General features: G+C 45.2%; 6 protein-coding genes across 36 annotated transcripts; 4 read left to right on the forward strand and 2 right to left on the reverse strand.

The window, feature by feature from the left end:
- The first annotated feature begins 14,750 nt into the window (after positions 1-14,750).
- On the forward strand, positions 14,751-109,882 carry MPG (N-methylpurine DNA glycosylase). 19 transcript variants are annotated; one of them, XM_078854592.1, is made up of 9 exons: positions 30,278-30,378; positions 30,933-31,166; positions 34,391-34,595; positions 44,760-44,861; positions 62,917-64,887; positions 67,701-72,080; positions 77,221-78,346; positions 90,040-90,211; positions 108,941-109,882. In XM_078854592.1, the coding sequence occupies exons 1-5, from the start codon at positions 30,328-30,330 to the stop codon at positions 63,294-63,296; spliced, it is 972 nt and encodes a 323-aa protein (XP_078710718.1). In that variant the 5' UTR covers positions 30,278-30,327; the 3' UTR covers positions 63,297-64,887; positions 67,701-72,080; positions 77,221-78,346; positions 90,040-90,211; positions 108,941-109,882. The 19 variants fall into 19 exon arrangements, with proteins under 19 accessions (XP_073218782.1, XP_073218783.1, XP_073218788.1 ...); XM_073362681.2 differs by lacking the exons at positions 30,278-30,378; positions 90,040-90,211; positions 108,941-109,882 and adding exons at positions 14,751-14,873; positions 29,955-30,101 and having other exon boundaries at positions 77,221-87,017; XM_073362682.2 differs by lacking the exons at positions 30,278-30,378; positions 90,040-90,211; positions 108,941-109,882 and adding exons at positions 14,751-14,873; positions 30,133-30,271 and having other exon boundaries at positions 77,221-87,017.
- On the reverse strand, positions 64,287-166,708 carry NPRL3 (NPR3 like, GATOR1 complex subunit). Of its 12 annotated transcripts, XM_073362669.2 has the most exons (15): positions 166,420-166,706; positions 157,899-157,968; positions 156,185-156,320; positions 151,088-151,126; positions 146,898-147,027; positions 144,007-144,081; positions 139,266-139,419; positions 134,777-134,858; positions 119,931-120,068; positions 118,812-118,968; positions 110,686-110,792; positions 102,708-102,837; positions 79,457-79,646; positions 75,364-75,556; positions 64,287-64,867 (listed from the first exon to the last, which is right to left on the reverse strand). In XM_073362669.2, exons 3-15 carry the CDS (start codon positions 156,211-156,213, stop codon positions 64,702-64,704), a joined length of 1,590 nt encoding a protein of 529 aa, XP_073218770.1. In that variant the 5' UTR covers positions 156,214-156,320; positions 157,899-157,968; positions 166,420-166,706; the 3' UTR covers positions 64,287-64,701. The 12 variants fall into 12 exon arrangements, with proteins under 12 accessions (XP_073218770.1, XP_073218767.1, XP_073218766.1 ...); XM_073362666.2 differs by lacking the exon at positions 156,185-156,320 and having other exon boundaries at positions 134,777-134,855; positions 166,338-166,708; XM_073362665.2 differs by lacking the exon at positions 156,185-156,320 and having other exon boundaries at positions 166,338-166,707.
- Positions 166,709-175,523: 8,815 nt separating this feature from the next.
- On the forward strand, positions 175,524-178,998 carry LOC140918390 (hemoglobin subunit pi). Its single transcript, XM_073362690.2, has 3 exons — positions 175,524-176,069; positions 177,870-178,074; positions 178,814-178,998. Exons 1-3 carry the CDS (start codon positions 175,975-175,977, stop codon positions 178,940-178,942), a joined length of 429 nt encoding a protein of 142 aa, XP_073218791.1. The 5' UTR covers positions 175,524-175,974; the 3' UTR covers positions 178,943-178,998.
- A 5,343-nt stretch (positions 178,999-184,341) lies between these two features.
- On the forward strand, positions 184,342-186,074 carry LOC140918392 (hemoglobin subunit alpha-D). 2 transcript variants are annotated; one of them, XM_073362692.2, is made up of 3 exons: positions 184,342-184,707; positions 184,902-185,106; positions 185,883-186,074. In XM_073362692.2, the coding sequence occupies exons 1-3, from the start codon at positions 184,616-184,618 to the stop codon at positions 186,009-186,011; spliced, it is 426 nt and encodes a 141-aa protein (XP_073218793.2). In that variant the 5' UTR covers positions 184,342-184,615; the 3' UTR covers positions 186,012-186,074. The 2 variants fall into 2 exon arrangements, with proteins under 2 accessions (XP_073218793.2, XP_078710735.1); XM_078854609.1 differs by having other exon boundaries at positions 184,342-184,663; positions 184,924-185,106.
- Positions 186,075-197,060: 10,986 nt separating this feature from the next.
- Positions 197,061-198,017, forward strand: LOC140918394 (hemoglobin subunit alpha-A). The gene is made up of 3 exons (XM_073362694.1): positions 197,061-197,210; positions 197,289-197,493; positions 197,794-198,017. Exons 1-3 carry the CDS (start codon positions 197,116-197,118, stop codon positions 197,920-197,922), a joined length of 429 nt encoding a protein of 142 aa, XP_073218795.1. The 5' UTR covers positions 197,061-197,115; the 3' UTR covers positions 197,923-198,017.
- Positions 198,018-210,748: 12,731 nt separating this feature from the next.
- LOC140918393 (cytoglobin-1) lies at positions 210,749-218,143 on the reverse strand. Its single transcript, XM_073362693.2, has 3 exons — positions 218,028-218,143; positions 213,849-214,071; positions 210,749-210,994 (listed from the first exon to the last, which is right to left on the reverse strand). Exons 1-3 carry the CDS (start codon positions 218,123-218,125, stop codon positions 210,851-210,853), a joined length of 465 nt encoding a protein of 154 aa, XP_073218794.2. The 5' UTR covers positions 218,126-218,143; the 3' UTR covers positions 210,749-210,850.
- Positions 218,144-236,655: the final 18,512 nt, after the last annotated feature.

The following is a 236,655-nucleotide window of genomic DNA, read 5'->3' on the forward strand; positions in this document are numbered from 1 at the left end:
CGTCTGTGCACCACTGCCATTCATCGGATCAAGAAAGAAAAGAAGACAACTTACCTGTTCCTAAAGATCTTCATTCCCATTGGTGGCTCCTGTTGGCAGTTCCTGTGTTCATGGCGCTGTGAGGGTTCAGTTCTTGTGATCCTGGTTCCCTGTCCGGCAGTATTCCTGGCATCCTGCACAGAGATAAGGTGGAAGGAATCCTTATTATTGTATGCTGTATGGGGCCCACTTGTAGGGTAATCTGGGTCCAGGCTTAGGCCTTGTGAGTTAACCTGAGCATAAGACGTAGTGTACTGTGCACAGAGTAGTGGCTTCCAAACTTGTTCCACCGCTTGTGCAGGGAAAGCCCCTGGCAGGCCGGGCCGGTTTGTTTACCTGCCATGTCCGCAGGTTCGGCCGATTGCGGCTCCCAGTGACTGCGGTTTGCTGCTGCAGGCCAATGGGAGCTGCTGGAAGAGGCGGCCAGTATGTCCCTCGGCCCACGCCGCTTCCAGCAGCTCCCATTGGTCTGGAGCAGCGAACTGTGGCCACTGGGAGCCACGATCGGCAGAACCTGTGGACGTGGCAGGTAAACAAACCGGCCTGGGCCCAGCCCGCCAGGAGCTTTCCCTGCACAAGCAGTGGAACAAGTTTGGGAATCACTGGCATAGAGTTTTGTTATAAGTTGTGCTGTTAATAAATGTTCCCTGTTTTCATCTTACTGCTGTGGTAGGATTATTGCCTAAAGCAGGTGTCTAAGCTGGGTTTGTTTGGGACGGGGGATTTTACTACAGATGATAGATGCTGATTTAGGGGAAGAACTCTGGAGTGAGACTATTTAAGGTTTCAGAGTAACAGCCGTGTTAGTCTGTATTCGCAAAAAGAAAAGGAGTACTTGTGGCACCTTAGAGACTAACCAATTTATTAGAGCATAAGCTTTCGTGAGCTACACTCTTCAAGCTGATGAAGTGAGCTGTAGCTCACGAAAGCTTATGCTCTAATAAATTGGTTAGTCTCTAAGGTGCCACAAGTCCTCCTTTTCTTTTTGAGACTATTTAAGCTTATTCTGCTCCCCTGTTATTTCAGTAACAGCCCAGCCCCCTAATCCTCCTCTTCTCCCCGAGGCCCCGGCCTGAGTAAGACCCATGCGTGCTGCTGAGGGGACCTGCAGACCCTCCACTTGCCCTGGGTGAGAGGCCCAGGGACACGGGCCCTGGGGGCTGCTCCTGGGTCCCCTCATCCCAAGCAGGTGGAGGCCTAGGCTCCCTGGCCCAGCTGGAAAATGGGATGGGACTTTGCAGGGAAGAGGTGGGCAGGGGAGGGGTAACAGAGTGGGCAGGGCCTTATGCCCTTCCTCCCCACTATTTGGAAGAATCATAGAATTGGAAGGGACCTTGAGAGGTCAAAATCCATTGCTCCTGCTTGTAGCCCTTCTCGTCCATGCCCCAAGCGATCTGCTCAAAAATGTCGACATTTCTACAGCTGGATTGGAGTCGTGCCTGCACAGTCTCTTCTCCCAGTGTGGTTAGGCTGGGGTGTTGTGGGACACCTCCTGGAGGCCACTAACAGTTGAAATAAGTAATGCAGTGTGTACACTGATATGACATCGACCTTGACTCTATGACGCTCAGGGATGTGATGTTATTAAGTTAGTGTAACGGGGCAGTTACATCAGTGGAAGCAAAATGTAAGTGCAAATGCATACACAGCTATGTCAACGTAAGTTGTCTTGTGTCGACTTAACTATGTAGTGTAGACCAGACCTGAGACATAGAGATGTTAGAGCTGGCTGAATACTGCAAACCTAAACTGCATTCAAAAGTAAATCTCAGTTCAGCTGTATTTGGACCCCTTTAGGGTTTGCTCAGTGTGAATATTTGAGTGCTCTATTGCACAAATACCCATGAAAAGGGAGGTTTTAGTTGCACTGTTTGGAACTGCATCACTAACCAACAGCAGTACCAAATGCAACATGTACACTAACATGGGCCCTTGGTGAGGAAGGGGGGAAAATCACACTATTGTTTGCCAGTTACATAAGGCATCCCATCGGTGAGCTCAGACTGCCTGGATTCTCTGGGAGGATCCTGCTGTAGTGAGGATCACATCAAGTGGAATGCAGTTGTTTGCATAGGCGCTGACTTCTGCTTGCGCTGGTGGGTGCTCGACTCCCTCCAGCCCTGGAGCACCCACGGAGTTGGCACCTATGGTTGTTTGGTGTTTCTTGAAAGGAAATTCAGAGTTCAAGAGCCATTTTCTTTTCCAGGAACCTCAGATCCAAACAGCAACTGGAGCTTTTCTGTTAAAAAAGGGAAAACCGGCAAGGAAAGATGGTTGTACCATGTCTAAACTTGGCTTCTAAACTCCTGGGCAGGGAGGGATCCATGCCTTCCATGGTGGTGTCTGTACAGTGTCATGCACACCTCTGCCGCTGCCTGCATAATAATTAGAATATACTGTTATGCTGGAGGGTGGGTGACTCCCAACAAAGGTGTCTTTGATCTATGGACAATCATACTCCAGCCCATTGAAGCCGTTGGGCGTGATAGCTGCCTTCCATTCAGATGAAATGAGGGACCAATTAAGTGCCCCTTTGTTAAATGACAGTTGAAACAGTGGAAAAACACACCACTCAAGGACTAGATCACCTGCAAGCCTAGACAGTAGATAAGCCATGTGGCCCAGGGGGTTTCCTGGGAATCTGATATCAAATGCTGAGGTAGCGGATTGATTGGATTGCAGCGGTGTATGTATGCGTTAGGGCTTGTCTACACTGGCAGTTTACTGTGCTGCAACTTTCTTGCTCGGGGTGTGAAAAAACACCCCCTTGAATGCAGCAAGTTTCAGCACTGTAAAGCGCCAGTGTAAACAGTGCACCAGTGCTGGGAGTCGTGCCTCTCGTGGAGGTGGTCTTTTTAGAGCGCTGGGAGAGGTCTCTCCCAGTGCTCTGCCGTGACAACACAAGCCACGTTAAAGCGCTTTAGCGTTGCCAGTGTAGACTATCCCTTAGAACAGAAATACCATGGACGCTTACAGAGAAGGCAACTTGGAAGACCCAGACAGTCAGAGGAGGTTGTGAGTATGACTCAGAGAAAAAGCTAAGAGAGAACTTTTGAGTAAAGGGCTGTCTGGAAACAGGCATGGAACTGTGAGCAAAGAAACTGTCCCCTGCTCTTTGATTCCTCCTGGGCTCAGAGCAAGAGGACTTTGCACATTCTTTGGCAATAAAGAAAGAAATACCTGATTTCTCCTCCTAATGGAAACAATGCATTAGCCCCCCAAAATTGTCTATCCACTTGGGTCAAACGGGGAAACAATATGATTGTAATTAGAATGCAATGTTAGCTAATTATGTTTGACCTAATCACTTTGCTGCCATCACTGCTACATAGGCTATGAAACTCCCCAAACCCAGGGCTTTTGTACCTGCTTGCTTCCAAATAACAAGGGGGCAAGCACAAAATTGTGCGGATAATGGAGATGAGGTAGCCAAAGCCTTTGCTGTGCTCTGTGTTAACCTCCAGAACGCTGTCAAGTTCTGCTATTTCAGCTTAACTACCGTAACCTTAGAGAGACAAGGTGGGTGAGGCAATATCTCTTTTTGGACCAACTTCTGTTGGTGAGCTTTAAGTTTTGAGCAATACAGAGCTCTTCTACAGGTCTGGGAAAGGTACTCCTAGCATCACAGCAAAATGCTGATTGTTTTGCATAAGTATTTAGCACATATCATTTAAGGTAGAGTGGCCTGTTAACACCACTGCTCTTCACAGGACAAAGAAGAGGGGGTTAATAGGATACAGATTGTTGTAATAATAGGCCATAAATCCAGTGACTCTGTTCAATCCATGATTTTTAGTGCCTAGCAAAGTTATTAATTTAAGCTCCCAGGTTCGTCTTTTGAAGGTGTTGTGCACATTTCCTTTGAGGATGAGGACTGATAGGTCAGATATAGAGTGATTGCTTTGTGAAAAGTGTTCACCCAGAGGTGACAGGCTGTTTTTGTCTTATACCATTTTCCTGTGTGAGTTCAGTGTCTGATTTCAGATACATAGTTATTGGGTCATTTATTGCACTGGATGAGGTACATCACATGTTGTGATAGGCATGTGTAGGACCCATGGATCTTGAAAGGTGTATTGTGGAGGGTGTTGATCAGTGTAGCAGCAGAGATATGTCTACAAGTTTTGCATCTGTTGTTCTGGCAGGGTCTGGTGCCACTTTGAGGTAGTGTCCCAATCAGTGGGGAGTTCGCTTCTGATGATAAGCATAGAGAGGTTGGGGGAGTTGTCTGAAGGCCAGAAGAGGAGGTTCAGGAAAGATTTCTTTCAGGAGGGGGTCCCTACTGAGTATGGGTTGCAGTTGTTCGATACCTCATATGGGTTCCAGCGTGAGGTGGTAGGTGCAACTAGGGGTGTGGAGTTAGAGGGGGTTTTATTTCTGTATTGAAGCAGGCTTTCTCAGGGTATTTGAGTGGCCCATTCCATGATGCAATCTACTTCTCTGGTGTAGTGTCCTTGTTTGGTGTAGTGTCCTTGTTTGGTCAAGGCAGTTTTTAAGTATGCGAAAGTGCATAGCAGATTTTCTCCTCAGAGCATATTCTGTAGTATCTGAGTGCCTGGCTGTAGATAACAGATTTCTCCATAGATCCAATAACCATCCAAAACATAGGCACCGACTCCATGGGTGCTCCAGCCCTGGCAGTACCCACCGGCAGCCCCCCTTTCCCCAAATGCCTCCCACCCCACTGGTGAGCCCTGCCGCTCAGTGCCTCCCCCTCCCTCCCTGTGTCTCCTGCCCACCACGATCAGCTGTTTTGAGGCATGCAGGAGGATGGGGGGGGGGGAGAGAGAGAGGATGCAGTGCACTCAGGGGAGGCGGCAGAATGTGGTGGGGGAAGCGGTGGAGTGGGGGCAAGCCTGGGGTTGAGCAGCCCCCAGCACATTGGAAAGTCAGTGCCTGTGACCCCAAACATACCAAAAAATTGGTTACGTACAGCCAGGCACTTAAGACGAACAGCTCTGTGGGGCTTGAAAGCTTGTTTCTCTCACCAACAGAAGTTGGTCCAATAAAAGATATTACCTCACCCACCTTGTTTCTCTAATATACTGGGACCGACATGGCTGCAACTACACTGCATACTGTAAACTTAGTGTGTGATATTCAAGCCAAGTTTCCTTACCTCATTCTACAGGGCAAACAACTTCATGTCACTTTTAGCAACAAGTGCAGTAAATATCTTTAAATATGCCCATGCCCATTTGTATCCTAAATGTAGATGTCTGCAACACTTAGGACATAATGTCATCAATATCAGAGCAGCCGTTAAGAAGCAACATCATTATACTGGGGTTGCCAACAGTGCTGGAATATAAAGGGACGTCTCTTATCTAAATACAAAATTTTATCCCATATATCAACAAGGGCTGTAGTGCTGCCGGAATGAAGACTGGATGAAAGACATCCCATACTGATTTAGAATGCTGACAGAGGGGTGGCAGGGCCAAATTTGAGTGGTGTTGCAACCTGGTGCACAGGGTCACACCACCATTCAGATTTAGCCTGGCCAGCCCCTCTGTCATGTAGGTATTTTCAAAAGACAGTGTTGGCAACCCTATGTGATTAGTCTCACAGCCTATAAAGGTGGAAGCAGCTAGTCCGTTCTTTGGGTAGCCCTGTTCCATAAGACCGATTTGTGGCTTCTCTGCCTGGCTGACAGACTATTTGACCCTGATTTACATTTGTTAACAAGGGAACAGCAATAAGGGAGCCTTATTTTCACTGGTGACCGTTGCTTAATTAGTGTCAGGGCAGCCCTGGAACCTCTAGGCTTGGCAGTTCATAGCCCCAGCATGTCCGGGCTTGCTGTGTCAGTTATGAAAGTAAAGAAATTGCTTAAGCCCTGGCACCTCTTTCATTACAAATTAAGCACTTCTGGTGATCCTACTGGATCCCAGCTGAGTCTGGTTACACAGGACAATGGAGTTAATCCTGTTCTGATTATTCCAATGCCTACCTGGTTTTTGTAGCTCTCTCTCCCCAATGAGTGATGCCATACAGCTGTGTGTTCCTGCCTCGCTGATGGAGAAAATTGCTCCCCACATGACAAAATAAATAATTTAAAAAAAGGGAAAAGAGTTTGCAGAAACAATCCATAAATGAACTACAAAGCAAGACTTGCCTGGCTGCTGTGGGCCAGACCCAGGCTCCATCTGGGGCTCGCAGGGAGTTTGTTCATTTAATCACTATGGTTATACAAAACACCTGTCCAGAGTTCCCTAGGCTTAGCTGTAATTCAAATGACACCTGGCTGTCTCAGGGATGGAAGTCACAGGATCTGGAAGGATTAACAACAAAAACAAAAAAACCAACCACACTATGTTTAGGTAGGGTGACCAGACATCCCATTTTTATTGGGACTTTTTACCTCCCACCCCCTGTCCCAGTTTTTCCACAGTTGCTATCTGGTCACCCTATGTTTAGGTGATAATGAGCTAATAGGTTTGGTCTGCAGGATTAGATGTTTTGGTGCCTGGTACATCTCAGGTCTGAGGGACATAAAGGTAGCTGTGAGCCGCCCCACTTTGTGTTTTTAAAACAAACAAAGCGTGTGCACACATGATCCTCTGGCAGTCAGTCAGATCGTGATGTGCAATTTAGAGCAGCCTCCAGGTATCTCTAAACTATGCTGACTAGCAATGGCTTCTAATGGGACATTCTAGTAGCTGGGGATCTGTACCAGCTGCATCCCCTTCTCATCAGGCTCATCCTCTTCACCAAAGGTACTAGGAATGGGTATCATAGAGCTCCTCTAAGGGCCTTACACCACCTGAAGGTAGGTACCTCATGTGGGGGAATCCTGAGATTCCTGTAAAGCTTGCTTAAACAGCTAAGGGGACAAAGTGGCCACTGTGGGGCCATGATCCCTCTCAGCGGCTTTATCTCAGGGTATGTCTAAACTACCTACTTTACAGCGTGGCTGCAGCAGCGCTGCCTAGGCAGTGCAGACACGCTTTATCGCCAGGGGAGAGTTCTCCTGGCGATAGAAAGACCCTATCCCAACAAGCGGTAGTACCTTTATTGCCAGAAGCACGGGTCCTGGCAACAAAGCGCTGTCTATACTGGTGCTTTTCAGTGCTAAAACTTTTGTCACGCGGGGGTGTTTTTTCACACCCCTGAATGATTAAAGTTTTAAACACTGAAAGTGGCAGTGTAGACACAGCCTCAGGCCTTGTCTACACTGCCTCTTTACAGCGCTGAAACTTTCTTGCTCAGGGGTGTAAAGAAACACCCCCTGAATGATGCAAGTTTCAGTGCTGTAAAGGGGCAGTGTAGACAGTGCATCAGCGCTGGGAGCCACGCCCCCCGTGTGGGCATGGTTTTTTTTTTTTTTTTTATAAACACACACACACAGTGCTTTAATGTTGGTAGTGAAGACATATCCTCAGACTGACTAGTGGAGGCCTTCAGGTAACATCACTAGAGCTTGATTTGGGATCTTAGAGAATACTTCAGCCCATTGCTGGGAAAATCTGCTCCTCATTTCTCACAACAATCTGCTTTGTCCATTAGAAAGGATCAGTAGATCAGAAAGCATGAGGTTTGCGTTTCCTGGGAGCTCTGGAGGATCAGTTTTCCCACATGGCTTTTGCTCCTCAAAAATGCTGACTACCCTCAGTGAAGGCAGATTGCCCTAGTCGAAGACAGAGTGTTTCACTAGCAGCAGATTTCAAATAGTTTCCTCTTATGGATAAAGTAAAATGTCTATTTGTCCAGTAGGGAAGGAGGCCTAACAGATCAACTTTTACAAGGGGCTATTTTAAGCTGTGATGCTATAATAGGGACACTACTGAATGGATGAAATGTATGGCACATATTGCAGCTTGGAGCAGTTTGCATTCCTCTGGTGCTAGTGCTCAAAATGCTTCCTTTGAGCATGAAATAGATCTGCCTCCTACGAGACCAACATTTCCCACAATGCCTGTCCTGGAGCCTCCTAACAAGAAGAATCCTAACAATTATATTGGTCCATTACTAGTTGGAAATGGTAGAATTATTAGGTAGAAAAAGCAGAGGTGTTCAATAAATATTTCTGTTCTGTATTTGGATAAAAACAGATGATGTAGTTATGTCATATGACAACATTCTTTCCATTCCACTAATATCTCAGGAGGATGTTAAACACCAGCTATTAAAATCAGACATTTTTAAAATCAGCAGGTCTGGATAACTTGCATCGAAGAATTTTAAAAGAGTTGGCTGAGGAGCTTAGGGTTGTCAAACTAACTTGATTTCTTTTTGAAAATGAGATAACAAGTTTGGTTGATAAAGGTAGTAGAGTTGATATAGTATACTTAAACTTCTGTGAAGTATTTGACTTGGTACCACAGACATTTTGATTTAAAAACTAGAAAGACATAAAATTAACTTGGCACCTATTAAATGGATTAGAACGGGCTAAGTGATAGGTCTCAGAATGTAACTGTAAATGGGGAATTAAAATCAAACAGGTGTGTTTCTATTGGGGTCCCACAGGGATCCATTCTTTACCCTATTTAAGATTTTTATTAATGACCTGGAAGAAAGCAAAATCATGACTGATGAATTTTGCAGATAACCCCAAAATTTCTTCATTATTTACCACTTCACAGGACAGGTCACTTGGTAAGCTGGGCACTAGCACACATTTAATATGGCTAAATGTGAATGTTGACATCTAGGAACAAAAGATGTAGGCTACACTTACAGGATGGGGGGGGGGGGCTGTATCCTAGGAAGCAATGACTGTGGAAAAGATTTGGAGGCCATGGTGGATAATCAGCTGAACACGAGCTTCTCCTCCTCCTGTGATGCTGTGGCCAGAAGAACTAACCCTTGTTTATTGATCCAAAGATAGTGTATCTCGGCTAAGAGAAGAGGTTTTTGCCTCTATATTTGGCACCGATGTGACTGCTTCTTGGAATATTGTGTCCAGGTCTGGTGTCCACAATTCAAGAAGCATGTTGGTAAATTGCAGAGGATCCAGAGAAGAGATACAAGAATGATTAAAGAAAGGATTAGAAAACGTTCCTTTTAGCTATGAACTCAAGGAGCTGAATTTACTTAGCTTAACAAAGAGGTGACTTGATCACAGTCTGTAAGTATTTACAAGGGGAACAAATATTTGATGATGGGCTCTTCAATCTATCAGAAAAAGGTTGTACAAGCCCCCCACGCCCAGGGCAGTGGCCCAGGGGCTCCAGAAGACCTGGCTCACAGTTTCCACTATGGGGCCAAGTCAGATCAGTGGAAGTTTTCTGAGATGGTGCAGAGGGAAGGCTTTCAGGAGGAAGAGTTCTAAGACTGCGGAGTTGTGAGTGGGTGGGGGGCAGGCTGTATTTGCATTGTGGGAGAAATTCCAGAGCTGTGGAGAGGTTAAGTGAAAAGAGGGGGTCTCGGTCTGTGGGGGAACAGGTGGGAGGGGGATTCTTAGCCAGGGTGGGCCTGGAGGGTTAGGGTGAGAGGATGTTTCTGAGCAGGCTGACAATGGGGAATGATGTTGGTTTGACATGAGTAAGGGGAAGTGAAGCCAGTTGCACAAATGAGACAAATTAAAGTTGAACAGGCCACCTTATGTTTTGTTATTTTCTAACTTTAACATATTGAATTTATTTTGCATATAATTTCCCAACCTTTTAAAAATTGAAGTTAAAAAAATAGAAATTCCATCATGAAGGATATTGAACACCCTCCCCAAAGTGGGTTATATTCTTGAAGATCCACAACACAGAACCCAGCCACTTGAACCAATGGATTAACTGATAGCAGGAGGAGGTTCTAGCCTCTGTGTGTTCCACTCCCTTCTATTGGCTGGTCCACTTTGCCAGTGGGTTTTATAGCTAGACAGCAGAGGAATGCTGAGGCTCACAAATTGGGGTTCAATTCCAGGTTCTGCAGGAGTGTTCCATAGTAGCTAGGTAGTCTTCTACACATCAATCCCCCCTCTGCTCCTGTTCCCATCAGCCCACCCCCATTTCCCTTCCTTCCTCTCTACTTCTGCTCCCCATCAGACTGCACCCCCTAGCCTATCCCTGTACCTCCAGTTCCCTGTACTGCAGTCAGTTTGCTTCTTCCTTCTCCTCCCTAAGAGCACAGGACAGAGTCTCCCTGCTTTCAGTTCAAGTAGTCAGTGTGGCAAGAACAGCCTCTAGTTCAACAAACAGGAGCAATTGCAGGGAAAAACTGGGCTTGAGCATGCTCAGTTCAGACAGAATCTTCAGAGAATTTAGCTGCCAGGCTTTTAGCAAACCTCCACTGAGCATGTGCAAAGAGCAATTTCAGAGGCTTACAACTAAGCCTCGTGGGGGGGGATTTTTAATGGGGACAGCAAAAAGCCCTTTTTGACCTGAAGGCAACACTCCCGCTAAGTGTGAAGCTGGGACTCAACAGCATATTTGCATTAAAGCTTCTCAAGAATTGTAAGAATTTAATATTAGCAAAACATTTTTCCTCTTCAATTCATTCTTGGAAATAGGTGGACTGTTTTTTTGCTGAAATTTTTAAAATATGATTTGGCCTGAGACAGGCACCCAGCATGGAAAGTTTTAGCCCCCACTCTTAAAGTTTAGCAGTTATAAACAACTGAAAATAGGGTTTTATAATGGAAACCATTAGGCAATCTTAGCTATAGGTGTTGCTGCCAGCTCCACCTATGCAAATAACAAGATTAAGGAAAATTCTTTTAGAAGGGCCAAGGAGGAACAACAAGAAACCAAAAGAGGAGAGAGTGAAGCAAGGCTGGCCATCAGGAATGGCTTTCTACCTATTAGGTCAATTAAATTAAGGAGCAAACTTTGCAGGCCTCATGCACAAGGAATTATCCAAACAGAGAGAAGGATGTTGGGGGGGGGGGGAAAAATCTGCCTTTTCAAAAATAAAAAGTCTACTCCATTATAACATCACCAAGCTAAGTAAAAACTAAACCAAGAATCTCTTCCACACTGGCCAGAAATTAATTTGTTACTCACAGAATGAAGGGACTATTTAATTCAGTGCTCTCTATTTAAAAAAAACAAAAACACTATTTGGGATCAGATCTGCTCATAGGAAGTTAAATATATTTATCTCCGTATTTTATATTTGAGTTGTGCTGTTGATACAAAAAATAGTAGAATGCTTTGCAGGGGATGTTGAAAGTTTAAGGGGCTTCAGTAAAGAGCTACAGGAATAATTTGTGGTTTGGAAAACAAGGAGAGACTAAAAGTAGCTCAATCTTTTTAATTTATTGAAAAGAAGGTTAAGAGTCAACTTAATCATGGACCATTATTATCTACTGAGGGAGAAGATATCTAATACAAGAGGCTCTTTAATCTATAAAGACAAAAGATATAACAAGATCCAATGGGTGGACATGGAGATCAGCAATGTTACATTTTCAACAGTGAGGATAATGATTTGAACAGATTGCCAAGGGATGTAGTAAATTCTCTATCATTTCACATCTTTACATCAAGACTAACAGCAAGGGAAGATACCTATTCAAAAGGTGCTTGGTTTAAACCAGTCCTCGCTTACAGACAGCCCCCCAACCTGAAGCAAATACTCTCCAGCAACCACACAACAAAATACTAACCCAGGAACCTATCCTTGTAACAAAGCCCAGTGCCAACTCTGTCCACATATTTATTAAAGTGACACCATCAGAGGACCTAATCACATTAGCCACACCATCAGGGGCTCATTCACCTGCACATCTACCAATGTGATATATACCATCATGTGCCAGCAATGCCCCTCTGTCATGTACATTGGCCAAATTGGACAGTCTCTACGCAAAAGAATAAATGGAATCATAACATTCAAAAAACGGTAGGAGAACACTTCAGCCTCTCTGCCCACTCGGTAAAAGATTTAAGGGTGGCAATTTTGCAACAGAAAAGCTTCAAAAATGGACTCCAAGGAGAAACTGCTGAGCTTGAATTAATATGCAAACTAGATACCATTAACTTCAGTTTGATTAGAGACTGGGCTGGGTCATTACACATATTGAATCTATTTCCTTAAGTTAAGTATCCTCACACCTTCTTGTCAACTGTCTAAATGGGCCATCTTGATTATCACTACAAAAGTTTTTTTTCTCCTGCTGATAATAGCTCATCTTAACTAATTAGTCTCTTACAGTTTGTATGGAAACTTCCAACTTCTCGGTATGTGTGTATGTGAAAATATTGATCTATCTTCTTACTATATATACCATTCTATGCATCCAATGAAGTGGGCTGTAGCCCACGAAAGCTTATGCGCTAATAAATTTGTTAGTCTCTAAGGTGGTACAAGTACTCCTGTTCTTTTTTTGGTTTAACCTGGTTCTCCATTTCTTCATGTCACTGGATGGACTCACCTTTTCATTCCACATAGCATTTAAATGCTTGTTCTTATGGTGAAATCCTTATTCCGTTGATGGTCACATATTTCCTTAGGTTCTTACACAGCTTCCATTACTGTAGTGTCTGAGCACCCACTGGAGTTTTGCCATTGCTTCAAAGATTATGGGATTTGGTCCAGTGTATTAATTACAGTCCATCTGTGAACTATTACATACAGATTCAGAGAGTGGCTGCATGAATCTGTGTGGTTAGAAGAAGCCATTGAACTATCTGGATTTGAAAACTCCACTTACAACATTCACTGCTCTGGCACATAATAGTGCCTTTCATGAATACACTGTACAAGAAGAAATCTTTGATTCCTGACCACATAACTACTTCCCAGAGAGATTCCTGTGTCCAAGCTAGCCAGCCCTTCAAGATCTTGGCTTCCAACCAGCTCCATCATAAGATGGGCCTCATCTTAAAAGCTATCCAAGAATCCCAATCAACTCAAAAAGATGGACGGTCAGAAGCAAAAGCTAACCAACTCCCTGTAGATTTTTGCAGAAGAGAACCCTGGCTCAGATCAATTGAAAAGCCTGTAACAGGCAGTATAGAAAATAAGGTAGGTGGTTAGCCACTAAACAGACATTTTCTTTAGAGCTGCTAGGCTGGAGAAATATAGCACCAGTAGTCCTAGCATGCAAGCTTCCTCCCACCATCCCTGTCATAGGGTTTACTACTCACTGCTATGGCACCTCCTTGTGGCCACATCTGGGGATTAGTTTTCAACCAGTCTGATACACCTTCCTTGGTTCCCCACCCTCCCTCTTTCACTGGATTCAGTTACTCCCTCTTCATGGCTTGGCCCACTAGCCAGGTTACTATAGTTTTCCCCTTCTGGGGTATCAAAGTCTCATGGTCTCAGGCATGTTATTCTACCTAAACAGTGCCACTTTTTTAGTAGCTGGTAGGGGAACCTAAGCCCACCCTCTCCTGCAAGTTCCAGCCCCAAACCACACACTATCCAATCTCAGACCCTGTTGCTGTTTCCCACCTACCTGTCTCTCCCTCTGCTAGCCCACTCTTAATTACCAAGAGAACATCCTCTGTTCCATGTGGCTACTTCACTCTCTCTCAAGTAATTGCCAGCATCTCTATTCCCAAGTAGGATCCCAAGACTTATTTCTTTTTGTCTCTTACCAACACCCCTCCTCCCTGGAGGCAACTGTCACATTCCTTCCTATAGCCCCCATCTTGCATCCCCACTTCCTGGTTTTATATGAGCTCAGCATGGGCCTGCCCAGCTGTGCTTCATCATCAGTTAGAGCTTAGCAGCCCTGACTCTTCTCCAGGTACAGCCTGTCAAAGGGTTATTAGGCCCTTTTTACCTATTCAGGCCAGTTGTGAGGTAGACATCCCATCCAGTCCCCTCCTACAGATTAGAAACATGAGCAGAAAATAGCAATGAGATTCAGCTGGGAAAACTGCAGCTAACACATCTGGTAGAAAATGATCTGTGGTGTGGCAGTCTCATGCCAAGAGGGAGGGATGTAGGGAGAATTGCTTTGTCTGGGGATGGGGTGAGGGGTAGGAAGTTCTGCTGGAGGAAGCAAGGTTCTGCCAGGGCCCAGCAGAGCATGAGGGAAGTAGGGCTCTGCATAGGACAGAAAGGTGAGTGGGAAGCTATGCCAGAACTCAGATAAATCAGATTCTGACAGGGGGAGTGAGGGACAGCTACCTCTGCCCAAGCATAGGAGCAAGTACCTTGGATTTTATACAATAAAAATAAGGTAATTAACATGCCTAATGTATGGAGATTGGTATTTCAGTGCTGTGCACATGCAGGGCTGCCCATGACTGGGGGGAGCGTACACACCTACACATGCATTTAATGGAAGGATCATGATGGGCAAACAACTGCCAATAAATGAAGGATCTTATTTGGGTTGTAGCTGCGCATGCCATCAGACTCCAGGGCAGGCCTGTGCCCCTCCCCCTGTAGCTGGGAGCCCCCCCTAACCTGCACTCTCCAGGGCAGGCCTGTGCCCCCCTGTAGCTGGGAGCCCCCCTAACCCACACTCTCTAGGTCAGGCCTGTGCCCCCACATCGCCTGGGAGCCCCCCCCTAACCTGCACTCTCCAGGGCAGGCCTGTGCCCCCAGCTATCTGGGAGCCCCCCCGGACTCAGGCCCATAGTAACAAAGGGTGCGGGTGTCCAGGGCGAGGTGCGGGTTCAAGGGGCGGGGAGGGGGGAGCCCAGGAGAGCAGAACTGGGGCCTGTCTGCCTGCGGGGGGCGGGCGGGGACAGGGGAGGGGGAGGGGGTGTCTCCCTGAGGGAAGCGCAGGGGCCTGAAGCTCCCGCCGAGGGCTTTGCCCAGAGGGTGCATGGGGCGCTCGGGCCGGGGAAACGGGAGGGCGGAAGGTGGCTCGGGGGCGGGACTCCGGAGCCGGGAGCCCGCGGTCCTTCCGGTGAGGCGGGGCTCCCTCGGCCCTCCCCGAGCTCGGCCTCGTCCCCGCTTGCAGCGCCGGCTGGAGGCGCACGGCCCAGGTGAGCAGCACGGACTGCCCCCCCCGGACCGCGCCCAGCGAGAAACCCCAATGTGGGGGGGTCTGGCTGCAGCCCCCTCCCCCCCGGGGGCTCCTCCAGCAGTTGGGGGAGGAGGGGCACTGGCTGCAGCCCACTTCCCCCTTCCTTGTTGGGGCTCCCCCAGTAGTTGGGGGGGGGGAGGAGGAGCAGGGGGTGCAGGCCAGCTCTAGCCTCTCTGCCAGCTCTTCAGAAGAGGAGGGTTTGGTTGCAGCTTCTTCTGCTTTAAGACAGTACTTGGTCTGTAAATGGGATACCCTCTGCCCTTCCTGGGGTCAGCTGGCCCTGTGTGCACAGACTAAGTAACGGTCCCTATGTGTTGCCTTTCTCTGAAGGCAACTGACTTCTCAGACTGGGAAGTGTGAACAGGGCAATACAAAGTTATTAGGGCTGTCAAGTGATTAAAAAAGTTAATTGCACGATTAATCACACTGTTAAACAATAATAGAATATCATTTATTTAAATATTTTGGATGTTTTCTACATTTTCAAATATATTGATTTTTATTACAACACAGTGCTCACTTTATTTTTATTACAAATATTTGCACTGTAAAAAACAAAAGAAATAATATTTTTCAATTCATCTAGTACAAGTACTATAGTGAAATCTTTTTATTATGAAAGTTGAACTTACCAGTGTAGAATTATGTACCAAAAAACCTGTGTTCAAAAATAAAACAGTGTAAAATTTTAGAGCCTGCGAGTCCACTCAGTCCTACTTCTTGTTCAGCCAGTCACTCAAACAAGTTTGCTTACATTTGCAGGAGATAATGCTTCCCGCTTCTTGTTTACAATGTCACCTGAAAGTGAGAACAGGTGCTCGCATGGCACTGTTGTAGCTAGCATCACAAGATATTTACGTGCCAGATGGGCTAAAGATTCATATGTCCCTTGATGCTTCAACCACCATTCCAGAGGATGTGTCCATGCTGATGATAGGTTTTGCTCAATAACAATCCAAAGCAGTGTGGACTAATGAATATTCATTTTCATCTTCTGAGTCAGATGCCACCAGCAGAAGGTTGATTTTCTTTTTTGGTGATTTGGGTTGTGCGGTTTCCACATCGGAGTGTTGCTCTTTTAAGACTTCTGAAAGCATGCTCCACACCTTGTCCCTCTCAGATTTTGGAAGGCACTTCAGATTCTTAAACCTTGAGTTGAGTGCTGTAGCTATCTTTAGAAATTTTGCACTGGTACCTTCTTTGCGTTTTGTCAAATCTGTGGTGAAGGTGTTTTTAAAAGGAACAACATGTGCTGGGTCATCATCCGAAATTGCTATAACATGAAATGTATGGCAGAATGTAGGTAAAACAGAGCAGGAGACATGCAATTCTCCCCTGAGGAGTTCAGTCACAAATTTAATTAACACATTATTTTTTTAACGAGTGTCCTCAGCATGGAAGTGTGTCCTCTAGAAAAGTGGCCAAAGCATGAAGGGCCATATGACTGTTTAGCATATCTGGCACGTAAATGCCTTGCAATGACAGCTACAAAATTGCAACACGAACGCCTGTTCTCACTTTCAGGTGACACTGTAAATAAGAAGCAGGCAGCATTATCTCCTGTAAATGTAAACAAACGTGTTTGTCTTGGCGATTGGCTGAATAAGAAGTAGGATTGAAGTTTTACTTTGTTTTGGAGTGCAGTTATGTAACAAAAAAAAATCTACATTTGTAAATTGCACTTTCACGATAAAGAGATTGCACTACAGTACTTGTATGAGGTGAATTGAAAAATACTATTTCTTTTGTCTATTATTTTTACAGTGCAAATATTTGTAATAAATATAATATAAAGTGAGCACTGTACACTTTGTGTTCTGTGTTGAAACTGAAATCAATATATTTGAAAATGTAGAAAAACACCCAAGAATATTTAATAAATTTCAATTGATATTCTATTGTTTAACAGTGCAATTAAAACTGTGATTAATCATGTTTTTTTTTTTTGAGTTAATTATGTGAGTTTAACTGAGATTAATTGACAGCCCTAAAAGTTATGTCTGTGTTCCTGGGAAAGTGCTTATCTTGCAACAGTTGAGGGTACAGACGCACTAGCAAGAACTTAAAGTTCTGCTTGCATTTTTCACTTCAGCTAAGTGTGTGCTGTACAAGCTGGAAGGCAGCTATTGTCTAACAGCAGCCTTGCATAAACAGTCTAGGACTGTCAGCAAAGCGTAATGTTGTATTAATTTGAAACCACCTAAGGAGTTTGGTCCCCAGTCCTGCAGAAACTGGCATGCTTAAGTCTCATTGGATGTTGATTCCCTGAGACTACTTGAGTGTTTAAATTTTCACAAGTTTGGGGCCTAGTTTAGTGTCAAGGTTGTTAATCATGATAAACCAAGATAAACATTGGTAAATAGCATAAATAGCGTCTCAGGATCTTGAATGGCTACAGCACTGATACTCAAATTGTGACTCACGAGCTGTAAGTGGCTCTTTAATGTGTCTCCTGTGGATCTTTGCAGCACGTGGTATTAAAACAGTGTGTGATTTAATTGTTAACCAACCTAAGTTATTAACCAATCAAGATGCTTTTACTATGTTGTTAATCAGTTGTCAACCTGCATCAAGTTATTAACTTCTTTGCTGTGAGAATTATATAACTAAATATTTCCCATCATGCTGTTTAAATATGAATAGTACTATAGTGAATGAAACAATGAATTCACATTACTGTGGCTCTTTTGGGTAATGTTGATTGGTAATTTCGCTACTGAACCACTGAGGTATGGGTATCATAGAATCATAGAATATCAGGGTTGGAAGGGACCCCAGAAGGTCATCTAGTCCAACCCCCTGCTCAAAGCAGGACCAATTCCCAGTTAAATCATCCCAGCCAGGGCTTTGTCAAGCCTGACCTTAAAAACCTCTAAAAGGAAAGAGATTCTACCACCTCCCTAGGTAACGCATTCCAGTGTTTCACCACCCTCTTAGTGAAAAAGTTTTTCCTAATATCCAATCTAAACCTCCCCCACTGCAACTTGAGACCATTACTCCTCGTTCTGTCATCTGCTACCATTGAGAACAGTCTAGAGCCATCCTCTTTGGAACCCCCTTTCAGATAGTTGAAAGCAGCTATCAAATCCCCCCTCATTCTTCTCTTCTGCAGGCTAAACAATCCCAGCTCCCTCAGCCTCTCCTCATAACTCATGTGTTCCAGTCCCCTAATCATTTTTGTTGCCCTTCGCTGGACTCTCTCCAATTTATCCACATCCTTCTTGAAGTGTGGGGCCCAAAACTGGACTGGGTATCACTGGGCTACAAGTAATCAGTACCTCCCTTTTATGTCTCATCTAAAAGAAGGGGTCTCCATCAGCACAGTGCCCATTAAGCCTTGCTGGGGCATTGAGTTAGTACTACATCAGAGGGCATAGTGACAGAATCACTTGCTGCTTTCTTAGGGAAACCTCCCAATACAATATCCACTTGGCCTTGGGCTGCTAACTTGTGAGTTCTGACATCCCTGCTTTAAATGAATCTGCAGAGGTAACAACAGGGTTGTTGTTTTGTTTAATTCTTTACAATATGTAAAGAAGTCCTGGGGAAAAACCTTAAGGGAGTTGGAATTTACATTTGAAATTCAGGTATTGTCTACTTTGAAGACTGTGGATGACTGAAGAACTGGAAGGGAAATTATATTACAGGCACCAAGGAAGTGGAACCTGTGTGAAGAGATGTTTCAAAGTAACAGCCGTGTTAGTCTGTATTCGCAAAAAGAAAAGGAGTACTTGTGGCACCTTAGAGACTAACCAATTTATTAGAGCATAAGCTTTCGTGAGCTACAGCTCACTTCATCAGATGCATATCGTGGAAACTGCAGCAGACTTTATATATACACAGAGAATATGAACCAATACCTCCTCCCACCCCACTGTCCTGCTGGTAATAGCTTATCTAAAGTGATCATCAGGTGGGCCATTTCCAGCACAAATCCAGGTTTTCTCACCCTCCACCCCCCCACACAAATTCACTCTCCTGCTGGTGATAGCCCATCCAAAGTGACAACTCTTTACACAATGTGCATGACAATCAAGTTGGGCTATTTCCTGCACAAATCCAGGTTTTCTCACATCCCCCCACCCCCATACACACACAAACTCACTCTCCTGCTGGTAATAGCTCATCCAAACTGACCACTCTTCAAGTTTAAATCCAAGTTAAACCAGAACATCTGGGGGGGGGGGGTAGGAAAAACAAGAGGAAACAGGCTACCTTGCATAATGACTTAGCCACTCCAAGTCTCTATTTAAGCCTAAATTAATAGTATCCAATTTGCAAATGAATTCCAATTCAGCAGTTTCTCGCTGGAGTCTGGATTTGAAGTTTTTTTGTTTTAAGATAGCGACCTTCATGTCTGTGATTGCATGACCAGAGAGATTGAAGTGTTCTCCGACTGGTTTATGAATGTTATAATTCTTGACATCTGATTTGTGTCCATTTATTCTTTTACGTAGAGACTGTCCAGTCTGACCAATGTACATGGCAGAGGGGCATTGCTGGCCCATGATGGCATATATCACATTGGTGGATGTGCAGGTGAACGAGCGTCTGATAGTGTGGCTGATGTTATTAGGCCCTGTGATGGTGTCCCCTGAATAGATATGTGGGCACAATTGGCAACGGGCTTTGTTGCAAGGATAAGTTCCTGGGTTCGTGGTTCTGTTGTGTGGTATGTGGTTGTTGGTGAGTATTTGCTTCAGGTTGCGGGGCTGTCTGTAGGCAAGGACTGGCCTGTCTCCCAAGATTTGTGAGAGTGTTGGGTCATCCTTTAGGATAGGTTGTAGATCCTTAATAATGCGTTGGAGGGGTTTTAGTTGGGGGCTGAAGGTGACGGCTAGTGGCGTTCTGTTATTTTCTTTGTTAGGCCTGTCCTGTAGTAGGTAACTTCTGGGAACTCTTCTGGCTCTATCAATCTGTTGGAGAATCCAGTCGGAGAACACTTCAATCTCTCTGGTCACGCAATCACAGACATGAAGGTCGCTATTTTAAAACAAAAAAACTTCAAATCCAGACTCCAGCGAGAAACTGCTGAATTGGAATTCATTTGCAAATTGGATACTATTAATTTAGGCTTAAATAGAGACTTGGAGTGGCTAAGTCATTATGCAAGGTAGCCTGTTTCCTCTTGTTTTTTCCTACCCCCCCCCCCAGATGTTCTGGTTTAACTTGGATTTAAACTTGAAGAGTGGTCAGTTTGGATGAGCTATTACCAGCAGGAGAGTGAGTTTGTGTGTGTATGGGGGTGGGGGGGATGTGAGAAAACCTGGATTTGTGCAGGAAATAGCCCAACTTGATTGTCATGCACATTGTGTAAAGAGTTGTCACTTTGGATGGGCTATCACCAGCAGGAGAGTGAATTTGTGTGGGGGGGTGGAGGGTGAGAAAACCTGGATTTGTGCTGGAAATGGCCCACCTGATGATCACTTTAGATAAGCTATTACCAGCAGGACAGTGGGGTGGGAGGAGGTATTGGTTCATATTCTCTGTGTATATATAAAGTCTGCTGCAGTTTCCACGATATGCATCTGATGAAGTGAGCTGTAGCTCACGAAAGCTTATGCTCTAATAAATTGGTTAGTCTCTAAGGTGCCACAAGTACTCCTTTTCTTTGTGTGAAGAGAGGGATTTTTATTCAGACTTTTTATACTCTTGGTGCTTTGTTTGTTAATGCCTAGCTAGCTCAATTGCCGGATAGTTTTGGAGGAAAGAATCAGTAACAATCCTGTTCCTTCAGTTAAGCGTTGTCATAGTTACCATTGGAGTTCTTGGCTCCTCCAAGGGGTCTTCAGCAAAAACAGGAAATGCAAGACTTATAAATCCATACATATTAAGGCCAGAAGGGACCATTATGATCACCTAGTCTGACCTCCTGTGTCACACAGGCCAGAGTATTTCACCCTGTATATTCCTCATTAAGTCCAATAACTAACTAGAGCACATTTCTTTACAAATATATGCGATTGGACATAGTATTCCATTAATGGTATCACCAGTGTCAAATACAGAGGTAATAACATCTCCCTATTTCTACCTAATATTCTGCTGCTTATACATTCAAGGGTTGAATTTGCTCTTTTGGCAGTGGCATTGCCATGAGCACACATGTTCAGTCAGTTTTCATTGTTACCCCAAAGTCCTTTTCACAGTCACTGCATTCAAAGATATAGTTCCCCATTCTGTAAGTATGGCCTGCATTCTTTGTTCCTAAATATATGATCTGCATTTGGCTGTATTAAAATACTTCGATCACCCCAAAGTTGCCACGCAGTCCAGATTGCTCTGCTGGGGTGACAGGTCTTCATCCTTATTTACAACCCAACATTTTTTGTGTCATCTGCAACATTTATCAGGCCACTGGATTTTATATTGTCTTCCAGATGGTTGATAAAGATATTCAATATCATTGTAATGAAAGCTGATCGTTGTGTGTCCCTAGTAGAAGCCCCCCAGCTTGATGATGGGTCTCTGTTAGCAATGACGTTTTGAGATCTCAGACAGTTTCTAATCCATTTAATGTGTGCTATATTGATTTCTGAATGATACTATTTTAATCAGCATATCATGAGGTACAAAGACTTGCAGAAGTCAAAGCATATTGTATCAACACTTAAAAAATCAAGCTTATTTGACAGGACCTATTTTCCGTAAAAAAAAAAAAAAAAATCTCGTCAGGCATTAATTCTACCATCCTTTTATTCTTTATTGATTGAGCCTTGTATCAGCCAGGATCAGTGTCAGTCTGACCTATAATTACCCTTATGATCCCATTTACTCTTTTTAAATATTGGCACAACTTTTCCTTCTTTCCAGTCCTCTGGAACTTCCCAAGTATTAAAAGATTTATTAAATATTAATATCAGTGCTCCAGAGATGTCCTCGGCCTACTCTTTTAAAACAGGTGCCAATTATCCTGATTTGTCATTCTAAAAATATTTATCTTTTGGTGAGTCTGTTTAATGTCCTTCTTAGTTACTGTTGGCACAGAAAGGATTTCACTATCATGTGATACCAATATATCATCCAGCTTCTTGCCAAATTAAGAACAGAAATCTTGATTGAACACTCTTGTCTTGTTTGCATCATTAATGATGTAATCACCATCTATATGCATCATGGATCCATATATTGTTAGGATTTCTTTCGTTCCTAATATTTAAAAAAAATTACTTCTGATTGGTTTTAACATTATTGGCCATAGATGGTGTGAAGTAAATATTACATTAAATGTTCAGGATTGAAAGAAATATAGTTTCCTCATTTCCTGAGCACCATCCAGCTTGTGCATTGAGTAAGGCTGTCCCATGGGGGAAAAAGAGTATGTGATTATGTAAATACAGAATGTATAATGCATATGCACAATTGTGGTGCATTGAGATTGCAGTTACTTACATTCTGCCATTTCCTAACTTTTGAGTTGATTTATTAACCTAAATAACCTTCATTTAACATAGTTATTTTTGTACATAGAAATGTAAATAGATTGGCCAGGGATTCAGTTATATAGATAGGGTATTGAATGCCATACCGTCTCTGGGGTAGATGGTGTAATGACACAGCTAATGCCTGGAGAAGCAACTGCTGCAGAGAAATGTGACCTGCATGAGATCTCCTAGAAATAGTATATACTTTGTCTATGGGGAAGGGAAGGAAGAAGCCTGGTCCAAGGCCTGTCAGAAATGTGCTGCAAGTTTATTTTGGAAAATAGAGGCTTCTCACAAGGAGAGACTGCTGTAACACTGGAAACTAGGCCACTTTGCTATGGAAGGGACTATCTTTTGCTGGAATGTCAGTGGTGCCTCACACACTTAAGCTTTCCTCATGCCCATGTGGGTCTGTGCTCTGCTAGCCTCCTAAATATCCTTGTTTTGGGGATCTGTGCTGTCACCTCAACTCAGTTTTTGCCTTCCTTTAGGTTAGAAGTCATGACCCTCACTCCCTTTCTCTGTTCCCTAAACCATACATGTAATATCTTTCCAAATGATAATTGATATCAGTTCAGTTGATTAAAATCCCAGGATGTTGAGCCGGCTGACGTTTGTTGTCAGTTTTAATCTTAACTCCTGTTTGTTTTTCACTTTTAATATGTAATTTTGTCATTTCAGGTTTGTGCCGTGTGTTTGAATGTTGAAAAGAGCCTGGAATGGCTTCAGTAAAAAAAAAAGCTGTGTGTAGATTTTGAAGCTGTGAATTTTCATCAGTTCTTCTCTTCCCCCTTAATCTTCCCCTGTTCTTCGCAGCAGGATAAATGTTTTGTTTCAGAACTAATCAGATGTCTGGTCAGATGTTACATCACATGTGGCAGCCAGATGGATGGGAATGTACTGGGAGTTCTTTCTTACAGGAAACTAACATCCCCAATAGTCACTAAGGGTGGGTGTAACCTTCATTCATTTTGCCAGACTTTTAAAGTATTGGTAGGAATAAACCCACAATCAAGGTCTTTATTTAAAAAAAATTTAAAAAATATAGTTCACTTACAGATTATAATCATAATTGGCTAGCCTCTGCCTTCACTCCCTTCTTGGGAGCAGGGACTGGGTTAATCTCTGATAACAGGACAGAGCAGACAGTGTCCCATTTGCTATGCTGGAATGCTGTACAAGGTTGGGATGTCACACTGTAGGGTGTTGTGGGGGCTGAACACTACACTCTATGCCAAAAGTCCAGGAGATGGCTTATCTGAGGGGAGGGACTTGACAGCTGACGGGCTTGGTATCTGCTTCTGGAGAGCCACATGTAAAAGATAGACCTGCCTTACTTTCCTCTGTCTGCAGCACTCAAGAAATGCCATTACGCTTGTTTCACTTTCCCTGAGTGGAGTTTGGTTGAGACAGGAGAGGAAGAGGGAGGCGAATTTACTTTTATCTGATGCAACATTCCAGCATAGCAATTGGTACTCTGTGCTGTCCTGTCCCGATGTCATTAGAGATCAACTCAGCCCCTGTTTCAGCTAGCCAGCCCCCTGCCACATCCAGATTTCTTTCTGCGTACTTGCCAGAATTGTTTCTTTAAATTTTCTGTACCTCTTGGCTGCTGTATGATTGGCAAGAGTCCATACTGTGGGGTCCTTTACCTCTCAGCTTGTTTCCCTCTGCTATAGTGCTAGGGCATCCTGCTGTGACCTGGCTGGCAAAGAAATGTTAGCAGAAGCCTCCTCTCTCTCTGGAGAGCTGTGAGAGGGAGAGGCAGGTCTAGCTGTTGCATAGAGGAGCTGAGAATACTGTCTGACCCCTCAGGTCCTGGGCTATAGGTGAGAGCCTGATTTTGTATGTTAAGTGGGAAAGAGGGTGATTGATTTTGCTTGAGCAGCTGAATCCATGATGGGAGAGGAACATAAGGAGGGCCATAGTGAGTAAGACCAATGGTCCTTCTAGCCCAGTATCCTGTCTTCCAACAGCAGCCACTGCCATGTGGTTCAAAGGGATTGAACAGAGCAATTACTGAGTGATCCATCCCTTGTTATCCAGTCCCAGCTTCTCGCAGTCCGAGTTTAGGGACATCTGGGGAATAGGGTTGGGTCCTTGATCATCTGGGCTAATAGCCATTGGTGGACCTATCCTCCATGAACTTATCCAATTCCTTTTTGAACCCAGTTTTATTTTTGGCCTTCACAGCATCCCTTGGCAATGAGTTCCACAGGTTGACTGTATGTTGAGTGAAGTATTTCCTTTTGTTTGTTTTGAACCTGCTGCCTGTTAATTTCATTGGATGAGCCCCAGTTCTTATGTGAAGGGGTAAATAACACTTCCCTATTCACTTTCTCCACATCGTTCGTGATTTTATACGCCTCTGTCAGATCGTCCCTTACTCATCTCTTTTCCAAGCTGAAAATTCTCTGTCTTTTTAAACTCTCCTTGTATAACAGCTCTTCCATATCCCTGATCATTTTTGTTGCGCTTCTCTGTGCCTATTCCAATTCTAATGTATTTCTGCAGAGACAGGGTGCCCAGAACTGCATGCAGTATTCAAGGGGTAGATTTACATAGTGATATTTTCTGTCTTATCTGTCCATTTCCTAATGGTTCCTAACATTTGGTTAGCTTTTTTGAATGCTGCTGCACATTGAGTGGATGTTTTCAGAGCACTGTCCACAATGACTCCAAGATCTTTCTTGAGTGGTGACAGCTAATTTAGTCCCCATCATTTTGTATGTATAGTTGTTTTCCAATGTGTATTACTTCGCATTAATCAACATTGAATTTCACCTGCCATTTAGTTGTCCAGTCATTCAGTTTTGTGAGATCCCTTGTAACTCTTTACAGTCTGCTTTGGATTTAACTATCTTGAGTAATTCAGTGTCATCTGCAAATTTTGCCATTTCACCGTTTAATCTGTTTCCTAGATCCTTTATGAATATGTTGAAGAACACTGGTCCCAGTACAGCTCCTTGAGGGATCCCACTGTTTACCTCTCTTTGCTGTGAAAACTGACCATTTATTTCTAACCTTTGTTTCCTGTCTTTTAACCAGTTACTGATCCATGAGAGGACCTTCCCTCTTATCCCATGACTGCTTACTTTGCTTAAGAGGCTTTGATGTGGGACCTTGTCAAAGGTTTCCTAAACGTCCAAGTAGACTATATCCACTGGATCACCCTTGTCCACATGTTTGTTGACCCCCTCAAAGATTTCTAATAGATTGGTGAGGCATGATTTTCCTTTACAAAACCATGTTGACTGTTCCCCAACATATTGTGTTAATTTATGTGTCTGATGATTCTGTTCTTTACTATAGTTTTAAGCAATTTGCCTGGTACTGAAGTTAGGCTTACTGGCCTGTAATTGTCAGGATCACCGCTGGAGCTTTTTAAAAAAATTGGAGTTACATTAGCTGTCCTCCCATCATCTTGTACAGAGGCTGATTTAAGCAGTAGGTTACATACCACAGGTTTCAGAGTAACAGCCGTGTTAGTCTGTATTCGCAAAAAGAAAAGGAGTACTTATGGCACCTTAGAGACTAACCAATTTATTTGAGCATAAGCTTTCGTGAGCTACAGCTCACTTCATCGGATGCATACTGTGGAAAGTGTAGAAGATCTTTTTATACACACAAAGCATGAAAAAATGGGTGTTTACCACTAGAAAAGGTTTTCTCTCCCCCCACCCCACTCTCCTGCTGGTAATAGCTTATCTAAAGTGATCACTCTCCTTACAATGTGTATGATAATCAAGGTGGGCCATTTCCAGCACAAATCCAGGGTTTAACAAGAACGTTAAGGGGGGGGGGTAGGAAAAAACAAGGGGAAATAGGTTACTTGCATAATAACTTAGCCACTCCCAGTCTCTATTCAAGCCTAAGTTAATTGTATCCAATTTGCAAATGAATTCCAATTCAACAGTCTCTCGCTGGAGTCTGGTTTTGAAGTTTTTTTGTTGTAATATCGCAACTTTCATGTCTGTAATCGTGTGACCAGAGAGATTGAAGTGTTCTCCGACTGGTTTATGAATGCTATAATTCTTGACATCTGATTTGTGTCCATTTATTCTTTTACGTAGAGACTGTCCAGTTTGACCAATGTACATGGCAGAGGGGCATTGCTGGCCCATGATGGCATATATCACATTGGTGGATGTGCAGGTGAACGAGCATCTGATAGTGTGGCTGATGTTATTAGACCCTGTGATGGTGTCCCCTGAATAGATATGTGGGCACAGTTGGCAACAGGCTTTGTTGCAAGGATAGGTTCCTGGGTTAGTGGTTCTATTGTGTGGTATGTGGTTGGTGGTGAGTACTTGCTTCAGGTTGGGGGGCTGTCTGTAGGCAAGGACTGGCCTGTCTTCCAAGATTTGTGAGAGTGTTGGGTCATCCTTCAGGATAGGTTGTAGATCCTTAATAATATAATAATATAGCGCAAGTAGAGTAGGGGCGTTAGGGGACGAGAGCTGAGGAAGCGTTGTTCTAAGTCAGCCATAAAAATGTTGGCATACTGTGGGGCCATGCAGGTACCCATAGCAGTGCCACTGATTTGAAGGTATACATTGTCCCCAAATGTAAAATAGTTATGGGTAAGGACAAAGTCACAAAGTTCAGCCACCAGGTTAGCCGTGACATTATCGGGGATAGTGTTCTTGACGGCTTGTAGTCCATCTTTGTGTGGAATGTTGGTGTAGAGGGCTTCTACATCCATAGTGGCCAGGATGGTGTTTTCAGGAAGATCACCGATGGATTGTAGTTTCCTCAGGAAGTCAGTGGTGTCTCAAAGGTAGCTGGGAGTGCTGGTAGCGTAGGGCCTGAGGAGGGAGTCCACATTTTACCATTACATATTACCATTTACATATTACATATTACCAGCAGGAGAGTGGGGTGCCACAAGTTCTCCTTTTCTTTTTACATACCAGAGTTACTAGTTTTGCAGTCTCATATTTGAATTCCTTCAGAACTGTTGGGGTGAATTGGTTCCAAAACCATCTCTATTGAAACCTCAAACTGGGACAGTTTCTCAGAGTTGTCACCTAAAAAGAATGGTTCAGGTGTGGAAATCTCCAACACATGGTCTGCAGTGAAGACCAATGCAAATAATTCAAGTAGCTTCTCCACAATTGCCTTGTCTTCCTTGAGTGCTCCTTTAGTTTATCGGTTGTCCAGTGGCCCCACTGATTGTTTGGCAGGCTTCTTGATTATCATCTTTCCACCAAGTTTCTGTGATGCCTATTATATCAATATTGACATTTAATACCAGGCACTCAAGTTCACCCGTCTTAGTATTTAGATTTTTAGCATTTGTATACAAGCACTTATAAAATTTGTCAATATTTAGTTGTCTGCATTCATGTGATGTAGTTGAATGGGACTCTTTTTAAGTTGATTGTTTCTCTTCCTAGCCTACAGGTACTTTATAAACTCCTATCCTTTCCTTTTTACTAGGCTATGGAGAATCCCTGTTAAATAGATCCTTCCCTAAGGGATGTCTCTGTCTGAAAAAAGTGCTTCTCCGCATCTGTTGGCTTTCCCCCAGCTTTTAGTTTGAAAATTTTTCTACAAACTTTTTAATTTTACTTGCCAGCAATCTGGTTCCATTTTGATTTAGGTGGAGCCCATCCTTCCTGTACAGGCTCCTCCTTTCCCAAAAGGTTCCTCCATTCCTAATAAACATAAATCCCTCCTCCCAACACCACTGCCTCAGCCACCCATCGAGATGCTGCATTTCTGCCTGTCTAACTGGCTCTGCGTGTGGAACTAGAAGCATTTCAGAGAATGCCACCATGGAGTCCTGGACTCGAATCTCTTACCAGGACTGCACATAAGTCTGTCTGTCTGTCTGTCTGTCATTGAGAGATCTGCAACCTTCATGTCTGGCAAGCAATTGGCTATGTGTTTCTCCTAGTTATCAGAAGCCTGGGCAGTTGGGGACCTCCCTCTGGAGCCATCTGCTTCTCCAGAAGCAGCTAGAGCAGCAGCATGCTTTTAACCATTTCATGTTTGCTCTCTACTAAAGGCACATGCAGGAGTGGGCAGGAAGCCTGCCATTGCCATGTGACGTGGCTGGCTCTGTAGTTGGTGAAGACCTTCATGCCCTCTCCTCCTTTATAAATACTCTGGAAGGAGCCGCCTGTGAATGCACTCTGGTTAGAATAACTAGAGAAGGCTGGGTGTGCCTGAGCAGCAGCAGTGTGTGCTCAGAACTTGGGCTACATGGGGCATGTCAAGTGCTGAGCAGCATCAAAACCTTTTCTATATGTGCTGTTGACCGGTCTGTCATTACAGAATGTGGTGTTACAGGAATGTGGGTTGACCGGTCTGTCATTACAGAATGTGGTGTTACAGGAATGTGGGTTGACCGGTCTGTCATTACAGAATGTGGTGTTACAGGAATGTGGGTTGACCGGTCTGTCATTACAGAATGTGGTGTTACAGGAATGTGGGTTGACCGGTCTGTCATTACAGAATGTGGTGTTACAGGAATGTGGGTTGACCGGTCTGTCATTACAGAATGTGGTGTTACAGGAAATAGTGTTGGTGATTCAGTAGGGGGCACTATTTAATCTGAGTCAGTACTGAGCTGGTACTAGGGCACTGTGCTGTTGAAGGGGCCATCGGTCAAGAGAGACATAAAATGTTGGTACAAATGGCTTTCGGCATCCATGGCATTTTTAGGAGTATATAGGTGTTCTTGCCACACATCAGGGTAGGCAATTACATACTTATTATGTAATTCTTTCCCCTGCAGTTTCAGTTTGTACAGGATTGTTCTTCATTTCCTGTTGAGCACTTTTGCTTGGAACATGGCAGGCATTCGTCTAGAGGCGGCGTCATTTCAGAGATTGGTGAAGTGATTCATATTATAGCAGAGTTACGCTGAGCTTTCCGGCAAGAATATGTCTACGCTGCAGCTGTGGGTGCGATATGCAGCTTGAGTAGATGCACCCATGCTCGCTGTACCCTAGCTAGCTCATTAAAAATAGCAGAGGATGCTCCGGCCTGGGCTTCAGCACCTGCTGCACAAGCCCACCTGTTGACGACATCCTCGCTGCTCTTTTTAGCAAGCTACCTAAAGTACAGCTAGCATGGGTGCATCTACTGGAGCTGCCATTCACACCCACCACTGCAGTGTAGATGTACTATAAAGCTCCTGTTTTCGCATGCTCACAACCTCCTGAAAGTTTTTCCCTTTGCGGCTGGAGCTTTCTTAGCTTGGTCCCAGAAAAGAATTTTGAGAAGGCTTGAACTTGATTTTGGCCTTTAAGGCATTTTATATTATTGGAATATGGGAAAAATGCACTTTTCCCATCATTTAAAATATTCTTTTGTACACTAATAACTCAAAAATGGATGAGCCACGACCCCCTCTAAACGTTGTGTGTAAATAGTCCCTACTGGTGAGCTGGTCTTTTACTAGATTTGGAGGGGAATAGTTCACACTGAAGAGTTGTAAATTGCTTCTGAGCATAGTGAGTGGTTGTATTCTAACAAAAGCCCTGTCCCCTTTCGTGACATCCCAATATACAGCTTCATAGCATTTTTTGACAGGCCCAAAGGAACTGTTACATTGAAACACACACAGTCCTCGAAACTGTTCTTGCTGGCCTTTGCTTTTTCAGATGTGCCTTGCAGGAAAAAGTCTCCAGTCCAACAGTACAGCAGCAAAGGTGAACCTCACTGGTTTTACCTGCGTGAGATGTGAACTTTGCTTCCGAGTGCCCAAGTCATATTAATACTTAGCATAGATCTTCAAGTGCTTTATACAGGTGAGTAAATGTAATTATCCCTGTTTTACAGATATTGCAACTGTGACACAGAGTGGAACAGTGATTTTCTGAAGCTCGCACATCAAGTCAGTGGCAGAACCAGAAAAAGTACCCAGGTCTCCTGATTCCCAACCCTGTGCGCTGAACACTGCCACTCATCTCACTGATGTGTAAATGTTCAAAAGTTATTTGGGATCATACTTAGGCAGTTTTAGCAGAAGTTCTGATGCAAGCATGTCTACAGCAGATGTGCTACCACCGTGCTTGCTATAATCCAGTACGTTCGGACTAAATGAGTTTGTTAGCGTGAAGAATGTCATCTTCTTACTTGACTGATCTGTGGACTGTGTATGTTCAGAGCCTTTTCTGCTCACTTTGCTGTCTGAACTGTTTGTTTCTCTTTACTGCTGTGAGCCCTGCTGAGCCAGCACAGGTCTTGAAATGGTTCTTAGTTTTCTTTGGCTTGTGTATCATTTAACAGAATTGCATAATCTTTGTTACAGGTTGTTTTCAGGGCTAGCAATTAGAAATTTATTTTTACTTGTAAATTTAGCAGATTTGATTTGATTTGATTTGGATTCCGTAAAAGAGAAAAACTGGAGCCCCGGGCTGCTATTTTACAAACACTTGTCAGAGCAGAGGCCAACTTTGCATTGCCTGACTTAGCTGCCTATAAGTGTTAACCTGGTTGTAGACTGTGTCTAGTTTGTCCAATAAATTAGAGCTTTTGTATTCATTTGGATAAAAGGATCTGTGTAAAGGTCACCATCATGGAAATTAGTTCCTGTAAATACATAAAAAGAGTTTATTTCATTTTTTTTTAAATGACAGTTTTCCAGAATGATGCCAAGAAAAAGAAAGCGGTTAACTCCATTAAATGCTGTCCAAAGTAAACCAGGCTTCTCTCCAGCTGACACCTCTGGGAGCCTGACAGTTCTCCTTGATGGGAATTCCTCTCCAGTAAGCAGCAAATACTTCAGTGAAGAGAAGAGGACATCTTCCCGGCTAGGGACAGACTTTTTCAACCAACCCTGCATCAACCTGGCTAAATCATTTCTAGGACAGGTAATTGATACAAGGACTCATGCTCGTGTCTGTGCCAATAGGTTTACTTTATGGTACAGCACACACCAACAACATAAGTTGTTGGACCATAACTGCATCCTTTTACTGGGTTTTAATTCCAAGGCTCTCTGCTGTTACAGGAAATATGGGCTCACTCCTGCTCTTGGTGAAATCACTGGGACTTTTGGGAACAGGGTTGGGCCCATTTTGGTTGTATGAGCAGAACCAGTCTCTTATCAGATCTCTTTTCTATTGCATTTTGCATTAAGCTTATCTTGAAGCTTTATTTTTTTTTAATCCGGTTTACTCACTGAAATGGGATTGGTGACTGATCCAGGGCCATTATTCTTGTAACAGGTATTCCTATATGTTGGCTTTGTATTTTCTTTGGCTGGGTGGCCTAGTGGATAGGGCACTGAACTGTGACTCAGGAAACCTGAGTTCTATTCCCAGCTCAGGTGTGCTGGGTGATCCTGGGCCAGTTATTTCCCTTCCTCTGTCTCAGTTTCTGTATATATGAAACGGGGATAATGCTTCTGACCTCCTTTGTAAAGCGCTGTGAGATCTATGGATGAATAGCAGTTTATAAGGGCTATGGATTATTATAATGCTATAATATGTCAGAATAGTTACTTCTCTCTGAAAACCCAAACTACCATTCTAGACTTTGTGCCTTCTTTCGTGCTGCCTTGTATCCTTGGAACAGCCTCGCACTTAACATACACCAAGCTCTCTCCTCTTAAGAGGCAGATATTGCCTCTTTTTTTGCAGATGTGAAGGGTCTTAACTCTGCCTGAATCAGCATGGATCGATCCTACAGAAAAGGCAAGGTGCATGATTTCACCCTTCCTTGTGCACTACTTAACTGTGTTCCATCAAGGATCCCTTTGCACTAGAATACAATGTGTTTTGTGGGGCAGGCTGTGGGTGTCACAGGGGTGGGGCTGTTGGATCTTTGACTGTGCACATCCATCAGACATTCTCTACCTACCCATAGGCGGGGAGCCACAGGAGCCCTGAGGCTGTGATAGCAGCTGCATAATATCTTCACGGCCTTCCCCCTGAGGGACCAGAAATCCCCATTACATAGTTCAGTTAGATGAGTTGTGTACTTTAGCCCAGAATTAGCCCTTAAATCTTTCAAACTCCACCCACACACTGCTGAGGCACTCCAAAGGTCTCAAACTTGTGTGTTCCAGCTCTGTATTGTCCTGTGTTGTGCCTGTTATCGCTCTTGGAATTTTTTTTTTTTTTTTAAGTTGTCATGGAAAAGTTTCTGTCAGTCTTAGATTTGGTAAAAGTTTTGGATTTTGTCTTACAAAACCTAAATTTTGGGCCATACTTGGCCTGACAGTAACTCTTTAAAATGCATTTGGTCATATTAGTATGCACCGTCAATAGGACACAGAAACCTGAATAGAATAGAATACATCATAGGATATTTTGCATATGTACTAGTGAATGAGGATAGGTAAGGGCATTTGCTTATTTTTCCACTAGGAGAAACCCTTGTCTTTATTCTACTTCAGTGAATTGTTTTTGCTGTAATGGAGGACAAAATACAGATGTAGTTTGCTAATCATCAGTGAAAGAGGTGTCCTGAGTGGCTTTCTTTGTGCACATTTGGGGTAGCTGAGAAATCAAGGAAATAGCTATGTGAATCTTAAAACCACAATTTGATCTTCAGCATTTCTTCTGTTTAAAAGAAAGAGTTATCCATGTGTGTCTGATGCTTTTGGAGCATAAAAGCTGACTGTCATTAGTCACAGATCATGACTTCAGATTGGCCAAAAAATTAGTATGCTTCTGAAGTCTCTCTGTGCATATTCCATGATTGAAAATGGTAAACTCAATAATTTCTCTGATACTGTTGATAACTCGGGAGTTGTTAAAAACAGATTCTAAAATGCAACAGTTGTAGTGTTTGATGCAGATCTCTGGCAAATCCATTACTGGATCAGGCCAACAATTGCTTTAGCAATCCAGTGCAAGCATCTGGCAGGAATTAAGCTCTCTGCTTCATGAGGGTCATTCCAAAACCACTTATTTTTAAATATGGGAGTGCAGAATGTAGTATAATTAAACAGAGAGTTTGTGCCCAAAAGAGGCTACGTTGAAGTATTTCATAAACACATTAAATAAAACAAGATGTCTGGAAACAACATTAGGTCAAACCACAAAAAACAATGTGTATGGATTTTGCTTATGTTTTGTTTCTCTCTCTCTCTCGTTTTAAAATTCTTTTCACCATTCTCTATTTCTCCACCTACACTGAATTATTTACCTGAGTGCCAGCAGCAGGGAGCCTGTTTCAATAGTGAAGTTTTGTCAAGCTGTTGCCCAGAGTCTCTCCACTGCATGTTATGTAGTGTGGAAATTACAAAAGTATTATTAATACCCTGTTTATGACTATGTGCCCAGCTGGGGACCAGAACTTGGTACTAGTCTTGGTAAGACTGTGTCCAATGATGAAGTTATTTCATCATATTTGTTGTCATATTTTCCTCTGAATTAAATAATACACATTTAATGATGTGCTAAAGTTGTGATTTAGAGTCAGTGTCAGTGAGTTAACAGGTGGCACTCTTTGCTTCAGCCAATACACATGTTGGATGGAACAAAAAACAAGTGTGCAGGCTGGAAAAAATGACCTTATTTTATGCCTCTGTAACAACATAAATTTGTACTGCATGATACAGTCACATTGAAAAAAATGGAACTTATGTTAGGAACTTATGATAGGTAAGTGTCTGGATCCTTGGACTGAGGTGTGGCACCGGATGGGAGCTGGAAAAGCTCACATTAGTTTGCAGTGCATTCTATGGGAGATGATGGAGAAGCACCCATTATGCTGTGTGATAATCCCTGATTCTTTACATTTCTGTACTTCTCATGCTTTTTCCAGTGACCAAGGCTGTGTCTACACTACAGGGACTATTCTGGCATAGTTATGTTGGTGTAGCTGTGCCAGCAGAGCCTTGTAGTGTAAGTGCAGCCTACATCAATGGAAGGGGTTTTTCATTTGTTGTAGGAACACTGGCTCCCCAAACAAAGTTAGCTTCTGTCGACATAGCTGTGCCTACACTCAGGGTTAGGTCGGCATAGCTGCATGGGTCAGGGGGTTGAGTTTTCTTCACACTCCTGACTAATATAGCTATGTTGACCTAACTAAAGGGTTCCTTACTGTGGGACTCACTAACACACACTTTTGACCTCTCTTTCAGATTTTAGTTCATAAACTTCCTGATGGCAGAGAACTCCGGGGAAGGATTGTGGAAACGGAGGCATATCTGGGTGGGGAAGATGCAGCTTCCCATTCAAAGGGAGGGAAGCAAACTGCAAGAAATGCAGCAATGTTCATGAAACCAGGAACCCTGTATGTGTACCAGATCTATGGGATTTATTTCTGCATGAATGTTTCCAGCCAGGGTAAGTGGGGACTCAAGAGTTATAATGATTACGGAATGAGGTGCTTCCATAGTGCAGATATTCATACTTGCCATGTCCTCAGTCATTTATGAGTTTCATACAGACTCTTAGTCTGCAAAGACAGTTGCTACCACCACCTTTGCCTCCCCTCGTGACTTAGGCCTGGCCTACACTGGGGGCGGGGGGGGAGGAGTGGGGTTTCTATTTAAGTTACGCAACTTCAGCTACGTGAATAACGTAGCTGAAGTCCACGTACTTAGATCTACTCACCGCGGTGTCTTCACTGCAGTGAGTCGACTGCAGCTGCTCCCCTGTCGACTTCGCCTGTGTCTCTCGCAACGGTGGAGTACAGGAGTCGAGGGGAGAGCGCTCGGGCGTCAATTTATCGCATCTAGACTAGACGAGGCTAGACGCAATAAATCGACCCCTGCTGGATTGATCACTGCCCAGCGATCTGGCAGGTAGTGTAGACATACCCTTGGTGCTTCTGCTCATGGACCCGTAGCTAAAAACAACCCCGGAAGACTTGGCCACTTTAAATTTAATGTTGCCATTGACAACTAGTGAGTATTACACACATATTGCAGGCAGGGCCTGTCTCTTACCACGTGTATGTAATGGATTTAGCAGAATGGGGACCCGATCTCAGATGAGGCCTCTAGGCAGTACTGGAATACATATAATATTTGAGTCTCTAAGGTATAATCTGTATTTGACAAACTTTTCTTAGGATGAATTTAGAAAATTCTCGGTGTTGTTATCCTGAGATGCTGCCTCATGTGTGCAACTTCTGTGCTAGTCACCACTGATGGTGGTTCATGATAAATTTGTTTACAGTCTTTCGAGGACACAATGTAGCTGGATCTATAGATTATGTATTAATTATATTGATTGATTAAGAACTCTCAGTTATCACTTTGAGGGTTGACAGGTTCGTGTCCCAATATCAGGCTCAGTATTATTAAAATTACTATATATTTGGGAACCCCGATGTGCACTGTTGCAACACTCACACTATAGGAACCCTTCTATATTTACAATAATTTATTAATACATTTAGCACAGTCACAAACACACTAACTCTGTAAGGTAGATAGAGATAATACAGAATGTACATCTCTACATTCAGCTCAGGATATACTCCATATACTCACATTATCTCTTGCAGAACAACCTGAAATGTTAGCCATCACCTTCCTCATCATCACCAGTGGCCATTATTCTGGCCCTTCCCAAGGGCTACATCTCTCTCTCCTCCCGCATACAGGCTGGGATACAGCTTTTATAATATGTTACACTAACGCCACTATGTCTAATGCGTTGGGGTTTCTCCCCTCTTCCTTATTTGTATTTCCTCACCTACCAAAGTTGGCGTGTCATTCTCCTATAGGTTAGCATATTCATGATCTCAACTTATTGTCATGTAGGTCAACTCGTTGCCATGACACTATTGTGGTCAGACATTTGTGGACGTTTTATCCCAAAGCTGGTGTTAGCTCATGTTCCTGTGGTTGGCTGATGTCATTATGGACAAAATTCCCCCTCACACTATTATTTCCAGTTCCCCAAAACTTAGGGGTGATCATTAGGTCACTGATCTGTGCCAAAGTTCCTAGGCCTCAAGTCTTATGCTAACTGCTGAAGCCAGTGTCTTACAGGATACATGCCTTATATTTTACTTCCTTATGTGTCTTATATTTACTGTTGAATATAGGCAGCATATAATGAAGGCAAGGCAGTGAATATAATAAAGGCAAGCTAGCTTTATGGGCTATAACAAGTCCTCATATCTGGTGGAATGATGGGAAAATTCGGTGTCTCCTGCCCAAATCATGAGGGGTTGCTGCTGTTGGAAAAGGACTGTGAAATATCAGAGTCTGTGCCTTGATTTACCTTAAAAGAAAATTCCCTTATTTTTGAAGAACTTCAAACTTGTTTCATTGTTGTTTTTAAAGATAGTTAAACTCTCGGTCTTCTGAACAATTTATGCACACAAAGAAAAATTAATAAGTCATCTGAGAGCTGCACGTTTGGGAAGAATCACTACAGATTGACTGAAGTAAACTTCTTGCACTGTGGTGATAATATTAGGAAGCCCTCATCAGGGGAGCTGGGACTGCAGTTGGTGTGAAGGACTTCAAGTTATACTGAAACTTATCTGAAAATATCCTTCCAAGCCTGCCAATATGTTATTCATTGAAGTGCAGAATGACTTTCCTTCAGTCCTACTTTGTCTCACTTCCTGTGCAGTTCGGAATAAAGTTATGGGTTACTAAAGACATCCTAATATTGCAATAGGTTATTCTTAGAGGAACTATTTAATTTATTTTATTTTGGAATTTTCAGATGATATTTTTTAATGGTTTTGCATTTGTGCCAAGGAGGTTTTTTTTTAAAAAAATCACTTGGCATTTTCCTAAGTAGGAAGCAAATGTTCGTAGTACAAGTGACCATGAATCTTCAGATGTCAGTCTTTGGAGCTCAGCCAGCCAGCCAGCCAGTGTCAGCTTAAAACCATAGGGAAGAACTAGTATATCTCCCATGGCTGTTCCAGGAGGAATCTTGTGTTCCTGAATGGAGGAGTCTGGATTGTATTGGACTAGCACATGTGAATTTCATTAAGATGTCTCTGTCGAGTCTGTCCAGATAATAAAAGGCAGAGTGCTTCCTCAGCTGGGATGGGATTTATACAGCTTGAAATATTGGAAATAATAATCTTCTGTTAAAAAAAACAAAACAACCACCATCTTTTGTGCTTAAATTGAGTCCCTTGACTTGATAGAAATTGGCTCTGTCAGCAGCTTTTCCTCAGATACCTGTGTTCAGGCTTATTAGAAGGGTTGATGTCTGTGTGCGGTCTGTTCATATATTCACTGGGTTGTTTTTGTTTTAAGATAAAAATTTGTCCTCATCAGTAGCCCTACAGGGGATTTGCAAGAACAAATTTGCCCCTCGTGGGCTGCTCTTCCATTGTACGTCTGAGTCTTGTATTGGAGCTGAGAGCGTCAGGTGGGTTGGTGAAGCATTTATACAGATACATGTCAGAACATGTAAAGAACAGCTAGGCAGAGTCTGTTGATACAGATTGCCTTGCTCCTGTAGTAGCTTCCAAAGACCTGTCTACATTGAGGAAATCCGTCCCCTTGGAACTGCACTGATGTCATTGTGCTGCGGCAGACATCCAGCATTGGTGCAGAAGTAGCTGTGATTCTTTCTTGGGGTGCCCAGGGCTGTGAGTCACTGTTACCCCCCCTTGCCTCTGTGAGAGAGAGACAGAGAGAGAGACTTGTTTGTGCTAAACTCCGTGTCAGCTCCCTGACATCCCCAGTCTATTAGTCACCCAAACAAATTCCTCAGGGCTCTGCCAGCCCCTGCTTTGTCTTGAAAGTTAACACTGGATGTACCCCAGTCCCTGAGCTCCTCTGAGTGTCCCCCTGTAGTGTTCAGCCCCTGTCACCGGTCGCTCTCAGTAATTACCAGATTTCCTATTCCCAAAGGAACGGTATATATACACACACAGCTTCATTGGTACAGCTCAGGATCAGGGTCTGTAAGACACCATAGCACAGAGATGTATTTATAGTGAAACAATTGTAAGTTTATTGTCAAAGATAAAGATTTAAGAGATACTGAGAAAGGATAATGGAAACAGAAATGGTTACATGTAAAGCAAAAGGTATAACATGGTCCTTAGAGCCTACATTTACCTTTAACAGGCTGAAATCCTTGTCTAAAGCAGCGTCTCGTCTAAAGCTTCTGCCTAATGTCACCAATCTACATGGCTAGGATCCAGCATTCATGAATGCAAAAGGCGCTGTTCTTTTTGCTCCCTTGCTGATGGACAACCAAAATATCTGTCTTGTCCCCCAGTTATAGACCAGTAAAGGTTGGAAACACCCTCCATTTGTTCTTCAGTGTGCTGACCCTCAGGAGGACTTCTCAGCCTCATGCTGACTTGGAATGCAAATGTAGCTCCTGTGTGTTTGGCTTACAGTGCTTAATTTACATCAGAGACAGGGACAGGTGAATGGCTATAGTTTGTCCGGCAGAAAACCTGTTTGTCAAATTTGCTTTTTAAAATAGTTTAAAACATATTTTAGTAGGTACATATAACTGCTTACACACCATCTGTATGTACAGCTTTCATCAGGTATGGCCAGTGTGTCTCCAGCTTTCATTTGATACCTTACAATTCATAATTTATAGATAAATACCATGAAAGCAATGTGTTCGCAGTAGTGAGTTTGTCAGCCCTGATAGGAATTGCTGACAGAGTAGTGAATCCTTTGCCAGTTGGCACCACTAGGCTTTTGTATTGCAGCAGCTCAATCCAGTAATTTACCAAAGGAGCAGGACTTGCATAATACCCGCTTCTTCGAGTGCTGGTCCTTACATGTGTATTCCACAAGTGGATACACACGTGCACCCTGCGCCTGAGATTTCTAGCAAGTCGTGTCCATTGGTCCGTGCCTGTTTAGTTGTTCTTGTTGTGCTCTCAACCAAGGGTGTAAGTGTTGGTGGGACTTATACCTCTTCCGTTCCTTCTTACTGTTGCATGGCCCAAGTCGGAATCCTCTATGTCCACAGATTTCTCCAGGCTTCTTCTGCTTCAAACTTGTAAATATATAGTATAGTTAGGGTATGTCTACACTAAAAACACAACAGCAGCACAGCTGCAGCATAGACCCTTACTACAGTGACAGGAGGGGTTCTTCCATCTCTGTAGTAAATTAACCGCTCTGAGATGCCATAGCCAGGTTGATGGAAGATTTCTTCCGTCAACCTAGAGGAGTCTGTATCGGAGCTTAGGTCAGCTTAATTACATTACAGTGTGCGAAATTTTTCACAGCCCTGAGTGATGTAGTTAAGAGGACCAAATTTTGGGCTTGTCTACATTACCCTCTGGATTGACGGGCAGTGATTGATCCAGTGGGGGTCGATTTTATTGCATCTAGTCTAGATGCGATAAATCGACTGCTGAGCGCTCTCCCATCGACTCCGGTACTCCATGGAGTCGACGGGGGAGCATCAGCCGTCGACTTACCCCAGTGAAGACACCACGGTAAGTAGGTCTAGGTACATTGACTTCAGCTACATTATTCATGTTCAGCCTCCCCCCCCCCCCCCGTGTAGACCAGGCCTCAGTAGCGTAGACCGACCCTTAGTTTCTCCCTGCCCTCATGGAGTCTCTCCCTATGGACAAAGATGCCCAGAGTCTAAGGTTTAAGAACTGCATCTCCTGTGCCCATTCCTTTTCTGTGAGCAATGAGCACCAACACTGCCTCTGTTGTCTGGGAGAAGTGCATATCTCAGCTAAGAGCAGTATTTGCTGTTCATTTCCCCCTGGAACCTGTGAGGCACAAGAGCTGTAGCTAAGAAAACATCCTATGGAGAAGGCTATGAGACCTCAGTCTGATCCAGACCAGGGAGATTCCCCCATACATCAGCCTCAACTGACGAGCAGCATGTTTCCGAGCACAAGCTTGGGAGCAGAAGCCAGAGCTGCTAAGCCTGAGAAGTCATCATCCAGGACTTCTCATGAGAGTAAGGGATGCTTCTGTAAGCATAAGGACAGATCTCCTTCCAGGTCTGCGCCCAAGTCGGGTGAGTCCTCACATGTGGGCAAGGATCGAAGGAGAAGAGATGTGGTGGAACCAATTTCAGCTCTGATCCTTAAGCCTAAGGATCGGCATATACTTACACCATCTAAGAGCTTCCCAATAGACTTTGATGGTACTGACCCATCACTGTAAAGACCTGCCATCCACAATGATTGTGGATGCACAAGATTGATCGGTCACGACTACTTGCACATCATGGACTCTGGGACAAACTGAAACTTGCACCTCACCAGAGGATATCTTAACCCTACCTTATCCTTAGTCTTCTCTTCTTTCGGGTCTGACCAGAGACATTGTGAATGGTTATGCTGGTAGGAGAGTGAACCGAGAACACTCATGGCTGATCTGTCTTACACTATTTTTCATTCGGAGGTTTCCCTTCACCTGCAATTCATCCCAAAAAATAATTTCCGAGTTACACATAAATCAATCTATCAATTTACCGGTATTCTTCCCAAAACTTCCTGTTTCTAGTGAGGACAGGAGACTTCACTCTCTGGCTGTCCGTGAGCTCTGGTGTTGTACCTGCAAAGGACAAAATGGATAGAAAATCTCCAGGATTAATTGGAGCTATAGCAGAGTGGTTATGAGGACAGGTATTATCTGCTCGGCAACTATCTAAGTAGATCTCCAGCTGCATCATTCTGTGTTACCAATTAGTGCGCATTCCTCCCCTGGCTGGGGTGAGAGCCCATTCCACTAGAGCACGAGCCACTTTGGCAGCACCTCTCTGAGAGGTACCTATTGTGAACACGGGTTCCGACTTTCTTCTGTCTGGATGGGTGCTCCACCCCCACTCCATTCCCTCCCCCCAAGGACCACCCTGCTCTGCCCTTGCTCCGCCTCTTCCTGCCCCCGTGCCACCCGCTTCCCCCAGCACCTCCCCACCACTGCTGAACAGTTGATGGCCGGGTGGCTGGTGGGTGCTGAGCACCCACTATTTTTTTCCATGGGGGCTCCAGGGCTTGGGCTCCGGGGCTGTAGACCAGCTACCTGAAGCTCCATCCCTACATTCAGGAAACATTTGTTTTAGTTCAAGCCTTCTCTGCAGATGCAGCTGTTGGGACTGCAGTATGACAAGAATCTATAACAACTGTATCCTCACCACCCGCTCCTGTTTAAATACTGCTTATCTATCACCCACATGTGGAATACACATAGGGACCAGCGCTCAAAGAAGAAATGGAGGTTGCTGACCTTTAATTGGAGGTTCTTTTGAGATGTGTGGTCCCTATCTGTATTCCACTACTCACCTTCCATCCCCTCAGCTTTGAATTCTTCTGATTTGCTGTAAGAGAGGAACTGGAGAGTCTGCACTGCCCTTATGCCCTCAGTTTAGCGCTCAAGGAGAACAGCTGCACAGGCGTGGACCAATGGACACTACTTGCTAGAAATCTCTGGATCTCAGCCACATGATGCATGTGGGTATTCACATGTGAAATACAGTCTAGAGACCACACATCTCAATCAGTGTTCCCTCTAATTTTTTCCATCCCTGTGCAGAATAAATTTTGTTATATGCACTGAGGGATGTGTGCCACCAGTAAAAACAAAAAACCTAGATATATATATATATTTTTTTTAAAGTTACCATAGGGATAATTACTCCAGCCAGGACAGGTTAGGGATTTTAGAACTCACTACTCAAAGAATTAAATTTAAGTGTAAGAGAAATAAAAATTATGAAATGCATTGACGAGTCAAAACACTAAAATAACTCACCTTGAAAGAATAGAATTACAGAGAATATATGGCAAAGAGTCCTGTGGCACCTTATAGACTGACAGATATATTGGCGCTGAAGCTTTTGTGGGTGAATACCCACTTCGTCAGATGCATGAGAATGTGCGTTGCAGGAAATACCAAGAAGTAACAACAACAATAATACAAGTATGTGTTGGGAGGTGAGTGTGAAAGAGACTGTGCGTGCATGTGTGTGACACACAGAGACATTGTGTGTGCTGACTGCTGGGGAAAGCCGTACGCTGTCTCTTTAAGACACTCACGAAAGCTCTCCTGCTCTGTCCTAAGCCCTGTTATCTCCCCTCCCCCACTCTGCAGAGGTGGGGTACATGGGGAAGGGGAGAGAGAGAGACTGTGTGAGCTGGCTGCTGGGGAAATCTCAGAAACACTGCACTGGGTCTTTAAGACAGGCACTCAGTCACTCACCGTTCAGACCTCAGTAGTTCTAAGTCCTCCTGAGCCCTGCTCTGTGGAGATGGGGTACAGGGGCCGGGGGAGGGGGACACCCTGCCATCAGCACCCCCTCCCTCCCTGATCCCCCACAGCCAGCAGGAGGGTCTTGGGAGCAGCTGCAGGACAGAGCAATGTTGGGGGTGGGGGGGCACCTGAACACAGGCTGCCGGCTGTGCTAGCTCAGCTAATCAGCTGGGCTGATTAAATCTCTCCTGCGCAGCTGCCCACCCGTGCATCTTACAGGGAACACAGCTCTCAGTGAATCTCCAGTTACAGGTCTGTAACCTCCATTTTCTGTCAGCATGTGCATCCATGTCATTAGAGGCTTGCACCAGTGTTGCTACATCAGTGTGCTAAACTGGTGCAGCAGGAAGCCAGTGTCTCAAACATTCTGGCCTTTCAGCCAGCCAGCCAGCCATAAGATGGAGGAAGTCCCCTTTTATAGGGAGAATTGCCTGCTCAGACACAGGGGAGATGTATTGGGTTTCCTGGGTACGTGACAGGACTTGGTACTGCTTTTCCTGTGACCTTCACTGTGGCTATGATATAAAGAAAAAGCAGTGAGAAAATAATCCGTCACAGAGCAGTAGATGAAGTATGGTCTTTCTACACTGCCAACTCTACCACATGGGAGAATTGTGCTACAACTTGATAATGCTTCAGTCATTGGTGTCCTAGATCGGTCTTGCCTGGGAAGATGGGACCAAACTGTGTTTTGACATGATCTCCTCATGTGATACATCGGGCAGTGCAGGCGGGCTCTAAATCAGCCATGCTGAAAGCCAAATCCACATGACTTCACAATTTGGCACTCCAGGTGATGAGTCCCTCTAAAAGAGGGTTTCATGAGATGAACCCATTACAGAGCACATTTTCAGGGAGTTGAGTCCTTTTTTTCTGCAAAGGCAAGCAGGGATCATAGAAACTGATATCTGAACACACAGAACCAAGGTAACCAAACTGTGGGGTGCGCCCCTAGGGAGCCACAGAGGAACCTTTGGGGTGGGGGGCAGCAGGGCCTGGGCCAGCCCTCATGGGAGGCAGGGAGAGAGCCCCACCCAGCCCCTCCCTGCCCCCAGCTCTGCTTTGGTCCCGCCCACAGCTGTGTCCCCAGCTCCCGGTCCTGCACCTGACCCCATGCCCAGCCTCAGCATGGCTCTGCATCCGCTGCTGGCCCAGGCGCTGCTCTGCTCCCAGCCCCGCCCCCAGCCTTGGCCACTGACTGCAACTACGTTCCCTGTCCCTCTCCCAGCCCTAGCGCCACCTTCAGCTGCAGCCCCAACCTCGGCCCCCTTACCTCTGTCCACAACCCCTCCCCCACTTCCCCAGAGCTGCAGCCCCACTCCTGGCCCCAGGAGGGGTGGGGGGCACGGACAGGGGTGAGGGGAGCGTGGCCCCTCAAAATTTGGGGACCACTGGTATAGAATAACTAGGGGACTGTAGCAATAGAGCATGACTTTGGATGCTACTAGTAATTCCCATAACAGCAATGGTTGCTGTTGCGGGAATTATACATTTTGTTATTCTTTGAATTACAGCAGCAGCCAAAGGCTTCAATCAAGAGCAGGACCCCATTGTGCTGGGCGCTGTACCAACACACAGATTCTCCCTGCTCCAAAGACAAAGAAGACAGATAAAGTGTGGAAGGGGAAACAGGTGCAGAGAGGGGAAGGAACTTGCCCAGGGTTGCGCAGCAAGTTAGTGGCTGAGTTTGGAATAGAACAGTGAGCAGTGTCCCCTGCTTTATGCAGTCTTTTTGGAGGAAAAGCTGATCAGTCCAACTCCCCATCTTGTCCTTGTGTGTAACCTCTGGAGGTGGTGTTTCTATGTGACTATCCTATCTATCACATCATCTGATATGACATCCTCATGCAGGAAGGATACATGTGCCCTGATTAAAGTCCCTTAGTTGGTCAGTCTTTAGCATCGTAACATTTTCCAGCAAGGGCTTAGGGTCGTTGGGCATGTTGGTTTAGCTAATTTTCACTCTGAAAGATTGCCTTGAGGTCTACACTTGCCCAGTAGAGCTCAAGGTTTTCCCATCCCTAAACAATTCAGAGTCCTAAGCTCTTAACATTGACACGGTAGACAACCTTTGAATTGACAGTTTCAGGAATGTGTATGCAGACAGCGAGTCACACTTCTGCCTCTGTGCTAACATACATAAAAAATATAGTATCTGGAGACAGATCAAGAGCTGAGATAACAAAACAAATGTAACTCAGATCACTCAGGACTTTCATGATCAACTTTAGAGGAAAGCAGCATTGGTAAGAGAGTCCTAAAAATGTCAGTAACCTTAAATCCACTCAGCTGTTTCAACATCATGTCTTTGTTACTGTTAAAGCTGAAGCACATTTGGGAGCCAAGCAGCTGCTAATATGCATGACTAGAAAAGCAGGCAGTATGTCAGTGGAAAACCAGAAGAAACAATACACACAGTTCTTTGGTGAGCTATGTTCAGCTTTTTCATTGTTACATTCGGCGTTTGCCTTATGTTCCCAGAGAGGGTTGACAACCCAATCTAGAAAACATAATCTGTGGAATAATTACAGTGTTTGTTTAAAGTATTAAATGAAACAATACCAACTCAGCAAATTACATAATGTGTGATTCATGGGATCTAAAGTAAAACACATTTTATCTTTAGCAAAACCAGCTGTGAAACATCACATCAGACATGGTCATTTAACTGGCTACTTCAGTACTATTCAGAGTGAAATCTCACCTCTGATGTACAACAGCCTCAGGGGGCTATTTCCCTTCCACCTGTCCACAGCTGCCTTATTTCTAAAACATCATTTCTCCTGTTATGTTTGTACCTAATCAAAATTATGCACTTTACTTAGAAAGGAAGCAGTAAAGCAGTGGTTCTTAACTGGGATGCATGCACCTCCTGGGGGTGTGAGATGCCCTTTCTGGGGGTGCAAGACATGCCAGATTTTTTTAGAAGATAAATAATTGAAAACACAAATTAAGCACAGGCATGTAAGTACAACTACTTTGTTTCATCAAACCTATGTATTTATTAACTTTATACATTTTTTAAATGATTACTGTAATATACAAACAAAAAATATATCTAGGTTTAAAGAACTGATCTATCTCAGTGATTTTTGATAAGGGGTGCGAGAACATATTTTGATTTTTGATAAGGGGTACGAGAACATATTTTGAGAACCAAAGGGGTGCAGGCTGCAATAAAGGTTAAGAATCACTGCATTAAAGGATTAGAAAACATGGTTTATAGTTTTCAGAGTAACAGCCGTGTTACTCTGTATTCACAAAAAGAAAAGGAGTACTTGTGGCACCTTAGAGACTAACCAATTTATTTGAGCATAAGCTTTCGTGAGCTACAGCTCACTTCATCGGATGCATACTGTGGAAAGTGTAGAAGATCTTTTTATACACACAAAGCATGAAAAAATACCTCCTCCCACCCCACTCTCCTGCTGGTAATAGCTTATCTAAAGTGATCACTCTCTTTACAATGTGTATGATAATCAAGGTGGGCCATTTCCAGCACAAATCCAGGGTTTAACAAGAACGTTAAAGGGGGGGGGGTAGGAAAAAACAAGGGGAAATAGGTTACCTTGCATAATGACTTAGCCACTCCCAGTCTCTATTCAAGCCTAAGTTAATTGTATCCAATTTGCAAATGAATTCCAATTCAACAGTCTCTCGCTGGAGTCTGGTTTTGAAGTTTTTTTGTTGTAATATCGCAACTTTCATGTCTGTAATCGCGTGACCAGAGAGATTGAAGTGTTCTCCGACTGGTTTATGAATGTTATAATTCTTGACATCTGATTTGTGTCCATTTATTCTTTTACGTAGAGACTGTCCAGTTTGACCAATGTACATGGCAGAGGGGCATTGCTGGCACATGATGGCATATATCACATTGGTGGATGTGCAGGTGAACGAGCGTCTGATAGTGTGGCTGATGTTATTAGACCCTGTGATGGTGTCCCCTGAATAGATATGTGGGCACAGTTGGCAACAGGCTTTGTTGCAAGGATAGGTTCCTGGGTTAGTGGTTCTGTTGTGTGGTATGTGGTTGCTGGTGAGTATTTGCTTCAGGTTGGGGGGCTGTCTGTAGGCAAGGACTGGCCTGTCTCCCAAGATTTGTGAGTGTTGGGTCATCCTTCAGGATAGGTTGTAGATCCTTAATAATGCATTGGAGGGGTTTTAGTTGGGGGCTGAAGGTGACGGCTAGTGGCGTTCTGTTATTTTCTTTGTTAGGCCTGTCCTGTAGTAGGTGACTTCTGGGAACTCTTCTGGCTCTATCAATCTGTTTCTTCACTTCCGCAGGTGGGTATTGTAGTTGTAAGAATGCTTGATAGAGATCTTGTAGGTGTTTGTCTGAGGGGTTGGAGCAAATGCGGTTGTATCGTAGAGCTTGGCTGTAGACAATGGATCGTGTGGTGTGGTCAGGGTGAAAGCTGGAGGCATGTAGGTAGGAATAGCGGTTAGTAGGTTTCTGGTATAGGGTGGTGTCTATGTGACCATCGTTTATTAGCACTGTAGTGTCCAGGAAGTGGATCTCTTGTGTGGACTGGACCAGGCTGAGGTTGATAGTGGGATGGAAATTGTTGAAATCATGGTGGAATTCCTCAAGGGCTTCTTTTCCATGGGTCCAGATGATGAAGATGTCATCAAATGGCCCAACTTGATTATCATACACATTGTAAGGAGAGTGATCACTTTAGATAAGCTATTACCAGCAGGAGAGTGGGGTGGGGGGAGGTATTTTTTTCATGCTTTGTGTGTATAAAAAGATCTTCTACACTTTCCACAGTACACATCCGATGAAGTGAGCTGTAGCTCACGAAAGCTTATGCTCAAATAAAATGGTTTATAGTGATAGACTCAAGGAGCTCAATCTAGATGGTTAAGGGATGCCTTGATTAGTCTAAGTATCTACATGGGGAGCAAATATTTAATAATCTGCTCTTCAGTCTGGCAGAGGAGGGTATGACATGATCCAATGACTAGAGGTTGAAACTAGACAAATGCAAACTGGAATTAAGACATAACATTTTTAACAGTGAGCGTTAATAACCGTTGGAACAATTTACCAAGGATGGTGGTGAAGGGTCTCCCTCAATGACAATTTTTAAATCAAGGTTGGATTTTTTCTAAAATATCTGTTGTAGGAATTATTTTGGGGAAGTTCTGTGGCCTGCATTATACAGGGGGTCAGACTAGATCCGGGGTCTCAAACATGTGGCTTACGGAGTTATTATTTGCTGTGGCCCGCCAAGCTCCCTGCGCCCCCACCCACCCCTGAGTTATTTCCTGCGGCCGCCAAGCTCCCCTCACCCACCCTCTTCCCCCCCCCCCCAGCACACCGCATCCCCGCTCCTCTGCCTACCTCCAGGCGCTTCCCACTTAGCACTTTCCAGGCGGGAGGGGGAGGAGCAGGGAGCCAGGTGCTCAGGGGAGGACGCGGAGCTAGGGTGGGGATTTGGGGAAGGGGTTGGAATAGGGGCAGGGAGGGGCTGGAGTTGGGGTGGGGAAGGGATGGGAAGAGGTGGGGCAGAGGTGGGGCCTCACGGAAGGCGTGGAGTGGGGGTGGGGCCAGGAGCAGCGGGGGGGGGGTCTCAGTGATGCGGCCCTTGGGCCAATATACTAGTCCTCATGTGGCCCTCGTGGTGATCTGAGTTTGAGATCCCTGAACTAGATGATTTCAATGGTCCCTTCTGGCCTTGGAAGCTATGAAGCATTGCTTTCACCTTATTGCTGAGTGGTAGATGCATGTGTTTTTGGTGGTAATAACTAGATCACAAAATCCTTTTTCTTGTTCAAGGGTTCCTTTGCCAGTAATCTTTCAGAGCTAAATTGTAACTTTACTTCCTCCTTTGGGTAAGCTGCACCACCCCAGGAGCAGAACAGAGCAGAAAATGACTTGTGACTCAGTCCCATTCTCTCCCCTGCTCCTCCCATGCATTGAGTGGGAAGTAAATTACTCCCTCTGTATACCTGGGCGGTTACCTTGGCATTGAGTGAAGGGAGGGGTCACAGCTGAGATTACCAGATGAGGAGCCCAGCAGTTGGAGTCATAGTCTGAGCAGGGCACTAAGGAGGTGAGCTTTCTTTCTGTTAGTCCCCTGTGTGGCTGGAAAAGGACTTGAATAATCTTATCCCTAGTAATTTGTTACTGGGACCATCACATAAGTATTTACAGAGTTGGGTTTGGGGGCCATGTGGATCAGATGGGGTGAGAAGTGAAGGGGGATTTCAGGAGATGAGTGCCATATATTATATGGCATTTTCTGTATTATTATATCATTCTCATTTCCAGACTTTCTCCCCTTGTCTTTTCCTTGAAAGGGCTGCCTGGGTGTGTTTGGGTGTCTAGGCTGTTAGACTGCACTGAAACCCACTTTCCACCTTGGTTCATTTTTGACCAAGTTTTTTGTTTATGAATTATCCCTTATGTGAACACGCCCTTGCATTAACCAAGATCTCTAGAGACTTTGGGCATCTTATTAAATTTAGCACCAAATAATAACCACAAACAGCTTCTCAGAAAGCATTTCCTTCTTACTGGAGACAAATGAAGGCATAAAAAGAAAATTTGAGAATGTTAGATTAGGGTATTTTTCCTTTACTCTAATCCCTTTCTTCACCAGAGACCATAATGAAAGGGGAATATGACATCACAAATTGACGTAGAGTCGTTGTTGTTGTTGTCTTCTTCCTCTTTTCCCAGCTAGCTGGAGTCGGGCGCTGGATCAGTCTTTGCTAGCTGCTGCTTACCAGCCCTTAACATACTTAATGCAGAAACCTGACGTAGGCCCTGGCCTTCAATCACAATATTCGTCTGTCTTGGTTCCACATGAGTCATCCACGTGACTTCAGTCTTTTCTTTACCCATTTTGAAACCATAGTTTGTTAGTTTCTTGGTCCAGGTATCAGTTCCTCACTATCAGCCAGTAGCACAGTATCATCTGTATATATCAACTCCTTACCATCTTCCATTTGGATTTGCTTACTTATAAAGTCCATCACAATTATGAATAGTAAAGGACTAAGTGCTGATTCCTCATGGAACCAAACTTTCACCTCAAAACTCTCTGTTACACTGAAAGGTGTCATGGAATCCTCACGTGAGCCCATTGCTGTCTAGACAGGGTCCTCCAGCACCCCATAGAATTGTAGCAAAGACATCTGCATTCTCCTAGGAACTTTGACTGCTTTCTCCAAATCAAAGAAAGCTCAACCATGCTTGACTCTTCCCTCCGGCTTCTTTTCAATCCACCGTCTAGAGATGAGCATACCATCTGTCATCCACTTCCTTTTCTAAAACCAAACTGCTCCTTTCCTAAAATTGGCTCTGCTGTTCAGTGAATGCGGCTAATGTTCTCATGCAGTGGGACAGCAGATTGATTCCTTGGCATTCTGAACAGTCATGCATGTCACCCATTTGTTTGTATATCAGTACTAGCATGGACTTTCTCCATTTTCTTGGGATTTTCTTCTCTTTCCAAAATGCACGCAGGACTTGCATGGGCCGGTATATATCACAAACACTACAGATAGGGGAGAAGAACCAGTCTTTGCCAAATGCAATGGGAGCAATTGGGGGAAAAGAGGCAAGTTTTCTGCCTGGAGTTTCCAAGATGGAGACTGCTCAAGCCAGTTTTTGCACTTTATGGAGTTGGTATTAGATCTTATGAGTTACAGTAAAAAATTATTAAGCAGGCGGTCTCTCATCGCTGCATGTACTTGTTCCAAAACAACGTATTACACTGTGCACCTCTTGGGATGTTCTTCTGTGCCACTGGAGGATATCTTGGGTCAATTTCTGAATTAGGAGAGGGATGACCCTGCTGGGATATTCCTCTCTTTCTTGTTCCTCAGCTCTTTCTGTTGAGGATTCTCCCCTTCTGCTAACCTCATGGAGATTTCTAAAAACTTCAAACATATGTAACAAACTGCAGTGGACTAGAATCCTAAGCAAAGACTTAGGGCTTTCCTATGTACATTGTACAGAGAGAACGGCTGTCACAGCTTCTTCAGAGAAAACTCTGGAATCTCTCAATCATCTCAGTGGTTACTGCTAATGAGGATGCTGTGTATCCATCTGAAGTGAAACAACAATAAACCAAAGCTGTTTGGGCTGTGTCTGTCTGGGAATTTGCCAAAGTTGAAATCTCTGACTTTATCAAGGCTCTATGAGGTGAAGGATGAGGGAGCTGAAAAATAGAACAAACTTTTCAGTGCAGCATATTTTCATTTTAGGAAAAGACTCCCCCAAAATATTATCAGACTCCTTTTTCTCTTAATTCAGGGAGTGCCCAGGACAGAGGGCTTGATGAAATGAAACAAAGAGATGATTATTATAAAAACAATAACTTATTGTTCATTCAGGTCCTTCCTTCCGAAGACATTGATGTACTTTACGAAGATAGAAGAACTCCAGCTCCTAGCTCCCTGTCAGGTGGGGAATTCTCATCATTGCCAATTGATGATGAGGAAAACTGAGGTGTAGGGAGGTCAGTTTGAAACGAGTCAAAAGTACTTTCAGCCCCCCTAACCCGTAGCATCAAACTTTTATGATAAAACACTAATGGGTTCAGTAAAGTTCAGCTTTGTGTCAAGGGTCCCAAGGGTGCATTTGAATGAGAGCAGTGGGAGGACTTCTTGGAGCCATTCCACTGACAACAAAAATCTCATTAACTGATCATACAGTGATCTTGTTGAGTCTGACACAGAGTGACTCATAACAACTGGAATGACCTAATCCCTAACTGCAGAGAGTCATGGGAAGTTGAACTGACAGGAAAGTCTGGCAAGGAGCTGGGCAATACGGGAACAAATGCTCATTTTCTCTAAGCTAACTGGAACTACAATATGGAAATCACTTACAAAGAACTTTGCTAAGGTGCAGTTAAGGCTGTTGCTGCATAACAGTGCCTCCTGTTCTCTGTTCTCTTCCTATTCCCATACTCCTGTGTGAAGAAGCCAGGAAACACCCAGTTAAGTTGCTGCTTCGCACACAATCTGAACTCATCCCCCTTAAGGATGTCACTACCTTGCTGTCTCAGCCTCTCAGGCATGGTCTGCCCTTGAATGCTGCACTTATAGAACTATTTCTGGTTGGGGTGATTGATTGATTTATCCAAATAGTTACACTTGTAACCACCGTAGAGTGGACAGTGAGCTGTGTAAAGGTGACTTTTATCCTAGTAAAGTTCTTCCCCTTCCCGTGTGGGAATAGCTGTACTGCAATAAAGCACCTTTGTACTGATGATATGTGCTCACAGTATGAGGGCCATACTGCTTTAACTAGGCCGAAAGCAGTACAACTCTCTCGTATAGACAGGCCCTCACTCTGTTGCTTAAACTTCAGGCAGCTATTCCCAGGAACCCCCCAAATGCATTGTTAGCCTATCTCCTTGTGCCTGTGCTGCTGGAAAGGAGGAGAAGGCAGTCCAGGGTGACCTCTGCCAATAGGCAGCGGTTACTTCCGGTATTGTTGCTGCTATACAGGCCACGATGGAGGTCCCGTTGGACTGGATGAATAGCAGTCCCTATACAGAATTTTTGGCACAGTGAGAATGGGGTGCAGCTTTGTTGGGCAGCGGGCAAGATGCTGTGGTGATCCTGTGTCACCTGTTCCCTCAAAGCCCCCTCCAGGTAGGGCATATGTTGGGTTGGGGATGGGCTGGGCACAGGAGGCCCCATGGGATTGCTGCAGCAAATGTAATTTAAAAGAGCCCCTAAGTTGCTTTAAATTACACTGGGGGCCATTTTGGCTGTCGGGTAGGTCAGGGTCAGGGGCCAAGAGAGGTGACTTAGAGCTTAGATACGTTTCCCCCATGGCTGCTTTCCTTAGCTGCCCCAAGGATGAACTCAGCATGGACAGGACTCTGGTCCTGTAGAACTGGCACTGGGTGCTGACTATTACAATGTAATGTGAACAAGAGTCCTCCACTGTTTTCATTATATTCTGTAAGGCCAAGTCTTGTGCTACAAAGCCAGCAAAATGACCTTGATACATTGGAGAATTAGTATATTTAGAATTAATTAGATGAAGTCCAAGACAAGTGCAAGGTACTACGTTTAGGAAGGAAAAATCTAATGCACAACTAGAAAATAGGGAATAAGTGGTTAGGTGGTAGTACTGCTGAAGAGGATCTTGGGGGACAAATTGAATATGAATCAGCAGTGTGATGCAGTTGCAAAAAAGGCTAATATCAGTGTGAGATAATATTAGCAGGAATGCCATGTGTAAGACAGAGGAGGTAACTGGGGAGGCCTCAGCTGGCGCACTGTGTCCATTTCTGGTACCACACTTTAAGAAAGATGTGGACAAACTGGAGAGTCCAGAGGAAAGCAACAGAAACGATAAAAGTTTAGAAAACCTGACCTATGAGGAAAGGTTAAAAAATGTGGTCATGTTTAGTCTTGAGAAAAGACCGAGGGGGGACCTGATAACAGTCTTCAAATATGTTAAGTGCTGTCCACCGAAGGATGGACAAGAAGTAATTGTCTTAATCTGCAGCAAGGGAGATTTAGGTTAGATAAGAGGAAAACCTTTCTAATTCTAAGGACAGTTAAGCACAATAGGTTTCCAAGGGAGGTTGTGGAATTCCGGTCCTTGGAGGTTTTTAAGAACAGATTGGACAAACACCTGTCAGGGATGGTCTAGGTTTATTGGGTCCTGCCTCAGCACAGACGGCTGGACTAGACGACCTCTTGAGGACCCTTCCCTACATTTCTGTGATTCTGTGAAAAGTATGTATACTGGTAAAAGTCAGTTATGCCGGTATAAGGGTGTTTACCATAGGGGCTTCTGCTGGTGCAGTTCTGTTGGTCAGGGATCACACCCCCAACCAACAGAGCTGTGCCTGCAAAAACCCCTTGTGTGGACATAGTTGTACCAGCAAAATGGCGCTTTTACTGGTATAGCTTGTTTTGCTCAGGGGATTGGGACGAGGGTGTAGTGAATCGTACCTGCAGAAGTACAGCTTTAATCCACAATAGGAGTGCTTTGCTGGTCTAGTGTACCATTATGCCTATAGTATTTTACCATGGTATAGTTGAACCAGCAACATTTTCCTACTGTAGACTTGGCCACAGTAACTCCTGAAATGGACAAAGACAGGAGAGCATTTGGCACGATGACTTTCTGGACTATCCAGGCAGTGTCCCAAGCTTCCAGTGGGATCTGTTTGTTTTTTTTTCTGGTCTAACAGCAATTATATATATTCATATGGAGAGTTATGGAGCTTAAATGACTCAGTGGAAGAGTCCCAGTCCCTCCCACTCAAAAGGCAGTTGTAGGTTTGTTGTTTGTTACATTCATCCCCATAACTCTCATGAGTTAGTACAGTTCCTCCAGCTCGCTGGTATTTTGATGACCTCAGTGTTTGCTGTCAGCTCAGAGGTAGAATGTTGGCGATGGCTGCTCAGGCCAGTGGGAGGCTGGAGACAAGAAGCTTTGTAAGCATGTGAGTGGCAGCCTTGGATTCTTTGATGCTTTGCCATTTTGTCCCTTGGAACAAGAAGTCATGGTAGAGGATGCTAGAACTGCTGAAGGCTTTGTTCAGATGAGCTCAAATTATGGTGCTTTTGTTTATCTTGATTATATCTTTAGATTCATAAAAACATAACTAATCAATGGGGATTTGCAGATGCTCTTTATCACTCCGATGAGAGAATGAAACCCTCTGTGGACTTTACCAATCTAAATCTGCTTCATATGGGGCTTTACCAGTTTATGGCCTGCACGTTGCTGGGCTAGGTTCCCAGCCCACCCCAGGAACTAGTTACTCTGTGTTCTGATGGAGGTGCACAGCTGCTGCTGGAGAAATTATAGGCGGGGAGTGGGAGGAAGTTTATTGAAAAGTCTGGCAGATACCTGTTAACGTTCTTGAGTATACAATATATCCTGGCAACAGCAAAATAACCCTAATACAAACAGCCTTCCCTGTGCCCAGAGGAGTTACACTGGGCTCTCGTCTTATCCCAGATGCTACATCCAGCTTTTCCTTGGCTTTCCTGCATCTAGTTTTTCCTGAACTTGCCTGTGTAGCTGCCTTGCTGCCAGATCTGGATGAATATGCTGATAAAATCCAGGGCCCCAGTATTTCCCGCCCCCCCCCCAGAGGCTCTGTGTCACTATGCATGCATTTTCCTGTAGCTTTCGTATTGCAGACAATCACATAAAAGGAGACACTTTAGGAGCGGTGAGTCAGAGCGTCATCGAGGAAGGAGTATTTTATTCTTGCTAACAGCCAAAAGCTATTTCCATGAATGAGAGCTGGAGCTATTCCCTGGGAAAGAACAGGTAGCTGCTTCGTGGGGGTGCTGACCCCTACAGCTTCCTGGTCTCCTACTATTCAGAAAGTGAACTGGCATCTTCACTGCTTTGGGATTCCAGGCTTTATCTCTGACTCTACTCCTTGTGTTGAGAGTTGGGCTTTTTGCTTAGGCACGTGATGTAAATAGCTAGTACCTCCATACTGGAGCGAGCTGCTCTGGCCTGCACCACTGATGAATAGGCAGTGTAGATGGCCTGCTCTCATTCTATATACATCCATGGTGTGTCCACACCTTGAATACTGCGTGCAGTTCTGGTTGCCCCAGCTCAAAACAGACATATCAGAATTGAACAAGATACAGAGAAGGGCAACAAAAGTGATTGGGGTAAGGAACAGCTTCTATATGAGAGATTAAGAAGCCTGGGACTGTTCATCTTGGAAAAGGGATGACTAAGGGGGCATATGATAGAGGTCTATAAAATCATGAATGGTGTGGAGAAAGTGCATAGGGAAGTATTATTTACCCCTTCGTGTAATACAAGTACTAGGGATCACCCAATGAAATTAATAGGCAGCAGGTTTAAAACAAACATATTTCTTCACACAACGCACAGGCAACCTGTGGAACTCATTGCCAGGGGTGTTGTGAAGGCTAAAACTATAACTGGGTTTAAAAAAGAATTAGATAAGTTCATGGAGGAAAGGTCCATCAGTAGCTACTGGCCAAGATGGTCAGGGATGCAACCCCATGCTCTAGGTGTCGTTATACCTCTGACTGCCAGAAGCTGGGACTGGATGACTGGATGCATCACTCCATAATTGCCCCCTTCTGTTCATTCCGTCTGAAACACCTGGCACCAGCCATTGTCAGAAGACAGGATATGGGCCTAGATGGACCATTGGTCTGATCCAGTATGAACGTTCTTATGTTCTTTTTCTACAAATGGATGCCAAGGAAATACCAAAGCCAGCTGATGGAGCCAGGGCTTCAGGGTGTGTGGACTGAGGTGGCCGTGGGGTTAGGGAGGGGAGATTCCAGCTCTCTGGCAGGCACAGCATCAGCCTGGACTGTGCCTCGAAGGGTTTATCTGTTCTTGTGGGGGGAAATACACGTGCTTGGGGGTGAGAGCATCCTGCATGTCTAGAAAAGCAGCTGCTAGGTGCAGTGAGGACTGGGGACATGGGTTCCCATTTGCCAAGATCCTGGGGATCCACAAGAAAAGTGGGAGGAGGCAGAAGTCAGCCACACGGCCCCCATCTTCTGCCTTGTGGACTCTTCTGCAGGAGCTCTCCTGCCATTGTCCGAGTCTTCAGTAGCTGTTGATTCACAGTGGGGGAAAGACCTGCTCCCAGCATGAACTTCCAGCAAGGTACCCATAAGGTCGGCCAAGGACTGTGCTGCAGTGCCTAGTTCTCATCATCCCCCCCTCTCATCTGCCACTGCAGCCTGTGGGTGCTGTTCCCAATGGGGTACAGCCATAGAGGAGCTTCCAGGGGATCTCTCGGAGGCAGCACACCCTGCTCTGCTCTAAAGGAGTGGTTCAGACCCCATTGTTCACGTTAGTGGAGGGGACGACCTGAGCCTCAGTAATCTCTGTGTAAAAGCAGTATTGTTTTTAAGGAAATCCCCAAGGAATGTAGATTGATTCCAGATGGTGACCACGGTCACTAACAAGGAACAAAAGGAGCTGGTGTAATTAGTATTTGCTTGGAATTTCTTTGCTTGAATTTGCTTTGCTGTCTCTGAGCGTGTCTGAGGGTAAGCTAGGAAAGCTCCCGTCTGAATGCTTAGCTTTCAGGGATTGTACTGCAAGACCAGCACGTCCTAGGCACCCCCATCACGGAAATGCAACAAATTGCTAATGTCTGTCAGAAATCGCTTTGCTGACTTTACCCGGCTGGATGGAGAGCAACAGAGACATCATGAGTCCAACACAAAACACACACCACAACTCAGCAAATTGTGTTCTCTACTAAACACACCCCGCTGTGCCGCGGACAGAAATTTTAGGGAGTGCTCTGTTAGACTCATGTAGAGCATGAAGAGAAATCAGAGACTATTATGAAGCTAGGAAGTGCCATGGAGAAGCCTTTGCTGGACTGAGAGACCTAGGCATTGAGGACTAGGCCCTGAATGGCTCTAGATGTTTCAAGCTGATTGGAGCTTGTGAGGGAGAGATTATTGTGGAGCTGGCATTACTGAGCACGCATATGTTGGAGATAAAGAATTCTGTGGGTGGCCAGCAGCACAGGGAGTGTTATGTGTAGGAATAACGCACACAACTGGTCTCTGCTCGCCCACTCAGGGTCACAGACAGAACCTTCCTTACCATCAAAATGGAAAATATCTGGGTAGCACTCTCGTTTCCACTTAGGGTTGGGTTATGTATTTGGGGAAGACTGCTTTGTTCAGGGCTGTTTTCCCAGTATCGGGAAGAGCTGCAGGAGTTCAAGAAAATGTGTTCGATGCAAAGTCTGTAAGGAGTGAGATTTCCCAGAATGCCCTGAGAATGGACTAAGACACCAAAAGATCAGTGACCACATTTCCCGGATGATTTGAGTTTTGAAGCATTCTCTCCTGCCATCCATATGTTGAAGGGGTTTTGTGTGCTGGTGTGAAGCCCCTGTGGCCACTTATGCTGGCTTTATTGCCAAAATCTTCTGTTCGTGCAGGGCTAGGCTGCCATTCCCCACCCCAGGATCCTGTCCTGTTCACACACCTTTCTCATGGGCCAACACATTTATTTCCATTGGCTCTGTTTTCTGCAGAGGCCAGTGCAGGAGTCAGCCTGTGATCTGCCCTGCAGAGCATCAGATGTAATCCCCAAGTACAGAAGCTACTCCATGCACAGCACTGGGCTCGCCTCTCACTTTGCACCATGCGTGTCATTCACACTAGTGCAGAGTGGGTTCACACTCACTCTGTGCAATGTGCAGGGCAACAGGGAACCTGACCCAATGACTCCTCAGGTCACACTTGTGCCCCATGAAGTACAGGGGAGCCAGTGTGTCTGAGTCTGAATGGAAACAAGGAAGACAATGGAAAATTCCTGCAGTACTTAGAATCAGAACCATAGGGTTAGAAGGGACTGCAAGGGTCATCTAGTCTAACCCCCTGCAAGATGCAGGATTTGTTGTCTAAACCATCCAAGACAGATGAAAACCTCCAGTGAAGGAGATTCCACAACCTCCCTAGGCAGTCTGTTCCATTGGCCTACTGTTCCTACAGTTAGGGTATGTCTAGACTACCTGCCAGATCAATGGGCAGCGATCGATCCAGCGGGGTTCGATTGATCACGTCTAGTCTAGATGTGATAAATTGACCCCCTGAGCGCTCTCCCGTCGACTCCTGTACTCCAGCGCCACGAGAGGCGTAGGTAGAGTCGACGGAGGAGCAGCAGCAGTCAACTCACTGCAGTGAAGATACCGCTGTGAGTAGGTCTAAGTATGTTGACTTCAGCTACGTTACTCACATAGCTGAAGTTGCGTAACTTAGATTGTTCTCTCCCCTCTCCCTCACAGTGTAGACCGGGCCTCAGGAAGATTTTCCTGAGATTCAATCTAAATCTGCTCTGCTGTAGTTTGAACCCATTGCCTCCTGTCCTGCCCTCTGTTGCAAGAGAGAACAACTTTTCTCCATGTTTTTTATGGCAGCCTTTCAAGTATTTGAAGGCCGTTATCATGTCCCCCCTAGATCTCCTCTTTTCCAAACTAAACATACCTAGTTCCTTCAGCCTTTGCTCATATGGCTTGCATTCCATCTCCTTGATCATCTTTGTTGCTCGCTTCTGGACCCTTTCCAGTTTCTCTACATCCTTTCTATATACTGGTGACCAAAATTGAGTACAGTACTCCAGCTGAGGCCTAACCAGTGCCGGGGCCTAACTATCACCTCCTGTGACTTGCATGCTGTGTCTGCTAATGCAACTTAAATTTGTATTTGCTTCTTTTGCAACAGCATCACAGTGTTGACTCACACTTAGTGCCAGTATGATTCATCAGTCCAAAGCTCTGAATCTGACCAGTCCTCTGGCTATTCATCTTTTCTGTTGCAGCAGCAGCAGGTCAGGGGGTGGGCATGCAGGGTGGGAACAGTGGGGTATAAATGAACTCTGAGAAATTTGCCATTAATCCTGTTTTGAGGTAGAGAAGATGAAATTGCTTTTTGACAACTGGTTCTAGGCTCCACGGCTTGATCTGTGGCTGCTCTGCTCCTGGGTGGGTCAGAACTGCCTCATAACTGATCGTAGTAGTGGCACAGTTCTGGCATGGATGATATTCCTGGGACACACAATCGTTATGCCAGTGTTACTGTCTTAGGCTTCAGAGTGCAGCATTATATTTAGAACAGCAATTGGAGGCCCTTCTGGGCCTCGTGAGGGAGAAGGCATTGCTGCATCTGTGAGAGCAGGCGATTGAGGACTAGGCCCTGACTGGCTCCAGATGGTTCAGGCTGCCTTGAGTGTGTGTGAGGGGAGAGGATTCTTGTTGAGTCGGCATTACTGGCTTTGCAGATGTTGGAGATGAGGGGTCCCTGGGTGGCCAGCAGTACAGGGAGTGTTATGTGTTTACATTTCCCTGCACTAGTGAGGGCCAGGGGGACCAGTCAGTTCTCTGTGCCTCTCTTTTTCAGGGTACGGACTGGAGGGCAGCACCCAAGTCGGAGCTGCAGAAATCCTGTGAGGAATTAGAGCCTTCCTCTGCCCCATGATGAAGGCCCCATTTTGGGCAGGCTGCATTTACTTTCCACAGGTCTCCAGATGATTCTGCCTTGGGGGCCCTGTTGCCTAATTTGTTGGCTGGTTATTGACTCTATTGACTGTTAAGAATTTCCAGTTAGTCACTAATGAACTCTCTGAGTGTTGAAAGGTTCTAGTCCCAGAACCAGACACCACACAGTTCAGATTTAGTTGTGTCTGGTTGGGAACCTCAATGTGCACAACGACACACTAAGGCAGGGGTGGGCAAACTTTTTGGCCCAAGGGCTGTTATACCAATAAAACAAAAACTAGCAGGATCTTATTAAAGGGGATAAGGCAAAATGCCACGTTTATTGTGGATACAGAAAGAATCATAGTAAGCAGTCAGTTATAGCTGTAACATTCCATTCAATTTCACATTCATTTATACATTCATTCATTCATACACACACAGGTTCTCCAAGGTTATCATCATAGTTACCAGCCTTAGAGTTGCTCTTGCCAAGCCACTGGCCTGGACACGAGGATGGAGCCAAGTCTTGTCAGATGCGCATCTGATGCTCCTGGAGAGTGGTTGCAGAACCAGACTCAAAGTTCTGAGTTTTTAGGGTCTGCCTTTATAAGAATTCATCCTCATTCAAATCCATAGGTCATGGATTGCTTCGTCATGCTGTTTTCAGATTTGAAGTGATAATCAATCACTGTTCTCACGTTTAAAATGATAGTCCATCATGCAGATGGCACAGCAGTGACAGCTTGTTATCTTGTTCTTTAATCTTTTGGTTCTTCGGCCTCTCCGTCCTTGGGGTAGTTGGGGGTGGATTCCGGTTTGCCCTACGGGGTCATTTGGTTATCTCCATCCTGCGCATTATTTGGCTGAATGTTCCTGGGTAGTTATTATTTATTAGGCTGGCACTTCAACCTTTTATTACTCATTCAAACATACATTTACAATCACATCCTATTTCACTTAACATAACTAGTCTCAAATCATTGGGGCATGACAGACTCCAGTGAATCTATCCATGCCACTTGTCACACATGAAAAGAAAACAATCAAGACAGGAATGTAAAAGTGGAGGAACAACAAATCTTGTTCCTGAATTCAGAAAAAAAACATTTGTAACATGTTATCTTATCAGTTTTAGGACAAACTCTTTGTCTCTGAATGTTTTTCTACAATTAGCACAGACCTTGCAAACTAACAGGGCTGCTTCATTCAGCACAAGAGAACTGGCGAGAGACTTATTTCTTTCTAATAATAGAAACCAAATCCGGGATCTGTACCGGACCATATTTTCCCAAAAATAATTAATATATTATTACTTTCCACCAGGGCCACATCAGGGTTGCGAAACGGTATGGAGGGCCAGGTAGGGAAGGCTGTGCCTCCGCAAACAGCCTGGCCCCTGCCCCCTATCTGCCCCCTCCCACTTCCCGCCCCCTGACTGCCCCCCTCAGAACTCCCAACCCATCCAACCCCCCCCCCGTTCCTTGTCCCCTGACCGCCCCCCCAGGACTCCACCCCCTATCCAAACCCTGCTCCCTGTCTCCTGACTGCCCCCGCCCCCCCGAACCTCTGCCCCATCCAACTGTCCCCTGACTGCCCCCCAGGACCTCTTGCCCCTTATCCAACCCCTGCCTCCTTACCATGCTGCTCAAAGCGGCAGGACATGCTTATTGGAAAGCCTGAGAGGTGGGCGGGTGCAAGCCATGCTGCCCGTGTGGTGGCATAACTACAGAGGAGGGGGAACAGAGGGGAAGGGACCAGGGGCTAGCCTCCCGATCTGGGGGCTCAGGGGCTGGGCAGGTCAGTCCCACAGGCCTTAGTTTGCCCACCTATGCACTAAGGGCAAACCAAAGCTTTAAATATTTGTATTAGCACAATTAGTAAAAATACAAATATTCTGAACCAAATGAGAAAGTAGCTGTAATTTAAAACCAAGCTGGTTTCCAGCACCATCCTTGACACATACTCACACCCTTCTCATGGAGTCCTAGTGGTAGGAAACAGGTGGTGTTCCACGCCAAGCGAGTCCAGTGGTCAAGATCTCGAGGTTTACATGGTGACTGGGCCTATTATAAGTCCTGGAGGCTGCCATGAATATTTATATAAAGGCCAGGTCCACTTGGTCCATAACTGACTTCTTAACCCTAATAATGTCTGGTGTCCTTATTCTATAGGTTAGTATATGAATGATCTCATTAATATTATTGATATCATCATATATGTCAGTTTCATTGCCAAGACAAGGTTGTGGTTGTGCATTTGCAGATGTCCTGTCCTACAATATCCAAAGTTTGTATCAGTTTGATTGTCTGTGGGTACCTGGTGTCATTTTATACAAAAATCCCCTAAAGCAAACTAGTCCCACTTCCCTGATAACTCACTGTCACTGTTGGACAATTCACGTATGCAAAGGCTGTTAGGCCTGACAGCCTTATGCTGCTTAAGCCAGATAGCTCACAGGGTATAGACTGTGCAGGCTTCTTGCATTACTGTTCAGTAAAATACCTCTAAGCTAGTTCTATGGACTATAGCCCGTGGTCAGGGGTTAGAATGCAAGTGCCCCTTTGCAGTTTGCTGTGTCCTGATCCCCCTCCTCCAGGGCTGGTTGGAGGTGGTGCACTCAGCCCTGTGGTGTGTGAATACAAATCTATGGGTTTTGGGGAGCTGCTCCAGCTACCCCACCCTTGAACTCACATGTGGCAGTTGTTCCAGAGTGCTGTGCTGACACAGGAAAACCTGTGGACCTCTGAGCACCTCCTGGAGAGAACTCAGCCCATGTCACTCCCTTAAACACTAATGCTAGGAAGGAGGTCAGGGAAAAGCTGTCTGGAGATTGAAATTCATGGTTACAGATGAAACAGACTGAGCCAAGGAGAGTTTGGCTGATCAGAGCAGGGAAAGGGAATTCACTACCCTTTCCTCTCTTCCCCAATCAGTGATTGTGACAAGGCTGACCTGAGATCACTTCAGCCTTCGAGTCTGAGAAGGTTGGTCTTATGATCTGAGCACAAGCCTGGCGTTTGGCAGCCGGTCGTTCACTTCCCTGCTCTGCCACAGCCTTCCTGTGTGACCGTGGGCAATCACTAAGGGTCAGATGTTTAAAGGGACTTAAACTCCTAGTGATTTTCATACATCCATTGATTTCAGTGAAGACAGGCCCCACTCCATGTAGGCATCTAACTTCTTTAAAAGTCTGGTCCTTGGCTCCTCAGTTCCCATGGATAAAACAGGGCTAACAGCACTCACAGGGTGTGGTGGGGATGAATACACTGAAGAGCGTGAGGCATGCTATACTGGAGCGCAGTGCCATTGATAGACTATTGTCCCTTGAGTTGATCGGCTGACCAATGGGTACCAGTTAATAGAAGGGTGGGGAGGTATGTAGGATTTCTCTGAGGGTTGGAATTAGTTCTGTATTGCTCTCAACCTCCTGTACAGAGTAACATGTGGCCCAGCCAGCCTGCGGTGAGAGGCCCCTGTAAAGAGCCCGTGCTCATGCAAGTTCTTATTGTTCCACAGGGGAAGGGGCTGCAGTCCTGCTCCGGTCCTTGGAACCTCTGCAGGGCCTGGACACCATGAGGCAGCTGCGAAGTGCTCGGAGGAAAGGATCAGCCAAACCCCTGAAGGACTGGCAGCTGTGCAATGGGCCCTCCAAGCTCTGTCAAGCGCTTGCTATTAACAAGAGCTTTGACCAAAAGGACCTGGCTTATGACACAACAGTCTGGATGGAGCCTGGCTCAGAAGCACTGGGAGAGCAGGCTCTGGTGACTGCAGCCAGAATTGGTGTCAGCTACGGTGGAGAGTGGGCACAGAAACCGCTGAGGTTTTATATACGAGGGAACAAATGTGTGAGTGTTGTGGACAAGAAGAAGGAGAGAGAGCAAGCTGCTGCAGAATAGAGGCGTGGGGGGAGCCTGGCTAAGACTGGACTCTTGGTAAGGCCTGTGCTTTCATTAACTATCAGCCCCAGGCTCTGACCTGATGGAACCGGGCCGGGGGGTGGTGCTGGTTTGGAAGCTGTTTTAATAATAAATGTGCTTTGTTATAATGAAATGAGTAAGGTGGGATGTCTGGTCAGCAGTTAGCCTAAGAGAGCCAGGCTCACTCCCAGCAGTAGCAAGCACCTCTGGGGTTTCCAAGTGACACTGGACTTGTTTTGTGGGCATTACTCCTAGTTGAAAGCAATGAGAGTCTACACAGCTGGAACCCTTCAAGCATGGGGGGCTAAGGAGGGAGGTTCATAAGTATTGTGACAATGCCATCTCCTACCCAGCCTGACTCACTCTTCTGCTTCCCTGCCTGCTGTCCCCAGCCACACCACCCACGAATGCTCCTGTTTGATTTCTGCAGTTGCTAAGTCAACAGCCACCTAGGTTCCTTAGTGGAAAGAAAGCCCAGTCTGTGAAGGTGGGGACAAGGACACTCTTCCAGCTGTGGCAGCGAAGGTACTAGCTGCCCTCACCATCAAATTCCACCCTGAGCTGGCTGACACCCCAGCAACAGGGGCAGCACAGAGATGTGTCAAAACCGCTGTGAAGCACTCAGAGCCTAAAGAGGTGCAGGAAAGAGTTAAAGCACCTTAGGCACCTCATGAGGCAGTTACGTGCTTCAGTAACACTGAAGGCTTGTACACACTAGCACTTACTTCACTATAATTTAAGTCACTGGCGTGTGAACAAGCTACCCCCCTCCCGGCTGTAAGTGGCGGTGTGGGGAGAGCTGCTGCCAGGACAGCTCTCCCTCGGCGGCATAGAGCATCGACCCTAGCAGCACTGGTGCTGCGCTGCTGTAGCGATTCTAGTGTAGACTAGGCTCGAGATGCCATTGGCGTTTTCAAAACCACTGCTCTGCTGCTTGAAAAGAGGCAACCGGTTTCTCCTGCACCAATGTCCAGTCACAGTGCAGTTTTATTTATTCAGCAACACCAAGGTAAACCGTTTTTTCAACTCCACGCACACAGCCTGCGCAGGAAGCAAGGAACCCCAGCCCCCTGGCAGGGTCTTGGGGAAAGTACTGCGTGCTGGCACTAACTAGCCTGAAGAGCTTCACTTGTGTGCACCTCTCTGTCCACGCTCACATGCAGCTTGTGGAGGCAGAGGGCAGAGCTCCTTCCACAAGCAGGTTGGGGTTAACATCCCCCAGCCAGATGGGGAAAGGGAGGGAGAAGGGGTGACTTGCTGAGGGGCGCTGGGAAGGTCAATGGCAGGGGTAGAACCTCTGGCTACTGCTACCCTGCTCCTTTATTAACATTTCTATAAGGGAGCTGAAGACAGAGGGGCAGTTCCCCTCCCCCACTCCACACAGTCACTTCAAGAGGGACTGGAAGACTGAAATCACAGGGTCCTCATGATTGGTCACTACCAGCACGCTGCGAAACTTGTCGAAGAGCGTGAGCAGCTGGGAGCGGCGCATGTTCTCGTTATACATGATCTCCTCCAAGTGGTGCCGTCCTCGGAAATAGTGCAGCAGCCTGCAAGGCAAGGAGAGAAGGTGAGCTCGCACTCGCTCCTCTGCTGTGTGCGCAGAAATAACTAACTCAGAAATGCACAGGGATATCGTTTACAGTTAACATGATTTACTCCTTTTAAATATCTGCAATAACTCATTTTAAGTGGCTTTCTTTGTATAAACGTTGATCAAGATAAAAGCTTCTCACAAGCATTCATATAGCTTTTATGTGTAATTCCAGCAGTCCTCAGAGCATTAATTAGTTGGCAGTTAATGTGCTATTGAAATATAAGGCATCAAGCCAAACCACTTCTCCCAAACCATCATCATTCCTGATGGGCTGCTTCTCACCCCAGCCACGCTGCCATGGTGTGTATGTATTGGCACTAGACTGCTATCATGAGAAATGCACTAGTGCTGGGGCACAAACACAGGTTTCCTACAAATGGTAGCAGGAACCTCAAAGAAAACCTTTGGAGACAGAGTACAGGTAAAAAGAAAAGGAGTACTTGTGGCACCTTAGAGGCTAACAAATTTATTTGAGCATAAGCTTTCATGAGTTACAGCTCACTTCATTGGATCATGGTTCCCTTCCAATTCTTCACCTGTGCTGCCTCTCCCATGTTGCCAAGTTTAATTTAGGCTCCAGGACATCAGCCTAGGAAACTTCTTGGCCCAGAAGAACTCACCTTTTCTCCTCCTGACACTTGCATGACTTACCTTCTGAACCTGCTAATAATACAGAACAAACATCCACAGCCCCAGAGAGCAGCCAGGCCCTGCCTGTGGATTTTTGACTGCTCTCTAGCTCTCAAATTTCCAACTCAAACTAGGAAACCAGATCAGAAATGCAAGGGATGAAGATTTGGTTAAGTCCCTCATTTTGCATAAAATGCCAAGTAACTGAAGTTTGTTCTTAGCAGGGAGCATGGAAATTCTGGCTGAGGGTACCAGGGCAAACATCTGGTAGCTTTAATGTCTACAGAAAGCAGGCACGGCCTTGGTTTGTAAAGTCTCATCCAGAAGAGAGACAGAAATTGTAGCAAACCCCATTTATCTTCCATAGAAAGATAAAACCACTGAGCCTACTCTGCTAGAGTTTGACTCATGATTAGCACTATGACGGGCTCACTCTTCCCCCAAAGCACTGCACAAGTAGCTAATTCTGCCTCACTGCCCCAGGGAACACAAAGGGGGATTATTCCCACTCAGAAATGGGGACTAGAGACAGAGTGCCTAGCTACACAACACATTTTCCATGCTAGCTCCCTGGCTTACAGCCTTGATAGGGAGGCACAGACTGAATTAGCCTTACAGATTTGGCCACACAATGAATCAGTGGCAGAGGCAAGATGAGAGCGCTAGAGTCCCTCTTGCTGCATAAAGTCACTGAGAGCTAGTAAACACTGAGACGCAAGGTCACTTTCCAGAGCAGAACTGCTTAGCTAGCCCACCAAATGATCATTCATATTCACCGTTCTCTGCTGAACCTTTTAGTCTACTCAGTATCTTCCCTGTGCTTTGCATATGCTATTGGAAAATGGTCCAACTCGTCAGTGCCTGCGCACAGTGGCCCGATTCACTTCATCATGTTCTGGGCTGTGTCAGGCATTGTTAAAACTGACATACCCTAAACCTACCCACTGCTTCTTGCCTACTGATGTTAAAACACTGGAGATGAAAAATACCATTCAATCCTTCTGTTCCAGGACAGGACTGGCCCTGTGGAAACACTTATTTCTCAGCAGCAGTTTTGTAATCTCCCTGTTGCCCTACCTCTCCAGATATTCGGCTGACCCCTCCCCCACAGCTCCCCCCCTCCCTGAGCTCTGCATGCCACTGCCAGGACAGGACAGGGGCTGACAACTCCCTTGCCCCAGCTCCCCGCACCACTGCCAGGAGCTGGGGTTGACACCCTCCCCACACCGCTGCCAGGGGCTGGGGCTGGCCCCTAACCCCCACAAGCTCCATTCTGGCTGGGGCTGATCCCCTCCCCCACAGCTGCCTGACACCTCATGTCAACACACCACATGCATACACATGTTCCTCCACTTGGGGCCAGGGGGAGGCAGGGCATCAGACTTTTGGTAAACTGGGCATTTGTTCATTTGCTCTTGTCAACTAATGAGGGGGGCTGCTGGCCAGTGGGGAGTCTCTTGGGGGACAGCAGGGGAGGGCTGTGTGTTCAGATGCTGGGCAGTGGGGGGTCTGAGTGGGGTGCTGTGTAGTTGTGGTGGTGGGCTGTGGGGAAGTGCATTGGGCAGTAGTGGTGTGGATGTGTGTGGGGGTTCTGGGCAGGGGTGGTGGTGTGAAGGCCACTGTGCATTTGTGGTGGAGGGTCTGTGTCGGGGGCTGCTGGACATAGCAGTTCCGGGGGACGGTGGGCAAAGGGAGGCAGGGGCTGTGTGGCACGGCATGGGCCCATCCCGAGAGGAAGGATCATGCTGGCAGCACAAGGCTGGACAGGACAGTGTGTATCTGGCAACTGCTGGTTTGTATCCTGGCACTGGGCTGGGTGGAGCGGGACCGGCCCCACCATGCTATGCCCCATTGCCCCTGGCTGGCACCTTGCTCTGGGAACCGACCTCCCCACTCCATGCTCCTTTGCCCCCAAAAATGACGGGCGCTGGGCCCACAAAAGGTTAATCCGACCCTGATTCACCCTAAATACCACTCTCATCCCATAACTCTAGTGAACTATCGGGGAGGAATAGCTGTGTAACAATACACCCTCCTGCACATTCCAGATTCTTGGCTGTCCCTTATGAGTCATCCCCTCCAGCCTGGAGTCATTTGTGTTACTCTGCTCCAAAATTCTTTACAGTTTGTTGTCTTTGTTCTATTGCCCTCTGCAGATGCCCAGTGCTGAATGCTGCAGTCTCACCAGTCACATAAAGAGGAACTAGCATCTCCCTTGTCCCTGACATGAAGCCTCTGTCTGCGGAGACACAATTAAATTGGCTTCTGTTCCAGCATACCACATTGCAAACTCATCTCTACTTTGATGTTCATCTTCATCCCTTAAGCAGGCATGCTTACATAAAACATAATTAAAAACAAGTTTCCTTATATCTGCTAAAACAGAGATTGCCAGAAAGAATATATCAGTCCAATTTACCTTCCCCCTATTTATGCTCTGCAATCACTTTTTGCATTCTTTCTTGTCGGGCAATGAAACTAGATGAGTCAATTTCACTTTCAGAGTCTGAGGTGCTGGCCAGTACTGCAGTGTCTGGGGTGCTAGACAGCACCCCAAACAAATTTTTTAATTTGTTAAAAAATACTGTTCCCTTGACATTTTTTAAAAACCAATGGTAACATGTTCATTGGTCTTAGGACTTGTTTAAATTGAGTCTTAAAAATACCTAACTGTAGAGCCAACTTGCTCAGATGGTGTGGCAGAAGCTTCATCCAGTATCACTACTCCAATATTACTCCCTCCCTCTGCCTGCATGAGCTTCCAATTATTTCCCCCCACCACTGCTAGTACATTCTTCCAAGCTGAACCACACTATGTCTAATCGCGGCAGAGCCCTTTGCATTAACTTTCTCCACTATGGTTTGGAATCACTCCTTACTGCCATCAAAGTAGTAAAAAAATAGACAACTTATTAAATTATGTATTCTACTTCCTCCCCATCTCCTGCCAGTGCAAGACTGCTTACTGCAGAGGGCAGTATTCCCATCAGTATATTTAAAATAGCTTTTTGGGCACAAGTGATTATGACAGGATTGTCAATGATGCAGCCAAGAAGGAATGTTCAACACACATGTTAATTCTGCATTTGGAAAGAATCATGGAAAGGCAGGGCTGGAAGGGACCTCAAGAGGCCATCTTGTCCATTCCCCCCCCCCACACACACACACACTGAGGCTGGATTAAGCAAACCTAGACCATCCCTGACAGATATTTGTCTAACCTGTTCTTTAAAACCTCCAATGATGGGGATTCCACAACTCTCTAGGTAGCTTGTTCCAGTGCTCAACTCCTTAGAGTTAGAAAGTTTTTCCTAATAACCAACCTAAATCTCCCTTGCTGCAAACTAAGTTGATTATTTCTAGTCCAACCCTCAGTGGACATGGAGAACAACTGATCACCATCCTCTTTAACAACCTTCTACATATTTGAAGACTTATGTTCCCCCCTCAGCCTTCTCTTCTCTAGACTGAAACCTTTCCTCATACTTTCTAAACTACTTATTTTTGTTGCTCTCCCTTGTACTCTCTCCAATTTGTTCACATACTTCTGAAAGTATGGCACCCAAAACTGGACACACTACTCCAGCTAAGGCCTCGTCAGTGCAGAAGAGAATAGAACAATTATCTCCCATGTCTTACATACGACACTCCTGTTAATACATCCCAGAATGACATTTGTCTTTTTTGCAATTGGATGATGTTTTCATATCAGATAATGACGAAATACTTTCCATTCCAAAAGTAATTAAGGAGGATGTTAAACAGTATCAACTAAAGTTAAATATTTTTATAAATCAGCAAGTCCAAATAAGTCACATCAGAAAGAGTTTTAAAAGAATTAGCCAAAGAGCTTTTTGGACAGTTGATGTTAATATTTAATAAATCTTGGAATAATGGGGAAATTCCAGAGGACTGAAGAGAAGCTGATGTTATTCTGGTATTGAAAAACAAACAGGATAACCCAGGTAATTTAAAGGTTTGTTAGCCTGATGTTATTCTTAGGGAAAGAAAGAAAAATTAAAAAATAGCTAAAATGGAGCATAATTAATACCAATCAACATTGTTTTATGGAAAAAAATGTCAAACCTAACGTTTGATGAAATTACAAGTTTGGTTGATAAAGGTAATTACTGACATAATATATTTGGAGTTCTGTAAGGAGTCTGAATACTTCACAATATTCTTATTAAAACATTAGTATGATATAAAAATCAATATAGCTCATATTCTGGGGAATCATCCAAGGAGGGTGGTTTTAGGGGGGGGTCCTTCAGGGATCACCTTTCAGTCTATTGCTATTCATTATTTTTATCAATGAACTGAAAGAAAATATAAAACCAATTGCTGATAAAGATTGCTCGGGTGGTAAATAATGAGAACAACAAGTCACAGATATAGAGCAGGGTCCTACATTTATGAACAAAGAATGCAGGACACACTTATAAGATGGAGTAATGTATCCTGGAAAGCAGCAATTCTGAAAGGATTAAAGAGTTATGATGGAAACCAAACTCCACGCAATGTAATGTGATGCTGCAGCTAAGACAGCAAATGTGATCCCTGGATATAAAAACAGGAATATCAAGTAAAAGTAGGGAGGTGGTATTACCACTGTATGCAGCATTGGGGAGACCTTTACCGGTTACTGTGCCCAGTTCTGTGTCCACATTTTAAAAAGAATGTTGAAACATGGGAAAGGTTTCAAGAAAAAGCCCCAAGACTGATTTGAAGTCTAGAAAACATACTTGACAGTGAGAGATTTAAGCAGCTCCATTTGTTTAGCTTGCCAAAGAGAGGGGGAAAGAAGTGACTAGATCACAGTCTATAAGTACGTACACAGCAAAAAGATTTCTGAAACTAAAGGACTCTAGCAAAAAAAGGCAGAACAAGATCCAATGGCTGGAAGCTGAAGCTACACAAATTCAAACTAGATATAAGGTGTGAATTTTTAGCAATGAGGGTAACCAGCCATTGGAACAAATTACCAAAGGATGTGATGGATTCGCCATCACTTGATGTTTTTTAAATCAAGACTGGATGACTCTTTCCAAAAGATATGATCTAGCTCAACCGTAAATTCTGGGCTTCACTGGTTGAAATGCTGGCTTGTTACGTAAGAAGTCAGACAAGATTATGATAATGGTCCTTTCTGGCTTAAATTCTGAGAAAGGTACTGTGTACTGATTTTTAGTCAGTCATTCTTTTTGCTGCCCTCATCTACCCTGCAAAACTCAGCTGACTGTAGATTCTATTTTAATTTCCTCGTTGTTCTTTATTTCCATATGTAAGTACGTAGCACTCCTAGTGTTGAATCCACACACATTCAGAGCCTAAAACTCTCAGATTCCTATACGTGTACCTGCCGACAGCTCACACCTGCCAAAGCATGTTGCAGCCTCTCCTAGAGAAGAGGGAAGTGATTAAACGGAGTATTTGAACGCCTTCCAGTAGTGCACTCAGCAATGTGGCTACACATCTGTCACATTTGTTCTTTCACCCTCTCCCCAGAGGGAGAACAGTATGCAGTGGAGGGTCTTGTTTTGGTAAGGTAGCTATGTGTTTATATTACAGAAGGCCAGGTCAAAGAAATGGAGCAGAACATGATGAGGTTTGTGATTATCCTTAGTTCCTGGGGGGAATTTATTCCACAGTCTCAGACCACTCCTGGAGAAAACTCTTTCTCCTGCACAAAGTTTCACTCTTACTATTGAGAGTTCCATTGTGCCAGTGTGGTGGGGCACCTGTCCCCCCCCCATGAGAAAAAGGGCTTGAACAGGTCTTTGAGGCTGCACAGACTGGCAGCCAATCAACAAAGGCCTGTGGAGGGCCAATCAGGGAGGAGAAGAGAGGCAGCCAATCAGGGCTGAAATGGGCCCTATATAAAGGCTGCCTAGCAAAGAGCAGGGAGTCTCTTCCTGACTAGCAAGGGAGGAGGACTGGCTACTGAGCTAGGGAGCGAGCACCTTAGACAGAGCAGTGCTGGGCAGACTCAGGTGGGGAGCAGAGGAGAACTCCGGCCCAATTACCTGCCGGGCTGTGGCCCCTATTAACAAGGGCCGAGAAGGTGCAAGAGGTCAAAGGGGAAATGGCCCAGGGACGACAGTCTGACAAGGGAAGAGAAGGAGAGCAGAGAGGCTGCTGCTAGAGGGTCCCTGGGTTGGGACCCAGAGTAGTGGGTGGGTCTGGGTCCCCCCCCCTTCCCCTTTGTACTGCACCGGGCTATGGAGGAGTGTGGCCTGATTCAGGCTGTGGCTGGCCCTTGAGGCAACGGGGCTAGACTTTGGGGCTGCAGTTGGCCATGAGGATAGGTGCAGATGGAAGACTGCTGATAACGCCCCCCCACCACCGAAGGGGGTGAGACTGGAGTAGTGGGCACTGCCGGAGGGCAGTGTCCTGAAGTGGATGCTGCCAAGCAGAGAGCATTGCGGGACCCCAAGGCAGCAGAGCAGACGATGGGCAAGACACCATGCGCAGAGGGTGCTCCATGACTGGATAGAGCTAATTCCTGGAGCAACCAGCGGGAGGCGCCAGCGCTGGTGAGTCTTGACCCCGTCACACAGAGGAACTGAGTTGTTGACAGGGTCTTCATCCCAGAGCTTTAGACAGTGTTTTAGACACACTGGACCCAGGCCACAGAGCTTTGAAGATAAGGACCAAGACATTGAACTTTATAGAAATTCTTTGGGAAGCAGTGTAGGGAATGGAGGACAAGTCTGATATGTTCACAGTAGCCTGTGTTGCTGAGGAGATGTGCTGCAGCATTCTAAACTAGTTAGCTTCTTAAGTGCTGAAAACTTCATTTGCAGGTATACTGCATTGTTGTAATCCAGTCAAGAGGTGAAGACAACATGAATAACTGAGGCCAGGACTTTGTTTGCCAGGGTGGGACAGAGTTGCTGGTCAAATGGAGATGGTAGAAAGTGTTGCTAGTGAATGCTGCCATGTGAGAGTTCAGCATTAGTGAGGAATCCAAGAGTTCTCTTAGACTATGGACTGAATTGATCAATTGTGGGCGTGTATCTTCAACCAATGGAGATTTCACTATGGCTGCAAGCTCTTAAAAAGTACTTCCCTTTGCCCACCAGCATCAGCTCTGCCTTGCTCAGATGCAAGCCCCTAGTGCAGTCAGTGCACCAGAGTAAACAGCAATTTGCACCAGTGCAGCATAATCCAGTTTGAAAGCAGGCTAGGCTGCACCAGTCCCTAGCACAGGTTTCATCAGTGCGGCACATAGGGGTTTGTACCAGTGCAGCTACATTCATGGCCAAAAACTCAATGCAGACAAGACCCTCCTGTCCTGGCTTTGTAAATCACGGAGTACATTTATGGGGCCCATATAGAACCTAGGCTGGAAGTTCCTGGGGCAGCAATCTTGTCTTTTGTCTCTAAACAGCTGTACATTTATGGTGGTGTATAAATAAAAGAACAGAATTTCAGCATAGCAAACAGGCTTCCACCTCCTCTCCCCATCTCTCCATTCTAGGGAGCAGAGCTCTTGGAAATGACTCTTCCAAGTGGCTTGCTAGAGGCAGTGAACTGACAGTAAAGCATTAATCTGGCTTAGAAAGCCTACCTGATGTTCAAGGAAAGAATGTTCGTGCCTAATACATTACAGACCTAGATCAAGAAAAGCTCCTCTGTATCTCAACTTTACTCTTGAAATAACTTTCCATCTCTCACCCACTCAATACTTAGGAAAAGAATTTGGATTTGAGTCCTCATCCAACGCCCCTGTGGTTAACCTCTGTCAAGCTATGTTATTTCACATTCTGTTTAAGGTGTCTGCCTTCACTAGAGAAATCCAAGTACTGGCTGTACATAGTAACAGACAGACAAGTTCTGTGATGTATTAAGCAGAGAGCAGCAAGTAGTTCAGAGACAATTGTCATAGGAAATTAGTATCAGGACCAATTTTATTGCTCTTCTAAAAATAGGCACTCCCTTTGTATGCACACTGAACTATTCTCAGGAGGGCAGTTACAGTATATTTAGTATACTACTAACTATTCAGTTACAGTAGGAGCTCATGCTGGGATACTGACAAATACAGCAGAGTTCTGTTTCCCACAGCATGAGATTCATCATCATGGACCACCCACAGTTAAAAGTTAAGTGAAAAGTAAAGCTGATCCAAGACCCCTGAAAGAGGAAGCATGTGTGGAGTAAACAAAAGGATTGCTTTGCTCACTGCCTCAGCTTCTCTCTAATGTCCTGTATTTATGCACTCAATAGTAGGTACAGAATTGTGCACAGAGAATCACATAAAGATCATTTTGGTCTCCTGATTTGCAATTGGAAGAAGGGAACTGAACAACAAAGAACTCTGAGTGATGTCATTTACAGACTCACTGTGTGTAAACAGTAAATCACATGACAGTTGTGATCATTCTGCAGGACAAGTCATATTTTTACACTTCAGCTTCCAGACAGTCAAGAAAGCATGTCTGCTGTACCTTATCTCCTCAGCAGTGATTTAGGAATGGTTATTCTGGGATATATAATTGTCTGTTTCTGCCCATATTGATAATGGAAGGAAAAATGGAAACTCCATTTACTGCTATCGATTGCTTTGCTAAGGAATCTGATGTACAAGCAAACTGCAAAATATAACCAAACTCTCCTCCTCCTCAGACATCTGCGTGACCTGTTAGTCACACTATCTGACTTCCTAAAGAAACCAAAGTCGCTTCTGGCATCTGCAAATCATGAGCTTTCCAAGAGCTGTCCCCCCTCCCCGCCCCCCCAACCAGTTCAGCAGGCCAAAAGGGTTCTAGATGGACAACCAGAAAGATAAACTGGTTTCATTATAAGAATGATAGGTTTAGAAGCTTTATTTAATGAGATTAGAATAATAGTCCAGACTGAATTCACAGAATTTTCAAAAAAGTATTTTATCAGAAGACTATTTTATTTTTTGGCGTAGGTTTTGCAGACATCTAGCCACTGATGGGGACAGAGTTCTCAAATAGCCAAGGTATTGCCATCTGAGTGGACATCTCAGAGAATCCACATCCTCTGAATTGGTGCAATGCTGCCATCTCCCAGTTACACAAAAGGAGCAGCAGAGGCATACTTTAGTGCAGGACAGTAACTACATCTGCAGGCTTCAGGAATTCCCTACAAAACATCCATAATCTCCACTGGTCCAGTTGTAGAGAACTCTGCAGCATGGAAAGCAAGTATTTTATTCCCACAGTGGTCTCCTTGGGATACTTGAGTATTACTCTCCTAGCCACACATGCCAGGGGAGATCTAGTCAGGGAATGACTGGGTGATCTGGAATGTGTAAGACGCTGTGACACTTCCCTGGGCCATCTTTTCTCCACAAGTATGAAACCCGGTGAACGCTAAATTCCTGTGATGCCACTGTATTTTCAAATGCTTTTAAAAACCATTACTTACAGATCTCTGGAAATGCTAACAGGCCTGTAACTACACCATGCACACACCAGGACCTCTGCTTTGAGCTTGTTTTCAGGCTATGCAAATTCAATTTTGTGTTCTCAAGAGTGAGACACTCTCAGAACCACACAAGACAACTGGTGGGCAGTCAGACCTGAGAATGCACTACTCATCAGAGGGTCTCAGAGCCTTTATGTACATCCAGAGCTTATTAACAAAATATTCTTAGGGCACTAATTAAAAACCTGGCCAACAGCTAGTGTCAGACACCAACAAGCACTGGTGAAGAGGTCACCGCGGGAATAAGAGCCAGAAATTTAATCTTCCAAGATGCACCCTCACCCCACCCTCCCTACAGTGCTAATGCAGAGATTAATTGCAAAGGGGGAATGAGAAGGGAGGTTACATTCTCCCTACCTTGCAAACATGCGGAGATCCTCTGGATTCTGTGCAGCAGGGACATTGAAGATAGCTTCCCGCTCATGTTCAGATAAGCTCGCTAGTAGGTTCTCGGTCATCCGTTTATTCAATGGGGAGTCACCACCAGGTATCAGCTCAGCACTGGAATTATCCATACTAGGGCTTGTGAGAGTCATATCATCACTACTGGCTGTAAAATCGGAAATAATATGATGCTGTGAAGAGTGCAAACTAGCAGGTTCCTTCCAAGCAAACCCATCAGCTTAGTATAGGAAAGAAAGGGGGCCTGGAAACATGACATGGGAACTGCCTGCAAGCAATTAGATGAGGACAGGGAATTTGGTTCTCTTGGCAGAATTTGTTGGGTTTGTAGACAAGTAATGGGTAATTTGGGGCAACATACAAAATATTATTGGGACATAAGGATTTTCTTGAAAATGGGGACTGCACAGATATCTGCACATTTCCTAGGGTGGGTGGACTCCTTGGAAGTGCATCCAAGGCATGCTGCCTAGGAGGTAAGTTTCAGTTTCTGGGAATAATGGTATGCTCTAAAGGGGGATATGAGAGAAGTCTACAAACCCATGAATGATGTGGAGAAAGTGATAGGAAAGTATTATTTACTCCTTCACACAACACAAAAGAACCAGAGGTCACGTGATAAAATTAACAGGCAGCAGTTTTAAAACAAATGTAAGGAAATTCTTCACACAACATACAGTCAACCTATGGAACTTGTTGCCTGGGGATATTGTGAAGACCAAAAGTGTAATTGGGCTTAAAAAAAAAAAAAATAAAGAGAAGTTCACGGAGGAATGGCTATTAGCCAAGATGGTCAGGGACGTAACCCCAAGCTGCAGGTATCCCTGCACCTCTGGCTGACAAAAGCTGGGACTAGATGACAGGGGATGGATCAATCTATAATTGCCCTGTTCTGTTCATTCCTCTGAAGCACCTAGCACTCCCCACTGTCAGAAAACAGGATACTAGGCTAGATGGACCATTGGTCTGACCCAGTAGAGCCATTCTTACCATCTGATATGACTGGGAGAGTGATTAAATACAGAACCAGAAACAACATATCTAATGAGCTTTATAAACTGGTGATGCATAGCAAAGAAGATGAAACCGCAACATGGGGAGGAGTGGGAAATAAATATATGAGACTACAAATAATAAACAGTGCAGGCACTGGCATTGGGAAGTTACGAATGGGAACTGCTGGGACAGGGTTTGCATTCCTTCTTTAGCACTGGGAAAACCCCAGAGCTAGTGCCTCATGCCCCCATTTTCCTCTATTGGCCAGGCTTCCAGGCCCCAGACTAAGCCTCCCATGATCATGATGCAGAGATCAGTCCATAAGGAGATTTGGGGACATGAGGTATGCGAACTACTCATAGGGCACTGTGATGGCTCAGGCAGACACAGAGATTAATGTCAAACAGAGCTGAAACATTTTGTTTTGATTTTCCCCGGTGGAAAATAGAAACAAACATTTCTCCTGTGGAAAATTCAACTCTGGAAAAACCACCTTCTCCCTGAAAAACTTGGGTAGAAAATGCCCAGACAGCTCTAGTTTAAACAACATGAAGTGGCAATGAGAAAAGTAGAGCAGTTGGGAGGGTAGGTAGAAGAGAATGTAAGGAAGCTATGCTGCAATCACAGAACTATCTGCTGGGAGGAGTTATAAATACAACAGTTCTATATGACTGTCCTTAAAGATACCTAGCAAAGGAAAGAAAAATTGTGAGTTTATCCATCATTATAAAGGGGAAAAAAGGGGTCAAAGGCGGCCTCAAAACTTCCTCCTACCCCCACAGTAAAAATTCACTTGTAGCCTCTTGTTTTTCCCAGATGGCTATTGACAACTGGAGAACCAGGATAATGGCATTAAACAAACCATGTAAGTGAAACCTAAGAAACTATATTAATTCAGACTGTTTAAATATCTGCTTTGTGTTAAGTTTAACACCTATTTAACTCCAACACTTGAGGAAAGTCCTTTTTGATAAGATCCATTATCCCTACCCAGAGAAAGCTATAACACAATCCAATGGCTGGAAGCTGAAGCTAGACAAATTCAGACGGGAAAGAACACAATTTTTTTTACGGTGAGAATATTTAACCATTGGAACATTTTATCAGGGGTTGTGGTAGATTCTCCATCACTGACAATTTTAAAATAAAGAGGGGATGTTTTTCTAAACGATCTGCTCTGGTAATTATTTTAGAGAAGCTCTATGACCAGTGTGATACAGGAGGTCAGACTAGATAATCACAAATGGTCCCATCTGCCCAAAGAATCTATGAAACCCCTTCAGCTGAGAGCCAGTCCATACTAAATGTCAAAGACAGACCAGACATTCCTGGTATTTAAAAGGTTAAAAAAAAAACAACACCCTTTAAAGATCCCTTCCATCCAGATCTTCTTTACACAGCACAGAGATAAAATGGGGGCAAATACCCATTCTTTTAATTTGCAAGTTACCTTTAAGCAGGTAAATAAAAAGGCACTAAGCAATCATAAAAGATTTATGAACTAAAGGACTCAAAATTTATCAATTAAACCTCAAAGCATCAGGTTAAAAGGACAGTTATGAGTCCCATTTAAAATTACTGAACAAGGAAATGAAAAACTAAACCCCGTTGCCCCCTTTAGCTCTTCTGGCTAGGCCTAGGTATGACAGTGAACCCACAGCATGCATTGTGCAGAGACCCAATGTGAAGAGTGAATATCTGAGTTTGACCTTAATTTGCTGTCAGCCATTTGGTCTTACTTTAACTAGCTTTTGTAGTTTAATTCCCTTTGGTTTTATGGATTTCTATTATTACAAAACCCCTTACCCAGGCTGAGTTCTCAACTGAAGAGTGGAGACACTGTCAGGAGAAGGCATGGCCGCTTTGGAGCAAACATATATGAGATTCCACAAACTGGTGCACTAGATGCTGAGAGCAAATATGCGGGGGCTCTGCGACAAAGGTAACACAATACAAGGCTCCCTCACCAAGACCTTACTACTGACATTCACTCTCCCAAAAAAACAGAACTTGGCATGTGTGCACACACACTCCTTGGTATTTTACTCAATGCAACGTAGCCTGACTGAAGCTAATTTTGAGAATGAGCTATTTCTTGTGGGTCTATCATGCATCCCTGTTAGAACTGGATGCTCTGCCACAGCATTAAGCCGAATAGAATGAACCAAGTTCAGGCTTATTTTACCAATAGGAAAGGTTTCCTGGACAGGTTTAGTCTCATGAGCCAACAACAATTTTTAGGCTCCAAGACCTCAGCTCTAATTCATTTTCCTTAGAGAAATAATGTCCTGCAGAATGCCCCATAATTAACAACCATGCTTCTGGGAATACCGCAGGACACAGACAGCTGAACAAACACACATCAGTTTCCTTGACAAGGTTTTTGACCAATTTAGGACTTCAGCACCACATTTTGGCTTTGGTAAGAACACTGTCCCAGAGCTGACCTCAAAGCATGGCAATGGAAGGAGCTCGGGGAGTTAAGCGAGAAGAAAGCGAAATTGTAAACATTTGTTTCCTTAAAGACATCAACTATAACCCAAGGATTCCACTGCTGTTTGGAGCATGTTTTCTCGCAAGCACTTTGTTTAAAACTCCCTCATTCTGTTTCTGATTATGGACATCCATGTAGATACCAGCTGTCTATCTGGAAGAACACCTGGGTCACTTAGGAAGGATGCCTAAAAGGACTTCTTGACAGAATTAATGGAAACAGACTGTCAGGACTAAGCAGATAGGAAGAGGCTGATCAAGAACTGGGTGACTAGAATGGCCTGCAGGCATTTGATAAGAGAGCTTTAATGGCCGCCAAGAAGTTCGCCAATTCTTGGTTCTCCAGCCCAGGGCTGACCTAGATCAGCTAACACACTGTTAAATATGACTTGCCCTACCTAGACTTACTGCAAAGTCTGTTTAAAATCATGTTAGCTAAGGCACATTGACTATCACATTATAAAACACTACCTACTCTCCTACTCTAGATAGGGCCTATGATAATCTCTAAAGGCAAATACAGACTTGTTTACAGTGGGAAAAGGAAGTGTATTCATACTTGGGGAGCCGAAGCTGAGAGCATTGGGAGTGCTTAGACTTCTGCCTCCAACTCTGGCAGTGAAGGGCATGTCTTCATCTTGAGCTCGGAAATCCTCCTCATTCGGGGGCACCATCAAACAGACATATGTGTGGAGCTGGATAAGAAGGCGATGCTGGAGCATCCATATCACCATCTGTATAAGCTGAGTCTGCAAAACAAAAGCTAGCATTTCAGGCAAGCACTCAGAGCACAGTACAGTTCAAAAGCAAGAGGGAGTTAATGCACAAGGTACTCTAAGGCCCTGTGGGGATGCACACTAAAGAATTGCTCAAACAGAGGCAGGGTCTCTCCTTAGCAATTGGTTGAGCACTTGAAAACTTGCCCTGGGTTCTTGTAACCCTATTCCAATGCATTTTGTTGCACATCGCCAATAAAACAGAGTCTATGCCTTTTTCCAGACCACTAAGTTAGTATGTTTGTCCAGAAACCAAATATTCATGATATGTAAGGCAAACTAAGCAGCGTTACTGAACTGTTGCTGACCTTGAGACTCTGACAGACTCAGACTTGTCTACACACGTTTAGTTAATGACAAGCTGGGGTATAAGTCTGTGGCGCACTAGCCTGCCATGCACTAAGGGCCTGACTACATGCTATGTTAGTTTGGATCAGAGGGGTGTAAATTCTAATGCACATGAGCATGTTGCACACTAACTGGCCTATGTGGACCCTGCTAGTGCGCATTAAAGTTTCCTAGTGTACATTAATGTAGTCCTATTTCAAACAGTACTGCATTAACATGCCCTAAGGAAAGAGAGGTTATTTACCAGCACAGTAACGCATTCTTCGAGCTGTTTTGTTATGATGGGTGCTCCACTGTATGACGTGCACATGTTGGATCATATTAAAGAAGTTCTGTATTAAAATCACAAATGAGTTTGATTCCCCAGAGTTTAAATTCCAGGGTATTACTAATTAAGAGGTCTCTTGGTTTTTGGTACTGTTTCTCTCCCTCTATGTGTGAAACTTGCAAGCTGCTAATTGTGTTAGTACATTCTAAGACAGAGTCTGTTCTCAAAGCAATTCACAAGAGAGAGAGACTCAAAGCAATACTCTAACAACAGAAACAGCACCCAGAGACTCCCCGCCCTTTTGTTGTATTAACAATTGTGATTAAAATACAGATAGAGGATGTATGTGGATGGATGCTGGGTGTGGATAATAACTGAATGATCAGGGAGGTGCCAGCCTAAGAATCCAGTGTCCATCTGCTGAAGAAGGCGTCAAGTGGAAATAACCAGAGGACCCCCCCCCCCCCCCCCGGAGGGCAGACTGGAATCCACCCAACAGCCTCAAGAATGGGAGAACCAAAGAACAAGATAACATCTTGGAGCCGTCAGGAATGTGCTATCTGCTGATTGATTCAGCAACAGCATGATGAAGCAATTCCCATAGACTGGCATAGGAAGAAATTCCTATAAAAATAGACTCTAAAAAGTGAGAACTTTGGGGTCTGATTCTGCAAACCAACTTCCAGGAGCATCAGATGAGCATCTGACAAGGCCCTGCTCCCTCCTCATGTCCAGGCCACCTGGCCAGTGACTTGGCATGAGCAACTCTAAGGCTGGTAACTATGATAACAACCTTGCAGAACCTGTGTGTGTGTGTGTGTGTATGAATGAATGAATGTGAGAATAAATATGAGATTGAATGGAATGTTATAGCTATAACTAACTGCTTACTATGATTCTTTCTGTATTCACAATAAATGTGGTATTTTGCCTTTTTCCCTTTAATAAGATCCTGCTGGTTTTTTATTTTATTGGTACAACATTTTGGTGGAGAATTGCGAAAGGGGGAATATTGGTAAAAAACCTCAGTTATTGTAAATATTGGTGTGCACACTGCCAGCTCTAGTGAGCTAGGCATTTCTATTAGGTTAACCAGACCTGCTGGCCTCCGAGAAGGTAGCAGGGGACCTGCTGGCCTCCGAGAAGGTAGCAGGAAAAACAGATTAAACCAGACCTGCTGGCCTCTGAGAAGGTAGCAGGGGACCTGCTGGCCTCCGAGAAGGTAGTAGGGAAAACAGATTAAATCAGACCTGCTGGCCTCCGAGAAGGTAGCAGGGGACCTGCTGGCCTCCGAGAAGGTAGCAGGGAGAAATAGGTAAACTGGACCTGCTGGCCTCTGGGAAGGTAGCAGGGGACCTGCTGGCCTCCGGGAAGGTAGCAGGGGAAAAACGCATAGATTAAGCTATGATTTCAGAATCTAGGCTGTGTCACTTGCTAAGTAATACCAGCAGTGACAAAGAGATTGAAATATCCATGTTAAGATGTTTAAAAGAAAACAGGGTGAGCCAGTACTAGAGGGAGGAATGGAGTCAGAAGGAACTCCAACCTCACCTTTTGTTAAAGAAATTACACCTTTTAAACAAATCCTTCAAAAATTTGGGCACAGTCCTTGGACTAAACAAGCCCTAGCTGATGTCTGCACTATTTCGGACCTAGAGGATAGATTGGCTCAGTATATCCTCATATACAAACCTTCTAGTGCTGCCAAAAGAGATGCAGCAGCAATTTGGTTGTTGTGGGAGGCATGTAAGGATTCTTCCCTCCGCTTGTCTTCATGTAAAGAGGAAAAGGCACAAATGGAAAAGGGAGCAGACAATTGGAAGGTGCTGGCTACAAATACCCAAAGCCAGCTGAAAATAGTGAAAGAGGCACTCCAAGAATACAAAAGGAGTGAAAAAGTTAACTCTGCAGAGGCTGGAGGGAGGCAGGTAAAGGGGGAGAAGGTCCTATGTACGGCACCCCCAGGCATAATTACAAAGAGAAAAGAGAGTAAAAAAAAAAAAAAGTTAACTCTGCAGAGGCTGGAGGGAATTAAGCAGTTAAACTTTGTATTTCACCCAAACAACTTTTAACCGAAAATGTTAAAAAGGAAAAGTGTTAGAGCATTCTTGGTTTCTTTGCAGCCATTCTGAAAGAAAAATGGGCCCTTTTCCAAAGGAATGTCTGTAAATTAGCCAGGCAAAAATAAACTATCTGATTAAAATCATTTGACTGGACAATTTAGTCAAATTTGCTAAAAGAACATAAGAGGGTTCTATTGGAACTTAACTGCCTCAAATGTATAAAGGGAATGTAAAGATGTAAAAAACAGAGCAGTGTGGAAGGGATGTTAAGGAAAAGAAAATGTGTATGTATCTGTCTGTGTGTGTGTAAATATGTAAAGTTCTAAGGACCAGTTAGTTTTGTTTTTGTTTTAAATAATGCCACTAAAAATCCATTTGACTCTTTAATTCAAAGTTGCAAAACTGACAGACCTTTTTGCTAGACACAGGTAATTAGTGTTGTTTGGCTTTGGGATTTGGCATTTAACCCTTAAAAGGTAACTCAATGCTTTACAAAATTTAAAATGTTTTTAAGTTGTGGCTGCAGCAGGGCAGTCAAAATCAGGAGAATATAAAAAAAAAAATTGGATTCTTTTTGTTTGTTTGTTTTTGTAACAAAATAGCAGATGAGAGTTGTAGTAAAAAAAAAAAATTAAAAAAAGACAGTGCCTCTCTGAAGCAACAGCAGGGGTGAGGTGCACAAAACAAAAAGAAGCAATGTTAGAAACACAGTCTTAAAATGGCTCTGAGTAATCAGACTGTCACTTTGATAAAGGTACATGAAAACTCTGTAAGCAAAAAAAGAGACACCTTATGTAAAAATGGATCTGGATAATGTTATAGAAGTTAAACTATGGAAGGAATGTGCATTTGCCCCAGAACATGTGCAGGGTATATTGTAGAAGGGGCAAAAGAAATGCAAACATACCATGCTACTTAATTAAAATGCTATTAGGGCTCCAAAGGGAGCCACAATAGGTTGGGTTTTCTTTTTCAGATTACTTTTAACTTCTGCTTCCAAAACACACAGCAATCAAAACTCTGGTGAAAGTTGATTGTGTCCCTTTTAAGATAGAGTCTCTGAGCTGCTGATGGCTTTAAATCCAAAAGCAGGAAGTTTCTGTGAAAATGCAAATTACCTAAATGATAAAGGAAGGAAAGAACTAGCAGCACAAAGGAGCTGCAGATAAAGGACATACCTGGTCAGCAAACAAATTGTCTAAATAAAAGGCATGGGATAACAAGATAATTTTAATAAATTTAATGATAATAAGTATCCCTGTAACAACGTATAGTGTGTATGATTTTTGGAAAAATCCTTTAAGGTCGTATGGTAATGATGCTTCTCAGTTATTACCTGTAAATAAAACTTAAAGCTTAACACAGCAGGAAAAACATTATAAACTTGGTCTGCTGTATAAGAAGGAAAACTCAGGGATTTAATGACTAAACAGTGGGATAATTTCCCCATAACCCTTAAAAGATAAAAGCCTTTGAAACCTGGCCTGCCTATAGAACAAAAACAGGAAAATATGGGGGCAATTTCTCTGTTTTGCCTGCAATCAGCAAGGGTATTTGTAAAAGAAATATTTTAAGCAATAATCTGCCACCCCAAAAGGGGTAGAAACATGTTCTTTTTTTCTTTCAGAAAATCAGGAAAAGCTGCCAGCTGAAAAGCAACCCAATACCATGAATCTACTGTCACAATAGAAATTGTGTTCTGTGTTCTATGTTTTGTCTTGTGTTTTGTGTTGTTGCTCGCACTGTTATGTGTTTAAAAAAAAAATACTGAAGACCTGCAGGAACTTAAAAATAAATTAAGCTTTCTGTCCCAGCTACAGGACAGCCTGATACAAAAACAAGTACATGCCAATGTAGACTTGGTCCAAATTGGTCTGGGTAACCTAAAAGGCCAATGGAATCTTTAGTAATGGCTTAATACTACCACATGGCTTATCCATAAGGAAAAAAAAATATTAGAAATAGGAAACTACACAGCCATAGCTATGGGATGCACTGAAATGCAGATACTTGCCCTAGCTACTTTGGAACACAAAATGTTCTGGGTCATATTGGGAAATATTAAGGGTTTGATGCATTTGTTAAAAAAGAAAGAGATCATTGTTTGACACTTATCAATATGAATGGATGCAATATGTTTCCACTATTGTAAACCAGACTTGTTAATGGGAGAAATTGTTGTCAAAATTGCACACCAACAGTCCCTGGAGGCAAAGGTATTGAAGGTTAACCCACTCCCCATATTACACATGGGATCCTTTTGGCTACCCTGGACCTTGAGCCAGTGGGCTGGGGAGGGAGGGAAGCTATTGGACACTAGAGGTTGTACCGAACGGACTCCTCAAAAGTGGGTGTGCCTCACCTTGCCTGTTGCCCCAGAACCTTGTAGTAAAGATACATCACTAGGATCATGTATGTGGCATGAATTGGAATCACAAACTCAAATTGCCTCACAGTACTTTCTCTTGAATAGGCTACATAGAAAGTGACACTGACGATTATAAATCTTAGTGTCAAAAGGGGGATTATGTTGGATCATATTAAAGAAGTTCTGTATTAAAATCACAAATGAGTTTGATTCCCCAGAGTTTAAATTCCAGGGTATAACTAATTAAGAGGTCTCTTGGTTTTTGGTACTGTTTCTCTCCCTCTATGTGTGAAACTTGCAAGCTGCTAATTGTGTTAGTACATTCTAAGACAGAGTCTGTTCTCAAAGCAATTCACAAGAGAGAGAGACTCAAAGCAATACTCTAACAACAGAAACAGCACCCAGAGACTCCCCGCCCTTTTGTTGTATTAACCATTGTGATTAAAATAGAGATAGAGGATGTATGTGGATGGATGCTGGGTGTGGATAATAACTGAATGATCAGGGAGGTGCCAGCCTAAGAATCCAGTGTCCATCTGCTGAAGAAGGCGTCAAGTGGAAATAACCAGAGGACCCCCCCCCCCCCGGAGGGCAGACTGGAATCCACCCAACAGCCTCAAGAATGGGAGAACCAAAGAACAAGATAACATCTTGGAGCCGTCAGGAATGTGCTATCTGCTGATTGATTCAGCAACAGCATGATGAAACAATTCCCATAGACTGGCATAGGAAGAAATTCCTATAAAAATAGACTCTAAAAAGTGAGAACTTTGGGGTCTGATTCTGCAAACCAACTTCCAGGAGCATCAGATGAGCATCTGACAAGGCCCTGCTCCCTCCTCATGTCCAGGCCACCTGGCCAGTGACTTGGCATGAGCAACTCTAAGGCTGGTAACTATGATAACAACCTTGCAGAACCTGTGTGTGTGTGTGTGTGTATGAATGAATGTGAGAATAAATATGAGATTGAATGGAATGTTATAGCTATAACTAACTGCTTACTATGATTCTTTCTGTATTCACAATAAATGTGGTATTTTGCCTTTTTCCCTTTAATAAGATCCTGCTGGTTTTTTATTTTATTGGTACAACACACATACCTATGCACTCTTGAGCGAAGATTTTAGTCAGCAGTGCCCATGGATCTGTGCCTATACACCATACATCCTTGTGCTCCAGTGTGAGGGTATACAGGGAGATGTAGACCTGCTGCCACTCCAGTTCCTTCTCAACTATGTAGCCCAGAAGACTCTGCAGCAGAGTGGAAGGCAGGTGGGAGGCGAAGCACTCATAGGGACAATTCATCTCAAAGTACTCAAGTTACTGTATAGGTAAGTAACTTCTCCTTTTCAAGTTATTGTCCCTCGGGGTGCTCCACTCCCAAGCAGTAACAACATGGAGGTGGGAGCTGAGGAGGCAGATCCAGCACAGTTCTGAGGCTAGCATGACCAAAGGGCATATCTGGAAGCAACTAAGATAGCACAGTGCCTGGCAATCGCTTGGTTGTAGAACCAGGTTGCTGCTGCAGATGTCCACAATGTGAGTATGAATTTAAGGGCTAAAGAGGTGAAACAGGCCCTGGTGGAATGGGCAGTAATTCAAGGTCGGGGATACACTCCAGCAGCTTTGCAACAAGCTCGAGTGCACCCAAAAACCCACTTCAGTAGACTGAGTGGAAACTGGCTGTTCCTTCATTCTCTTGGCACAGGAGATAAAAAGCCTGTTGGAAACCCTGGAAGGTCTTATTCTGTTGAGGTGAAAGGCATGGGCCCTTCTCACATCCAGAGAATGGAGGACAGCCTCCTCCCTCGAGGAATGAAGTTTGGGGGTAAAATACCGGTAGACTAATATACTGATTGATATGGAATTCTGAAGAGACCGGGAGGCAGGGAATGAGGATAGGGGCATACGGTCACCTTCTCACGGTAAAAGGTAGTGTAGTGTAAAGAGGGATCGCCCCTAGCTCTCCTACCTTTCTGGCTGAGGTTATGGCTAAACTGGAATAAAGTCTTGAAGGACAGGTGGAGAAGCAAGCAATTACCCATGGGTTCAAACAGAGTTCTTTAAAGCACTGAGAACCAGATGAAGATCCTAGGGTGGCATGGAGTCCTTGACATGAGGAAATAGATACAACAAACCCTTGAGGAACCTGACTATGGTAGGGTAAGCAAAGACCATAAATCCTTCCACTGGTGGAAGAAAGGTTGTAATTGCTGCCCAGTGAACCCTAATGGAGCTCAGTGACAACCTTGTGTTTTTAAATCTAAAAGTTAATGAACATCATCCATGAGGAGAAATTCAGAGGCAGATACAGATCAATGAGTACACCAGACGTGCAAACACCTCCACTTCTGCAGTTTTCTCATGGCAGGTTTCCTGCTGTTCAAGAGTACAGACTGAACTCCACGAGAGCTGCCCAATTCTTTGTCCAGGAACCATCAAGGAGCCAGGCCTTGACATGCAGAGATGAGAGACTGGGATGGGTTATGCCCAAGTCCAGTGTCAGGAGATCCACTGTGAGAGGAAGGCCTACAGGAGTTAGTAGGGAGAGGTGAAGCAGACCCAGGAACCACACCACTTGCCTCAGCCACAAAGGCACTACAAGAGCATCCCCTATGGAGTAGCAACCATATGCCTTCCTCAAGAAGAAGTGTTGGCACTTTGCATTGGATGGTGTTGCAAAGAGATCCACTTGCAGAAGGCCCCAGGACTGGTAAATACTCTGAAAGACTGAGTTGCTGAGTTCCCACTCATGGTCCTGGTGGAAGTGCCTGCTCAGGAAATCCGTTGCAGTGTTTTGCAGGCCTGGCAAGTAGACCGCAGAGGTGTGTATGAGATGGGATATGTACCAGCTCCACAGTTTCAGTGGTTCTGTACATAAGGACTGGGATCTTGCTTCCACTTAACCATTTATCTAGTACATTACCGCTCTGTTGTCCAACATTACCTTGACTGAGAGGCCCTTGATATTGCGAAGGAAGTACTGGCATGTGAGGCAAACTGCCCTGAGTTCAAGAATGTTGATGTGGAGGGATGTTCCTGGGGGAGACCATTTGCCTTGGGCCCTGGAGATGGGCCTCCCCGCTAGCCAGCAGGGGTGGATTCAAAAACAGAACTTTCACACAGATCTTGAGAGGATCCTTCCACCAGCTGAGGGAGTCGAAAACTCTCGGAGGTACACTTTAGATTATGGGCGCTGCTGCAGGGTGGATATAAGACTGTGGTGAACCTGTTCACAGGTACGTCATTGTGGCAAACCTGTCTGCAAGTAGGTAGCCCTGAGAGTTGAGGAGTCCAGAGTGACTCTGATAAAGTCTATGCGCTGTACCAGAGTTAGGGTAGACACGTCCATGTTCAGAGGAAGGCCCAGGGAATGAAACAAGGCCTTGTTAGATACTGACTGGACCTCCAGGAAGGAGTGACCCTTAAGGAGCCAATCGTCCAGATAGGGGGAAAACTTATTCTCTGTTGACACAAGTGAGCTGTGATGACAGAGAGGAGCTTTGTAAAGACTCTTGGGGCAGTTGAAAAACCAAAAGGGAAGAACATGGTGTAAGTAATGGCTCTCTGCTGACGATGAACCACAGGCCTGGACCCGCAGGCACTGCTGACTATAATCTCTGATGGAGAGCGCAATGGTGTGGGCACATCCTGTGGTGCAGCACCCATAGGGACAATAACTTGAAGAACTTTCAGTTAGCAACATACTGGTGTGCATTAGAAATTTACACCCCCCCTGGTGTGGACTAGAGCTTGTCTACACAGTGCACTAAGGGTCTAGCTGGACGCAGTTGCTGTGGCCTACAAGTTCCCTTGTACACTTTGATCTATCCCTCTTTGAAACCGATGTATAGCAAAGTGCACTAGTGTGTGGCAGCAGGGTCCACACAGATGTTTAGTACATAGCAGGCTAGTGTGAGGTAGATTTACACCCCAGCTTGCAACAAACTAAGCTTTTGTGTAGACAAGCTGACCCCTAAGATGAACTTGTCCCTATTCCAAATATGACAGCAGGCAAAGAATTCCCACAGCTCCAAAACAGATTGAGGCATTCCAGCAAGGAAATCCCTGCATTCCCCATGCTGCGGTCACAGCAACCCTAGCATGTACTGCAGTCCAGGCCCTTCCAGCAAAAAGGAGAAAACTATACACACTTCTGAACAGAGAGTTAATAAAATAGGGTTGCATCACCCTTAACTCCAAGGGATAAAATAAATCTCAAACAAACAGTCTTGGAGGCCTCAGCATAATGCCACCAATCCTGAGATCAATTAAACAACTAACATTCTGTTTCCTGTGCAAATGCCGACAAGAAAGAGTAACTATGGAAAGGAGATTAATTTGACCAAAGTACTCAGATTTTGGCCCAAACTTTCTTGGAAAGCCACTGAGGACCAATACCATTTGCAATCAGAAAGTATCAGACTGTGGTAGGTGCTAGAGGGGTGGGGCTAGAGATCAGGACTCAATGCCCTTCTAGACTCAACAATGCAGATCTATTGCTAGAAGCAGGTGAATACTGACTAGGAATAAGGAAGTGGCATTACTTCTGTACATGGCATTGATGCAACCATTACTGGATACTGTGTCCAGTTCTGGTGTCCACACTGGAAAAGGGATATTGACAATATGGAGAGGGTTCAGAAAACGATTTGAGGTCTAGAAAACGTACCTGGCATTGAGACTTAAGAATCTCAATCTATTTGGCATATCTAAGAGATAAATTTAAACGGTGGGAGTAATTAAGCGACCTAGAAACAATTTACCTTGAGAGCTGGTGAGTTCTCCATCACTTTTGAAAACAATCATCCCATCGACTTAAATATACCAGAAGTTATGGGCCTGATGCAGTAATTTCCAGGTGAAAATTTATGGCCTGTGCTCACATGATCTGGCCTTAAAATCTATGAAAGAACTATTAAACTTTGACTGCACTCAGGCTAAGAGCAATGACCAAAGATTTAAGAGTCCAGCACAGCATGTATTTTGGAAAACATTTACTGGAACATGTATAAGAATATGCCCTGTAGTTTAAACCTACAGAATCAATGTACAGTTCTAGTTGGTCAACTTGATAGCAAAGTTCCAGGCACTTTAGATCTTCTACAGGACAGAATACTAAAAAAAACCCCAAAACCCTGTAATTCTGAAGGCAGACTGAAGACTTTAATGTAATGCTTTGCATTACAATAAATTACGTTGTTTTATTGGAAATGGATCTATAGACATACACCCCACATTTAAATTAAAATTTCTCAAAGGCAATGCATGTTTACTATGTAAGTGTTCTTCTAGTAGCATTTTGTTCCTTAACTGTAGATGCCTGAGTCCACTGCACAGCTGTTATCAGAGATCAATGGTCACAAAAAGGGCTCCCAGCACAGGAAGATAGCAGCTGAACCCAAGCTCTTCTAGGAAACAGCCCAGACCATCTGAACCCAGCCTACCCAAAGAGAAGGGGAAGGGTGGACCTCCCTGGCATTACCATGGTGTGAGTACATGTGGACATAATAGAGGAAGATGATCCAGTGGTTAGGACACTAGCCTGGGACTCTGGAGACCTGGCTGCAATTCTGGGCTCTGCCACAGACTTTATATGTGACCTCGTGCAAGCCAGTAATCTCCCTGTGCTTCAGTTCCTCATCTGTAACATGGGGACAATGGTATAGTCTAGCATCACAGGGGTGTTGTGAGGATAAATACATTAGATATTGCGAGGCGCTCAGATACTAGGGGGCAATATAAGAACCTAGACAGATGGATAGGGCATTTGTCATTAAGAGTCCATTGTACAGAATAGAGAACCAAATTTTTAAATGTATTTAAGCATCATAAGATACAGAGTAGTCACCTAGTGGGATTTTCAGAAATACCACAGTTCCTAACCCCCATTGAAATCAGTGGGAGACAGGAACCTGGGAGTGTCTGAAAATCCCACTAGGCACCTAAACAACTTTAAAAATTTGGCCTTGAGGCTCTTGGGCTAGCTGCTTCTCAGGCAATGGGGGAAGGTTAGTCTGAGCCATCTCACACCTGGCAAGTTCCACTGGCTAGACAGTGAAGTCTGCTTTTCTAGTTCCTTGAATTACCTTGATTTTTTCAAGATCTTGTGTGTTGAGCTATTTTAACCTTACTATAGCTTTAATTATTGATATTTTCACTAGCATGTGGTGGTGCTCCTAGGGCATTAGGTTGCCCCAATTCAGCCCCACTTTCTAGTGCAAGCACATTCTTTGTGTTACAGCATCCAAAAAAACAAAGTACAGAACATCCCTCAACTGATGCCGAAAGCAGCAGACACAGAGTAAGCGAGCGAGAGCTGCCTGTGGACTTGGCGGCGACCCACTTCCAGAGGGTTTGGAGAATGCATCATCTGCCTGGCTGAATTTCACATGAACAGCCTTTTCATTTCACAAAACATTGCAGGCCCCCAAGTATTAACTAGTAGGTATTGAAAACACTGATTCACTGACAAAAGCTGCTCAAGGACTTCATAGCAACCAGCAGTGTTTTGGTGAGAAACACAGGCAGAATGAGCTCAGATCCTCTGAAGGAAACTAAATCTGCTGTATTAATCATTATGGTAAATGGGCCAAACCTCAGTAAAACCCCTCAAATTAAACTTTTCGGCCCACACAATTCTCATTTTTCTAAAAGCTGAACAACCTTCAGTCTGGCTCTGTCCTCCCTGCCTTGTCTTCTACCAAGTCCCAAGCACACGTGCCTTTTGCTGCCTGGCACACACCCAGTGTCTATTCAGGAATTCCCTGCCTCTTGGGGCTGCTGGACATATAATTTGGGGATCTCCCTCAAACACCTCTTTGTAAGAAAATCTGTGTTATTAATTTTAATTATACAATAATCGACTCAGAGCAGAGAGTGAGACACAGCTGAAAAGTGTACAACGAACGGGTACTGTGAGTACCATATATTATGGATCAACTTTGCCAACAACTGAAACAAACCTACAAGATAGAATAAGAAATTTCGCCTAACAATTATGTCAAGATGCTAGCTCCCTCCAGAGTCATGCACAATGGAGAGATGCAATTACTGAAGTGCAATTACAAACTGTAAGCTTAAAGAAATTTTACCCTAAATTCCAACCAGTTTGTTAGTGTAGTAAGAAGAGTCCTGAAACATAAATTCTTGTATCAGAGGCCCAGTCTGAGGCCTGAAGCCTGAACCAAAGTACTTCCAGGCAGTGATAAGCAAAGCTGGGCTGTGAGCCAGAGGCAGGTCCCACTCACAGAAGTTGGCAAGAAAAGGTTGTTAGAGGCTCGTACACACACAAGTGCTAATGAGAGGAACTTGTGCCAAGACGGCAGCAGAACACTCCACATACATAACAAGGAACAGGCAGGTGCATCTTAAAGACAGGGTCAAAAGGACAACATGATGGATAGATTTGTTTGAACTATGATAAATAATCTGTCCCGCAACGGTATAAAAGTAGGTCCCGGAGTGCATATCTTTGTCCAGCATGGGGGCAGTGGAGTGTCCCGCCACTGACTGAGCTGAGTCCATTGCCAGGGAGCACAAATTCGTAGTATGCCCTGTAGTCTCTATAGGGAACTATTACTGTGCTTCATTTGACAGTAAACCTGGCTCGGGTTCCTTCGTACCTTACTAGAGTCTGTGGTTTTGGGGAGGTTCTCTCAGGGTCTGCTGTGTTAGCTATCTGCGCAGAACTGGGGCAGCACACAGAGGGAACACGCACGCAGCCAACTTATCATCCAACAAGAGTGGAGTACCACACCGGTAGCTACCGACAACAGTTAGTATGCAACAGTTCACCAATTAGCTAATTTCATAACCTTCCCAGAGCTTTAAATGTCCTTTCATCTCAAGAAAAACCACCCAAAAAACCAAGACCTCAAAAAAATCAATGAAAATTCAAGGAACTATGAATGCTGACTTCAAAGGAAGACAGTCTAGCGAAAAGAACCTGCACAGGTACAGGATGGCTCAGACTAACCCTCTCCTACCGCCTGTGAAGCTGCTAGCACAACAGCATCACTCTTGCGCACAGGGCTCCATGACCAATGCGAAAATCATTCCCCAGAATTAAGAGGCCCCTTCATAGACAAACAGACATGGACGTTAACAGTAATGCCATTATATAGTAGTCTCTCTCTCTCTCTCTCTCTCTCTCTCATGCAATATGGATCAATACGTGCATTTCACACAAGTCTATTTTCTTTTGAAAACTTTTGCCAAAAAAGTAGCCAGCATATCTTATTTTGTTAATAAAGCTGTCACCCCAAAGTTTATTTTAGTTGCATGAAGTGTTATGCAGCTACATGGTCTGTAGAGATGGACAGACCAACACACACTTCTTTCTACCAGATTCCATGCACTTAACATTTATGTGTCTAGGCATTTGAGATATTCGTATAGGCAGGATCAATCTTGGCACAGACACATTAGCATACATTTCCAAACCATGAGCCAAATTCTCCACACATATCCATACACAACTCCCAGTAATACTGATGTTTAAATATCCGAAAGCAAAGCTTGGCTCATATTTACAATGTTCCAAACTAATGAAGTGAAAGTTATTTCCTCTTCCTTTTACTCCATCCAACCCACCTGAAACACTACTGCTAAAGTCATCTTCCTTCTGCCCCTTCTGTCACACTCTTATGGTGGGAATTATTCAGCTGTGGGGGCACTTTCAGATGTCAGCAAGATTTATCAGATTCCTGGGCATTACACAGGCCAGTGCCTGTACCTCCTCATCACAACACAGTTCACCTGATTTTGGAGAGAAAAAGCAGACCCTTGTTTCAGATCTACTCGAAGCAGCTCCTTTGGGTACGTTTACACTGCAATTAAAAGCCTGTGGCTGGCCCATTCCAGCTGACTTGAGCTCAGGCGAAGGGGCTATTTAATTGTGGTGTACACATTCAGGATCAGGTTGGAGCCCAGGCTCTAGAACCCTGAGAGGTGGGAGGGTCCCTGAGCTCATTCTGCAGCCCAAGCACATGCATCTACACCGCAATTAAACAGCCCCTTAGCCCAAGCCCTGCAAGCCTGAGTCTGTTGGCAGGCCAGTGTCTAACTGCAGTGTAGACATACCTTTTGCCTCTGGGTATGCAGTGTAGCTCCTTGTCCTCTGGGGAACAGAGTGGGTCCCTTATTTTAGAAGAGGAATATGAACCCTTTCCTGGCAGGTGCCACAAACGAGTTCCTCTCCCTGGCAGAGTGGAGAGAGGTTTTGTGCTGTCCCACTGGCAGACTATGCCATCACCTATATGTTATTTGTATCCCTTCATGAATTCCTGATGCAGGACCAGGTTTGACAGCTCAAGCAGTTTCATGGGGCAGGACCATTTCTCTCCATGCAGGCTTTTAACATCATTCTTGCCAGGCTGGCTGCGGGGAGGTGTGTGTATACAAACACACCCATCCTTGAAACCTTTCACTCTCATCTTGACCTTGGAAGTATTCAGAGGAATTCTGTTTAAAGGGAACAAAAACTCCAAACCTCAAATGCCATGTGTCACATCACAGCCACTGCACACGCCCTCTTTCTGCCTCATTTAGTAATGGGATACTAACAAATACTTTAAAAGAGCCAACATTAAAGTACTACCTGAATGGAACAACTGCTGTGGCAACTTCAATGATATTTTAGCTTGGGTTTGCTTAACAGCAAATATCTCCTCTTTTTATTGGTGGATGATGTAGCTCACAGAAAGTTGCTGTATTTCAGAAAGCTAGCTGGGGCAGGAACCAGGTGTTCTTATGTTTGGACATCACCCAGCACATTGTGAACATAACCACAATATAAATAAGCAGCCACTGGAGACAAGGAATGTAAACAAAGTTCTGTAATTGATGCCCTCCCCTCTTTCGGAACAGTTTGGTGGCCTCACTGACTATAAAAGTAGCAGCTTCTTCAGGGGATCTTAATAAAAAGTTAATAGATTTCTTCTTCTGAGATACTGGGCATATTTCAGTTCACTCTGTCACAAGGGATATCATTTGTCAATCACTAAACAGCTATAAGAAGTTGCATTTCAATGGGGAATACAGAAGCTACCATGAAATTTGACCACCTTTCAAGCCAGATTTAAATGAGACTTCAGCTTCCCTTTCAAGGCAGGAAGATAGGATTGTTGAACTGAGGATATTAATCATAATACAGACTAAGTAAAAACACCATCATTGCAGTCACTTCTGATATGCACAATCTGAACAACCCTGAAGTGTCATGTCATCCCTACAGCCTTGTTACGTTTCTCCTGTGTTATGCACCATACGGAGGGCTAATCTCAAGTTTACATCAATACTTACACAGCAGAGCAAGTGTGGTGACCTGACTAGGCTATGCTAACTATGAGGAGAGGCAGAGGAAAACCAAGACTAAAAAGGATAATTTAAATTTTTTAGAACTTTCTAAGGGAAAACTCCAAAATTGTACCAGGAGCATAAATAATCTAGAACAGGGATTAACAACCTTTGGCATGCGGTCCGCCAGGGAAAGCCACTGGTGGGCTGGGACAGTTTGTTTACCTGCAGACGCTGCAAGTAAACAAACTGTCCTGGCCTGCCACCGGCTTTCCCTAGCGGACCGCATGGCAACGGTTACCGATCCCTGATCTAGACCATTACCAGAGACTTACTACGTATACTAATAAGCTATAGGATACCAACTCATTAATCTTTGTGAGCTTTTACATGTTGTACAGTTAATACCAAATGCATTGTTATTATGAACAAAAGAGATCGCTCTACAAGATACTGTGTCACTTCAGAGAAGAATAAAATTTTTCTCTCCTTGGATGTAAGTCCAGCTCCACTCTTGCTGTTCTGTTCTTTTCCTCTCTTCAGCCTGAAGTGCTCCTCAGATTCAATGTTACTGTGGCTGTACCTCTTTTCACCATGTTTATGGGGTTTCTTCACCTAAGGGGCCCTTGCTCATCCATTAGGCACTTTTGAACTGTATTCCATCAACAGATGTTCCAACAGTCACACTCTCTGTTCATGAACTTTAGGTCCTTTGTGGGTATGCCTCCCTTTACTGCTTCCAGGATCTGTTTGCATCTAATACAGCTTTTTGATCAATTTCCCTTTTCACCAATTATTTCCTTTCATTTTTTTCCTCGATACTCACTCTCTGGTAAATCTGTATCTTCTCCCCCCGTCCCTCCTCCTTCTCTAACAGGATCTGGTCACATATCAAGGTCTATTTTTTCTGCATGTCCTGACCTGAAATCTTTCCTATTTTCTTTTTCCTCCTCACTTCCCAGTCCCATACTTTTATTCTCCTCTCTTTTAGTTTATCACCTTACCTCCAACCCAGGCCCCCCATTTATCCTCGAGCTCAGCATTTCAATTCTTCTCTGCCTCTAACAGCTTTTTCCAGCTGCCCCTTTGGGTGGATTCCAAGCCCCCTCCCTTTTCCTCTCCTTGGCAATCGTCTCTTTCCCAGGACAGCATTCTGTGCTGCTGCATCACATCTGTAGCAGGTGCTCGTGCCAGGGTGAAGATTACTACACAAGCAGTTTCAGAAACAAGGCCTGGCTGGGATTTTGGTACTGAGCTCTGCAGACAGTTCATTTGAACATGGCCATTATGAACTTCCTGCCTCATTTTCCATCAAGTGAGCATCTCTTTGTTTTGGAGAGGAAATGGACATTCCAGATAGAGCTCTCTCAGAGGTGCATTCCTCCCTACCACTTTTCCTGATCTAGATCTGAAACTCATTGCTTTCCTCTGAGCCATGGGAGTCTCTTAATCTTCACATCTGGTTTCAAAACCTTACCAATCAGATGGCCTCGTTCCTGATACCAGAAAGAGCTTGGACACCTGAGCAGGCAATGGCATGCTTAGCCATGGGGGACTGCTCATAAAGCTTAGTCATCAGCTGGTGCTGTAGGGAGTTATGTCCAGCCTTCTTCGGCTGAAGAACTTGGGCCATGCAGCAAATACAAGGATGAAACATTTTGCTTTCTTTTAATCTATGATTAAGTCTAAATTTTAAGCTCATTCTCATGGCTCCTTCACTCCACTCTCCTCATCCCTGCCTCCAATCTGCCTCCTCATCCCCACCCCCATCCCTGCCTCCTTCCAGTCTGTTATCTGGTATGCAACAACATGTACATTGTTTCCACTAGTAAATTTCAACACCCCTTTCCCTTCCCTCCATCTCTATGACGCCATTTCCCATCACAGCTGTAGGCCAAGCTCCAGATCCAGCTGCGTAGCGTAGTGTACAGTTGTGTGACACTCTGTATGCAAGAAGCTGGTAATAATACAGGGCATTGTATTTATTGACAAATAAGCACACAACAGACATTTTGGTTCTGAAAAGCAAAGACTTTATGCATTACCCCATCTGGAGACACAATACAGAACACAGCGCACTGAACTCTGCAAGGGCAAGACTAAGTCCTTCAATATTCTTTGCCTTCCTGGAAACAGAGAGCATTTATAAAATTCTTTATTTAACACACTGATTTTTAGAAGCCTGTTTCCTGTGATCAGATCTTCAGAGTGGTTTTTTTTCCCCATGAAAAAGGAAAAGGAAAATGTCAAGAAAACTGGGAATAGCGAGGTGCTGGGACAAAGGGGACAAGGAAGGTTCAATTCTGGTTTGGTTATATATTTTCTGGTTTTAATTAAAAATATAGCCACTGGAGCACATTGTCTCTCCTCACTCCAGTCTGGGATTAGTCTAATTTAACCTGACACACACACTCAAGGATTACATTTGAAAAAATAGAATAGCTACTGGGGAAGCTTTCAGTTCAAAAGCAAAGGAAAGAGGATAGCATACAGTACACCCTCGCTATAACGCCCTTCATTATAACAAGCCTTCAGCTATAATGAACATAGTCCCTGTATCCCAACTACAGTACAGTAATTTTTTTTTTAAAAAATGAAAGTTGCACATACATGAACTGTTTTTATCCAGCTCTGCCACTCCACCACATGGCTGGCAGCTCCACCGCCTGTTCATTTTCATTGTCCTTTCACTATAATGAACTCCTGGCTATAAGAAACAAAAGGCTTGGGTCCCAGCAAGTTCATTATAGCGAGGGTGTACTGCATTTATATTGGCAAAAATAAATGGTTGTTTGAGCAGGCTCATTTAATTGGACTGACATTCACTACACTATGGTCAAAAAAACAAAACCACAATTAAAACATTTCCTTATTTTAGACCTACCAGATACTTTAGGTCTCTGCTATCACTGTAAATCAAATCAATGCATTACTCTAGAACTTATCAACATTCCAATCATCAGGTGACAGGCTTAGCTTTGGACCTTTACTTCAGTTGACGGAACAACACTCACCCAATATTTCTCTTTGAAGTCTTGCAAGCACTATTTTTAAATCCAGCACACAGCAAACATGCATTTTATATTTACTATAACTGACTATATCTGCATATAAATGGTACTTCCACACCCTCTACAACAAAAGCTGCCCTGGATTTGCCACATAATGACTTCCAGATGCATTGCAGATCTGACTGAGAGTCCTATTTGTGCTATTCTCTCAATCACATGCAGCCCCCTCCAATTCCTATTCCCTCACATGCTCATTTTCCACTGCACTATTGTACAATCCATAATTAATTCAGTTCATCTGCAAAATGGAGGCTTCACCTAGCAACCACTGTTAAAAAAAAACAAACAATAAAAAATTAAAAGCATCTTTTGTTCAGTGAGAAACAGCAAGCCATCCCCAGTTACACCCAGCACCTTCTTCAGAGCCAAGCTGGTCCTATCCTGGAAGAATCAAATAACTAGGAGTAATGGAAATGTGAATTATTAAAAATACCTACTATAGTGGAGGAGGCCAATGACAACATGTCTACAGGGGAGGTTTTTACCCAGACAGTTGGTTTTTACCCAGACTCCCACCTGCCTGGGCATGGGGAGAAATCTCCCTTAAGGACTTGTTATTCAGGGTTGTCCATTTATGGGGAGTTTACACCTCCCTCTGACACAGCTGGTTCAGACACTTTGAAGTATGGGGGCCCCACATTCCTCTCCCCTCATTTTGGAAATAGCCAGATGTAGGAAATTAAGATATGGGACAGCAATAGCCCTCATTGGGAAACACATTCAAGTATTCCAGCAAGAACCAGTTTTCATATGACTGGAATATGAGCCTTTGAAAATTCATACTGTGCGTGGATACATAGATGAGACAGTGGTGTAGGGAACAGGGATTTAAGTTTATTAGGAACTGGGGAACTTTTGGGGACAGGAGGAGTCTATACAGGAAGGCTGGGCTCCACCTAAACCAAAACAGAACCAGACTGCTAGTATGTAAAATTAAAAAGGTTGTAGAAGTGTTGTTAAACTAAGGGCTGGGGGATGGCTGACAGGTGCAGACAGAGAAATCCGTTAGGTGAGGATCTATTAAGGGAGATTCTGTATACCATACTAAGGAGGAGAAGATGGAAGTTGATAAAGTACAGGTAGGAACTGAAGAGAAACAGTCCAATGAAAAAAAGGAGTCTAATTCAATTACAGCACATAATGGCAGACAGCTAAAAAGTGGCAAATTTTAAAACTGCTTGTATACAAATGTTAGAAGTCTAAATATTAAGATGTGTGAACTTAAGTGCCTGATATTAAATCAGGATATTGATATAACAGGCATCACAGAATCTTGGTGGAACGATGATAATCAATGGGACATGGTAGTATCAGGGTACAAAATATGTAGGAATGACTGAGTAGGTTGTTCTGGGGGTGAGTGGCACTATATATGAAAGAAAACAAAGCGTCAGAGTAAAAATAGTAAATGGCTCAAACTGTACCACAGAATCTCTATGGATAGAAATTCCATGCTTCAATAATAAGAATATTCCACACCTGACTAGGACGGTGATGATGATTATGAAATGCTCAGGGAGATCAGAAAGGCTAAAAAAAGAAAACTCAATAATAATGGGGGATTTCAAATAGCCTCATATTGACTGGGTACATGCCACCTCAGAACAGGATGCAGAGATACATTTTCTTGACATCTTAAATGACTGCTTCTTGGAGCAGCTAGTTCTGGAGCCCACAAGGAGAGACACAATGCTTTATTTACTCCTAGGTAGAGCACAGGATCTGGTCCAAGAGATGAATGTAGCTGAACCACATGGTAATACTGACCTTAATATGAGGAGAATCTAAATGAATTATTTGTATCGGTCTTCACTGCAGAGAATATGAGGGCAATTCCCACACCTGAGCCACTCTTTTTAGGTGACAAATCTGAGGAACTATCCCAAATGGAGGTGTCAATGGAGGTGGTTTTGGAACAAACTGATACATTAAACAGTAATAAGTCACCAGTACCACATGGTATTCACCAAAGAGTTCTGAAGGAACTCAAATATGAAATTGCACTACTAACTGTGGTATGTAACCCACCACTTAAAATCAGCCTCTGTACCAGATGACTGGAGGATAGCGCAAATAGGACATTAACTTCTTTAAAAGGCTCCAGAGGGAATCATGGCAATTACAGGCCAGTAAGCCTAACTTCAGTACCAGACAAATTGGTTGAAAACGGAATGTATAACAATGGGGTTTATGTTATAACGCATTGTATTATTTAATTCAAAATTCTGTTATTTCATAAATGTAAAATGTTATCTATAAAGCGAGTTTAAGAAAGATAATAGTTGATATACAGTGGATAATAATCGTTCACAGTAGTTTATGATAAGCTTTAGTAGAAACAACTAACTGATTTACGTGATTATTTCCCACTTAATTGATTTATACTTTACCCCGAACTGATTGAGAACAAACATAATTTGGCCTTTAGATTGCCTCTGCCACTCCTTATTGCTCTGATTCATGACACCGCTCCATTGGGCGCATGACAAGTATACCTTATTAGTGATCATTTGCAGTCAAAGATGGTTTCATCTTGCATAAGCTCAATGGGCAAAGTTAAGGCTGACTATGCAAATTTAGTTTGGCATTTTTTGATTTGTAAGAAGTTAACTAAACAACCTTAAGGTTCTCTTATTAACTTAATGTCTTTTTTATTGCTGTAAAATGGTACAAAGCACAGATTTATAAATATAAAGTTCCTAACAACATATAACATGAGGCTTTTGCATATACAAACAGAAACAAGGAATCCCTACCAACTCAGAGTTAAGAATAGTGTCTGAAGTTACAGTAGCTAGGAAAAAATTACAAGGGATACTAGTCCTCAATTTTCAGGACAAAACGGTCACCAAGTAGAATGAGGAAGAACCTTCATCAACGATATAACATTTCACAGATAGGTAGGTGTGTGTGTGTGTGTGTCTCTCTCTCTCTCTCTCTCTAAGATCACTCTTTACACACACAGTATATTTGTGTATTGGTACACTTTGAGCACTACCTCACTCAAATCATAATCAGAATAAGTTCTTCTCTTGCAATCTGACTGGCTACACTGCTGGATGTTACTCTCCTATAAATATGGACGGGGCCAATGCTGATGTCATGCATGCAGCAGAGGCCATGTCTACACCACCACTTATGTTGGCAAAATTTATATAATTTCAGACATGTAACAAAACCACACTCATGAGCAATATAAGTTTCGCTGGCATAAGAGGTAGTGTTCACAGTGCTATGTTGGTGAAAGAGCTTCTCTTGCCAACATAGCTACCGCCACTCGTTGAGAGCGATTTATTTACGTCAACGGGAAAGCTCTGTGCCGCTGTAAAGTCTCTAGTGTAGACACAGTCACAAAAGTAGGGGGACGAGTGCAAATGCAAAAAGAACCCAGTTAGAGAAGTTTTTGCCCAGGTTCAGTTTATAATAGCAACAATTACTTCAGCCTAAGGCATTTTCATAGGGCTGGTGGTCTGAGGCCATTCGCTCTTCCCAGCCTTTCACTAATCCTCAGGAAATTCCCCAAGCCTTAATCACTATTGCTTGAACAAACAGTAAAACACAAATCTGAAAACCTTGATACTATAATATTGTAACACATGCACTTTTGTTGACTACATGCTGAAGTCCACTTCTTGGATTAGCCTTTAAACTCCTTCAGCATCACACAGAAGCCTAAGTAAATACATAGTACAGCTTGCTTTTAAATCCAGATTGCAAGCCTAAAGCAGCTGGAATATATAAAAATAGCTGTTTTCCTTTGTGTTTCTGAGGAAGGTACATTCTATGTATATATTATAGATGAAAGATTCATGGGGATCGGGACAATTTTCTATAGAGCAAATAGAATTTTTCACAGATTCCAAAGCCAGAAGGAATCACTATGATCAGCTAGTGACCCAGCGGTTCCCTGTTTTAATGGGGTCTCCAGGGCCGGTGTTAGACTTGCTGGGACCAGGGGCCAAAGCCCGAGCCCCACCACCCCAGGCTGAAGCCCGAGCCCCACCACCCAGAGCCAGAGCCAAAGCCAAAGCTCCCCACCTGGGGCTGAAGCCCTCAGGGTTAGGCTTTGACCCCCCCCTCCCCGCCCGCAGCAGTGGAGCTTGGGCAGGCTCAGGCTTCGGTCCCCCTTCCTGAGGTCATGTAGCAATTTTTGTTGTCAGAAGGGGGTTGTGGTGCAATGAAGTTTGAGAACCTCTGATTAGTCTAACCTCCTGTATAACACAGGCCCATAGACCTTCCCCTAAATAATACCTGTTTGAACTAGGACTTTTTTTTTTACATCCAATTTTGATTTTCAATTTTTCCCCTTTTATCTTATTCAGGGTATTTTATAAGATGCAAAGAAGTACGCTCAGCAATTTCATTAAGCAACATACTTTTCAGCACAGACCCTCAAATGGTTCCAGCTAGACCTGCCTAAGAATTTTTATCATGTGGATGTAAAGTAATTTGAATGGGTGGCTAGGAAGCCCAGTAACTGAAAGATTTTTGAATCCACAAGAGCTCTGAAAGCTCCTCGTTGGACATTCTCATCCCCATGCTCACATTAAACAAGTCAGTCACGAGGGGTCTGATGTCTGTCAATCATGAGCTTTCACATGGTCCTCCGTAACTTACCTCCTGTACTGGTGGAGCTAGCGGATTCTTGAACTCTGATAAGGAAACTGGCAAAGAGAACTTGGAAAGCACAGATGGCAAATCATGGCCAGGAAACTGACAGGAAAATTCATCTGCCAAAGGGGAGTAACTATGGAAAAGAGGTACAAGAAGAAATTAGTCTTGCAAACAGAATTTAAATAAACTTACTAATACTCATTCATTGCACAAGACGTGCCAATTCACAACAAAAATGTTCTTTATGTTCTAGGTAAATAATAAAGAATCCCATTATAGTTTATGATATCTAATATCCTGATTGAGAAAATAATCATCATAGAACATCAGGGTTGGAAGGGACCTCAGGAGGTCATCTAGTCCAACCCCCTGCTCAAAGCAGGACCAATCCCCAACTAAATCATCCCAGCCAGGGCTTTGTCAAGCCTGACCTTAAAAACCTTTAAGGAAGGAGATTCCACCACCTCCCTAGATAACCCATTCCAGTGCTTCACCACCCTCCTAGTGAAAAAGTTTTTCTTAGTATCCAACCTAAACCGCCCCCACTGCAACTTGAGACCATTACTCCTCGTTCTGTCACCTGGTACCACTGAGAACAGTCTTAGATCCATCCTCTTTGGAACCCCCTTTCAGGTACTTGAAAGCAGCTATCAAATCCCCCCTCATTCTTCTCTTCTGCAGACTAAATAATCCCAGTTCCTTCAGCCTCTCCTCGTAAATCATATGCTCCAGCCCCCTAATCATCTTTGTTGCCCTCCACTGGACTCTTTCCAATTTTTCCATGTCCTTCTTGTAGTGTGGGGCCCAAAACTGGACACAGTACTCCAGATGAGGCCTCCCCAATGCTGAATAGAGGGGAATGATCACATCCCTCAATCTGCTGGCAATGCTCCTACTTATACAGCCCAAAATGCTGTTAGTTTTCTTGGCAACAAGGGCACACTGTTGACTCATATCCAGCTTCTCGTCCACTGTAACCCATAGGTCCTTTTCTGCAGAACTGCTGCCTAGCCACTCTGTCCCTAGTCTGTAGCAGTGCATGGGATTCTCCCGTCCTAAGTGCAGGACTCTGCACTTGTCCTTGTTGAACCTCATCAGATTTCTTTTGGCCCAATTCTCTAATTTGTCTAGGTCCCTCTGTATCCTATCCATACCCTCCAGCATATCTACCACTCCTCCCAGTTTAGTGTCATCTGCAAATTTGCAGAGGGTTCAATCCACGCCATCCTCCAGGTCATTAATAAAGATATTGAACAAAACCGGCCCCAGGACTGACCCATGGGGCACTCCGCTTGATACCGGTTGCCAACTAGACATGGAGCCATTGATCACTACCCGTTGAGCCAGATGATCTAGCCAGCTTTCTATCCACCTTATAGTCCATTTATCCAGCCCATTAATCTTGCCAGCAAGCTAAAGAAGTCTGTGGGAGACCATATCAAAAGCTTTGCTAAAGTCAAGGAATAATACGTCCACTGCTTTCCCTCATCCACAGAGCCAGTTATCTTGTCATAGAAGGCAATTAGGTTAGTCAGGCATGACTTGCCCTTGATGAATCCACGCTGACTGTTCCTTATCACTTTCCTCTAAGTGCTTCAGAATTGATTCCTTGAGGACCCGCTCCATGATTTTTCCAGGGACTGAGGCGAGGCTGACTGGCCTGTAGTTCCCAGGATCCTCCTCCTTCCCTTTTTCCAAGATGGGCACTACATTAGCCTTTTTCCAGTCATCTGGGACCTCCCCCGGTTGCCATGAGTTTTCAGCAATAATGGCCAATGACTCTACAATCACATCTGCCAACTCCTTTAGAACCCTCGGATGCAGTGCATCCGGCCCCATGGACTTGTGCTCATCCAGCTTTTCTAAATAGTCCTAAACCACTTCTTTCTCCACAAAGGGCTGGTCACCTCCTCCCCAGGCTGTGAATGAACATATTCATCATGGTATTAGCTTTTGCTACAGCAATTTTTTTATTTTTATCACAGACGCCTATTAATTGGATCTATTTTCCCATGGTCCATTATTACAGATTTTTTTTTTTAAAGATATCAAACAGATGCAATATTTTCATCTCACTATCCCTAGCTCCTTTGGAAGGACAAATCATCTCCTAAGGGTTTGTCTACACAGTGTAATGTGCACTTCCGGGGGTGGGTTTTCTAAAGCACAGTGGCGTGCTGCACATGAATTAGTCCATTGAGACCCTGCTGGTGCACACTTAAGGTTGGTCTACACTTAGAGCTGGGGATGTGAGTTAGTAGTGCAGTCACAGTAGCAAGGGCAGTGGCTTGAGCTAGCTGCCCAAGTACATACCCATGGAAGCTGTGTGGGTTTGTCCTGGAGGGGAGCTAGCCCCTCCTACTGCTAGCTGCTGTACCCTGGCTACACTACTATTTTTAGCATGCTAGCTTGATAAGATCTAGCACGAGTACATCTCCTCGAGGTAGGAATCACAACACAAACTCCGAGTGTAGGCATACTCTAAAGATTCTCCACTGCGCTCTAATGTAATTCTGTTTCAAACAGCACTATGTTAAAGAACACTAGACCCTGTTGGTGTGCACTAAAGATACCCTACACAGACCAATTTATGTGCAACACATTAGTGCACTTTAGACCCTGCCTCCCCATAAGTGCACATTACCACATAGTATAGACAAATCACACTCTGCTTCAGCACAAACTTCTACTGTTTGCCTAATCTGGACAAACTCTTACATGTGCTAAGAGGTCAAGATCAGGTTGGGGTCAGTTAACAGACTACATCTATTGCCTAAACACAGGATAACACCCTTTACCTTGACTTAGCTGGCTGAGGTAAATTTTAGGCTCCTCCCTAGGCTTGACTTAAATCTGTTCTTCCACATTGCTCAGGACACAGGCTCACAACTTATACAATTAGAAACATACAGTTTTCCAGAGGTCGAACAAAGAATTGTCCCCACAAACAGCCCCCCATTTACTTCTATGCTTGACAGAAAAGATGGGCCTTGCATCGTGCCTGATAAAGTCTGACTCTGCAAAGCAGATGGAGGTGGTAATTCCAGAGTCAAGAGCCCCCAGCTGAGAACTCCCAGAGACCGGGACTATTACAAATAAGTTTAGGGATTGCTAGCTCCATAGCCTCAAATGAACTCAACTGCTGTGACAAGGTGGGTGAGGGAATAACTTTTATTGGACCAACTTTTGTTAGTGGGAGAGACAAGCTTTCAAGCTACACAGAGCTGTTCTACAGGTCTGGGAAAGGTATTCTGAGTGTCACAGCTAAATACAAGGTTGAACAGATAGAGATTATGTGCTATTTATGCTAACCTAAGGGACCATTCAAAGTGAAGTGACCCATTAACACCTCTGTAGTCATATGACAAAAAGGAGGGTTAGTTGGTTACAGATTGTTGTAATAAGACATTAATCCAGTGTCTTTATTAAAGGGAACCCAGGCAGATCCAACATATCTGGCCACAGCACTCTCAATGAAAGAATATGGGGACTCTCAAAAATCATCCTGAAGCCACTCACCACACAAAGGGCCAGCTTCCACAGGACACAACCAACTTCCTCCACAAACTCCACAACATTAAGAACTTCCCTCAGAACACCATCTTTGCCACCATGGATGTCACTTCCCCATACAACAACATTCCTCACAATGAAAGCATAGCTGCCTGCCTCAAATATTTACAAGACAATGGGCAACCCTCCGATATCCACCCCAGACACAAATCTCCAAACTCATCCATTTCATTCTCACCCAGAACAATTTTACGTTCAACAATAAACACTTCGTGCAAACCACGGGAACAGTCCTGGGTACTAGGATGGCTCCCCACTATGCCAGCCTCTTCCTGGGCCACCTTGAAGAATTTCTGGACAAACTTTGTACCACAAAACCAGTGATATACCCGAGATATATCTATGACATTTTCAGCCTCTGGACAGACAACTTAAACTCCCTCATAGATTTTCACCACAACTTCAATAAATTACCACCCATCCATTAAACTCTCTCTGGAACACTCCCTCACTAGCATCAACTTCCTGGACACCATAATCAACTTCAGCAATGGAACACCACAGACAACTATATATAAGAAACCCACAGATCACCACACTTACATTCACAGATCCAGTAACCACCCCAAACACACCAAGAAATCTGTTATCTACAGCCAGGCATTCAGATACCACAGAATATACTCTGAAGAGAAAATCTGGGATATATATTTTAAAACATGCAAAGCTACCTTCACCAAACAAGGACACTCCACCAAAGAAGTAAATGTATGCATGGAACAGGCTGCCCAAACACCCAGAGAGAACCAGCTTCAACACAGAAATAAAACTCCGTCTGACCTTATACCCCTAATTGTCACCTACCACCCCACACTGGAACCCATACGAGAGATCATCAAACAGGTAAAACACATACTTGATGGGGACCCTATCCTGAAGAAATCTTTCCTTAATCCCTTCTTCTGGCTTCAGACAACCCCCCAAACTCTTCAAGAGCACCATCAAAAGCAAGCTTCCCACAGACCAGGACACACTACCTCAAAGTGGCACCAGATCCTGCCAGAACAACAGATGCAAAATCTGCAGACATATGTCCTCCACTACGATGATCAATACACCTCCCACCCCCCTCCACATACACACACCCCTTTCAAGATCCATGGGATGCCAATCACAACATGTGGTGTACCTCATCCAGGGCACTAAATACCCCAACAACAACTATGTGGGTGAAACCATACAATCACTATGCTCTTGAATGAACTAATGCAGGAAAACTGTAAAAGAGAAAAACACCACATCGCCTGTGGGTGAACAATTTTCACAAAGTGATCACTCTATGTCTGACCTATCAGACCTCATCCTCAAAGAAAACCTGTTCATCATTTTCAAAAGATGAGCCTGGGAGCTTAAAATCACAACTTTGCTATACACTAAAAATCATGGTCTTAATAAAGACACTGGATTTATGGATTATTACAATGTGTAACCCACTAACCCCACTTTTTATCCTATGACTACAGGGATGTTAACAGGCCACTTCACCTTGAATGGTCCCTTAGAATATGTGCTAACTAATTATGCTAAATTATCTGCTGAACTTGTAATTAGCTATGACACTGAGTCCCTTTCCCAGGCTTGAGGAAGAGTTCTGTACAGCTCAAAATCCTGTCTCTCTCACCAACAGAAGTTGGTCCAATAAAAGATATTACCTCACCCACCTTGTCTTTCTAATATCCTGGGACCAACACAGCTACAACTCAACTGCTGCGGCAGAAGAGAATCTTTCAGAGGGCGAGGAGAATCTTTCAGAGAACCAGCAACTAGGCCAGGTTGTGAATCAATGTCAGAACCTTGAATTGTACTCAGAAAAGAATAGGAAACCAGAACAACTATTGAAGAACAGATGTAATAGGTTTCCATGGACTAAATTTACTAGTGCAAAAGCCAATACCAATGGTACCTGTCACTTCAAAGTAGTTTGTGTGTAGATTATACATGTACATTACAGGTTTCAGAGTGGCAGCCGTGTTAGTCTGTATTCGCAAAAAGAAAAGGGTACTTGTGGCACCTTAAGAAACTAACAAATTTATTTGAGCATAAGCTTTCGTGAGCATCCGATGAAGTGGGCTGTAGCTCACAAAAGCTTATGCTCAAATAAATTTGTTAGTCTCTAAGGTGCCACAAGTCCTCCTGTTCTTATTACACATTATAGTAATCCAAAGCAGATGTGACAGCCACCAGTGCATAAAGGTGCTCATGGGCTCAATACCACCTGAAGTTCCAGAACTAATCTAGAATTTGAAAACATCCCAGCTGCAAGTTCAGTGGGGAAAAGGTGGACAACTTTTCAACAGTGGAGCAGGAGTTATCCAACACACCCTCAACATCCTTCCCCCACCTCACTACCATCTCTGTCTGGCACAGGCGGAGCTTTATATGCAGCTCATATTTATCCAAGCCCCAGTCTTGATTAGAAGCCACAGTTAGCACTAGGATTAATGACAATGAAAACAGTGACTGTAATGGACCCCACCATGTTGCTGCTGTTTATACTTTTGAGTTACCTGTTACTGAAACATCACATGCCAGGCACGCAGCCTATGACATAACTTACTGAGATGTTTGTCTTGCTTTGAGTACTTCCATATTGCTTAGAATCATAGAGTTTAAGGCCAGAAGGGACCACCAGATTATCTAGTCTGACTTCTTGTATATCACAGGCCATCAACACCACCCAGCACCTGCACGGCGCACGCTAAACCCATCAAGTGAAATTAGACCAAAGTATTACAGCCCACAGGAGACTAAACAATTACGTGCTACATGCAGAGAATAGGAAAGACCAAGGTATGACATTGCACTCCATATGTTTATGGAAATATGCTTATGAGTGTAAATATAATGTAACTGGAATATGCTTTATGCAAAAAGTCTCTTGTAAGGTATCATTACGAAGTTTATAATCTACTGAGTGTGTTCATCCCTTTTGTATAAATGTATCATTCTTGTTTCTGAAACTCGAAATATGAGGTATTTGTCTCCTTCTGAAGACCTATTGTAATTATGCAAAGTGTGGGCCACTATTGGTGGCTTGGAATCTTGATGGCTCCCACTAACTAGGATAATTGGTTGTGAATGGCTCCGTTTACCTGCAAGCCTTCCTGTGTACCTGACATGGATAATGAAGAATGAGGTCTCACAGGACATGTAACCATGTCACATGATACTGGAATCCATCTTAAACCTGGTGCTTTTCCATTTAGAAGGAGGGGTGGGGACCCAGAGACACAAAAGATTCCCGCCTTGTACCAAACCTATAAAAAGGGGGTGGAACATAACAAAGGGGCTGCCAGTCATGAGAAATCCCCTAGTTAGCACCTGAGCTGGAACTAACAAGAACTGTACCAGGGGAAAGGATTGGGCCCAGACTAAGAAGGTGTCTACTCTGTGAAAGAAGGTTATTGGAACATCTCTGAGGGTGAGCTATTACCTGTATCAGTTTCTTAATGTATTAGGCTTAGACTTGCATGTTTTGTTTTATTTTGCTTGGTAATTTACTTTATTCTGTCTGTTATTACTTGAAACCACTTAAATTCTACTTTTTATACTTAATAAAAATCACTTTGGTTTATTAATTAACCCAAAGTAAGTGATTAATACCGGAGGGGAGGAGAGAGGTGCATATCTCTTTATCAATGTTACTGGAGTGCAGACAATTTATGAGTTTGCCCTGTGTAAGCTTTATACAGAGTAAAACAGATTTGGGGTTTGGATCCCATTGGGAACTGGGTGTCTGGGTGTTGGAGATAAGTGACTTGCTGAGCAGTTTTTGGTTAAAGTCTGAAGCTTTGGGGGCATGGACCAGACCTGTGTCTGCGTTGCAGCAGACTAGCAGGTCTGGCTCAACAAGGCAGGGTTCTGGACTCCCAAGCTGGCAGTGGAAAACGGGCTCAGAGGTAACTCCAGCACGTCAGGTGACAGCCTGAAGGGGGTCTCTGTGACCGAGCCCATCACACAAGGTACACCTATGCCTGAAGCCCCTGCAATGGAAGGGAATCGATTAAGACAGATACTCCCTCAGGCTCCATGCAAGAGTCCCTCTTCTTGGACATACTCAGCAGCCAAGAGTATTGAAAGGTTTAAAATGGTCTATGTTCACAGAGCAATTTCATGATGACAACACTGTACTGAGCTCCTGAAATTTGCTACCCACTCTATAAGTGTGCAAGTGAAGGCAAGCACACCTGTCACTGCCACAGAAGAGCTGCCCAATTCCTGTGTTCATCCCTGCACTGAACAGCCCTTAAGGGCTCATGAAATTCAAGCAAATTATAGTGTTTGTACATCTCAACAACTTCAATAGCACAGAAAGTATCACCACCCTGCCCAAATAAATGCCCAGGAAAAACAAATCTGCATTTTTCAAAGCAGTCCCACTACAGGCACTCATGGTCTGTCTACTTACAGACAAACACTGGCATTGGGGGACAGCATATAGACGTTGTTTTCACACAGTGGATAGACAATAATTGCTTTTCCCCAGTAAACCAGATGTGCAGCAAGCTGGAAAACCTGCATATAAAAAGAAACAAGACCAAAGATCATAATTAGGAAAGCAAAACAGCAACATTCAAACTCCCAGCAAAGAGCCCTTTATGCTGAGAGGAAAGCTCTGTCTGATCTGAAGAAAGCTAGCACTGTGCCATCACATCACTTCAATGGCAAAAATTTCTTAGAAGAAAATGATATAACATGTGGCACATCAAAAAAAGAGTCTGACAAAGCTTCCACAGAAGTGATGCATTTCCAGGGCTTGGCTTCACATATCTAAGCAAATTTTATGTTTCCTGCTTCAAAGGAATTTCTTCAGACTGTGCTAGTAAAGGGTTTTACAACCAAGTAGTTTCCTTTATGCTTCACCCATCAATGGTTTATGCATGCATTCCACACACACACACTACTCAAAATTCATTTGGTTAGATTAATATTTCATTCATATATATTAAAAATAAAATATAACTGAATAATTGGCTCACATCATATTAATGCATTAATTAAAAAGCAGTCAAAGTGGCACAGAAATACTGATCAGCTCAGCAACTTTGCAGTTGTTGTGAAAGTGACCATCAGTAATCCATTCTCTCTTTAAGCCATACATCCCTGTGTGTAACCACTGACCATAAGATACCGCTGAAAAATCTTTCTAAGCATTAATGAGGGGCTTTAAAGCAACAGAATCAAGATTTCAAAGATTTTCATTTTAATGGGGTCACCAGGGCTGGCTTAGACTTGCTGAGGCCCAGGGCCAAAGCCTGAGCCCCTCCACCCTGGGCCAGGGCCAAGTCAAAGCTCGTGGGCTTCCGCCCTGGGCAGCGGGGCTGAAGTTACAGGCTCCCTGCCTGGGGCTGAAGCCCTTGGGCTTCGGCTTTGCCGCCCCCGCCCCCCCCCCCCCGCCCAGGTACTGGGGCTTGGGCTTTGGAACCCCCCCCATCACCCCTCAGGCAGCAGAGCTTGGGCAGACTCATGCTTCGGTCCCTTTGTTGTCAGAAGGGGATCGCAGTGCAGTGAAGTTTGAGAACTCCTGGCCTAATGCAATAATGACCTGAAGAATAAGGAAGATCCTAAAGCTTCAGATAGCAGATATACACTTTTCTTTCTTTGCTCATTTTAGCAAATACAAAATACCAGCTGAATCACTTACCCAGAACCAAACTTAGGAAAGCAACATCCATTAGATTTCTGAATATTAGCCTTCAATATATTAATATACATCCAATAAACCGCATGGTTGAAAGAGAGCAAGCATTAAGAAAAAGCTGCAGAGTTAGGGCCAGGTTTTCACAGGCACTCAGAACCCAGGAGCTCCCACTATTTCCACTGGCAGCTGAGAGGTGTTGAGCATGTTTGAGAAAACAGTCACTAAATATAACTGGTTTCTCTCTTTTCTTCCCTGACAGTCATGTCTAACTCCACACGCCATTTTCCCTGCATTTGCAGAAGAGTACTTAGCATTGATTTCTTTCACTATAATTCTATAGTTTACTGAAGCAGTATTCAGAGTGGTAGCCGTGTTAATCTGTATCAGCAAAAAAACCCACAAAAAACGACGAGTACTTGTGGCACCTTAGAGAGTAACAAATTTATTTGGGCATAAGCTTTCGTGGGCTAAAACCCACTTAATCAGATGCATGCAGTGGAAAATACAGTAGGAAGATGATAGATAGATACACATATACACACACACAGAGAATATGAAAAAATGGGTGTTGCCATACCAACTGTAATGAGACCAATCAATTAAGGTGGGCTATTATCAACAGGAAAAAAAAAAAAACTTCTGTAGTGATAATCAGGATGGCCCATTTCAAACAGTTGACAAGAAGGTGTGAGTAACAGTAGGGGACAAAAATTAGCATGGGGAAATAGTTTTTACTTTGTGTAATGACCCATTCACTGCCAGTCTTTATTCAAGCCTAATTTAATAGTGTCCAGTTTGCAAATTAATTCCAATTCTGCAGTTTCTTGTTGGAGTCTGTTTTTGAAGTTTTTTTGTTGGAGAATTGCGACTTTTAGGTCTGAAATTGAGTGACCAGGGAGGTTGAAGTGTTCTCCAACTGGTTTTTGAATGTTACAATTCTTGATGTCTGATTTGGGTCCATTTATTTTTTTGCGTAGAGACGGTCTGATTTGGCCAATGCACGTGGCAGAGGGGCACATGAAGGCATATATCACATTGGTAGATGTGCAGGTGAACGAGCCTCTTATGGTGTGGCTGATGTGATTAGGTCCTATGATGGTGTCCCTTGAATAGATATGCGGACACAGTTGGCAATGGGGTTTGTTGCAAGGATAGGTTAATGGGTTAGTGTTTCTGTTGTGTGCTGTGTGGTTGCTGGTGAGTATTTGCTTCAGGTTGGGGGACTGTCTGTAAGCGAGGACTGGCCTGTCTCCCAAGATCTGTGAGAGTGAGGGATCGTCCTTCAGGATAGGTTGTAGATCCTTGATGATATGCTGGAGAGGTTTGAGTTAGAGGATTCCACCATGATTTCAACAATTCCTATCCCCCCCCGCACCAACCTCAGCCTGGACCTGTCCACACATGAGATCCACTTCCTGGACACTAGAGTGCTAATAAGTGATGGCCACAAACATCACCCTATACCCTACAGACCACTATACTTACCTACATGCCTCCAGCTTTCATCCAGACCACATCATACGATCCACTGTCTACAGCCAAGCTCTATGATACAACCGCATTTGCTCCAATCCCTCAGACAGAGAAACACCTACAAGATCTCTATCAAGCATTCTTAAAACTACAATACCACCTGCTGAAGTGAAGAAACAGATTGACAGAGCCAGAAGAATACCCAGAAGTCACCTACTCCAGGACAGGCCCAACAAAGGAAGTAACAGAACGCCACTAGCGTCACCTTCAGCCCCCAACTCAAACCTCTCCAGCGCATCATCGAGGATGCCTGTAGTGGAGAGACACTGGGTGCCCAGATCTCTTTGGTCAGGGAGACTGGCATGCTGCATGGGGAAAGCATAGAACTCTTGGCCTTGGGAAAATTTAAAACAACTGTGCCTTTGGCGGAAGTGCACTTAGAATGGGAAGGTATAGGAGCATTTTAAAAGTTGGCGTGCTGGATTGCATTCCAGCAGGAGTTCATTCAGGTAATGCTGTATTACTATGTCCAAGGCTGTTAAATATGGTACCCATTGCAGACAGAAATATTGCTCTGTGATCCCAGGAGGGAACAGTGAAGACAGAGGAACAGCTAAAGGATGAGGGGACATCCCACCCCAGCTTAGAAGAGGGAAGCAGTCTCCAGGGACAAGGAAGGAGGACCCACTCCCAGTGGAGGAAGCAGCTCTCAGAGCTGCAGCAGGCAGGAATTTGCAGCAGAGCAGACAGAAGACCCATCCTTAGAAAGCACCATCAGAATAATCTCTGGGGGGAGTCCAGCTAGGGGAAACGGGGAAGGGTTTTCTGAAGAAGAGGAAAGATTGTACAGGGAAGCCCTGTAGAGGCTCTGAGATGCCTTATAAGAAACTTGTGCCAGTTAAACATAATAGGAAGCTAATGATGTTAGCCCACAATTGTCCTTTTGCTGGTCACTTGCAGACTTAAAAGGACTTATGAAAAGATAAGAAGGAATTTTTATTGACCAAATATTCGGAATGAGGTGAGAGACTATTGCAGGTCTTGTGACTTGTGCCAGGACCAGAAGAGGCCAGTATGGTCTTACAAAGCTCCCCTGCAACCCTTACTTGTTACTTACCTGCAACCAAGGAGGCAATTCTTAGGGTTCCAACAAATATTGTAGCTCTTTGCCCCAGCAAAACCAAAGGGGAAAACATCTTGATGAAAATGGATTATGCCACTAGGTATCCAGAAGCAGTTGCTTTAACATAGAGATTGATAAAGTGGCAAAAGCCCATTTCACTATTTTCAGCCAAGTAGGTTTTCCTAAAGAGATTTTGTCAGATTGTGTGTAAAATTTCACATCCCAAATATTCAGTGCATTGTGGAGGAGGTGTGATTTAAAACAGCTGAAGGCTGCCCCATATCACCCAGAGACGAACAGTTTGGTTGAAAGGTTCATAGGGACACTGAAATCTATGCTGGGAATGTATGCAAACAAAAGGGCAAGGGGCTTGGGATGAAAAATTACTCTGTTATTTGTCTTTAGGGAGGTGCCCCAAGAGTCCACAGAGTTTTCCCTATTTCATCTCCTGTATAAGAGAAAAAAGTGACAGGACACCTAGATCTTATCAGGCCCTTCTGGGAGATGGGTACGGAATCAGAAGGAGAACCAGCGATTGGATATGTACAAAAGTTCAGAAAGGAGTTAAGACATGCTGGACGTGGTTCAAACTAACCTCATGGATAGCCAGACCACACAAACAGCATAGTATGATAAGATGGCTTGAAGTTGTGCTGTTTTGAGGAGGGGGGTTGGTAATACTACTGAAACTGCTCTCTGTAAAAAGGGAGCAAAATGCAAAATTCATGGGAAGGTTGTGGAGAGAGAAAATCAAGTCATGTACAGTGTAAAAAGACCCCACAGCAAGAAGAAAAGGAGTACTTGTGGCACCTTAGAGACTAACCAATTTATTTGAGCATAAGCTTTCGTGAGATGCGTCCGATGAAGTGAGCTGTAGCTCTCACAAGCTTATGCTCAAATAAATTGGTTAGTCTCTAAGGTGCCACAAGTACTCCTTTTCTTCTTGCGAATACAGACTAACACGGCTGTTACTCTGAAACCCACAGCAAGGTTGCCCACAGACAGTGCATGTGAATAGACAAAGCCTATCACAATACAGAAGTGATTGTGAATATGCTTTGTTGTGATGACAGGGAGTCTGAGACTTGACACTTCATTGATCTGGTGACTGAATGCCCCAATGACTCATCATTTGAAAGCACGGAGATATGCAAATTGCTAACAGACAGAGAGGGAAGAAATCTTGGCTGAAAGACACAAGCAGATATTTTCTAACATGCCAGTGATGACTCATAAAATGGTCCACAAGACGCTGTGGATCCCCAACCTGCACCTTGCAGGGCATACTGAACCACTGGGAAAGTGCACTAGCAAATTCATAAAGCAACACAGAGTATTCAGAATATGGGATCAAGTATCAGGGGGTAGCCGTCTTATTCTGTATCCACAAAAACAACAAGGAGTCCGTTGGCACCTTAAAGACTAACAGATTTGGGCATAAGTTTTTGTGGGTTTTTTTTATCACGAAAGCTTATGCCCAAATAAATCTGTTAGTCTTTAAGGTACCACCAGACTCCTTGTTGTTTTTTGGGGTATGGGAATAATTAAAGAGTCTGACAGTTCCTGGGTATCTCCTGTGTTGGTTCCTAAGACAGATAAGACTGTAAGGTTTGTGTTGATTATAGAAAATGCCATATTGTCACAGTTTCTGATGCCTATCCTATGCCCAGAATTGATAAAATGTTATATTTTGCTTTGCCCAAAGTATCTCTTAGCACAACTGATCTGGTAAAAGGATATTGGCAGATTCCTTTGGACAACGATGCATAGAAGAAATCTACTTTTATTACTAATATGGGTATAAACTTCATGAGTTCAAAATGTTATCTTTTGGATTAATTAATGCAGGAGCCACTTTTTAGAGGCTTGTCAACCAAGTGCTAAACAGATTATGAGACTTCACACGATAATATAGCGACGTTCAGCTACTCTTGGTTACTTCACAAGAGACACTGGAGGGCTGTACTTTCAAAACTCAGAGATGGAAGTCTTACTGTGAAGGTCTTTAAATGTACAATATGAGCAATAAAGGTTCCTTATTTGGGATACTGTGTAAGAGGGTGGCCAAATCTCTCCTGATCCCTTGAAAGCAGAAGCTATTAACAACTGCCCTGTGCCCCAGACCAAAAAGCAGGCCCAATCTTTCATAGGCATGGTTAACTATTACTGCTGATTTATGCAGGAGTTCATTGACATTATGTCTGCTATCACAGACTTCTGCAAGAAGACAAAGCCAAACAGAGTGGTGTGGACAAAAGTTTGTCAAGAGAGTTTTGATAAAGAAAAATCTCGTCAGAAAAGCCTGTTGTGGCCAGTCCAGATTTTGACAAAATGCACATGAATGCATCAGACATTGGTTTAGATTCAGTTCTAATGCAGTCGGGGAAAGTAACAAAAAGCAGTCCACTGCTTTCTGAAGTAAAGAAGTTGGCACCCACCAAACAGAATTACTCTGTCATAGGAAAGAGTGGTATGCCATTGTATGGCGTTATCATGCACTTAAGGCCTTTTCTCTAACAGAAAATTCAGGGTTCTAACTGACCCCTCTCCATCAGTTTGGTTACACAGAACCAAGGGCACCAATTCCAAACTGCTGCGGCGGTGTAGGATGTTCCAAGAATATATGGAAATTGTGCATATTAAAAGGGAAAGAAAATATAGTGGTATATCTCTGTCCAGGAAAGAGGATTCTGATCCACTGCCTACTGTTCAGCCTACGGCTGACCCTCCTACAGCACTGTAAGAGGGGAGGTATGACCCTTGCAGCCCCTCAGTGCTAACTGGCAGAGGCCCCTCCATATTGTAATTCATATTAGACCGGACACACTCATTACCCCTCGACATACTTTTGTCATAATATGTATGTATTATGGGGTCATGTATCACATGTAAATTGGTGACATGCTGGTCCCAAAAATCACTGTGTGATGTACGTTCAGATTATGTACGAAGAGTCGTATACGTGTCCTGGAAATGTGTTCTTAAAATGTGTTTGGGAAGTGGTGCAAAAAATCAGCCTGCCCTCCGCAAAGGAATGTGTATTTACCTGCCTAACTAGCTTGATAACTGGCAAAGAACAACGAAAATACATTTACATGCACAGAAGACAAAGCTATCAAGTTAACAAGCTATGGGGGAAGGAGCTTAGTGAGCTCAGTAGGGGGACCGGAGGGGGGTGGGGTGGGGGAAGCGTTTCCTGGCTCTTGAGGTCTAGAAAATGGGCTTTGGGTAATATAAGGGGAGCAGGTTAGACAGGGATGGTCTATGTATTCTGCCTCAGTAGGAGGGCGGGACTTGAGGTCCCTTCCAGTTGGACATTTCTATGATTCTATCTGGTCTGGCTGCTGTCAGAGACAGGATTCTGGACTATATGCACCACAGGACTGGCAATTCTTGTGAAGCCAGATTCCCTGAAGATTGGAGAAGCAGGAAAACATGACACACATTAGAAATTCAGCCTCTCAGACAGCTAGACATTTTTCAGTTTCTAGCGTATAAACCCTGTCATTTTTGTACTGTTGCAGCCCCTGTTTCAGGGCTAAGATATTCTCTCGTCCCAGCAGCACAACTTAAGAATAAACTGACATTTCCCACAGGGTGGGAAACCCAGGCCACCACCAAACCACGATCCAGACACTGAACTGAATTGAGTGTTGCTGAACTGACCCTGTTATACTGTCTCCCCTGCTCCTCACCCCCAACCCACTTATTTGTCCTATCTTACCATTTTACCTTTTAGACAGTCAGCTCTTTGGGGCAAGGACTGATTTATTGTGTGTTTGTACAGCACCTTGTACAATGGAGCCCAATCTGATTGTGGTGTTTGGGAGTTAGCACAACATGTATAAGATAGCAGGTAGAATAGCTACACAATGCTGAAACAGCAAAGTAGCATTTCTGCTCTCTCAGAAAGGAGGAAACCCAAATCCAGCACTGTGAATTAGCAGACCCAGGTGCAACAGTAACAGATATTCTGAGACTGGGCAAGGTTAGATTGCACGTACATTTTAAATGTACACTTACAAAGTAAAGAGCAATGTGAAAGAGAGAGTAGGGGATTAAATTACTAGAGGCCAAGTTAAAGTTCGTTCTGAATTGGCTAACAGCACGAGGGCTGACCAACTTCTCCCTCCACCAGGAGGGGCTGATGCCTTCTCCAACCCTGTCCCTAGCGCTAAGACTTTAGCCCTTTGAGCATTCTATGCACATATAAAGGATACTATAGAAACACCACAGACACTAAGAAGGAAAATGCCGAATGAATTGAAACAGCTTCAATTAAAACGGTCAGCTGTACCTGTAGTAATGCCAGGTCAGCATCCTGAGCCAACTGCTGCAGATTCTTCACAGCAGAGGTAGTTTTAATCACTCTCACCAGGGCCGGGGAACAGTCCAATGGGAGCTCATTAAGCAACGATTTCTCATCATTCAGTAGTAATAAGGCATGGTAAGGCCTGTAGAAAGAACATTGCCATCTGTAATTGCTTCTTTCTTGAAGGATGAGGATACCTCACTATGGCAGAGACCTGGAACATGTGGTCAAGCTACTGGCAAAATAGACCATCTGATACTGTGATAGCTATAGCGAAGGACTATGTTCACAGTTAGTTCATTCTTGTTTAGGTCACGAGACAAGCTGCCTTCTGTCAAAAAGAGTCTTAAGCCTCTATCACCATTTGGAAAGCCTAAAAGCTAGCCAGACAGGTGGACAGATTGTGGTCCCAAGGGAGCAGGGATGAAATGCACACACCTCACTGTGCACTGCTGATCAGAACTGGGCACTAAAAATGAAAGTAATGAAGCAGGTGACTTTTACAGCTAAACCTCCATAGAACAGCGGGAAACAAAAATGGGACCAAAAAACCTACAGGAAATACCCATCCTTCTGAATTTAGATACTTCATGGAACTGTGATATGGACAAGAAATCACCTCAACGTGAATATGGTTAAAATGAACTGTTTGCTTTTAAGGATGGCACTTTGAATGGGGAATATCTTGCAATAACCTCTAAGACAAGATCTTTCAACTGTAAACAATGCAGAAGCTGGCTGCTGCATTACATTGAAACCTCAGCATTGCCACCGAGTGTGTTCAGTCAATAACAGTGCTACAAATACCTGGAAAAAAAAATCTTGACACAAGAGAACAGGCTGGGGCGCAGAGCTTGGTGTCAGCTCATTATCACCACTTAGAGAACCAAAATGGGCTCTAATTTTCACACCACACCACAAAGACACAGTCCATTTCCAAGATTTGGGAGCACAAAGAAAATAGTCAATCTTCATTATTTTCTGTAACATTTTTCAGGAAGGCTGTAAAGTGTTTGGGTCAATCAGAACAAAGGGAGAGAAGTCAAATGTTAGTGTTAGAAAGGCACAAGAACATGCAGGCACTGAAGAACGGGGTATATTTACCTAATAGCTTTCAGGCTTCTTTCAATCGCTTCAGGAGGTATAAAGCTTGTTGCAACATAATGGATTTTATGAGGCAGACAGAAACTCACTTCAAGCCAGTTGTTGATGTGCAATCTCACCACCCCTGTAGTGCAAAGACTTAAACAAAAAATAAATAAAAAATAAAATAAATACAGCATTTGCTGCCTTTCTCCTGAGGCAAAGCGATGGGCCAGATTCACTCGTGCTGATGCCAGAACAACAAGAGAGGAGAGAGACTGCACCTCCCTCCTTTCAGCAGCTGCCAGGGACCAATTTGACTCTAGTCCAGGGGTGGACAAACTTTTTGGCCTGAGGGCCACATCAGGGAATAGAAATTGTATGGCGGGACATGAACACTCACAAAATTGGGGTAGGGGTGCGGGATGAGAGGTTTGGGGTGCAGGAGGGTGCTGGGATCGAGGGGTTTGGAGAGCGGGGAGAGGGATCAGGGCTGGGGCAGGGGGTTGGGGCTTGGAGAGAGGCTCAGGGGTGCAGGCTCTGAGCAATGCTTACCTCAAGTGAATCCCGGAAGCAGTGGCATGTCCCTTCTCTGGCTCCTACGCGTGGAGCAGCCCCCAACCCTGCTAGAGCGCCGGAGCGGGGCCATGCAGCTGCTTCCAGGAGCTGCGTGGTGCAGCCCCCAGAGCCTGTGCCCCAGTGCGGGGCTATGCCCCGGCCCCCAACCCAGCACCCCCGGCTGCAGCGCCAGAGTAGGGAAAGCCCCAGACCCAGCTCCCCACCCCTGCTCTGGTCCATAAGGCCTGCTTTAATTTGTCTCTTATAGGCTGTTGCATGGTCACAGAATCATACGAATGCCCCAATCACTCTCCCTCTCTCCCTCCTCCAGCTGGCCCTCACCCCACACCAATGCACCAGGGAGGGAGGAGGATCTCCTATAAATGTGATGCAGAGGCCCTGTGTTGGGGTGTTCCCAAGGGAGGTATGGTGGGACTGGAGGATGGCACACGGGGCAATGATGAATTGGGCCCAATGTTTCCATCATAATTTTACCGTATGATAAAGAGGGAGGGAAGTTCCCTTACTGCGCTTTAGGCATTACAGAGCAACATGACACCACAACACTGATTCCATAGATTCTACCTAGGTGGTGTGTTTCCCATTGACCTGCTCCTGCTTGTCACAGGAAATCATGAAAGTTGCTGTTAAATAGTTCCTTCATTCTAGGAAAGCACAGCAGCTAAAACTAAACTTTTAAACTTCCCAAAAGAACAGGATTGAAGTGGAGAGAATATGCACGTCAGGAAAGATAATGAAGTCTGATCCCAGTGTTTGGCTGGAAAGCAGCTTTAAGTATCTTTTATTTACTACCCCTAGAAAGTAGGACACATAGCAAGCAGGGAGTTTGGGGCAGCCGGCTTCACTCAAGCAGATCTTTGTTCTTGTTTTTAGACAGTGACATATTTACTCCTTATCTTTATGGCATTCACTACCTCCTCCACCACCCAAGTACAAGCACACTTGGGTGAAACACCCCACCCTCTCTGTATTATAAACATATCTGCTCAAAAAGTCATTTCTCGTGACTTGGGTGTGCTGGCTGAGGCCATAAAAAAAAGCTGATGTCCCATCCACGCCAGCTGACATCAGCATTTACATTAAACAGTTCCTAAAACAGAGCCTGAAAATCAGTTCAGTACATGGAGCCCTAAAACACTGTCTCTAGCTGCAGGACTATCTGGATTCAGAACCACAGAGGTCACCAAAAAACCTCGGTTCTCTCTGGATTGCATTTTTTAGGGTTTTGGTTTTTAATACATTACACAATATTTTCAAAAAGGTTCTATATTTAAATGATTTCTCTGACAAGCTGTATTCAAAGCACACTCCCCAACAAAGTTGTTAAAAACTGACAAAGCCAAGTAATGCACATGCCAAGAAAGAGGCAGTTAATCAACCTCAGGAGGCTTGGCTTAAGGGCAGGCAGTGTCCCACTTCCCCTGGATTTTCGAAACCACCAAACACTAGGAATAAAGTTGTAGAGTCTTTGCCAAAGTCTCACTTCCAGACAACCCAAAAGGAAATGTCATCTATGGAGCACCACCTCTACCAATCCAGGGCTCTCCTTTGGGAATTGATCATTTGCTCTAAAACATTTCAGAGTGGAAAAGAACCAAATTAGAAAAAGAACTTACATTTACCCAACCAGTGTGAAAGAGGGGTCACACTAATCTCCTGACTGCTGGCTAGTTGCCAGGTTTTTGACCAACGGGAACCAGTGGTTTGCAGGCTGCTCTGCTGATGATGCCAGTGCAGAGCAGAGAGGGAAGTTTATTGCCAGAAGCACTATTAATCAAAAGTGGGTGCCTTAAAATTAGCTACCTAACTACATTCAGAGCCAAGTGGCCTGACTTTCAGCCGTTCTGAAAACCTACGGCTCCCGCTAGCCTATGGCTGAGCATCCGTGGTTTTAAATTTTACACCAAAGATTACATTTTTGAAATTTTTGGCCAATTTTTTTTTAAAGTTTAAAAATTTAAAATCAAAGGTACTGTACACCAGTACAGCAGAGAGATTTGAGTGATAAGTGTACAAACAGGAACACGAGAATATTGGTTTCTGGCTCTGAGAATTGAGAATTAAAGTCCAATAATTTTGTTAGTAGTTTTTGGAGCTGTGCTTTTTCTTTGTGCCAGACACTAGATCTCAGCAGAAGCAAGTCCAGTAATAAAAGTGTCACACAGAAACAGCCCAAGAATTTCCCCTTATCTCTGTGCAAAAAGCATTACAACACCGCACTGCACCCAAAGCCCTGGGGTGCACTTCGCTGCTTGGCAGTGGCCGGGCTGTGAGGGTGTGTGTTTTTCCTCTGATACCCTCATTTTATGTCAATCTTCAAAACAGTCAAAAATATCATAAAATAAAATAAACCACCTTAATTGAAAATCCCATTTTAAAAATTAAGCATTGCAAAGTTTCATTTAAATAAATTTCCTAATTATTCTCTGAACAGGTGCACATAGACATTTTCCTGCCAGTATGACTCAGCCTAGAGCTGGCAAGCCCAATTCTCAGTTCAGTATAAAGCCTTTTCATATTGCAGTCATTCTACTGAGACAGCCACCAAAGGAGCTAATTATGTGCCGTTATGTGCTCACATGCTCCTTATGGGCACATGAGTCCCATCAATAGCATCACCACCATTAGGAAACAGGGTGGACAGAAGAGTTTCCCCACAGTGCACCATGTTTCTAAGGCTACAGCAGGGGTGGGCAAACTTTTTGGCCCAAGGGCCACACCTGGGTGGGGAAATTGCATGCAGGGCCATGAATGTAGGGCTGGGGCAGTGATACAGAAGCGAGTGCAGGGTATGGGAGTGGGTGTCGTGTGCAGGAAGGGGCTCAGGGCAAAGGGCTGGGGCGCAGGAGGGATGCCGGGTGTACAAGGAGGCTCAGGGCAGGGGGTTGCGGTGCAGGAGGGGGTGTAGAGTGCAGGACGGGGCTCAGGGCAGGGGTGCAGGAGGGGGGTGCAGAGTGCGGGACGGGGCTCAGGGCAGGGGCTGCAGGAGGGATTTGGGATGCAGGCTCCGGCCCAGGACCGCTTACCTTGAGCGGCTCTGGGGTGGCAGTGGCGTGCAGCAGAGCGAAGGCAGACTCCTTGCCTGCCCTGGCTCTGCGCCGCTCCCAGAAGCAGCCGGCACCACGTCCCTGCGGCCCCTGGGGGAGGGAGGGGCAGAGGGCTCCACGCGCTGCTCTCGCCTGCGGGTACCTCCCCAAAGCTCTCATTGGCTGCAGTTCCCCATTCCCAGCCAATGGGAGCTGCAGGGGGCGGTGCCTGCAGGCAAAGGCAGCATGAGGAGCTCTCTGCCCCCCTCCCTAGGGGCCGCAGGGACATGGTGCCGGCCACTTCTGGGAGTGGCGTAGGGCCAGGGCAGGCAGGGAGCCTGCCGTAGCCCCGTGGCACCATGGGGGTGGCAATCCCGCTGGCTGGATCCAAAGCCCTCATGGGCCGGATCCAGCCCATGAGCCATAGTTTGCCCACCTTGCGCTACAGTGTCGACATGGGGTGGGGGTGGGGGGCGCTAGACACTTCAGGATACCTTTACTTTGATTTGGGTCTGTGCACTTCAGTGTGGATGCCAGAACCCAAGGTTTGAGCATGAGTCAGAAAATTCTTAACCTATTGTTAAAATTAAATGTAGACACGTAAGCCCAGGGTTCCCAACAGATCACCTAACTCAAGTCCCACTATCCCTAAGTTTACATTGCTGTGTAAACAATAGCCTAAATTACCAAATATTCCACCCCAAGTCATGAATTCGCATAACAATTTTCAAATTTATCTGACTGTATGTAGTGTTTACACAAGTCTGAAAAGTCAGCTTTAAACTGAAGCTATGTTACAGATTTAGCTAGAGTGCAGCTTCTTGCCACCCCATAACAGAGAAGTAATGGAGCAGAACAGGATTCTGTTCTGTGTTGTGCACCATCAAACTCGTTAGCTAAGATCTCACCCCAGAATCATTACTGGTAATGATCTGAGCTGCAGAAAGACCACAGCTTTACTCTCAGATCCCAGGCTGAACTTGAAGACCTGGTAGATAGAAAAATCCATTACTTGTAAATTAAGCAGATTTGATATGGAAGCCACTAAGAGTTGGAAGCCACTCTCACACATTCCTGAATCCCACATCCAGTCAGCAGCCAGAAGCCTTTAAAGGGCATCCAAAATTACACCACAGTACTACAAACTCCCTGGTTTTTCTTGGGCTTAAAGGATGAAATTTAAAACACACTTGTTTATCCTGGCTAAGGAATATCCAGCAGATTCACCCACAATTGACGTACATTTTGTAACAAGCCATCAAGAGTGAACTCTTAAAATACAGCACAGTCATACAGTATTCTGGATATAATATTCACTCACACTGTTTACAATGCTCAAAGGAAACATGAAAATAAAAATGGACTCCACAGAACAAATTATTAGGGGTGGGATCCATGAAGGGACTTAGGCACTGGAACTCAAGAGTCACAGGGCCTAATTTTTAGGTGTCTAGAAAAAAAACTGTGATCCATAAAGATGAGTTAGGTACCATGGGTCCCTGAACAATGAACAGGGAGGGACAGACACCTAAGAATGCAATCCACAAAAGCCAACAAGCTATTCCAAAGCTGCCTAAGCTAGCCAAAGGTAGATGCCGGCAAGAGGGGTGTGTGCTAAGGCCCACCCCTCTGTCAAACAAGCACCTAAGTCTGTGCTGGGGGGGGAGGGGGGAGCAGAATGAGAATGAGCCAATGAGAATGAGAGACACACTCTGTAGTCCAGTGGTCAGGGCACCCACTGGGAGGTGGGAGACCTAGGGTATGTCTACACTACGAAACTAGGTCGAATTTATAGAAGTCGGTTTTTTAGAAATCGGTTTTATATATTCGAGTGTGTGTGTCCCCACAGAAAATGCTCTAAGTGCATTAACTCGGCGGAGCGCTTCCACAGTACCGAGGCAAGCGTCGACTTCCGGAGTGTTGCACTGTGGGTAGCTATCCCACAGTTCCCGCAGTCTCCGCTGCCCATTGGAATTCTGGGTTGAGATCCCAATGCCTGATGGGGCTAAAACATTGTCGCGGGTGGTTCTGGGTACATATCGTCAGGCCCCCGTTCCCTCCCTCCCCCCGTGAAAGCAAGGGCAGACAATCATTTCGCGCCTTTTTTCCTGAGTTACCTGTGCAGACGCCATACCACGGCAAGCATGGAGCCCGCTCAGGTAACCATCACCCTATGTCTCCTGGGTGCTGGCAGACGCGGTACGGCTTTGCTGCACAGTAGCAGCAACCCATTGCCTTCTGGTAGCAGACGGTGCAATACGACTGGTAGTCGTCCTCGTCGTGTCCGAGGTGCTCCTGGCCACGTCGGCTGGGAGCGCCTGGGCAGACATGGGCGCAGGGACTAAATTTGGAGTGACTTGACCAGGTCATTCTCTTTAGTCCTGCAGTCCTATTGAACCGTCTTATGGTGAGCGGGCAGGCGATACGGACTGCTAGCAGTCGTACTGTACCATCTTCTGCCAGGCAGGCAAGAGATGAGGATTGCTAGCAGTCGTATTGTACCATCTTATGCCAGGCAGGCAAGAGATGAAGATGGCTAGCAGTCGTACTGTACCATCTTCTGCCAAGCAGCCATGAGATGTGGATGGCATGCAGTCCTTCTGCACCGTCTGCTGCCAGCCAAAGATGTAAAAGATAGATGGAGTGGGTCAGAACAAGAAATAGACCAGATTTGTTTTGTACTCATTTGCCTCCTCCCCTGTCTAGATCACACTGCAGTCACTCACAGAGAAGGTGCAGCGAGGTAAATCTAGCCACGTATCAATCAGAGGCCAGGCTAACCTCCTTGTTCCAATAACAACGATAACTTAGGTGCACCATTTCTTATTGGAACCCTCCGTGCAGTCCTGCCTGAAATACTCCTTGATGTACAGGCACACCCTTTGTTGATTTTAGCTCCCTGAAGCCAACCCTGTAAGCCGTGTCGTCAGTCGCCCCTCCCTCCATCAGAGCAACGGCAGACAATCGTTCCGCGCCTTTTTTCTGTGCGGACGCCATACCAAGGCAAGCATGGAGGCCGCTGAGCTCATTTTGGCAATTAGGAGCACATTAAACACCACACGCATTATCCAGCAGTATATGCAGCACCAGAACATGGCAACGCGATACCAGGTGAGGCGGCGACGTCAGCGCGGTCCCGTGAGTGATCAGGACATGGACACAGATTTCTCTGAAAGCATGGGCCCTGACAATGCATGCATCATGGTGCTAATGGGGCAGGTTCATGCTGTGGAACGCCGATTCTGGGCTCGGGAAACAAGCACAGACTGGTGGGACCGCATAGTGTTGCAGGTCTGGGACGATTCCCAGTGGCTGCGAAACTTTCGCATGCGTAAGGGCACTTTCATGGAACTTTGTGACTTGCTTTCCCCTGCCCTGAAGCGCATGAATACCAGGATGAGAGCAGCCCTCACAGTTGAGAAGCGAGTGGCGATAGCCCTGTGGAAGCTTGCAACGCCAGACAGCTACCGGTCAGTTGGGAATCAATTTGGAGTGGGCAAATCTACTGTGGGGGCTGCTGTTATGCAAGTAGCTCACGCAATCAAAGATCTGCTGATATCAAGGGTAGTGACCCTGGGAAATGTGCAGGTCACAGTGGATGGCTTTGCTGCAATGGGATTCCCTAACTGTGGTGGGGCTATAGACGGAACCCATATCCCTATCTTGGCACCGGAGCACCAAGCCGCCGAGTACATAAACCGCAAGGGGTACTTTTCGATAGTGCTGCAAGCTCTGGTGGATCACAAGGGACGTTTCACCAACATCAACGTGGGATGGCCGGGAAAGGTCCATGATGCTCACATCTTCAGGAACTCTGGTCTGTTTCAAAAGCTGCAGGAAGGGACTTTATTCCCAGACTAGAAAATAACTGTTGGGGATGTTGAAATGCCTATATGTATCCTTGGGGACCCAGCCTACCCCTTAATGCCATGGCTCATGAAGCCGTACACAGGCAGCCTGGACAGTAGGCAGGAGCTGTTCAACTACAGGCTGAACAAGTGCAGAATGGTGGTAGAATGTGCATTTGGACGTTTAAAGGCGCGCTGGCGCAGTTTACGGACTCACTTAGACCTCAGCGAAACCAATATTCCCACTGTTATTACTGCTTGCTGTGTGCTCCACAATATCTGTGAGAGTAAGGGGGAGACGTTTATGGCGGGGTGGGAGGCTGAGGCAAATCGCCTAGCTGCTGGTTACGCGCAGCCAGACACCAGGGCGGTTAGAAGAGCACAGGAGGGCGCGGTACGCATCAGAGAAGCTTTGAAAACCAGTTTCATGACTGGCCAGGCTACGGTGTGAAAGTTCTGTTTGTTTCTCCTTGATGAAACCTCCCGCCCCTTGGTTCACTCTACTTCCCTGTAAGCTAACCACCCTCCCCTCCTCCCTTTAATCACCGCTTGCAGAGGCAATAAAGTCATTGCTACTTCACAGTCATGCATTCGTTATTCATTCATCACACAAATAGGGAGATGACTACCAAGGTATCCCAGGAGGGGTGGTGGAGGAGGGAAGGAAAATGCCACACAGCACTTTAAGCACAGCACTTTAAAAGTTTACAACTTTAAAATTTATTGAATGACAGCCTTCTTTTTTTTCCGGCAATCCTCTGTGGTGGAGTGGCTGGTTGGCCGGAGGCCCCCCCACCGCGTTCTTGGGCGTCTGGGTGTGGAGGCTATGGAACTTGGGGAGGAGGGCGGTTGGTTACAGAGGGGCAGCAATGGCAGTCTGTGCTCCAGCTGCCTTTGCTGCAGCTCAACCATACACTGGAGCATTCTGGTTTGGTCCTGCAGCAGCCTCAGCATTGAATCCTGCCTCCTCTCATCACGCTGCCGCCACATTTGAGCTTCAGCCCTGTCTTCAGCCCGCCACTTACTCTCTTCAGCCCGCCACCTCTCCTCCCGGTCATTTTGTGCTTTCCTGCACTCTGACATTATTTGCCTCCACGCATTCGTCTGTGCTCTGTCAGTGTGGGAGGACAGCATGAGCTCGGAGAACATTTCATCGCGAGTGTGTTTTTTTTTCCTCTTTCTAAGCTTCACTAGCCTCTGGGAAGGAGAAGATCCTGTGATCATTGAAACACATGCAGCTGGTGGAGAAAAAAAAGGGACAGCGGTATTTAAAAAGACACATTTTATAAGACAGTCGCTACACTCTTTCAGGGTAAACCTTGCTGTTAACATTACATACATAGCACATGTGCTTTCGTTACAAGGTCGCATTTTGCCTCCTCCCACCGCGTGACTACCCCCTCAACCTTCCCCCCTCCCTGTGGCTAACAGCGGGGAACATTTCTGTTTAGCCACAGGCAAACAGCCCAGCAGGAATGGGCTCCTCTGAGTGTCCCCTGAAGAAAAGCACTCTATTTCAACCAGGTGACCATGAATTATATCTCACTCTCCTGAGGATAACACAGAGAGATAAAGAACGGATTTTGGTTGAATGCCAGCAAACATACACTGCAATGCTTTGTTCTACAGTGATTCCCGAGTACGTGTTACTGGCCTGGAGTGGTAAAGTGTCCTACCATGAAGGACGAAAAAAGGCTGCCCTCCCCAGAAACCTTTTGCAAAGGCTTTAGGACTACATCTAGGAGAACCGCAAATGCCAGGGCAAAGTAATCCTTTCACATGCTTGCTTTTAACCCATGTATAGCATTTTAAAAGGTACACTCACCAGAGGTCCCTTCTCCGCCTGCTGGGTCCAGGAGGCAGCCTTGGGTGGGTTCGGGGGGTACTGGCTCCAGGTCTAGGGTGAGAAACAGTTCCTGGCTGTCGGGAAAACCGGTTTCTCCGCTTGCTTGCTGTAAGCTATCTACAACCTCCTCCTCATCTTCGTCCCCAAAACCTGCTTCCGTATTGCCTCCATCTCCATTGAAGGAGTCAAACAACACGGCTGGGGTAGTGGTGGCTGAACCCCCTAAAATGGCATGCAGCTCATCATAGAAGCGGCATGTTTGGGGCTCTGACCCAGAGCGGCTGTTCGCCTCTCTGGTTTTCTGGTAGGCTTGCCTCAGCTCCTTCAGTTTCACGCGGCACTGCTTCGGGTCCCTGTTATGGCCTCTGTCCTTCATGCCCTGGGAGATTTTCACAAAGGTTTTGGCATTTCGAAAACTGGAACGGAGTTCTGATAGCACGGATTCCTCTCCCCAAACAGCGATCAGATCCCATACCTCCCGTTCGGTCCATGCTGGAGCTCTTTTGCGATTCTGGGACTCCATCATGGTCACCTGTGCTGATGAGCTCTGCATGGTCACCTGCAGCTTGCCACGCTGGCCAAACAGGAAATGAGATTCAAAAGTTTGCGGTTCTTTTCCTGTCTACCTGGCCAGTGCATCTGAGTTGAGAGTGGTGTCCAGAGCGGTCAGAATGGAGCACTCTGGGATAGCTCCCGGAGGCCAATACCATCGAATTGTGTCCACAGTACCCCAAATTCGAGCCGGGAACGTCGATTTAAGCACTAATCCACTTGTCAGGGGTGGAGTAAGGAAATCGATTTTAAGAGCCCTTTAAGTCGAAATAAAGGGCTTCACTGTGTGGACGGGTGCAGGTTTAAATCGATTTAACGCTGCTAAATTCGACCTAAAGTCCTAGTGTAGACCAGGGCCTAGGCTTCAGTCTCCCTGCTTCAATGGCTATGTATTTATCCACAATGGAACAACTTCAGCAGCCTAGATTGACAGGTTTCAGAGTAACAGCCATGTTAGTCTGTATTCGCAAAAAGAAAAGGAGTACTTGTGGCACCTTAGAGACTAACCAATTTATTTGAGCATAAGCTTTCATGAGCTACAGCTCACTTCATCAGATGCATACTGTGGAAAGCGTAGAAGATCTTTTTATACACACAAAGCCCACATCAGTATATCGCATAGCTCAGTAGTTAAGAGTATTCTCCTGAGAGGTGGGAAACACTCTATTCAAATCCTTTCTTCCTCTTTGGCAGACAGGAGTGAACTGAACCGAGCGGTAGTGGGGAACCCAGGCAGCAACCTGGAGGGGAGAGGGGAGCCAGGACCCTGAGGGTACCCCGGCTCCAAGCAGAGAGCCCAGGCCCAACTGGGAGTGAGGAGCTCACCAGGCTCTAACTGGAGCCCCCCCCCCCCCCCCCCATCTGGAGGTGACAGCCCAAGCTGTGAGCTGCTTTCTGGATGACAGCAAACAGCCGATGTAAGTAACCTGCAGTGTCTACACAGACACTGTCACCCTAACTATACCGACATAAGCCCTACAACTCTTGTGGAGGTGGAATTATGATGCTGGTGTAGCAGGGCACTTACATCATCAGCAGGAGCAAGGCTATAGTGTGTACATGGACATAATTAGGTCGACCTAACTTTGCAGTTTAGACCAGGGCTAAGTAATAACATCTGAATCCAAAATTCAATGTATTCAATTATCTACATTAAAGTGAATGAGTAATAGTTGTAAGTGCAAGAGTAAGTGTCCACTAATTTTGGTTGTCCACTATGATGCCCTGAACATGATTTTCAGAGGTGATGAGCACCACAGTTCCAATTAAATTCAACACAGACACTCAGCACTCGTGGAATATCAGATCTGAGATGTCCCAAACTGGATATCCAAAATTTGTAGATACTTATGAAAATTTTGGCCTTAACTTCTGCGCCTGTTTCTCCATATGCAAGATACAGATAATTATATCTACTCACCTTTTTACACCACTTCATCTACAAGTAGAGTGTCCTATAGACATGTTTATTAGATGCTATTCAAAATGTACCCTAGGAAGCGGATTATAGTCTTGTGTTGGTAGCCTGCTCTTTGAAATACAAAGCAGTAGCCATTTGGAGCACTGAATAAGATGTACCCCTTTTTGCATGTACACTACTTGTTATCTGTTATTTATGGCTTTTGGACCAAGCACTGCCATGCACTATGGCTGTTATTGTGTCAGTACATCAGCCTTATTCATGTGGTGATGTTGTAATTATTTTGACCTCTTAGTAGCCTCTTCTACTGAGCCATGGAGACCAGTTTGTGTATAAGTAGTCTCTGGGCTTGTCCAGATGACTAGTCAGTGCACTGCAAGTTGGGCTGTAAATCTACAACATACTAGCAAGTCACGCACTAACTGGCCACGTGGACCTTGCTACTGTGCACTAAAAATTCCCTAGAGTGTGCTGATCTACTCTGCTTTGAAACACTCCAACCTGCCACACACTTAAACTAGCCATCTAGACAAGCCCACTGTCTCAAAACCTTTTGTGGTGTACGTATCACTTTTGTTCTGTATTTCACCTTAGAAATTTCTACAAAGCCTGCCTATATTGTGGGGACATCTGACATTTTGAGAGACAAAGTTGAAACAAAATGTTAACAGAGAGACAACACCCTCATGAAGATTTTCTCTATTTTTGTTCATTCTTTCTTTGGTTGTCAGCCTTCCCCTAAAAGAAATCAGTCAGCCTGAAAGTGTGTGGTTGCTCTTGTATGAAAAACCTATCTGGAAAGGGATGGAAACAGTAGAGCCCCACTAAAACAGACAGAGGTTTTGAAGAAGAAAATATCAAGTGGTGGGCTGGTGTAAACCTAACAAAGCTTTTCTGCAGCTGTAGTTTAATCTATGGCAAACAGTCTGTTCGGTTACCTAAATTTGGACTAGTGGGAGGGTTTAGGTTTTATGATGAGTGCATGTTTGCAGCTTAGAAGTGAGCTGTAGCTGAGATATTTTGGCCTTCAAGCCATAGCTTTTTGTTCACATTGTAGGCAGAGTTGTGTGAAAAATGTCTGAGGATCCCAAACGCATTAAAATCTTTTGAACTAATCATTAAAAACCCCTGCTTTCTGAGGTTCTCTTCTACAGTCATTAGGAGATCATGGGAACTAATGCTATAACTACCTGTAATCATGACAGCCCACCTAATTTATACCACAATTAAAAAGATAGGAGCATTCAATGCATTTTGAGCTGTGACAAAAGGTTCAGATTTTTATACATCTCATGAGACAGAATGAAGCACTACGGATATGTCAGATCTGACTTGAAATACTCCAGTGCCATCTAGTGGGGAGCACCTTGTAGGAAAATACTTTGAAACAATTGCATCCCCCTCAGTTACAGCACCACAGCTCCAATTAAAGTCAACTCAGGTTTGGCACTGCTGAAAATCAGGTCCAAGATGTTTCAAATTGGGCATCCAAAAAATCAGTGGATGTTTCTGACTTGCCCAAGTGAGCCACTGGCAGAACCAGAAATAGAACCTGGTTCACAACTCCATGTGCCCTATCTACTGCACCATGCTGCTTCCCAGGAGGTAAGCTGCCAGAAATTCATACACAATTAAGACAATAATTGGCTACTATCAAGATTTATAACTATTTAATTGCTTTGCCCACCTCAGACTAATCAAAGAGATACAAAGCATATAATGTTGTAAACAACTGTAATTGTACAGTGATGCTGATACAATGCCATAAAAGCAGACTCTAAAGATATAAAGCAAACAGCACTTGGTGAGGAAACCATCAAACAAGTTCATTCCAGCTTTAACTGGGATAGACTCTAGTAACGCCTTCAAATCAGAAATAAGCTAGGTAAAATAATTAAAGACAAGATTCCATTGAGCAATGCTCCATGTCAAGGTGAGATAATGTGGCAGAAGTTTCCACTACAGCATGGATTACGGCTGGGGGGAGGAGGGGACCTACTTCCCCCAGATAGTCCCTGTCCCAGAACATGTCTATCTCAATGGATGGCAGCTGCTAGTACACTGGGAAAATTGTGTTGGCACCGCTGCTATGTATTATCCGTCCTTACCATGAGTTTTGGTCCTAGATTCAAAATTCTCTCAGTCACTGTTCTCAGCCACTAGATGTCACTGTATTACTGGGCAGTCCCCATAGTCTATCATTCAGTGGCAACCTTAGTGAGTCACAAATAAATAATTCAGAAGGAAGGCAGAAAAACAAGAAGTGAGTGAGAATTGGATATTCAAAATCCAGGCCAGGAAAAATGTTTTCAAATAAAACTCAGAGTATGTTTTACAGGATTCACACCAAATCCAGATTCTGCAGCTTCTTTCAAAGGGGCCTGAATTTCTTCCAGAAGTTTAAGTTCAAGAGCCATTAATATAGAAGATTTTTGACAATCCATTCCTATCTAAGATGCTTCTCTGGCCCCCATTACAGTAGTATTTAATCATGGGTCTTTAACATATTTATCCTCACAACAATCCTGTGAGGTAGGAAAGTGCTACTACCCCTTTCTGAAGATGGAGAACTTTAGGTCCATAGAGATTAAGTGACTTAACCAAAGTCACCCAGGGAGTCTGTGGCAGAGCAAGGAATTGAAGCCTGGCCCCTAAACACTGAGTCAACCTTCTTGCTCTACTTATCTGCCAAGGCCCCTGGTTCAGGGTTCTCTTCTCCCCCTGCTGTGGTAGCTATTGTCACCAACACATGCTAGTGCACCAAATCCAGCCCTTTGCTCTGCATTAAGGGGTTAGCAATGCCATAACTGTCAGAGCAGAAAGACACAGGCTGGAATTTTCAAAAGGAGCCCAAGGGAGATGGGTGCCCAACTCCCACTGAGATTCATGGGAACTGAGCTTTTAACTCCTTTAGACATCTTTGAAATCCCAGCCAGAACCATCAACTGGTCAGGCTTTGACAGGTTGCAGTTTATATGCTGCTAAAGGCCTCGCTCATTCAGGCTTTCATGCGCGCACAGTGTAACCAAGTGAGGTGGGGGCAACCTGTGGAACTGCCAACTATGTTACATGGGGCACTGCATAAAATTGTATGTTTTGGGTGCTTGCTGGGAGAGCTGCTGCCCAAAATGCTGCTTTGCAAATAAGTTGTCATTAGGCCTCTTGCCAGCCAGGGAAGAGTAGCACAGTTCTTGTAGCCATGACAAAGACTCCTATCAAGCCTTATAGAAGATAATCCCTGGGATATCCCACTGGAGAGACCAAGACAGCAACTTGGTCTCCATCATGTTTCTGATTTACTCCGACAGCTAAACTCCATATTGCTACAAATCTCCACCTGGTTTAACTTCAAAGCCCAAAGGACCACTCACTTTTTGGGCTCTATACTTGTTCATGTTCACTGCCTGGTATGAGACGGACTCAAACACAATACAAAAATAAAGGCAAACCTCCTCTCTGAACTGGTGTCTCCAGTGATCCGAAAATCACTAATGGGAAGAGACACATAAAATCAGATGAGTTAGTGATAATATACAGGTCAAAGACTTTTCACCAAGAAGCAGAATAGCATGGGCTATCAGAAGGACTCCTCTTACCTGTCATAAGCCTCCTTGAGGTCTCTGGCCAGCTTGCACTTGGGCAGAATGTGATGGAAAGGTGATTGCGGACCTTCTGCTGCTATGGGAAGATTAAAACAAAAAAGCATTCAACTGTTTTCAAAGCAGAGAAACCTTGCTTTCAGACGGTCAACTGAATTTTGCACAATTGTAATAGCAGATTCTGTGGACAGATTAGACAGTGACAGATTCAAGTCCGTTTAATCCACATTCACCTTTCACAGTTGTTGTTTTTCAATTAAGCAAAAGTAATAAGAACGTCTTTTTGAATCCCAACTTTATGCAATATGGGCATCTTCACTAATCTGAGGAGCAACTACTTCTTTGTTTTTACTTCTAAGTTTTAGTTTTTAATGCTTGTAGCAAGACAATACAATACATGTTGTACCCCTGTGAAAGTAAAGCAAGGCACATACACACTTAAGAGGTTAATGCTGATTTATTAGTAAAGCTCCAGAAATTCACTCCATACTCTAACTGTAACAGCTCATGCAACTGGCTCACTCTCAACAGAATTGGGATTCTTAGGTTACATCACAGCAAGTAACGCTTTCAAAAGTGCATAGGTCCCACTGACTTTCAATGAGACCACAGGCTCTTAAGTGTCTAAGTCACTTTTGAAAGTGAGACATAGGTTCTTTTGAAAATTTTACTGAGTGACCTTAAAAAGGGGGACATCTTCATAACAGGTTGAAACAATGCCATGTTACTATCTACACTAGTCATGGAAACTCTACATGCGAAATAGAAAGATCCCTCTTGAGGATGGCCAGAGGGCTTGGCATACAGGGTCACAGAATGGGAAACCTGGATTTGATTACCCGAGGGCTTTCCCACATCTGGATAGCAAATGCACCAGAAGGCATATCTGTATCACTCATACTCCTTCCCTAGTGAATGACAGGAGCAGAACTAGTCACAAAAGCAACCGAGATACTTCACTTGTAGAGTGGGGATCTCTATGTAACACAGGTGATCTCAGAGATAAGGCAAAGTGGAGTCAAAGGCAGTCTGAATGAGAAAAGCCACAGAACCCCATTCAAACTGGCCCTATTCATGGAGTGCCCATTGTTTATACTCAAAAGCATGAGAAAGGCAAAAGAACAGCTACACCGAGATATTTGGGGATACCAGAAGAGCTGTCTCAGGTGAATACTTTAGTCTCCTGCAAACTGCAGTTTTGACTGTTTTGGGTTTCAAAAATATCAGATTAAAACTAAAGCTCCTTTGCAAACACCAGCTGTGGGCTCTGACAGGCGGGTCAGTGTGCATTAGAGGCTTTACCAACTATGTCAACCATGATTGCTTACTTTGACTGAAGTTCATGCAGCCACCACCAGATTTTAATTCTCTTCACCTGACTCCGAACGTCACCTTGCACAGGAATCATGACAAAGAATCATGCACAAGCTCTGACTGTAGGCAAAGCCACATAGTGCAAACACATGCTCCAATACTGAGACCTTGCTGCATTATGATTGGGCTTTCAGCATTAGCATTTTCAGTGACATTTTATACTGAGTTTATAACTACATGCTACAACATGGCAATAATTCAGAAAAGAGTGATAAACATCTTCCTTTAACACACAAAAGGGTTTGGGTTTTGTTTTCTTAAAAAACAAATGAACAAAACAAAATGACAAGCACAAGAAATTCTGCAGTAAGAGAGCTCTTTCAAAGCTCGGATACACATGGGAGTCTTTAACAGGAATTACAGAGAAAAAAGAACCATGATAGCACCTCAAGGGCTTGAGGTTAGAGTAGGTCACCTCAGGGACTATAAGGGGAAGGGAAAAGTAGAGATAAGGCCTGAGAAGGTCCATTTGTCCAACTGAATCATACACTGTAAGCAGCATTGTTCTAGCCATGTCAGTCCCAGGATATTAGAGAGACAAGATGGGTGAGGGAATATCTTTAAAAAAATAGAGCTCTGTGTAAGCTTGAAAGCTTGCCTCTGACCAACAGAAGTTTGTCCAATAAAAGATATTCCCTCATCCACCTTGTCTCTCTGATTGAATCATAGTGAGAATCAGAAAGACTGTTATAGCAAATGGTCTGTGTGGGTTCTCCAGTACAACCCCTACTTTGTGGAAATACACACTTGGGCACATACCACCACAGCTCAGGAGCAGGATTTCATTGGCTGCTGGGTTAGTAACTGGCATATAATATTGTAGTGACTTCAAGCATAGCACCACCCTCCAAAAATGAAAGCGCCTCTCTCAAAGATTTGCCCCATTTATTGGTTGGCTTTAACAATGGGACCCAATTATTGTAATAAATTATGTAAACTCTAAAGGATAACACTTTACACTGTTGCAGTATTCCTTTTTTAAACAACTCCATTCCAAAACTGGAACTAGTCTCATTCTTTCTTGCTCCTTTGTTTAAATGCACTATAATCTGGCAATTACATTCCAAGTAACTTCTCTCAAGCAGAACCTGGAAGTTATGCCAAGCAGTAAAGAGACGGCTTTTATACATGTACAAAAACGGACTAAGACAAGAGCCTGATTTTGCCCATGACCCCCAGTCACGTTGGAAACTCAAGGCTCCAGTTAAGAACATAAGAATTGCCATACTGGGTCAGACCAAAGATCCATCCAGCCCAGTATTCTGTCTACTGACAGTGACCATTGCCAGGTGTCCCAGAGGGAGTGCACCTAACAGGCAATGATCAAGTGATCGCTCTCTTGCCATCCATCTCCACCCTCTGACAAACAGAGGCTAGGGACACCATTCCTTACCCATCCTGGCTAATAGCCATGAATGGATTTAACCTCCATGAATTTATCCAGTTCTCTTTTAAACCCCGTTATAGTCCTAGCCGCCACAACCTCCTCAGGCAAGGAGTTCCACAGGTTGACTGTGCGCTGAGTGAAGAAGAACTTCCTTTTATTTGTTTTAAACCTGCTACCCATTAACTTCATTTGGTGGCCCCTAGTTCTTATATTATGGGAACTAGTAAATAACTTTTCCTTATTCACTTTCTCCACACCACTCATGATTTTATAGACCTCTATCATATCCCCCTTTAGTCTCCTCTTTTCCAAGCTGAGAAGTCCTAGCCTCTTTAATCTCTCCTCATATGGGACCCGTTCCAAACCCCTAATCATTTTAGTTGCCCTTTTCTGAATCTTTTCTAATACCAGTATATCTTTTTTGAGAGGAGGGGACCACATCTGTACACAGTATTCAAGATGTGGGCGTACCATGGATTTATATAAGGGCAATAATATATTCTCTGTCTTATTCTCTATCCCTTTTTTAATGATTCCTAAATTCCCGTTTGCTTTTTTGACCGCTGCTGCACACTGCGTGGACGTCTTCAGAGAACTATCCACGATGACTCCAAGATCTTTCTCCTGATTAGTTGTAGCTAAATTAGGCCCCCATCATATTATATGTATAGTTGGGGTTATTTTTTCCCCAATATGCATTACTTTACATTTATCCACATTAAATTTCATTTGCCATTTTGTTGTCCAATTCCTTAGTTTTGTGAGATCTTTCTGAAGTTCTTCACAGTCTGCTTCGGTCTTAACTATCTTGAGCAGTTTAGTATCTTCTGCAAACTTTGCCACCTCGCTGTTTACCCCTTTCTCCAGATCATTTATGAATAAGTTGAATAGGATTGTTCCTAGGACTGACCCTTGGGGATCACCACTAGTTACCCCTCTACATTTTGAACATTTACCATTTATTCCTACCCTTTGTTCCCTGTCTTTTAACCAGTTCTCAATCCATGAAAGGATCTTCCCTCTTATCCCATAACAACTCAATTTACGTTAGAGCCTTTGGTGAGGGAGCTTGTCAAAGGCTTTCTGGAAATCTAAGTACACTATGTCCACTAATTCTCCCTTGTCCACGTGTTTGTTGACCCCCGTCAAAGAACTCCAATAGGATTAGTAAGACATGATCTCCCTTTACAGAAACCATGCTGACTTTTGCGCAACAATTTGTCTTCTTCTAGGTGTCTGACAATTTTATTCTTTACTATTGTTTCAACTAATTTGCCAGGTACTGACATTAGACTTACCAGTCTGTAATTGCCAGGATCACCTCTAGAGCCCTTCTTAAATATTGATGTTACATTAGCTATCTTCCAGTCACTGAGTACAGTAGCTGATTTAAAGGACAGGTTACAAACCATAGTTAATAGTTCTGCAATTTCACATCCAAGTTCTTTCAGAACTCTTGGGTGAATGCCATCTGGTCCTGGTGACTTGTTACGGTTAACAAGATGTGAAAGGTTTGCTCACTAAGTCACTTTGTTACCCAGCTCCCAGGATTCCTGCTACTGCCTCACTGTTACTACACGTATGCACAACACTAACATTCTCAAACCATGGTAATCTGCATTTAAGTGGATTATTCATTAAATTAGCCAGTAACTGACTGACTATCCCACGTCGAAAGTACCCTTTGGTAAATAAGCTCCCCATTACCCTGAGTTCAGAACTCACTTTCTGACATGGCAGACACTTCATCCTGAATGGCTAGGATCAACTTGGCCTCTCTGGTCAGGTACTGGCAACGACGCTCCTCATGCTGTAGAACTATGGCAATTCGACGAGAGAGATTGTGTAAACAGTTGATCACTGATGGATCTGCGTTCGCCTACAGGCAATAGAAGAACAGACCTGGTCAATAATTCAGAAGCTGCCAAAAACATGAAACTAGATGAAACATGAGTGTTGCACTGCTGGACAAGTTATTTTTAATAATTTTCATTAAAGATCATGAATTATCTTTAATAGTTAGGTTGGAGGTCAGCCTCCCTGGCAATTGTCAAGACAAAGGAGATTTCTCTGACTCACACAGTAGTAAAGCAGGAGGGCAGAGATCCGTAACTACAGCAAGTCAAACATACATAACTAGGCCAAGAAGTAGTCATGAAAATGATGAGGAGGGATCTCCAAGTTGGCATGTACAAAACAACAAACATAACCTATGGCATGATTACTCATTTTACTTGTGTAAAATGGTCCATTTGTTATTGGACCATTTACTAAAAGAAAGATTACAGAACAGACCTTCAGAGCATTAGAGGGAAACTTCACACTACTGAAAAAATTAAAAATATCAATAAATTCTAATACAAAAGCTCTGGAAATACAAGGATGACACAGCTTTTACCACAAGCCAATCTCTCTATACTGGAGCACTGGTGTTAGTTTTACCCATTTTAGTCAAACTTTAGGAAGCTTATTTACACTGACTGCAAATCACAGTCACCATTATTTTAATTTTCTTCACCTGAATCAAAGCCTGGTCATACACAGGAATAGGGACAAATAATCATGCAAATACTCTGACTTTAGGTAGAGCTACATAGTGAAAACACATGCCCCAATATTCACACATTATGAGTAGGCTTTTGGCATTAAAATTTTCAACAACATTTTATGCTAATCACTAGAGAACTAAAAAGGTGCTATGGCACTTTTAATCCCAAAGAAAATGGAATTTGATTTAGGTTTACACACTTCTAACAAATATTACTTATTTAAAACATTCCATTTGTAGGTGTCCCTCTAGAATGAAAGTGCTGCAAAGCCTATCGGCCACAGACAGCTGATAAGGTGGGGCTCACTGGTTCTAAGCCAGGAAGGGTGCAGTAAGCAGCTGCTCTATGTCTGTTAAGACATTTAAAGGAATTTAAGCTTCAGACAGCAGATAACCTCACATCTAAACTAGAAAAGCATGAGTCAACATTTTTGCAGGCCAACATTTTTGCCGAGTCACAACACGTTGGTAGGGCTGAAACTTAGCACAGCAGAATCCCTGATTATAACATTTGGGTCTTAGCCTGTTCTGTCTGCTGCAGATGGACTCTCCCCTTTATCTTAGAGTACCTCCACCCACAACTTTGAGAAGTCATCTGCAGCAGTAACTCTGTTAGCAAAATTCCATTTGCCTTACATGTAGTATGTTCCACAGACAGTTCTCTACGAAGAGAAGGTCGTTTTGGTAAATACAATGCAGTGCTGCTTAAAAAGATGGCAAAGTAAACTCCAACTGAATTACAAAGCCAGAATTTCTGCTTTTGTTCCCTGTACGAGGGCCATTCTCTAGATTCTAGAGAAATACAAGCTACACCAAAGTTGATGGCTTCACGGCAAATCACCAAGTTGTCGCATAGAGCATGTGAATGAATAAGCAATGTTTTCAACGTAAGCCAGATTCAGAATGATGTTTATATGTTTTAGATTTTCTGAATTGAATTCTGGGTAATTCCATCTCTCTATTAACTCTGTGAAACTCAAGCAGAAAACTCTGTCCCCCTCGTGAGGGAGAACTTAGTCATCTCAAAAAAGCCAACAGCAAAGGACACATTAGTATAACAGAAAAACCTTTGTTTCACTGACAGCACTCTTAACAACTGGGGGGGAAGAAGGAGGAGTAGGAGGCTCTTCTCCATTTCTGCTTTTGGCCACCAGGGTCAGGACATGAACTCCACAGTCCGAAACAGAAGCCATATCACAACCAATTGCTTTACAAAGGCTTATTTCCCTCAGGTATAACTCCCTTAATCCTTCCCAGAAAGCTCCTTAGTTCATATTCATGGATTCCATACACACACGCACGCACGGTGCTACCTCTACAACACTCAGGCTTATGGAGTGGAAAGGGAAAGCCAGAGCTGGGAAATCAAATGCTGATCTCACATATGGCAGCTTTTATGCCGTCAAAGTGGCTGAAATCAGGCTTCTCTAAACACGAAAGCGATTCTACAGCAATGTTAAAATCAGAATGAGTGGTTCTGAGCAAACCTACTTCCAGAATCGTTGGGCTAAATATGGGCCCCACTATGTAAATAAGTACAATACAGCAGGCTTGACCAGAAGAGAAAAACAAAAAACGTTGTGTGACTTATGAGAGACTCAGTACAAGTCTATAGCCTAATAACTCTACACACTACCTGTCACTTTGAACTCGAGACCCAACACCTGCCTGGTGCCTTCCTTCCCCTGGCTCACACGAATAGAAAGATGCCACTTCTAAGATGTTATCAGGTTCAAGGAAATAGCCTTAAATATGTGAACCGGAGTCCTTCTCTCGAAAATCCTGCAGCATGACTTGGGACTCCAAAGAATGCTGTTCAGAAATGTCACTACAGAAGAACTTATAAGAGGGCTAGTAATTTCCCTACAGAAATTCAAGGCCCTTCTCCCCCATACCTAGAATTTCTCCTGAATATGACAAGAAGGGCAAGAACGCATTTTGGTCACCAAACCAAACAACACTTTCAGCAAAAGGCCAGGTTCAGATGAAACCACAAACCTCTGATGCAGCAAAGGACACACAACCTAATTTCAGGAAGCTGTGTTTGGGACAGAAAGGGGACTCAAGTCCCATTTCCATCTAAAAATATAAGCCTAAACTTGATTCTTGATAAGCTTTGATTCTTGGAATAGGTGCGTTAATTATCCCTCAATTTCTAAGTGTATTTGCTAATTGTCACATAGTAGTCACTGTAAATGACAGAGGCAAGGAAATTTTGCTTTGTTTTTGCTTCAGAATTTGAATTACTCAGTATATGCTATACTTAAGATTGCAAAACAGTTTTCATATCTCAGTTTCCACTCACTCCTAAATTTTGAAAAATTATCCTCATGGGCTGGAATTTTCCATGCTTGGACTGTGCCTGATGGGTTTTTTTTTTTATTATTATTGGTTCTACTCTGAGGACAGTCTCTTCAGCTATTTTTGAGTTCTGTGTGTATGGGGGAAAAATTTCACTGCAAAATATAATAGCTACACTTCCTGCTAATCATTATTTATTACAAACAGACTGCCTGCTTAACATAAGAGAGACTGATTATTCAAAAATCCTGAGCTTTGGAAGCTCACCTATCCGTAGTTTAGTGAGGAGTGTGTTCACTGTGGTGTTTAGAAAAGGTCATCTGGAAATTCATTATGGATGTTTAAAAACCGCATCCTGAGTATGCCGAGGAGGGAGTGTTATTAAATCTGAGAGCACACATTTCTGGGAGAGCTGGTCTACATACAAGTGCAAGTTGTTTATTGTGTATTCTATAGGTACCTAGGCCCTGAACTGAAGCTGAGCACACCTGTGGCCTGGCCACACCTCTAGCTCCTTCATTCCCTCAACTCCCTGACAAAGTATGCTTTTTACTGAGAGATCACTAGTTTTTTTTCCCTCTCTCTCTATATATATACACACACACACATACACACAGACACACAAAATTTCCAAGCACACCAAGTACACCGAGAACTTCACAGCACACAAGCACAGAGTAGGCCCCTGTGCATCCGTTAAGACCCCTGCCCCCTGGATTGAAAGGAGCATCCCACCCTCTCTTGACCTGCTAACAAGTGGATCCCCAGTCCACTCCCTTGCTGCCTGCATAAAGAAACCAGTATGGCTCTTTAAGTGCACATGTATTTTATGTATTTTCAATACTATGAAGCACTCAGATACCATGGTAATGAGGACTACAGAAACGCCTATCAATAAACAGTAAATGCATTAATGACGCCACATTTCAGAGGCAGCAGTGCTGTGCTCAGAAGAAACATACCTGTGTCTCCAGCAGTAGGATCTAGGGCTACTCTTTTAAATAATATAACAGTGCTCAATTCTTTGAGGCAGGAAACTTTTCTCTTGTCTATACATCATCAATAGGTAAACAATAATGCAAGATTACAATTGTACAACATCTTAAAAGTCAGGATATGTAACAGTTGCAGTTTCTACAGCAATATTGCGTTGGCCTTGCTGCACCTACATAGTCTTTTGTATTCTTGTGTTTCTTGTTAAAGGGATACTTTAAGATTCCTGTCTATGTTATTAAATGTATACCATAAAATATACAGGATGTGCAATAAGGCTTATCTCAACTATGAAGTAGGACCTCAACCTTTGCATTTATCTGCAAAAGAATGACAGAAAATGTCCTGTCGGAAACAATCATTCCCTGGCCCGAGAGATCGGCTGCAAAAGCTGACAGGGCTCTTCCATCTTTTGACTTCTAGGATTGCGTGATCTTTCTTTATTTTAAACTGTGCATCTTTAGTGTCACATGCAGTACTGTTTTTACATATTTCAAATTTTAAAAGTTTGGTTTATAGTGAAAGACGACAGTGAACATGTGTTACTGAAAAGTTACTGGCATCTGAACCAACAGTCCTTATAAAACAATACAGAATCCATTCTTTGGTAAAAACAGCCCTTACCCTTAAGGCAAATACAACATTAAAGAGAATCATGGTGGGCATCTCTCTCTTTGGTGATGGATCAGTTTTGGATACCTGCAAAATATATATAAAAATCTAATGAGTGAAGGCAGTACTTCAGACAGTTTTAAAATAGCATAGATGCAACTACTAAAAATCTGGATTCCTGAGAAGTTCTTGAGAGTTCAGCTGTACATGGAAATGGTCTTGATTTAACAGATCTAGTTTTATTAAATTAGTTTCCTGTTGCATTTTACCATTGGCTGCTTGTACATTTATTCCTCACTGTATTTCTACCTATAGTTGAATCAATTTTTCATAAATTTAATTTTTTATAACAAGTAAAAGCCTTTAGGTGGCATAAACCGAACTGAATCCCAGACCTTCCTGTCCCAAAATGTACTCTACTATATCGCATTTTTAATATTTCCACTTGTCAGGACTGAAGAGAATATGTTTTAGAAATGCATATATTCAAATACACACACACACACACACACACTATACAGTTCTAAAACAAAAGTAGATTTGTCTCCTACATAAGGTATTTTGGAAACCTTTTCCCCAAAACCATTCTCATCACAACAAAAGACTTTTGCAATTTAACGAACAAATATATAGACGTTTGAAAAAATAAAATCAAGACAGACAACACAGGTGGAATTCCTGCATTAGGAGCTGTTATATCTTGATTATTCCACTGACCAAGTGTCTCCACAAGATGGAGTAGGAGATCCAAGCAACATGCTTGTACTCCCAGAGAGCTCCATAATGCTTATGCCTAACCCTCACAAGGGTGGAAAACCTCTCACTTCCCATGGACTTTGGGCCCCAAGTAACACACAGTTCAGGGAAACAAATGAGACCATTTATCAGTATTCTTAAAAAACTAGATAAACTACAAGGAAAGAGGAAATCATCTGTTTTCTAAAGGACCAAATGAGATTCTAATTAACAGGAGGAAAAAGGGGGCACTTTGCACTGCAGTTTTGATAACAAGCCTTGTTATTTGGTTTCTTGGAACTGAAAGGTTTCAGAGTAGCAGCCATGTTAGTCTGTATCTGCAAAAAGAAAAAGGAGGACTTGCGGCACACTTCATGAGCTGTAGCTCACGAAAGCTTATGCTCAAATAAATTTGTTAGGAGGACTTGCGGCACCTTAGAGACTAACAAATTTATTTGAGCATAAGCTTTCGTGAGCTACAGCTCATGAAGCGTGCCGCAAGTCCTCCTTTTCTTGGAACTGAAGGATTCCCATAGGAACATTTCTCTAAGCACCTTTCAGAGGCCTCAAACCATTTAGAAACTTAGCGCCGAAACCTGTTCCCCCTAAACTCAAAGGGAGTGCTGCCACTGACTTCAAACAGCAGCCGGATCAGATCTCACAATGTTCTCTAACCAGAAGAGAAAGACTAGAGTATATTTACCAATTTAAACTATAGGGAGCGTTTAAAGAGGCAGAATGTCATAAAACAAACAGGAGTCATACCAGGGACACAGGATTAAATACTTCAACTCTTGTGAAAAGACTGCCATATGATTTTTAACAACCACAAAAGGCCAGGAACTAACCTGAACAAGAATCTTGCAACAGCACATTGCTCTGACACAAAAGCATTCTGGGCCACAGCTAGTGAGTCACAAACACCACTTCTTGTAGTGTCCTGGATATTAACCCGCTGCAGCTTATGAAATCTGATGAGATCCAAGCCAGAAATGTTGTGGCCACTTTATTACTTAGAATTTTATTTATTTACTTTTTATTGAAAGGGATTGCAAGGAAATACCTTTGCCTCTTTCAGATTTTGCAAAAAGAGAATTCAAGCTTTAAACATGACACTGAGAAATGTTGCTGATCACGGAAATTCCCAGAGTCCAATTCACTTTTACGCACTATTAGTGAGATCATAGAATGGGACAGGGAAAGTGCAAATCCTTTCCCAAACTCGTGCAAAAGCCCTTTCCATGGCTCATGTGGCTGAACATCTACTCCATTTCAGCATGCAGCACTTATGAATTAACTTAACTCAGAAGTGCCTATAAGGCCTTGCTGACCCTGGGAAATTTTACCACCCTCTACGCCAAAAACAAAACAAATGTTCTAAACCAGTGGTTCTCAACCAGGGGTCTGCAGCCCCCTAGGGGTCCGCAAGCTAGTTTCAGGAGGTCTGCCAAGCTGGGCCAGCTTTAGACTATCTGAGGCCCATGGCAGAAAGCCAAAGCCCTGCCATACAGGGCTAAAGCCAAAGTCTGCGCAATAGAGCTTTGCAGGGGTCCCTGTAGTATGGGGCCCCAGGCAATTCCCCTGCTTGCTACCCCCTAACACTGGCCCTGGCTTTTATATGCAGGAAAACAGTTATTGTAGCACAAGTAGGCCATGGAGTTTTTATACCATGCTGGGGGCAGGGGGCTCAAAAAGAAAAAGATTGAGAACCCCTGTTCTAAACCATATCCTGACGAAACAGCCTTAGCACTGGCGGGAGTTATAGGGTTCACAAGGCTCAGGCGGCTTTCAGAATTTTTACCATTATGTTTAGTTAAACCTGCCAAAAAGCCAATTTAACTAGCACAATGGTAAGCACAGATATGGTCCACTGGAGTCATATCTTCATAAGGGTTTCTATTTAATATTAACACTGGTTCAGCTGCACCTGTGTTTGAGCCACTTGGAAGGTTTTTTTTTAAATTTCCAGTGTAGACACAACCTATTTGGCATTAACATCAGAAGATAAGCGAAGACAAAAGTTTCCAAAAACCACAGGCATAAAACAGAGTTTCAAAGCAATGCTGTACATTTTGAATTCCAAATTTCATAAATCTTTTGCTGTTCTGTCCACATCAGTTCTCAGGAGAACAATGTTTCCCAGTGCCCCAGCAGCTCTCTTACCGTACCTGCCCGAGCGCATGCTGCAGCAAAGTAGGATGGCCAACAAAACGGACATTATCAATCTTCAGCTCAAATTTTTTGCCACACATATCTGATTTGGTAGCCAAAATTGTTGCCAGGATGACATCTGAAAACCTTCAAAAGTAGAAACAAGTTACTACGGTTACCAAAAAAACACACCCTAAAAATATTCCCCAAACTGAAATACAGATTTATTTCATTTGTGTGAGCTTTAAGAGGGTTTTAAATTGGAACACCTTGAATGCATCCAATTATGAAAATTAATAATTCCGTAAGATTAGGTTGCTCAGATCACCAGAATAATAAAATGAGAAGCATCAAAAGCAAAGAATGAAGATTCATGCTTATTTAAATTTCATGCTCTGGGAAAGATTAGATGCTATCTGCTTTCAAAAAGATAAAACCCGCTCAAGTTAGTCATTGCCTGGATTTAGCTGCAGGTTAATGAACTGATTAAGCAGCTTGGTATCAAAATAACCTTCACTCAAGCAGACAAAGATCTTTAACTACCCAAGTGTGTGTGTGGGGGGGTTAGATGTTAATAAATATCTTCCCACTGCCTGTCCCATCTCTTCTAAATCCAATAGTCAGACTTAAATGTCTGGTGGCCTGCAGAGAGCTGGCTGGTCACATGGTGCTGGCTCTCATCCCAGCTACTCAATTGCATTAAAAGTAGTAACAATACAGTACACTCATTCCTAATAAACTTCTTTATGTAAACAATTGCTGTTGTCGTCACAGGAATGTAATGGCACTGTCAGTGTGGAGGACGTGGTCCATGAATGTCGGGGAAAGTGTCCACAACAGAATCTCGCTGTAAAGACATGACGCTCATTATGAAAAAGTCTGAAAACCCCTGTCATAAAAAGCCATTAGAAGGAACCCCTCTGCAACTCCATTGATAGTGCTGTGGGTGATCTTACACCATTGCAGTCTATTTAGGTTCTTATAGCACATCCATTACCATGTTGTCTGAGACAGAGGAGATCAGACCAAAGTAAAACAGATTTCATTTTTCATGTCGGAAACTTTCCCCCCCATTTATGGACTGTACAAACTTTAATTGTTTTATCACTGTATAGTCTTTCCTCAACTGTCCTCTTCGAAGTCGCCCAGCTACAACCAAAGTGAAGAAATTTAAACTAACCTTCTGGTGAGAGTTTAACAACATTAACTGAGATATTTAAGCTCCTGTACTTACATCTGCTTGTGTGTGTGCGCGCGCGCACACACGTCCCCCCCATCCCCCTTCCCAATGCAAGTTTTCCAGATAACACTGTATCACCTAAAGAAAAAGGCGGACTACGGGTGTGTGCTGCACTCCCTTTATCTCTTGTCAGCAAAGAAGCTACTCATTTAAGAAAGATTTCTGGTCTAGCTGGGTGAGTTATTAAAGGAGTTAAGAGAAAAGTTTACAGCCATATAATATATACACATTCACCCATGCACAGGCAGCTGTATTTCCTTTCAATTAGCACACTAGTCATTTCCTTTTATTACTATGGAGAATATTCCTGGTTATACTGAACGTCTACACTGACCCAATGGCTTTGGCAGCTGCCATAGAAGCTATGAGATTTGGGAGTACCCTTGCCCTACTGGACATTAGGTATGCTAGGGTCATGATGGCCCTTGCACTTCTGGAGGGAGAAAGTGTGCACTGCATTTTCAAACCCCATAACTGCTCATCACAGACAGTATTGCAGCTTATAGGAGACAGTTTCCTACTGGATATGGGCATAAGGAGATGGATTAATCCAGGTGCCTCAAAGCCAACTGAGCCATCATTTCATGAATAGTGTATATTTGTTCAACTACACATATGAATTCAATAAGGAAAAAACTGAAGTTTCCTCAAACTGACTAGAAAGAGCTCCCCTGAAAACAGTTTCTGTTAAAAACAAACAAGGTTACAGCTCCACGTGCCCATTTGTGAAAAATCCCCTGCATCACTAGCCTGTTTTAATCAGGTGGTTCACACTGGACTGGGGAGAATCTTAAAATGGGCTGGGCCACAAGTGATGGCAAATTTGGGAGCAGAAACGGCTAGGTGCTGATGAGTGGGCATTTTTTCTTATCTGTCCTTGACGAGAAAAGTCTTGACTGTGGGGCCCCAATCCATTATACTTGCTTTTGTCACTTCAAGATTAGGCTACAACAACATGCTCAACATGGGGCTACACAGCCAGGCCATTCAGAAGGTAAAATTGGTGCAGAATACACTGTAATCTGCACTGGCTTCTGCTTGGCTTCCAGGTAGAAGTCAAGGAGCTGGTCTCATCTATAAAGCCCTCAATGGTTTGTAACTGTCTGCCTACCTACCTCTTTCTCCCTCTGAGAGACTACCACAGATGTGACCAGCTGAAGCACCTGAGATGCACAGCCCTCTGGTTCCAGGGAGAAGAGTTTGGTATTGTAGCAGGGCCTCTTCAAGCGAATGCGGGGTCTTTGACTCTAGATCCCACTCCCCCTTAGTCACATAAACTGTTAACCATGATGATACACTGCATAGCTCATCTATTTCCTTGGCCTTTTACAGAGAAGGTGGACTGAGGGGTTTATCAGTTTTTATTATTCCAGCCTGGACTGGTTTGTATGAACACCACAGCTCCAGGACTAGGGCTCCAAGGCACTATGATAATTACTATTAATATTAACATTTTTGGAATTGTATTGATGTTTGTAAAAATGCCTAAAGTCAATGGGAATTGGTACTTCAACTGACAGAGCCCTAAAAGTTTTGTCTGAAGCCGATGAGATTCCACTTTTAGGCAATGACAGATCCAGCACTTGTGCGACCATGTAGCGCCCTGTGATTTCTAAGGGGGAGCAAACCCTTCTTGTACCAGGGCACAGAACAAGCAGGACCTAACCCCGGAAACCAAAGGCCTTGGCTAGACTAGGGTTTAGAATTTTTAAACCAGAAATCTCTCACGACTGCTACCACCAGTTCAACTCCATCAGTGGTATCAGCAGTACACAATAGAGCGGTTAAGGCTGGGAGCACTAGCATTTGCTGGCTGCCACTACCGCTGCTACCTGTGGAACTGAACCAGTGGTAGCAACAGTTGCTTTAGTTTTATTTTCTTTTGGTGGAGTGGAAGACACCCTCAAACAGACACAGCCATCTGTGCCCAAGAAGAGATTCTATACCATTACTGACAGGAGGCATTTATGCCAGGTGATCAAATGAGTAGGGAGATTGATTCTTAGCTTTCCCCTGCTATTGTTTGGCCTAGGCAGAAGACAACAGCATACAATACAGCTGCAGCTCTTGAGGGAGCAATCTGAGCTAAGAGAGTGCCACGCTATTTTGCATCACTCCTGCTCTATGTGCAGCTGTCTGTGAGGAGACCTTGGAATTTATTCCCTCTCACTCCAAGCCAGCTTCTTCAGACTCTTTTCCAGCCTCCAGACATTATTCTCTTCCAAGTTGGAAGAAGGCGCCTCTCCCCAGTGTGTACAACTTTCTTGGTCACTGTGACACACTCAAGCTGCCCTCAAAGCCATCTCTCTCTTTGCTAATCTAATTCCTTTCATTTCTTTGTACCAAAATTGTGGAAGCTGAAAATGATTATTAGGAAGGACACATTAATTCAAAGTGGGGCACATGTAAAAGGGCCCTCTTTGAAATACTTTGTGACACAAGCCCAATGGCTAGCTATCTTTCCTTACAATGCAGTGACTCACACAGTAAGGCTACCATGGAATTAAATAACTTTACTCATTGGACTATACTTCTAAGTGATCAACTACTAGTCAGAAAGAAACTGATTTAGGGCTTGGTAATTAATATTAAGATGAAATGTTTGTTTGGTGATACATGACCCAAGACAATTCCCATGGAGCTTTCTGGGGGCATTGCAGCACCTTCACTGACACAGGCGTGGATTCTTGGGGGATTGCGTACTTTCCTATACCCAGAGAAAGGGTAGTATGGGTCCACCCACTCGATACACTACAGGAAGCACAAAAACTTTAGTAGGACCTTTTCAAATCATCTAGCAAGAAACCTTGGCAATACATTTCCTATGGACACTGTGATTTAATAGAGAGTTCAAATTAACTCAGTGTTCAGTGTACGATGGAAATCAGAAATAAAGCACAATTAAAGGATGGTGAGAAAAGAAAGCCATTCTAGACAGATGTGATTGTTTAGAATGTTTGATCTTACCCTGAAACCAATTGCTCATCAGTTAGAGGACATTGCTCTCTGAAATGGGAACATGGGCATAAACACAAAACAAAAACAAAAAATACAGCAAAAGAATAAACCAGGCAAAGTAACACATGATACACAAAAGTGACAATATTAAAAATGAAGATGGACTATTAAGGGTTAAACTTCTGTACAGTAGAGATAGCTACGTGCAAGAGTAACAGCAAGCCTATGGTAAGGGCATTGCTGGTGCATATTTTATAATTAATGCTTACCTAGCATATTCTGGTCTAGAAATTGCAGAAAAACTAACACTGATTTTAGAGGAAGAGATTCCTTAACTTCGGTTCTTGGGGCAGATTGTTACTGGTGTTTACAAGAACCCATCTGTGTTGTTTAAAGTTGCACACAGTGCCATATGGCACAAACCCTCCTTGTTGTCAACTTGCGAGGCACTGGCAACATAGCTCAGAGGTTAGAGACGAGACATAGGACACTGAGGATTTTATACACATTTGAGGCCCTTTGGATGGTCTTGCACATGGAACTGCTGCTATTCCCAAATAAGCACACATCCCCATATGAGACGGTCCAGATTCACAGCACTGGCAGAGCCAGTTCCATCCCTGGCTCATTTCATACCCAGGACCAGTCAGCAAGCAAAGCCTTAAGATGAGTAAGCTGAAAAAGGTTGTGTGACAAAGAACATGAAGCCTTCCATTTGATGCAGAGAACAGAGGAGGCACTTACTGACTCTGCTCTCAACTGCAGCTATTCATACACTATGGGAGCAGACACTCCTGCACTGGCTCCCAGATACCAGTGGACAGAGCAAATAGAAATGTTTTTCCTCAAGAATAAAAATAAAGGGTACTTTTCCAAAGGTGGATGGTGCAATTGAAAATTTGGCTAGATAATCCCATGGCTGCCTTATACCATGCATGTTAAAAGCCGAACCTGAAATCAAAATGTCAACTCTGATTCTACTGGAAAGGTAACTCAGCCTCCTGCCAACCACTTTACAGTTGTTACAGCAAAGAAAACCAGGGACACCCTACAAATGGGAGAAGTGTCACAAAAGGAGGGAGAAGTGGAATCATGGGATGGATGTCTAAAAGGATGGATGGAAAGCCAAGTGCTTCTCGAAGGGAGGCCCCTAAGAATACACGGAAGGGGTACCAGGTAGGTGCTTAACAAAAGGAAAGCGAGAGAGAGAGAATGGAGGCGTTATCAGAGGGGAGCAGGTGTTGGTCAGGAAGTGGGGGAGGGAAGGATATGCATTTCTGAAGGTGAGAGAGTCTCACTAGAAACGCTAACAAGGGAGTGCATACAGGAGTTGATTCCTACAATCAGGAGGGGAGGGCCTGCCACAGAAGCCTCATCACCAGAAAGCTCTGCTATAGCAGAGCTTGGTAGTACACTCTTCAGCAGTGTCTTACTTTAATGAGTTTCCGAGCTGTTAAAATAGGTGTATTAACAAAAGGTACATACATGAGACCAACAACTGGAAAACCCTTGATAGGGAGAATGCTCCTAACAGCTGGGGACAGTCTCATGGGTTTTTATAGCTCCCACTATTGAACCAAAGACTGAAGCAGCAGGTATGGGGCAAGAGGACTGTGCTCCTTGTGGTGGAGGGTAAAGGAGTATGGGGAGCTGAGAGAGAGGGTGTTGATACAGACTCTTCAGCTCAGCAGACAGCTGCGGATTTCCCTCTGGAAGGAACATGCTACTGTAGTTGCTTAATGCTACAAGGGTTTGAGAGCCAACTTGTGCAAAAGCCTGTTTTTGACACAGCAATCCTTGAATATGCCAATTGTCCCAGCTGAATCGGCTTGGTAACGGCAGGGAAGGAATTCCTGATTCCCAGATTTCTACTATGCCAAAAATTTATGCCTTTTCTACACTTAAAATTTTGCCAGTTTAACCATACCAATGTAGTTAAACTGGCAAAAACTTTCCTAGCGTAGATGCAGTTATTTGGTATAAAAGTGCTTACACCGGTATAGATTATGTCAGATAGGATAAACAGAGTTCCTGTTTTTCAGATTTTCATTCATTTCATTTTGGGGGGTTTAGTCTTAACAATTTGCGTTTTATGTAGATGCCCCAAATTTTATTTTATTTTTTTTATTTTTTTTCCAGAGCTCGCTCTCTCTGATACTCTAAAGATTTTTTTGGGGTACTTCCCAAAATTCTTGTATAAATAGGATCTACTTTAATTTTTATTATATGTATAAAAATGACTTATGTTAGTTTGATCTTTGTAGTTGAATCCCTGGTTTAGCATGTAGTGCATTTGTACCCTAGTCCGCTTTAACACTGTATTGCTTCAAACAACACTATGTTAAAGCACATTAGGGAAATTTTAGTATGCATCAGAAGGGTCTACACAGACCAATTAATGCACAAAACATTAGTCCGTTTTAGAAATTGCAATCTACACAAGCCCTTAGATGCAAGCCAGGAAGCAGGGACATCACCTATATAAACAAACTGCCATGGGAAAGTGGTGAAGTCAACACGAATTGAGAAACCATTTCTGGCTTTTCGCAATATTTATTGATTAAACACTGATTTGTATATATAGATATAAGATAAACTGGGAGTGTTTTATCAATTAAAACCTAAAATCACATGCCCTAAGTACAGGTTATACCAATATGAGTGCATCTACATTAGCACTTTTACCAGCACAGCTATGTTGGCCAAAAAAAATTTCATCTCCCTAACTGACATAACTACATTGGTAAAACTTTTTAAGTGTAGACTACGCCTTACCTTATGGCATTGGGAAAGTTACTTGAGGCCTGTGTACCTCAGTTTTCCCATTTGTGCAAAAGAGCTAATACAAATCTCCACCAGTTGTGATGATTATTTAATGTTTGTAAGTCGCTCTGGAGAGGAGATGTGTTTTAACTGGGTTATTTAGGCAGAGGGGGATAGTGGAAGGCTAGGAGGAAGCAAGTGGAGATATGTTTGTCAGGCAAAGTTTGTTCTGCCAAGTGACTGATCCCACTAGACAGCTTCCTGTTAGAAGGCAACGAACAATACAATGCAAGTATTTTTGCTACTCCATTTGCTTCTGAAAAGGGGATGAAATCCCAGACAAAGTTATATTAAAATAGAGTTCAGGCTGAGAGTACGTACCAGTAACTATGGGTGAAAGCATCACAAGAATGCTGTAATTATCTCAAAAACAAGCATGAACAAACCCATCAAATTCAAGAGAAATCTAAATTTAAAAAAAAAATCCAATTATGTTAAGGTATGGAAATGCAGAATTCAGACACCTAAACAACCTTAACTCTCTCTGCAGTAATCCCATCAGTAAATAAAATTATAAAGCAAATCTAATCTTGAAAAATCAAGTTATTCTAATTTGTGACCACAAATACATAATTATTTCACAGCCTCACCAAATCTCTTGCTAAAGCGAACGCTAACAGTGGGGATTGTTAAAACCGAATGAAGTAAATACTATCCTCTTTCCACTTTAGGAGCAATTGCATTATGTACTGATCTATAAAACTATTGGCAACTTGTCTCATACTCCAATTAAAAGTTTTACTGCTAAATGCAGATTTGATTTTTTTCCCCAGCTCAAGGGCTTAATTATAACTGAGTTATGTTCACTGGAGTGCAATTAAAGGTATCACATGGTCTTTCATTTAAAGGAAAATGTAATGCATATACTTTGAAAAGAACATAATTAACTCAGGAAAAGCAGTAGGCTATTCCATTGTGTCTGTTCAATCTGAGCTGTTCACACTATCTGTTCAAAAATTGGTGACAACGGGAAAAGATGAAAAGCTGCTATATGCAGATGATGTAGCAGTAAAGGCATTCTCAAAAGATGACTTAGGGAAAATAGTAAACCAGTGGAATGACCAACTAAGCAGGCATGGAACAAAAATGAACATGAGTAAGATTGGGGTCATGTGGGTCAGTAGAGATGCCACAGGGAAACTGGATATAGGAGATTAATGAAGTACGACTAAACCAAATTGAGCAATTCAGGTATCTCGACAGTGAGCTTGAATGAGACACAGTCCAGAGCGGGAGTGCTGGAACAACAACATCTCAAGTGTTGTGCACAACAAACATATGCCTCTGAGACTGAAAGCCCAACTTTATAGAACAGTGCACTCAGCAATGCTGTATGGTGCAGAAACATGGGTGGTGAAGGGACAGCAGATTCAATGCAAACAGCTGTTCAAGGTAAGATGTCTTTGCCCTATAAAGGAGTTACGCAAAGTAACAGATTTCAAAATGAAAGTGTTAGGATGGCAGTCAAAGTCTGATGTGGCTGACAAAATCCAGGAAGTGAGACTTCGCTGGTTCAGACACATGCAGAGGATGAATGAAGAGGACCAGGCAAAGATCGAATGGGATGAGAGCATGGTAGTAAACAGATCCCGTGGAAAGCTGAGGAAGTGATGGATGGATCACATTGAAGAAGATGAGGGACCTAAGCAGGTGGATCTTAGTGCTGCCATGGACAGCCGAAGATGGTGCATGCTTGCTCGATGACTTGACTCCAGATGAAGAAGAATCAGAGTCACAATCTATTGAAAGATACAGATCTGAAAACAGAAGCTGTCCGGCCACCATATTTCAAGAGAAAAAGGGAAAACAGAAGGCATTTGTACAACTTTATATTTGAAGAAAGTCAAAGTTAGTGCATTTCAGGAAACAATTTGAAAACATGTACATTAACAGTACGTGCAGTAATTTGATGGAAGAAGTCACTTGTTACTATCAGCTATTATTTTTGAAGATGGGGATCAGTCTAGCTGTTGTATCAGTACTTCCGCTGTAGACAAGAGCTTATCTCTTTCCTTCCATTAGCATGTGAGAGGAAAGTTGTGAAAAATACTGATTATTCTTGGAGCTAGAGAAGGATTTATGCAAAGGAAGAATTCGACTCAAGTGTAATTTCAGAAAAGGACTTTGTCACAGCTAGCAGGTTTAAAATGGAGCCACCTCTGCACTTTTGAAGGCAGATACATAAGCACACAAATAGCACTTTCATCAGGTCTGCTAGATTAAAGAACCCTCTGCTATCCAAAATCTTCTCCATATCTACACCATGACCAATAAGCTACATACATTGAGCTTCTTAAGTATTTGAAAGGCATGTTTTTTCCAAACTTCACATCATTCTGGTGGCTCTTTTCTGGACATTCTCCAATTTTTCAACATCCATTTGAAGTGGACTCCAGAATTGAACGCAATATTCCAGTAACTCCAATTGTTTGTAAGAGAAAAAACACATTTAAAAGATTCAATAATGTACAAGGTCACAATACAATGAAAACTGGGATTTAGGAGATTTTGGTAACTCAGCTCTTCAAGTGCATTACAAGTTCTCTGAGCTCTGTTTTTGGGTCTCACACTGGTCATTATCTGTAGGAGCCAATAGCTTCCTTCTTTTCCTGGCATTCTGAGAATTCTTTGAAATGCCAAAAGCAGCACAGCTTTCCCTTGCTTTACAAGTATAGTCTACAAAATACTAGGGCCAAACTTTTTAACAGTGACTTGCAAAAGCAACCTGAGTTAACCAAAGAAACACATGCTGAATGGCTCCACTAATTTGGCTGTGCAGAGGGTTTAGCACAGAACTAACTTTAAAATACTAATTTTTAAAAGTTGTTTTTAGTTCCCATGGAGTCTGCTGCCTTGTACTGGATTCACTGAGGACATTCCAGATTGCAGCATTCCAAGACACCAAAGATACCAAAAAAGACAGCACACAGATTTATTGTAAGTCCCAAGCAAATGGAGTTTTCTACAGATGAGAAAAACAAAAGCACTGATGCCACCAAGACTTATGTACTTGCTTAACTTTACTACCACGAGCTGTTACACTGATTTCAATGGGACTACTCATGGTAGTAAAAGTAATCATGTGCTTAAATCTTTGCAGGATCGGGACATAAGTTTCCCCTTTGGAGGTCCCATTCTGCCAACTTCTCTCACATTAAGTAGTATCTTTCACTGTAATTAGTCTGATTTCAAATAACACTTTCCTCAGCAGGAGTAAGGGTGACAGAACCCGTCCTTTTACTATTTCATAAGATTTAAAAAACATGCCACAGAGAACACCAACTTAGCTAATGGTGAGCTCAGGACACCTGCTGACTTTGCAAACATCTGTGAAAGCCCAAGAGTGATAAATTTTGTGGTATGCACAAACCAGAACAAAGCAGGAGACTTTGCACAAAGTAAGAAGAATGTTTAAAAGATCAATTTAAACTGAATAATACGTAGGGACACTCAATACTTGCAGAGCACTTTTCATCCAAGGATCTCAAAAACATTATTTAAATTTCAGTATCCTTATGAGACATCACTTCATCCAACAAAGAATTGCAGCTACCTCTGGGGAAACACACCAGTTTATTTGTGCACAACTCTACATGAGAGTTAAGGCAGCAAGTGAAGAACACTGCATCCAACTGTAACTCCCATCTGGAGATGCAGGTAGGTAGAACTGAAATATGACCAAGGCCACTGGATTAACACTCCTATTTTGAAAGAGTGGCATGGGCTCTTTAATGACCAGAAGGGGTTAGAATGTCTGATTTACATCTTGCCCAAAAAATAGCATCTTCAGCAGCACTCTGACTCTCATGAGAAGTGCCTGGTTAGTAGGTGCATCCAGCACATCTGTTTGAGGTTAACTCAGTTCTGAGCTTTTCTTTGCAGATCTCCTTTCATACAGTACAAGAGGATTCACCTACTCAACTAGTGTTCAAGAAAGGAGAATGGGCTATTCTCCTCCTCTATTTTAAAACTTTTGGTTGAGGGGAAATTTCCTTACCTGGAGTCTCCATCTTGGTCTTCTGTGTTGTCACTAGTGCTATTCACAGCATATCGGCTCCTTGGCTTACCTGAAGCAAATGGAAAAGAAGATCAATTCAAATCACTTAACAGTGACCTGCAAAAAGAAGTGTGTGTTTGTGCCTTTTTCTAAAGGATGTACTAGGAAGGCCCAAAGGTGTTCTCTTTTTAAAAAAAACCAACAACAACAAAAGCCCTTTCTCCCTCCTTTTTTATATTAGAAACATCCAGCCTTGACTTATCTGTTTTTGCTTCAAGACAGTTTGAGAGAAAGGACCAGAAGCGTCCTCAGCCTTCAACTTAAGATGAAGGGGTGCTGAAACTTGAGGACCAAATATTTAATAATAAGCTCTTCAATCTAGCAGACAAAAGTATAATACGATCCAATGATAGAACTTGAAGCTAGACAGATTCAGACTGGAATAAGGTACATTTTTGACGGTGGGGTAATTACCATTGGAGCAACTTACCAAGGGCCATAGTGGACTCTCTGTCCCTGATAATTTTTAAAGCAAGGTAGGATGATTTTCCAAAAGATCTGCTCTAGGAATTATTTTGGGGAAGATCTCTGGCCTGTGTTATACAGGAGGTCAGACTAAATGATCACAAATCCTTCTGACATTAGAATCCGTGAATCTATAAAAGGAAGCAACTGTCCATCATTACCCTTTGATGGAAAGGATACAATCAGAACACTTCTTCCACCAGACAGATCTTGAACATGAACTAGCAACATTCTACAGTAGCAGACGGAGGGTAGGTCATAGGGAACTTCTGTCTTGGCCCACAATGACACTGTGCATCAGATCAGGGTAGAGGTGAAATTACTATGCCTTTAAATATTTTACATTTAGGCCAAATATTCAGTTTAGGGCATAACCAGCTGGTGAACAAGTCATGCAAAAGTGGAATAAAGCCAAACCAAATCTCAGGTCAAGTCATCAAATTCAAAAGCCTGCATTTCCTACAGCAGCATTTACTTGAACACAACACACATTATATGAAGAAAGATAAACATATAATACTGAACAACAGTAATCTAAAATATTACATATACACCATCTGGATAAATTAATGTTGCTGTGGGACCTTAACATGTGTAAATTCTCAAATTTACCACTGTATTAACATAAGATTTTACAGTGCTGTATGTGCTATACAAAAATTTTTTAAAGAAGTTAATGCAATGTTAGTGTTAAGAAATAAAGTACTCAAAATGTTAAAAATAATAAATAATAATAATAATAACCCAAAACTTAAGACTAAGGGCTCAAGCCGAACTGTCCCTTCATCTCAAATGACTCAAATTACCTGGTCTAAGCCTCTCTGGAAATTACAAACATTTAGAGTCAGCAAATTCTGTCTGAGTTGAGAGGTTGAAAGGGCCTTAAAGTCATATCCTTTGCCCCCCCTCATCCCCCCAAAAATGTATAAATTCTAATACACATACTTTGAAAAATGCACAACTGATTTTTTTCAAAATTGGCTTCAACCTTAGATCTCGGTATGAATCAATGATAAACCAAGTTTAAAGTTTCTACCAACAATAATTTTTATTTAGTTATACATGCACAGATTTTTAGCCAGAACATAAGGGATATTTTCCATAACTGAATAATGAACAATAGATGGACTAACTGAGCTAAAACTTCCAAGAAAAATGAATTAAGACCAGGCACTCAAAATGTCAGCCCAAAAAGGAATTTGCTTTAGAATTATGAGTAACTGGGAAAGGAGGGAATGGAAATTGAACTAAATCTACTAGAACATATAACTCATCATACGTGCTTCTCCAAGCTACATTTAACTGTGTGAATAGATCAGGTGCTCATTGCACAGGCTTCTGGGAACCCTTTGGATGAAGATAATTTATTCAAGTGAGAAAACAAACAAACAAACAAGGTGTGTTTAACCTTTGCGAATGGACATTTTGCTGGGTCTTTCTCCCATCAACCTTCTGGAATCCTGGTGTTGCCAACTCTTACAATTTTATCATGAGTCTCACAATATCTGGTATTTTTCTTAAAGTCCCAGTTCCCAGAGGCATGTGATTAGGCAAGAACCTCATCTTTCATTCAAATACTAAATACCACCTAGCTCTTATATAATTCTTTTCATCAGTAGATAAATCCCAAAGGACTTTTCAAAGGAGGTCAGTATCATTATCCCCATTCTTATAGGGGAACTACTGTCTTTTTGTTCTGTCTGTTTGGTGCCCAGCACAATAGAGGCTTCTCCACAACTGGGATTCCTAGGCACTACTGCAATATAAACAACAAAAACAAAGTTGGTTTCTAGCCCTCCTAGCTGCAGCTTTAAAACATACAATGTATAGAATCATAAAAATGTAGGGCCGGAAGAACCTCGAGAAGTCACCAAGTTCAGCACTCTGCACTGTGGCAGGACCAAGGAAACCTAGACAATCCCTGACAGGCACCTGTTCAACCTGCCTTTAAAAACCTCCAATGATTGTGATTCCACAACATCCTTTGGAAGCCTATTCCAGAGCTTAACTAGTTCAAAGTGTTTCCAAATATCTAACCTAAATCTTCCTTGCTGCAGACTAAGCCCATTATTTTTTGTCCTACCATCCTCTTTATAAAAGAGTCCTTAACATATTTAAAGACTTATCAGGTCTTCTCTCAGTCTTCTTTTCTCAAGACTAAACATGCCCTGTTTGTTAACCTGACCTGTGAGGAAAAGTTTTCTAAACCATTTATCATTTTTGTTGCTCCTTTCTGGACTCTATCCAATTTGTCCACATCTTTCCTAAAGTGAGGCACCCAGAACTGGACACTACTCCAGCTGTGGCCTCTCCTATGTTGAGCAGAGCGGGACAATTCCCTACATACATACAACATTCTTGTTAATACAACCCAGAATGATATTAGCCTTTTCTGTGTTTGGTATCTGGTCTCCATTAGCCTTTTTAGTGAAGACTGAAGCAGTATAGGCATTGAACACCTCAGCCGTCTTGACATCATGTTAGCGCTCCTTTTTCGCTAAGCAGCAAACCTACAGTTTCCTTTGTCTTTCTTTTGCTCCGAACGTATTTAAATAATCTCTTCTTATTGTCTTTTATGTCCCTTGCTTGGTGTAATTCCTTTTGTGCCTTATCCTGATTTTGCTTTTACCTCTGTGCTATTCTTTTGTAGAGAGAGAGAGAGAGAAGGTGAGCCACGTAATATCTTTTACTGGCCCAACTTCGGAGAGAGACAAAATTTCAAGCTTACACAGAGTTCTACAGGTCTGGGAAACGTACTCAGAGTACCACAGCTAAATGCAAGGTGGAACAGATGGATTAGCATAAGTAGTTAACAGAGATTTCAAGAGACCATTTAATATACTGGGACCCACACGGCAACACCACCACTGCTTAGTATACTTCTGTACTCCTCCTTAGCAATTTGTCTCTATTGCCACTTTTTGTAAGAATCCTTTTTGATTTTCAGGTCACTCGAGTCTTACTCCTCCTATCTTTCCCTCACATCGAAATACTTTGCTGTGCTCAATTTAATGATCTCCTTAAGAAATCCCCACCCAGGGATTTCCCTAGACCCACCCCGGGGGGGGGGGGGTACAATTTTCCCAACACTCCCCCCCTCCCCGCCCAGTTACATGTAGTGTTGCCAATTTAATCATTGGTTGGAAATTTGAATTGAAACTGAAACATTCATACACACTTTAAAAGCATATACAGAATTTGAGTATATACTTGTACCTGAGAAAGCATAATGGGTTTGAAAAGTCTGAACAAAGACTAGCTTCCTCATATAGCTGTTATTTATGACAATATCAGGACATTTGTTTCGGCTACATTGGCCTACCTAACAATTTCAAATTGTTATTTATAAGCAAGGTCTGAATGAGCTCTCCCCTGACAGCTAGTGATGAGCTGGGGTGGATGTAAAGGCTTCAGGATCAGACTGTATTTACATGAACACACTACTCTGCCTAGATATCCAGCAGACAGAGCTGTGCTGCCCAAGTGATCCATTTTGGCTGGTGCTGGGTTACAAATCACTTAAGTATTATATGTGGGGGTCATGAAATGTTGTTATCCTTACTATATGAGTAAAGGGCAGCAGAACTGTACTTAGCCCGACTGAATGAGGTCTCCCTCAGTGCTTAATTTGTGCTAGGGCTTGCCAGTGCTGAGCCCCAGCACCTCTAGGATTGGCAGTTCATAGCCCTGGGACCTCTGGGCTTCTCACATCAGTTATGAAAGTAACATAGGTTTCAGAGTAACAGCCGTGTTAGTCTGTATTCGCAAAAAGAAAAGGAGTACTTGTGGCACCTTAGAGACTAACCAATTTATTTGAGCATAAGCTTTCGTGAGCTACAGCTCACTTCATCGGATGCAAGTAACATACTTGCTTGAGCCCCAGCACGTCTTTCATTACAAATTAAGCACTGGTCACCCTCAACTGAACTGCACTCCCTAAGCAGGAGGTTTGGATGCCATATCCTAATAGAGAGAGAGAGAGAGAGAGAGAGAGAGAGAGAATGTGGGGCACAAGTGTTCTGCTTGGTGGTGTGGGCTCTGCCTAAGAGTCACAGGTACTATTTGACCTGCCCCTCTCTCCTGTTTACAGATAGAGCTGATTAGGCTTCATAGAGAGTCTTTTGGTTTGTTAAGTGACCACTAGAGCTGAAATCACTGATAATCAGATCTAAGTGCTTAGACCTGCTGTGGGACAGTGTTTCTGTGGAAAGGACAGCCCAGCCTGCACTAGCAGCGAGGTTCCCCCACCGAGAGCTGAAATCACTGAGAGCTGGGTGGAACCTATAGAGGCCGACTCGCAGAAGTCACAGTGGCAGCAGAAGGTGACAGTGCAGGGCCACTGAGGATGGAGCGGTAGAGTGAACAGTGGCATGAAAAACAGCAGCCAGAGCATTGGACTATGTTTTAGTGACTTTTCTCCAGAATGCTACATGTGTGACTGGGAAACGTATATAAATATATGTTTCCTAGAAATGCATTTTTTGCCAAGGTCATTATCTCAAGAAGTCATTATCTTGGGCAGTTTCTGAACTAAACTTTTTTATTATTATACTTATTTGTTATGTAAGAACGACCGTAGTGGGTCAGATCAATGGTCCATCTATCCTATCATCCTATCTTCCGACAGTGACTATTCCCAGGGCTTCAGAGGGAATAAACAGAACAGGGAATTATTGAATGATCCATCCCGTCGTCCACTCCCAGGTTCTGCTGAACAGAAGCTAGGGACACTCAGAGCATGGTGTTGCATCCCTCCCCATCCTGGCTAATAGCCATTGATGGACCTAACCTCCATGAACTTATCTAGTTCTTTTATGAACCCTGTTATAATTTTGGCCTTCACAACATCCCTGGCAAAAAGTTCCACAGGTGACTGTGCATTGTGTGAAGAAATAGTTCCTTTTGTTTGTTTTAAACTGGCTGCCTATTAAATTTCATTGGGTGACCCCTGGTTCTTCTGTTAAGTGCAGGGGTACATAACACTTCCTTATTCATTTTCTCCACACCAGTCGAGATTTTATAAGCCTCTATCATATCCCCTCTTAGTCATCTCTTTTCCAAGCTGAATAGTCCCAGTCTTTTTAATCTCTCCTCATATGGAATATGTTCCATACTCCTAATAATTTTTGTTGCCCTTCTCTGCACCTTTTCCAATATATCTTTTTTGAGATGGGGTGACCAGAACTGCACACAGTATTCAAGATGTGGGCATATCATGGTTTTATATAGTAAAAGTGGAGGAGCTTGGTTTGCCAGACTGATCAGCTAAGCCAATACTGACAACCTATATGAAAAGGTTCCAAAATACCATGCCTCTGGACTACATCAACATGCACAAAGCCTTATAAGCCAGTCACTGTCAAAGCCAATTTTAAAAGAACTTAATGAGGCTGTTAAGAATGCTGGAGACACAACTCGGTTTCATGTGCTGTGTATTTATACCTGCCTACTGTATTTTCCACTCCATGCACCTGATGAAGTGGGTTTTAGCCCATGAAAGTTTATGCCCAAATTTGTTAGTCTCTAAGGTGTCACAAGGACTCCTCATTGTTTTAATTCAGTTTATGTGAACCAACATAGTTGTTGCATCATACTTTCTATTTAAGCAAGAAATACCACACACTACAAACCGGAGGCCAATGCCAAGTGCATTGTCACTTGTTAATCCTGAAGCTGGACACTGGTTTCAAATAAAATTGGCAAATGCTCACTATCTGTCTGCAAAAAACTCAGCTGACTCTCTAGAAGCATGCAGTGAACAGTGAAAGACTACGCAGCTGAAAAAGTGAAGAACTCTCTCACCATATTCAAAATATGTGCATACATGGCTGATGAATACACCAATGCAAATAGGCATCAAGTATTACATCATTATGTATGTTATCTTGATGTTAAATGCTTGTAAATTGAACTCCAAATAGATGGCTGCTTGTGCATTTGATGGGAGCTACAAACTTCTCTGGAAGACATAGTGGAGTCCTCTAGAGAGAAAAGTATAACCCAAATCTCTCCTATACACACTGCAGAGGCCATCTACTCCAGCTAGCGCTAGTATAAGATGCAGAATCTTCAAAAGACATTAAAAAGCCACACATTTAATGGCTTTTTTATATAGTTTTTTTCCAGCAAGAGTTCAAAAGGACTGAACATCTTGGAAACAAACAGAAGATACACTAAAAGGAAAGGAGTACTTGTGGCACCTTAGAGACTAACCAATTTATTTGAGCATAAGCTTTCGGGAGCTACAGCTCACTTCATCGGATACATTGGGATTGAAGTTCAAATGAGTCCAACCTGGGAAAACTTGCTGGCTTTCTCATGAGCGATTCTTGGCTGTTGTCTTAAAATTACTGCAACCGTTATTACTGGCTTTAGAAAGTATCCACAAAGATAGGACAGATCTACGTAGTGAGGCTGGTGAACTACTTTTGTTATTAAGTTCAGAGAAGACTATTGCCATTCTTTCTCTTGTAAGTCTACTGTTGAAACCACTTGGGTCATTAAACAAGGTAATCCAGGCATCTGCTACAACAGTAGCAGATCTTTGTCCAGCAATAGAAACTACCTTTGGATTAATCAGAGAGATGTCCATTGAAAATGTACTAGAAGAAGCAAAAACTTCAGTCCAGAAGTTAACTAATGAAAGTACTTATATTGACTCCTTAAGTGAAGAGGACAAGAAGTGCTTGTTAAGCCAACTGAAAAAGTACACGGACTTGATTCTTACAAATATACAATAGCAATTTCTGGATTCTCAGCCTCCACGTAGCTTTTACAGATGCCTGTCTTATAAAAGACCTACAGTTGAGTGGAGTAAGGCACTACCAGCAATAAGGCTACTATGTGATCAAGACAGAATAGAGAATTTTGAACCTTGAGTGGAATATCATACGACCAACGAATGAAGATTTAACTTCAACTTCTTTATCATCGCTAGTGGTTCAACCCAATATTTGTGCTATGTTTCCTGGGATGAAAGAAGTAGAAATTCATCTCTTGCTATTCCCAGTCACAACAGCTACAGTTGAGCGTTCTTTTCCCACACTGAATAGAATTTTGTGTTCTGAAAGAAGTCGCCTTCTGCCTGATCATGAGCATATCATGAAGGACTGGAAGTAACAGACACACACACACACACACAAGAAGACACCAAAGAGTGCAAAATTACAACAAGAAACCAAGACGGATGTAGATGCAGTGCTTCAGAGTAGGCTTGAGTAGCCAACTTCAATTTCTGTGATGATTTTAAAACAGGAGTTAAACCTAATAAAATAGTTGTGGAACATTTTTCAGTTTTTATTATGGTGCCATACAGCCCACCTTTGCCTTCCCAGTCTCAATGCTCGTTGGCCCTCACCCCAATATTCCAACACCGCCCCCCCACCCCCCAATTTCAATTCCTGGGGGAAAACACTGCCCCCAGCTCTCCTGAACTGAGATCTTCCTCTAAGATAGTCTTCCTTCGGGACCTCACCCCCTGGCTCTCTGAGTTTGTCTGCTATTATGAAGGCCATTGTCCTTATTCCGCTGCTCTCCCTCCTTCTTCCCTTAGCCTCAGGAACTCCACCAACGCCTGGCCACTGGCCCCCTCACCACTCCAGCTCAGCGCCCAAGTGGCTCCCTGCCCCTCAGCCTCAGCGCTGCCCGGCTACTCCCCAGGGCCAGTGGGCCGAGCCCAACCCCCGCCTCGCTCTTCAAAGGGGATTCGAGGCAAGCCCTTGTGTGTCTGGGAGGGGTCCAGCTCCCAGCCACGCCGCGGGCACCCGCGGGCCCGGCCCACACAGCGGTGGGGGGGGGGGCGCTCAGGCCGCCCTGCGTGCGACAAGGCCCAGAGGACGAAGCCCCGAGGCCTAGCGGCCCGCTCCAGCCTCGTGCGCCCGGCCGCCCGGCACGTGGCCCCGCGCGGTCACTTACCGGCCTGGGCGGCCGGATGCTCCGGGCCCCGCGTGAAGGGGAAGCGGAAGAGCAGCTTGTTGCCGCGGCTGCCCGAGCTCACCAGGATCACGCTGATGGGGCTGGTACTCTCGCCCATCGCGAGGCAGCCGGCGGCAGCGCCACCCCCACGTCCCTCACAGCTCCCCGAGCTAGCGGCAGCCGCGGGCCATAGAGACGCCTCAGTTCAGCAGCCTAGAAGGGCCTTAAAGAAGCAACGGCTGGCGCACTTCCGGTTCCGCGCATGCGCCGCCAGATAGAGCTGCGGCCGTCTGGAGGCCGCGCTCTGCCGCCGGCCCGGGGTGTAGCGAGACGCGAGCGACGCTTTCCCTAGGGCTGGGCCCGCTCGTGCGAGGCATGAGACTGCCCCCCCCCGCGCGCCCGTGCCGCGCCCCGCCCCGGGCTGCTCGGGCCCGCACGAGACCAGGACGCAGGCCCAGCACAGACCCGTGCACAGCAGCCTGGGGCTCCGGGGTACCCCCCGTGGCGCTGTCTCTGCGGCCTGTGCGTATCCTGCCGCTCAGACCCTGCCCGAGCCTGGGGCCTGCCAGCCTCTGCCGCTCCCAGCCCAGTCCGCGGGACCCCGCAGCCGGGCCGCGGGCTCCGGTTCACCCTCTCGCCCCCGCGTTGCTCGAACACCCGTTTGATTCTCCACCACGATTCCGTTCACCGGCCCAGGCCCTGCAGCGTCTCCCACCATCACCCAGCAGTGCCGCAGCGCCAAGCTGGAGGAAAAGACCTTGTAGACTCTACACTGAGCTGGGGGATTAACCACAACCAGCAAATACAAACTTAAACACACCAGCCCTGGTGTATACTAAGTGTTTCACATTGTGCTGATTAATATGTTATAACTGTGATTTTCCAGAGTACACAAACCCATGTGGCCAGCATTTCAGTACATCCCTGAATAATGTCTAGCAGAAGCATCACCTGTTCTTTCTGCATGCCTCAGCTCCCTTCCCCCAGTCCTGTGTCATTGCCTCTTGCTAACAGATCAGCCACCCAAGGGAGAGAATGCCCCCAGATACCCTGCCCTAGCACAAGGCCTGTGACCCTCACAATGGGACTCATTTCATACACTCCAGACTGAAATCCATGGGGGAGAATTTCCTGTATCAAATTGTGACAAGTGTCTGCTGATACTTCCTTTCCTTGTATATAGCATTCATTAGAACTGATCTTATTGCCCGAAGTCCACTGTTACGATCTCTGGCTTTCTGTGCACTGTGGGTCTGACCCTCTGATTTAGCTTTTCTTACCAAATGCAATCCCCGTTGTATTTATACCTTTCTCTAGATCATTAATGAAAACATTATTGCCTGTTGTAGGTCACTTGATACTACTCCTCTTACCCTTAATGTTTATTTTCAGTTGTCTGTTTGCCAAACAATTTCCAGTTCATATTCAGGAATTTTAGTTGGGGTCAGGACAATGTCCATTATCAGGGATTACAATGGAAAAGGGTCTGTATTTTCATCTGGATACCTTGCATAAAAACTCCTTGGTATCAATTTGCTATATACAGCTACTTTAAAAAAGACTAAGAAGGCTTTGAGCAACAAAGTAATAAATACTAAATATGGATTTAACTCTGCAGGATCCCCTTTCAGAGGTTGCATACAAAGAGAAATGGGTGGCCAGGGGGTGGATGGACACACTGCTGAGTGCTTTATCTGCCTTGCCATTCTCTGTGAGGCGGATGATAAAGATTGTAGCAGGAGCAGATGTTGCCCAAGTGAGATATTTGTTGGAGAGTGATTAAAGAGCAGGCGTATTATCTCCAAAGAGCATTATTTGTGTCCCAGAAATGTGTTAACTGTGCTACAATTTCACAGTTTGTCTTCTGTGAAGCAAAATATTAATTTTAAAAAAGATAAGAAATTACAGGTATGCTTGTCATTTACATCTGGGAGAGGCTGTAGTTAAATTCAAGCAAAAAGTCTAATAAGCCTGTTACAGGGTAGCTGATCCATCAGAGGCTCAGGCACCCAACCTACCTGAGGCAGGCTCCTCTAAGGAGAATGGACCAACTCAGCGCCACATGAGTAGTTAACTACCTAGTGGCTGGGTGGCAGTTAATTAGTTAAGGAACATCTAGGCCTAATAAAGGTTTATGAAAGCTCAGTCAGGGGCTCAGATCAGAGAAGAAGCTCCTAAGGAGAGGAAATTTGCAGGGGAGTTGGTTAGAGAGAGCTTACCAGGAAAGGGGACGTAGAAGAGTTGCTGCTGGGGAGAGCAGTTTGTAACCACTTTCGTGCGAGATGGATGAGGTCATATAATTGGGACCGTGGGGTTTTGTTTTCCTGGTACCTCCACTCATGATATCACTGGACCCGCACTGCAGTCGTTACCCCAGATCTGGCCAGGATCTCTGCTTTCAGCTGGGGGTAGTCTGCCGCAGCCTCTTCAGGCAAATCATAGTAGGCCTTCTGGGCCTCCCCACATAGGAATGGAGCGAGGATGCCAGACCACTGTTCTTGGGGCCAAGCCTCCCGCAGGGCTGTCCTCTCACGGGCCAGGAGGTACACCTCTACGTCATCCTTCCACGTCATTTTCTGCAGCCAATTGCTGGCCCGCATGATCTATATCCCATCATGGCCGCGGTTCAGCTCTGTAAGGGCCTTTACCTGATTTACCAGTTCCCGCAACATAGCCCGGTCTTGAGCAGCCTGGTCCATCAGCAGGAGATTAGTCTCTTGCTGTAGCCACTCTGCCTCCAGTTGGGCAGCTGCCTGGACACAGGTAGCCTCCTGCTGGGCAGCCGTGGCTTGTATCAGTGCCCGCACTACCTCCTCCATTGTGGTGAAAAAAATTAAGAGAGACCCTCTCCCCCTTTTTTTTTTCCCAAACACCTTCCTTCTTCCACCGCGCTGTGTACACCAAATCCCTCTTCTGACACCAGTTGTGACAAAGTTCCTCCTCTACCTTGGTGGGTCTTGCTCTTATTGGCAGATTTGCTCACCTTGGAGCTTCATGGCAGCCCTCAGCTTGGCCGTTTTTCTGAATGCACAGTCCAGGTCGACTCCTCCTGTGTCTGACCAGGAGTTGGGAGGTTTGGGGGGAACCCGGGCCCGCCCTCTACTCCGGGTTCCAGCCCAGTGCCCTGTGGAATGCAGCTGTCTAGAGTGCCTCCTGGAACAGCTGTGCGACAGCTACAACTCCCTGGGCTACTTCCCCACGGCCTCCTCCAACACCTTCTTTATTCTCACCATAGGACCTTCCGCATGGTGTCTGATAACGCTTTTACTCCTCAGTCCTCCAACAGTCCACGTTCTCACTCTCAGCTCCTCACACATGCACCACAAACTGAAGTGAGCTCCTTTTTAAACGCAGGTGCCCTGATTAGCCTGCCTTAATTGATTCTAACAGCTTCTTGATTGGCTGCAGGTGTTCTAATCAGCCTGTCTGTCTTAATTGTCTCCAGAAGGTTCCTGATTATTCTGGAACCTTCCCTGTTACCTTACCCAGGGAAGGGACCTACTTAACCTGGGGCTAATATATCTGCCTTCTGTTACTCTACTGTAGCCATCTGGCCTGACCCTGTCACAATATATGTAAAATATATAGAACACATAACAAGGTATTCTTTCTGTTGATACTCGCATGTGCACACACACACACAAACTACTCCTAGTGTTTAAAGATATAAGTCATTAAGTTGGAATCTCGTGGGGAGAAAATATATATATACTGTGCTTTGAAGATCTAGCATGCTAATTGTTATGCATTATCTCTGCAGCTTAGCTTCACTTTTTACTTCCACAGGATCTTTGGCAAAATTGAGTTCTTGGTCCCCACAAAGGGAAATCCCATAATATATACACACACATGTAATCTGAGAGGTGAACAAATGAAGCATTGTCCTTGCTTTTCTGCTGACTGGAGGTCTTGACTCATTGCAGTTCTAGTGGTCAGGAGTTAATTGGAACAGTCACGGTTTGGTGCGTTTTGTTTTAATGAAACTCTGCTTCATACAAATTCCCTGGTAAAAATTCCCACCGTGCAAAGTATGGGGAAAAAAAGCACAAAAAATACAGTGGAGCTACACAGTAGTGAGCTGTGTCCCCAGCCAGCAAGCAAGGCTCCTGGGAAGAGAGGAAGACTCGTTCAGGTGTGAGGATAGTAGCTCGCAATTTGGACTTTGGCGAGCTGGGTTCAGTTCCTTGCTCCACATCAGACTGCTTGAGTCTTTTTGGGCAAGTCACTTAAGTGGGATCCCCAAGGGACTTAAGTGTTGCGACATTGAGCATTACAATGCCTAACTTTTAGGCACCTATAAAATCCAGGAAAAACACCGTCTATGAAGCCAATTTAGGCACCTCCATCCCCTGTACAAAATGAGCAGATAGATAGGCATCTTAGAATGCAAGCCACAAAGTCAGGACGCTAGGTGCAGAGCCATCTAAGCTAGCCAATGGCAGATGCTCACCAGAGGAGTGTGTGCTAAATCCTGCCCCTCTTAGAGCTAGGTGCCTGTCTCTGCTTAGTGAGCTGGTAACAGGAACCTGCTGCCTGGAATCAGGTGGCCTAGGTACCTACGGTGTTTCTAGGGGGAATGAGTTGGGCAGTTGTCTTACTCCATAGAAAATGGCTAGAGGAGGAGATGCTGCCCAACTTATAACTTTTAGCCCTGTGGTTAGAACCTTGAACTCACAATAAGTTGGGGAGGGGTGTTCCTCAGTGTCTCCTGTTGAAGTTGTTCCATTGTGGATAAATAATTAAATAGCCATTGAAACAGGGGGTCTGGACTCAGAGTCTCCCACCTCCCAAGTGGGTGCCATGACCACTCAGAGTCATTCCAATTCTCCCTCTCCCTCACCAATGACTATTTAAGTACTAATTTACAGGGGAACAGTTGTTGGGCCAGGGAGAAAGAGAGCATGCAAATTGGAATGGGTCTGTAGTCCAGTGGCTAGGACATCCAGCTGGGAAGAGAGATACCCTGGGTCTAACCACTCTTTCATTATTTAGCTACAGCTTCAAGAGGAGAGACTGCTGGGGCCCCACAGGTTAATAGGTATTAAAGCCAGAAGGGTCCATAATATTTATCTAGTCTGACCTCCTCTATATCACAGGCCAGAAAACCTCAAGTATCATTATTCCCCTTTTACAGATGAGGAACTGAGGCACAGAGAGACTAAGTGACTCACCCAAAGAGCCTGTTCGGGAGCAGGACTTGAACTCAGCTCATCTGTATCACAGTGTAGCAAACTAACCACTTAGTCACCCTTCCCCTCTTAGCTGTCTTCCTACTACCCTGGGGACAGAGCCCAACTGCTCAGGGTGATGTTTTTAATTATTTAAAAGACAGCAAACCATAGTGCAATGATAATTGGCTCTGGTGCTGTGATGTTCACACACAATCCGAGCAACCCTCTCCAGTGTAGCAGCGTTCCATGGCACATGGGTGAAAACCTCACAACAAAGCCACATGCTCTTTGCTTCTGCTCTGCCTTTTTGGGTGACATGATGGTAATTCTGTAAAAATGACAATGACATTAAATAAAGTTTCATGGGTCAGCACCCAAATGTCGGAAAAAACCTGGAGAAAATACTCAGGTCTCCAATGCAACTGTAACTCTGACCTCAGTGGTTGCATATTATGGTACTATCCTTAGTTATGTGATCACAGACAGTGATTTCTGCAGGGCTCCTGCCTCTTTGATGCTCAGGTTGGGTAGTGAACAGTGAATGAGGGAGGGACCCTGAAAAGCCCTGCATTATTCTCCGCCAATTCTGTTCCCAGGGACATCTGCAGTGAAGTAAATGGAGGTAGTCCTGTGACTGAGAAAAGAATATGGCCCTCTGTGCAGATTGTAGCATGCAGAAAGTGGAGTGGGGACTCGTGGATACAAATACATGAACATTGTGTCCATTTACAAATAATGCCATTATTAAAAACATTTTAAAATTAGGATTTAATTTCCAGGGAGAAAATAAATGTTTTTTAATGCCAGTTTTCTTATTAACGGCACTGTGTGCAGCTTTCCTCACCAACTTTATGAGGCAGAGGTCTCCTGGATATTGGAGTATGTGATTATGTAATTAAGGGCTGTGTCATATGCCATACGCACAAGTGGGCAGAGTTAAGGGGACCTAGCTTTGGAGTGCACTATAATTTTAACACATGTATAGAATATTTTGAAAGGAATAAAGATAAAGCATAGAGAGGAGGCCTGTAATAAATGAAATTCCAAGGGAAGCACTAGTCATTTATGCAGTGCGGCTCAGCACTTCCAGAGTCCTGAGCCCAGTGCTCAGCCTGAGTAGCTGGGCCAGATCCTCTCTACTTCAGCCCACAGGGCACTGGGGAAGATGGAAGGATGCATCAGCAATCACCGGGCTCTAATTCTACCACCTCCACCACTCATCCATGCATCACTCCCCTCCCCTCCCCTCCCCAGCATGCTGCTACATAAGGCCTCCTCCATGGTGATAGGGGCTGGATGTGCCCCCTAACACATAAGGTTTTATTTGGCATGAGCCACTAGGAATCATTCATCTCCTTCACATAGTGTGCACTGAATGTACCAAGGGTCCACAGGGAGCCCCGTTGGGGCACATTGTAAGTGAGAGGGTCCAGGTCATTTTTGACGATGTTGCTTACTTAGCCATCTGGAAAATGCCAAGCCTCATTCAAAGCCTACTGCACAAGCACAAAGGGCAATTTTCAGAGTTTTGTACCTTTGTCCAGTCAAAACCAATTCTCAGAAAACTCAAAGACATTTCTCCTCAATGAGGGCTGTTTCCCGACCAAATTCCCACTCCAGCCACTACCCTACCAGGAAGGTTCAAAAAAATATTGCAAGGTTTTATTATTACAGAGTCATAGATTTTGAGGTCAGAAGGGACCATCATGATCATCTAGCCTGACCTCCTGCCCATTGTAGGCCATAATAGACCCCTAACCTGCAGCTGAGTTACTGAACTCCTCAAATCATGGCTTAAAGATGTCAAGTTGCAGAGAATTCACCATTTACACTAGTTTAAAGCTTCAAGTGACCCATGCCCCGCACTGCTGAGGAAGGTGAAAACCCCCTAGGGTCTCCGCCAATCTGATCCAGGGAAAAATTCTTTCCCAACGCCAAATATGGTGACCACAATGGGCTCAAACTTACAATAAAAACCCACAGGCAGAGACCAGGCCCAGGAAATGTCCATTCCAACAGTGAAGGCTTTGGAGAGTCAAGAGTCAACTGCAGTCTGATCAGAATGGAAACACTCGAGCCACCAGCCTTCACTACACTACTCACTGTTGCTAGAGCTCCAGCACTCACAAAGGGAAGCCTCCTGCGCTGGGCAGCCTCTCTCCCCATTAACTGAAGACACCTGCTAATCTTATGTGCCTGTCTGGGAGCAGCAGTGCCTCTCATGCTCTTACACAGGCCTGAGTAGCAATGCTTGCCACAGCATAGGCACAGAGCCTGCTGCCTCACCAGTGGCAGGGGGCCCGCATAGTGATGCATGGCATCACAGTGTAGTTAGCTGTCTTCGAGGCTAGCAGCCAGGAGCAGTTAGTGGGAAGCACTTCCAACTCTGCATCTACCACAGCTGAAGGAGGACTGAATGCTCTGGCTGGAGGAGCAAATGAAGCCCGTTGAGGGCTTGTCTAGATTGGGGAAATCTGCAATGGTACAACACCCCAGTGTAGACCCATTACACTGGGGTGCTTAACTTTGGTTTCACAGCAGTGCAGAACATCCACACTGGGGTTGCATTGGTGCAGCCTCATACTGCAAAAGCCCATAGTGCAGGCAAGCCCTTGCAGGGTAGGTCGCACTGGGACAAATCCCACTTTGCACTGGTGCAGTGTGTCTCCATTAGAGGCTTGCACAGGTGTAATCACACCCTTCTAACCCTATTGTTCTACGATTAGTGGAGATTTGCCTAATCTGGACAAGCTCTGAGGCACGCAAATGGCCCAAGCACCACTAGTTCCCTGAAAGGTGTCCCCTGTAAGGCAGAATTACCTTCTCCAGAAAGCAGCAGCCATTGGGTTTAAATCTATTCCCCAAAGACCTTGTGGTTCAGACAGTTTCCCAGTGAAACATGATGTCCTGACAAGGTGGAGGGGATTGTACATCATCTCTCCTGACCCTCCACAAATTATAGATATTCACAGATGACCAACCCCTTCTAGAGGAAAGGGCAGTTGTCAGGAGCTGGCTTGTGGATAAGAATCATCACGCTGCAGTTTTGGCAAGGTGCAAGGGTGTTCATTTTGTCTGAAGTCATTGGTCCAAGTTTCTTCTCTGATTGTGGCAGTTTCTTGTCTGTGGCCTGCTGTCAGTATGGTGGGGTGAGGGGAGCTGTGTGCATTGCTTTTATAAGTTGATCTTGGTGGCAGATGGGTCTGCTGTAGCCCGTGTCACAGGCACAGGGACAAGGGGTTTCTTCTTGCAATCACATCAGCACTCTTCTCCGGAGGAGCATTTCTTTGAAGCTGTATCTAACTGCAGGACCTGGCAATCCCTCCAGCTACTCTTGGCTGCCTAGTGACTCTAGACATATGCCACCCATCCCCTTGCTCATTCACTCCCCCGCACCTTGCTTGTGTCTGTGTATTTAGGCTGTGAGCTCTTCCAGGGAGGAACCGTGTCCTCCTGTGTGTTGGTACAGCATGGAACACAATGGGCTCCCAGTCCCGACTGGGGCCTTCTGTGCTATCCCACAATATAAGGGATAAATAATAGTAATAATTATATGTCAAGGAATGAAAGACCTGAAGAATCAAATACTCCAGCAATGAGCTCCAGAGAAATACCTATATGCCAATGAATTATAGATTTCAGAAACTGATTTCTGGGTGCCTGCTATTTTACTGCAAGAAGGCAACATGGTTCAGACACTTTGAAATCTAGGGATCAGAAGCATTCTGTAGATATAGAGGTAGTATATAATAATAATTTTCACATACACACACACGTTTCTGTGGAACCCTACTTAATTCAGCAAGGTGTGTGTATGTGTGTTTGTACAAAGTATCGTTACTACTGCTACTTTCATGAGAAGTTTTTAGATCTGAAGTGATGTAATTTTTTTAACTAGTGCTATGTAGTAATGTCCCTGTGTAATTAGTAAATCATTCTTTGCAGGAGCAACTCCCACTGACTTCAGCGAGGCCAGAATTTTACCCACAGTCCGCATTTAGCACATCCTGATCTCTCCCCATGTATTATATGGAATGCAGTGATCTGTCACGGCTGTCACCTCTCTCCAAGCCTTTTAGCATGTTTGTAAAACATGTTGATGATTCCCTCCATGCTCTTTGGCCTGACATTTTCCACTTTGTCATTATGATTCCCCAGTACTGTTTGGTTGCTCATCTGTGCCCCTGCGGCCAGTTCATTTCCCCTGGCCATCCCATTGCTGCTTAAGATGTGAGAAATTGATAAAACCTCCCAGTGTACAATCCAGAGCAGGGCAAGGCATTGTTTCATAGGGAGATAAGATAGCCCCACGTCATTGGGTGGGTCCCAGAAGTGACCAATGACAATGGACAGCTGCCAAGTTCTGCTCTCCCCTTCCCCTTTATAACTGAGGCTGTGAAGGCAATCATGACAGACCTGTCCGAGTTTCCATTGTAAGAAGGCTGATCTCACAAACTCCAGCAGCGATGACTCTGACTCAAGCTGAGAAGGCTGCAGTAATTGCCATTTGGGGAAAGATAGCTGCCCAAGCTGATGCCCTTGGGACCGAGTCGCTGGAGAGGTAAGCAATGCAGCATCTTTGCTTAGATACTGTGGGCCTGTCTCTGGTCTCAGTCTGGTAGACTTACTCTAGTGTAAAACTTGTGTGAATGAGATCAGAATCAGGCCCTGAGACGCTCATTAGATTCTGTGGGCCAAATTCACCACTAGTGTAAGTGGACCTAGCAACATTGACAATAATTGAGCTGTGCTTGCTTTTGCCAGGGGTGAATCTGGGCCTGTAATTCAGAGGCCTGGGGAAATCAGAGACAATAATGGTTGGCTATTGGGCACCCTTGAGTGGGCAGATTTTGAAGTGTATCATTCAAACATTGATGATTGAGGACCTCAGCTTTTCTTGGAGAATAACGTTCATGGAAAGTCTAGTAGAATGTGGTAGAGCTCTATAGAAATTACTCTAAAACTCTAGACTTTATCGGAGAATAATATTCCTCCTATCAAATCCTACTGGATGGTTTCTAAAGAAAGAAGGTAATTTTCTATTCACTTGTATAGCACTTTCCATGAATACCAGCTGAGAGGAGTTCAGGAGAGTGACTCCACACTGTCATTAATACCGAGATAATACCTTGCCAAATGCAAAGGTTATCATTTTTATGAGCTGAACATGAAAAAAGAAGGCATGGATGTGGGGTTTATTATGTAAGTGATGCAATTTATATTGGCAAGTACTGAGCAATGCTTGAGAATGGATAATATACAGGGCATTCAAGCGGATTGCTTGAAACATGTCTCAACATTCCATTTGATGTGCAACAGATTAGTAGGAGAAGTAACTATCTCCTAGAAGTGTATATCACTTTAAACCACATGGACTTGTAGGTCCACGGAGGGTTTGCTGTAAATACAACTATATAGCCTTTATTGGCAGAACTGGGAAATTGTATTTTATGTGAAGTGAAGGTTATGTTAAGTGAAGAAGGTGTTTTCCCCCAAACATCCCATTTCAAATAAACCCAGCTGAAGTTTGGGGATGACCCACCCTATGCTCCTTCCAGCAGAAATCCACCCAAAGCTAATCAACTAAATAAGATGACACAAAGGGAGGGAAATAACCTGGAAGTTGATTGAACAGGCTTGGTTTATTCAGGCAAAGAATAATCCCAGGTTTGTGTTATTCAGCCTGTTAATTTTAAATCTTTTGATGGTCCTTTCTGGATGTATAGCCTCACTTATAGTGGGTAAAGCAAAGATTCTGGACAATGAAATATCTCTGTATCTAGAGTATTCACTGTAAGGTTATGGATTTTGCTAACTATCATTAGGAAATAAAACTTAGTTCTGCTGAAGAAAATATACTACAGAAGGTGCAGGTGGCTGTGTGGAGGTATTAGGTTATTTAGTTCAAAGAAGAAAAGAAGGTAAGTTTAAAATGCTTTTAAAATACATTTCAGCATGTAAATCTACATTTGCCTCTAGGATCCCACTACATCTGATTATTCACTGTGGGTTAGAATCCTCCCTGGTGTGACTCCATTGATTTATGCAGTTATACCAGGGATGAATTTGGTCTGATATCATTCTTTTCCTAAAATAAAGAAATAAGGTTACAAACTGCTTCTGTGGAACTGCTGGCCTGTAACATTTGAATATTCCCGCACCAGTTCAGCTCATGGTTTAGAACAGGTTACAGTAGGACATTAACAGTCTAAGGATCACAGATTTTCTCTAATCCATTCTAATGCTTTGGACTAGAAGAGCAGAATGGAGTGTTTATCCAGGGTCATGGCTCCCCCTTTCTCAGTGTCAGCTGCTCAGTGCAATTTCCATTGCTGAAGCCACTTCTAATGTTCTCTTCCAGGCTTTTTTCAAGCTTCCCCCAGACCAAGACCTATTTTCCTCATTTCGATCTCAGCCAAGGTTCTGCTCAGCTTCATGACCATGGCTCCAAGGTCCTGGGTGCTATTGGTGAGGCTGTCAAGAACATCGATAACATTACAGGTGCCTTGGCCACACTTAGTGAGCTGCATGCCTACATCCTCCGAGTCGATCCGGTGAACTTCAAGGTGAGTGAACTCCTACATGCAGTGCAGAGGGTGAAGAGAGTCCATTGGTCACTGAGTCAGTTGGCCCAGGCCACTTCAGCTGATGGGAGCTTAAGCACTGAATACTTTCCCATATAGTGCAGAGTGTGGCAGGGACGAAGCCTTGCAGCTCAGCGGTGAAGCTGTTATCATGCTGAGCCTTGGAAATGTGGCTGCAGCTTCACTTTAATCAGAGTGGCTGTGGAAGTCCTTTGCTGTTCCCTCTTGGGCTGGCTAAGACTCCTGCCTTTGTTGGGAACAGTCAATCCTGAGAGTGCAGCTGTGGTCCAGGAGGCTGTGCACTGGTCTGGGAATAAGTAGCTCTGGTTCTGCCATATACTCACTGTGTGATCTTGGGCAGGTCACATCACATCTCTGTGCCTCATCTTCCCCATCTAAAATGGGGATCATGATACTGACAGTTCTTGGCCAAGGGCTCTGAGGTTCCTGCATGAAAAGCCTTCTATAAATGCAAGGGTTATTCACAGTTACTTTGTATTCTCCTTTTGTGGAGGGGAAAGAGGGAGCAATGTTAAGCAATGACTTTTCTCTAGTCCAGAAGGTGGATTTCTTAGCCAATAGCTCATATCCACATGAGGTGACTCTGTGTAACTAGCAAGGAGATTCCTGCTTGATTCTTCAAAGACCAGACTCTCACTAGCCAGAGGAATGTTATTTCAGGCAGTTCCATTTGATTTCCTCCTGTTCTTTTCTCTTGCAGCTGCTTTCCCATTGCATTCTGTGCTCTGTGGCTGCCCACTTTCCCAACGACTTCACCCCAGAAGTCCATGCTGCATGGGACAAGTTCCTGTCCAAGATTTCTTCGGTGCTGACTGAGAAGTATAGATAAACTGTCTCCTTGGAGTATGAGGCCATGGCAGCTAGGAGTGGAATGCCCATCTCTCATCATGCACGCTTCATGAATCCCCACACATGGGTTTTATCCTTAACAAAAAGTCAATAAATATGCCAATTAGCCATCATGATCTCTGTGCTTTAATCTTTACTGGCTCCAGCCACACATTATTGTTCATAATGAGAGGTGTTCTGACATTCCCTGTAAGAGAGGTGAGGGATAGCTCAGTGGTTTGAGCAGTAGCCTGCTAAACCCAGGGTTGTGAGCTCAATCCTTGAGGAGGCCATTTGGGATCTCCGGCAAAAATTGGGGATTGGCCCTGCTTTGAGCGGGGGGTTGGACTAGATGATCTCCTGAGGTCCCTTCTAACCCTGGTATTCTATGATTCTATGCTAAGGGGTTAATTATCAGGGATCCACATACAACGCTTCTATTTACCCTTTTCTCATTATACATTGAACTGAAGGGCAGCAAATTTAAAACCAATACAAGGAAATGTTTTTTGCACAATTTGCCTGTGGAACTCATTACCACAAGATCTCATTGAGGCCAAGAAATTACCCAGATTCACAAATAATTAGATACATCCTTGATAAAGGGAAGTTACCTTAGATAAGATTCCCCCAAACCCAACATTTTAAGGCACAGAACCCTCCTACTTCAGGGAATAAGACCGTCTCTAATGAAAGGGTCTAGGAAGAAACTCCTGTGTGGGCAGGCTTTACCGAAACTGCCACTGCAGGGATCTTTGTATCTTCTGGTGCTGATGCTGACCATAGCCCAGGATCTTTCCTCTGGCAAAGAGGACCCTGGGCTGAGCCAGACTGGCAGTATCTCTGAGACACCCCCTCCCCAGCTGATTTGCCTGGCTAGACAAAGCCATGTCGTGCAAGCGTAGCTGGGATGCTATGTGAAAGCAGAGGAAAGGTCTCTAGCAGGACTTCAGAGCCTGGTTCTGTTTTATGCATTTATATTTCACGTTAAGTCAGTGCTGGTGGGAGCTGCCAGATTGACAGTCTTGAGCATTAAGTCCTCTGTCTTTAGATGGGCAGCAGCATCCCACCCTGCCCTGGTCAAGATGGGCCACTCTCGTTTGGTCTCCATGATTCAGTCTCAGATTGCCAGCAACAGTTTCCGTTACGTCCAGTCCTAATTCATTGTACACAGGTCACCAAACAGCTGCCAGAGGTTAGTGACTTTGCCAGTGGTGACTCAAAGGTGAAAGGTTTTGTATTACATTCCCGTTCCCAAGATGCCTAGCCAGACTCCTGACTGAGGCTCGGGTGGAACCCGAGACAGAGAGGTGAAAGGCGTCATATCCGTATCCAGCCCCTTTCCCCATGTTCGTTTCCAGCTCCACGGGCAACATGCTGACTTCCCCAGTACAGACATGCAATATGACATTTCAAGGCTGCAGGGCACAAGGCTGGATTTCAGCAAGATATGGGCACTGTTGTGATTTTAATGGTGACACCCTGAGGAAATGCTGCGTTGAGTGGACTCCCCTGCGGAGCGGAGTGTCCAGAGGCAACACTCACAGTTGTACTAGTGCCGGTTTCAGAGTAACCTGGAAATAAAAGAGGCCAGAGATGAAGAGCCATATTTTACCATGATGTGCAAAGAACGATCACACCGAGAGGTAGATGTAAATAAAAAGCCATTGGGACCCAGTCCAGTTCTCATTAAAATCAATAGAAAGAGTCCCAATTGCATCAGGCCCTGAAACAGTGCATGCTCAGCACCTCAGCAACACCTCACATTAGGATGCAGCATTGGAGCACTCTGACTCAGTTTCCCTTTTATGATCCTCAGACTTGGAGTAAGGGTCAACAATCCCTCAGATATGGCTCACTGCTTCAGCGTTTGCTGGGTTTGGCAGGGGAACAAGGGCCACTCACTCCTCTGGGCTCCAGGGTCCCTGTAGGAAGTGGTTGAAATCTCTTCTGACCCCTTGCTGCTTCCTTGACCTGCTTCCTACCATGGGCCTCTGCAGGTGATTCCTCAGACTCCAGTCCTGTGATCCTCTCCTCCTAGAGGTCCAGCTTTGCTTCTCATCACTCTGCTGCTGAAGGGTGTCACTTTCAGTGGCTTCTCAGCCTCTCTGACAGCCTCCTGGAACTCCTTCACCCCTACTACCTTCTCCCTTCAGGGCCAGACCTAATCCCTACTGCAGTTCTTCTCTCTCAGTCCTCCCCTATTGGCCCTTCCTTTATAGCAATCATTCAGTCTGTTTCTTCCCAGCTAGGTCTAATCCTTAATTCCTTCTATCGCTTGGAGGTGTCAGAATTGGCTAATTAGACTCTTGATCTCCCCTTAACCCTGTCACTACAAGTGTGGGGTTTATACACAGAAGACCCGTCACAAAGCCCTACAAGCAAGAAAGCTGATTTTGTGGCTTGTGGTTCCTCTGGACCAGGCTTGACAAACGCCTGGCCTGGCCTGGCCTAGCGGATCCCATGATATAGGAACATAAGAGCTGCCAGACCAGGTCAGACCATAGTCACTCTTGCCCATTATCCTGTCTCCAACAATAACCTGTACCAGAGCTTCAGGGAGAGTATACAGAACAGGGCAATTATGAAGGGATCCCCCCATCTGGTAATCAGAGGTTGTGGGATGCCCAGAGCATCAGAACATAAGAACGGCTCTACTGGGTCAGACCAAAGGTCCATCTAGCCCAGTATCCTGTCTTCAAACAGGGGCCAATGCCAGGTGCTTCAGAGGGAATGAACAGAACAGCTAATCATCAAGTGATCTATCCCCTGTCGCCCATTCCCAAATTCTGGCAAACAAAGGCTAGGGACACCATCCCTGCCCACCCTGGTTAATAGCCACTGTCAGACCTATCCTTGATTAAATTATCTAGTTCTTTTTTGAACCTTGTTATAGTCTCGACCTTCATAAACATCCTCTGGCAAAGAGTTCCACAGGTTGACTGTGCCTTGTGTGAAGAAATACTTCCTTTTGTTTGTTTTAAACCTGCTGCCTATTAATTTCATTTGGTGACCCCTAGTTCTTGTGTTATGAGGAGTAAATAACACTTCCTTATTTACTTTCTCCATGCCAGTCATGATTTTATAGACCTCTATCATATCCTCTGTTAGTGGTCTCTTTTCTAAGCTGAAAAGTCCCAGTCTTATTAATAAAAGAAAAGGAGTACTTGTGGCACCTTAGAGACTATCAAATTTATTTGAGCATAAGCTTTGCATCCGATGAAGTGAGCTGAAGCTCACGAAAGCTTATGCTCAAATAAATTGGTTAGTCTCTAAGGTGCCACAAGTACTCTTTTTCTTTTTGCGAATACAGACTAACACGGCTGCTACTCTGAAACCAGTCTTATTAATGTCTCCTCATACGGAAGCTGTTCCATACCCCTAACCATTTTTGTTGCCCTTTTCTGTACCTTTTCCAATTACAGTATATCTTTTTTGAGATGAGGTGACCACATCTGCATCCAATATTCACGATGTGGCATACCCTGGATTTATATAGAGGCATTGATATTTTCTTATTATCTATCCCTTTCCTAATGATTCCCAACATTCTCGTAGCTTTTTTGACTACTGCTGCAGTGGAGGTTTTCAGAGAACTATCCACAATGGCTCCAAGATCTCTTTCTTGAGTGGTAATAGCTAGTTTAGACCCCATCATTTTATATTTATAGTTGGGATTATGTTGTCCAATGTACATTATTTTGCATTTATGAACATTGAATTTCATCTGCCATTTTGTTGCCCAGACACCCACTTTTGTGAGGTCCCTTTGTAACTCTTCACAGTCTGCTTTGGACTTAACTATCTTGAGTAGTTTTGTATCATCCGCAAATTTTGCCACCTCACTGTTTATCCCTTTTTCCAGATCATTTATGAATATGTTGAACAGCACTGGTCCCAGTACAGACCCATGAGGGACACCACTATTTACCTCTCTCCACTCAGAAAGCATGGGGTTGCATCCCTGAGCATCTTGGCTAATAGCCATTGATAGACCTCTTCTCTGTGAAATTATCTCGTTCTTTTTTTGAACACAGTTATACTTTTGGCCATCGCAACATCTTCAGCTTCAGATTCTGCAGAATGAAAGTTTGCATTGAAAGACAATTAATAGCCCTTATAGTTGTGAAAATAAAGTTACAAATGTGAACCAACGTTGGAAACAACAGCTTTGAGAGTTTTGAGCCATCTCAGTGGTCTGTTGACTCTGAAGCATAACAATTACACTTTACGGACCAGAATTCCTGATAACTTAGATAGGCTGTTGTACACACAAATTGTATATTTCTAATTTGCATGTTTAATTACTGTAATTGCATAGGCAAATAGCCAAATAAAGAAAGGGGAGAAATGGTAATGTTCTTGATAGCGTCCTGCAACTTGTATTCCTCATAAAGTGATTCCAAAATCTGCTGTAAATTTGCTAACAGTTTAGTTTCTATGAAAAGGCCATTTTCCCTTGATCTTTGTGTACACCTCTCTTGGTCATCCCTGGCAGAACCCCTGTAGACTGAGAGACCTAACTTTGTAGCCCCAACCCAGCAAATACAATTCAAAATGAATTTTTGCTTCCTGCACAGACTGAATTTGACATACATCCTGTTGACTCCCAAAGGGTGAAGGGAGTAGAGAGAAGCAGTAGACATGTTACATTCATTTTTTGCATTGAGTCTTTCCTTTAGAAGACTATGGGTTTTTTCCTTTTCCAAAGATGCTTATGTAACAAAACTGCACAGGGCCTTCCTTCACTAGAGCTCTTTTATCTAGCAGAGAAAGGCATAACAAGAACCAACAGTAAGATAGTTAAAGCCTGATAAATTCAAGAGGTCAGGCTAGATGATCAAATGATCCCTAGTGGCCTTACAGTCTATGAATCTAGGAGAGATTGAAATTTCTAAACAAGCACATACAGGGCAGCTTGAGAAGTTCAAGTGCAGTAAATCTCCCAGCAGGATGGAACTATCCTAGTGAACTGAAGAAAAACAAAGGTGCGTGAGATAGGCCAAATTCTCCTCCTTTACACCCAGCTCACCCTAGCGCCTTGGAATCCTTCCTGGTTTATGCTGCTGTCATTGAGGGGCAGATAAGGGGGCTCTGTGGACTGTGCTAAGAGACCCTTGTGTGCTACCCTCTGGGGCAAAGAGGCTAGCGTCTATTATGCTCCAGAGCAGCAAAGGGAGGGTTCTGCCCCGGATGCAGACCAGTCAAAGCTGGGGGTTTTAGCTCACCACCATATGAGAGGCTCAGGACGGTGCCCCTGGGAACATTTCCTTTGCTGTCACAGTTTAGTGATTTTACAGCCCTCCTGTTGTTTCCTTGGTAGCGGGCTGCAGAAGGGGGCCTGAGGGTTGGGGAGGGGACGGTGGGTGCTTCGGCTTTTTTGTGTGGGATCTGCCCTGAGGGCTTGGTGCGGGTGGGGCTGCTCCCAGACCCGCTACCTTGCTGTTGTGCCAGGCAGAGTGGCACGGGATGTGCTCGCTTGCTCCGGGGTCCCAGGACAGGAGGCCGGGCTGTCTTCTGTGTCTCCGGCCGGTCCAGCCCCAGGCCCCTCACCCCGAATAAGTTCAGGGCCGGCGCAGCCGGGGCCAGGGGGCTGGCAGCTGCCACAGAGATAAAGGGGGCGGCAGAGGCGAGCGGACCCGCACAGCCCCAGCCCAGCCACCCAGCCGCTGCCATGCTGGCCGCAGACGAGAAACGGCTGATCCTACTCACCTGGAACAAGGTGCTGGGCCACCAGGAGGACTTTGGGGCCGAGGCCCTGGAGAGGTAGGGCCGGGGGCAGGCGGCCCAGGCGCAGGGTGTAGGGAGGAAACCAGCGCAGACACGACTTTGGAATGACCCAGCTGCTCTGCTGGACCGGGCTAATGGGGGCACCCGGGCGGGTGGGCGCGGGGCTCCCCTGGCACCCGGGGTGGGGGCCTTTGGGATTCACTGTCTCTGAACCCCCTCCCCCCTCGCAGGATGTTCACCGTCTACCCACAGACCAAGACCTACTTCCCCCACTTCGACCTGCGCCCTGACTCGAAGCACATCCGCTGGCACGGGAAGAAGGTGGTGGCCGCCCTGGGGGACGCCGTGAGGCACATCGACAACATCAGCGAGGCGCTCTCCGCGCTCAGCAACCTGCATGTCTACTCGCTGCGGGTGGACCCGGTCAACTTCAAGGCAAGAGCAAGCCAGGGCCGAGGAGAGTCCCCGGGGGCTGCGGGATCAGCCCTCCTCCCCCACCACTTTCCCCTCTCTCCGGGGGGTGCGGGATCAGCCCCCCACACACACACTTTCCCCTCTCTCTGGGGGTGCGGAATCAGCCCTCCCCCCCACACACTTTCCCCTCTCTCCGGGGGGTGCGGGATCAGCCCTCCCCCCCCCACACACTTTCCCCTCTCTCCAGGGGGTGCAGGATCAGCCACACACACACACACTTTCCCCTCTCTCCAGGGGGTGCGGGATCAGCTCTCCCCTCCCCACACACACTTTCCCCACTCTCCGGGGGGTGCGGGATCAGCCCTCCCCCCCATATACACACACACTTTCCCCTCTCTCCAGGGGGTGTGGGATCAGCCCTCCCCCCCCACACACACACACTTTCCCCTCTCTCCGGGGGGTGCGGGATCAGCCCTCCCCCGCACACACTTTCCCCTCTCTCCGGGGGGTGCGGGATCAGCCCCCCACACACACACACTTTCCCCTCTCTCCGGGAGGTGCGGGATCAGCCCTCCCCCCCCACACACACACTTTCCCCTCTCTCCGGGGGGTGCGGGATCAGCCCTCCCCCCCCCCACACACTTTCCCCTCTCTCCGGGGGGTGCGGGATCAGCCCTCCCCCCCACACACACTTTCCCCTCTCTCTGGGGGGTGCGGGCTGCCCCAGGCGCTGCTGGCTCGGGGCTCCCTGGGGTCAAGGACTGGCTGCCGCTTACCCGGTGTGCTTTGCTTTGCAGCTGCTGTGCCACTGCTTCCAGGTGGTGCTGGCCGTGCACCTGGCAGACAAGTACACCCCGCAGGTGCACCTCGCCTATGACAAGTTCCTGGCCGCCGTCTCTGCGGTGCTGACCAAGAAGTACCGGTGAGCCGCTGTCCCTCGCGGCTCTGGCGGGTTAGCCACGCGGCCTGCGGTGCTCTGACCCAATAAAGATGCCATCCCCGCAGCTCTGTCTCCGCGTCTCATTGGCGGGGCAGGTCGGAAGGGGGATACTCAGCTCTGCGGCTGCCTGTCAGTCCCTGGGGCCTGCATTCTGTGAAACAACAGGGTCTGGCAAACTCCGCCATGAGACCTGCCAAGCACACAGGTGCTGGAAGTAGGTGTGCTGCTGCACCCCTGGCTTGAAGTGGTTTCCATCCTAAACAGGGTTTACAGTTTGATTCAATGGCTCCCAGCACCACTGGCCAAGGGTCTAACTGACACCTGTCCTAAATGCCCTGGCTGCGAGCACTGGGAGTTAATAACTCTTCCCACGGTGATAAGAAAATCACCTCCCTAACCTCAGAGGTTTATGAGAAATAATACAATAACACAGGAAAAATAAGTCAAGCTGGGGTTACAGCCCAGGAGAAAGCATGACCACTTGGCCCAGCAAACAATGCCCAATACTGTGGGACTGCGGGGATTATTTCATTTTATTGTTTTCTGCTTCCAGAGGGTGGTGTCACTTTTCCAAAGAGCAATAAATGTGACAGGTTTCAGAGTAGCAGCCGTGTTAGTCTGTATTCGCAAAAAGAAAAGGAGTACTTGTGGCACCTTAGAGACTAACCAATTTATTTGAGCATAAGCTTTCGTGAGCTACAGCTCACTTCATGGGGTGCATAAAGTGGAAAATACAGTGAGGAGATTTATATACACACAGACCACGAAAAAATGGATCATACACATTGTAAGGCCATTACCAGCACATTTCCAGGAGTTAACAAGAACGTCTGAGGAACAGTGGGGGGAGGGGAGGGAGGAATAAACAAATAAATAAATAATGGCCCACCTTGATGATCACTTCAAAAGGTTTTCTCTCCCCCCACCCCACTCTCCTGCTGGTAATAGCTCATCTTAAGTGATCACTCTCCTTACAATGTGTATGATCCATTTTTTCGTGGTCTGTGTGTATATATGGTCTCAGTTTGTCCAGTGACCTGGCAGGATGATGGCCAGGGCAACCAGGTTGCAAACTGGGTCAGTTTGCCTTACTCGGTGATCAGAGACGTAAAGAAAGTGATTCGCGAGTTCGGCCTCACTAGCACGTATGTGCGTGGTCTCATTGAAGGGCTAGGTACTGGGTACACCCTGGTCCCTGAAGATTGGAAGGCGCTGTTGCGCATGATGCTGACGCCCAGTCAGTATGTTATTTGGCTTAGTGAGTATCGGCAGATGGCGGAACGCCAAGCCCAGGTATATAGAGAGCAAGGTATCATTTATGAGCATTTGGCAGGGGAGGGCCAGTTTGCTACTGTTCAGATGCAGTCTCAACTCCCTCAGGCCTTTTTCCCCATTATTTCCACCTGCGCCCAGCATACTTTCCGGAAGGTCCCGGATTCAGGCAAGCCTACCAAAAGCTTTGCCAGTATCCGTCAGGGTGTATCAGAGTCCTTTATGGATTTTACCAACAGATTGCAGGAGGCTATCCGCCGACAGGTGGATAACCCTGCGGCAGCTCAGAAGATCCTGTTAAAAATGGCGGTTGAAAATGCGAACAAGGATTGCCGCCGTGCTCTCCAGGCGGCACAAGCCTCTGGGATTCTAGAGCTGTCGGACATGCTGTGGGCATGCCAAAACATCGGAACTCAAGCACATAAAGCTGGGGTTATGGGCGCCACCCTGCGGAAAAGCGGGAAGGAGGGGAAGCGTTGTTACCGCTGTGGTAAGGAGGGTCACTTTCAGCGGGAGTGTCGCTCATCGACGGCGCCTGCCCGCCCCTCAAAGAAGCGCCCCAAGTGTCGGAAGGGCTATCACTGGGCTAATCAGTGTCGTAGCAGGTCGGGAAACTGCACGACGGGTTCCCCCTGAACCCAGGGCCAAACAGGGGTGTTTCCCACTCAGACAACTGTTCCTCTGCTTTAAAATCCATAGACTCCATGAGGTCGGCGACTGTCGGAAGTGCAGGGCTTGATTTGATTATGCAGGAGGACGCTGATTTTCAGTTGCCGGGGGAGGTTTGTGCCATACCTACCCAGGTGACGGGACCTCTCCCTGCCGGATTTGTGGGTCTGGTTCTTCCTCGCTCACACGCTGGGAAACAGGGTTTTTTTGTCATTCCAGGGGTCATTGACTCCGATTACACCAGCGTTATTAAGGTTCAGGTATGGACCCATCTTCCACAGTCGCTCCCACGTGGACGGTCAATTGCACAATTGATTTTAGTCCCCTATCAGGTGCCAGCTGCAGAGGATCGAGCCCGGGGCGGAGGCAGCTTTGGATCGACGCTGGCTCAGTCGCCATCTCACAACACGTCCTCTCCACTTGTTGCTCTAACAATGTCGGTCCGCCCCTCGAAACCTCAGTTAACACTTCTCTTAAATAATATTCCTTTTACAGGGCTGGTGGACACCGGAGCTGACCTTATGGTGATTCGTGATCCGGAGTGGCCGGTCGGTTGGCCAACAGTTCCTTCTAAAGAGTTGTGGGGGATCGGGGGTAGCAAACCTGGGCGCCAAAGTTTGTCTTGGGTCACGGTCTCTAAACCAGGAGGCCGTGCCCTTGCTACAATCCGCCCTTTTGTATTCCCTGTCCACCTCAATATTTGGGGCCGTGACTTACTTACAAAGCTGGACACCACCCTCGATATTAATATATAATGGCCCAAAATCCTCCCTCACCCACCTTGCCATCCGCATTACCATTAGTATGGCAATCCTTAGAGCCCGTATGGATTGACCAGTGGCCCCTCCCCCTAGAAAAGCTGAAAGCGCTTCATTCACTTGTACAACAATATTTGCATGCACAGCGCTTGGAGAGCTTTACTAGTCCTTGGAATTAGCTGATGTTATTTTGGCCTTTCAACTTTTTGTTGATTGTCCCTTTAATTTGATCGTGGACATGCATTATGTTTATCAGGTAATTGATCATTTACCCCTTGCCCTTATTACCCCTCAGGTCGATGCAGACCTTCTTCGCCTGTTTTTGTCCTTACAGTATCTCCTCACCACTCGTAATTTCCCTTATTTTGTTGCTCATATTTGCAGTCATACCCCTCTGCCTGGGCTACTTACTGAAGGCAATGCGCGCGCTGATCGCGCGTTACGTGGTCAGGTAAATTCCCTTTTTTCTGACCCCATTGAAAGTCATTCCTTTTTTCATCAGTCTGCCTCTGTTTTGGCCCGACAGTTTCACATTCCTGCTGATCATGCACGTTCTATTGTTCGTTCCTGCCCCCACCGTGCCGCTGCTGCCCCTATCTTTTTTTATGCTGTTAACCCCAGAGGTACCGCAGCGAATCAGCTGTGGCAAATGGATGTCACTCACATGCCACAATTCCGCCCCTATTTGTTTTTACATGTTTCCATTGATACCTATTCAGGATTCCTCTGGGAGACCCCACAGCGTGGGGAAGCCACTCCTAAAGTTATTCACCATTTGCTAGCCTGTTTTGCTGTTATGGGCCGCCCGAGCCAGATAAAAACAGATAATGCCCCAGCCTATTGCTCCACAGCCCTCTCCATCTTTTGTGCCCAATGGGACGTCTGTCTCAAACACAGGATCCCTTATAATTCCACAGGCCAAGCTATTGTTGAACGTGCAAATTGCACACTAAAAACCTTGCTCGACAAACAACTAAAACAAGGGGAGCTGCGTCTCCGAACCTTAGGAGACATTCAGCAGCAGTTGCATATCCTTTTGTTTATTTTAAATAATTTAACGCTGAACGCAGATCAGCAGACCCCCGTGGATCAGCATTTTCACAAATCCGAGGTACTGGAAAGACCACGTGTCTATTACCGTCAGCTGCCGGATCCGCAATGGCTGGGCCCAGTACCTCTAATCACTTGGGGTCGGGGATATGCTACTGTGTCTCTCCCTGCAGGACCGTTGTGGGTTCCGGCCCGGTGTGTGCGACCGGCACTGAAACAGCATGGCGTGGCACCAGGGGCTGTCGAACCCCATACCGGAGTTTCAGCTGACCTTGGAGGAAAACGCGGTGCGTCCCGGGTCGACAACGGCGGGATGGAAACGGAGGAGGCGTAGTGTCCCAAGCCAGCCCGTGACATGGGGAGCAGTAAAAGCATTGGTTGCCGCGGCTCAATGAAGACTGGCAGCAAACCAACAGCCAGAGACTTCTGAGACTTTGTTTGTGGCAATTCTTGCCCAAATTACTGCTAATTCTGTATTGACTGTATGCCTTTTGTGCCTGCTATTTCCTGTAGGGGTTGGCTCGGGAGCACTTTCTCCGTTACGGGCCCGAATGACATATAACCTATGAGAAAGATTGGCTTCAATAGCAAATGTTACCCACTTTTATTTATTTGATTTTGTAGAGGCTGAAGAATTGTTAGGTACATGCCTTATTCCAGTATGTCATCACCCTGAGGAAATTGGAAATGAGATGATGCTCGCTGCTTACGCGAACCTCTCTTCCCAGTACTCTAGCATGGCTAATTGGGGCCTGGCCAATTACACTTTACCTTTTTAAGCTTATTTTTTGCTGTTGCTGTGTGCAATGTATTTCCTTTTTGTTAAGGCTTTGTCGAGAACCGCCCTGGCAGGCTCCACGAGTTATGACCTCATCTGTCTGGGAGTTAATTGGCTTGCAAAAGCGAATTGATGGCTACCATGAGATGGCCGAGCACAAATAAACAAAAAAGGAGGGGATGTAGGATTCATACAAGGTTCATGCGCTTGGCAACATTCAGGGCACACCCGGAGTGTTGTATAGGACCTGTGCACACACAGCTCCTTTCAAGGGCATCAACCTTGGAATCTCGCCCAGATGACATGAACCGTGGGAAGCCTCCCAGGACTGGGCTCAAGGCCCGAGAGCAAGGAATGCAGTAGACAGAAACTGGTAAATAAGAATGTTAAACAAAGCCAATGTATTCCTTTTATCTGTTGGAGAATGTAATGCGCGGGGGGAGAGAAAGAATAATGGGGAAGGTGGAATGCTGACAGGCAGAAGCCTGTTAGCAGACCAGCTCGCTTGCTTGCTTAAAGCTCTGTGCTGTCTTGTCATTGAACCGCCACAGTGGGGGAGATATGATGATACCTTTTATTGGCCCAACTTCTGCTGGTGAGAGAGAGACACTTTTGAGCTTACTCAGAGCTCTTCTTCTGAGCTGGGAAAGGGACTCAAGAGCGTCCCAGCTAAATACAAGTGGAACCGATTGTTTAGCACATGTAGTTAACATTTTCAAGGTGAATTGGCCTGTTTTTGTCACAAAGTTACAATGGTTTTGTAATCCATCACTTCCAAGGGTGCTTGGAAACAGCTTTTTCTACTGACTGCCGGGTCTGATGTGGGGACCTGGCCCGGACTGCCAGCTCCTGTCACCCATCACAACTTTGGGCCACAGTGGACCAGGGTTAGATCTAGAGGTGGATATAAGGAGAAGGTGAGGCTGCACAATGTCCTTATTGCAATACTAAAGAGGGTCAAGAAGATGAACTAAGCTCTCCTGGGAGATGATAGGGCCACTCCTAGGAATGGGAGGACAATAGTAGCAGAGATTAGATTAAGTACACATGGGTTTGGGCTTCTCTACTCCAAAAGGGATTGGCAGAATCGACAAAAAAAATACAGAGATGGTGACTGTGGAACACTAGAGCCATGTCAGAGTGTGGGAGCACCCCGCACTGCAGGGTGTGCCTTTATCAGCCAGAACACGCACACAGCTGGTGGGCATGCTGAGGTGAGAGCAGGAGCAGGCTTTGTGGTGAAGGCAGGGGCTAGGGAGGGCCAGGAGACAGAGCTTCTAACTCTGACTTTCTGTGCTACCAGGGGCAAGTCACTAAGGGCCTAGTCCTGGACACTTTGGAGTCTATATCCACACTCCCATAGACATCAGGAGCTGCACGATTGACTCTCTAATCTCTCTCTGCCTCCTGCTTCTTCATCTTCAAAATAGAACTAACATGCCTCACCTACTTAGCTGGGGAGGAGGGTGTGCAGTGGTGAGGCTGAATTTTTTACTTTGAGATCCTTGAGCTGTACAATCTTCTAGGGACAGAATTAGGGCCTATCTTCAATTGTCACTATCATTTAGCATTTGTCTTTAGATCTGTAGAATGGGCTGAATTGTGGGACTCAAACTTCCCATACTGGAGCTGCACCATGTGGGAAGTCTGAGTCCCATAATTCAGAGACTCAGACATCTTACCCACTGTGCAGGCCAAACTGTTCTCAGACTGGTGACTGTCTGAGACAAACGAAGACTGGTGACCCTGTGTCAAACCATGACTGCTCTGAAGCCTCCGCTTTTGCTCCAACCAGGACAGCTGGACTGAGGGAGGATGGCTTCCATTTTTTGGAAGAAAAGCCCCAGGGCTCTCCACCTAGCACCCATGCCCTGCATTAAATCTCCATTTAAAATAATCCGTGCCACATTGGTTGCACGAGCTGTGTGCACACCAGCCTCTCCCTTTGTTTGGGAGTCTTTGGTGCTCTGTCTCAGCCAAAACCCTAGGGAAATGCTTTGTGTTCTTTATCTGTCATCACCAAACATGTATGTGAGCCTGTGCGACAGGGAGGGGATGTGTGTGTGAATGGGGGACAGGGTTTTTGGGGTGGCAGTGTTTGTGAGTGTATGTTTGTGTGTAGATGAAGTGTGATTGTGGATTTTGTATATGGGGTGAGCGTGGGGGAGTGGTGTGTGACCCTGCACTGTAGGGGGGCAATGTGACTGAGGGGACAGTATAGGGAGGGGCGCTGTGTAGGAGGGGACCATATGTGGGGCAGTGTGTGGCGCAGCAGTGGGGCGCAGAATGTATGAAGGAGCAAAATGTTGGGGGGCAGTGTGTCTGAAGGGGCTGTGTGGGGGCTGTGTGCATGGGGGCAGTATGTGTGAGGGAGCAGTATGTGAGGATGGGCTGTGTGGGGGAGTGTATGTGAGGGGGCAGCGTGTGGGAGGAGTGTGTATGAAGGGGCATGTGTTGGGGCAGTGTATGTGAAAGGGCTGTGTGTAAAGTGTGTAAGAAGGCACAGTGTGTGTGCACAGGACATGTATCTGAAGGGCCAGTGCATATAAAGCAGCAGTGTCTGAGGGAAATATGTATTAGGCGGTAGTATGTATAGAGGCACTGTGGGGGGCAGTGTGTAGGGGGGACATCGTATGGAGCAGCAGTGGGGGGCAGAGTGTATAAAGAAGCAGAGTGTTGGGGGCAGTGTGTAGGAGGGAATAGTGTGTGAGGAGGGGATCTGTGTGGGGGGCAGTGTATGTGAAGGGACCATGTATATGAGGGGACAGTGTGTAGGAGTGGCACTGTATGTGTGGTGCTCTTTGTGGGGCTGTGTGTATGAGGAAGCAGTGTATGGAGCAGTGCATATGAGAGAGCAGTGTGTGGGGAGAATCTGTTTGAGGGGGCAGTGTATGGAAGGGCAGAGCGTGTGTGGGGGCAGTGTGTGTGTGTAGGGGTAGGGTGTGGGGGGCAGTGTGTACAAAAGGGCACAGTGTGTGAGGGGGCAGTGTGTGGGGGAGGCTGAGGGAGTGGGGAGCAGTGTGTATGAAAGAGTAGAGTGTGTAAGGGGGCAGTGTGTGTGTGTGGAGGGATAGGGTGGGGGGCAGTGTGTACGAAAGGGCAGTGTGTGGGGAGGGGGAGGGAGTGGCGAGGTAGTGTGTAAAAAAGGGCAAAGCATGTGAGGAGGCAGTGTGTGTGTGGAGGGGTAGGGAGTGGGGGGGCAGTGTGTACAAAAGGGCAGAGTGTGTGAAAGAAAAGTGTGTGTGTGGAGGGGTAGGCAGTGGGGGGAGCAGTGTGTACGAAAGGGCAGAGAGTGTGTGGGGCAGTGTGTGTGTGGAGGGGTAGAGAGTGGGGAGGCAGTGTGTAAAAAAGGGCAAACCATGTGAGGGGGCAGTGTGTGTGTGGAAGGGTAGGGTGTGGGGGTGCAGTGTGTACAAAAGGGCAAAGCATGTGAGAGGGCAGTGTGTGTGTGGAGGGGTAAGGGTGTTGGGGGGCAGTGTGTACGACAGGGCAGAGCATGTGAGAGGGCAGTGTGTGTGTGGAAGGGTAGGGTGTGGGGGTGCAGTGTGTACAAAAGGGCAAAGCATGTGAGAGGGCAGTGTGTGTGTGGAGGGGTAAGGGTGTTGGGGGGCAGTGTGTACGACAGGGCAGAGCATGTGAGAGGGCAGTGTGTGTGTGGAGGGGTAAGGGTGTTGGGGGGCAGTGTGTACGACAGGGCAGAGCATGTGAGAGGGCAGTGTGTGTGTGGAGGGGTAAGGGTGTTGGGGGGCAGTGTGTACGACAGGGCAGAGCATGTGAGAGGGCAGTGTGTGTGTGTGGAGGGGTAGGGAGTGGAGGGGCGGTGTGTACAAAAGGGCAGTGTGAGGGGGCAGTGTGTGTATGAATGGGAAGTGTGTGTGGGGGCAGTGTGTATGAAAGAGCAGCATGGGGGGGCAGTGTGTGGACTGGAAGCAAATGGAGCAGGAGTGTATATGAGGGTGCAGCGCGTGGGGCAGTTTGTATGAAGGGGCAATGGTGGGGGGCACGTGTAGGGTATAGTATGTATGAGCCAGCAGAGTATGAGAAGGCGGACGGTGTGTGTTACAGGGCAGTGTGTGTGAGGAGGTAGTGTGGGGGAGAGTGTAGGGGGTAGTGAATATGAAGGGGCAGTGTGTGTGTGTAAAATATATATGATGGTGCAGTGTCAGGTTAGCAGTGTGTGTGGAGGGGCTGGATCGGGGGCTGTGGGGGCAGTGTGTATGAAGCAGCAATGCCTGGGGGCAGTGTGTTGAGGGGGAGTATGTGTGAGGGAACAGTGTGTGGAGGGGTAGTGTGTATGACGGGGCAGTGTGGGGATGCGTGTATGGGGAAAGTCTGTATGAGGGCACAGCGTGTGAGGAGGGGGTGGGGGGCACAGTGGAATAAAAGGGAAGGTCCTCTCATGGATCAGCAACTGGTTAAAAGGTAGGAAACAAAGGGTAGGAATAAATGGTCATTTTTCACAATGGAGAGAGGTAAATGGGGTGGGGGGCAGGGATCTGTACTGGGACCAGTGCTGTTCAACAGAATCATACACTATCTGGAAAAAGGAGTAAACAGTGAGGTTGCAAAGTTTGCAGATGACACAAAACGACTCAAGATAGTTAAGTGCAAGGCTAGCTGTGAAGAGTTACCAAAGGATCCATAGAGGCTGGAGGCGCTGCTGCACCCCCTGGCTTGAAGTGGTTTTCATCATACACAGGGTTTACAGTTTGGGTCAGTGGCTCTCAGCACCCCCATGATACACCTTGTTTCAGCACCCCTGAAGAGATCTCACAAAATTGAGTGACTGAGTAGATGAACAAAATGGCAGATGTAGTAGATGAACAAAATGGCAGATGTTAATAAATGCAAAGGAATGTACGTTGGAAAACATAATCCCAACTATCCATACAAAATGATGGGCTCCATTAGCTCCATTAGCATTGCAGAAAGAAATCTTGGAGTCATTGTGGATAGTTCTCTGAAAACTACTGTTCAATGTGAAGCAGCAGTCAAAAAAGTGAATACTGTTAGGAACCAAAGGGATAGATAATAAGACAGAAAAAATCATATTGCCTCTATATAAATCCATGGTCCGCCCATATCTTGAATACTGTGTGCAGTTCTGGTCACCTCATCTAAAAAAATAATTAGAATTTGAAAAAGTACAGAGAAGAGCAACAAAGATGATGAGGGACATGGAACAGCTTCTGAATGAGGTCAGATTAAAAAGGCTGGGACTTTTCAGGTTGGAAAAGAGACAACTGGGGTGGGATGGGGTGTGTGTGATAGAGCTCCATACAATCATGAGGGGTGTGGAGAAAGTAAAGAAGGAAGTGTGCTTTACCCCTTCACATAACACACAAAACAGGGATCACCCAATGAAATTAACAGGCAGCAAACCAAACAAAAGGCACTACTTCAGCACATAAGGAACAGTCAACCTGTGGCACTCTTTGCCTGGGATGTTGTGAAGGCCTAGACTATAAATGGGTTCAAAAAATAATTATAGAATTTCATGGAGGAGAGGTCCATCAACTGCTTTTAGCCAAGATGATCATGGATGCAACCCCATGCTCTGGGTGTCCCTAACCCTCTAACTGCCAGAGGCCAGGAGTGGAGGACAGGGAATGGATCACTCAATAATTGCCCTTCTCTATTCACTCCCTCTGAAGCACCTGGCACGTGCCACTACCAGAAGAGGGAGTACTGGGCTAGATGGTCTGATCCGTTGGTCTGATCCAGTATGGCTGTTCTTGTGTTCTTAGCAAGGGGGCCAGTGTGTGTGGGGGGGAGTAGTGTGTTTCAGGGGACAGTGTGTAGGAGGGAGCAGTATGGGGAGCACTGTGTGGGAGAACTGCCCCCTGAGTAGCACTAATGCTACTTTTTATACTTTCACCTTAGCAGCGTGAGCCACCCCTCCCCAGCACCTGGTATCCGCTGGGCGCAGCAGACACAGGCAGGGCAGAGGATTCAGGGTTGCGGGCTGAGATACTCTCGGCTGAGACTTCTTGTTCCCGTTTTGTCTGTAGTTCAAGGAGGCGCCCGGGGCCACCCAACCAGACTCGCCGCCTCACGCTTCCTCTAGGAGCAGAGACCCCGAACGGGCTCCATGGGCGCCCCCAGGCTGCCCACCATAGGCGCCGGCCAAGGCGGAGGAGCCCAGCACTCTGGACAGCTCTCCCCTCAGCCCACTAGGCAGCAGGCCGCGGAGATCGCTGCCGGGTCTGGCGCCGCCTCGCGGAATTGCTCAGCTCCTCTGGCCTTCAGAGCCCAGGGGCACCTGGGGGCCCCAGCATGAAGGACACGCGCCTGCCCCTGCGTTTTGCTCTCCCCGGTGCGCCCGCAGGGGACAGGCCCCCTCTTCATGCGCAGGGGCCTGCGAAGTGCCCGGGAGGCAGGGCAGCTCTCTTCGAGGGGTCCAGTGCCTCCTGCTGGGCATCCAGCATGCAGAGCAGCCCAGCGGGCCCCTGGCAGGCCCGGTGCCAGCCAATGGGAGAGGCGGGGCGGGCCGGTGGACGGGATATAAGGGTGGCCGGGGCTGCAGACGGGTACCCTGGAGGGATTGTTGCGGAGCCGGAACCATGGTGCTGAGCTCGGGTGACAAGGCCAACGTGAAGGCCGTGTGGACCAAGGTGCAAGGCCACCTGGAGGACTATGGCGCCGAGACCCTGGACAGGTAACCGCCGCTGCGCTCTGCCCTGCGCCCCGTCTGCGCCCGGCCAGGCCCCCCCTTAACCCGCCTTGTTCTTTGCAGGATGTTCACCGTCTTCCCCCAGACCAAGACCTACTTCTCGCACTTCGACATACACCACGGCTCCATCCAGGTTCGGAACCACGGCAAGAAGGTGATGCTCGCCCTGGGGGATGCCGTGAGCCACATCGATGACATCGCCACGGCTCTCAGCGCTTTGAGCGACAAGCACGCCCACACCCTACGCGTGGATCCCGTCAACTTCAAAGTGAGTGACGGGGAGAAATGCCCCCCCACACCCCAGGTCCGAGCCGGCTGCTCCCCCTCCCCCTGGGGGATGCCGTGAGCCACATCGATGACATCGCCACTGCTCTCAGCGCCCGCAGCCCTTGCTGTCCCTGTGCCCCCGCCCCTGGGCCGGACTGCTGGGTCATAGGGGCGCCCCATGACCGAACTGGGCCGGGGGGGAAGGGGCCAGGCTAGCTGAGGCCGGTTCGGGCAGTAGCTGGGTGGCCCCTCCTGTGCAGCCGGTTCCCAGCTCTTCTCACTCGCGTGCCTTGTCTTCCAGCTGCTGAGCCACTGCTTCCTGGTGGTCGTGGCCAAACACCACCCCGCCCTCCTCACCCCCGACGTCCACGTCTCCCTGGACAAGTTCCTGGGCACTGTGAGCACTGTGCTGACCTCCAAGTACCGTTAGGCGGCGGCCTCGGCCGGGCTGGCCTCCGCAGGCCCCTGTGCGCAGCAGCTGAGCAACCCAATGATCTGAAATAAAAGCCGCTGCCTGGCGCTCCACGTGTGCTGTCCTGCTCTCTCCTTGCGCCGCGCGGGGCTGGGGCGGGAGGCCGCGGCCTGCAGGGGGCAGCTGGGCTGCGCGACAGCAGCGGGTGGGTCTCGTGGCGCAGCACCCCACCCAGCACAGTCCTGGGGGCGGCCGGGCGGGGACCCCTCGGCGCAGCCACACACCAGTCCCGGGAGGTCCGCCCCTGTGTGTTGCGAGGGCCACGTCTCTGCTGCGCTTCCCCGCACGGAGCAGCTTCTGCGCCGACCCCGGCGCCCCCAGCCCCGTGGCTCCCGCCCAGCTCGCCTCTGGCTGGCCCCAGCGGGAGCCGCCTCTGGGCCGGGGCTTCGCGGTGCCGCTGGGTTTTGATTTGCTCCTCATTGAGCAGCCGCGCTCTGGGGTAATGGAGCCTTTGGGGGCCCAGGTGGGGACTGGGGAGGCAGGAGCAGGCCCTCTGGGAAGCAGGTTCTTTGCCTTGGCGGGTGTTTGCCAAGACTCCTGCCATGGGGACAGGACGTGCCCTGGGACCCCCTTGGCTCGCCTCCCCCTGGACCCCCCATGAGCCCAGCCTGTGGCACAGAGTGCTGAATCAGGCCCTCCTTTGGTCTGTCACCTAGTTAATGACTCCAGGGTATGGGAGACAGGCCCTGCCTGCTCTGTGCCAAGGCCTGTGGGTGCAGCTGCAACCTGCCAGCCCATGGACTCTTCGGGGCTGGTTTGTTCATGGGAACAGCGCTGGGCAGGAGGGGCTGTGGAGCTCCCTGGGGCCAGTGCAGCCACACAGTGAGGGGCAGGATGCTGGAACGATTTATATAGTGAGGGTGTTGAGAGCCATTGATCCAACTGTAAACCCCATATATAAAAGAAACCACTTCAAGCCAGGGGGTGTGACAGCTCCCCCAGTCCCAGCATCTATGGCAAGGGGCCTAGGAAAAGCTGTCAGGGGACCTGGGCTCCCTCCCTTCTTGCAAGGCACCAGGTCCTCTGGCCTTCTGCACCTTTGGGACCCCACCCAGGGGTGGGCTGGCAGGGAGCCAGGCAATCCGTCTGGGGGCAGGCTGGCAGGGGATGGGCACCCCACTCGGGGGTGGGCTGGCAGGTGCGCAGCATGTGTCCTGTCTATAGAGCGTCTGCACTATGACTTGCTGGGATCAGGCGAAGCCGGCGAGTGCTGAGAGGGGAGAACAGGCCACTGGGGAAGGCTGTGGGGCAGCCTGGGAGCTCCCTGCACCAAGCCCCTGACCCTTCCCATGCAGGCAGGAGGCAGGGGTCAAACACACCGAATGCAAACCCAGCCTGAGTCTCCAGGCCAAGTGGGAGGGGTGCCAGGAAACAGGGAGAAACAAGGTTTAAGTTACAGCAAAAAGCAAAAGCTTCTGCCAAGCCCACCCCCACAAGGCAATGCCCTGAGCCCACCCCATGACAGACAGTGAGGGTGCCTGGGTGCAAACTCAGAATTGTCCCCCGGTCTGGCATTTGGAAGCCCTTGCTTAGGAGGTGAAAGGGATGCTGCCCTCTGCTAGTCTGGCCTTACTGATGTCAGATGGCACGTTGCCCCAGGGTGTGTCTGGCATGCAGGAAGGGGTAATGAGTTCTCTTCAGCCTAGTCACTGGTGCCCAGGGCCCGTGAGCCTCTTCATGAGCAGGAACCAGCCAGCTATCTTATGAAGCTCCAGCAGATTCCTTTATTGAGAGGTACAATTTCAAATCCATTATTCAGTGAGATGGAGGCTTCTGCTTGGGATCTCTTTCCAATATAGCTGGTGGGCATGAGAGCAGTGTGCAGGCCCAGGATGATCAGCAGGTCTCTCCTGCATCCCAAGGGAGGCCAGGGAGAGCCCAGAGAAGGAAGGTCAGGATTCAAAGGGAGTAATGAATAACTGCTATTCCAGAAAGCAATTCAGGTACTGCCCAGCAGTGGCATAGAGAACAAGGCACCCCTCCAGAATTTATGCCCTGAAGGACCCCAGAATTTACAAAGGTTAGGATGGGCCTGCAGAAAGTTTAAGCACCTTGCAACAGCTCCAGACCCTATGAGCACTGCATCAGTAAGTGAGCAAGGAGCTCATAAGGAACCTGCAAACTTCATTATGGTATAGGGTGACCAGATGAAACAGACAAAATATCGGGACAGATGGGGGAGGCAACAACAGCAACAAAAAAAGCGGCCTGAGCTGAGTTGCCAAAGAAAAAAAAAAAAACCCGCCAGAGCGGCCAAAGCCGCAATATTGGGACAGCTGGCGTCCTGATCGTGCATCGGTCGGGACGCAGGACAAAAACTAAAAATCGGGACAGTCCTGATTTTATCAGGACATCTGGTCACCCTATGATGGTAAGCACAGTGCGTAAGATTTCAGTGCATGGCATAAAGCGCCTAATGGGTGGCTATGTAAGAAACCTGAGGCCAGCAGAGCACGGAGAATCTGCATGTCAGCCATCTAGTTTTCTATCCAAGTATTCATGTACTGCAGAGATCTTTGCCTGCATGCACATAGGAAGCCTGTGCTATGCCCTGGCCTTCCTGCGGCCCAGGGCAAGTCACATATTAACCTCTCTTGGCCTTGCTCCCCAGCAACAGGAAATCAGCAGCTCCCACTGCACTCAACAGGAGATGCAAATGTCCAACAGGAAAAGTCCTTTGCTTCAGTTTTCCCTGTCTCTAAAATGGGGATAATAACATTTCCACTCCATGTGCTTACAGATCATCAGGTGGAAAGTGCTGAATAACCAGATGCTTTTTCTTCTTCTTCTTCTCATGCTGAGCTTATAATTGTTGTGTCCTCCTGTGGACTCTCGGCAGCACAAGCTCAGATATTATAATATATTCAGAGAAATAATTAACTGTATCAACCCATACAGAGTCCAAAGAGCAAAACGAGGCCTGTGCATGGCTTTGATTGGAGGCTGATCTATTAAGGAAGTGTGAAGTCAGAACCACTGGCTGGTTTTGCAAGGTAACCAAGCAAAGTGCCAGAATGTTTAAAATGTGCTAAAAGAATGAAGGCTCCTTGCCTGTAAAGTAACCAGAGTTCTGGGAGATGAGACTCATAAACAGGAGGATGCAGAGGCTCATCTCAGAGAAGAAACATCCATTTTTCTAAGTCCCATAATTCACTGACCCCAGACTTCCAAAGGAATGACAGAAGGACCCTCTGTGTTGGGGAAGGGTGGTCAGCTGTTTAAGAGAGGGAAGATATGAGAGAGAGAAACTTTGCAAAATACATTTAAAGTAGCCCGGCTCCTTATTCTCCCTTGTCTTCAGCTAAACATATATGCTCTTCCACTGGGGAGGGGAAAAGTTTACAGAGAGCTTTCGTGGGAGTAGATCCAGCAATATCCTGGTGGCCAGGCATTCTAGTTTTCGTAAAGACGTTTTGTAAATAGTTTGAATGTGGCATTGTGATGGAATGGGGAAAATGTCCGGGCATGAGCAGGGTCCCCAATCTGCTAAGAGTAGCTATGTCCTCTTTCAATTTCTCTGTTAAAAGAAACCACTATAGGCTCCTGCTCCATGGACACTCCCCTTTTCCATTACTTTGGTTTTAAGTGTAGTTCTGATATTCTCTGGGTCAGGGGGTTTGAAGGTAGGTGGGTAGGAGCCATGTGCCAAACCAGCATCATCCTTGCACATTACTTGGGTGCTGTGTATGAAGCTACCATGACTTTCTAGTTTTCAGTGCCTACGCTGTGTAACTTTCAGTGTTTCCATCTTCTGATAACAGCCCAGCCCCCTCTCCAGTAATATCCAGCACTCACTTGCCCCCACCCCCACCCTCCCAAATGTGACACTGAAAACCATGAGCTAAGGGAGACTACAGACAAACACGAAAGGCCACAGACAGGATGGCGAGGGCTTTGTCATGCAGGAGATATGCTGAGTTCCTGACCATGCCTAGGAAAGAGGCACCAGCAGAGCATCTCCATCTGGATACTTGCTCTCAGGGGCTCTGTGCTCCTGGGGCAGCACATCTAAGACTATTGTGCTGGAGAGACGTTGGTTCTGAACCTCCATTCAGAAGCACTGTGAGGCCTAGAATGGTAGACAGTAACTGAATTTCAGTCGGCAGCACTAGGCAGTGAGGTGCAAACCCTCAGCATGGCTCTGAGCCCCGTTATCGCTGCAGCCAGCCAGGGCGTGCCTGGTCTTCTGGGTGTCCAGTGCCTCGCCTACTGCAAGGGGCCGATAGAGGAGCAGTGAGAGCTCACCACCCAGCCTTTCGGGTGTGGTCAGGAGCCCTTGGCAATGGATAGTCTCCAGGGACTTGATCCTGCCCTGGGCTGAGCGCCCTGTAGGGCAAATGGAAGTAGAGGGTGCTCAGCACTTCCCAGGAGTGCTCAGCAGGATGGCGCCTGAGAGGTAAGTTTAAGAGAACGTTGGCATGGCTGGTGGTAAGATTGTGCACATTCTTCAAACCGTGACACTACAAAGATTTCCCCAGTGCTTAGCAGACTGCTGGGCTGCATCCTGCACCCAGTGAGGACACATCCCCCATTGCGAGCCATGGGAGCAGGATTAATCCAGTGTTGGTACTTGCATGGGACACACTGGTTGCAGAGGCTCCAGGGAGCCTGCCAGGGCCCCAGGGAACAGCAAGTGTGAAATCCTGGCTTGGCTCCACAGAGGCAGGGGAATGCAGAGCTGTAGCTGGGACAGTTCCCCCACCCCACCCCCCACGGCACAGCACCCAGCACAGAGCAGGGACAGCACCAGCCCTACAAACGGATTTCAAAGGGAGGCAGACAAGATTCTGGAGCTCCAAAGCCAGGGCGAGAGACACCCTTCGATTCCCTCAGACCCCTCCAATCCTGCTTCACACCATCCCTCAAATCAAGTCTGTAATAAAGTGATGCTTTATCAGGAAAAGAGGGCCTTGAGCTCAGAAGAGGAGGCTCCCCATGGCATTCAGGCAGAGTAAAGCAAGAAAGATCCACCTCCAACATACCTACTCCATGTCTTCTGGCACCCCCCATCACAGCACATCCAGGGCTTTGTGGGGAAGTATGTGTGAGCCTGGTGGAGAGTGTGTGTCTATGGAGAAGGGAGTGTGTGTAGACAGGAGCAATGTATGTGTGTGGGGAGGCGAGGGCATGAGGGATCCCCTGAGAATGTCAGGGATCATGGAGAATGTCTCATCGCTGAGTGATGAGGAAACCACTATCTGAATGCGGGATACAGTGCAAGATCGCAGAGACAGCATCCTTCTCCAGAGTGAGTGACCTGCCCCTAGGGCAGCAGCGGAGAGGAATGACAGAGGGACCCAGGGGATCAAACCCTGGACATTGGACCCAGGATGGGTCGAATCCCCTCTGCCAGGCATCTGAGGCCTCTGTCTCTGGCCACACGCTGCCAACGCTTGTATGAACAGCGTGTCATACCAGCAACTTCCCACTGAACCTAGGAGCATCCATGGAGCTAAGCCATGTGCGCGTGCAGGAGGGCGTGTGTCTGTGCTTGGAGGGAAGGTGCATGTGTGTATAGCAGGGGAGAGACTATGTGTGAGTGGTGCAGGGCAGTGTGTTTATAGAGGGGTACGTGTCTGTATTTGTAAGGCGCAGTGTGTATAGGGGGCAGGTTAGGTCACTCCATTATTATATGTCCATTCATTGTAATATATTATTGCTGATAGTCCAATACGAGATCCCAGCTATGACCTGGGCTGCCTGGGCACAGCGGAGCAGAGCTGTTCCTGTGTGTCAGAGGGATGTGGGGCTTTGAAATGTGCCCCTCTACCCAGGCCCAGGCTGCCCGCTGCAGCTCCGGGCCATGGCTGACAGCCACATGAGCTCTGGAGGAGTCAGGGCCAAATGGTTTAAAGCCCAGGCTGGGAGCTGCAGCCAGACTCCAAATTGACCCTGACACCACAGGGCACCACCCATCTTCTCCTATGCTCAGATCAGGTCTGTGAGGGGCAAGATCAACATAGAGGTTGTGGGGGGGGAGGGAGCTGCCACTGTGGGGGAGGTTTAGGGTCCCTGAGCTATCTCTCTCCAGGGATGTGCTGCCAATAGTTTACCAAGGGGCTCCCTTTGCCTGTGAAAGCCCAGGTCCCAGGGTGTGCTGTGGAGACACAGGCAAGGGGCTGGGTGATCTGCTTGTTGGTTCATTTAGATAACCTGCTCTTCTATCGGCAAGGAGAGAGGCAGCCCCTGACTCAGCAACTTCTGCTGGACATGGCCAGGCTCTGCATACTGAGCAAGTGCAGCATGCTGCTGGCATCATTGCAAAGGGGGAAAGGTGGTGACTGAGCCCAGCCAACCCCCTAAGGCACATGCTTGTTTAACTGATTTGGACCAAGCATGCAAAACAAACTATGAACAGTGAGGGGTCTTTGCCAGTTATTCATGTTTTTTCATCTTTTACCAAAGCTTTGTTTCCTTTTTCCTTTTCTTTGAGGTTTGCAGTTTCTGTGATATTGGTAATAACTTTGATGGGTCAATATAAAGGCATTTAATCCCCTGCCTCCAAACAGTAAGAATTAAGTGTTTGACAGTGTTAAATATTAAAGGCTAGATTTTTAAAAGTGCCCAGGTGCCCGGTTCCTGAGCCATGTAAATACTTTTTAAAAACTGGCCCTAAATTGCTAACGCAGACTTATACTAAACCAGTGTTATGTTATAACAGGGAGTGTGTCTGTGATCTGTGTATGCAGTGTTGCTGTAGCCATGTTGATCCCAGGATATTAGAGAGATGAGGTGACTGAGGTGTTATCTTTCACTGGATCAACTTCTGTTTGGTGCGAGAGACAAGAAGAAGAGCTTTGGGTAAGCTCGAAAGCTTGTCTCTCTCAACAACCAAAGTTGGTTCAGTAAAAGATGTTACCTCACCCACCTTGTCTCTTTGATCTGTGGACAGTCACAAACCTCCCTTCAGCTGGTGGTCACGATAGCTATCTTTCATTCAGGCTAAATGAAGGGAGCAGCTAAATGCCTTTTTGTTTAATGACAGCTGAAATAATAGAAGCCACGAGCCAAACCACAGACCAGCATGGCAAGGCGGAATAGGAGCCAAACCATGTGGGATTAGGGGTTTTGGAATTGTGAGCAAAGATTTGGAATTGTGAGCAAAGAAACTGCCTCCTGCTCTTTGTGCTGACACAACATGAAATGTTTTTCAGAATTTTGGAATTTCTCACTGGATGGCTAAGGACGCAACCCTACCCTGGCCTGGACCCGGCGGGAGACAGGGAAATGCTGCTGCTGGGTCAGGAGAGTACTAGGCAATGACTGGCAGTTCCCCTGTCTCGGGGTGAGGGGAGGGTATGTGGAGTCTCGAGCTGAGCAGCCGGAGAGCTGTGCATTTTTGGGTGCATTACAGGTAGACAGTTCTCACATCACATGCATGCTGGCCCTGACTCTGAAAGGCGTTTGCATCTTTTTGGGTCAGTTTCATGATTTTTGGGGTCTGACTCAGGAATTTTGCTCTCGTGAGGTTGGTGACACTGAGGTTGCCACCCATTTTTCTGGGGATCAGCGAGTGGGAGAGGTGGGATGCCTGGACCAGAAGGAGGCAGCCGCCCCCACTGTCTCCTGCAATTCTGTGATGACAGCATTGGCCCTTCACTGTCCTGCTCCTGACAGACAATTCTGACCAGACCAGGCCAGAGAGGGAACCAAATGACACCTCCCCTTCCCCAGCTTCAGCTAGAGTCTGAACACCACCTAGAATGGGAGATGTGGGTTCCTGCTGTAACCCCATCCTTTGTACATTATTTTCCTTCCCCCCACTTTATTTCTCCTCTTCTCTATCTCTCTCCTTTTGCCATTGTGTAATTCAGACATTCAGAGATTCCAGGCCGGAAGGAACCATTGTGAACATCTAGTCTCACCTCCTGCATAACACAGGCTGGAGAACTGGCCCAAAATCATTCCTAGAAAATATTAATAAATGATTCTTTTAGAAAAACATCCAATCTTGATTTTTAAAATGGTCAGATGGAGAATCCACCACCCCCTTTGGTAAGTTGTTTCAAAGATAACTTACTCTCACAGTTAAAAAATTAGGCATTTTTTCCAGTCTGATATATTAAGAGCCTGTCAGAGCCAGCAAAGACTTCTTCCCCTTCTGCAACGTGCCCCTGAGCAGAGAGGCAGCTACCAGCAATGCCTTCAACAGCCCTGTTCTGGGAACAGTTTGCCAGGTCCTGATCAGACCATGGGCCAGGCCTGTGTTTCTCCAGTGGTGAACTTGCAAGTGAAAGTTGGCACCAGAGTTGGAACCTTTGTTTTTTTTGCTCCACTTGTGTGTGTGATTGTCTTGTTTTGTCTTCAAGAAACCAGGATTGGATTCCAAGCACAACACCACCAGCAACAGCAACAACAGCTCCAGCCTATCTCAATTAACTGCTTCTCTTTTCCCCTCAAAAGGACAGTTAATACTGGTCAAACAGAGATATCCTCTACAGAAAACTCTCTATAGGTAAAGAAAAAAGAATAAGCCTTACTTAATACTTCACATTTCAAATGCTTTAGCTGTTTTCTTTCTTTTTCTGTGTCTTTAATAAAAGCTTTAAATGATTTTAATGGTGGGTATTACAATAGGAGCTGCCAGCAATAACTTGCTATGAAACTCCAGGCCGCACTGAACTCTTTAATCTTGTAAGAGTTTCAGGGGAAGCAGTGTGTCCTAGTGGATAGAGCACTGTACTGGCTTGGGACTCAGGAGACCTAGGCTCTCTTCCCAACTCCACCACTAGCCTGCTGGGTGATCTTGGAAAGTCCTTTCAGCACCCTGTGCCTTGGTTTCCCCATCTGTAAAATAGGGATAATACTGACCTCTTGTGTAATGCACTTTGAAGTCTGCTGATGAAAAGCTGGTATTATTATTATTTATTAACATCTTACCCATTGTTGGACCAGACCCCACCTTTATCAACACAGCCTGCCCTGGATGAGAGTGTGCATGCTGAGCTTGGGGACAGGGCTGAAGCCTTCCTTCGATGGGCACTGCACTGTGACCCTGGCAGGAGTGACAAGATCAGTATGGCTGAGCTCAAAACAGATGCACAAAATGACAGTGTGACCATAAACCTCTGTTGCCTCCAGATGGCGCTGTCAACCTGCTTTATACTCATACCACTACTGCTAACAGTGCCAACCTGGCTTCAAACAGATACTTGTACCAAACCAACCAGCCAAAGCTAGAGATGGGCCTGTGACACAGATCTGGGTCTGAACCTCCAGGAGTCTAGTGCTGTCTGACACAGGGCTTGGTTTCAGCTCATTATAGAAAGAGGGAGCAACCGTAATAGCTGGATCTGGATCTTGCCCAGGTTCTGAACTCCACTCCAGAATTGAGGTGGCTTTGCCACTAGCTTTGCTTTGAACTGGAGTGAGGCCAGCTCCAGCAAGAAGAAAATTATGTGAGCATCAAACACCTGACCAGAAAAATCCCACCACCCATGCAGTTAATAACATGTAGTTAATAACGAATCCAGCATCCGTGTAGTTAATAACTAACCCATCAACCATGCAGTTAATATCCAGGCAATAGAGTATCTGGCACATTACAAAGCTGGCCAGTTCTCGCAGTTCTAGGAGTCACACTAATGGGTGACACAATCCATTCTGAAGTGCGGCTCTGCCCTGTAGAGTGACTTTGTGGCCTTGTCTTGGGGATTTCTGATCCAATCTGACCAGTTGACAACTTTCACGTGACAAACAAACACGCTGACTTTCACAATAAGCCAAAAATCAAGCTAATCCCATTTCAAAACAAGCCAATCACTACGAACCCCAACACCCTATGTGACTAGATCCCCCTGGCCCGCAGTCTGGGACTGTAGTGGGCTCACTGTGCACCCCTGACTCTTTCCCCCACGTTGCCCCTGCTTGCCCCTTGCCCCTGCTTGCTGGGAGCCAATCAAAAAAGAAAAAAAAAAAAAGAAACAACAAGCTACAAGCCAAAAACTCAAAGCCAATTAAGCCAAAACTAAGCCCAGTTTCTGTGGGTTTTTTTGCTGGTTTGGCATGTCTGAATCTGACCTGCTGGCAAGTTCAACACTGTTCTTACTCTCACTCTCAGCCCTGCCTCCTTTAGTTGGCTCAGTTGGGCCCAGCTGCTCTGACACACCGGCGCTGGCCTGATCTACCCATAGGGACTGGCTACTCTGTATCAGGGCCCCACTCCCAGCCATAGCTGTGTATGTCAGTGACAGCTCTGTCTCATTCCTACTGCCCCTGCAGAGCCAGCCCAGCTCTGGGAGAGGGACCTGGGGTCTATTCTGATCCATTCAGCACAGTCAATGCCATTAGATGAGTTCCCACTCTAGAGCCAAATTGATCATGCAGTGACATCTGGGTACATGAAGAGAGCAGGGTGCACAGCTGGAACGGAAACCAGTATCTTTATTGCCATTGACGTGCATGAACCGGGAGAAGCCCCATGTGACTATGAGAGCCTGTGGGCTGCAGCAGGGCTGGAAGAACAGTCCATCAAGAGTAGTGGAGCCCAGTGGTCACCCACTCCCATTGCGTGGTGTGACCCTTTAAGATTTTGAAAGGTCCAATATATATGCAAGGACTTAGGAGATAGTGGTAGAGGATGTTGTTGCCTCCCCCCCTCCCCCCGTAACACCTTTTAGGGTTGCCAACCCAGGAGTCTCCAGGAATTAAAGATTAATCTTTAATTAAAGATTATGTCATATGATGAAACAGCCAGGAATACATCCTACCAAAACTGGCAACCCTACCTTTCATAGCAGGGCAGGCACCAGTAGGACAATGCTGCCTGCTGAACTTTCTGAGGCTGAGGACTAAATGGGCGGAAGGGGCCAGCTGAGAAAGAAGCTGGCTGAGGCCCTGCACCTGGCTAACTCACAACCCAGCTCCAAGGAGGAGAGCTGGGGACTATGGTTTAAGGAGAGAAAGAGAGACTAAAAGGTACTGGGAAGAAGGCCCAGAGGACAGGCTTCAGAGGAGCCCTGAAGGCCAGAAGAACCTTTGAGACCATTGTTTGGACTTGTTACCCTGAAAAGGGATTGATCTCAGTGACCCAGCTGGAGGGCTCAGCCACATGAACCCTGGGAGAGATAGAACACCCTGGGGAGGAGGAAACTGAGACAGGGAGCACATGCAGGGCCACAAAGGGGCATGCTGGAGGGCAGTACCCCTAGACAGGCCTGTTAGAGCTGAAACCCAAATTTAGACCCCGTGAAACCCAGGGGATCTCTTAAAGGTGGGAAGTCTTTGTAACCCTTTTAGAAATCCAAATAGTACTTGGGTGGAAAAAAACAGATCTTCCCTCTACAGGAGGATAGAATGTGGAACTAGCTGCCAAGTGAACTCTCAGGGAATGGAGGGAGAGCCCTGTCCCCGTTCGGTGGAGCAGGTGACCCAGAATAAGCTGTGTAGAAGCCTGCAAAGAAGGAGTACCCCTCTACTGGTACCACAGAGAGAAGTGGTACCCCACTTCATGAGGTAAGCATAGCTGGTGGATGGATTCCTGCTATTAAAAATATATATATTTTGAACCTCTAGGGAACACACTGTTTCCTGTGGAATTAACCACTGAGCATCCAAGCTGTCAGATGGAGGCTGAGAGGTTGGGATGTGTCATCAGACCATGGTTCTGTGAAACAAAATGGGAGGACAAAGGGAGGGAAGATATGAGCACACCACACAAAATGGAGATGTTGAGAACAAACTAATCAAGCACCTAAAGGACATGAAGAGAAGAAATTATTGAATTGAACTATATACCAGTGTTAGCAGCATGGGTAACAAATGAGAGGAATTGGAATTGCTCATTTATTAGCATAAATTTGGCTCAGTTGATATTACTGATACTTGGTGGGATGATTCCCATGATTGGAATGTTAAAATCAATGTTTAGAACCTATTTTGGAAGGATCAGTGGGCAAAAGGGTAAAGGATGTGGCAGTCTACATAAAAAATGGCACCACCCGTTTTCAGGTTACTGATAGCTGTTAGAAAATGATCTTGAACACTTACTGATCAGTGCCTAACTGGCAGTGGTTCTCAAACTTCATTGCATGGAGACCCCCTTCTGACAACAAAAATTACTACATGACCACAGGAGGGGGGACCAAAGCTTGAGCCCACCCGAGCTCCACCTCCCCAGGGGGCGGGCCAAAGCCTGAGCCCCACGACTGCAGGCGGAAGAGCCAAAGCCAAAGGCCAAGGGCTTCAGCCCGTAACCTGAGCCCTGCCACACCGGGCAGTGGGCCTCGGGCTTGGGCTTGGGCCCCAGGCAGTGGGGCTCGGGCTTGGGCTTTGGCCCTGGACCCCAGCAAGTCTAACACCAGCCCTGATGACCACATTAAAATGAGGTTGTGACCCACCTTGGAGTCCTGACCCACAGTTTGAGAATCGCTGTGGGAAGCAGGTAAAGCACAAGATGGGGTGTTAGTCAGTGTGTGCTACATACCACACAATCACACTATGGACAGGTGACCAGTGACAAATTCAGACAGGAAATAAGGTATACATTTTTAATGGTGAGAGTAATTAACCATTGGAACAACTTACTGAGGGTCATTGAGGATTCTCCATCGCTGACAATTTTTAAATCAAGTCTGGATGTTTTTCTAAAGGATCTTCCCTGGGATTGCTTCTGGCCTTGGAATATATTAATGTGGAGGGCAGATTATCCCACATCTGCCTACTGTAGGGCTCTTCCACCCTTTCTTCCTCTGTCAGACATGACCCTGACTAGATGGATCTGTGTCTGATGCAGTCTAGCAATTCCTGTGTTCTGAAATCAAACACTGATCAAGAAGAATGTTGCTGAGTCTCCCTTTATTCCATCAGATCTAGAACTATATATATATAACAACATGAACAGAACCAGTCTCCTCTCTTCAATAGCTATAGAGTGACTGTGGTCACTTCAGGACTTGGAAGTGCTCATGTAAGATGCATTTATTTGTTCAGAGAGCAGACTGAAGAGCTTCACCCAGGAGAGGGACACCTCGGTGCTGAATTCATTTCCCAGGAGTTCTTTGCAGACATTCAGGATCACCTGAAACATGCTCTGTCAAAGGAACACAGAGCGAGTGAGACACAAATGCAAAATTGCATTAAGGTTGGTAAATTCTTCAGCTTGAAAGGAACCAATTCTGAACAAGCCCCTAGGTGCAGTGCAGTAACCCTGGAGTGACTGGCAGCACTGCCTGCCAGTTATCAATCCTCTTACATCCTTTGGGAGCAGGATCCCAAACTGACTGCCCCTGTTCTCCTCACCTCTAGGGCTACCTACTCTTACCTCTCTGTTTGTGTTACAAAGTTAAATTCTTGTGGCTTTTATAGAGCAGCAGTTCTTGTGCTTATTAGACTTTGGCTCAGATGTGAGGGAGCCATGGAGCTGAGGGTCATCCAGGGCTCTGCGCCCTAGGGTTAGGGTTCATATGGGTAGGGTACTAGAAGTTAGGGTTAGGATTCCTATGGGTAGGTTATGTGGAGCTAGATTTAGGGTTCCTATGGCTAGAGCTCCCTGCCCTAGGGCTAGGATTCCTATGGGTAGGGTAATTGGAACTAGGGTTAGGATTCCTATGGGCAGGGCTCCCTGCCCTAGGGTTAGGGGTCCTATGAGAAGGGTACTTAGAGCTAGGGTTAGGGTTCCTAGGGTAAGGGTCCCCACTCTAGAGTTAGGTTTCCTACGAGTAGAGTATTAGGAGCTAGGGTTAGGGTTCCTATGGGTACAGCTCCCGGCCCTAGGCTTAGGATTGCTATGGAGAAATTAGAGCTATGGATAGCATTCATATTGATAGGTTACTTGGAGCTAGGGTTACTGTTCTTATGGATAGGTCTTCCCTCCCTAGAGTTAGGTTTCCCATGAGTAGGACTCCCCAATGTAGGGTTAGGGTTCCTATGGGTAGGATACTTGGAGGTAGGTTAGGTTTCCTATGGGTAGGGTGCTTGGAGGTAGTAGTAGGGTTCCTATACCTGGAGACACTGCACTCACTGTCACCTTATTAGCCCTCTGCAGCTCTTGACTTTCTCCATGTAAGTTACTGCTGTGGGTGTTACCGGGTGTCAAACAATTACATGGGGGAGGGGAGGTGGGCTGCAGCCAGGAACAGGAGTGGAGGCGTCCATTGGATGCTCTCTCTACTGAGACGTGGGCTATTTTATGAAAACATTTGAAAAACTACCAGTGGAGGCTGAACCTCATTTTTATAATGTCCTGCCCGTATTTCCGCACCTATCACCTGTAACTGTACTAATGGGCTGTTTGCTTCCACTTCAGCATCGTGGGGGGTGTTATCTAAGGCTGGACCTAACACTGATCTCTGCAGGACTCACTAGATGTCTTCCCCAAATCTGTACCTTCCCAATGATCATTCCTTTTAGTTTAAGCTTCTGGAGCCAGGGTTCAAACCAAGTGTTAGTGTTTGCATCTAAGCCCATTTAAGTGCATTTTGCTGGTATTTTTTTATTAGAAGTTAAATACTTTGTAAAGACTTTGTGATGAGAGGAAGGACGATGTAGGTGTGGATCTGGCTGTGGGTCCAGAGATCTGAGTCAGTTCCTAACTCTGCCACAGACTCCTGATGTGACTTGGGGAAAGTCACTTATCCAAGTTCCCTCTCTGTAACATAGGGGCTATCCCTTCTTTGTCTATCTTGTGTGTGTGGGCTGTAAGCTCTTTGGGGACGAGGACTGTCTATTAATGTATGTGTGTACAGAGCCGAGCACAACAAGGCCCTGATCTTGGTTGAGGCCTCTGGGGGTTATTGTAATAAATGTCATAAATATAGAGAGAAGGGTAGCATAAAATCCCTCCTTGGCAGCTATACTGAATTGCCTTACCTGTAAGGGGTTAAGTAGTTCAAATAACCTAGTAGGTACCTGACCAGAAGGACCAATGAGGAAAGAAGATACTTTCAAATCTGGGGTGGGGGTGTGGGGGAAGGTTTTGTTTGTGCTCTCTTTGTTGTTCCCTCTCCGGTTGGAAGGAGAGAGACCAAGCAGGTAAAACATCTCCTGAAAATATACCTGGAATAATAGATCTAAAACCACAGAAATTGTAAGTAGGGCAAGGAAATGTGTTAGGTTATCTTTTGTTTTGGCTTGTGAATTTTCCTATGCTACAAAGGTAGTTTTATTCCTGTTTTTGTAACTATGAAGCTGAATCCAGAGGGGAGTCCTCTGTGTTTTAAATCTTTTTATTACCCTGTAAAGTTACCTTCCATCCTGATTTTGCAGGTGTGATTCTTTTACTTTTTTCTTTAAAAATAAAGTTTCTTCTTTTAAGAACCTGATTGATTTCAGTGCCTGAAGACAAAGGGTCTGGTCTGTGCTTACATTGCTAAGGCAATTAGTTGAAATATTATTCTCAAGTCTCCCCAGGAAAGGGGGTGAAGGGGCTTGGGGGGATAAGGATTCCAAGTACCCATTCCCTGAATTTTTGTATAAATCACTTGGTGGTGGCAGGAATACCATTCAAGGACAAGGAAAGGAATTTGTGCCTTGGGGAAGTTTTAACCTAAGCTGGTAGAATAGGTGCTTAGGGGGTCTTTCATGAGGGTCCCCACATCTGCACTCCAGAGTTCAGAGTTGGGTGGGGGGAACCCTGACAACAGCCCAGCACAACAGGGCCCTGATCTTGGTTGAGGCCTCGGGAGGTTATTGTAATAAACTTCTGTGATCTCATTTTCCATACATTTGATTGCACAAACAATTGAACTTGCATGGCATGGGTGCTTTATTAACTCTACTGCTTATTGCACATGCCTATGCTAATCTCCTGCTTTTTGACAACCATGTCACAATGTGTGAACATGCATAGCTATGCCTCTGGGATACTGATCTGTCCCCCGTGCCAGAACAAATAGCTGTAATCTCTAAACAAAGCATGTTCCCTTGATGTCTGCATGCATCAGTACCTGGAAATTCACTGATGGCACTTGGTGCACATTCTTGTGCTTGACTGCTAGACGGTCCAGAATCCTGCAGGCCTGCTTCCAATTGTCCAGGTTTTCAGCCACCTGGTTGAGGGCAACCATGACTCTCCGGCCATGGAAACGCACCAGCGGCTCCTCCTGCAGGTTGCCTTCAGTCGGGATGGTCTTGAAGTATGCTTTTGTCTCAGGATAATCTGTGAAGAGTCTGTACTGGGAAGAAACAATAGTGACTGAAAATCACAAATTAGCAAAGCAAGCCCACTGTGGTTTTACTGTGGCTTTAAGAGTATCTCCAGAGTGGGAGATGACTGTGGGAGGAGGCTATTGGTTTTAGGTTAGACTGACAGATTGACCAGAGTTAAAATGTCTATATGTTAACTATGACAGGTTTCAGAGTAACAGCCGTGTTAGTCTGTATTCGCAAAAAGAAAAGGAGTACTTGTGGCACCTTAGAGACTAACCAATTTATTTGAGCATGAGCTTTCGTGAGCTACAGCTCACTTCATCGGATGCATACCGTGGAAACTGCAGCAGACTTTATATATACACAGAGAATATGAAACAATACCTCCTCCCACCCCACTGTCCTGCTGGTAATAGCTTATCTAAAGTGATCATCAGCTGATCACCTGATGATCACTTTAGATAAGCTATTACCAGCAGGACAGTGGGGTGGGAGGAGGTATTGTTTCATATTCTCTGTGTATATATAAAGTCTGCTGCAGTTTCCACGGTATGCATCCGATGAAGTGAGCTGTAGCTCACGAAAGCTCATGCTCAAATAAATTGGTTAGTCTCTAAGGTGCCACAAGTACTCCTTTTCTTTATATGTTAACTATGTATCTAATAAAGGCCATTGTTAAATTACTAGCAATGAATTAAGGTAATAGTTACTCATCAGTGAAAAACAAGTTTGAATGAAATAATATGGATCAATTAAGAGTTCTGACATTTCTAACAATGTTGCAAAATGCTGAAAAGGTTTAAATAAATATTTGATTTATTTTTGAGGGCATAGGAATTTACTTATAAGACAAAAAAAGATTGTCATCTTTTTTAATATCGCAGGCACTGAAGCAATTTCATTATATAATTCATTTGAGCTTAATGTTAGAGAACAAACTGACTATGAGTTTGTCTTAGAAAAAAATTGAGGCATACTGTTTACAAACAAGAAATGAAACATTTCTGAAAGATTTCAGTTTCACTCAAGAAATCAAATGGAGGAAGAGATTTTTGAATAATTTTTAACATATCTAAAGATGTCAGACACATAATTTCCAGAACCAATATGATTTAATGATAAGAGATCAAATTGTGATGCATATACAAGATATTAGTATAAGAAAAAGACTGTTAGAAGAACCAGATCTAAATCAGGAAAAAGTAGCCAGTGAAATACATGCCAAGAAAAACCTTTCTTGCTATGTGACTGTTCAACAATGTGTTCCCTACCATTTAAAGATGACGTGTGGGGGACCCACAGATCATGTGCCTCCCCCGCCCCTGATTTCTGCCAGGGTTTGCCGGCCCCACTTGGTCACATGATCTGGCTGGGCCCCCTCCCTGTGCAGCAACTCCAGAGCTCATGAGCTGCGACCACGGGCAGAGGTAGGAGCAACAGCTGGAAGCTGCAGGGAGGATCCACTGCTTTCTGGGAGGGGAGACTGAGGGTAAGGGGCCAGGGCTTGAGCTGCTCTTGGGGCGGCTGAACCTTTACACTGTGCCCTCCTGATATCAACAGGTATGGGTTGTCTCTGAGCTAGAGTCTTGGGGCTTGGTGCCCAGTTACAGTGACAACATGCATTTGCACCAAAACAGAGGTGCTCCCAGTTTCAGGCCCCTGTGGACCGCCAGGGTGCGTCCGTAGGTCTCAGTCCATAAGCTCTGGAAATCTGGCAACAAGGCCTGTTCCTGAGAATTCCACATCAAAGTTCAGAAAAACTTCCCATCATGACTTCTTAATCCATTCTGGTTGGTGCTAATTATTGTTGCCCTGAAACATTATGCTCCATGTTACCAGGAGATAGAGGTCATTGGACCCTCTTTCCAGGTACTAATGACAGTGAATGGTGATAACTTTGCTTAGTTGGGACAGTAACAGCAACAATTCTGCTTAATGGGGACATATCTGGCCAGTGCTGAGGCTTCATAAATTTTTAAGGCAAGAGGCACTATTAGATCATTTAATCTGATCTCTTTGTATAAAACAGGCCACAGAATTTAGTCTAGTTACTCCTCCAGTAAGTTCAATTGCATGGTATTTAGCCAGGGTGAAACATTCAGTTGAGGCTTCTTATTACAGAGTTTGTCAAATACACATTAAAAGAAGCCCTGTATTTTGATTCAGTAAATCATTTTATTTCATTATATGTTTTTCAGACTGATATATTGAATGGCCTCTTCTCTTAATTGTGACAGCTGCTTAACTGTTTACTGGGGTATCCAAAAGGACAAACTTGGGGTAGGTCCAGGTGGCAAAAAACAAGGATATTTGAAGGAAGAGGACCCCCTTAATCCAAAGCATTCCCTTTCAGAGTGAACTTGCACCCTCTCATAGTGTGACTCCTGTCCTGTATTTGTATGAAGCTATTTATATCATACTATTTTAGCTAGACAAATTCCCAAGGGTGCTTAGAAGTGACAGCTGCAACATTACAAAAGTCCAAGTGTGAACAGTTGGACTTCAAGGAATTTACAAAAGAGTAATGCTCAGTATCTTGGACTAGCAATTTTAAATGTGCAGCAATATCACCCCCTCAGTGACAGAGGATAGAAACTGACTAATTCACTCCCAAAGCTGTTCAGTCCCTTTGGTAGATCACCTGATGCACACTCATTAACAAAACCTCTTAGAAGAACGCATTATCCTGGAACACATCTGGCCAGCAACTATTAAAGGGAATAATAGTGCGTCCCCAGTGAATGTAGTGGGAGGAGAAAGGAATCCTGCACAATGAGCATCATAGTAAAGGGCAGAATGAAAGGAACAGTTATATTTTTAATGAACATTATTTCGAAGCACATTTCAGTTTGAATAACCCTCTTCAGCTCAGAGACCAGACAGCAAAGGGGAAAGGCAGAACGAGGGCTTTCTGTCTTCTTGAATCTCATGCCAAACTGATGAGAAGGATGCATGTTGTCACTGTCCACCAGGCATCTCCATCCCCTTAGTCCAAAGGCCCAGCTTCAGAATCTATGGATTTAGAATTTGAACTGAACCTGGAGTTCATATTATTGACTGAAACAAAACCACACGCTGAAGATGAGAGGAGCTCAGAGAACAGAGCAGACCTGCTCATCCCATTACAGAGTAATGCCCTAAGTCTTCACTCTCAAGCAGCACAGAAACAGAGAGGGATGTTTCATGGGGAAGGAGAAGAGTGAAAAGTTTCCAGTGGAGTAAAATCAAATGTATGGTGCTCTGCTACGACCTTTATCTGCAAGTCTGTCTCGTGGGCAATCACAGTCACTATATAAATACACTCACAGCAGGTATATGCAGTGTTGTTGTAATTGTGTCAGTCCCACAATATTAGGGAGACAATGATAAAAGACAAAAACACTACATCACCTGTGGGAGAACACTTTTCACAAAGCGATCACTGTATCTGACCTATGAGTCCTCACCCTCAAAGGAAACCTGCACAACACTTTCAAAAGACAAGCCTGGGAGCTTAAATTCATAACTCTGCTGCTAGACACTAACAATCATGGTCTTAATAAAGTCACTGGATTTATGGCTTATTACAACAATCTGTATCCCATTAGCCCCCCTTTTTGTCTTATGACTGCAGGGATGTTACACCAGGCCACTTCACCTTGAATGGTCTCGTAGCACATATTCTATTTATGCTAAACTATCTGTTCCACCTTGTATTTAGCTGGCACACTCTTGAGTACCTTTCCTAGGTCGGAAGAAGATCTCTGTGTAGCTTGAAAGATTGTCTCTCTCACCTACAGTAATTGGTCCAATAAAAGATATCTCACAACAGCTATGTTTAGTAGAGACAGAAGGAACAACAATGAGGATATCAGATGTCACAAACAAGCACAGAAGAAAGCTACATTTTATAGCATATTTTACACTATGGTTTGAATTAAAATGACAGCAGGAACTAAACCCAGATAAGCAGGAAACCCTTGAATGTCATGACTCACCTGATCACAATTGTTTTGCCATTCTCTTCTGGATTCTCAAATAACTTTGCCCAGATGTGTTGGATATTCTTCTTATCAGCATCAGTTAACAAAGCCATGATGCCTGGAGGATGCTCCCTGATGAAGTGACAAGATAGCAGACAATTTTCAGCCCCTGCTTTTGGAGGAAGCCAAGCATTCTAGATGAGTTCACCAAGAACAGACATAAATGTTCAGTGTGAAACCACTCCTTCCACAGGAGGGGACTGTCTGTGACACAGGACTTACTTTCATTCTGTACTTCAGAGAGACAGAGAGAGAGAGAGAGATGTGGGGTTCACCTCCAAACAGAAAGTGCAGACAGGACCGAATGGGAGAGTATAAGAAAAGCCAAATGAGCCATTCCGGCACAGTGTAAAAGAGATGTTTTCCAATCAGAACTTTGATCAACTTTGAACTTTGGGGAAAGGAGTAAAATCTGATCTTTGCAGCCTGGGTCCATCTCTAGTAGAAAATATCTGCACATTTTGGATGAAGTTTCAACAGAATAAGCTCACTCTCCAGGGGAAGAGAACATTCTGGGGTGGTGGAACGCATGGTATAAGTGTTCTGATTTACACTAGGCTTCCACACCATTAGGCTAATGTTAACAAGAAGACCTCCTGTCTCCTGGTGGGGATGCACGACCAAGCACCTGGTAGTGACAAAAAGCAAAAACTGCTGTGTCCTGCCAGGAACAGCAAAGGGGACTGCATACAATAAGAACCTCTCAAACCTCTGTGTTTTTTGACGTTCTAAATATTTGAATAAATTGACTCAGGATGCCCCATAGCCCTTTCAGAGGGATCCATCCAAAAAATGGCCTCTTTACACTCCTTCCCACTTCTTAGATGGTGGAGGCTGGGTGAAGCTCAGTGCTGTAGTCCACTTGAACAGTCCAAGTGGTGAGCATCCTCTTTCAAAATTTCAGAGGCCAGTTGGCAGGCCCACTGCCCAGCTCTAATTCACACCATCCCCGGTTTTCTGAGGTGGGATTGGAAAGCCCTCCCCCAGGTCGTGCTGCTCCTGACTGTGCAGTGCTCTTTAAAGCACTGTGACACTGAGACATCAGGCCTATCTTAAGTCCCCACTGCACTCTGGGGTATCAGCCAAAATGTAGGAGAAAGCAGCAGAACTTGGGGGAACATTTGCAGGCCCTGCTGCATCTGAATGGTGGAAGGGAAGCTGCCTGCTCCCCAGAAGATCATTTTCCTAGAGATAGAAAGGTAGAGCAGATCTAGCAGCTGAGCTCTCAAATCCCACACAAATTGTAGCTGCCCAGTTGTGCCTTGGGGATGAGTTCCAGCATTGGAAGGATTAGTAGGTTGCTAAGACTCACCTCCAAGAAGACTTACAGCAATGCAGAGGAGAGGCAAGGCCTGCTGGGAGTGGAAGACAGATAACACAGTTCAGAGAACAGGGCCTCCAAAAGATGGATTCAGATTTTTTTATGCAGAACCAGACCTGGAATCTGATTCTTTTAGGTTCACCGATCACTGTCCATCAGCAATTTAGTGTTAATCTCAGCCCTGCCTGTGTAATTTGCTTTACTGAGATGTCCCAGGCAAACTGTATGTTGGATTATTCCCCTTGGCCTTGGACTATTTTATGGCACTAATGTTTATCTCTCTGTGATCCTAGGGTCAGGGAACTCTACCAAGAAAGTCATGGTTTTACTGTGTTCTTTCACACTGCTTCAGGTACAGGCAGCAATAAAACAGACGGTGTCGGTGCATGAATTGAGCTCTGTGACCCTCAAATTCTCATTTTGGGCCACACTCCCTGTCCTTCTTCACACATCTCCCACCCAAGCTTCAGTAGGTGGGCTTGGCACTGGAGTGGCAGAGGGGAAGGAATCCTCCCCTCCTGGCTGCAGTGACAGCAAAGCTGCTCCATGGTGGCAGCTGCAGACCCTGTGATTGCAATAGTCCTTGTGTGGCCCTTCTCCACGGTGGTGGTGGTGGAGGGGAGGCAATGTCTGATGGATAACAGGCCTCGCCTCTGGCCCACTGCCAGTCCCTGCTGTGCAGGGGGAGCCCAAGCAGGGCAGGCCAGCAGCAGGGCCCTCTGAAGGTGCAGAGGAGGGAATAGGATTTGCCCATGGTGTCATTTTAGGATGTATACATGCCAGGTACCTCAGTGCTGGAATCCTGTTTCTCCTGAATATAGAGGCAGCGGGTGCAACTGAAAGAGAACTGCAAAACAAAAGTGAGACAACTCGTGAGCTTATTGGGAAGCTGGGATTCCCATCACGGGCCTCCACAGCACAGCTGCAGTCAGGACCCCAAACCAATTCACAACAGTGTGTGTCCATCTTAATGTGAACAGTAACAAGGTTACCAAGGAAACCAGAGTTACCAGGGAAACTGCATTAAACCGCCCTTTCAAAAAGAAAACCTGTTTATGTTCCGTAGCTTCAGGGACCTACAAAACCACAGATCAGGACTTTCAAACCAGCGTCATTTACGGTCAACCCCTGGCCCCATCGAAAGCCGTGGGGAAAAGCCCACTGACACTGGGACTGTAGGGCTGAGTCACCGCTTACTCACCCCTAATGAGAGTCAGGAGTGCATCCATGAAAGTTAAGTTACTGGATGACACTGGTGTGACGCCTGAGTCAATGAGAGGAGATTTAGGCCCTTGTGCTTAGGAACATGGCAATATCGTCTGTGTGCGCCTCCCCCACCTCAGAATGCCCCTAGAAAGTGACGGGTGCTGCCCCACTGGCTCAGTGAGGCTGTGTCGTGCCCAGCCCTGATCACCTCAGCACAGTCAGGGGGTGACGCTGAGAGCGGTGACTCACACTGACTGACTGGGACTTCACCATGGAGAGGCTGCTGAGATCCAGACCCAGGGTGGGGGGTGCTGCTTCCACGGAGGGGAGACCCCTCGCTCAGCCTAATTGCCCTACTGCCATGCAAGGGGCTATGGGGCCGAGGTCAGCCCTCGCAGCCAGGAAGCTCCATGTAGTTAAACACCAGCCCCCTAGATGGGGGAGCTGGTGGCTTGGGGCCAGGGCAGGCTGCTCCCCCATACCCCATCCTGTGCCCAGGGCCTCTCACCAGCCTCTCACCACACTGCCGGCATCTCCAACTGATGGAGCTCCCGGGCTCTGGGAGCATCTGGCAATGGAATTCTGGGGGTGACAGTGTTGTACCAATAAAATAAAAACCAGCAGGATCTTATTAAAGGGAAAAAGGCAAAATACCACATTTATTGTGAATACAGAAAGAATCATAGTAAGCAGTTAGTTAGTTATAGCTATAACATTCCATTCAATCTCATATTTAGTCACACATTCATTCATACAAACACACACACACACACAGGTTCTGCAAGGTTGTTATCATAGTTACCAGCCTTAGAGTTGCTCATGCCAAGCCACTGTCCAGGTGGCCTGGACATGAGGAGGGAGCAGGGCCTTGTCAGATGCTCATCTGATGCTCCTGGAAGTTGGTTTGCAGAATCAGACCCCAAAGTTCTCACTTTTTAGAGTCTATTTTTATAGGAATTTCTTCCTATGCCAGTCTATGGGAATTGCTTCATCATGCTGTTGCTGAATCAATCAGCAGATAGCACATTCCTGACGGCTCCAAGATGTTATCTTGTTCTTTGGTTCTCCCATCCTTGAGGTGTTGGGTGGATTCCAGTCTGCCCTCCGGGGGGGGGGGGGCGGGGGGGTCCTCTGGTTATTTCCAATTGACGCCTTCTTCAGCCGATGGACACTGGATTCTTAGGCTGGCACCTCCCTGATCATTCAGTTATTATCCACACCAAGCATCCATCCACATCCATCCTCTATCTCTATTTTAATCACAATTGTTAATACAACAAAAGGGCGGGGAGTCTCTGGGTGCTGTTTCTGTTGTTAGAGTATTGCTTTGAGTCTCTCTCTGTGAATTGCTTTGAGAACAGACTCTGTCTTAGAATGTACTAACGCAATTAGCAGCTTGCAAGTTTCACACATAGAGGGAGAGAAACAGTACCAAAAACCAAGAGACCTCTTAATTAGTAATACCCTGGAATTTAAACTCTGGGGAATCAAACTCATTTGTGATTTTAATACAGAACTTCTTTAATATGATCCAACAACAGTTGGGAGGAGCAGGAGGGGGAGAGAGCTGAGTGAGCAATGGTGGGGGGAAGGGAAGGCTGGGACTAGGGAGAGGGGAGAGAAAGTCAGACAGAAATCTGGGAAATAATGAGTCAGTAGGGGGAACCCTGGGTGTGTGAGGACTGGGGGAAAGGAAGATACATCAGTGAAAGCCCAGGGTCCAGATCCTCCCGCTGTGGAAATGCGCATGGGAACAGGTTTGGGGTTTTCCTCAGAGACTGTTCCCCAAATCATCCCATGTGGGGGACCCAGGGTCTTCCCCACAGAGAGCCTCCTAGGACAAAGCAACACCTTGAGTTGTGCCCGGGAAGTCTCCTCACAATCTCTAGCATGTTGTTAAGGTAGAAAATTCAAGCAGTCCAACAGTAGGAAACACCAGAATTAAAGTTTCAGCTCTCTGGTGCCTAATTAAGGACTGTCATAATGCATATGCATGAGGGCCTAATTAAGGTTGTACTAACTCAGTTTCCCAACTTCTGAGTGCTTGACTTCAGAACTTTAATAATGTTCTTTTAAAATATTTTTGAGTGATAGAATGTTTATGGGAAAGTATTAGATAATTTTTTGCTAAAAGTTTATTTGATGACATGAAATGGGTCACTCTTCCAAAGGATTTGTGCCTTTCAATGGAAGTTTTGTGCTCTTACTAACATACCAGCAGAACATTTCAAAGGAGAGTACAAAGGAGGTGCAAGTCAATTGTGCCCCCCAGAGTTCTGCCTGCCAAGGAGGGAGGTGTTATGGGGGGTGGAGTGTGGCATGATGAAGGCATCCCATCAGTTCCTCTTCAAAGAGACACACCTAAGCACAAGTGGCAATTGCAGCCCCAAAACTTTGCCTCAAAATGCTACCCACTGCTGTTGCGAGCAGGTGACCACCACATGCCCGCTGTTGAGTTCTAAGCCAGCCATACACAACTGATCAGCCACTCAGCAGGAGTCTGTGCGTAGTCTCCATTGCATGAGCCACCTGCTCACACCTCACCCCAAGCTCACTGAGGATGCAGAAATAAGCAGGAAGAGGAGTTTCACCATGTACCAGATCTTGGGAGACAGGCCAGTCCTCGCTTACAGACAGTCCCCCAACCTGAAGCAAATACTCACCAGCAACCACACACCACACAACAAAAACTCTAACCCAGGAACCTATCCTTGCAATAAAGCCCGTTGCCAACTGTGTCCACATATCTATTCAGGGGACACCATCATAGGGCCTAATCACATCAGCCACACTATCAGAGGCTCGTTCACCTGCGCATTGGTAAGGCAATCCCCATCTTTTCATATTCTCTGTATATATCTATCTATCTTCCTATCGTATTTTCCACTCCATGCATCTGATGAAGTGGGTTTTAGCCCACAAAAACTTATGCCCAAATAAATTTGTTCATCTCTAAGGTGCCACAAGTACTCCTTGTTCTTTTTGCTGACACAGACTAACACAGTTATCACTCTGAAACCTGAACCAATATTGTGATTGGTATTTACTCTGAAATATTGTTTCCATGTTGGCATTAGAAGTGAACTCAACTCCTCAGGATGAAAGGGAAACAACCCATCATATTGCAGGGGGAAATTCCTTCCAGACTCCACAGAAACAAGGTGGGGGAGGTAATATCTTTCATGGAACCAACTTCTGTTAGGGCACGTCTTCACTGGCAACATTAAAGTCCTGCCGTGGCAGCACTTTAATGTGGCTTGTGTAATCGCGGCACAGCGCTGGGAGAGAACTCTAAAAAAACAAAAAAACCACACCTCCACTAGGGGCATAGCTACCAGTGCTCCAGCACTGTCTACATTGCCACGTTACAGCACTGAAACTTGCAGCACTCGGGATGTGTTTTTTCACACCCCTGAGCGAAAAAGTTGCAGAGCTGTAAAGTGCCAGTGTAGACAAGCCCTTAGTAAGAGAGACATGTTTTTGAGCTCATACAGAGCTCTTCTTCAGTTCTGGGAAACTAACTCAGGCCAGGTCTACACTAGACACTTACTTTGCTATAACTGCCTCACTCAGGGGTGTGAAAAATCCACACCCCTGAGCAAGGTAGTTATACTGACCTAACTGCTCTCCTCTCCCCCGCCCCCCACCCGGTGTAATCAGCGCTATGTTGTGGAGGTGGAGTTATTAAACCAATGGTAGAGCTCTCTCCCATTGGCGTGTCGTCACCAGAAGCGCTACAGCAGTGCAGCTACATCAGTGAAGCCGCACTGATACAAGTTCATAGTCTGTGTCCGCAAAAAGAAAAGGAGGACTTGTGGCACCTCAGAGACTAACAAATTTATTTGAGCATAAGCTTTTGTGAGCTACACCTCAAGTGCTCACAAAATGCTCAAATAAGTTCATAGTGTAGACCTGCCCTCAGAGTATTACAGCTAAATACAAGGCGGAACAGATTGTATAGCATAAGTAGTTCTCACATAATTCAAGGGACCATTCAAGTGAAGTGGCCCATTAACACCCTTCCAGTCATAGGAAGGAAAGTTGGGCGGGGAGTGAGAAAGCAGTTGTGGGGCATTGGGGGTGGTTTACAGAATGCTTTAATAAACTATAAATCCAGTAAAAAGAAAACAAGGACTTGTGGCTCCTTAGAGACTAACACATTTATCTGAGCATAAGCTTTCGTGAGCTACAGCTCACTTCATCAGATGCATCACGAAAGCTTATGCTCAAATAAATTTGTTTGTCTCTAAGGTGCCACAAGTACTCCTTTTCTTTTTGCGGATACAGACTAACATGGCTACTACTCTGAAACCTATAAATCCAGTGTCTCTATTCAGTCCATGATTTTTAGTATATACCAAAGTTATGGATTTAAGCTTCCTGGCTTGTCTTTTGAAAGTGTTGTGCAGGTTTCATTTGAAGATGAGGTCTGATCGGTCAGATACAGAGTGATCACTTTGTGAAAAGTGTTCACCCACAGGTGATAGGGTGTTTTTGTCTTACTATTTTCCTGTGTGGGTTTGTTCAAAAGGATAGTGATTGTCTGATTTCACTCACATAGTTTTATTGGAGGCATTTAGTGCACTAAATGAGGTATACAATATGTTGTGATAGGCATGTGTTGGACCCATGCATCTTGGAAAGTGTGTTATGGGGGTGGTGTTGATCACTGTAGCAGCAGAGATATGTCTGCAGGTTTTTCACCTGTTCTGGCAGGGTCCGGTGCCACTTTGAGATGGTGTGTCCTGGTCTGTGGGGAGCTTGCTTCTGATGATGAGCTTGGAGAGGTTGGGGGTTGTTTGAAGGTCAAAGAAGGGGGTTCAGGAAAGATTTATTTCAGGATGGTGTCCCTGTTGAGAATGGGTTGTAGTTTTTTGATACCCTGTATGGGCTCCAGTGTGGAGTGGTAGGTGACAATTAGGGGGGTGTGATCAGAGGGAGTTTTATTTCTATATTATAGCAAGTTCTCTTGGTGTATTTGGGTGGCCCATTCCATGATTAGATATACTCTGGTGGAGTGCCTTTGTTTGGTGAAGGCAGTTTTGAATGTGTTAGGGGTGTATATCCCCGACTTTCCCCTTGGAGCATATTCTGTGGAATCTGAGTGCGTGGCTGTAGATAACAGATTTCTTGGTGTGTTTGGGACGGTTACTGGATCTATGAAGACAGGTGTGGTGATCTCTGGGTTTCTTGTGTATATAGTTGCCTGAAGGGTTTCATTGTTGACGCTGATCATGGTGTCCAGGAAGTTGATGCTAGTGTGGGAGTGTTCCAGAGAGAGTTTAATGGATGGGTGGTAATTATTGAAGTTGTGGAGGAAATCTGAGGGAGTTTGTCTGTCCAGAAGATAAAAATATCACTGTTGGTTTTGTTGTGCATTTGTCTAGAAATTCGTCTTCAAGGTGGCCCAGGAAGATGTTGGCATATTGATGAGCCATCCTAGTTCCCATGACTGTGCAGACCACGGGAAACAGTGTGGTGTTAAATGTAAAGTTGTTATGGGTGAGGATGAAATTAATGAGATTGGTGATTGTTTGGTATAGATATCTGAGTGTTGCCCATTGTCTTGTAAATATTTGAGGCAGGCAGCTATGCTGTCATTGTGAGGGAAGTTGTTGTATTGGGAAGTGACATACATGGTGACATGAATGGTGTTCTGAGGAGGGAGGTTAATGTTGTGGAGTTTGTGGAGGAAGTCGGTTGTGTCATAGGCACCGACTTCGTAGGTGCTCCAGAGCTGGAGCACCCACGGGGAAAAAATGGTGGGCGCTGAGCAACTACCGGCAGCGCCCCCATCAGCTCCCCGTAGTGCATCCCGCCCTCCGGCAGGCCCCATGGATCAGCGCCTCCCATCCCTCCCCACGCCTCCTGCCCATCACAACCAGCTGTTTTTCAGCGTGCAGGAGACTGGGAGGGACGGGGGAGGAGTGAGGATGCGGCGTGCTCGGGTCAGGGGGCAGAACTGGGTGGGAAGAGGTGGGGTGGGGCCTTGGAGGATGGAGTGGGGACGGGGCCTGGGGCAGAGCTGGGGATTGAGCCTGGGGCACTTTGCAAAGTTGGCGCCTGTGGGTTGAGTCCTGGAGGTGAGTGGTTTGAGGATGGTTCTAGGAGTCCCAATATTCCTTCAGTAAGAGTGTCATGGCCAGATATGATGAGTCTGCCTGGGTTCCCTTGTTTGTGTATTTTAGGAAGTGTGTAGAAGATCCCTGGGGTGAGTTTGTGGGGGATGAGTTTCTCTTGGAGTTGTTTGGAGAAGGATTTTATCATCTTAAATTCCTGGGTAAATTGTTTTGTGGAGTCTTCGAGTTCTTTATAGTAGGTGTTGTAGAATTATTGTTGGCCTTGTTAATGTAGTCGTCATTGTTGAGGACTACAATGGCACCCCCTTTTCTGCTGGTTTGATCACTATCTTGTGGTTAGATTTCTGGGATTATGTGGCTGTCCTCTCTGCAGTGGAGAGATTATGGTGGATGTGATGTTTGCTAAGGATTTCAACTTTTTTTCCCCCTGAAGCAATAAATGTAATGATCAAGAGTGGTTTCATCCGCCCTGCAATGTCAAGTGAGATTACTGTTTTTTCTTCTGATTGTCAGTGGGGATGTGGTAATTGTGAGTGGTGTCATTGTTAAAGAATTCTTTGAGGCAGAGATGGCCAATGAATTCTTCTAGTTCTCCTCATGTTAGTATGAACCCAGGAGTACCCAAGATTGTGAAAAGAATGAGGAGTACTTGTGGCACCTTAGAGACTAACACATTTATTTGGGCATAAGCTTTCATGGGCTAAAACCCACTTCAATAGATGCATGCAGTGGAAAATACAATAGAAATATATATATATTGTGATACAGCATGGCCAGAGGGCAGCAGGAGAGCGGTTTTTTTTTTTGAAGCAAAAAGGTGTTTTTATTTGCATGACACACTTACAAAACAAAAATAATAGCATATACAATGTGTAACACAGCAACCAATCACAATTGTTTTCTCATTAGCTTCAGGAGAGGGAACTGTTCAAGCTTGCCTGTTGTGGCCCAGAGTGGGGGGCTTCCTCGACTCTCGTGGTCTTCCACCCTTCCGAGTTACCTGGTGGCCCAGAGCGAGGGGGCTTCATCGACTCTCAAGGTCTGCCACCCCCTCGAGTTACCTGGCGCCACGCCCAGTGTCACCAACAATTCCCTCCTCTGAAAGCACCCAATAAGAGGGGCAGGCTGTGGGATGGACAATCCGGGGGGGGGGGCATGTGCACCCACGTGTGAAAGGACCCCTCTATGGTGGTGGTGTCCGCAGCAGCAATGGCTGGGGCTGGGGTCCTTTACTCTCTCCCCCAATCAAAGAGTCAAAGCAAAGGGAGCCGGACGGGGACACCGAGCAGAGAACCTCGGACAGTGCCCACCGTTCCTCAAAAGCATCAAGGGAGTCGGTGGACGCCGCCCAGAGGAACTCCTCCCAGATACATGAACAGACCGAGGATCAGAAAACGGCCCCAGCAGGAGAGTGGTTTTTTTTTTTTTTTGAAGCAGAGAAGAATTTTATTTGTGTAACACTTACAAAGAACCACCAAAAAGAATAAAGCAAAACTATGCAACAAAACAAAAGCAAACACAAGGTATAACACAGCAGCCTTTAGGAGGGAGAAGTGTTCAGGCTAGCCTGGGCCCAGAGCGGGGGGGCTTCCTCGACACTCGTGGTCTTCCACCCTCCTGAGTTACCTGGTGGCCTAGAGTGGGGGGGCTTCCTCGACACTCGTGGTCTTCCACCCCCTCAAGTTACCTAGTGCCACGCCCAGTGTCACCGATTATTCCTCTCCTGAGAGTGCCCAACAAGATCGGCACGGCTGCGGGGTGGGCGGTTTGGGGGTGGGGGGGACGTACACCCACGTGTGATAGGACCCCTCCTAGGTGACAGTGATGATGGTATCCACAGTGGCAAAGGCTGGGGCTGGGGTCTCTTGCTCTTCCCCTCAATCAAAAGGTCAGATGGAGGGAACCGTATGGGGTCACCGAGCAGAGAACCTCGGACAGCGCCCACCGCTCCTCGAAGGCGTCAAGGGAGTCTGTGGACGCCACCCAGAGGAACTCCGCCCGGATACGTGAACAGACCGAGGATCGGAGAACGGCCCCAGCAGGAGAGTGTTTTTTTGAAGCAGAAATAGTTTTATTTGTGTAACACTTACAAAGAATCACCAAAAAGGATAAGGCAAAACTATGCAACAAAACAAAAGCAAACACAAGGTATAACACAGCAGCCTTTAGGAGGGAGAAGTGTTCAGGCTAGCCTGGGCCCAGAGCAGGGGGGGCTTCCTCGACACTCATGGTCTTCCACCCTCCTGAGTTACCTGATGGCCTAGAGCGGGGGGGCTTCCTCGACACTCGTGGTCTTCCACCCCCTCGAGTTACCTAGTGCCACGCCCAGTGTCACCGATTATCCCTCTCCTGAGGGTGCCCAACAAGATGGGCATGGCTGTGGGGTGGGCAGTTTGGGGGTGGGGGGACATACACCATGTGTGATAGGACCCCTCCTAGGTGACAGTGATGATGGTATCCACAGCGGCAACGGCTGGGGCTGAGGTCTCTCACTCTTCCCCTCAATCAAAGGGTCAGGCGGAGGGAACCGGACGGGGTCACCGAGCAGAGAACCTCAGACAGCGCCCACCGCTCCTCGAATGTGTCAAGGGAGTCATTGGACGCCGCCCAGAGGAACTCCGCCCGGATACGTGAACAGACCGAGGATCGGAAAATGGCCCCAGCAGGAGAGTGTTAGAAGGGAGCCTTATTCCCTGTAGAGGGAAGAAAGTTTGCTATAGATTAATTAAAGCACCTGAAGCCAATTAAAGCAGCTGAAGCCAATTAGAGCACCTGAAGCCAGTCACCTGATAACCCCCCCCCCCCCCCCCCGCTTCAATCAGACAGGAGAAGGAGTTGAAACAGAATGGATTGGTGTTGGAGCAGAGAGCAGTTTGGAGGGAAGCAGAGGAGAGTTTGGAGAAGTGCTGTGGTGGGCTAAGAAGACCAAGACCCTAGGTAAAGGGACACCTGGTTTGTGCAGAGGGAGGGCAGGAAGCCCCACAAGCTGAAGGGCAGGAGAGGGAAGTAGCCCAGGGGAAGGAACCGCAAGTTCAAGTGGTTTACTGCTATCCCTAGGGCCCTTGGGCTGGGACCCAGAGTAGAGGGTGGGCCCAGGTCCCTCCCTATTCACTCCCCTCCTCTAGGACACTAGTGGGGCAGTTAATACTCCAGTTCAGGGGCGAGAAATGGTGCCCTGAACCCTCCCCAAGAAGAGAAAGTGTGAGACCCATCAAAGTAGTGCTGGCAATTTGCCACTATATATACATATATATATATACACACACACACAATATGAAAAAATGGGGGTTGCCATACCAACTGTAATGACACTAATCAATTAAGGTGGACTATTATCAGCAGGAGAAAAAAACTTTTGTAGCGATAATCAGGATGGCCCTTTTCAAACAGTTAACAGGAAGGTGTGAGTATCAGTAGGGGAAAAATTAGCATGGGGAAATAGTTTTTAGTTTTTGTAATGACTCATCCAGGGCCAGCTCCAGGCACCAGCTTTCCAAGCAGGTGCTTGGGGCAGCATTCAGAATGGGGCGGCACTCCTTGTCCTGCAGCTCCACTGCTCTTCCTACCGCAGAGGCTTTTGGGCGGCAGCAGCAATTCGGCGGCGACTGCTTGGGGCGGCAAAATTGGTAGAGCCGCCTCTGGACTCATTCACTGCCAGTTTTTATTCAAGCCTAATTTAATGGTGTCTAGTTTGCAAATTAATTCCAGTTCTGCAGTTTCTCATTGGAGTCTGTTTTTGAAGTTTTTTTGTTGAAGAATTGCCACTTTTAGGTCTGTAATTGAGTGTCCAGGGAAGTTGAAGTGTTCTCCGACTGGGTTTTGAATGTTATAATTCTTGACGTCTGATTTGTGTCCATTTATTCTTTTGCGTATAGACTGTCCAGTTTGGCCAATGTACATGGCAGAGGGGCACCTCCCTACCACTTGTCCTTAGAGTAGTGGTTCTCAACCTGCGGGCCATGGGCCACTTGTGGCCCAGTCAGCATAGAGCTGCAGCCCATGTGACATCCTCAGGGCCATAGAGGTAATATTGGATGTGGTCCACATAACACATTGTGGGCCACTTATGCAGCCCACAATGGTAAATAGGTTGAGAACCACTGCCTTAGAGTAATGACAGGTTTCAGAGTAACAGCCATGTTAGTCTGTATTTGCAAAAAGAAAAGGAGTACTTGTGGCACCTTAGAGACTAACCAATTTATTTGAGCATAAGCTTTCGTGAGCTACAGCTCACTTCATCGGATGCATACTGTGGAAAATACAGAAGATGTTTTTATACACACAGAACATGAAAAAATGAGTGTTTATCACTACAAAAGGTTTTCTCTCCCCCCACCCCACTCTCCTGCTGGTAATAGCTTATCTAAAGTGATCACTCTCCTTACAATGTGTATGATAATCAAGGTGGGCCATTTCCAGCACAAATCCAGGTTTTCTCCCCCCCCCCCACCCAAACCCACTCTCCTGTGAGGAGAGTGATCACTTTAGATAAGCTATTACCAGCAGGAGAGTGGGGTGGGGAGAGAGAAAATCTTTTGTAGTGATAAACACCCATTTTTTCATGGTCTGTGTGTATAAAAACATCTTCTGTATTTTCCACAGCATGCATCCGATGAAGTGAGCTGTAGCTCACGAAATCTTATGCTCAAATAAATTGGTTAGTCTCTAAGGTGCCACAAGTACTCCTTTTCTTTTTGCCTTAGAGTAAGGAATTCTTGTCTAGTCCCTGACACCTCTAGCCTCGGGGAGCACAAGCACGGCCCTTCAGCCTCTGCCAGCCCTGCTCTCTTTACAGATTAAGGATGGACATATTCCAACATTTGAGGCCCTGAGCATCTACAGGTATGTTAGCAACGAGAAGAAGGTCAGGGAAAGTGTGGGACCCTTACTGAACGGGGGAGGCAACATAGTGACAGATGATGTGGGAAAAGCTGAGGTACTCAATGATTTTTTTGCCTTGGTCTTCACAGACAAGGTTTGCTCTCAGACTGCTGCACTCGGCAACATGGTATGGGGAGGAGGTGAGCAGCCCTCCGTGGTGAAAGAACAGGTTAAGGACTATTTAGAAAAGCTGGACATGCACAAATCCATGGGTCCAGATCTAATGCATCCAAGGGTGCTGAGGGAGTTGGCTGATGTGATTGCAGAGCCATCGGCCATTATCTTTGAAAATTCGTGGCGATCGGGGGAGGTCCCAGATGATAGGAAAAAAGGCAAACGTAGTGCCCACATTTAAAAAAGGAAAGAGAGAGAACCTGGGGAACTACAGACTGGTCAGCCTCACTTCAGTCCCTGGCAAAATCATGGAGCAGGTCCTCAAGGAATCCATTTTGAAGCACTTGGAGGAGAGGAAGGTGATCAGGACAAGTCAACATGGATTCACCAAGGGCAAGTCATGCCTGACCAACCTGATTGCCTTCTATGATGAGATAACTGGCTCTGTGGATATGGGGAAAGCGGTGGATGTGATATATCTTGACTTTAGCAAAGCTTTTAATATGGTCTCCCACAGTATTCTTGCCAGCAAGTTAAAGAAGCATGGATTGGATGAATGGACTATAAGGTGGATAGAAAGCTGGCTAGATTGTCAGACTCAACAGGTAGTGATCAATGGCTTGATGTCTAGTAGGCATCAAGAGGAGCACCCCAGGGGTCGGTCCTGGGGCTGGTTTTGTTCAACATCTTTATTAATGATCTGGATGATGAGGGTGAAATTCATCCCAGCAAGTTCGCAAATGACATTAAGCTAGGGGGAGAGGTAGATATGCTGGAGGGTAGGGATAGGGTCCAGAGTGACCTAGACAAATTGGAGGATTGGGCCAAAAGAAATCTGATGACGTTCAACAAGGACAAGTGCAGAGTCCTGCACTTAGGAAGGAAGAATCCCATGCACCACAACAGGCTGGGGACCAACTAGCTAAGCAGCTGTTCTTCAGAGAAGGATCTGGGGATTATAGTGGATGAGAAGCTGGGTATGAGTCAGCAGTGTGCCCTAAGAAGGTCAACGGCATATTGGGCTGTATTAGTAGGAGCATTGCCAGCAGATCGAGGGAAGCGATTATTCCCCTCTATTCGGCACTGGTGAGGCCACACCTGGAGTATTGCGTCAAGTTTTGGTCCCCCCACTACAGAAGGGATGTGGACAAATTGGAGAGAATCAAGCGGAGGGCAATGAAAATGATTAGGGGGCTGGGGCACTGGGGTTATTTAGTCTGCAGAAGAGTGAGGGGGGATTTGAGAGCAGCCTTCAACTACCTGAAGGGGGGTTCCAAAGACGATAGAGCTAGGGTGTTCTCAGTGGTGGCAGATGACAGAACAAGAAGCAATGGTCTCAAGTTGCAGGGGGGGAGGTCTAGGTTGGATATTAAGAAACACTATTTCACTAGGATATTAGGAAACACTATTTCACAAGAAGCACTGGAATGGGTTACCTAGGGAGGTGGCGGAATCTCCATCCTTAGAGGTTTTTAAGGCCCAGCTTGACACAGCCCTGGCTGGGATGATTTAGTTGGTGTTGGTCCTGCTTTGAGCAAGGGATTGGACTAGATGACCTCCTGAGGTTTCTTCCAACCCTAATATTCTATGATCTGTCTGGAGAGTCCAGCCTCTGGTCCACTGGACACTTTCAAAACATCCTCTGTTCCCAAAGGGACAGTGAACCCAGTCTTTCCAGTTACATTGCAAAACGCAGTTCTGCTTAATACAGCACTTACACTTCCTTTCTCTATAAAGAAGTCTATGTTTATTTAACAAAGTACAGAGATTCAAATGATAGCAAGCAGAAATATTGGAAACAAAGGATAAGATAAAATCATAACACTCATAGCCTAAATTTAATCAATAGGACATTATGTCCCAAGAGCTAAAGCTCACCCAAAAGCCTTCCAGCATAGTACAGCCAGGCTTGGCTGTGATCTTCTATTCAAGGTGCAAACCCACTGTCAGATTACTTTCTAGGTGAAAGATGCAAGGGTGTCCCTTTGCAACTGCAGATATATCATACAGTCCTTTGATCTTCATTCATAAACTTATGCTCAAATAAATTGGTTAGTCTCTAAGGTGCCACAAGTACTCCTTTTCTTTATTCATAAACCGGACACCCTTCAGCTGTGTGTTCTTTGTAGATTTTGTAATCTCTTATTCATTTGTTAATCTTGATTAGTAGATGTCTTAGAATGTAGATATGGATCCATGGTGAATTAGAGAATACAAAATTTGCATATAAATAGACAGCTGAGTGTTGCCTGCCTGTCTGAAAAAAGCAAAGTTTAGTGACCTTCTTTAACTCAGACCTGAAGGTCGTAATTTCCAGTGTAGGTACATAGCGCCTTACATATTATCCTTACCTAAATTTCACAATGTTTATGATGACTAGTGTCTTACTGGCTCTCTGAGATCTCATGTCACTTCTTAGTGAATTATGCATATAACTGACCCAGGGGATCCTTGTAAAACTCCATGCATCCCCTGTGCCCTCTGCCAGTTAGCTTCAAGAGGTTCCTGGGTCACAGCAGGAATAGACTCTAATCACACATCTCCCCTGATGCTGAGTGGGGGACACCCCAATAATCACCCACCTTTCCCTGACCCTATCAGAGAGGGGTTATACCACCTACGACTCCAGTCTGTCTTTCTTCAAAGTTGTAAAACCGCCACAGTTCCCCTCACACCATACTGAGCAACTGGGACTTCCAAGGGAACCTACATAGAAATGACAACTGGTGAATCTGGGCTGTCACCTGGCAGGTTCCCCAGCCTCATCACCCAACTTCCTGCATTTGGGCAGAGAAGGGGTTTAATGTGAGCTCTACTTGCTACCCACAAAAAGATTTGGGGCTGTTCTCCTGGTTGTCCCCAGCACCTTCCACACATACCCCGAGCTCTCTGCCAGTCAAACAAATATTAGCACCTAAGAATGTTTGTTTGATTATTATTTATTTATTTATTTTAAATGGAGGGTGGGGAATCTGATTTCATGTGAATTCTGGCAGGACCCACACTCAGAAGTGCAAGAGCAGTCATCTACTCTGCTTCTCTGGGCAGAACTGAACGCTCCAGTACCCCCTCTAACCTTTCCAGAATTTGATTGCCTTAGCCATGGCACTAATGGCCCTGAGAGCCCTGGCCACAACAATGGCCCTAAGATTTTTTTTGGAAGTAGGCCAGAGACATTTCCCCAAAGCCTGAGCCAAGGTGGGTAAATATTTATTTAAATTTTTGAAAGTCTGGGGTTTTTTAAATACAGTTAATTTTTTTAAAAAATCTACTTACATTATAAGAAGCTATGTTAAGTTATATTCCATGACAACCTATATTAAGGCCTAAACTTATTATAATCTATTAAAACAATGTAAATTAAATACAAAAATAATATTAAGCAATCCATGTTTGTTGCCCAATTTTAAAGAACACACTAAACTGCTGGAACTTGCTGGCTAAGCACGTAGAACTAGAGTTGATGAGTGAACCCAGCTTTTGACAGCACTAGCCTCTTCTGCAGGTGCAGAAAATATTTTCTTCACTTCAGTTTATTCAGTTAGATCAGGTCAATGACTAACTCATTCAACATTGAGAAAACAATTGAGTTGAAAAAGCAGGAAAGTCATTTTTCTCTTCCAATCTATTAATAAAAATGAGGTGTGGGAGGATGAGCTTGACTACTGTTAAAATATTTAAAGACATGGTGTCCAGAAATAATTTAAATTCACTAACTAAATATAGCAATCCTTTCTTTAATAAATAATTTTTAAATGCAAAACATACTTTGATAAACTTTTTTCTTCTTTCCATCAAATTTAAGGTACTTTTATTTAAATTAAAAAAAAATGCTGTTTTTGTGCTTTAAGTGAACTTGAATTTCTAACCAGAGCTTTGCAAAAATCACAAGTAAAAATTTAACATAATCTAGAGTAAATAAGAAATATATCATTCAACATTTTCTAACATAAAAATGTAAAATGCTTAAATGTGTACTGATATAGTATATTATTCTGGTTAGCAAAAAGAAGCACCAAATTTAGTTTCAGAATAACAGCCTTGTTAGTTTGTATACGCAAAAAGAAAAGGAGTACTTGTGGTACCTCAGAGACTAACAAATTTATTTGAGCATAAACTTTCGTGAGCTACAGCTCATTTCATCAGACGCATTCAGTGGAAAATACAGTGGGGAGATTTATATACACAGAGAACATGAAACAATGGGTGTTACCATACACACTGTAATGAGAGTGATCAGGTAAGGTGAGCTATTACCAGCAGGAAAGCAGGGGGCCGGGGTGGGGGGAACTTTTGTAGTGATAATCAAGGTGGGCTATTTCCAGCACTTGACAAGAACGTCTGAGGAACAGTGGGGGGTGGAGGGGGGGAATAAACATGGGGAAATAGTTTTACTTTGTGTAATGACCCATCCAATTCCAGTCTTTATTCAAGCCTAAGTTAATTGTATCCAGTTTACAAATTAATTCCAATTCAGCAGTCTCTCCTTGGAGTCTGTTTTTGAAGGTTTTTTTTGTTGAAGAATTGCCACTTTTAGGTCTGTAATTGAGTGACGAAAGAGATTGAAGTGTTCTCCGACTGGTTTTTGAATGTTATAATTCTTGACATCTGATTTGTGTCCATTGATTCTTTTACATAGAGACTGTCCAGTTTGGCCAATGTACATGGCAGAGGGGCATTGCTGGCACATGATGGCATATATCACATTGGTAGATGAGCAGGTGAACGAGCCTCTGATAAAAAGAAAAGGAGTACTTGTGGCACCTTAGAGACTAACCAATTTATTTGAGCATAAGCTTTCGTGAGCTAGTCTCTAAGGTGCCACAAGTCCTCCTTTTTTTTTTTTTTTTTGAATTCTGAATGAGAGGCATGTCTACGCTACAAAATTGCTCTTCCTATTTTACATGGGCATACAGCTCCAGCAGTAATCACCAGAGTCCTGCCCCCAGCTCCAGGGGCCTTTTCAGGGTTATGGGGTGCA

The sequence above is a fragment of the Lepidochelys kempii genome, chromosome 10 (assembly GCF_965140285.1).
Source record: "Lepidochelys kempii isolate rLepKem1 chromosome 10, rLepKem1.hap1, whole genome shotgun sequence".
In the NCBI taxonomy this organism is placed as follows: domain Eukaryota; kingdom Metazoa; phylum Chordata; order Testudines; family Cheloniidae; genus Lepidochelys; species Lepidochelys kempii.

Excerpts from the sequence above, each read along its gene's own strand:
- MPG (XM_078854592.1), top strand. The coding sequence starts at position 30,328 with ATGCAAGCATGTCTACAGCAGATGTGCTACCACCGTGCTTGCTATAAT. Across the intron at positions 30,379-30,932 it reads ACCGTGCTTGCTATAATCCA|TTTTCCAGAATGATGCCAAG; the intron begins GTACGTTCGGAC and ends TTTAAATGACAG. Across the intron at positions 34,596-44,759 it reads CATGAATGTTTCCAGCCAGG|CTGAAGCACATTTGGGAGCC; the intron begins GTAAGTGGGGAC and ends TTACTGTTAAAG.
- LOC140918394 (XM_073362694.1), top strand. The coding sequence starts at position 197,116 with ATGGTGCTGAGCTCGGGTGACAAGGCCAACGTGAAGGCCGTGTGGACC. Across the intron at positions 197,211-197,288 it reads GGCGCCGAGACCCTGGACAG|GATGTTCACCGTCTTCCCCC; the intron begins GTAACCGCCGCT and ends TGTTCTTTGCAG. Across the intron at positions 197,494-197,793 it reads TGGATCCCGTCAACTTCAAA|CTGCTGAGCCACTGCTTCCT; the intron begins GTGAGTGACGGG and ends CTTGTCTTCCAG.
- NPRL3 (XM_073362665.2), bottom strand. The coding sequence starts at position 166,455 with ATGGGCGAGAGTACCAGCCCCATCAGCGTGATCCTGGTGAGCTCGGGC. Across the intron at positions 157,969-166,337 it reads GCATCCGGCCGCCCAGGCCG|GTAAGCCAAGGAGCCGATAT; the intron begins GTAAGTGACCGC and ends CATTTGCTTCAG. Across the intron at positions 147,028-151,087 it reads GATGAGCAATTGGTTTCAGG|GTTTTCAGATGTCATCCTGG; the intron begins GTAAGATCAAAC and ends CTACTTTTGAAG.
- LOC140918393 (XM_073362693.2), bottom strand. The coding sequence starts at position 218,125 with ATGGCTTTGTTAACTGATGCTGATAAGAAGAATATCCAACACATCTGG. Across the intron at positions 214,072-218,027 it reads GGCAAAACAATTGTGATCAG|ACTCTTCACAGATTATCCTG; the intron begins GTGAGTCATGAC and ends TTCCCAGTACAG. Across the intron at positions 210,995-213,848 it reads TGCCATCAGTGAATTTCCAG|AGCATGTTTCAGGTGATCCT; the intron begins GTACTGATGCAT and ends TTCCTTTGACAG.
- LOC140918392 (XM_073362692.2), top strand. The coding sequence starts at position 184,616 with ATGCTGGCCGCAGACGAGAAACGGCTGATCCTACTCACCTGGAACAAG. Across the intron at positions 184,708-184,901 it reads GGGGCCGAGGCCCTGGAGAG|GATGTTCACCGTCTACCCAC; the intron begins GTAGGGCCGGGG and ends CCCCCCTCGCAG. Across the intron at positions 185,107-185,882 it reads TGGACCCGGTCAACTTCAAG|CTGCTGTGCCACTGCTTCCA; the intron begins GCAAGAGCAAGC and ends TTTGCTTTGCAG.
- LOC140918390 (XM_073362690.2), top strand. The coding sequence starts at position 175,975 with ATGACTCTGACTCAAGCTGAGAAGGCTGCAGTAATTGCCATTTGGGGA. Across the intron at positions 176,070-177,869 it reads GGGACCGAGTCGCTGGAGAG|GCTTTTTTCAAGCTTCCCCC; the intron begins GTAAGCAATGCA and ends GTTCTCTTCCAG. Across the intron at positions 178,075-178,813 it reads TCGATCCGGTGAACTTCAAG|CTGCTTTCCCATTGCATTCT; the intron begins GTGAGTGAACTC and ends TTTCTCTTGCAG.